Raw genomic sequence first — 212,870 nt, 5'->3', positions numbered from 1 at the left:
AACTCTTCTGCACTTATGGATATAAACAGGTCCTGCTAAGCTGTGCTCTGATGGACGGCCACCTCCCATCATCCTCTGAGTGGCTGCAGCCCCTCATTTGCAAGCATATTTTACATCAGACAAACGGCGAGCAAGTCTGTGTCCCTGTGGGGAGCACCCTGGCCACCGTGGCCCTCCCTGAGCTGGGCTGTGACCCCCAAGACGGGGGGGTCCACAGGCCTACAAAGGCACCCTGGGCGGTTTTCCCGCTCAGAGGCTGGACCCACCATCCTCACCACCATTCCAGACCCACGCTGGGCACTCAGCTGAATGGGTGTCTGCGGGAGGCTGACCTCTCCGACTAGCAGGGCTCAGCAAAACTACCACCGGGCTCCACAGCCTACCAGGATTGGACCTGGCCCTGCCAGCTGGCCACAGCCATAAGCCTCCTCCCTTCCTGAAACATGTTGTTTCAGAACCTCCCAGGATCTACCCACCTCTGCAGCAGTGGGAAGCTGCCCTCTGCTCCCCACTTTGGGGGAGGGGGTGGCCCAGTGTGGGGTCTATGGTGTAGGTCAAGGCAGATGGTGGAGCTGAGCTGGGGCGGCCCCTCCCAGGCCAACTGTCACCTAGCTAGCCCAGAAGCTCTACTATCTTGGCTCTAAGCCCCCAGAATACTTCTATTGGGACTGAAGTCTAAATGGGGGACGGAAGACTGGCCAAGGACCCAGTGAGGCCTCTCTGGGTTCTTTAGTACAAATCATGAGCAGTTCGTGCTGGTGGCCCATGGTTGGGAGGTAAGCGCCAGGGGGTCCTGCTGCTGTTCCCTGAACCTCCCTCTTCTGGTCTCAATCTCATAAAGGCCACCACTGCGGAGAACAAGTCCATGCCATGCAGGGACAGTGCAATGAGCCTGTGTCAGGTGGGGGAGGGAAAAGCAACAAGACCAACCTCAGACATGAGCAGGAATCGTCTGCTTTATTGAGAAGCTGTTGGTCATTTGATGGAAAGGCACATATGGTACAAAATTACAGTGGTTTTAGTTCATTATATAGCACAAATCATTAAAGTCTTTACAATTCATTACAGAGCCTTTGGATTTTTTTTTAACTCCCATTTAATGTTACCAAATCAATATAAACCCAAATCAATATAATCCCCGAATCAAAGCCACTCTTTATATGTGGACCCATCCTATTTACAAAAATCCACACACAGAGAAGATGTTCCCAGACTCCAACACCGTGAGTGCCAGCAGCCCACCATGAAGGCACCATGGACTTGAGAGATGCTTTGGGGCACAAACACGTCCGTGTCCCCGGAGGTAAGGCACTACACATGGGGACTTCCCCTCTGGGGCAGCCCTGGAGCCTACCACACCGTGAGGATCTGACACTTTGCACACACGTGCACACAGGCAGTCTTCGGGCAAGCAAGGAGAATCTTGGCAAGGAAAATAAAGAGCCACGAACTCCTTGTCTGTTTCACATACAGGGAACTTTAAGCCAAGAGGAGAAAACACCTGGAAGAAATGGGGGATCTAAACACCTTCAAAGCCTCTCAGACTGCAGTGGTCACGTTCACAGTCGGTTCTCCCATTGAACACACACAGGCCCTACTTGGTGGGCCCAGAAATACCACTCGCTCCTCATCTGTGCCCTCCTGCTCCCCTGGTCAGGCCTGGGCACCCGGGACCCTGGTTACACTTCTGCCATCTGCCCCTCCACTGCCCAACACAGTTCCAAGGGTAGAAATGGGCCTTTCCCCCCAGTAGCCTCTGTCTTAACAAGGGCCTGAGGACCATGTGGGAGGTTGCGGGGTGGGAGGCAATGGCCCTGGGTGTGCACAGTGTCCCTGCCCTGTTTCTGTAGGGTCTGCATGTCCTGACTCGCACTGATGACATCTCTGGTCCCGTGTCCGAGCTGCCTACCAGATCCCAGAGCCTGGAGCCCTCGGAACGGTGCGGAGAGTGCTAATGCTGACATTTTATTTGAATTAGGTCTGATTATTAGAACGGGACAAGAGAGACTGAGGAAACAAACCTCCCACTTTGCTCCCGAGACTGCACCTGCTGCTCAGTTGCTGTGCAGCCGTGGCACCGGCAGGGCTTGGTAGCTCAGCAACCACGTCTGCTGAATGCCACTGCTTTGCCAGCCACAAGTTGCTGGTCTGCACCAAGAGCTACAAAGGTGAGACGGAGCAGGCCCCATTCTAACACCCACTACTGGTTATCGAGGAGAGAGGAGACTGGAGTAGACCTGCGTGGCCCAGAAAGGCAGTGGACGGTGACAGTGCCGCTGTGAGCAGCCTCTCGCCAGCCCACAGGGACATGCAGGTCGGCATGCAGGAAGAACACATGGCCTACCACGCTGTTCTGCCAGAGGCTGCCTCATCCCCCTCGTGGGTCAGAGCGGATGGGGACACCGGAGCATATGGTCCAGCCTCTCATGGTCCAGAGCGGGTCCTCATCAGCTGCAGGAGCCGCTCCCCAAGAACACTACCAGGACCAACTTCTAACACGCCACCAAGTGCCTCTCACACATCACGCCAATGCCTCGCCCTGCAGGCACAGCTGGAGCCAGGAGCACAGCCACTGCCATCTTCAGCTCTGGCACGAGGTCCAGGGCTCGCCTCGAGCAGAGCTGAGCAGCGAGGCTGCCTGAGCAGTGCAGCCTGGAGACAGGTGCAGGCGGACTTGAGAGAGGTGATCGAGACTCCTGCACCGCTCCTGCGAGCTCCTGCAAACAAGATCTGTTCTGGTCATAGCTCCGGTATATTCCATCCATGCTGAATCAAACCAAAGGGTAACAAGAGAGCAGCAGCCACAGCCCCAGTGGATTTTCCTGAGACGATCCCGTGGAAGGCTGCTGACATCCTGTGACTGGGTGGATGGGCTCCAGCAAGTGCATCGCCAGGTGCACAGAGTCACAGACACCCCAGAGCCCGCGCTTCCCGAGCACCTCACCTCCGTACAGCCTGCTCACTGGAGGCAGGTCACCAACATGCAGAGGAACAGATGGCGCTGGTCCCCACACCAACAGGCCACACTGATGACAGGAGACACAGAGAAAAAACTTCTGTGCAGGGAAGGAGGTTAAGTGACAAAGCAGAGCAGCACAGGCAGCACTTCATTCAGTGACACGGGCCGGCAGGTGCCTCCCAAACCACCAGCTGAAGACAGGAAGGAACACCATGCGGGGCTGCCCACACAGCTGGCTGTCCCAGGGCAGGACGAAGCGGGCTGCTCCCTGCAGAACACCTAGCAGCCCACACCCCCCGTGTCCGGCCGCTGCTGCCGGGAAAAACAGAAAGACACCTGCCTGCCACAGGGGTGCTGTGCGGGCAGAGGGAGGACGCCGATGGTTGAGAGCCCCTCCAGGGTGACGGCCCCGTCCTCATGGCTGCCCAGGACCACCTTTCACGGGTGCTGGATGAGCCAGTGGTCCTGAGAGCGCACTCGGTAAACTGATCAACCCAAGAGCTTCTCCAGCCTCCGGGTGCTATCTGCTTGCTGGGAGGAAGAGGCCGCAAGTGGCCGGGAGGTGGCCGTGGGATCCTGAGGAGCCAGTGAAGAGGTGGTCCCATCTCGGGACAGCGAGCCCAGTGCTACTTCTCGTGAGGGGCTTCAAATCCCCAGAGATCCAGAGATTCTCCACAAAAGCTTTCTAGATGTTCTTAAAAGTTGAAATGCAAGAACTAAACACAGGCTGCCCAGCAAGCCCCGTGCAAGTGCTGACCCCGGGCTTGTGCCCAGAGCTGTGGGGCAGCGGGGCCTGGGAGCATCAGGCTGTGTTCTCTGCCTGCCCCCCTGCCCCACCCCAGTGCTGGCCCCAGGGGCTCCACCACCAGAGGTGCCCAGCGCAGGTGGGGAAGACCCCGGGTTGCTCAGCTGTCCAGCAGCGCTGGGGCTTAGGAACTGCCAAGAAAAAATGGTCAGAAGGGCCTCCCAGAAACCAAAATTGCACCCCAGAAGAGGTAATGTCCTGGCTTTGTCTCTGACTCCACGAGCACAATGATGTCACCCCCTGGTCTCTGCTGCCATCTTTGGTAGCGTAAGGCCACTTGTGGTCTGCAATAAAGGAACCACGGAGGGGCCTCCTCCCCTGGCTGCCCCCACCCCAGGGCGGGAGAGGCCTGCAATGAGCAAGGCAAGAGCCAGGCAGACGACGATTGTGCTCACGAATGATTTGGGATTTTAAAAAATAAATATAAATAAATATATCCCTAGCATTCTGCTAAGGGAATATATGGCAAACAGAAGACTTTCCAGGTGCAGAGATGCTAAAACGCCCACACAGGAACCGCTAAGAAACCTCGTGGAGAGCAGCGGGTGAGGGGGGCCAGGCGTGCCTGCACACAGCAAAGCCTAGCCCAGGAGGCAGCTCAAGGGGCGAGGGCAGGGGGCATTGGGCCTCCAGGCTGAGGGGAGCCCTGCGGGGGCAAGGAAAGGCACAGTGAGGATCGCTGTTTAGATTCAGACATGAAGGGGGGCCCAGAACAGAGGAAAAGACACCAGCAACAAACATTCCCTCCAGCTCCTGGAGCTGCCCATGCCCGCAGGCTCAGGTGCTGCCACCTCCCCCTCCTCCTCCAGGTAGGTCACCAGTCCAGTGCCATGCAAAGGCCTTGTTCCCAGCTGCCCAGGCTGTCCTGCAGGGGCCCAGCTCCTCTCGGTGGTCACTGTCTGGCGGCTCAGCTGGCCCAGGATTTCCGGTTCTCGGGGTTCTTGTGGCTCCTGTCGGCTTTGGCCAGGGTGGCCGTCAGTGAGGCCAGGTTGGTGGCGGAGCCCGAGAGGGTGGCGCTGCGGCGGGCCTCGGGTCGCAGCCCTGTGCTGCGCCGCCGCCCCGGGGCCCTGCGGACGCGGTCGGGCCTCACCAGCAGCCCGTGGCCGGGGCTGCACTTGAAGTACTGCTTGCCTCCGATCGAGCCGTCATGCTTGCCTGCGGGGAGGAGAGGACGCTGACACAGTGTCCCCAGACGGCCACCTCTGTGCCACTGCTGGGCACAGGCCCCTCGCAGGTGGCTCGCGGGCACTGGCTGCTGTCCAGCAGGGCCCGGATGACTATCTCCTGGGGCAGCAAGCAGTGGTCAGCAAGGACTGACACTCCTGGGCTGCCCCAGTCCTGCAGCCTCAGGGGTGGGCAACAGCCCCTGGGGAGGGAGGTGCTACAGCCCAGGGACACCCAGCCACCAACGCAGAGCGCCCCTGCCCGGGGCACAGGTTATTTCTCATCTGAGGGTGGCAAGGTCAGCCTAGGAAGGATGGCAGCAGTAGAGTGACCCTTGTTCCTAAATCAGTTCAAGGGAAACCCAAACGACAGCCACTCCCATGCCATTCTGGATGTGTTCAGACAGGGTGAAGAAGGCTTTCCCGTGTAAATGGGAAATGTTTGCAGAAGGGGACGAAACAGAGCCTGGGAGAGTGGGGGTGGGGTGGGGGGATGGGGCGGGACACCCAGAGCAGAAGTCATCAGGAATCTTCTGGCCCCACCTCTCCAGCTGCACTTGCACTGGCATGGCCACGTCCCCAAGGATGACCTCTCTCCTCCTGGACACTGCCATCCCTCACCCGGACACACCAGCACCGTATCCTGGGCTGAGGCCCCTCAGCCATGTCCCAGCCCCAACTGTGTGTCCACAGCAGTGCCCCACCCTTCCAGTCCCTTCTCTCCCCGACTGACCAGTTGTCACCGTCTCCACAGCTGTCCCCAGGCTGAGCCACCATCTCTGAGCCGGATACCCCTGGCCTGGACGTCTGCACCAGCCTCCCGGGTGGCCTTCCTGTTTCCACACTACCCCAAGTCCAATCTCCACAACAGTGATCTTTTTAAATCTTCTACTCGTTTCCAGTCATCCTTTGCTCCCTAACAGGGCCACAAAACCCTCCGTGATCTGGCCACCATGCAGCTCGTGGTCCTCATGGGCAGGTGGCTCGGCTCTGCTTCCAGCAGGCAGGACCCCTGGGCTGCACCTGGCCCAGGCCCTCCCCTCACATTGCTCGTGCCCTCGCTTCCCTTAATACCAGCTAGGACATGCCCTATATGCAACATCCTCTATCCCCTTAGCCCATTTTATTTTCTTCATGCCATTTACTACTACCAAAATTCTATTTATTTGTTCATCTGTTGACATAGCAATTTTCTCCCCTCCAAAATAAAAGTCCAGTTAGATCAGGGACTCTGTTTTGCTCACTGAGGTATCCTCAGAATCTGGAATCTAGAACAGCAGGTGCTCAATTATTATTTGCTGTATGAATTAAAATTATTTGCTAACCCCCCTTTAATTGGTGAGCTCAAATGCAGACATAAACTTCTTTCCAAATTCCCCTTTGTATTTCAGGAGAAATGGATTTTTAAACATTTTCCAGCCTGCACTGCGTTAATCTGAACCACTTCTAATTTAAGCTATTGTCTGCCAAATTATTTCTAAAGGCAGTGAGTGACTTCACAGTGAAGCTCACGGGCCAGAGACAAAGGAGGCACAGGGTCTGCAGCCAGGGACAGGCAGGTGCCCTCAGGTGGCCAAGATGCTAGGGCAGGCCCCACTGGGCTCCACCAGAAGCCCACTCCGACATCAGCAGCCCTGCCCCAGCCAGCAGGTAGCTCAGGCTGGGTCGAGCATCCGGACAGTGTGACAGAGGAGCTCCTCCCTCAGGTGGCAGCATCCGATCACAGTCACTTCCTGCTGGGCCACTGTGACCCCCGCCTCCCACTATGTTCCCAGCGCTGCTTTTCCTAAAGCTCCCCCAGCTCTGCTCTGATGGAGGACCTCGCTGCTCCCACCCTCCGCTGTGTCTCTGCAATGTGACACCCCTGCCCACCTCACTGCAACCCCAGATACCCGAGGGGCAGCCGCTGCAGGTGGAGGCAAAACACACGGTGCCTGGCTATGCTCAAGCATCCGGCACAGACACGAAGACCTGCGTCCACACACAGACTTCCAGGCAGACACTCACAGCCCCGTCACTCAGAACCGCTGAAGTGACCCAGCATGGTGCAGAATTCAGCCAAGACAGGAACAAGCACTGGCAGTGCTGTGTGGCATGGACATGCCTAGATGACACTGTGCTAAGGGAAAGAAGCCGGACACGGCAGCCACCCCACCTGATTCCATTTATAGCAGAGTCCCGACTACACGTTTCAAGTAAATTTAGAGACAAGAAGTAGCTGAATGTTGCGAGGGGCTGGGGGCGGGGTGGCTGCTGGACATCACGTTTCTTTCTGGGCTGATGAACTTGTTCTAGAGTCAGATCATGGCAACAGCAGCACAACTCTGTAAATATACTAAAAACTAATGAATCGTATGTACACTTCAAACGAGTGAATTTTATGGTATATAAACTATATCTCAAAAAAGCTGCTTAAAAACAAATAACAAAAAACCTTCTGAAGGACAAAGTATCCTTGAAGTCCTGCCTCAGGTTTTAAGGCCACTGTGAGGCCCGCTGCTCTTTTGGGGGCTTCTTCCCGCCTCCTGAGGCTCCCAGCCCGTCGGCCAGTAGCCGGGGACATCCCAGCAACAGCTGGGAGCAATCGCAGCAAACACAGCAGATGTGGCTACTATTATATTTCAAATGCAGACACTTCTGTGGCTTAAAAAAAAGTGCATTTAAAATCATTACCAAATGTATAGTAGCTTTCACTGACTGTCTTGGGTTTCTGTGAAATTTCAGGAGGTTAAACAAGGAAACTCACATCTATAGAAAACTGATTTTGAAAAGTGGCAGTGGGAGGCTCAGAGAGGTCCGACGATATGCCCAGGCACATACGCATCCTGGCGGTGCTTCCCTGGCAGGCCACATCAGCCCAGGAGTCACCTGTGGTGCCAGCACCTGTCATGGACTAACTCCACTCACCTGCGGGTAAGTCAAGTTCCACGCCGATCCACATGCCCTCCTGGAAGTCGATCGGCCCGATGTACCTCACAGTGCCCGTCTTGTTGGTGCCCACGGCCACATACTCTCCCTCTTTGAGCCATTCTGGGATGTTGCCAGCTTCCTCGGGATCAGAGGCGTCCTCTGGCTTGCCCTGGACCTGTCCCCCATTGCCACCGTCACCCAGCCCTCCTGAGGCCAGCAGCTCGCCCTGGGAACCAGGGGAGCAGCCAGAGCCCCCGCCCAGCATGCGGGTGAATGACTTCAGCTCTGACGTCCGCACCTTGCGGATCCTGAACGGGGAGGTGGGAGCAGGTGCCTGGCACTGGAGGTCCGGGGGCATATCTGAGCTGGGGCCTGTATTTGCCTGGGCCAGGGGTCTTCCCAGCTGCCTGGGGACCAGGAGAGATTCACCCCTGGGATGCTGGATGAGGGCCTCCTCCTGGGGGGCAGGCATGGGAGGCTGAGCAGCTGGCTCTGTGGGGACTGGTGGTGACAGGTGGCTGCTGGGACCCTGCAGCTGGGCACAGGAAGCCACAGGTGGAAACAAGGACTCGGCCTCCAGGGCAGCCTGGCAGAGGGGTGCAGGGGGTGAGCCAGGATTCTGGCTGCCAGCCGGGGCCATGGCATCCAGGCTGGGGACCAGCGCATCAGACAGGGTCGCAGTGGAGACGCTGTGGGAAAAGTACCCACTGGAGGCTTCACTCAGCGGGCTAGGGGGCCCGTCCTGCCCTTCTGGGGCTGGGGTGACAGCGACGATGGGCGGTGGGGAAGGCGCCTTGGCTGGGGGGTCGCAGATCTTGATGGTGGGGGCCATCGGGCGCACCAGCATAGCAGGGCCAGGGCCCACGCCCTCTCGCTGGGCCTGTGGAAAGGGAGGCACACGGCTTAGCAGCAGAGTCAGGGCCATGTGGGACACCTCAGCTCTGATGGGGAAAGGGCCTGCCTCTGCAGGAGGACAGATCAGCTCCAGCCACATGCCCCTGTTGTGTACCACGGCCCTGCCCTGCCACCTCTCCATCTTCCTCATGAAACACCTGCCCCGCAGGGACTGACTGCATGGCACGACATGGGACAGCAGCCAGTAGATGCACATGACAGCCTCACTGCCCCAGCACAGCCTCCCGGTGCTCAGGCTGACACCCTGCTTCCCTGGAAACAGATCCCCTGCCCACCCCCAACCTCACAAAAAGATGGAGGGAATCACTAAAGAGGCCAAAAGAGCACTTTCTCCAGCAAAATCAAAATGATGATGTCATCGGAGCATCTGAAAGTGCCTCAGCTGCGTCACCAGCTCAGCACAGGAAGAGCAGCCACGGACTGCCACCTGACCGGGGCTCCCCGCTAGCAGTCAGGGGGATATGGAGGGGGACAGAGGCTCCCCACGGCTGGGGCCCTTTCTCTACAAGGCTGTTCTTCTGGCTGCTGTGGCAGGCCAGCCCCATGTCAAAAAATGGGGGCCTCTGATCCTAGGGACCGGCTAGGAGGAGCTGCTGGGCTGGCCTCTCCCCCTTCCGTCACCTGGGCAGGGGACACACACACAAAGCCCACGCCTCATGGTGATGGCGACAGCCACCGCTTGTCCAAATCCTAGTGTTTCTGAGGTGCATGTACGATGTTCTCTGGTTCATCAGATGAGCCATGTGCAGAAGCCGGCAGATGACCCTCCCCTGGTCACAGTGATGGGGAGGAGAAGGCAGGAATGGGGGGTGGGCAAGGTGGGTGGGGCAGAGAGGGGCGACGTTCAGAGAAAGAAATATGTTTTCCAATATTTACAGAAAAATTATTTATATTACAGGAATGGTCATTTTCCATTTGAAATACAGGATTTATTTGAACTGGGAAACAGCTGAGATCTATAAGTCTCTTACAGTTACTTGGCTTAACTCAACAGTTTGATAAATCATGCATTTTCCCGTGAATTGTCATTTATATTCCTGTTTCCAGAGGTCCTCTTTTCCCCACAAGGCGCACTTTCAGGGTATGAAATTAACGGCACCTCTTGAGATTAACAGCCCATTTTTGTGATGGCCCCTCTAGGCTGCAAAATTTACTCAATCCAATAGATCAATAACTCCACCAGCATAAATACTCTAAAAGATTAGGCAATCCTTCAATCACTCTTCTTCTGCAACTGGTACATGTTTTGTTTATTCTCTTCATTTTAGTTCTAATATCTCTGGCCATGCAGGGAAGAATACACAAACAAAACTATGAGTCGAGAATCTGGACAATAACCAAGGTCCTGAAACAGCTTCCGTTCCATACTCCCCACCAGGTGAGGCCCAGTCACAACTGGTGCCATTCTTGCTGCCCAGGGTGGTGGGGCAGGTCCCAAGGTGGCACTCCAGCGACTCTGCCTTAGATGACAGGTATGACCCCAGAGGAGTCCACAGGAATCACTGGCGAGGCTGGGCAGGAAGCATTAGCATGGCTCAGAGAGGTTAAAGGGCTTACCCAGGGCCCCAGTAAGTGAACAGGCAGGGATCGGGGGTCAGAGGTGCAGTGACACAGACCACAGATGGCAGACGCCACCTGACTGCAGCCTCTGAGCAATGCCATGCGACCGTAGTCCACATGCAAGTTGAAACCTAGCTGCCACCTTTGGATTATACCCTTACTGTGGAGCGAGACATTTCCAGAGACTTCTGTGAAAGCCCAGACTTGAGGAAGCCAGCACAAAGAGCACAAAGGCTGGCTGGGTGGCTGCCATTGCTGGTGAGGCCCTGCTCCTCCTTTCCCCTGGCCTGGTATCAGCAGGGGAGGGGGCCCCACGGGACCATCTACAGCCAAATGCGTGAACACCAAGCACACACCACAGTAAAAGGGCCTTTTAGAAATAAGCGAATTCTTGGAGGTCTGACTTTTCTTTCAAATTACTGGAGCCTTTTTGCCGTTGTTTTAATAAATAAAATCTGCAAAGAGAGAGCATTTCCTAAGAGAACTGGAAGCACGGTGGGAGAAAAAAGATTGACTACTCATGAGATCAGAAGTGCTGTTGAGCTGCAGGAGATCATAAGAGACTATTTTCTCCCCAGCTTAGCATTAGTCTTTTCACGCTGAGATCATGTATCAGGATGAAATGTAAAACTGAGAATTAAGCAGACACTTGGAAGAAGAAAATTGTTCTGTTTATAGAAATCTCCTTTGCCTAGCAGTGGGCTATTAAAGCCGCAGACCCTATTAGCAGGCAAGCACCGAAAAGTTTAGCAATCATATGATTAACAAGTTGAAAATAGAAAAGTGTAACAAGGAGAATACAGAGGGAGAAGACAGTGACCTATATTACAGTTAATTATCAAAACAGGAACGCTGAGACAAAAACTGTGGTGTGGACCAAACAATTTCAGACACGCTGTATGTGGGGCAGGCGCCAGCGGCTGACGGAGTCACCTCTTGCATCCTGGTCACCAAGGCGTCCAGGAAGGCAGACTGCACTATGATCTCGGGCACGGGAGAGGGATCAGCTGGAGAAGCTTCTTATGGGACAGACCGGAGAGCGCCAGGAGGACTCCAAGGTGAACGTTTACAACTCTCTGTGACTCTGACACCACGTCACTGCCAATCAGGCACCCAAGCACCAGGGGCTCCATGCCAGACAGGAAATGAGGACCCCACCACGGGCTCATCCCCGACCAGGGAAGCAAGACTCACGCTGAACTGAATAGTACACGTGTGTGCTCAACACTGTCCCGCACCTCTCTGCAATCATAGACACACACGTTGACCAGGGCGATTCTGTACAGACAGCATGATAAGACCTTAGGTGGAGAAGTGACTGGGACAGGAACAATCTGGAAAGACTTCAGGCAGTGGGTAGAAGCCACACCAAGCCTCGATGGCCGAGAGGACTCATGGCAACGTGGGGTCCCAGGAAGTGAGGAGGAAGGAAGCCAGCGGTTGTGCAGAGACAGAGCAGGCAGGGACACATGGGAGGCTTTGGGTGCCTAACCAGGGGGTGAGCGCCACCAAGTCCTGAGCAAGGAGGATGTGGCAGATTAGCAGGACTGACCTGGCAGAGGAACTCAGTTGATTGGAGAGAGGTTTAAAGTCCAAGCAGGCAAACCAGTAAGGAGATTCCAGCAAGAGAGCATGTAAGAGGGACAGGAGCTCTCCAATAAGCAGGACATAAGCAACATCACAAGAAAGGACTTCATGGCTTATGGACACATGGTTCAAAGGGCATTAAAAACAAACAAACAAACAAACAAACAAAAAACCCAAATGAGAGCCTGGATAAGCAACAGAGAAGCAGAGGAGAAGAAGGAATCAGAAATTCATTTTGAAGATGCTGAGTGATATGGCAAATGTGGCCGTCTCTGGAAGGAAGCAGGGGTCATCCACCTCTGCCACCGTCCCCTCTGCTCACCTCTGGCAGGACAGGCACAGGATGAGCTGCTTTTTCTTGCTGGATCCTCAGGTAACAGCTGGTCCCTACTCTATTGTGTAATTTAAGTTGCCTACAGACGGAACTGCCCCACCTGTAAGTTTCCCTCCCTAAGGCCCTAAGCAACCCAGCTGCTTCTGGTTCCGTGTGCACCTGGACGCCTGAGGCTTGTATGCAGTGAAGGCCTTCCAGACAGTCCGTGGGCACAAGGCTGGACCAGCCGAGCCTCCCTTCCTGCCAGGGAGCCCACACCTTAACCAAAGGGAGAGGAGCCCAGTGGGAACTAGACGGCCCACTTAGTATGGTATTAACCTGAGGTCACAAGCACAAAATAAACTCATTTTGGCAAAGGGTACCATTACAGCCACGTGTGCCATGGGACTGCATTTGGAAGGAAAGTGCTAGAAGGTGAGGGAACGGTGGTAGGATTTGAGAAAAGGCACAGAGGAGAGGTGACTCAGTAGGAAACCACAAGATAAGGCTTAAAAAGATGGAAGGACCAAGAGCATGCACTGAAATGTACACGCTTTACCCTGCAAACACGGGGGGTGGGGGGGGGTGGGCGGGTTCTGGCTAGAGACCAGGGAGATCCAGGATCAGAGGTGTGTTCAAGACAGACAAAATGTCGGCTGTTGCGGCAGAATGGGGAGGATGGCCTGGTGGTAGCAAGGCCACTGTGCATGACAAGGGCCTCCAGCCTCTACCTCGGCCCCGACACATGGCTCTTCACCACTGGTACAGCTCGTGCAATGTGGCCGTCGACATCGGCCCCGCTGTCAGCCCCTCGGGAAGTCATGCACGGCTTGGGTGCCTTGTTCAGAGTATGTAGGTATTTCTCAGTAAAGGCAGAAAAAAAGTTTCTCAAGCACAAACTCCAATACTTACATTCTTCGGTTAGATCTTAGTAAAAATAGAAAGAATGTGGAACAATTACTTCCATTAAGATGAAACGTACCCCTTTAAAGCATAAAAATGTAAAAACTCCACCAATAATGGAACAGTAACCACCTAGGACAAAACCTTTTCTAAATGACAAAATTCTAGCCCTTCTAAGTAGAACATGGAAGCAATTCACATTTTCCTTTATGACTCTGTGATTAGAAAACTCCTGCAGATGCTTCATAAATATTTGCTGAAATGCTTTTCAGGACCAGGTTGACCACAACACTGGTTCTGACTCTCTAAGTATGAATTCAGTGCATCAAAGATTTCATCAGGTCCTACCACATACAGGGCCCTGCAGCCAGTGCCGTGGGCAGCGTAAAGACCAGGAAGGGAGGCACTGGGCTCTCAGTGACAATCTAGGGGTGAGGGACCCATAAGCAGATGACTAATATGAAGGAAGGTGATGGATACTAGAAGGGGAGTTTCAAGAGCAGAGAGGCTTCAGAGGAGGAGGGGATCGCAAACAGAAAGTCTAGAATACCAGATGAGGGTGGTTTTATTTTGCAGCCACCTTGAGTGGCATGACCAAGGCAGGATTGCAGTAGAGCCCCCTTCATGCCCAAAGTGTTCCCTGCGTTTGCTTGTCTACCCTGGGAAAGCTGCTCACTCTGCCAGATCTTGGGGAAGGGAGACCCATGGACTGACCTGCACTGGGCAGAGGGAACAAAGGTCACGGCCATGTGGAGGTGGCCTGGGGAGCTCATGGCTGAACTTCAAGCAGCTAAGAGCTGTCCCAGGCTACTGAATGAAGCTGTGACTAGAACTGACTTTGATGATTATCCTTAGATGGGGGAGGATACTAAACTTAGCAAGATCAACTAAGAAGTTAATTCAATGGTTTGGTGTAGAGCTAATAAGAGCAGAATATAGATGGTGAGAGGAAGAGGAGACAGAGACCAAATTTCAGGGATATGAAGGAGACCAGTCAACAACTGAAACAACTGGCTGCAGAGACTGGGGAAACAGTCAAAGATGACACCCAGACAGGACGGATGTGGGGCGGGGGAGCAAAAAGTGCGTGCATGTGTGCGTGTCTGAGTGTGTGCGTGTGTGTGCATGCATGTGTGTGTGTGCATGTGTGCATGCATGTATCTGTGCACGTGTGCGTGTGTGCATGCAGGGTGGGGGGACGGAGCATTCTATATTTGGCACTGGCCCATGATGAATTCAGCAACCTTTTTAAGAGTGCTACATACACCTACAAAGTATACTGAAACTGTCACTGTGCCGTCTGTCCTTCACACATAACTGCTCAAGTTTCCAAATTTGTATTGTTTGCATCTTCAAGCTCTTTTACATAACCCTGTGCAGGCAGCTGCCTCTGGTTTCAGGAGCTCAAAACTTTCAGATCATAAGTTCGTTAATACTTATGACACATCTGGTAACTATTAATAAAAATGACTGCAAAGTATTTTGCAGCTATAAATATGAAGAAGTAGTCTCAGGAGGCAAGCAAATGTAAGTACAATTATCTACATTTCACATGACAGACTCCGAGGCTCAGAGAGCATTTACCTAATAGTAAATGAGTTGGTGACAGAGGAGGGAAAGGTCTAAGTTCTCAAGTGCCAGCTGAGTCTGCAGTCATCCTGTCTACTGAGCACTGCTGAAACCTAACAAGTGACTAGGTTCCAGGCAACAGGACGGCTTAGAAATATTTCAGGGAAAAGGGGATGGTCACTTTTCAGATCCTATCTCAACACTTTTTAACTCTGGCTGTCACATGCTACACGGGTATAGGGGAGATCAGCTCAGAGTTTCTTACCTCAGTATAAAAGCTATTTTAGAGACCTCTCTGCCTAGAAGAATGAAGTTTTAACTCCTCACTTGACACACAAGCTCCCAACAAGGCTGCCCTCAGTCTGGCTGTCATGCCACGCCCCTTGGAACACCCTGGCACGACATACTGGCCCCCTATCTGGCTGTCACACTGCGCCCCTTGGAACCCCCTGGCACAATATACCGGTCCCCCACGAGTCTGTTCCCTGCCTGGCTGTCACGCTGCATTCCTCAGAACCCTCTGGACACGCAGTTCCCCCTGGTGAATCCCTCCTCATTTCTGGGTCTCAGCTCAGGCTTGATGCAATCTTCCTAAAGCTGAAGGTAGATCTCTCTGTCCCTGAGTCATCCCCAGACATGCACAACGATCAGTGGCAGTGGTCTGTCCACCTGTCTATGTGGCTGTAAAGGAGCATGTCCAAACTTCAAACTCTACGAAGGGCAGGGATCATGTCTCATGAATTCACCTCTGTATTTCTGCACATAAAGCAGTAACTTATTGTATATTGAATTAATAAACAAATAAACACATGAATTACTTAATAGGAGACACAAAGGAGACTAACTATACAGTTATACAGAATTTGGAAAAGAACATACATTCTTTTCAAAAAGAATTTCAAAAAGAAATTTGGGCATAGGGGTTGGTAAAGGAGAGAAGAGGCATCAGTTGAAGGAAAAAAATAATCACTTTAAAACTTCCCAACATTGAATTTTCTGATGCATTTTTTCTTGTTTGAAAATAAACCTTTCCTAATTATCACCCCTTACCCTGAATCTGATAAATTCTTAAATGCCATTTTTTAATTGTGCCTAAATTAATATAATCTTCTACATCTTTGGGTTTTTTTAGACACTAATCAATGATTTAAATCCAAGTATAGGAAATATTTTTAAAATATATTTTTTTACTTATCAAGAGATATAAGATTTACTTTTTGCTATAAATAACTAGTAGCCAACCTTTTGTTTTCCTGCTGCTAAAGTGGGAAAAACGTAAGAAACGAGAGAGAGCAGAGGTAGTGCGCCTAACTAAGTACTCCCTACTCTTCGAAAATGTTCTGATAAAAGTAACACAGCAATGGGCTGGCTGGTCAGCTCAGCTGGTTAGAGCGCAGCCCTGCAACACCAAGGTCAAGGGTTCGGGTCCCCTGCTACCCGTAAAGCCAGCCGCCAAAAAAAGTAACGCACGACGGACAAAAATCAGACACGTGTAGCTATCTGAAGCTTGTGTTCAAGTGTTCACAAAAATCTCACAGGATTGTGATATTGATCAGAAACCTGAAGTTCCCTTCCCATGCTGGACACATGGATACTGTGAAGGCAACCAGGGTAACAGTGGCTCTGGCGAGGGCCAGCTGGTGCCACCAGTCTCCCTCCCTGGGTGATGTGGCTTGGAGAATTCACGCGGGCGTGATCGCCACCTTCCAGACATGCAACCCCAGAAGTGATCAGGTTTACACAGAGGACTGACGTATTAGTAAGAATGCCAGGTTACTCACTTAAAATAAGAAACATAACTGTCAGGTGGACAGAACCGCTGGCGTCAGCACAGCTGACACGCACCACCCAGATGCCCTGGAGTGCTGGAGTGAAGCAGAGGCTGCTCGGGGCTGGGGCAGCGGGGTGGGTGCTCGGCACATGTGCAAACGTTGTTATCATATCTCTGGAACCGTGTGTGCTGCCTTCCGAGACATTTCTAAGTTTGTTTATTATAAGTACATTTTTAAACAATCAATAATTACATCTGATCTAGAAATCAAAAGTTTCTACTTGTGATTATTAGTCCAAAGCCATTCAAGATGCAAGATTATTTCTACTTTCTTTTGAACAAAGAATGGAAGATTTTATTAATTTACTCATTCACAAACATGTATACCAGGTCCTACCACGTTCTAAGGACTGAGCCAGAGCTAGGGATACAGTGTGAGCAAATCCAAGAGCAGTCCCTATACTCATCAGGTCTAACCCTGAAACTCCTACTGGACTTAAATTACACCAAACAACCGAAAGGCCCATTTCTCCTATCAATAAGTACATTATTTTATCAGTGGATAAAAGTGAACACCACCATCCAGACTTTTAATTTCGTTATATTACATACGTGTTAGTCTAACTTATTCTAAGTATCACATACACAAAATTTTAAATGTTAGTATTTTTGGAGTTGCCAGTAAAGATAGTTTTTTAACTTTTAGAATCAAGCTATTTCACTTCTAAACTTCTACATGATAATTGTTAAAGCTTATTTAAATATTACATGAAAAAAATTACATAGATTTTTAAAGGCTATAATATTCACTTAATCTAAAATGATGGTTATTAGTTTTTCAAGTGTCCATGAAGGATGAAGAATGTTTACTTAAATCACAAAATGTTTATTAATCTAAAAACCTTAAAAATAAGGTCGAAATCCAGCCTGCCACCTGCTTATTATGCCCTGTGAGCTAAGAAATGATTTTTACATTCTTAATGGTTGAAACAAACCAAAAGAACACTTCATGACGTGAAAATTATGTGAGATTCACATTTCAGGTTATAAATAAAGCTTTATTGGCACACAAGCAGAATCATTTGTTTAATATTGTCTATAGATGGTTGTGACAGAGACCACGTGGTCCGCAAAACCTAAAATATTTACTATCTGGCCCTTTATAAAAAAAGTTTGCCAGCCCCTGGTCTAGAGGATCACACAAAAGCGCGCGGTGCCCGTCCTGAGGAGTGACTGGCAGAGGCCCTCTGATCGCCTCCTCTGCTGCCTCAGAAATTCTCTCGTTTGCTGGAGAGGATCAGCTACTACATGTGATTCTGAAGACAACTTTGTCAGCTTAGTATCTCTAAACATGTCAATATATTACCTATAAATTTCTGAGGCAGAGCTAGACAGCAAAATTTTATGATTCTGGAAAATGAAAATCAAGAGGAGTCTTCTAACAGTACTACGAGTGCCTAAGAATTTATCACTAAAGCAAGAAATCAGTTGCCCTGAATTAAGAGAAAAATAAGGTCTGCTCTACAAGGCCTGGGCAAACTCCCTGTGTTGACTCCAGCATGCCATATCCATGCACATCTATCACGGGCGGTATTAAATCACAGGGGAAAGTGTTCATATCCGTTCATATCCAGTTTTTAAAAGATGACCGGTAAGTCAAGGGATCCTAACCCTTGACTTGGTGTTGTCAGCACCACACTCTCTCATGTGAGCTAACCGGCCATCCCTATATAGGGATCTGAACCCGTGGCCTTTGTGTTATCAGCACCACACTCTCCCAAGTGAGCAACGGGCCAGCCCTCATATCTGTTATTTTTTTAAAGAGCCAGAAGGGTTAAAGAAAAACTGAGGGCTGAAAAACAAGGTGTAGATCTGTTTTCTTACTTTAGCTAACTAAAATAAGGAAAAGGATAAACCCTTATTCAAGACACAAGGACGTGCGCTTATGTAGTCCATCTCATCAAGGAAGTCCGAGCACGACTGGTCTAAAACAGCATCCCCCTGTGCATAAGGCAAGGACTAGAATTTGTGCGTGTTTCCCCTATTTCATACATGGAAGAGTCGCAGTAAGGAAAGATGGATAATAACACAAGCATCTTTTCAGTGAGCACCAGAGACATGCAGGACACGGCCCTCTCTACTCAAGGCTTTATCGACCTACCACACTTGAAGTTGTGTTGAAACAGGAGAAAAATATCCCTGCAGTGAATAAGGCAGCTCTAACCAAAAGGCGCAGACACTAAAATAAAGACAGGATAACAACGTGACTGTGCTTTTGATGGTAGAAATTAAATCTGACCATTAACTCTTTAATTCCCCAGATTAATCAAAGACACCATTTGGAATTCCTAACTTTGAAGTACATAAATAGCTTCATCTGAACACAAACTTCTAGATACATGAAAAAAGCCATTATGCCAAATTAATTCAATCTAACTAATTAGAGAGCAGGAAGTTCTTTCAATTATTTTATGTGCTGTCTGAGAAACACACTTGAATATGAGTACAGATTTCATTAATTGCAGTTCATTATTTTCCAGATTAGTTACTAAACTTGCATCAGAAGGTCAAAGACAGCAATTTTGTCAGCTGCCACCTCTTTTGCTGCAGTATCTTTGCATTTCTGGAACTCAGACAGAAATTGATTATAAACAAAAACAAATCTCCATAAAAACAAGAAACTTAAGTCATTATGAATATGTTCAAACCAGAAGATTTTATAAATCTTTACTTTTAAACTTTCAGAATAAACTGTGAACTTTCATCTTACAAGATCCATGGGCCTTTCCAAATTCACCTGATATACGATATTGAAAAATAATACCAGGAAAATAATAGCATCTTGACCTGAGAACCTGCTGGTTCCAGAGAACAAGTTAATAAACATTAATCTTTTCATCAGAGCTTCACTGTGGCTGTGCATTTTTCCATGAGGGCGGGAACTGAACATTCTTGTCTGAAAATGTCAAGGACATTCTGATTAAAAGTATTTTTTTTTTATAATAATTATCTCTTCATTACACCGTTTATGCCTCTCCTGTGCCTAATCTAACAATTAAAATATGAGGAATGACTGGTAGAAACAGGACCTATGCTACTCCTTGGTTCTTACCTGGATGATTTTAGTCTCAAACACTTCCTGTTTTTAAAAACAGAAGTGACAGAAATCCCATGGTTTTTCTTTTCATTTTTTTTTTAGGGAGTCCCTTGCTATCCATAAATCATTTCACATATTCCCAGTTGACACCATTCTCTTTGTTAATTTCATTTCTACTGTTCTATGACTTTCTTCCTCCTGCTCAAGTGAAAAGATCCTTAACCAATCCTCCCCCTCCTTTGGTGCTGATATCCTTTGAATGTTCACAGTCAGCTCTCTTAGTCATTGTTTGGTCAAGCTATAAATAACTCCTTTAATCTTTCTCCATAAATCATTTCTGATCTTATTCTCTGAGATAATTCCAACGGGTCACTGTATTTCTAGTAGTAATAAATCCACAACCAAGTGAAGTAATCTAAGTGTCGTATAATAACACCAAAAAGAGAAAAAGGGAAGAAAATACTAAAGAGAATCCAGGTAAGGGTGGCGGCATGTTTAGGAAGGGCAGTGTGAGTTTCCTTATTACTATGACTGTTTCAGAGAAGGAGTTTTAAATCTCCAGTTAGACTGGGATAGAAACGTAAAAAGGAAATAGTTTTAATATCTTTCATCATAGGTGGGAAATAGAGACAGAAATGGTTTCTAAAATGATGAAAGGAGAAAGCAGAGAGTGGGGCAGAAATCCAAGAGTGTGTTATTAAACGTGGCCTGTTTGGTTACCATGTACTGTCTCTGTAGATCCCAAACCATTTGGAAGTTTTTGTTTTGTTTTTTGTGCTATTTCACATTATAAACCTTAAGCAACATTACCTATTTACTGTCTCTACGTCAATATTCACCCCTGACTGTACTATAGAATGGATCCAGTTCCCTTTAGGCACATGCACAGATCTGCATTTTTCTGGAATCTTCTTTTGATGTTATTCTAAACATGTAAACCACTAGACAACAGTGTTTAACTATCACTTGTAGAGGCCACTGGAAGTGCTGCACGCACAGGCAGCGGCAGCCAGTGAGACGGGGTCCAAGCTCGGGGTGTCCGTGTATCTCGTTAAGCCACTGCTGAGTGGCACCAGCAGGGGCCTCACACTGGGCTGCGGCAGAGCAGCCAGCGGGCAGGGCCATCTAGCAACGGTGCTCGGTGCTCGTCCTGTCTCAGGCCTATTGGACTGGCCACACAGACGGAGGGATGGACGCAGGTCACTTTCTTTCCATAACATATCTAACAAAGTCTCCCATTATCTCTTTGGTAGAAAGAGAAAGAAATGTGCATTGGAGATGGCAGTTCTCAGCTACATAGAGCTGAAATCTGCTGACCCACTGCTCTGTGGCTTGAGGGGGATCTACTTGCAGATGACACTGGCTCTTCCTTAGGCCCTATAATTTTCCACATTTTGTTTGTGACTTAAATGCAGATAGATTATAACTTTAAAAAGTGTGCGGATGATCGCTAAATGTATAATTTTAAAAAAAAGATTCTTCAAAAAGATTGTTATGGGGGCAGGGGGGAGAGGGAGGGAGGAAAAGGAGGAACTGGTAAAGGGACATGAAAATCAACTATACTGTATATTGATAAATTAAAATAAAAAAATAAAAAATAAAATATTTTTATGTTCTAGGAATGTTAAAACAAAACCAAGATGAAAAATTGTAGAAATAAATCGGAAGTTCCTCATTTAAGCATTTTTACACATCAATTAGACAACATCATAAAAGAGAACGGCATTGATAAGAGAGCAAACGGACAGAAAATCTGGCAATGCTAAGTGAGCAGAAGCACGATGACCTTCTCCTTCCAAAAACTAAAAGGGTAATTGTTTGCTACCACAGGAGAAGTACATGATTCAGACAAGGAAGACGGCCGTTCCACTACTTTCAAGCCTAGGGAAACCTCTCTCACTTCTGGGCTCCCCACGTTAGGCAGGACGCTGGCAAGACAGCTGAGGCACGGGCACGATAAAGCCCTCTTCAGATGAGGTGTAAGGGAACGAGTCACAGCTGCTAAGACCGGAGGAGGCCGGGAGCCAAGAACCCCCTGCTCTGCTCCCTTCAACCCCTGGGCAGGCAGAGAAAACTGAGGCCTTTGGTTAGAAAAAAGATGGCCTTTCTCCTGGATGACCCACAAGGAGAGGGAGTAGATATTATTTTTTTTAAAGGCAGAATCTCAAATTGCAGGTGTCAAATCTAATTTACAAGTGAGTGGGTCTCCATTACAATGGAAAAAAACCTGAGGAACCCTAAAGGAATCTAGCCAATAGCATTTCTCTTCTTCCTGTGACTTTGTGATTCTACTGGCACTCAATGTTCCATTTCCAAGGATGAAACCACATTCAGGGTGTAACAGCTTAAAGCATGTTTAAAGCGATCCAAGTAAGGGAAACATTTATGTTGATATTAGCATTTAAAATTATAGTTTACTGCTCATAGAGCTCTAGAAGACATAGTAAAAATGAGATAAACATGAGCATCTTTGACCAACTAAATCCAAAATGAAAAGCTAAAGTTTTTCTCTTGTAGGAATGTTTTTAGTGAAACTTCCATCAACATAGGAAAGAAAGTTCATAAATATGTCTTGCTACCTCAAATCCCCACTCAGACGTGATTCTCTCGTCTCTAAACTGTAAACATAGTCCTTTCTACCACTGAATGACACATGGTCTATACAACCTAATGTTATAAAATCTGTATATATGTCAACAGTCAGTCAACTTATAAGAGCCCATTATAGCAAATAGTCATAGACAATTAGCCTCAGAAGAGCTATTTTGTAGAATACAGCAGAATGCTAGCCGTAAAGAAGTTTTTTTCATAATCTTAACTCATGAGGAAAAAAAGATGTTTTTGTAACCTTGGCATAGCTCATGAGAAAACGCTACAGAACTCAGTGCTTGGGAAAAGCAAGGTAATAAGAACTAATCAGTTACTTGCAAAACTAACCATTCTTCCTTTGGAGTCACAGCTGTCCAGGAACAAGACGGCATCCAGCTCGTGAGAGCCAGATAATGCCCGTGTCCCAAGAACGAGTAGAAGAGTCACAGGACAGACCACGAGATAACAAAAGCCTGGAGTCTGAAAGGCTGCACGTAGCAGCCCCTCAGTGGGAATAACCTCCCTCCCCTTGTTTCCCACACTTTTCCAATTTAAAACCCTGCTGAGGCTCCTGAGCCTTTGAGACAGTTCAGCCTGTCTTCCAGGTTGTGCTTCCTGAATAAAGCTCCAAACCTTGCATCACCATTTGGACTTACAAGCCCTTTATTTTTGGCGAGAGGGCAGGCAAACTTGGTGCTAATAACAAACCAATATATATCTTGTATCTTCTATGTGCCAGGCACTGTTCCAGGCACACTGAGCCCTGCCCTTGAGGGTTACATTCTAGAGGGGCGACAATCGATAAACATATAAACCTAACAGTAACTACCAAAACAAAGATTCATTATGGTAACAGTGTGTGTGTGCATGGTGGAGGCTGTTGTTTTCGTTTAGCTGGTAAAAAAAGGCCACTCTAAACTCAAGTGTTCTTCCTTGGAGTGACTTTTCTTGACTGTTCCAGTAGTAGACCACTCTACGAGAGACCAAGTCGCCATGCAGGGACTGCAGGAAAGAGCCTTGCAACAGAAGGAAAAGCGAGAGCCAAAACTCCTGAGACTCAAATGAGCTTTGTGTGTTTGTGAGATAAAGAGGTGGCTAATACGGCTTAGTAGGGTGAACAAAGAGGAGAATCAAGGGAGTAAAGGTTAAATGTTGGGAAACCAGATCCTAAGATCCTACAGAATGCTATAAGCCACAATTAAGAAATTTAGATTCTATTGAGGTTCAGTGGGAAACGGTGGAAGGTCTCAAGCCATGGACTAACGTAACATTATGAAAGATCAGTCTGGCTACTTTGTATAAACAGTTAAAGCCATGGAAATGAATGAATTTACCCATGGAAAGAAATAGGTTAAAAAAAAAGAGGGCCCAGGGTGGGGGTCTGGGACACCTGATCCTAGAGGCTTGATGGAAACAACAGTCCCACAAAGGGCAATGGAGAAACCCTGAGCAGTCAGAGGGGGGGAAGCCAGGCAAATGCAGCGGCCCTGGCCTCAGGGACCACGTTCCCAGCATCAGCTGAGGGAACTCCCTGGCACCCTGGAGAAAAGGGAAATGCCTTCCGTGGGGTGGTGTTTCCACAAAGCAGCTGGAGTGTCTTAGCTCCACCACTGGGCAACTTCATGAAAGTCAATTTTAGATTTCTATTTTATTTATTTATGAAGCATGAAATATTTGTATGAGGCTAGTTCCCCCAACACTTTGGCTCGTATACGCTCAAAAAATAAGTAAATTTGAGTAAATAACCAAAAATAACTGCTTAAGCAATCTTCTAAACATTTCAAGGTGACCTCTCTTAACCCAGACATTACAAATTATAGTGATCCTCCAGCCACTAGATTTGTTTCTAACACATTGCTGTTCCTCTCATATCCAGAAAACCAATCGCCTACTGTCAGAAAAATAAGAGTCTAAATAAGTTCTTATGTGTAGCAGGTGATTTGACTCGCTACATCAAAAACTGAAAATAGCTTTAAAAAACTCATTGGAACTATGTGGGCTGATTCAGTGCATTCTAATGCGACTCCAATTTCCTTTAGCTTGAATAACTCTGACTTCACCAGGCAGCAGATGAAAACCAGTGGTTATCAAACTTTAACCTGAATAAGAATCACCTTGGGCACTTTTAAATGCAGATAATAAAGCGCCCCCAGGTTGGCTATAGGTCACCAGGGCAGGCTGAGAAACCATCACTTTGAAACGCTACCTTGGTAATTCTGACAGTTCACGAATCATACTTTGCACAACAAATATGCTGAAGTTTAGAACTGAATAATGTACACAGTAACAAACCACTGGGAAAAGTCATTTTTACCTACCAGACCCCCATGACTTAGGTCCCACCATTACAGACTTATTTCCGTGAATGTCAAGCACCCCTTATGTGCCTGATGAAATACAGTATAAACATTTCTGAAATCTCGACGTTTAATTTTTTCTCCTACTGCACATATGTGTATGCTTATGTATATGCTTACATAATGCTAGATTGAAAAAATTATACATCCACACAGCAGCCTTATAAAACGAATTCTGTCTCCCTTCAATCTACAATTCACAAACTTAATTCTTTTACATAGTTAAGTCTCAGACAGCTACTCACCTGCATTTCTGCAACTCGAATGTTCAAAAGAATGTAGAGAAGCTGATGTCAAAAGACTTGTTTCAACAACAGAACCTTGCACTGTACGTGTTTTTGAATGAGTATAAATAAATCCTCATTTATCATTTTCTGCTGAGTTAGCACCTATGTGAGGCTAGAAACTGCATTTCCAACAAGGCTCCCACTCACCACTGCATGACAGCAGCCTCTGGTTGTTTGGAAAGCCCTTTAACATTTTCTCTGACACTTACTCTAGGGTTGGGTACAGAGTTTTAAGAAAAAAGGAAATAAGCCAAGAGGTCACTTTTAAGTGAACAAGTTATCCACAGTAGAGGAAAGAGCTTGAGAGGGAAGGAGAGTCATGATTTAAAATTGTTTGACAAAAGAAATGAAATCAAGAATTAAAAATAGAATTACATTTTCTACTTGGCAACACACAAACAACCCTAAGTGCACTTCATAAATTTTACTATTGTTGCTGTAAGTGATATTACCATAAATCACATTGGTAGCATCCCTGGCATTTTTGAAAAGCAAAAGGATGGAGAGTGTCAGTAGGTTTAAACAGCCCCGTTATCTCTGAAGGGAGTGGAAGAGAAATCGCCCCAGCTATCACTGGGGGGAAAGGTCCAGGCCTCACGCCCCCACGGTTGCGGTCACTCTACTTCTGGCTTCCGCACTATGTCAGGCACCATTTGGCTGGCAATCTATCAGAAAAATGCTCACTGCTGCTGTCTTGGTGCTTCTTACCTGATGTGCAAGGGGGGATGGCTGTTTGCCTCTCTTCTCATCGCGGACAGGAAAAAGAGATTTCAGGAGCTTTGGCATCTGCGGCACAAAGGATTTTACAGGATTCAAGTAGGAGGTTGCTAAGCTACTAAGTCCTGTCAACAATATTGAAAGGAGAAAAGATAAAACAAAAACAATTACACAGACATTTTCTTTCCAGTAAATTTGCCACATATCATTTGTAAGCAAATCTAACAACATAAATCAAAAAAAGGTATCCTTAAAAAAATTAACATTAGAAAAACATAGTATCATTATAGTTACCCTACAACACGATAGTGATTCCTTTTCCAATTAAATACCAGACACTGGGATTCTTCTGCAACGTTATAATATGCAGCGTTCCTATCAATACTGGAAGGGCAATCCTCCCCTAGTACTAGTCACTAACTGGTACAAGTTCTAACACCTCCCTGGAATAAAATGGGATGCGATTTTTAAGTCACACAGCTGGTGACACACATGTTTAGCTCTCCATCTAGACAGTAAGCTCTTTGAAGTGAGGGACTATGTCTTATTCAACTCCAATTTTTCGTAACTATTTACTGAAGGAAGGTGATGAAACCGACCTTTTGGGAAAAGGGCTGGGGTTGGCATTGTTTTAACAAGAGAGGGAAACATGTCCTGAACTAACTACATTCTTACCTACTATTAATTACCAAAGGCTGGGATCAGAGGTGCAGACAATACCTGTGATATAATAAGATTTCCTCCCCCTTACTAATTTATGGGGCAATCTAATCTGAGTCTGAAATGATAAAAAGCTGTATCCACATAACACCTTAAAAAGAACAAGTCACCTTGAGGAATACCTGTGTTCTGCCTGAACAGAATCCATAACCACCCCAAGTCCTGTACTCCACACTAGCCCCCGAAAGGACACCAGACTTAATGGCAATGTAGTTGTAAGGTTTCCACGTTTTACATAAAGTAATGTAATATTAACTCTAAATGGTCTATGAAAATGTAAGTATATTGTAATCACAACAGCAACCACTAAAGAAATAATGCAAAGAGGTGGCTATAATGCCAAGAGATACATTACAATTGAGCTCAGAAACGCCAAATAACGTACAAGAAGGCAAAAACAGGCAACAGAGGGGAAACAAACAGAAAATAAAATAAGTTTAAGATAAATAAAAAGCCAGAAGAATACAATCATCTCAATGCTGAGTAAAAATTTATGGACAACCTAGAGTTCTATATCAAGTTAAAATAACATTCCACAGTGAGGATGATCCCTAATTAGAATCTAGCCAATAATCAATCAGAGGCTGCATGTCACACAAAGTGAGAGAAAGTCGACCTTATGTGTCTATAACCTCACCACAGTGCAAACACATGCCCCCCTCAAACTTAGGTTGACTCTGATTCAGGCTCCAGCTACCAATTAATAAGCGAAAAAGGGGACAGAGAATCAGGTATAAATAACCTCACAAGAATGCAACCAGCAAATTTAAGAACGTAGAAGGTACTCTGTACAAGGCCCTGGTTTACTGGACCACTCTTTGGCCTAAGACCCTGGTTCCTTCGACAACACGATGCAAGGAGGAACAGACTCAGGAAACAGCACAACCAACAATCACAATGCATAAAACTATCTTGGATCTTCACGCAGAAAACCACCTTTCAGTCTATTGGGGAAACTTGAACATTGACTAAGTGTTTGATGATGTTTGGGAATTATTTTAAATTTTTCTTAGGAGTGAAATGTTACTGTGGGTATTGTTTCAGAAATACCTATACAAATATTTGCAGATAAAATAATATCTGGGATTTACTTCAAAATAATAATGGGCGTGTAAGGAAAAGCAGCTAAAGTACAGATAGATAAGACTAGTCACAAATTGGTAATTTTGAGGTCAGAGGTGGGTACTTGGGGGCACATCACGTTGCTCTGTACACTGTTTTATGTTCAACATTTTCCACTGCAAAAGAATTTTTCAAAGTGAGAGCAAAATTGCAACTTAACATATAAAAGAAATAGTTTGTCACTTAAACTCATAACAGATCTAATTCACTAAAAATAAACTAAACCCAGAAGACAGGAGTGAGAAGCAAAACAAAGCAGTAAATACATAAATCAAGTAGGCACTGATTTGAATTTTAGAAACAACAACAAAACCCACAAATTTACAGAACTTAAAACAAGCCGGTACTCTACAACTCAGCAGCCATTTCACTCCTGAGCATTAACTCCAGAAAAATGTCCACAAAAAGACTTGTACAATAAGCTTTTCTCATAGTAGCCAAATACCTGAAAAAACCCAAATGTCCATAAACAGAAGTGATTAAAATTGGTCATAGATTCAATTGTGATAGTGAAATATTTCTCAGCAATAAAAAATAAATTACTGATGCAAACAATAATATGGGAGACCTGAACACATATGTTGAACAAAAGAGTGAGATACAAAAACAGCAGGCATCATATGGCTCAGTTAAATGAAACTACAGAAGTCATCTGTAACAACAGTAATCAGAACACTGGCTGACCATGGGGAGTGGAATTAACTGGAGTCATGTAAATGTTCTACATTTTCACTGGGATGTAAATCACACAGCTGTGTGTGTGTGTGTGTGTGTGTGTGTGTGTACAATATATATGTGTGTGTATATATGTATATATATACAGATTAAACATGACCCACAGTCAAGAAAAACGGAGTCAATAGGAATAGACCATTCTCAGGAATTTACAGAATTGGCCCCCCCCAAAATCAGTAAAGACATAGAAGATTTGAACAAAGCTATCAACCACACTAACCTAATTTGATATATATAGAACATTATGCTCCCAAATGCAATAGTGAACACAGAATGTTCACCAGGATAGAACACAATCTGGGACACAAAATAAGTCTCAAAAATGTTTAGAAGATTGAAATATTAAAGAATCTGTTCTCTGGTCATAATGAAACTAAATAATAAATAAGTGTTATCTAGAAAATACCCCCAAATATACGAAAGTGAACTACCACGTTACTCAGTAATCCCATGGATCAAAGAAGGAATCAAAAGGAAATTTTTAAATATTCTGAGTAGAATGAGAATAGAAGCACAACATGCCAAAACATGGGAAATGCAAGAACAAATTTTACAAATCAATGAAACAGAAAATAAATAAAGAAAATTATCAAAGCCAAAAGTTGGTTCTGTAAGAAAATTAATATATCTGATAAACCTGTCACAAACGTATTCAAGAAAAACAGAAAGAAAACAAAAATTACTGATATCAGAATAAAAAGAAGGAACATCACAAGAGCGCCTACAACTATTAAAGGAATAATAAGGTAACATTGTGACATTTATGAAAATAAATTTAATAATCTAGATGAAATAGAAAACTCCTTGAAAAACATAACTTATAAAAACTGACTCACAAGGAAGAACCGAAATCTAAATAACCCTATATTACAGAAACTCGAGTCATAATTTAAAATCTTCACACAGAGAAAATTCCAGGCCCAGACAGTGTCACTGGGGAATTCTGCCAAGCATTTAGGGAAGAATTCTTCCAGAAAAAAGACAAGAAACATTTCCCAAGTCCTAGTATGAAGCCAATGCAATTATAATACGAAAACCTAACGAAGACATGAATATGAGAAAATGAAAAGTCACAGACAGATTCGTGACAGAGCACATCACAGAAACCTTTACTAAGAGCAAACAGGGGCAGGCAACTAAGGGTCACACACACTAAGGGTGGTGTTTATCAGAGGAAAGCACGATAGAGTTAATGTTGCAGAATCAGTGCAATTCAACACGTTAAAACAAGACAGGGAAAATCCGGATGGACGTGAACTAGTAGCACGTTGATTGCCTGGCCGGAAATCCTGATTTAAACTCTTTCTGAAAGAAGCTCACATTTCATGACAGCAGTTGGCAAGTGAGCAGACAACCTACCTGGATCCGGAGAATAGTTGTTTTGGGGACAAACAGAGAGGGCTGGGGGGACTGAAGCTATTCCTCTGGACACTGTGGTTTGCGATACATCCTGTTGGCTCTCCCACCGGCCCTATTAAGGACAAAATGGGTAATTTTGTTTCAAAGAAATTAATTAAAAGAATCTAAATACTATTATGTATTACTAAAGCTTGCTTGCCTTTGCAGGACACAAGCTTGATATGTACTTTTCTTCTTACACCTGTCACCTTGCTCACAGTACTAGCTTCCCTAGCAATAAGAACACTGGCATCTGGGTACCCCTCTCCAGGGCGTCCCGGCCTAGAGTCCTTCCAACCGCACCACGCGGCCGCCGCAGCAGGACCGTCAGGTCGGGCTTGTAGGAATCCCCCTGCGAGTTCTGCTTCTGCAGCTGCACTCGGACCCCACATACCTTCCCCTGCTCCCACCTCTCAAATGACACGCAGGAACGGCCCTATTGCTGGAAGGGCCTCTGCTCTCCTCTCCAGGAGGGGATGCTCCCAGCCAATTCAGCAAAGCAAACATTTTCAGAGAGAATATGACCAGCCTCTCAACTGGTAACAGACATCAAAGATAAATTCCAGTTAAACCCAGGTCAAATAATCCCAAGTTCTCAATGATGGAAATCTCTGAATTAATAAGTTTTACTGAACTCTCAACTTGTTTTATACATTCCCATTGAAGAGATTTCACTGCATAACACAAGAATGCTGTGAGTTGGTCGATGGGTGAAACGACCACTCTAAGACTCCTGTGCACATAGAAACGTTGATAACCATTAAAGCACCTCAAATATCAATCCTGCCTAGTAAAGAAATAAACCCAACCCAATGTTACTTGTGCAGAACTTGGAAAGAGATTAGATGCAAATCTTTTAAATGCTTTTTTTTGATATTAAAAACTTTTATTGCACTTTTAGACAGTTATATTGCCAAGTTCTTAGGCATATGTGCAAAATTTGTATACATAAATATTGGTCATAAATTGAATTAAATATTACTCAAAATGTTTTTGCTTGACAAACATTATGTAGACCCTTAAATTATTATTTGCAAAAAAACCAAACAAAGAAAACAATCCCTTTAATTTAGTCCTTATTAACTCTAAGAACTTGATCATTGTGACAGGGCTGTGATGGGTGACCCCTTGGTAATACTCGTGTGTAGCCTATTAAATGCTTTCTTTTTCTCTTTGATCCTCTGATTATCACCCTGACTTCTTTTTCACTAGCATTTAATAATGGGATTTAATATTGGTTTAAGCTAGCATTCCACAGATGAGTGACCCTAACAATTACCCAAGTTCTCTTTACCACCTGGAGAGCAGGACGAGGACAGCAGGCCCTTCACTGCTCCTGAGGGTGGACTGCGTGCGAGCCCTCTCAGGTTGCAGATACGTATTGAAAACCTGTGTGCTTTTAGCAGCGACCTAAGTACTGATCATAAAATCAATAAGCCCTAAGTGATCTGGATCCTGTTTACCTCACTTTCCCTCAGGAACTCACCCGGCATTTGATACCGTTTTTTAAACGGTGTGATGTCCGGTGTTCATTAGGAAGCAGGGAAACAAGGCAGACGTGAACACGTGGTCACAGAGACGACAAATTCTGAAAGGCTCCACTGTAGGAGCATTTGTGTTATTATGACTCACGCGGATTTACCTATTGTCATGTGTTGTTAAAGTTCTTTGCGTTTAAGTTTAATTATCTGTCTGGGAGGCCGGGCCTCTGTGTACTCTGGGGGGGCTACAAACAGGTGACTGAACACTGAGGCCCACAATCTGTGGAGCTTTTCAGAAGAAAAGCCCTGTGCTCCGGTTATAGTGTCGAGCTCATACAAGGCTGTCCTAAAGGCTGTTCTTAACTTAATCTGAGAATAAATTTCTTTAGAATATTTTAGATTTTCTTCCTTGTTTGGCAGCTGACCCTTGTTTTACACTCTGTCCCTTGGGCAAACTAAGCAGCTGAGCTGGAGTCAGCACCTGGGCTGTTAGACATAGAATTGTCTGGTCACAAATCATGAAGGTGTCACTTCTTCCCCAAGGCACACTCCGGGCTCTGCTAGCTTCATGGGTAATTGTCGTAGCTGGCGCTCCCATGCATAACGTTACTACCAGATACTCAACTACTCCAAGTGAGGGCACTTGAAAGGATAGACACGATATGTGGACACCGCCTAAGCCACACTGCTGGCCTGTCAGATAATGAAAACGGACACACATCTCACCTGTGTCCATCCACCTTAACAATCACGTCAACCTTGAGGAATCGCACATGCCACCTGCTATGGATCTCTCTCCCAGAGGGACGGGGATCTCAAGTCACTCTGGGATGGAGGGGCTCTGCCTCAGAGGGAGCGACAGATGTCGGTGGAAAACTCGGCCACCACTCTTCCTCCTCTAGCTGACATCCCCAGACCTCTAGGGAAACACTCCAATGAAACCTCCCGTCCCTTCTCTGTCTCCTGCACTACACGTCCACTCTTATGCCAGAGACCAGAACTGGGGCCCAGGATCCAGCTACACACGCTGTGCCGCAGGGCCAAAGCAATGACTTTCTTTCCAAAAAATTTTATATGCTCAGCTGTTCTAGAGGGATCTCCCTTTCCTGAAATGTGGGACGGAGACAAAAAAAAAAAAAAGAAGAAACCTAGTTAAAACTCAGTGCCATGAACAGAAAGGACTTCACAAGACACTGGAACTTTGGGATCTCTTAAGTGGCTTGGATCTAAAAGTGAAAGAGTGTGTTTTTTTCACTTCTACCATAGTAATCTACAGCCTACTACCTGGAATCTAGAAAGGTACCTCTCTGATCCGTTTCTCACATCCTGCATGTGTATCAAACTTTAGAATTGGCTATGAGGAGGAGACACAAAAGAGAAGACTCTGGCTTTGGTTTGGAACCCTAAACTACCTTCATAATCATTAGGGATTATTTGTCCCAACAGGCAAAATTCAAAGAAACCAAATCCTATTCAACAAGCCAATCTTTGTAGCTAGCACCATGCTTGGAGTAGAGTCGAAAGGCAAAGGACACAGGCAGCTCTTGGCTGACCTGAGCCGGGCGTCAATCCCCGTGTGCACCCACAGCTTCCCTTCTCCTATTCCTTGGCCACATGCAGAGTCTTTGGGTTTTCTGTAAATGGGTCTGGTTTTGATCAGAAAAGAGACAAAGAGGTAAACAGAGAGAAGTGTCTGTGACATTTCGGGTCCAAAGACAGCTTCTAATGCAACTAAAGAAGTGACTCATATTTGGCACCCGCCTTCACCAGGGCCACACTAAGTAATGAGAGCTTTCAGGAAGGTGACATAGGCAAAATACACAATTCAGTTTTGTTAACTGAATATTCATTCAAGCTACTGACTACTTTTAATTTAATCAAAAATTCAGAAGATGACAAACACACTACCTTACCAACTTATGAAAAATATAATTTGCTCCTCTAAAATAGCTTTAGAAATGACAATTATTTTTGTTGACAGCACTCCATGCATTCCAAAAGACCTCCATGCACAGCCAACTTTGGGGTGGAAAGACCAACAACATGCTGAAATTAATTCTGTACCTAAATATCAGTCGGTTTTGGTAAATGGTCATAAAAAGCCTGCTAAGTTTTCATTATACCTATAAAAAATATCCTTACAATAATGATGAAACATCCACTAATAGTAAATAGCAATATCATTTCAATGAGGGATTTTTTTAATACTTTTAATTGAAAGACTTTTCCCAACTGGGAGTGATTTCTTTTAGGCCCTAAGGTGAATTTAAAATTTGGAACAGTTAATTAAATTCTATTTTTTTTTTAAGACGAATTAATTCACCAATTCAATTTTGGAGGAGCTCAATAAAGCAATTTCAACTTTAATATGTAGGGAGCATCAGTAAATAAGGGAATGAAATGGGGCTGGTATGACCCAGTGTTATCAGGCCCGACGGTGGTTTGCTTCCAGAGCCTCACACTTCCTCCCACCTCCCCAACAGCCCAACCCCATCAAACTCTTCTCTCATTGCCTCCTTGCCACTGTGATGCTGTGACTCTTATGCACGACTGATGACTCTTTGCTATGATGTTAACTGAAAACCAAGAGGGAAAGGGAGATGAGAACCTACCCAGTGGCCTCTAATCATTATCTCAACTAACCTGAACGTTCCTGTATCATGTCATGCAACGTGGAAGACACAGCCCATCAGATCCTGTAATCTATAATTCTGACTTGTAATCAATACTAGAAGGAGAGACTCACGAACTAATGGAAACAGATAAGAACCCAGAAATACACAGGCAAGTCTGCAAGTTAGATGCAACTAATGTAATTTTAATTTTCAATTATTTCAAAATGCATTTTCTAGCGTTTTCAGCATCCCCAATTCTAGGTTAAAATTACATTTCTGACTCAACTCTCCTGTACATTAAATACTTTCTTGCACAGAAACCAAGAGGGTCCTACTGAGCAAGATTCTGATGTTGAAAGAAATCCCACCACTTTGCCAGTTTTTTGCTAACCTCACCCATAACCACACTCCAAATGTTTATTTCTATTGTCTATTTAATGTGAATTAACTCCAATTCCCCATAGAGGAGTTTCTCTAGAACCTTCTACATTCAGTAAGATACCTTAATTCCTGGTCTTTTTGGACAGATAAATACTTTTACAAACCCAAGTAACAAGGAAAATTTGCAACTAATCATGTACAAGGTACTTCAAAAGTTCATGGTAAATCAGAATTAAAATATGAACCTCCCTGTGAACTTGTTGAAAGCTCCCTGTGCCCCACCCCTGCTGGCTTGTTCCTCTGTCTACAATGACCTAGACTGTGGTGTGTGTTCTGGTGTAGATGAAGCACAATAATTTCTGTGAGGTAGACACTACTATTTTCTGTTATTGTCTCCATTGTAAGATAAGGAAACAGGAGGTGGCAGATAGTTTGATCATCTCTTTCGAGAAATTTATAATTTTCCAAAAAAACATAGAAAGTCATGTTTTCTCTTGTAAATATATTTTCCTTAACATATTTTCTTTATTCACATTTAAAAATCATCCAGTTTTCCAAAAACTCTGTATCCCTTGGGTAATCATAACCTATGCTGAACTTAGGTAATCAAACGTATCATGGGTCCAGTATAAACAAGTACTCAAGCTTAGCACACTTACAGGGACTTATGTCCATGTGGGCCCTCAGAAATCTGATGAGCTGGAGAGCAATTTATATATCTATATATCTATATATATCATATTATTTCAGACAAACTGCTAGTAACCAAGATCTTAAAAATCTTACAAAAACATGGTGTATAATAATTAACACTAACGGAAAGAGTAATGATCCTCACTTAGCTTTAATAATTATCATTAAATAGTCAATCTTCTTTTGTCTTCCCCGACTCCTCCCCTCCAGATTATGTGGATGCAGCTCCCGCACGTCCCACCATCTCACACGACAACACACTCTACTGACCCTCTCAAGGGTTACACCATTAATGCAGACCTGCTGCTCACTATTGATGGCACCAACACCTAACCAGGTCCCTCCAACAATGACAGGCACACTGTAACGTGTGACATGCAGGTAACACAGTTTCAAGGAGCACTCACTGTTTTAAGTAAATTATGAGTTATCTATGATTAAAACTCTGTTAAATGGGGAAAGCTACATTAACACATAAATAAATTCTACCTAACAAAATTTCAGTTTCCTTATTTTTCTTTCTTCTAATAATAGTACTAACTTTTAGGCATATATTTCTTATTCCTCATAAATTTCTGACTGTCACCATCAATACTTCAGTATTAAAAATCTGATTTAAAGTTCCTTTTCTGGCAGAAACAGGAAGAAAATTGTGTACAGAAGTATAAACTTTAGCAAAAAAACCTGTTTTCTAACCTCAGTAATAAGAGGAGCTGGTAAACAGCATTTTATTTTTATTTTATTTTTAAAAAATTTTAACTTCTCAATATACATTGTAGTTGATTTTTGTGTCCCTTTACCAATTCCTCTTTCCCCCCTTTCTCTCCCCTCCCCCCCACTACATCATATCTGTTCACTTGTCTTATCAAGTTCAAGGAATTATTGTGATTGTTGTGTCTTCTTCTCCCCCACCCTTTATTTGTATATTTATTTATTTATTTATTTTTAGCTCTCACTGGTAAACTGTATTTTAACTGGCAGATCAAAAGAAATGAACTCTAAACACTTTCCAAAATATTTCACACAGCACAGAGGAGCAGGAGAAATTCCAGCATGCAAAAATCACGTGTGATATTTGAGAAGAGGAAAGTGGAAAGGGAAATGGGTCTCAAACTGCTACGAAGTTACAAACACCCACCTTGTTGCTGCCTAGACTGCTCGATGGAATGAGATCTTGTCGGCTTCCAGACAACTGGAGAAGAAACAGAGGGAAGTGAGTCCTTCACGAGGAAAAGCATCTACACACATGGTCCAGGACCCGCCAGGCCCTGAGGACCACATCACCCAAATGTCAAAGTCGGATGGCAGCAGAGAGGCTGAGACCAAGGCTGCAGACGAGTGGCCTTTGGGACATCAAGAAAACTGAATGAGAGGTTTATTGAGATGGGACACTCAGTCTACAGTGTGGCAACGGCAGACTAGAGGTGACGCCGTGAGGGACACTTCGCTGGTGATCCCTTCTGAGTGAGGGATTCCAGGCAATCTCACCATGGCCTGAGCTTAGGATCCCTTGCTCTGGGTATTGAGCAAATGTAAACTCACAAACTATTTTAAACTGTAGGATCCCAAATACCAAATCTCTGCATATGTGACATATTTTCATATATCATTCCTGAAGGAATGAGAAGGTTTTCACCTTGTATGCAAGTGGTATTTCTAAATGTCTGAGAAGGGTCCCGATCTCTCTTCCTGAGACCGTTAAGTGCTGTCACTGAACAGGCACCACGAGGCCGCGAGGGGGCCCCAGCGTGAAACCCTCCCTGCTGCCGCCTCCTCCATGTACTGTGAGGCGCGGGCTCTGCCGTGCTGTCCTGCAACGCTCGTACCGCGGCTTTTCTTAGTGAGAAGTTACACAAAAGTGTGATGCTTCTCATGCCCACGTCTTTATCAAAAATGAAGAAAGGAGAGGTAAACCCAGGGGCCAGGAGCATATTTCTCTGAAGAATTATTCCCATGTTCCGTATGCACATAAATTATATCTATGTTTTAAAAAATAACAAACTTCTGTCACCACTGTGAAACAAACATAACCTGTTTTACTCATTTGTTCTATCCTGGATGGCCTGTAAGCAGTTGCTTTGTAAACCTGGTCCAGGATTCTCAATTTAAAAGTAAGTAATTAAAGCTCAGAAAATGTAATTGGTTCTTCCTGGGCATGGGGCTAGTTTGGGGTTAGTTCCACAAACACCCACTGACCACCCACAGCCTGTGCCCGGCAGTGGGGACAGCACGCTGAATGGGGAGACTGGACGGTCCAGAAAGGACACTTCCTTCCCCTGTGACAGCAGTGGGAATGCGGCAGAGGCACGGACGCTGCAGGGGAGGGAACAGAGGACGTCCACTAGCCCCGGGAGGGAGGTGACACCTGAGATGAGGGTTAAAGGACGGATGGAGAGAGTCACCCGAGCAGAAGCGAGGAAGGTGCTGGCGGGCAGGGCACAGGTGGGGATGCATGTACTCACCCTGTGCACATTGGGAGAGCTGACGCTCCTCCTGTGCAGCTTCCCTCTGCCTGTCAGCTGCTCCTTCACCGCGACTTCCTGCGAACCAGAGAACACAGGCAGGAGAGACACACATAAGAGACACACGCACAAAGCGGTGCTAGGTAAAGCAGGCCTTGACCTGCCACCTACACGCAGACACCCCTATTAGGGAAACAACGGTGGTTACTTCACAGACAGGGTGACCTGATTACAATCACTCTGGATCATCTGAAGTTAATTACAGCAGCACTCCTCAAAGGTTTAGACACAGCAACACCGAGAGTTACGGGAGGCAGCCGCCACCAGTGCCACCCGCCCCGTCACTAACCTGGCGGAGGCGGTCTAACGTCAGCAGGTTCTCCACGGCCAGCACGCTGCGCAGGTACTTCTCCAGGTGTGCCTCGGAGTCGGCCGACGCCGGGTTTTCAACATTGGCTGCCACTCTCGCTAATGCCTCTCGCTCCTCTACCCCCTGGGCATCCTGGAGCGTGGAAAGTTGTAAGGTAAGCTTAAGTATGTGCAGAAGAAAACCTCATAGAAGCTTCGTGACCTGTGCATGCACGTGCAGATCCACACACACACAGAGTTTTGAACCAACGAACAGAACATACTCCAAAATTCCATCATAAAGTCAGCTTTTGGAACTCAAAATGCATTTTTCCACAGAAATGATGAAACACTGATTAGGGTATTGTGTCGACTTGAAAGGCTACTAAAATATTGATCATTAAAGGTTAGAAAGGATTTTGTAGGCTGCCCACAAATACAACCACCTTTATGACGATACCTCAGGAACGTATCTGCCCATGAGGAGCAAGAGAGAGGAAGAGGAGCTGGATGACCACTAGGTAAGGGGGATCCGAACAAGCCCACGGGAAGAAGACACGGTGGAGAGCAGGATGAAGCCAGGGCACGGCCTCACCCTGCGCCAGGCCACCTGCCATAGACCACATATGCAGCACGTGGCCGCTTCTAAGACTGGCCCTGAGCCTCGACTCTGGAGTCGCAGTGGCTGCAGGCTTGGGGCCGACCCAGAAGAAAAGTGCCCAGGTCAACTCTCCTTGCTGTACCTTTGACACAGCCCACCCCTGCTCCTCTGCCAGAAGCTGGCCGTACACGTGAACGGGATATTTACAAGTCAGGGAGGGACTTATTCATGTATTTAATTACTTCAAGCAAAGCAGGTTCACAACAAATTACTCTTCTCAGGGAAGATCAGACATTTTATTTACTTGTGGATTTCTTATAATAATGTCAAAAACTACAAAATGTACATCCATATGCCGCTGCCTCCTAAATGCCCTCAAGTGCAAGACAAAACATAATTTATATATGACTAAGAAAAAAACCACACCGCCAATTAATTTTAAGATACAGTCAATTATAAGATCCATTCTAACTCCAAAGATACTTTTTCCAAAGGTATTTTTCAAAATTTAAATGAGTCTTAGAATAGACAAAATGTGGGAGGATTTTTAAGATGGCTTAAGTTCATAAAAGCTTTTGTCTCCTACAGTAATTCACCTGAGGCTGGTAATAACCATGAAAAAACGGAATCATTCTCATTTCATAGGTGACAAAAAGCAGAGGGTCCCATACTTGGAAAGAAGGCAAGACCGGAACGTAGGTCTCCTGACCTGGCTGGGTCTGCTTTTCACCGCCCAACACAGACACTTGTGGTGTCTGCAGGGAACAGACACCTGCTGACCATGTGAAGAGCACAATGAGCTGTCAGGGCCTCTGCAGGAGGAAACCCAGCTCTTTAAGGGATCTTTTTACTTGAGTCTTGTCTTTACACAACAAGCTTTAAGGCTCACTTCTCTTTCTCTGTCACCAGGATCTGATACTGTGGAAGCCATGTTTGCCAGCTTAGATGTTTAGCTGATCATTAACAGCCCAAACACATGAGGTTATATTTATCTTTAAGCCGATTCCCCCGTTTCTTCCCTTTTAAAACCCTACCATGTGATGAACAAAAGCACTTTTAAAGAGAATAAGAAAACTACAAGTAGGATAGACAGGGAAGGGAGGGAAATGAAGAGAGAAAAGCGAAAAACGAAGCCGGTTCACTAAGCTGCCTGTTTCTCAGCGCACTCAGGCCGTTTTTAGTGAGCATCCGAAACAACCGGAAAAACACATAAAACGCTCAGACACAGAAAATGAACAGTCAGTCTCTAGCTAAACACATACATGTCGTGTATCCTGGTTTGAAATCTTACAAAGAAGGGTGAATGAGATTTTGCAGCTAGCCTAACTGCAAAAAGGCTTCATTTAAAAATGTTCAGCAGGCTCCAAAGCAAATAGTTAAACAATTAGTATTTACCAGGTAAGCGTAACACTTTGAAGATCCAGGAAAGAATCAGTTACTATGTGACATTATTTGAGAGGAAAAAGCATTTTGCAAAGGAAGGTATCTAAAACAAAACTGCATAATTTACCTTTTTCCTTTCCAAATGCTGATCTCTGTATTAAATATATGAGAGTACCTCAAAAGGTTGTGGAAAAATGGAATTAAAGATAATACGAAATTTTCCACGAACTTTTTGAAGATCCTAAGTCCTAAAATGAAGGAACATGCTGGTGCTGATGCTGTGGCTGGCGGGGCCCCGTGCTCACCCCGTCTGTGCTCACCCCGTCTGTGCTCACCCCGTCTGTGCTCACCCCGTCTGGCATCCACACTTCCCCAAGGAAACCTCCGCCTCCGCCTCCTCACTCAACCCTGTGTGGGGTGGCTGTGGGGGAGGGACTGATCTTTCTCCGTTCCACAGAGTCCTTTTCTTTAAGACCCTCGCTTCTCCCGCCCCTGCAGGGACACCTCTGTTACCCAGCTGTGCCAGTGCCTGGGGGAATAAATCTAAGCCAGGGGTTAAATATCAGGAAGCATGGATAACCACTCCTTTCATCAAGCTTCTATCAGGGATGCTTTAAGCTCCACTTGTCTGAATCCTCTGAATATCTCAATTAGTTCAGAAAGAGAAATAATAATAGCAGTAAAAAAAAATAATAATGATCATAGTAACAATAATAATAAGTGATCACAATGTACTGTTTAGCATGTGCACAATCTGTACACATTGTCTCATTCGATCCTTAAAAACAGCCCTGTGCGGAAGATCTGACAAAGGAAAAAATTTAGGCTCAGAGTAATTCACCCAAGTTGACTTTGCTGATAAGTGACAGAAACAAGATTTCTGTTTGACTCCAAAATGAAATGTGAGTCTTTACGCTATGCAACGTTGTCTCCCTTCGTGGGTTACAATACTGTTATCATCCTCTTCTTCTATGAGTGAAAAGGTGTTGATCTGCTTCTCAAAAGAAAGATCTTCAACAAAAAACTAAGACCAGAACTTTTTAAAGCCACAAATACATTTTACTATGAATTAAGATGAGGAAATTCCTCTAAAAATCTATAGCATTTCCCTAAATACACATTTTCATTTAGTACCTATTTCTTGGGTAGGTGACTTTCAGGGAGTTAGCTCGTTTTAAGTGCTTATTTTTAGTAAATTCAAATTGCTTATAATCCTTTACCTCTGGAATATTGGAGACAATTTCAAAAGTCACTCCACAGCCAGGAATAGAACTTCGATGAGACATCTTTTTTAGGAGACTCTGAGCAAAACCCTAGAGAAAAACAAAATAAAAGTTATGGTTTCCCACCTCAAAAGTTGAGTTTACATTAACAAAGAGACAGCACACAGGATAATGCATTTATTTTAACCAAAAGAAAACAGAGCCCATCTCCAACTTAAGCAAGTAAATTCCAAATCGCCAAATACAGTTTCTTCAACTTCATCTTACTGTAAAACCAATTTATTAGACTCCTGCAATTGGGAACTATACCCAATATATGAAAAGTACAGACCATAAAGCCCAGAAACTGGCACTAGGCATCTGCACACACTCTGCTTAAATGCTACAGAAATAAGACCATTGACTTCCACACTTGCGATGACCTCTAACTGAGATGTAAGCAAGGACTGGTGATGTTCATGCTTTTTTCCCCCAGCACGATGGACATCTTGTACTATGAATATTGACAAGTTCAGGCATTAAATTCTTGACCAAAGCAGGATCGTTATGAAGGATGATTTAAGAGTGCATGGTCATTGTTTATGCTGACTGCGCTCTTTGCACAGTTAAGAATTGAGCTGCTGAATTAATGCACAGATGACTCACTCGAAGATGCTGCTAAGACTGAACACCCATAGAGGTTGAAGAGAGCAGGGACGAGAGTGGAATACAATTGCTGAATTAAGGTAGGGAGGAGAGAGAACAGGGGACGGGCACTGGGCCTGTTTCCCATGCAAAAGGAAAGGCAGAAAGACGTGAAAATCCCCAAAGAAGATAGAAAAATCAAGTTATTTGGACTTAGAAATACATAATTTCACAAACTGACCTAATAATAATGTATTTCATATTCAACGATCTTTAATTTCTAAGAAGATCTTAGCCCCTCTGAATGTTAGAACAGTCATTTCAGCCCCTTCACCCCGACTTTAGCCCTGTCCTGCTGGCCAACCCCAAGATGGAGGCAGAGCTGCAGATCTGCTGTGGGTGGTGGAGGGAGGTGTGGATGCTATCAGCTCACTTTTTTGTTTTCTATTTGTATGGAATTGGTGAAGCGGACTGGCGTGCATTAGGGTCACGTGGAAATCCCTGTTCCTGCTATAAAAAAGCAATTTTTAAGAATAAAATATCTGAAATCAGGAGGAAAATGCCATGGCTTAAAATACTTCCATATCGTTTCAACCAGGAAAAAACTGTGGAACTCACTGTCCCTACCATAAAAAAAACAGACAGTAGAAACTTGGTGACTCCACAATGTACTCTTTCTGTTGTGGACTCTGCAGGCTGGTGGTTGTGCCAGGTAAGTCTCGGGGCCTGGCAACCAGGATGTCTGATTCTGAAATGGAAAATCACTCTTCAAAATGCTCCCCAAGAGCAGCATGTCTTTTTCAGTCCCTTACAGACTTCCGAGAAAAGGGAGACAGAGCGAGACAGAGAAGCGCCAACCACACCTACAGCTGACCCTGTACCCGAGTGTTACTGACGGTGGGCTGTCCGGCTCAACAGCTCAGCGTCAACGGCACCGCTGGCCTGCATTTCAGAGACTGATATCAGGGTGACATTCAGAACTAAAGATTAATTTAAGGGGTGGAGATTACATCTTGGAATCTGTCAACCAGAACTGTGCTCTTGATTTATTTTCATCTGTACTGATTTTAGTTGGTATATTGAGAATGCCTCAAAAAAGGGAGGTGAGATAGTTAAAAAGAATCCCCAGAATCAACCTTCCAAATCCCTGTATTTGCAAAACCAATAACAGAAGGAATATAAGTTGTTACCTAGGAGTTTCCTACTAACCCCTCCATATGGCATAAGTTCCTCCATGATCAGCTGTAACTACACTGGGAGCCATGCTCCCTGGCGTATGCAGTACACCTTTTCACGCTGTCTCTCTCTGTCCCCAGGGCCTGCCCCATCCTTCCTCCCCAACCCTGCCCACATCTCTGCTCATGTGTCTCCTCCCCCTCTGCCTGTCCAAGGCCCCCAGTCATAAAGTGCCTGCTCAAATGCTCCCCTCCTCTCTGAAGCCACCTAGGCCTTCCCAGGTCTGAATTCTTCCTCCAGTCACCTGCAGCCTCAGTGCATGTGGCGTGCACCTGTGCTGTGGCACTGATCACAGCAAACTGGAGCCTGTTCATGCAGAGCTACACATGCGAACAGACTGTGGCCCTTTAAGGACACTGACTATTTCTCATCCACCTTTTTTATCCCAAAGCCAAATATATGGATTGAAGACTGCAGAGAAAAATAGGTCTGGAAAGAGAAGGTTGAGCAGCCTCGTGCTATTGAATGAAGAGCTGATCTGCCAGGGAATCTTCTCCTTGTGCAGGACCCAGACCAAAAGGCAACAACGAAACCACTTGATTCCACCGGATGGGGCTACAAAGCACCCAAGAGGACGACTGTCCTTTGTAAATCTGCCAGGAGAGGGATCCAGGATAACAACACTGTCTGGGAGGGATGATGTGTAGAGACTGAGGCAAGTGGAGTTACAGGACAGTAACTGTCACCTGGGAGAGGAAAGCTCGGGTGTCACAGGCCCCATTTAGACAGAGGCCACAGCAATCATTCTATGGCCCTGCATCCTGTGGGTTGGACCTGTGCTTAAAGTCACTTCCTCACCTGGAGCCGGAGACCCACCTGCCGGCCGTGAACGTGGATGCAGATTCTCTTGCGCAATACCAGCTGCATGTCGGCCGGGTGGCTGAGCTGGACGGTGACACGCACGATGAGGAATACGCGCTCGTCGGCGGGCGAGCCTCTGCTGAGCTGTGGGCAGCTGTGCACGGCTGAGTCCCAGGAGGCTTCCGCCTTGGCCTGCATGGAAGACAGGGACAACACTTGCCTCTCTCCTCCCACACACAAGGAACTCCTCGAGGACACTGCCCTGGCTTGGGCTGAGGGCGCATCTGCCAGTGCTGAGCCGAGTTCTACTCCGAGAGTGGCCCTGAAAGGTGACGGACGGGGTGGGGAAATGCACCACTGTCTCGTGTAGTATGTACAGAGTGCACTGCTCCTGGCTGGCTCATTTTCAGATTTTTTATTTTAAAAAACGTTCAAATGTTAAGTTGGAAAATGCCGTACAGTGAACTCCTGTATACCTTTGACAAGACCCAGCAACCGTTAACACCTGGCAGCTTCAGCCTCTCTCCTTCTTACCAGGTACACACACACATTATTACTGTTTTTGCTGGACCACTCTTGAGGAAGTTGGAAACAATTATCACATTCAGGAAATTTAACAGTAATACCAGACTACTGCTTGATATAAAAATCCGTGTTCAAAATTTTCAATTTTCCCAGCCACAATGGCAGATTGCATCTAGTTGTCAGGTCCCTCCACGTGCACCTGGAATAGCTCTTCAGCCTCTTTTCTGGGCTTGACCCCGGTGAGCAGAGACTGTCAGCCTGCTGTTCTGGAGAATGCACCAAGGCAGGTGGGTCTGACTGTTCCTCATCACTAGACTCAAGTTCTGCACCTTAGTCAGGACACCACTGGGGTGATGACATGTCAACAAAGCATCCCGTCAGCTTCCTTCCTGAGAATAGTTTAGGATATAATTTTCCGAACATACTAACCATTAGAGAATGAACCCCATGATATGCCCATCTCCCAGATTCCACCACTAAAGTCACCACATGGCCTCCATCTATTCTTTTTTCCTCTCTAAGAAATCATGCCGCTGTATCTCCACATTCTCAGCGGCACCTCCTTCCACTCTCACTGGCCGAGGGGCAGAGAATCAAGCTGGTGAGCTGCTCCTACCAACTCAGATTCTCCCCAGGAGAGCAGGTAAATGGGGACAGCTGCAATCCGATGTCCAGGCTCCTTTCCTCTGGGCGTCATAGTGAGAGGTTTTCATGCACGTATTGAGGCACGGAAATGACCACCTCACCCTAGCTGATTGTTTCAGAAGTCCTGCAAGGTGGTGGAAACCACTTACCTCTCCATCGTGCTGCTTCACAATCTGTAGCTCAAAGAACTCTTCCTCCTCCTCCCCGGTCAGGGTGGCGTCCCATCCGCCCGCCTCCGGGTAATCAAGATTATCCTGAGAGCTGAAATCATCGGCTGAAAGCCAAGAAGTTACATTAACGTTGAGATCATTTTAAAAGATAAGCCCCACCAGCTAAATTTCAGTGTGCTTATTATTAAAATTCTTCTGTTTCCAATTTCATTTGCGTTGTGCTCTGAAATCTTACATGACACTGATGATGTCCCTTTACAAGTTCACAGATCTAAGAGGTAGAAAGTCCTTCAAGAAATGATCTTATCCTTTATGCCTCATTTTACATGGAAGGCACATGAAGCCAAGATACCTAAGAGGTTACCCGAGGTTGGCTCATAACGTTAATGATAGGATTATAACCCAAACTCCCTACCCTTGCAGTGCACTAAAAAATGAGAAAGAAAGAGTGCTTCCAGTTATCTGACATTAAGTTCAGCACAGGGATCAGCCGGCTAACAAGCTGGAAACTGGAGGCCCACGCCCTGGCCCTGCGGTTACTCTGTTCCATTCCCATCCACCTTCAGCTATAAGCAGCCATCGCCAAGTACCTCTTCTAGAAAGTGGGCTTGGGCGGACCAGGACTGATCAGCTCCTCGGATGTCCAGACTACCAGGTCTTCCTTCAGCTTACCTTTCTCTGTTCTCCTCCGCACTGCCCACCCCCTGCAACCCCCCCCCCCCCCAGCACTGCACCTGTCCAGGAAGCCTAAGATAAGAATGGGCTAGAGTCACCCTCAGTCCCCAAGGTCCCAGAGAACAATGAGGCAGGATGAAGACTTCTGGAGGTACTTAAAAAACAAACTCCCACCCACCCATCAGGTGGAGAGACAGCAGGCGTGGCTCGGGATTATTCTCAGACTCTGTATGTGTGCAAAAATCTTCCATACAAATGAGCTTGTGGCACAAGATACTAAATCCCTCAGATACTGCAATTCACTTTCAGCTCAGGGGAGGGCAAGGGCTGAGGACACCCCAGCTCGCCTGCTTAGGAGAGTGCATTTATTACCGAGCTCTTCTGCAGGTGTCTTAGGAATTTAACTGCTGACTTTTAACTTATTTTTAGTTCCTTAATCTACCTTCCCATTTTCTATTTTCCCTCTTACAGGCAGGGTATATACAAAACATATCCCGATCCAAAACATTTTACCTGGGGGGACGGAGGGCGTCAGAGAAATGACAGTTATTTTTTAAAAAAGAGGCAATGCAGTGATGGATGGCACAGAACTTGCAGAAAAGTGAGAAATGTGTCATGAAACAGCAAGAAAACACCAGAAAAAGAAAACACAGTGCATAAGTATCGCTAGTTATTAGCACTTTCCAAAGAGAGTCTTTCCCTAAGAATTAAAGAGGAAAATACTTCCAGTGCAGAAAAACGTTCCTGCCACCCTAAATTGTTGGGAGAACGAGGCACACGCAGTACTGCGAGCTGCAGCAGAGAAATGGGAGAAGGCACCAAGAGCAGACACACCTACCACTACTAGGAAAACACAACCCTCTCAACAGAACCATCAGAGCACGCAGGGAACTAACGCCAGCCTTAGGATGACAGAACCGCCTGACAACGTGCTTGGCTGGAATCTGTAATTTAGGCACTACTTTGTCAGAGGAAAGCCTTCAGAAGACATCTTCTGACTTACCATTTAAGTCAAGGAATATAACAGGAATGTGGGTTTCCATCCCAGGCACTGGGGTCCTAAAACGTGAAGAACAAACAGCATCTCAAATAAAGTGGGCCTGCTCAGCACGTGCGGGAACACAGCCCAAGCGCACACTTGGGGCCGCTGCAACAGCAACCGCAGGCCCTGGTGGTGCCGTGAGTTAACATCTGGGACGCGCAGACTGAAGTGCCGCCACGGATGCTCTGACACCAGGACTTAGTCTTGTGAGAGGCACATACCTGTTCTCAGTGAAGTTCCCTTGTTTAAACCTACTTTCTTATAAAATGATATACTTAAGGGTTCCCTCTGGCTTAATTTACTGTTTTTAATTTCTGTAAATTGGCACAGAACAGCTTGAGCCAGTACCAAAACCAAAAACGCGTGGAGATGCAATTTTCTTAAGACCGAATAGTCTTTTAAAGGAGTGACCCCAGTCATTAACATATTAACTAGTTTTTTTAATGCTAAGTGCAATGGTACTAAATATTGATTTAGGTTCTGAGAAATCTTAATTACTTTGGCCAATAACAGTATTATTTAATAAAACACTTTCAGGCCGTGGTTATGCAACTCATGAAAATAATTTAAAAGTTCCTTTAATTCAAACGACTTTTCCCCACATGCTGTTACAACTCCTCCTCTAACTGCAGCAGACACGGGATTCATACTGAAAGCAGGCTGCTTGGTGGGCACCGGAACTCCACCAGACACACAGCAGGGCTCATACCACTCTGCTGGGGCCCCCGGAATGCCACTGCCAGCCGAGGGGACCATCACCGCATTCCTCTCCTCAGTCAGGGTCAGCCGCATCTCCAGAAGCTGTGCTTCGCGGTCAGCATCATCCTCTGTTTTATCTAGAACATCACCAGGACGTGGGTTCAATGTGGAAATCTCGCTTGCTGCTTACACTTGTGTCCCGAGCAAGACTGGATTTGCCAGTATCTGCATGACCGGTCGCTGAGTGCTCACAGTGGTAAAAACTACCTACGAGCCGGGGCGGTGCAGTGGGCTCTTTTAGAGGCCACCTCCAGCTATCGGGAGCCTGCAGCAGGACAGCGCACGCACGACTTGGTTCAGAGTCAGGGGACAGAAGTGTCAGCCCTTCCTTCTGGTCACCTCTGAGGGACCAAGTTTGCCTCACACGCTGTATTTTCTTTGGGGGGAGCGAGGGTCACCAAGACACTATTACAAGTGAATAAATGTTCTTCAAAAGGGTGACAACAGCAAGGGGCAGCCCTCACACACTGCTGCTGGCCCCGTAACTGGTGTGTTCCTCTGGCAAGAATGGGGTCAATCACGCGCTGACCTGGGGAGGGAGAAACGGTCACCTCGCTTTTCCTACCATGCTTACTGACGAGCTTCTGCAGCTGCTGATCCAAGTACTCCTGGCGTTTTGTTAATGCATTGAGCCATTTTCTGCGCAGTCTCTCCAAATCCCGGTCCTGGAAGAGAACAGGAAATCGCATTCAATGTAATGTTGAGACAACGTACCAGACGCTGGTGCCCTGTCCCACCCTCCTGGCGCACTATGAAAACGTGAAGCACTGTGCGGTCCCCTCCTCACTACCAGCGCATGCTGACTCCATCCGTAACTCAGCTCAGAACATGAAGCACTGTTTCCAGAGTGAGTGCTTCTGCAAGGGTAGACTCTGGTGTCCAGGACCAGCTTTACTTCTAATGGCTCAAGGGGCGGAACTCCAGGCACTTCCAACAAAGACCTTCTGAAAGGCCTCATCATTAGATAAAAGTCCCCAAAAGTCCTGAATAATCTTCACGTTCACACACCTTACAGCTGTCAGAGAACGCTTCATGTTTTGTAAGTACTGCTTTCTACCTGTCTCACTAGGCCCCTGAAGATGACACCGTGTAACTGCTTCTCTCCCTTGTTTTTGTGCATTCTGGGGTGTGGGGCGAGGGGGCAGGGGTTGTTAGGGACAGACTGAGCACTCTGCTACTCGACACCTGCACACTACCACCTTACAAGGTTTCCTTTTCTAATAAGGTTACAGGCTGGCAGGTCAGTGGAATGCTGCAGATGTCCTGTATCTGGGTTTCAGTAGGTCACTTAACCAAATAGTCTGTGATGTTCTGGTGGACAAGATGGGGAAACTTGCAACGCATCTACTTGAGCAGAATCACAGAGGAACCAAACATCACATCCAAACAGCAGTGATTAATGTCAGCTTAGAAGTCTCTGCTGTTGTGTCACAGGACTGCATCTAATCCTAACTGACACGACGTCTTTATCAGTGACTCATGGGAGGGCAGACATTTCTATCCAATTAGAATGATGCAAAACCAGGAGAGTGGCTGCAATGGGTGACATCATCAGGCTCCAGAGAGCTCTGACAGTCCTGAATGATGACTAACGAGATGCAACTTCACAGACAGAAAGAAAATCTTGCAGAAGATTAGCAAAAGAAAAGACGAGAAAAAAATTAAAACCCACAAAACCCCCATATGACTACAGGAAGTAGGGAAAGGAGACCTGGCTTACAATATGGACAACACCCAGGGCTAGACCTAGGACTCAGGACAATTCTACCAGGGCCAGTGGGCAGGGTCTCTACTCAAGGACAGAAAAGACCAAGTGAGAGGATTGTTTGGGGGCCTTGGTGGGGAGCTCCTGGCTTGGAGAAGAGAAACCATCGCAAGTGATCTCCAGCTCTCAACCTGTCTCACATTAAGGTTTCATTGTTCCCTACTCTGTTTTACTTTCAGGAAAAGCAATATTTGAATAAAAATTAATTGCTTAATTATTAAGTAACAGTCTAGTAGGATCCAGGAATGTGTAAGCAGGTACTTACTCAAGCTTATTTGAGGAGGCTAACAGGTGCTAAATTACCTGGTAACTGTCCATGTCCTCCTCGTCCTCCTAAAAGAAAAAACATATTACATAGAACTGAAACTGTGATTCACCCAAGGATCAGGCTATCTGAATCTTTCCCCATAGTTTACGTTCTCTAATTTGACTGATAGACTACTTTGTCTCCCAGCAACCCTTACCCTTACTCAGAGTTTTATGGTTGCCAGGAAGTTGGAGAAAAACCTGGAGCTTCTCCCAGGGAAGAGAAGAACACACTCATTTGACCTTTTCGGGAACCAGAACAATACTTTCCCTGCTGGGTTTACAGTCCCGCTCACCAGGGGAAATCAAACACCTGCTGGCAAATAGTCTTTACAGGCACTAGGGGTTCTGCAGAGGGTGGGGTGATGCCAGGAGGTTAATCACCATTAGGCACTGTGGGGTTCGTGTAGGCTGAGATGTTTTAACCCTCAGCTTGCCATGTATCAGGGCATAACCAATAACAGTCTGGTGCAGTGATCTCATGCGAATACAACACACCGAAAAAAGACACCGAAGGAAAACGAGGAGATAGATACTGAAAGAACTGTTTGGGGAAAGCAGTTTTCTCGCAGCTTCTGAGTGACTCTCTGGTCTGGCTTTGTCTTTCGACAAGAATATGACAGGCACCGAAACTTACATGGAAGGTCTCATGAGTTTTGGGAGATCTGAGTGGTCTAACTTTTACACATCCGATGCCAACAGACAATATACATTCTTCCATCAGTGGTAAAGTCCCAGATTCCTGCACAGACTTCACTTCAACTCGAACTCGCCGTGATTGCCCCTGGATCACAGACAATTTTAACAATCTTAAATTCAGTTTCTTGATTTCCAAAAATTTGGTTTAGGGAGACCCCTACAGGCTGATGTTGGTAAAATGTTTAACTGGAGACATGGTCTCACCATACCTCATAAAAGTACTAAAATACAGACTCAAAAACTAATCAGGAAAAATTATTTCCCTTTTAAGAGGGTAGAAAGACACAGAATAAATACATGACTTACATATTTTTACAACAAAAAGAAACTGAAAGAAAAATTGTAACAAAGGAAAGGTAAATGACTGGCCAATAAAATATGTTCAGCTTACTGATAATCAAATAAACACAGACTAAAATGAGCATGACACACCTTCATTTTCACTTACTAAACCAGCAATCATCTTTGAAAGGAGCAATTTCCAATACTGCCCAAGGTTTAACAGGCAACTTCTTACACTGTAGTTGGGAATCGAAATTGGTGCAAGCTTTCTGCAGGGCAATTTATCTTAAAAATATAAGTATCCTTTGACCCAGCAATTCAACTTTCTAAAGATATGTTCTAAATAAATAATTATGTATATACAAAAAGAAATCTTAAAGCGCTGTTAAGAATAACAACAAAAAAAATAGGTATAAATGTATACTACTGATAACTATTCAAGTAGTTATGTGGTATATATACATAATAAAACACTATATAGTCATTAAAATATTACTGTAGAAAAACATATATAACACATTAAGTGAAATAGCAGATTATCAAAGGAGGTACATACAGTAAGATCTACTTCTAAAAATAAGCAATCAGAGTTAAAAATAAAAGACTACTGCTGTCTTGGAATCGCTTCCCTAATCCCAAAATAAGAACGATTTTAAATCAAACTGCAAAACGAAGAACTGATCAGAAAGAGCTGTTCCTTCTTAAACACATTTTCATAATAAATACTACAAGACTTTGTATATTGACAATCTAGTAATATTTTAAAGGGCAATTCCCAGTACTCTCAAATTACTGACTTCAAACTTGGTTTATAAATTTTAGGGATGTAAGACAGCATTTGAAAAATGGAATTTGAATATTCGATTTCAAGTCAATTACTCTTGCCCTCTTCCATCAGATTTTAGTTCCCATGAGCTTTGCAGGATCAGGAAAATCAACTCAGGCAACCCTTGATCCTATCAAGCTACATTTGGATGGATGGGATACAGATGTCTTTTGATTTAATATCTTTCAAGAACTGTGCATCAGATATTTTGTGGAAAAAGTCTCTCAGAAAACATTTTTTTTTTTTTTTTTTTTTTTGCCAGTAAGGGGATCGCAACCCTTGGCACGGTGTTGTCCACACCACGCTCAGCCAGTGAGTGTACCGGCCATCCCTATACAGGATCCGAACCTGCGGCCTTGGCTCTACCAGCGCCACACTCTCCTGAGTGAGCCACGGGGCCGGCCCTCAGAAAACATTTTAACAGTTTCGTCATTTCAATGACCTACCTTTTGTTTGTTTATTTTGCCTAAGACAGCAAATGACCTATTTGAATGCGTGCCCAAGTATGGAGAGAAGAGCCACGATAAGGAGAGGTAAGAAAAGGAGAAAAAGGATCCAGGCACAGCTGGCTTGTGGTTCCATGGAAAAGCTTTGAAAAGTATACTTAAAGTTTTAGACAACTTCTTGTAACTGCTGATATTCGACCATTTGTTACCTATAAAAGCCACAATTTTTATATGGTCGGACCTAATCAGTTGTCCTTGGCTGCTTTCCTGTTCAAGAACAGTATGTCCCATTTTCAAACATATGAAACTCAGATGAGCCTGACATCCAAGGCCCTCCCAACTAGCTGCTACAAGCTTCTGCGCCCCCTGCTCTTCCAACACACGTCTTTATTCCAAAATGGATGCAATTCCAGCCTCTGTGTCTCTATTCTAGACATTTATACAGGAGAAACCTTTCCAGATCTCACATGATTTTCCTGGCATCCAAGTGAAGATTCACATCCTTCAGAAAAGTCTTTCCTCCAGTTGGTTAGAGTGCGGTCTTGTAAAGGTCAAGGGTTCAGATCCCCTTACCAGCCAGCCACCAAAAAAAAGCCTTTCCTGATAACCCAACCTATCTTTGAATATTTTTAGTAAAGAGAGTCAGAAGTATGATAAATACTTAAATATCCAATTTACACTAAACCACAGAAAATTATCAGGTCCTGCCTTCTAGCAGATGAATTTCTAAGGCATCCAAGGGAAAAAAAAAATATATATATATATATATATTTTTACAGATGCCCAGAAAAAGATGTTCTTCGCACCATTAAGAATTGTTTTGTGTATACGTCTCATGCTTTAACTTACACTAATCCCCTTCTGCTTTCAGAGTCTTGCCTGTACGTGAAAGCATTTGCTAAAATTCACTGCTGGAGTCAAGAACACGTGCTTACCATCATCCTGCTCCAACATTCAGATACTTCATATTTAAGCAAACTTTCTCTTTCCTTTCACCTTTTCTCATATTGTGCTTTGAATGCTTCCTATGTTCATTTTCTATAGTTATTCTAATGTTTAACTACTGTTTCAAAGTATGGAAACTCTCATAGGATACAGCACTCTACTAAACATTGTATTAATGTGAACTACAGCAAAACGGGTATTTCTAAAATATATGTCCAAATTATATTAAGATTTTCCCTCTCGTTGGCAGTTGGCAGTGCAGGCTGATAGGACACGATGTGGTGGGGTGAAGTGGCCCTCCAGCATATTTCTCTGCTGCATGGTAGCTGGCATGGGCTCATATCTACCCAGCTGCATTTATGAACACCTCCCATGTGTCAAGCACTGGGTTTTATACACTACATCTCTCTTAATCCTCACTCTAATCCGATGAGGTTGGTGCTATCGTCATCTCCATGTGCACAGGGGAACGGGAGAGGTTACTGAACTTGCTCACGGACACGCAGCTAGGACATGGTGGAGCCCGAACAAGCCCCTACGTGTTGGACTCTGGGTGCTGAGCTTCCTGCCATGACACATGGCTTCTCTCGTCTTCACAAATGTTCTGATGCTGCCTGCTGTGTTTGTCTCTGTCATATAATTCAGTTCTAAGTTCTCTTTTAAAGCTTATCTTTTTCTTACCTAACCCCGACAGAAGCTGATTTTAACCTATTATAAATAGCAATACTGGCAACAGTGAAAGAAAATACACATGAAATAGGAGACAAGTTTAATACAAGAAACTAACTTGGCCTGTCTAGATTTTGCCATCATCGTCGTCAACATTTCTGCTAGTAAGAATCCAAAATATTAAGATTTCTGGGGTCAAAGAACTGATATGGACATTCACAATCTTGTCACCTGTCGGAGCTGGAAGATGCCTCCTGTTGGGACGTCCTTGGCAGAAATCACTTCGACAGGACAGTATTCGCCATTCTCATTCTGTTCCAAGATTTGAACCCAGAACTCCAGTTTCCTGGTGACTTCACTCCACCTAGGAAAGAGTTGAAGCTCTTGGAAGACCATATATTTCTATTTCAACACAGGCAGCGTGGGATCCTACACATGAGAATTAACAAGGAAAATGACCTCCAAACACAGCAGCTCAGTATAATGAGCTGAGGTTTGACAGGTCACGTACAAGTACATACTTGCAAATATAATGAAAAGCAAAGTTAAACTGACTTAGTATCAGAACTCGAAATGGCTCCTTCATTTTGTTCAGAAAGATGATAACCACAGATTTATTTCAAAGTGGCCACTCAAAAACTGGAGCATTCTAGTCAGATGCACACAGCAAGTACAGGGATTATCAGGGATAGATAAAGGCAGTGCCACATGCTCCAGTGACTTGACAAGTACCTTTTCTCAGGTCAATAAGAGAATCAAGAAAAAGCGTCTCACCTTCTAATTTTGTATTTGCTAAAACTTTCTAAATGTTAAAAAAGGGGAAAAGACAATCTGGTTCTCATTCATACTTAGATGAAAAATACCAACACATGCTATTTCAGTCATTCCCTTTTAACGCTTCCTCCAAGTCTCCTTCCAGCACTGACGCCACTCAGAAAGAACCAGGAGCTAAAGACAAAGCTGATTGACTAGCAGCCATGCACAGTGATGAGTGACCATTCTCCAAAAATTCATTTCACTGTTTCTTCTTAAAGCAGTCTGTATTTAACTTTCTTCTCTCACCCTTCAAAGTTCACTCCCTAAGGAAGTTTAACTGTGTGACCGACACCCTGGACACACCACCATCTATCCCTGGAATGCTGGTAATGCTCAGGAAACAGGAACCTTTATAAAAATGGTGGTATTTGCCTGTAGCAAATTTTTAAAATTATAAATGAAATCAGATGGATGTCTAAAATTTACCTGTCCCGAAGACTACGTGTTTTTGCTTGGATGATTCCCAAATCCCACAGAGCTGGGTTTTTCCGAGGATCGTTCATTTTATGTCCGTATACTTCAATGGCCAATGCCCCTTCTGAAAGATGCTCAATAAAGTCTTCAGTAATGTTAACAGAAAACTCCTGAAACACAATAGCTAATTACATAAGAGCAAACACTCTCTGGTAATCTTACAATTATGTGTATCAGACATCATATACTTAATTATATCATGGAGGAAAGAAACAAAAAACAGAATGTTTTAGTTACAGAACACCTATAATGACTGCTCAGCTGGCTTGAGGTTCATGACTATAAAGTAACTATGGCTCTGAACTTTTAAACTTTTCACCTTGAAAGTCTAGAATGTAAGACCAGCACTGTATTCTATTTTGTCAGCAATATTTTGGGAGCTATTTTCAAAAGTATAATTGTATTAAGTATTACCACAATGATCTATAGATCATTTACAGTCAGCTCCAAAACAGTTTATTAAAGGTGGTCATGGAATCTCCTGTCTTGACAGAGACACGTGTCTCCCTCCTCCCCCATCTCTCTTTCTCCCTCCTTCCCTCCCTCCATGTTTAACAGACTGAAGGTATTCCTCTGTTTTAAACAGATTAGAAAGAGACCTCTCTCTTAAAAAAGAAGCATGAGGGCTGGTTGGTTAGCTCACTTGGTTAGGGCAGCGGCGCGATCATCAGATACAACTGTGGAAAGCACCAAATCAAAGAATAACACATAGGGCTCAGTGGAGTGTTAGCTCTGTCTGCCATCTCTTCGCTTTCTCTAAAACACGAGCTCTTACCCTTTCTAGATAACATTTTCTCTAGTAATCTAATTTAAAACATGGATTCACTTTGGAGAAAAGTACACATACATACATGCACATATATATCTTTTTTTCACACGAAAAGTTAACTTTTGACTGTGGAGGGTTTAAATGTGTTGATATATAAGTTTTTACTCCATCCCACTCAAAGAAACTCTGCTCCAAGGTATACATTGGAACAATTTTTCAAAGAAATGAGGCTCGTTTTTCTATTTTGTTTTATATGAGTAATCAAAACATTGACCAGGTCTGAAAAATAAACTCACACTGCAGTGATCGAAGACCACCATGCACTGGGGCTCCTTGCTGACGGGAGAGGAGGACGTGTCCACCTCAGGTGCAACGATCACAGGCTCCTGCTGATCCCAGAAGCTGTATTTGCAGAATACAAAATGGCACAGATGTTGTGGCAACCCAGTGGCCTGGAGTATTTTAACCTGAAGGAAAAAGGAGGCTCTGTTTACTTTTAAATCAGAAGGTTCCAAGCAGTACTTTGAGTCAGCGACGTGGTTCCAGTCTTGACTGTATTGGTTTATGTTGGCCGAGTCCCATTCACTCTGGGACTGTATCTCTGCATCTGTGAAATGGTGACAACTGTCGTATTTAGAGAGAGCTTGACACAGGGTAACAATGATGTTGATGGTAACGGTGGACATTGTAAACCACTTAGAGGCTGATGACGAGCACTTAAATTCTAGTTTCTTAGAACATAAGAAGAAGAATATAAAAATAATAATGAATTCAGAAGAGCAGAGTTCTCAAACATCAACACTGTTCCATGGCACAAATTTGGCCAACCATGGACACATCATAAGACCAGAACAAGATTGTTAAGTATGATGGAGAGAGAATGGAATCAGTTCATGTGTCAATAAATAACAAATATTCATAAAAGGGCAAAACATTTATTTGATATTTTAAAATATAAAGAGAAACAAGGTTCTCAAATAGTGGTGTTAAAAGCTACTGCAGACTTTTCTGGGAGAGTTTTAACGGCATTGGGAATGTATAGTTTGAAGACGTGCAGGGCAGTGCAGGAAACTGAAGATGGTGGATGTTGGGGGACGGTCATTTCAAAGGGAAAGTGCATCGCCCTGGAGGAGTGTGGGCTTGTGTGACAACAAAATGTGATTAGAAATATGTGTATGATCAGACCCAATGCCCCAAAAGAAATGCCTATAACAGATTTTAAAGCAGCCAAATATTCTTAATATTGCTAGCAGGCAACATAGGGCTGATTTTTAATTCAGAGTTTCTGTGATAAGCTGTGATATTCTAACACTCCTCTTGTTGAAAGTGAGTAGGACTGAAAGCATGTTGACACCTAAAATCACATGGGCCATAGGCAAATTTTAAAAGGACACAATTTTTTTCCTCCACATGCATTTCTCTGAGTTCCCTCTTTTCCCATGGTCATTTGATGTTTGGAACCTTGGTTATGTAGCAAGATGACATTATTTTCATGAATTCAAAGTTGTTTTCCAGCTAGCCTCAAGCTGCAAACTTGCACACCCTGAGAAACCAAGGAAGACCATCATCGATACAGCTATGCTGATTCCATCCTCCTGCAGGACCCTGAGACAATAGCAAGGACGAGAGCAGAAACCAGACGGAGCCTTGGCGAGACCTTGCTCCTAGCTCCTTGCATGGAGCCCCCACAGCTCACGCCCCCCTCCCTCCTGCTTTTCACTTCCCACGTTCCATTCCCTCAACCCCCTCTTTAAAACCCCTCAGTAAATGTGAGTCTTGGAGGTAGCTTTAGTCTGGCCACTCTCCTTCAGGTTTCTGGAGAGATGGGTTAACCCAACATCTCCTCTCAGGTCGCTGGTATTCCTGAATAAAGCTGACTTCCATTTTCACCAACATTTGACTTTTTGAGTTGTTTGCTTTTGAAAGGGGCTGGCAGCTGGGCCTGTGTGCCAGGTAACACTCTGACTATGAAGGAAACTAGATCTTAAAGTTAATTAAGCTAAACTAAATTCTGATTTTAAAACTAATCAAGCTAATTTTCACATGACTGAGCATTAATCATAAATTATATTCCTCACCCGGTCACTTTCTGCATGTTGTATGATTCACTCCACCTCCAATGAATAAATGAAAATAAATCTGAATAAGTGGCATAAATCCACGTAGGTCAGCAACTACAAATACAACCTTAATATTTCAAGAACTATTAATAATGACACACAAAACCATGCGAAGCAGATGACTTTATTTCCTTCTATACCAGGCATATAATGGAGAGGGACGGACGAAAAGTCCCACTGTAGTTGTTTCCTGTGATGTCGACAAGGGTCTGAAACATCTAATAGCAGTTCCCTGACAGGCTACGAAAGACAGACTGGCTGACAAATTTTATTCCTCCAAACCAAACTGAGCAATCAGTATTGTGCAATTAATTTTTCACAAAATTTTAAAAACCATCATTTTTTGATTGTTTAAATTTTTTTTATTATATTCTTATATTATATTCTTATTCACCTTATTTAAGGTGAGGCAATGTGGTATTTGGGGAGATTACAAGATTTTGGAGTTACACAGATCTAAATGAAAATCTCTGCCACTTGTTAGGTTTTGTGTTGGCACAAATTACTGGAATTCTTAGTTTTCTCAGGCTTAGTTCTCTCCTCAGTGAAATGGGATATTAACGGCGACCTTACCATCCTGGGTGAGACTGACCACACCAGGGGAATGCGTGAAAGGAGGAAAACAACAGCAGAAAATTCCACCCAAAAGCTAATTTTTCTGTGCAGAAATTAATTCCAACTTTAAGGTTGAAATAAACAAGAAACAAGATTTAAAATATGCTGAACTCTCCTCCACAGGCAACTTCTCAGGACTGAGAATGTCAGGAAGGAAGAATATCAGAATTGAGAAATAGCTAGATATCTAGAACATAGGTTGTTTGGTTTTTTTTTTTTAAGTTTTGCATACAAAAACTAAAATCACCACAAGGTGTCATAATACCACAGAGTTCAACTTATAGCTATTAAAGACAGAGGAGCTAAGAAATGACCACAGGCACTGATGTTTTTTGAGGTTTTAAAACATACTAACTTTACCTAATAGAACTGAAAATACTGCTACGTTAATATGTGTGTGTTTTTTCATTATGGAAAAAAAACCCCATAAACTTTGTTTACGGGCTGGTGATACTCGCCAACCCACAATATCTTAACTGTCTCCAGGCTGGTTTCTTCTGTTTTTCTACCAATATTTTGTTTATTGTCATATAGTTTATTTGTCCTTATCCTTTTTACACAAAAGGCTATTACATATCAGAATACAGTCTCTAAAAACCACTTTCCACTGAAAGGAACCAGGTTCCTTGGAGAAGTGGCTGATTCCTGGGATAGGAAGTGTATAGGTGAGACCAGAATATTCATCATACCAGAAGGTAAAAAAAATCACCCCAGCCTATGATGGTTAGGGTTATGCCGACATGACTCAAAAGCCACCTGAAGTGGCTCCCACAGGCCAAAGAGGGGATTACCTGAGCTTCAACATGGGTAATGAATATACAGGATAGACACAAACATGTTTAAGTCCAAGAGTTCATAAAGATATTAAGACTAAAAACAAAAAAAACTGGGTATTTCTTGGAAAATCAATTCATTATTTGGAAAATGAGTAAGTAAAGGGAGAGAATGGAGCATTTATCCTGCATTTTTCCTACAAAAACTGTGTCTCTGAATAGCAACATAGTTGACAACAGAAAATTCTCTTTATGGAAGTATTCCAGCTAATCAGTGAAATGATGACAGGATTATAGCACAGCTCTGTTGTAACTCCTGTCAAAATAATGCATCTAGGTAATAGTCATCAAATGCTGCTGACATCCCCAGAAGAGAAACACCCAGATGTGGCCTCCCAGGTGGAAGGACACACCTCCACCTACAAGTGCCCTTGCCCCACTCTCCCCAAGAAACCCCTCATACCTAACAACCAATTTATAGCAAATGCACTGTAACACGTTAAGAAACACCCATCAGTAGAATCCAGACGGAGAAACTACAGGACAACAACCCAGTTTCTACAATAAATAAACTGCAGGGTAGGCAAAGATGAGAGAGAGAGAGAGAGAGAGAGAGAGAGAGAGAGAGAGAAGGGAGAGAAAGAGAGAGAGGAGAGAGGACGTGAGCATAAGCCGCCAGAGCCTGGATATTAAAGCAGACTTGAGAGAGACATCATCTAAGACAAGGAAGTTGACTAAATATTTCAGGACATTAAGAAATTATTTGAAAATCAATGTTGTACCCCACATGTATGTATAATAAAAAATAAAAATAAATAAATAAATAAATAAATAAAAAGAAATTATTAATTTTCGGTAATGATATTACGTTATGTTGGTTTTTTAAAGCACTTATCTTTTGGAGACACACACTGAACAATTTGTAGATGGATATGATATCTGGGGTTGCCTGCATTAACCCTGACAGAGGGGTAGCACGAGGGGGCTGGAGTTGGGACTGAAACAGGCCAGGCCAGGAACTGTCAGCTGTCATGCGTCGTGCCTGGTGATCGAGGACACTTTCTCACTACTTGTATACGTTTGGTATCTTCCATTTTAAAATATTTTAGGATAGTACAACTTCATTAAGAAACAAAAGCCCATGTTACTCGGGACATACTACTTCTTTTCCGTGATGAAGACAGACTTCCCAAGTTAGGCAGCATGCTGTTCCCCTCGGATGTAAAAGGTGTCCTTCAGAGGTGTGTTTACCATGCGTCACCTCTGCAGCGGGCTGGTGTGACATCACACCACCTCAGAGGTGGCTCTCTGGAGTCCAGCACGGTATAGCAGAGGTGGGCCTTTTGGGGATATAGGACCCCTCACACTGGAGTAAGTGACTTAAAACCCAAAGACCTCCTTAATACACACAAAGACCTCCAGAAAGTTGCCTGACTCTGTAGCGCTGGCGCCCCCTGCCCTGTGACTAATGCGGGACTTAACTCTTGCAACATCAGTTGCAGCTCTAGAAGCACTACCGAGGACAGGGCTGGCCCTGGGTGCTCGAGAACCAAGGGTCCAGCCAAGGCTCCTCCCCTGGCCCATGACAGCCCCTCCTCACGCACTGCCCGTCCACATCACGGGGCAAGGGAACAGGCCAGGGGACTCCGTCACTGTCCTGATGAGTGGGCAGACGCCCCGCTACCGCCCACCTGGCAGGGCCCACAGAGCCCCAGCACTGCAGACAAGAAGGTTCCTGTGACACCCCTCCTGCAGGCCGCCCAGTCTCATGTGCCCAGGAGTTTCCCCAGAACCTGCTACCCGAATAAACCGCCCTCCTCTGGGTCCCAGAACACCTGGTGCCGACCTCCCTCAGCCCACCTGGGTCATTTGAGCCAGCATCCCACTGTGCTGCCCTCAGCCCCCGCCTCACACGGAGCCTGGCTGGGACACTCACACGCACTTCCTGGGTGGACAGTGTAGGAAAAGCAGACAGAACAGGCTTTGGGGCCAGGGCCGTCAGTGCGTGAGCAAAGGCAGAGACAGGTGGAGAAGAACAAAGAACATGGAGGGACAGTGTGAAGAGGGACCCACAGCAGCAGCTCAGGACCAGGGCCAGTGCAGACAGTCTCCACCCCCAGCAGGACGCAAGAGCCCCATGACAGGAGGAAACTTGTGAAAAACCTGGGCCTTTCTAGAGAGAAGTTCAGATAAACACAGACTCATACAATTTTGAAGTGGCATGGCCCTAAAAAAACAGGTGACATGTCCAAGCCTTCACAGAATAAGGCACTGGAAATGGCCTAAACAAGTACTTTGGAATGTATGATGAAATACAGTCTCTGCAATACTAAAAACTAATGATTTATTTACAGACATTTTCAGAATTAGAAAAAGAATGCAATATTTATCATCTAAATACCCATAATCCTGAAAATCTGCCCCATGTCAGCCACTTCTAAGATGAAAGTGGACTTACCATGCAGACCAGCTTGGACTCCAGGGCCTCCTTCTCAAAGGAGATGTCAGCAGCGTCATCGCCTCCTGCAATCCTGTCCCCGATTTCGCCACTGATCCGCATCACCTCCACATGCAGCCGACCTGCCACCTGCAGCAACAGGGGAAGCAGAAACTTTTTTCCAGATTTGGTTTGTTTGCTCTTGAGATGACCTCTCTTCTGTTTTAGTCAAGTTGTTATGGCAATGGTATAAGAGAATTTAGAAGCCTAGTTTCTAACAGATCCTCTCCCCTCAAATTACTTGGAATAACCACCATAACGCTCTATGGAAACACGAGGTATTGTTAATATACCTACATATCATTTGTCATTATCGATAAAAATAGCAACGACAATATACCATCACCACCCTGCTGCCTCCAGAACTGTTCCCTGCAGGAAACAAGGCACAAAGAGAAAACCAACCTCTCCTTTCTGGTTGACGATCGGGACAGCATATTGTAACTTCACGTCGTAGAAAAGGGACTCAAGGAAGACATTGGCCACCCCAATGAGACTGTGGTTTTCCTGCTCATCATAGAATGGATCCGCACGCTTGAAATAAGATCGTGTTACCTGCAAAGAGAGTCAGAACATACGACTTCAGAAGATCACTAAAATAAATGCATTCAACCTACCGCTCTGGGATGCACTCTAAGTCATTAAACTTAACTATCAGCACTATATCCTGAGTCTTGTGTTCATTAGAGTAAAGTAAAGTTCTTGCTGAAATCCAGCAACGCAATCTACACACTCACACACACACACTCCCTCATTCCTGTTTAGAGTGGTGGCCAGCACCCTTCACCCATGAGACAGCAATCTCAATAAATCACTACTACTTTTATCAGTTTTTCTTCTTCACATGGAAATCCTGCCACAAAAATAGAGAAACAACATATATTGACTAGAAAAAGAAGTAGAGTGTCCTAAACTCTTTATTTCTTCTTCAGGGAGGACGAGCATTCGTATCTGTTCTACTGGCTCCTACCAGATCGTTCACACGCTGCTGACCACGAGAGGTGACCCCTGCCCCCCAGGACAGTGCTTGGTTTCTTTGTATTTGTTATTATAGTGGTTTTATTTCTAAGTTGAAACCGGAGAGGAATATAGAGGGAATGAAAAATGTTTTAAGAAAACATGTCACCTAACTATAAGAAGTCATTTTTATTAATTTGGAAAAATAAATATTTTTACAAAACAAGAGACTAGGGAAGTAAACAACTCTATGCAGAAACAGGACCAGCAGGATGGAAAATATGTATAAGCACATGTAATACATAATTTTTATTTTAAATCCATACAAGTAGATGACGGACCTAAGTGAGAAAACCAGGAACTGAGGAGACAGCTCTAGGGTTCAGATGGATGGCACCTGCTTTAGGATCAGAACTCCTTCAAAACATGTTCCTAATAGTATAAATACCAAGGTGCCATGGATGTCCAATCTAAAATGCACATGTTGTAGCTTCCTTATGGCAGGGTTAAACGCGTTGAGAAATGGGATAAGAGATAAAAAGGCCTGGCCTCTGTCCTAAGGAGATCCTCGGAGCAGCACAGAAGACAGAAACACCCACGCTCACAGAAGTCAGAACGAAAGTGGAAAATTCTGCTGGAAATCCAGAGAATGCAAATAAGAGAAGAAAAGATACCAGAAAGACAGGTTATTAAAATTCTTAATTTGCTAAATAATTTAGAGGATCAAAATAAATTTTACTCTAGAAACGGGATTACAGTTTTGGAAAAATGGACAGTTTTCCCCTGAAATGGGCAGGCTTGTCCCAGCTTCGTTCCAGTCAAGTCATTTTTCTTAAATAACTCACCGGGCTATCTTCTTCACACTCCTTCCACTCCTGGTAAAGGTCTCTCATATCCAACAACCTGTTGTCCAGCTTTTCCAAAGACCAAATCTGCTTTCCCTTTCCTTTTCTCCTCACCTGGATTGCAGGTTCACTAAGGAGAGAGCCTCGCTGCAGAGACAGTAAGAATAAGAATGTGTGCATGCAATCACACAGACGTCCAGCGGTGAGTCAGAGCTGGGCACCCCACACCCACCAGCAGCCGGGGTCTGCGGGCAAACCCACTGGGGACTGAAGGACACTGGTGGAGCCCAGAGCCACTGGGAAAGGGCCTCACCTTCCTGTTGGCATCCAGGCTGGAGGCAGGGATCTGGAGGGTGACTCTGTACTCTGTCCTCTTGTCCAGCTCCTCTGAGATGTAGCTAGCCTCCCTCACCAACAGATTGGCCTTGACAATTTGTTCCCTCAGCCTCAGGAGGCTGTTACTCAATGTTGCTTCTCTTTAAAAAATAAAAAATAAAAAGGTGGGGGTGGGAGGGGGGAAGAGATAACACATAAAGCAGCACACCAGAAAATGAGACAGTACAACATGTTAATGCCAACGTGCGAACCAGCTGTACAAACACCTTCTGCACATAGGGAACAGACTCCTGACTCAGGCCTGTACACACGCATGTGCCTGGGCTCCAGCATGAGCGCCGCATGTACCTGGGGAGCACGCTAGCTGCAGATAAGGGCCATGCTTCACAAACTTGACAGTGTACACACATACCCCCGGGGACCTTAATAAACTCCAGGTTTTGACTGAGTAGGTCTGGGGTGGGGGGCCTAAAACTGCACATTTCCATCAATTTCCAGGTGGTGGGGACGCTGGCTGTCTGCAGATCAGACTTAGAACTGCATGAGGTCAGCAAAGTGGCAGTCTGTGACCAGGAATAAGGCACCTCAGTACAATGCTAGTCAGCCCCAATAGAGACCAAACTTGCAGTCCGCATCTCATCAGCACCACGCTTTACCCACCAGAGCTAATCAGTCCAGGTGACCAACTCTCGTTTTTTTTTTCCTTTTTAAAAAAAGCATCTACCCAAGCTTCAGAACCGAAAGCATACTACAGCGATAAAGCATACTTTGTCACTCAAATCCAAAGCCACACAAACCAAAGAGGGGACAGCACCCAACGCGGGTAGTCTTAGACAGATCCATGTACCTTGGCAATTGCCATTTTTTCAAAAATTAAAAAAAAGGTAATAATTCGAATTTGTTCTTGGCTATAACACTCTCTTTTAATACAAATCTTTAGCAAGTCATGTCTAAATGTTTCCCTCCAACCTTCCCAGCATGTGAGGCCCCCATGCGCCGCCTACCTCTCCTCCGCCCACTGCCTCAGGCGTTGCTGTGCGCTGGGCGAGTGCAGGGAAAACCTGTCCGAGCTGCGACAGCTCTGCTTCTCGGGGGACAGCCGTCTCCGGAGCTGCTCCAGCTCGTGCTCGTACATGAGCCTCTGGCGCTCCAGAGCAGACCGCTTTTCTTCTTCGTGCTGCTGTTCCAGGCTGTTCAGTATCGACTGCATAGGATCTAAACACAGGTTTAAAAAAAGAAATAATGAGCAAAGGTATGACACACCTCAAATGTTTTCTACATTGTTACGCTGTCATTCTAACACTACCAAATTAATACCATTGAAGGCAATTTGGAATAGACTCAGCTTTTCTTACTTCCTATTACTTATGCTGTATCTGTTCTCAGTTGGATATATTCCAAACTATCTTCTGCTATAGAAAAAGCAGGTCTTAGCTTGAGTATCTCATCAGAAAAAGAAAAGAGAGAGAGAGAGAAAGAAAAATCAGGCCTGTTGTACATTCTACATATAACCTAGCATATGGTTAATCTTCCAGAAACAGATTACAGTAATAACAAGCCAGTGGCAGTCATGATTCAAACCTGAGAAATTCTATCAATGAGAACAAAGTCATCACTGATTTGATTGCCTATCAAGACAGAAAGAATCAAAGTTTTTGTAAATATAATCAGTTAGTAAAGCCAAGGAGACAAAAGAAGAGAGAGCAGAGGTCACCAAGCTAAAGATTTTCTTTTCTCCTAACATTTAAAAGGTCTCAGTCGTAAACACGTATTGCAGTCCACCAACATGAGGATTCTAGAATGCGTTGGCGATCTGCTCACCGTTACTGCCCAGGGCCTTCATGGTCACCTCCATCTGCGCGTACTCGTAATTGAAGTTGACTTCACTGGACACCTCACTGGAGGAGTCTCCGTCCACATCCAGCTGCTCAGAACTGCTGTCATTCTTTATGGAGGGGTCTTGTCCCTCATCTTCTTGTTCTACTTTCTTTTTCTTTTTAGGCAAGTTGAGTCTTGGTGGGGAAAAAAGCATATTATTTTAAAAGTCAGATATGTACTTGGTTCCAACATTAAATACCACCATTTGCTAGATGCCATGGGAACACCATGTGAGTACAAGGCGATCACTGTACTTGAGAGGTTTATATTCCTGTGGTAGATAACACGACACTGGGCTGCACGGCCACTACAAGCTTGGTGCCGAAGAGAAGCTGAGGACCACCTGGGAGTGGAGCAATGAAGGAAGGATGACAGAGGAGGAGATATCTGAGCCGAGCCTTAAAGCACAAGCAGAAAGAAAGGCACAGGGAACAGCAGGAGGAAAGTGTGAAAACAGACAGGCGTGGTCTCGGGAGAACCCAAGAACAAAACAACACTAGGTGTGCAGAAAGTGAGAGGTACCCAAGGTGAGAGGCAGAGAGCCGGGAAGATCACTGATCCACACCGTGGCGGCCTGAACACTAAGCCAAGCAATCCACGCTTGATGGACTTTGGGAAGAGACAATTCCTTCATGCTCTTTGAACCCTTCTATCCATTCCTCAATAACCGAATGTCAACGGGCTACACACAAAAGATCTCCAGTCAGTTTGACATCTGAAGCATGCTGACCAATGACAGGAAGAGGAAGAGACCAGGATCCTAATTTTTACAAGACCCAGCCTGCCTGTCCTCGTCTGGGAAATGCCGTGTACGGCCCCAGATAAAACCTCTCCTTCTCAGCCTCCCTGCAACTCAGAGGTGAATTTGAGGAAAGGAAACAAAAGTGGAGGATTGCTGGGGAGCCTGGGGAGACTTCTGCTTTTTCTGACCAAGAGGACAGTCGGGGCTCATACTGCTACCATCCCCCCTTTTCTCTTCCCGTGGGCCTGTGCGCTGCCCTGACAGCTGGAGAGGTGTGGCCACTGTTAGACCAAAGGGAAATGCCAAGACACTTCTGAGAGGCTGAGCCGGCACTAACCCCACCCTCCTGCAGGTCTCTTGTCCTGTCAGGGAAGTAAACCATGTGCTCAAGCCATTACAGTCAAATTCGCTGTTACCTACAGCTGAAAGCATTCCTAAAAGAAATTCCAACCTTACTTTATGGACAGGAAAACTAAAACCACTACTGTTTATCAGTAAAATATAAACAAATAAAAAGCACATCAGAAAAAAAATTAATGAAGTCTTAAACCAGATGGCAAAATAATCATCCTCCATTGGGAAGTAAAAAGGAAAAAATACATAAGTAAACTCAGTATTTTTCCTCAGTATTTCGTTCATATTTCCCTAGGGTTCAGACTACACATGTGCACATATACATATAGCAAATAAATATATAGTCAGCCCTCTGTGTCTGTGGGTTCAGCATTCATGACTCAGTCAACTGCAAATCAAAAATATTCGGGAAAAAAAATTCCACAAAGCTCCAAAAAGCAAAACTTGAATTTGCCACACACCGAGTACTATGTTGACTCCAAATGAATGACGTGATGTGCAGGCATTTTGTTAGGTATTGTAAGTAATCTAGAGGTGATTTAAAGCGCACAGGAGGATACGTAGCTTCATGTGCAAATTCTACACCATTTTATATCAGACTTGACCATCTGCAGACTTGAGTATCTGTAGGGGGGTTAAGGAGATGTCCTGGAACCAACCCCCCACAGATACCAAGGGATGACTACAGCCATACACGCACACAACAACATAAATTTTATGGAGTTAAATCACTTAATATATATTCTATTTTCAGAGCACAATCTTCAATAATCCCCCTTGTTAAGGGCCAAGAACAGTGTCATACCTGAAGAAATGGTTGTTTCCCCATAATATCCTGTCCCCATGGTGTAGTTGTATTGGACTGGAGACAGAAGACCCATTCACAAATGTTCTGTGGGGAGAAAAATCAAACACGTAAATAATAACCGTCACATCTTCTGCCTTAACTTTCCCATACAATAGAGGTCTGATTACTAGGGAAAAGGAGATTAATATCTTCCATTTTTCAAAGTCCAAACTAAATGTTACACAGCTTACTTAACATGTTTATAGTATTAAGTGTTAACAGATCAATAATCTCCTTTTGTCAAAGTTCTAAATTTATCATATAGCATATTAAAGAGTAAATATGGAACCATCACAGTCAATAATAAAAGATGGTAACAGTATACACTGCAACTACAACAGGCATGTTCAATCTATATGGATAAAGAGTCCATCAACCAACGAGACTCTGGAAATACCTACAGAATCGGTAATGAGAAATGAGACCTACATTAAATTCTGCTGTAACTTACTACAGCATAGAAAAATATTCATATCCTATCCATATAGAAGACTTATCAGTTCCACTGGGCTGCTTATCTTGAAAATGAAGCTCAGCAGCAGAAATAAATGGTGGGTAGAATGACACTGAGGGAGGGATTTGGAAGGGCAGGAAATAAACGGGAAATTATGCACGCCGCCATAGGACTGATATCGCCGGGATACCAGTGTCATCATGCCTCTGTCTTGCTGAATGACTCATTCTGTAAGATACAGGATGTAAAGTACAAATACCTTAGCTTGACATAAAGGCCCTACACAAGGAAGCCATTTTTATCTCCTGCTTTCCCTTTTTGTTGAACTCTCACCTCCTGCAAACAAAAGGTTTATTTTCTGTACACTAAACATGATCGACTCTTCCTCCAAAGCCAGGCTTTTATCAGTCCCCCAACCTAGAATAAGGTTCCCATTCCTCCCCATCTTCCTCAGTCTTGCTCAGCAATCCACGTCCAGTTTGGTTTCTGCTTCCTCTGAAAAGGCTGCGGCTCACTCCAGCCTCTAGCATCCTAGTTTCTTTGAACTCTATAAAGCTACAAAGCATTTCCTTGGCTTTACGCTGCTTGTGATTTTTTACGTATATGCACACACATGAACCTTACTGCCCATCTAGATTACACTCACCATGCAGGTTTTCAAACACTAAACATATCTGATCTTTGCATTCCTATAGTCTGATCTCTCAAAGCACAAGTGCAAAAAATACAGTTATGACAGGAGGGGACCTATTAAAACGAGGATTTTAGCTTTTATGACACAAACACCTCAAACACAATGAGGATTTTAACAAAGGCAAAAACATACATAGGCTTACTTTTTTGTGTGTGTGAGTGTCTGACTGGTACGAAAATCCTAACCTTTGACCTTGGTATGACAACACTGCAGGCTTACTTTTAAAAGCACAGCAGTTGAGCAAAAATTAGTAAACACAAAGCTGGAATATAACATTCTCAACATGTAATCCATGTGGGGTCCCAAGATCAAAACTGCTTTTATGATAATGCTAAGCCTTGGGTTCTTGTCCTGTTCGCTGTGCTGACATTCATCAGACCATGAGTGAAACTGGCCCGCTGATGCTGGACACGCACCAAGGTGGTGGCACCAGGCTTTCCTGGTAGTCACCAGATTATTTGCTGCCATACACTCACAGTTTAAAAAACAATAAAATGTTTCATTTGAAGACGTCCTTAATGAAGCAGTAAAAATTACTTTCACTAATTCTTGATCCTGAGCATGCAACTCTGTTACTATTTCAGGTGATGAGATGAGAAGCATCCAGAGAGAGAGGCGACTGTCTGGACACACGTGGACTCCTTTTGCAGACCTGTGCATTTGGCGGGCCATTTCTCGAAGATGAAGAAAGTGGGCTCATCACTTCGAGAAAAAAAAATGGCAGTATTTGTTGCCAATGGTCAAATTCAACCTTTTAAGTAAAAATTTAAGTAAGAATCTCAGAAAACCTGTGTCGACAACCTCCAGCCAAAGACCACAAGGAACACACGCACTGTCAAGTACCAAGGGAGCAGTGTCACCGGATGTCTCAGTGAGACGGTGTTAGAAAGGACCAATGGTAAGATGTGGGCTTTGGCTGGATGACCTCAGAGAGGGTTTAAGGAAGTGGGATCCCCCATATATACACATATTGGATGCTGTCTGAAAGTGGAACTAATCCTGTGACTGGTATTTCTAGCAGGGGGAAACTAGGACAAGGACAGTGCTGTAACTGGTGACAAAGTAGCAGTCACTCACTGAGGGAACCGGGTATTCTGTGGGTGGCACAGTGACCATGTTTTCATCTGTGCTTAAACAAAATGGTGACGTGGCCTGCTTTGTCCTATGGCATCTGGTAGCTGAATAACCCTGCCTGAGGCTGGCATTCGGTGACATTATCTACGGTCTGGCGGGAGAGCAGCATCTCTCGCTGTGAGGGCCAGGCCGGCCTCTGCTCCTTTTCCCTTCTTGCTTGTGTCCTTCTCCAGGAGCGTGACAGCCTCCCAATACTGAAAGACTCGATGGATGACATCAGTGATGGCAATTATTCTTTGCATCATGTAATAAAACAGATCAACATTCGGAAGATCAACACAATTCAGCTAACCATCCTTTACAACAGGTGGAGACATCGTACGGGCCCAGTTCTATATTCCAGGGTGGTAAGTTTTACAGCTGAAGGAAACAGGCCGACAAGTGTTTAATTGATAAAATGTTATGCCTCTTCACTCATTATTTATTGAGCACCTATGCAACAGACTTATGTTATGTGCTAGGGATGAGAACCAAAAAAAGAAGGCCTTGTCCTCAAGGAGCCCACAGTCCAAGGGGGTAATACAGGTGGGCAAGCCACAGGAGCATAAAGTGCACAGGGAATATATACTAAGGGCACTTAATTTAGACCAAACAGGAAACCCCCCAAGTAGACAGTGACAGAGGGTAACCTTGAAGGTCAAACAGGGGTCAGCAAGCCAAAGGAACGGCAGATGAAGAGGACCAGGAGACAAACAGGGAGGGGGGGTCAGCAAACCAAAGGAACGGCAGATGAAGAGGACCAGGAGACAAACAGGGAGGGGGGCGCAGGGGACTTTCTACCTAAAACAGAAGAAAGCCTTCTAGCTGTGTGCCCAGCAGGCCAGAAAGAAGAGCGGGGCATTGGCAGGGCCTCCATAAGGCCATGGTAGTGGGTATGGAGAGGAAGGGATGGGGTGGGAGATATAAAGGGCTTGGAAACTAACTGGTTATCTTAATTAACTGAACTTAAAAACAGAAACAACAAAGGCCAAATGTCCCCAGCCCCACCCGCCACTAGTGTACTTTATTCCTCTTAAAAGCTGTGACATTAGCACTAAGTCGGGTACATTACCTGGTATTCTTTTGAGGAGTCAGCATGACCTGGCCTTCTGATGTGATGTCTATAATACAGTGTTCAGGAAGAATTCCCATTCCACATAGTTGGATATCTTGGGAATTTGCTGACCCTATCAATGTATGTTCCTAAGAAAGAATTAAATTCACTGATTAATACTGTATTCTTACATGTACACAAGCTTCCATCCCCTACACTAAGCTGTCTTACATGGATCTATTGCCTTAACTAAAAGATTGTTAAAGTGGGTAGAGAGGTAGGGGGAATCTCTGGCTTTCTCTGAAATTCATTCTACAATTATATTTCTTCATGAGTAATAATATATTGAGTTATGCCTTTTAAACTTAAGACTACATTCCTGTCTATTCTATAATTCATTATTTTCCACCACAACTTTGATTCCATATGTTTTACACAACTCTCAGTGCATGAGCCATGTGTCAATGATGCACCAAAAATACTGGTCTGAAAACTATAACTACTTAAGTTATACATCACTTACCTGGTCTCAGTCAAAACGAGGAAACGACAAAGATAAAACCTATTCAAAGAGAAGAGTTTGAAAAGCCTAAAATTATCTTATGAGTCTCATCGTTTCCCCTAACCTCACGAAAGGTGTCATATTTGTACATAATGACTCAAATCTCTAAGCCACACTTTTTGGCAGGTAACTCACCTATCCTTCCTGGAGAAAACTGACATAAAAACTGAGCTCCCTCTCATGCAGTCAACACTGGACTGACTGTACACGATGAAGTGTGAATACGAGCTGGGATGTGTTCCTAGGAACCTTCTTTTTCTACACACCTAGATCAGGGGTCAGATGTTAAATACTCCAGGCTTTGTGAGCCATCTGCAACTACTCACTCCGCCTTTGCAGTGCGGAAGCAGACAGACAACACACAAACGGAAAAGTGGGGCTCCATTCCAACGTAACTTTATTTATGACCTCTGAAATTTGAATTGCATATAACTCCCATATGCTGAAATAGTATTCTTCAACCATTTAAAAATATAAAGGCAACTCTGAGCTCCCAGCCAAGCACTGGCTTGGAGGGGGTAGATCTGGCCCAAGGGAAGTGGTTTACCAACCCGAGTTAGAAGAACTTACCAACTCCCATGGCTTTATATACTATTGACATGTAAATGAAATCTCACCAACCAGGAGCCACAGACTTGAATTCCATTTCCCTGCCTCCACTACCACTACCCTCATCTCAGCTGCCATTATTTTTGGCCTACTTTGCCTGCATGACACACTTGGATGTCTAAAGAAGACATTTCAAAGTGAGAATTCACGGTCAAAGCAGAACTCGTGCTCCCTCCTACCCTGACTCAACAGAAGTCTACTCCATTTCCCAAAAATAATGGCACTACCATCACCCAGCTGGTGACCTAAAAAGCTCAGCTACTGCCCTTGAGTCCTCTCCCTTACCAGCCCACCTCTGCCCCCACATCAACTGGAAAACTTCACAGATTCTACCTCCAGAACATAACATGAATCAGTTCATTTTTCCCATGTCCACCAACACACTCTAGTGTCAACCCCCAGGATCTCTTGCCAGGTGAACGCAGGGGCTTCCTACTCTGTCTCCACTTCTGTACCATCCCTGCCACTCCCACTGCAACTACTAATCCTGTGGTCCCCCTATGTGAAACCTTCTGGTGGCTTCCCTTTGAACTTCTAATAAAGTACAAATTCTTACCCAGGCTTACAAAACACTCCATGACCCGGCCCCGCCCACCTCTCTGATCCTGGCTCCTACCACTCTCCCCTCGAAGAGCACAGAAAAGCCATCGGCTCTTGACTTATTCTTCGAGCCCAGGGAGCTTACTTCCGTCCCACTGCCTTTCACTGGCTGCTTGCTCAGTCTGAAATGTTCTTGCCTTGATCCTGACATGGGTAGTTTCTTATCATTTCCACCTTATCTCAGCCCTTAATGTCACATCCTCAGGTGCCATCTAGACTCATAACTGGAAACAGCCACCCAATAGTGGTCACTGCCCTGTTGTAATTCCTTACATAACACTGCCTGTAGTGTGCATCCATCTCTATGACGAGCACGGAAACTCTGCGAAAGCAGAAAACAACCTGCCTTGCTTCCTCTGTGTTCCACACACCTGCATTTAGGCATTAAGTAAATATTTAAAAAATAAATAAATGATCATTTCCCTCAGCATTCCCTCCTCTTCTCTGCAGGTCACCCTTCTAATTATATCTGGGTTCCAACCATTTCCACCTCTTCTGGGGATTTCAAGCTCATACGAAAGGCCTTTTCCTCTGTAGTACTGCTTCCATTCCCCTTTTCTGGGGGCTTCCTCTCTTGACTACACTGCAATGGTGTTCACAAGGAAACAAAGAGCTGGGGTTCAGAACTGTCCCATGGTGTCCTGCCAGACCCTCGAGGTGTGTATATAATACATTCCAGGACGTTCCACATAGGTATTTGCTCCTCACTGTTAGATGAGCTTCATGACCTATCCCACAGTTTCCTGTCCCGGAGAACAGGGCTTGACTAAGTAGCTAATGCTTTAGTAAAGTTCAGGAGCAGCCTGAGAATCTCCTCTGTGCCTGCCTCAGCCTCCACCCCCTCGGTTCTTTCTCCTTTGTCTTACATCACCAACACCAAGGGAGGTCCAAGGTCACCTAGAGAAGAAGAAAAACAATCCCCCAAGCACTTGCCTCGGGCTGGCTCTGTGTAGAATCCCTCTTCTTCTGCCATGAAGAATTCTAGCCCTGAGTCCTATTTGTGCCTTGGGAATCTTTTTTGTCTTGGGGGGCAGAGGGTAAGACGGACTGTGCTAGACCCTAGACTGGAGGAGCGTGTGGAGCCAGTTGGCTCCCACCACAGTCTGGGCTGCACACAGGCTCATGCCCACATCCCAGCCCTCATCTTAGCTTCTTTGCCTGAAATGCTCTCTCTTCCCTTCATCAACACGCAGTGTAGCTTTCCACACCTACTTCTAACCTCATCTTCCATGTGAAGGTTTCTCTATTACTAAACACTGGCTTCTTCCTTCTCTGAACCCTGATTATACCTTAGATTCTATAATACTGTGATTTACTATCTATTGCATAAATGCTATTTTCTCCCCTTATTTAGATAGTAACCTACACAGAATGTTTGCATCTTTTATAACAACCAGAACAGCTCACAATACATGGTGGATGCTAAAGACCTGTTGATTGAATTACAAATTATCAGAGACAGAAGACATTAATTCACACATGCAAAGGTCTAATCCATGGTCCAGAAGGAAAATTTCATTTTTTCTAACAAATATCATATTGAGCACCAATCATGATCTGGGAACTGGACCGCTGGAGATACAAGAGACAGACAAGGTCCCAATTACAGAGTTTACATTATAATGACAAATTAAATCTCTTGTTGAGGTTATAATCTATTGTGATTTGGATGACAAAACACTGGAATCTCAAATACGGAGTTCTAGAGGCTGAACTCTGCCAAAGCCTTACTGTTTGATGTTTAGCTAGTTAATCAGCTTTTGATGAGCTCTTCCGATCGTGCACTAAAGACTGCAAGAAAACAGGCCAATGAAGAGAAGAAACTGATCACAGGCTGGTCCAGCAGGTTATCTCATGAGTACCTGCATGCGGCGGAGGTACCAGGCAATGAAAACAAACTAGTGTGAATGGGGGATAGCATCTCAATCTCTTTATGTGACAGATGGGTATAATGACACTAAAGTATGCTAGCATAAAGTCTACCAGAATAAATAAATGGAGGATTGCATCCTAGAAGAGTCAGAGAACCATGCAAGTTGGAATTACAAAGAACTTTAGAGCTGTTTTAATCCACTGCTCTCATTTACAGATGGGGTGGCTGAAGTCATCTAGAGATGTGAGGTCATCTGCCCATATCTAAATTGACTTGAGAATTTGAAGGCAAAGAAATAAAAAATGCTAAGCTTCCAAATTCCTCTGTCCCACATCATGGTGCAGCTTTACTGAGGCAGAAACTATTTTTGGGCGGAGATCACCCTTCTAAATGTGCTGTGTCATGAATACACTGTTGTCATGGGGTTAGCCTGGACCGCCAAGAAGTCAGTACTGCCTCCAACTGTGCCGGAACAGGGCTGACCGCACAGTCTGAAACAGAATCCGGACACCTCCACACAGATGACTGGGAATATTCTGACTACTACCCAAAAACCTCTGAACAGTATCTTTGTTTAACTTTTTACTTAAGGAACAGATATGAATCAGGGTTTCTCCTTGGTGTGTTTGCGTTTGTGTTTGCCCATTCAAAGAACACCACATAAGACAGGAAAAGAATTCCTAGTCCCAGGAAATAAAAAGGGCAGAACGTTTAAGTCCTATTCTAATATTACACCTCTCCTAAAGCTCATGAATATCGACAGCTGTAACTCAAAATGCTGCCGACATTGTTCCGAAGCAGTAAGTGACGGGACAGTACATCACTTCTTAGCAGGAAGGACAGTACGTGTATGAGGAGCCACATGGAATGTCAGATGACAAAGTGGAATGTGGAACACTGTATGTTTGCATAGTGCTTCTGCTGATAACATGCTTCTAGATGTCCAGTCCTCAGAGGAACCCAGCAGGCGAGCGAGAAAACTTACATCCATTTATGAAGGAAGAAACTGCAGCCTGGAGTAATCGAAGGACTCGACCGAGGACGTGAAGCACAGGCCACCTCCCCCTGACTCTGGCATTGCTCCCACTACACCACGCTACCTGGGTCACGCACGTATTACAGTACGTTGTCAAAGACGTGACTTAACTCACAGCTGGAGAAGACACAGTGTACAATACTCCTTAACCAAGGGGCCTCGTCAAAATGACACAAAGCAATTATTCTGGGATATCTTTGATTAAAAACTGGGAAACTATCCAACGTGTCACGAATTTTTGAGTCTTTTAAGAAATGAAACCACACAATTCTCTAATCTTAAAGCTGTTTCCAACTTCAAAGAAAAATAAATAAAAAGAATAAAACAAAACAAAACAAAACAAAAGTCAGCTCATTAGCTTTACTATCCTGGTCACGTAAGCTGAGCCCACATGCATGAGGGAAAGAAACTGCGTCCTAATATTTATTAAGCCTGTGTTAGTGTCGTACAGTCCATCACATAATTAATTTATGCCCTGGGTTTGACAAAGGCAATTTTGGAATGCTCCTCATGATTTTGTAGTGTCTCAGGTTCATGCTCTTTGTCCTCCAAATATGTCTCCTGATTTATAGATTTTGATGTAAACCAATATTTGGTTTTTTTTCTGTTCTATACTCTGACTCTCTCAGTCTCTAAGTGACCTATTCTCACTTTTTTTCATAAATCGAAAAGCCAAATGTTGTTATTTTCTTAAGAGTTACTGGAAACATACATTCCATGTCAAGTTGTCCTAAGAATTTTACTTTCTTTAAACATTTTCTCTTGTGAGCTACCAAACCACTCACAAAAAGATGGGATTCACACAAACCACAGAAGCTTTAGTCTACTGACCAAATGAATCATTTAGTTTTAAAAGTCATTCTTTAAGATTTAAAGTTATCTACTTAATTCCCTGGTATAAATCACATTAAATAATGGTAGGTAAGCTATTTAACTTATTGGAAATAATATCAGAATATCATTTTTTAGATTACTAGGTAGAATGACATCATTCAAAAACTAAAAAGGGAAACTGATCCCAGAAACCCAAGATCATTTTCTACACTCTAGTTTATTCAAATAAAAACAATTTCTAACTCTGTTTTTTGGATAAGCATGGTTCCCCAAGTTTAAAAAAGTACTATGAAGGGCTGGCCCGTGGCTCACTCGGGAGAGTGCGGTGCTGATAAAAAAGTACTATGAAATATTCTATTTCATGTCAGGAAACTAGGAACAAGGCATATTACTTCACCTTTAAATAGTACACCAGTAGTTCATTCAGCGCAGGATCAGCATTCAGATTAACAAGGAAACATTTATCATCCCCAACTTTGATTCCCGAAGACTGAAGAGATATTCCAAGACTCTCAAGCTGTTTCTGTCGCTCCTGTAAATGTATTAGAGAGGTATTAATTTCACAGCTACTGAGTCAGTAAGATGTAAAAGATCTTACAATGGTACAATAATTCTTTAATATCTTTATAATTCAAGTATGTTAACTTAGGATATGGCATTGTAGATTATTGCATTTTTCTCCTTTCCAAACTATATAAATTTGTTTTACTTTGTTAATTGAAATTTACTTTATTTTGTAAAATAAAGCCCCTTACAAACAGTAACCGAGCATACTAACAAACTCTCAAAAATATCTAACATCCTGAATTCATCTCATTTAACTCCACACATATGAGCAAATGTGAGTGCATTTAGCTGAACTGTGATCTTTCTAAAAAGCAAAGTTTCTCATACACTCTCCTGCTTGACACCTTCAGCGAACCCCCAGCCAGGACAAAGGCTCAGTGAGGTTCGTGAGGCCTTCTACCAGGCCCTTTCCTCTCCACATGCACGTCCTGGAGCTCCTGCTTTCAAACCCTGCACCAAACTTACATGGAACGTGTTCCAGATCCCTGAAAGTGCCAAGAACGCTCTTTCGCTTAAGGGATCTCATACTTCTTCCTTCTCCCTGGAGCAGATGTGTTCTCATGCTTGGTGAGTGTTTACTGACCATCTCTGCCACTCCCTGGGGCTGTGAGCTACGAAGCTATATGGGCGTGGATCCGCTCTTATTCACTGTGTGTTCCTAGTACCCAGCATAGTGCAGGACACACAGTGAGCACTCAAACGTCAGCATTATTAACTTATCCAAGAAAAAGACTTGCACATACACTGAAGTGTTATTTTCATAACAACACAAGCCTTTCTTTTCTTGTGCCTGCCTGCCTTGGAACCTCTACAATATACAAAATATGTATACAGGAGGAAACAGGAATCTCATAGCCCGATGCTCTATGACAGCAGGGTGGGGTGTCTGTGACTGTGGGTAAACAGCAAGTAGTGATGAGTCACAGTCACCTAGGACCTTTGATGCAGAAGAAAGACAAGACAAACTAGGTCATTTACCAAGGGCCATTATTACTACTATTAACTTTGTAGTATACTTAAAAGAAAGCTTCAAAATTTTGCTGTCTCTATGCATACCATCCTAATTTATATCATCACTGCAACCCCGTCAATACACCCTGTAATACACTATTACAAAATCAGAAAGGGGATATTTTGGTCCTAGGTCTTAGAATCAAGTGTGTCACTAACAGAAAGAGCTATAGGGTTCTTTCAGGAGTTTTAAGTGTTAGACACTAGACATTAGAGTCTTCAGTATTCAATTCCAAGAAGCGATTATCTTTGATAAAGAATCACATCCATAAAATGAGGGAAGTAATTCTAATATACCTTTCTCTAAGTTATCAGTGGGCTGGCCGGTTAGCTCAGGCCAGTTAGCTCAGGTCGGTTAGCACAGCCTTCTAACACCAAGGTCATGGGCTCAGACCCCCGTACCCGCCAGCCACCAAAAAAAAAAAAAAGAAAAGAAAAGAAAAGAAGTTGTCGCTGTTGGTAAACTACTGTTTTACATTGCTTCCCTATGCATTTTTCTGTCACTTGAGGTTTTATAATGGTAAAAACACCTCCAAATTTTTGTCTAAGCCAAAAAAGGCATAATGGTAGGGAACTCTCAACTCATTATTACATTTGCTACCAAAATCTTCAAACTGTTTAATTATCTGAAAAATTACAAATGTCTCCAACATCTAGAAATCAGCTCATAAACTAAAAATGTATAATACAACATAATTGTTTATTGATATCACCAAATATTATTGCTTCTGACATCATGGGTTGGTTAACTTTTTCTACAAAATGTCAGAGAGTAAATGTTTAGGTCTCTGTGGGCCGTTTTGTCTCCATCTCATATTCAGCTCTGCTGCTGAAACCATAGGTACCGCATAAGCAGATGAGCTTGGCCAACGCTCCAACAGGACGTTATTCACAAAAACGAGTGGCAGGTGGGTTTGCCCACAGCACTGTCTGCCAACTCTGATCTACCTCAGGTTTTGAATTCACTTAAGAGTACAGTTCCTAATGAGAACATAAAAGATGAAAATCAGACACAGTTTGGAATCATAGATGTGGCGCTGGAATTAGAAAATAGTCACCTTGAGTTCTGCTTACTCAAAAATATTATTGAGCATACACCTAAGAAAAACTAAAAGATAAGGACTTTTTCTTGAGAAACTTACGAACTCATTAGGGAATAAAACTCATTAGGGAATAAAACCGCATGAACAGTCGAACAACAGCCAGGCGCAGCATGATGTAGGGGTCACAGGGTGAGCACAGTTGCGGGGAAGGCCAGCAGGGGTGCTCAGAGGGCTGGCCCACCATGGGAAGGTGCCACAGGGCACGAGGGACGGAGGGAGAGCCGCCAACTCGCAGGAGCCCCAGAAATGATGTGAGAAGTCCTTCACAAAATAAATCCATTGAACTCAGTTTACCCAGAATTTCCCATATGTATCTGACTGACCATGGGCCATATATCCCCCCAGAAGACTTGGTAACATTTTGTGGCTATATTGTCAGAAACACCCTTTGGAAAATGCCAGTCTGGATTAGGAAAAGGTAAATGATCAACAGACCACATTTTTTCAATGAGAGAGGGGAAAAGCTCCACAGCACTAAAGCCTGGGGGCCCAGCAAGATAAGGCATTGAAGGGGGAGTGGGACAAAGTCAGGCTGAGCCCTCCAAAGGGACACCCAAGAGAGGAAGAAGGTTGAGGCCAAGAACAAGCTTCCCCAGCACTACTGCTCCCTGGGACCCACCCTGCTGCGTGTTCATGACAGCAAGTCCACATCAGTGTCCTACCTTTGGAGTAGCTCAGAAAGGCTCACATAGAATAGTTGCAAATTGGACAGTTATTATTAGAGTGACTTACAATTCATGAAAAACATAAAGTGAGACATGTAATGAGCAACAGCTATACACTGATGGGTTCTCTTCTCTGTAATTTGAGGGATACGTTTAACCCAAAGCAGGCATACAGATAAAACAAGCTTGGCCATATGATGATCTTTCACAAAACCAGGGGATGGGTACTCGAGGATTTATCACACTCTTCTCTAATTTATCTATTTTGAAAATGTCTATAATAAAAATGTTTTAAAAATAGAATTAAATCCTACTCTGCACTAATATAAACGTAACATGTACTTTATGCTAAGTAATAATACTGTGCTACAACACCTGACGTATGAACTGATTCTGGGCAGCACATTTAAAGACAGAATCTATTCTGTGGCAAAAGATGTAGCAAGTTCCATATATTGTCTAATAAAAGGAGCAGCTTAAAACATTAGAGATTTTTAACCTAGAAAAGGAAGGGGAAGAGGCAGAGAAGCGACTTTAGCTGAACAACTGAGGTGGGTCATAACAGTCCCTATCTGGTTGGCCTATTGAGAGGATTTCGTAAAAAACTGTAGTTCAAAGTGCCTAGCACAGGGCCCAATACATAGAGAACCGAACAGACGGTGACTATTACTGTCATCATTAGTTACTGCACACTGTGGGACACTTACTCTCGGCTGCAGAACAGACGAAGCCCAATGAGTAGAAACCAAAGAATAAGACATTTCAATTAAATAGCTGCTATTAGAGTTGCCCAGCCCCCAAAAGACTGCCAGAGGGGTCCCGAGCTCCACGTTACCATATATATTTCTAAAACAGAGGCTGAATAACTATGCAACAGGAAAACCACGGGATAGGCCTTTGAAGTAGACAGACTTTTCAGCATTTTCTCCCAATGTTAAACTTGACTAGATCTTCCAAGACTAATGCTAATATTTCCATCCTAAGACTTCACAACTCCATCTGTGCTAAGTTTCTAACAGTGAGAGACAGTCATCTCAGTTAGGTATCTCATGTTACTTTTACTGTGCTGGCATATGGAAGCATGAAGCTCACAACCTAATATCTACTACTAGTAATTTTGTAATTTCAGTAAGTTACTTAGGTCTGCAATTTTGTAATTTCAAAATTTTGCAATTTTGTAATTTTGGTAAATTCGTTAGGTCTAAAAAAATAGAACAAGGTGTTCAGAGCCAGAGGCTACAAAGTATTTATTTCACTAAAAAAATTTTTTAAGGGCTGGCCCCATGGCTCACTCGGGAGAGTGCAGTGCTGGTAGTGCCGAGGCCATGGGATCAGATCTTACATAGGGGTGGCTGGTGCGCTCACTGGCTGAGCACGGTGTGGACAACACCAAGCAAAGGGTTGCAATCCCTTTACTGGTCAGAAAAAAAAAATTTTTTTTTAAAGATTGTTGACATTAAAAAATTAATTATTTCTTACATGATAAATGATCAATTGCTATTACACCCTGTTTATCTTTCAAATTAATTTTGCAAAGTAAAGTATAGACTCTCTTGGATCTACAATCCTATTAATGGTGCTAGATTTGCCATCAGCAAAGCTAAAAATCAAAAAGGAACCAGGCGCTCCCTCTGAGTCTCACCATACAAATTGCTACAAGGTTTCTCTCTCTCAATCAGGAAACACAAACCTGTGCGATCTCTTCAGTTTTCCTTAATTTCTCCTCCCAGGTCACAGTCATTTCCTGGATTAACTTCTCAGATTCTTCCAGCCGGTCTTTCAGCTCTGGAGATTTCATTGCCTACAAGCAAAATATTTACTTCATGAAATGTCTGGATGAGGGCCTGGAAAATGAATTAGCCAACTCTAAAAGGATAAAAGTGACTGTCTGCCTCTTCTCTGCTCTGCAGCATGCTGAGGTCTCTGTCTACCTCGAACAGAATGACGGACCATCACTGATCCCAGCATCTAAACTGCTGTGAGGACCACAAACTCATCAAATTATCCAAGGTAGGCGAAAAAGGAAGACAACATTTTCCTTTTCCTCCAACCTGTTATGAAGACCCCTAAAAAGGTAAAGCTATTAAGGGCTTACTTTTTAAATTCCTATAGGTCATACATCTACATCACACACATGATTCACTGCCATCTATATTGATGACTTCAAGAATTTATTCAAGTATGTACAGACTAAACACAGGCGTGTTACAAACTAAATGGTGTTTTTAATATTGGGGAGACAGAGACAAAATTCCAAAGAATCTTGATGGAACATAAAATTATTCCTGTAAAAACAGGATAAAATTCAGCAGGCAATAAATATGATAAATTCAATAAACACAACCAAGGTAACTGTCTTGCTCGTGTATTTTACTGACTTACTACCAGAAAACAGCAGATAAGCAAGAGGAGGACTGTGGTGCCCACCCCAGGAAAGAGTCCCACAGTGATGGGTAACTGCCAAGAGAAATGCCAACTAAAGCAGGAGTCCTGAATCGGCTTCGTTCCACGTTTACAAGAGGATGAGCGCTTGTTTGGAGGTCGGAACTGAGTAGGTTTTCAAATCCAGTAATGGAACATAAATACCATCCATTACAGAATTCATGGAAGAATCTCCATTCCTCTGTAACACAAATAGAGCACCACTGCATACAAGGGTCCTTCTGCGACAGTGTCATTTTTTTCTACAAACAGAATTAACCCACAACATGGAAAAGTTGGATTACGAAGGTGAGGAAGACCTCAAGATTCTCATTCTGACTTCCGCTGATTAACAAATGAAAATAAAAATCTGCCTGGCCCCCCGCAGTTGGGCCTCGCCCCTCCATCCTGTCTGCACCAGTCTCCAGTGTCTCTCTCACTCCCTTATTCCAGGACTTCTCTCGTCTGCTGCTGGGTGGAGATGGAAAGAAACACTCCCTTGATTCCTTCATTCGTCCTCCCATTCAATCCTTCAACACCTGCGAAAACTCTCTAAATTTCACATATGACAACCTTCCTTTCGTTATCGCTCATCTCAAATTTCTCTTCCTACAAGACATTCAAAACTTTAGGAGAGGACTCATCCCTCCAGGCCAAGAGGAAGGAAATTCCGGTGCCAGCAACACTGTGTCCCCACCCAGCAGAGTGCCCAGTACCTCCGCTCTGGTTAGCTGCTCTCGGAGCTTCTCGACTTCTTCCCGGAGGTCCCGGATGATCCGGGCGTTGGGGTCCTCGTTGACCACAGCATGGTTGACGATGTGCTTGGCTCGGTCCGCGTACCTCAGCGTCGACAGGGTCTCGTCGTAGTTATCGGCGGCTGGGCTCACAGTGGCCACCATCGCTGTCTTGCTGTTACCCCCCAGACTGTCCTGCAGGAGGAGAACCAATCGAGAAGCCCTTTAAAGTTTCGAGTTGCAGAGGACGTCCTATGAGAAGGCTGAAGTCAGAAACAGTGACATGACGTTCCCAGGTCAGACGCTTGCTTAGCACCACGCTAGGCTAACATGCAGGGACACTGACTCGCGTCCTGCACTGTCTCTCCCGCCACGCTGTTGTTCTTAGAAATAAAAGGGGGAGCTCCAGTTTTTGAGAAAGGACAGGGAAGTACAATGAAGCCCGCATTTATTTCAGTGTAATAAAAATTAATTCCAAGTCAATTTGTCCTTTTAACAGGCAACATCAAATCACAAGGAAGCAGACGACTCAGATTTAAAAAAAAAAAAAAAGGACTTTCCGCATGCCTTACAAAACCCTCCTAAGAGGAAGCAAGCAAGTGTGACATTACTTGACATCTGATGGGCACCTACCACCTGCTCCCCAGCGCTGTGTACTTGCAGTCTGTGATGCCTAAGTAATGGCTCAGAAAGTCACTGTTACGAGCTGGTTAGTGCCTTGAAAAGTTTTCAAAACGTAAGACACAATTATCATCTTAGAAAACAGAAGACCTGTTGAGAGAACTGCAGCCGCTCCCGGTGACAGCACTTCAAAGCTACAAAAACAGCTCAGTCTACACTTGGCTTCCACAGCTCGCACAGGGACCGAGAGAAGATGCTCGAGAACTATCCCTACACTAATGCCATCCCACACTGAGAAGAATTATCCAGAAGAACAGATTCAAAACCTGCTTTCAGTAACAGAGTATCATTGAGTGACAGAGGCTCAGGATTACAGAGGATACTCCAACAGGCCAGTAATGCGGAATTCACTATATCACAAGAAACCTAATTCTATTTTTGGCAGCGTTAACCTCCAGAAAACTCTTACTTTTGAAGATAAAAAGTTTTTCCACTCTCAAAATATGCAAACGTTACTGGAGCAATCTGTGATTTGCACCATCTTTGTGCCTGCGCTTTATTTAGGTCTCAGCCTTCTGTGAAGTCGATTACCTTTTACTGACAAGAAAACACAGGTTTGTTGTGACAAAGGAGGTTAAACACCCTGCTTCAAAATCCAGAACTAGCAAGCCGAACGATATTCTAACCCAGTTGTATTCTGCTGCAAGTCCAATATGATTTCCACCCCTACACAAAGTTCAGGATTGAGAATTAAGTCAGATGACCTGCTACCTTTCCAAAATACTCTGTCCTAGAATATATAAGGAACTCAAACAACTTTACAAGAAAAAAACAAGCAACCCAATTAAAAAATGGGCAAAAGAGCTAAGTAGGCATTTCTCTAAGGAAGATATACAAATGGCCAACAGACATATGAAAAAATGCTCAACATCACTCAGCATCCGGGAAATGCAAATCAAAACCACACTGAGATACCATCTAACCCCAGTTAGGATGGCTAAAATCCAAAAGACTCTGAACGATAAATGCTGGCGAGGTTGCGGAGAAAAAGGAACTCTCATACATTGTTGGTGGGACTGCAAAATGGTGCAGCCTCTATGGAAAACAGTATGGAGGTTCCTCAAACAATTACAGATAGATCTACCATATGACCCAGCTATCCCACTGCTGGGAATATACCCAGAGGAATGGAAATCATCAAGTCGAAGGTATACCTGTTCCCCAATGTTCATCGCAGCCCTCTTTACAATAGCCAAGAGTTGGAACCAGCCCAAATGCCCATCATCAGATGAGTGGATACGGAAAATGTGGTACATCTACACAATGGAATACTACTCAGCTATAAAAACGAATGAAATACTGCCATTTGCAACAACATGGATGGACCTTGAGAGAATTATATTAAGTGAAACAAGTCAGGCACAGAAAGAAATACCACATGTTCTCACTTATTGGTGGGAGCTAAAAATTAATATATAATTCACACACACACACACACACACACACAAAAAAAAAAAAAAAACGGGGGGGGGGGAGAAGATATAACAACCACAATTACTTGAGGTTGATACGACAAGCAAACAGAAAGGACATTGTTGGGGGGGAGGGGGGAGGGAGGAGGGAGGGAGGTTTTGGTGATGGGCAACAATAATCAGCCACAATGTATATCAACATAATAAAATTAAAAAAAAAAAAAACTCTGTCCTAGTGTCAGAAATAAATTAATTCCCAAGGTATGGCTACAAGTTCAATATAATCACAGATAATATGTCCGCTTATTGACCCACTATGGAAAATTTGGTTTTCCAGGGGAAACATACATAAGATAATTACATTGTTGAAGAAAAGACACTGTAATGCATGAAAAGGCAGGAATTATGACTAGTCCAGGCTTTAGGAAGTAAAAGCCATGAAGGCTTGCTTCCCTTCAAACTTCTGGACACTGATCTCACACTGCTGGTCTAACAAAATGTCATGAAGAGTCCCATGCACGTTAATGAAATCAAATCCTACATGAAAAGATCACAGGAATTAACTCTCCCACTGCAATCCAGCTCACTGGCAGCACCATGCGGAGGAATGCCCTTCAGGAACTACTGCACGTTGTCAGCCTGCGGGGTGGCCAGCGCTGGAGGGACCGGGAGTCTGCGACAGGAACCACCAAGGAGAAAAGCACTCACAGTGTGTTTCAATCTATACTGAAAAAGGAAACCTGGCAAACAACAAATGCTTGATATCTTAAAAGCCCTTGTTCATGGAGCAACAATAGGCTTATATTAAAAAGTGGCCTCATGCCATTAGCAAAAAGAAAAGAGCAACAAAAGAACTGGCTGTCATTCAAGGAGAAAGTAAGAAATTTCTTGTTTACTCTGTAATTGTTTAATTAGGCAAATCGGTCGAGCTTTGTTTCAAAAGGAGCAATGGCAAATTAAATGGACATAAGAAAGACATTTAATTTTGCAAGTCAGAATTTTTTTAAAGCTAAAAGAATTCTTTGAAGTCACCTAATCAAATTATTTCATTTTACAGATGAGAAATTGAGCCCCAGGGAGACTGGCAGACTTATCAGAGGTCTTCATGCTAATCCAGAGCTCGGCTGAAATTACTCATCACCCAGCTCTTCATGGGATTTACCCTCTAGTGGGGGATGCCAGTGAGCACATGCTACATGGTAAGAACTAAAATAGGAAAAATATGATCTGGTCTGGGAAAAACAAAAAAAGAACATAAAGCCAATTCTCAAAAGGTTAGGGAAACCTCCCAGAGAAAGTGACATGTGAGACCTAAGGATAAATAAGCATTAACCAGGTGAAAAAAAGTGGGGGTAGGGGGGGAGGAGAGACTGAAGATGAAGTCCTCGAAGTAAGACAGCACCCATCATTCAACTGGAAGTCATAATATCAAGAAGCACAAGATGAACAGTAAGTAAGGAGGGTCAGATTACGAAGGGCCCTGTAAGACACATGTCACTAAAGAATTCAGACTTTATCCTAAGGGCCTATGGACAGTTATTGAAGAGATTTAAGGTCAAGAGTATTAATTTAGAAAGATGTCGCAACTTACCCGTGGAGAATGGATTAGACCAAAAAAGCTCGGGGGAAATGTTTGTCATCGAGGTGAGAGATGGAAGTGGCCTTCCTCGGGGAAGTGGCCATAAGAATGAGAAATGGGGATGAATTCGAAAGATATTCATCATCTGGGCATTCAGCACCCAAAGTCACTTGATGGTAAGAGGCCCACATTTAGAAGGTTCCACAGAGAAGCAAAATCCATCTTAGTATGACCTAGTTCTCCACCAACCACTTACTGCCTGGGTGACCCTCAAGAGCTGGTAGCACTACCCTCTCCAAGAGAAGACCACATCCATCCCCGACCCAGGCACCAAGAGGAGCCAAGATTCCTCTCTCGAATGTTGCATACGTCAGAAGCACAACACAACTTTAATGCAAATACAATGCAAAAAACGCACAAAACTCTATAAAATGAAATTGCAAATCTTACAAAAGACGAGCGATTTTATGAGTTCAATGGAAGTTGTGTTGGAGAATACAAGAATCCTACCAATGCTGAACAAGGATCCGGGAGAGTTAGAGGAATAATTAAAGAAGGAAAAAGCAACAGGGACGTAAAAACTAATTTATAGGGGAATGATCTGCTCATAAAGAGATTTAGAGAGGCCTTTGGGAAAACTGTTTAAGCTCTGGAATATGTTTTGCAAACGATGACCTATTATGATCTTGCTGCAGAAGTCAAACATGCTATAAAAAGGTCATATAGTTTTTAAGAAAAAAATGGTGGCAAAAATCCAGCAAACACTTGATTCATTTTTTAACCTTAGGATTAGCATATGGAAGTGGCAATTATAACCTAAGTTTATAAGACAGAAGATAAAATGAGCTTTTTAAAAAACATTTTGGTTTCATTCTTCCGCTATTAGGAATAGTTTTTTTTCATTATTTTCTATCAAACATTGGTAAAAAGTTAAGTGCATCTCTTTCTAATGAAAAATAACATTTGATAAGAGCAGGACACAGCTCAGCCAAAGAAAGGTGGGCAGCAGAGTCAGCTGGATTCCAATCCTGACTGTGCCATCCCTTCATCCGCGCCTGTGCCTCATCTGACAAATGGGAACACCACCACTCACCTTCTGAGAAATTAACAAGGTGACCCACCTGTAGCACTTGGCATGGCACCTGAGTCTGACAAAACAGGTTCTCCTGGCCTCCAGCCTACGGATGGCCACTCAGTAATTACCTGGGCCATTCTAACTATGCCAATTCAATTAAGAAAGGATATTTCCTATCGTTGTCTTAAATGGACTGAAGCAGCAACCTCGTAACAACAAGGACAACGAATTCTCTCCTAAATCAGGCACATCGAAGGAATAATCATGTGTGACCAGAAAATATTTCTGTGGAAAGTTTGAGAAAGAAGTAAATATATTATCAAGATTTCTTCCGGAAAAAAACTAATGAGAAATAAGGTGAATCACTGACATGCTCCTTGGTGGTAAAATGTTTTGTAACACCCCTTTAGAAGTGGTTTCTAATGATCAAAATTTGTATATCCTTTTGTTTTGAATTTCTAATTTTACTGCATTTGAGCCAAAGGAAGTAACCTACCTGGTTTTCTACAGTGGCAAATTTATCCAATTTCAGCATTATATTTAGGCAGAACTTACTGACATCCATACAAAGAATGTTTTCACTTGATAAAGCAAGTTCCAATGGTGCGCAGTTTTCGATTAAAAAGTTGAGTACTGGGAACTCTGAGAGAGGGAAGAAAACCCTACTTCCCTTCACAAAGACTGTTCTCTAAATACACTGTGACCGGTCAAGGCCATGTCCTCTACTTAGACACTGTTTAACTGTGTGTAACTCATCTTCATACTCTCAACACTTAGCATGGTGAGTAGCAGGTGTTTGTTAATTCTTGATCAGTGAGAAAATAAGCCATCATAAAACTAAACAGGACACAAAATTATTTCTCCATTTTAAAAAATAGAAAAAAGAGTATTGGACAGGTGAAATATTCTGTTCAAGGTTGACACCTGCCTAAGGTGTTAAACTGTCACTGGAACTTACATCCTTGAATTCCCAGTGCAATGTCCAACTCACCATGCCACCTCCATGAAGACTAATGGGACCTGAAAAGTTTGAGGAAACCTGGAAACAGTCTTTTCTCACCAAACTCCTATGACATGCAATCACTATCTCTGTCATAAGATCTGTCATGAACTCCTGTCTATGATTCTGCATGCTCGTCCTATCTCCCTTCCTAGACGTGAGCTCCGGAGGCTGAGGGGGGCTTGCATGTCCCTCTGTGCTCCTCAGAGCCCTTCAGAGAGGGTTTTCCTTCCTCACTCCTATCTCACTCCATGGAGAATCAGTTCATCAACGAGAGGCCTCTGTGTCCTCAACTCTGCCCTGTGTCCTTTAACTACTCCTTTAAGGAGCTGAAAGCAAGTTAAAATTATCATAAGGAAAGTTAAACAGAAATTAAGGTCCAAAATGTCTTGAAGTTAAATAGAAAACAAAGTTGAAAATGTAAGTCCAACAAAAGGAGTCTGTGAAAAAGAAGGAGCAGTCCGGCCAAGGGTGGCAGACGGTGGAAACTCCTTTTCTATGACTTATTCAGCTGTCAGACAGCACCAGGTCCTTTTTCTATTCACCTGAATCTCCAGAAGCGATGGTGTGATTCAGTGCGTGCCCAACAACCCCACGGCACCCGAGCTCTGGGGTACTGGGATGTTAATTACGAGGAAAAAACCCATGCTCCATCCATTAAGATTGTGATTATACTAGGAGCCTAATAATCACAAATTTGAACACTGATGGAGACAATACCGGAAAGGATTAACAGTATACGTGCTATTCTGCCTTTTTACCAACCACCAAAAGTATGCCAGTAAGGGAAAAAAAAAACTTACTTTGAGCAGCCAAGTGAGAACTGAGTCACGATATGGAACAAATTTATTCTTGTTTTTGCCAGCACCCTGATCTGCTAGGGCTGAGATAACCAGACCAAGGGTTGTGAGGGACCTGCATAGTGCAACAAACCATAATAATTACAAAAAGTGGAATATATCATATGTCACATTTTAGCACAAAGATTGAACACCAAGATGCCTTTGCACCTGCATGCGAGCAGCCCCTGCTGTCAGCGTTTTGCTGCTCAGCTTAAAAACACACACACTCCAAATATCTGGTGTCCCTGTAACACTACCTTAAGCAATAAAATGCTTAGCCCAGTTTATGTTTTCGTTTTTGTAGATAAACATGTGAGCTGTCAATCTTCAGGTCAAGATAATGACACAAACACCACGTATCTTTAAAAAAGGAAGCCACGAACACAGTTTAATAATTAAAACACAGAACCAGGCAAAAGTTATATATATGAGATTCAATAATAATTGCATAGCATCTGGATGATGGTGTTCTGTCATCACCAGGTGGTTACTGATGTGTCCTTCTTGAAGCCACAAAATAGAAAAGATTCCTTTCAACAGGAGCTAACAGTTTAGCTTCAGGGAGAAAATACAAGTATATAATCCAAGGTGAACAAAGTATTACTTCTTGAAGTCCTGGCTTCTTGGGCTTGGACAAACACAGACACAGCTCCGAATGTGGAAGCCCGATGTGGCAGGTGTTTGTCCACACTGTGACACACAGGTCAGGGTCCACAGTGAGAATCTGAGACACAAATTATCTATGTTCTTTTCTACAGCCTGGACTCGTGGTTCTTGGCTGGAGGGTGACTGTGCCCCCACAGGTAAGAGCTGGCAACCGTAGAGAGGGTCTGGGCTGTCACAGCTGGGGCAGGGGGTGGTGGTGGGTACAACCGCCATCTAGTGGGCAGAGGGGAGGGATGCTGCTCGACACCCCGCAATGCACAGGAGCCCCCCTCCGTGACAAAGAATCACTCCACCTTGAGAACCCCCGACTTGACTGGGGCTGTCTTCCTCAGCCTCATCAGACATCTCAACAAAACATTCAATGAGCTCAGGCCCACTAAAAATACTATAAACAAATTCTAAACCATGTGTTCTTGACAGCTTTAACTGCCCCTGATTGTCCCAGTGCTTTAGGGATCCAGACATCCCCCTTTGGAGCAGCTCCTGCAAAACTCACTTGTTGATGTTGCTTCCTTCCTTCAGCCTGTCGCCGGCAGCACCGGTTTTGGTGGCGCGTTCGCTGCCAGCTAAGTCAACTAGGCTCAGCTTGCCCACTTTCTCTCCAGATGTCTGCAAGTAGATGGACAAGCACTAAGAAACAGAGAACGCAGAGGCAGCACCGCCTCGACCAAGTGGACTGATGATCTGAATCCTTTATTAAAGTCATTCACTGTTATTTCAAAATTACTTTGTGCTGCTACAAAATGACATAAGAAAACCATACAATCTAGGAGTAGGTGCGCACAAAATTGATGAAACTCCACTAATCCAGACAGAGCGAAAGTTAATTATCTCAGAAAAACAGTACCTCCAGAATGGGCCACTTTGAAAGGATCCCAATAAAAATTTCAGAGAAGTATATGAAAGTACTTATAAGATATAAATTTTACCATGATTTAAAACCATGCTTAAAATTTCATGAATATTTATCAATCATCCTGAGGCAAAATACCTGCAATTCCTACTGATGCTAAAAAAAACCAACACATTAATCTGATTTTAATACAATAGAAGAATTCCTCAAAAAGTCAAAATATTTCTAGAGTTTTTCATCTTATTCATATATAATAATTTCTTTTTATTTCATAATTTCAGGTATTAGATTTAAATCTTTTTCTAGTTAAGATATTTCATATGCATATACATATATATGTACACATACTAATATTTTCCTTTTTCAAAAATGTTCTAGTAACAAATCATATTCATGTAACAGACATTTCATTCCTCAGCAGAAATACAAAAAATTAAAAAACCAATGCCAAAATCTATACACTGGATCATTTTAAAAACTTTCCTTAAAACATACACTTACATTTATTTCCATAAATAAACATGCTGCTAACAAAAGGATATTCAGCTTCCCAGATCAAAAGTTCTTTTGGTTAAAAAAAAAAGTCCTCAGTATGTTTTTTGTTTTATGCTGAAAATGAAATGGGAAACAAAGAACTTCTTGTTGTTACACTAATCATGCTGTGATGGTAAAGTAAGAAAAACATGCTTTCAGCAAATGAGAATCCTGCCAAAACGGAGCATTTTGCCAGGGTGATTGTGTCAGCTTTGGTATGTGAAACTGATGCACTGGAGGTAAGCACCATAATAAAATAATAAAACTTCACAGAAGAAGAAAAACACAAACACATGCATAGACGGAGAAGTTTTCAATGTGGCAGGAGCACACAAGAGGAGACTTCAAAAAGTTCATGGGAAGATTACTATTACCTGTCAATTCTAGTTTCCACAAACTTCTGAAGTACCCTTGTACATCTCTGACTCGGTTTACTCTTCACGAGATTCAAAAGCAAATACTCAAAATACCGTTCCACAAAATCTGGTAATTTTATAGTGCAATTTCCCCAGTGCAAGTTATTTCTTCTAATACTTGGTTGTTTAGCAGAGGGTAACACTGAGAAGACCCTCCACGAAATCAGCTGAGTGCCTATACTCGCTCATATAGTCAGTCATCACAGCTGAAAGCTCTAATGCCACTGAAGCAGACTGTGGGCCGTGTGTTTGCTTAACTTCTGTCCCTCTTCCTTGAGTTGGAGAGGGTGGGGAGCTAAAGCCCACCTCTCCCAGACCCCCTGGCAGCTGGAGTCAGGATGTGATGTAGGCTCTGCCAGTTGGCTACACTTGCTAAAGATTTGGAAAGCAGAAGGAAAGGAGAGGCCATCCCCTGCCCCCTTTTGGCTTTTTCTGCTGGCGAGCAGGATCATGGAAATGTGTGGTATTCCACTGCAGTGTTCCAGCACATTCTCCAGCTCCCAGGGTGCTATGAGGCAGCTGCACTAACTGAAGAAAATTCTTTTTCCTGCTTTCTACATCACAGCTATGGGGTGCGCCTTGCACCCACAGCTGTAGGGTGTCCTCACAGAGGGCACCATCCCTGCTGGGCCAGATATGTGTTGTTCTGGGAGTGACTCCTAGAGATTCAGTCCACAGCCCACTCCTCCTCAGGTGTTCCAATGACTCTGTAATCACCTAAGTCCCTGCATTAAATCCTTTTCTGTTCATCTAGAGTGGCTTCTCTTTCTTGTCCAGAGTCCTAACGCATAAGTCTGGCTACAACTTTAGTTCATCTAACACCTGAAAAGAAAAAAGATAAACCATGATCCACGTCAGAGATTAAAAAAGGTCATGCGTCTGAACACCTACCCCAGACTTCGTGTCACAGAGAGTGTGCGTGAGGGTGATTTTGAAGACCGCGTGGGATCGGCTGCTCTCCTCATTCATGTTGGTGGCAGCGACTGTGCGTGACTTGTTCCCCTCGGACATCAGAGACTCAATGTCCTAAGTGCACACGAGCCACAGACACACACTTACTTATTTGTGTAACAAATAGCAAAGCTCTGTTGAACTACAAAACCATCACAAGTTTCATTACTAAGTCAACAACACCATTTGGAGTCTACATTTTATTTTTCAATGAACTTTAAGCCCCACAGAGTACAAGAGCCAATACTCTTGCTGCAAACCCAAATAAAGTCCATTATTTTCTGTAGGTACAGAAGACAGTGGCAGTTTTGACTAAGAATTTGAAAAGTTTGGAATTTACGCTTTTGAGTCACACAAGGTGGACCAATATGCCATGCCAATCCTCACCTAATTTAGAATTGAAAAAACTTAGCTTCTTTAATTACAGAATCAATACAAGTATACTCTTAAAACAAATTAGATTATACAAATAAGCAACAAACCAATAAAAATAACTTGATAGTCTTGTACCAGGCATATCACTAACTACCACCTTGGTGTATACCTTACCAGATGTTTTTAAAAATAAGAACATCAAGAGACTAATTTTCTGCATAGAATTACTACTCAATTGCTATTACTACTAAAAATCAGACAGCATAAGGCTGGCTGGGTAGCTCAGTTGGTTAGAGTGTGGTGTTGATAACCCCAAGGTCAAGGGTTCGATCCCTGTTATCAACCAGCCACCAAAAACAAAACAAAAACCAGACAGCACAATGCAACAGGAAGGTCATGGGATTTTCATTTTTTAAGGTATTATAAGCTCTAAAACAGTTACCTAGCCCATCTGAATTTTAATTTCATTAATAACAACGCAGAGCTGTAACATCATCATTTTCCCTCAAGGACTTTAGTCTGGAACGAGAAAGGCGGTATGTATGAAAGAGTGGGCCAGCTGCCTCCCGTCATGCGATCCCCTCTTTGGAACCCAAGCTTTAGCTGAGACAACATGGCACAGCCAGGAGACCACGCTTCCCAGATGTCCTTGCAGCTCTGTGTGGCTGCGTGGCTAAGGTGTGGTAAGACACACGTATGACACAGGTCATCTGGAAACTGCTAAAGGGAGCAGGCATGCTGTCACATCTTGAGCTTTGAGAAACAGGGCATCGCCATGTCTGTGTGGAGTGCTGGAAGGAATCCAGGTCACTAATAACACCTTTGGAGCCACCACACCAGCCCAGGAGAGTCTACCTCAGACTTCTTTACATGAAAAGTCTTGTTCACATCACCACACATTCTTTCATTTATTTATTCACATGTATATTGACAGCACCTACCATATGCCAGGTACTTCCTAGACACTAAGGATACATAGTCAACCATAGAGCTTAAATCCTGTTATATATTTTACGCTATATGCAGCTGAATCCCATTCTAACAGACACACATATGTGAAAAACTTTGAAAATAACAGGATTTTATTTTGCTATATAAGTGAAAAAGAATAATGTTTAAGGAAAAATTCAACACAATAGATAAAAAGCCTCAAAGTGAAAACATTAACTGCAAAAAGAGGTATAAGTAGGCAGCAGAATGGAAAAATAACAACAAAAGATAAAACTCACAATTTGCTAGACCCATTCCAAACCCACTTTGGATCTGTTAAGTCTGACCATCTTGAGGCTTGTTGTAAAAGCTTTATCCTATTTAACCTACATACATCCACTGGTGTCCAATCTATCATCTCATTTTTAAGATTTTTGTAAAAAGTGATTAAGTGATACTATTATAAATTTAACTTATAATAATAAATTAAACCAAAACAAAAAACTTCACCACGTGGAATTTAAGTAGTTCACATAAAGGATGTTGTTACCTTGTAGCTTGTGACAGCCAGTTTGGAAAGTCCATCAACATAGGGTCCCAACACACTATGCTCTCTGACTTTCAACGTTTGACGGCTTCTGTTCATGAACAACAAAGAAACCATTTTTTAACAATAACCTGTTTTTAAAAGGACTCAAGTGTGCTCCATAAAATTCAAGAAAGACCTCAAATAAATAAAACCAATGGACTTGATTCCAGAAGAATTTAGACCAAAGTTTAAAATCTTCACAGGAAAGAAAACTTCATAATGTGGTAAAATATCACATCACTCAAAAGGGTACAGCGTGGGATGTCTATTTACAACCACAAAGAATGCAGAGTCAAAAAAATATGAACAATCTACTTGTCACATCTCAGAATGTAGTACAGAGAGCAGAAACTCAGCAAATGTTAACTGTGCAAGAAAACTACAATCTCAACCAAAATGAAGACAAAGAAAAGACAACAAACTGAATCTTGTAATGATTTAAAAACACAAAATGGGCTTATCCTTGGGTGGCTACATTGTTTTACGCTGGAAAAAAAAGATTAATGCACTTTATTGCATTGACATGTTTATCACAATACAACACAGAGTACATGACATTGTACCCATAAATACATACAATTATTATCTGTGAATTAAAAATAAAATTTAAAAAGAGAATATGCTAGTGAGATTACAGGTGATTCCTATTTTATGTTCTTTTATTTACCCATACATTCTACTATGAATATATATTCATTTCAAACTACACAAAATTTTGCTTTTTAACTAAATAATCAATTATAATGCTTAAAATTCTTTGGTGGTTCTTCTTTGCCTATGAAATAAAGTCCACACTGCTGAGCTTGATATATCTGCTCCTTTATAATCTGCTCTTGCCCACCCCCATTCTCCCAACTTCTCCTAACGTTCACCTGGGGTCAGAATCAGTTCATAAATACCTGTTCTTTGACAGATACTGGGCTCAGAAGAGCCAGAACAGCGTGTCACTCATCTCTGGGTCTGCAGTCCCTAGCACAACTCCTGGCACATCCGAGCCACTCACAAATGAACAAATCTGGCCAACAAGTGAAAACGAGAGAGAGAATTAAGCTGGCCAAGAGGACACTAAACGTGCTGGCCCACGTGATTTGGAGAGTGCTGGAAACAAAAGAAGCAGGAGGGGAAAGGAAGAAATGTGGAGAAGAACAGATGGGATGAAGCACTGCACAGAACTGGGGACGCACCTGCCACGGCTGCGCAGGCAAGAGCAGAGGGCAGGAGGAGCCGCAGGACAACCTTGCATGTGAGCAGCAAAGTCGGGGAATGAGGAAATGACTCCTGACCCAAGACGTCTGTTGTCCTACAAGATTCTAACTGTGACTGAATATTTTCTAGTGATCTGGGACCTCACAGTTCCCTGGGATCACCCACTGACCACCACACGTATGCTACGTCACCACAGAACTTTCTTTTTTTTTTTTTTTTTTTTTAAATTTTATTTTGTCGATATACATTGTAGCTGATTAATGCTCCCCATCACCAAAACCTCCCTCCCTTCTCCCTCCCCCCCTCCCCCCCAACCATGTCCCCTCCGTTTGTCTGTTGCATCAACTTCAAACAATTGCGGTTGTTATATCTTCTTCCCCCCCCCCCCCCGGTTTGTGTGTGTATGTGGGTATGTGTGTGTGTGAATTTATATATTAATTTTTAGCTTCTCAGCATAGTTACATCACTATACTAGTAGAGGCTGAGTTAATAAAATCAGTAGACGAGGTTCTCTCCAATAGTCTTTGGCTGAAACTAGATCACCTCACTTTTTAACTCATTCACTTTGACTCTTCAGAACACACAAAAAAATCCTCCAGAACTTTCTTGGGTACACTACCACGGCCACCACTGCTGAACACCAGCTGTCTGCCAGTAAATGCCCCAAGACCTCAGGAGCCCAGCTGTGTGTCCGTAGGACAGCCCTGGGAGACAGGCATAGCCACCTCACCCCCTCCATGTGGGGCAGCCTGGCAGGTTTAGAGAGAGCAGCAACTTGCTCGGCAGGTAATAAGCAGAGGACTGGGGTCCCCAGTCATGTGGACCCATAGCCTGTGCTGTTGATTGCCATCCTGTATGAAAGGCAGACACACACGAGACACTAAAGCCCATGAGCAAGTGTAGACAGTAAAGCCCAGACTGCCCCACATGTGTGCCACGGAGTGCACTGCACAAGCATGGATAGGCACGAGGTGGTCGCTAAACAATCCTGGAGAGAGTAGGTCTGGGCCGAACCTCAAAGGAAGTGACGACTTTCACAGAGGGAAAGGGCAAGAAAAAATACTCAAGGCAGAGTGAGGAAACGTGCACAGGTACAGTACTCCACACAATTCATGCAGGTCCTTGGGCCATGACCTACCCATCTCCGGCCTCCTCTGACCCATCCCAACTTCTGTGCCCTCCACCCTCCAACCACACTGACTGCCGGAGCCTTCTCCCAGCTGCTGGTCTCTGCACCTCCATGCTCAGGCATGGGCCGGTCCTGTGCCTGAGTGGTTCTCACCCAACTTCTCAGTGCACAGACTTCTCCTTAGTGTGGAGCTCTTCGAGCACTCTCTGTGGAACCTTCCCTTCTCTGGGCAAAGTCGGTTTCCCCCTCTTTGCTCTCTATTTCGATTTAACCTCCTTGACCAGTTAAAAGCAGATTGCACTGTATTATAATTATTTGTGTATGAAACTCTCACTCTGCCCACACTGTGAGCTCTTCCTCCATGACTTGCATGGTGCCTGGCACATAACGAATGATTACTCAGTGAATGTTTTGTTACGTAAATTTTGTATAGAAACTCTAGCACCAATGCAATCTCCCTGTGGAAGGCCTGAAGATCATTATCTTTGTCAAAGAAAACAGATGGCAGTGCGGAGCTGAGGATGTTTTCTCTTGACTGAGCATCACTATGATTCACTGGCTCTAAGATCATTCTTCCCTGAGCATCTTCCTCGTCCAAACAAAACTAAATGAACCCCCCGCCCTCCGCGCCTTCTATACGCCTCAGCTCATTTGGCCCTTTGACCTTCCTAAAACTGTTTTTACATCAACAAATCACAGGCTGTGGTCAAGATCTCTGTCTTTCTCCACCGCCACACTTCCTTAAAATCTGAACTCGGAGAACCCTGTGCAATGAACACATTTCCTTGGATACCTCCTGCTTTCCTCATTAAGTGCAGCAGTGGCTGAAGAACCAGGAAGAGCGTCTTAAAGGCCTCCTGATGCTTCTGAGCCACTTCATTTTCAAAGTCTATGCCATGAAATCATGGACACTTTTTTTTTCTGGGTATCTTAAAAATTAACTATCCTAAAGTCCAGGCTTCATATCTCTGATTAGGCCTCTCTCTCACTTCATAGCCTACAAATAAATAGCTGACATCCACCTCAAAATTCTTGGGTTAAAAAAAACCAAAACTAAAGTAATTGTTGAAGGCTACCAGTTATGCTGATGCTAAATGACTAATTTTCACTACACATTTTTTGTTTACAGCTGTGGGTAAAGACACATGACACAAACACATGCCTGTCCAACCACTCTTCCCTGCCCCTAAACTGCCCTCTCCTTTCAGCCCCAAATTCAAAAGCCCAGAATTGGCTGCAGGGAGCTACTCAAGGTAACTAACAATATGTCAAAGACAATAACCACATGATTTGTCACTAGACTTCAATATAAAAACTTCACTTAAGCCAATTTATTAAGAATGTTTTAGTCCACAATGCTACACACTAACCCTTTGGGATCAAGAAGGTCTCGAACTTTTTCATTATAAATTTCCATGTAGGACACTTCAACTTTAAAACTCTGCTCTTCATTTTCCTCTTTCTGAGTTCGTTCAAAGAGTCCACTGCAAAGTCTTGGGATTAATCCAGGTTGGTCAGCTGTGCCCATCATGGTATAAGATTTTCCAGACCCTAAAAAATGAAAATCAGAGTTATTACTGTCTCTTTGAGAAGTTTTAATATATAACTCTCCTTCCATTGCTTGTAATAAATTACCAGCACTTAGCAAAATGTCCAAAATACAATAATAATTACACCTGAAAATACTGATGAGAGTAATAAGTACACAAGTTTTCCTGTTACACATGCAAGAGTCCAAAGTAAACATCCTTTAGAAAGAAAACCTTCTTTAACCACCTTTATACTTCAAAAAATACCTAAAACAACTGAACAGTTAGGTTTGAAAAAATTTTTAAATAAACTGGGAAGATCTGTATGATTAATACTATTGTGCCTGTTTCCAACCACTAACCACAGCACAAAAAATAAAGGTTATCCTTATGGGCCCCAGAGAAAATTAACTTACAACCCTTTGACAATACTGTGGAAACCAAAGAACAGCCTTCTTTTTCTAATATAGAATTATTTCCTCCATTGTAATAGAAGTACACATTCATTAAAGAAAATTCAGAAAACACAGGAAAATAGAAAGAAAAAATCACCATAGTCCTACCCTCCAAAGCTGAAACTACTGACACAAGTATTATTCTTTCCTTCTTTAGTAGCAGTAAGTTTGTAAACATTCTTTTAACCATAGAAGTTGCTGATTTTGTCACTTGACACTTTATGATAGTACCTAAAACTCACATACCACTTCCTACTACCAGGCCTTTTCCAAAGTATGCATGTGGTAACTCACTATGACAACCCCACAAAGAAGATCTATAATTATCAACACTTTACAGATAAGGAAACTGAGAGGCACAGAGGTTAAGTAATTTGCCCAAATTTCGGGCGAGTAGCAGGAGCAGGGTTGGAGTTGGCCCAGGCTGGCTCCAGAACTTCTGCTCTTTTAACCACTACACATGATGTTTCTTGAAAATATCATAAACACTTTTCTGTGAAGAATGGTTTCCAGTTGGACAAGCTATATAATATACTCCTATAAAACTACCTAATTCACTTTTAAAAGATTTTCTTTCCTTAATCACAGAGGTACAGAAACCAGAAAGCTCCTTATCAATTATAACTGGTAAGACATTAACAAGAATGTTCTTTGCGGTATTTTCTCTCTTATGATTCTTAAAGCCTAAAACCGCCCCCCAAAAAACATGATATATAAACACAGCTAGTAATATGTTCAACAGTCACAGCTCTGTAATGTATTTAAAAAAAAAAAAAAATCTCTACCAATGCTTTGTGAGATCAGTAAAGAAAAAGGATCCTAACCCTAATTTTAGCATGTCCATTAAAAAAACATATTATTACCTAATTTCATCAACTATATAATACTTCCCGAAAAGGAAAATAAGAAAGAATAAATCAACAATATGTGACTCAGTAAACACAGTTCTATTTTGTCTTTCACTGAAAGATATTTGCTTATGTGATTTCATAGTATTTAACATTACCAGTCTGTCCATAGGCAAAGATACATGCGTTGTAGCCATCAAAAGCATTCTGAAGGATATTTTCCCCAAGGCACTTGAAAACATCATCCTGACCTGAAAGAGAGGGAGAGAGAAAAGAACAATGTTTCAAGCCAAAACTACATATAAACAATTCAAAAAAAACAGAAAACAAACAAAAATCTCAAAAATGTACAATCAGCTTATTTATCTCTAAGCAAGATTTTTAAACTTGATGAATTCTCCCAAACGGTTATGCTCTTCAGATTATTTCTAGTTAGCTCATGAGGGAAATCAGTAAAAAGTTCCCTATAATACACTTGAATAAATAAACACTGACCAATAATCCCCTGCAATGCAGCCAGTCAATGAGCTGCTTATTTTACAGTCAATGATTACAAATATCTGAGAGCTATACTTGGGACCTAGGTGTAGGGTACTGGAGTTCAGAACACTCATGTATACCAATCCACAGTCTCCCCTTTTCCCCAGGGACAGCTTCCAGTTACAGGATCTACAATACATACCAGTTATGTCAGCGAGCAAGACCCTAGACATTTCCTTGGGCTTTCAATCATGAACATAAGTATTAGAGTCAAGTTCTCCTCCACAGGCCAAATGAGGTACGTCAAAAGTCAATAATCAGGTGTGAACCTGATGTGTCATCCAACCTCAGAATCTCAACTACAATGTGGAAGAACTGGGCGCTGTTATGCTTTGGCAATGGCATTCCATTTTGTCTCACTTCCTGGTGAATTCACCAGTTAATTATCATAATTCTGATACTGGTGAGATCCTTAAAGTCACCACTGAGCCAGCTGGCCCAAATGAACATTAGCTTTTGAAACAGCCGTTGTATTAATCGTTCTCATATCAGAAGCTAACACAATGTGAAACTCAGTATTTAAAAGGGACTGTTTAGAAACCGGTGCCACAAGCAGTTAGGAATAAAGGAAACAAAAGGGTTGTCGCTGTCGTCCCCAACGTGTGGTGAAGTGGGGCTTGAGGTAGTCACCCTTTAGGAGAATAAGAGAGTTACAGACTTCCAGGTAACCTCTGCAGTGTACCCTAGACATACAACTTCATTGTCTTATACCAAGGACAGCACCCTGTGACTCTCCCCTTTTCCAATCCATGTAAAAACTCTCATTGCAAACACTGGAGGAAATTGTCCAGTTCTTAAAGCTACACAAAATAATACTATGATAGTGTACGGAAAAAATACTGAAACACCTGTACTCTATTACCTGCATACTTTTCTCTGACAGACTCATCCATAGACCAGAAACAATGATCATAAGCAAACACCTGTTGAAAAATGAACAGTGTATTGAGAACAAAACCTTAACGTTACTTATAATGTGATGATAATGTCATAACATTGACAGAATTGTTCATAATAGTGAAATAAAAACAACTTACTGTCATAAAATGGGGATTATTGTTATTTGTACACAGTCTTCCAATGACAATTTTACACCCTATAGATAATATAGATGTATATTTTACAAGGAAAACTATCTGCAATGTTCAGTGAAAAGGAGGAAGTTACAAAACAACATGTACAATATAATGGTTGTTATGTACAAACACAGTCATACACACACACAGTTATATATACAAAATTTATTTTTGCATGGTGAGATTAGTAACCTTTGTTTTTCTTCTTTATGCTTCTATATACTTTCTTTATTTTTACTTTTATAATCAGAAAAAATGACTTAATAAAAAATTTAAAGATGCTCACTACAGCATGTTGAAAACAGCTATGAAATAGCACATTGCTCAAATGAATTATAATACACTCATGTGCAATACTGTATAGATTTAAGGGTACAGAAGACTTACTGATAAGAAAATGTTCATGTTAATGCAAAAGTTATGGAAGTCTGGAGTATATATTCCATATTCATACAAAAAACCTATATGCATAAAAAGTAGGAAGAGGGCTGGCTAGTAAGCCCACTTGGTTAGAGCGTGGTGCTGATAACACCAAGGTCCAGAGTTAGCTGCCAAAAAAAATGGTAGGAAAAATATATACTGAAAATGCTACTTGCGGGATATTATGGATGATTTCTGTATTGATCTTTTTGCCTTATCACTACTTTCTAAAACATGCACATGGTTCTTCCGCAATCTGTTAAAAGATTTTTCACTGATTATATTTTTCATTTTTTAGGTTTGTAATAGTTTTATATCTGCTTGTTTGTTCACATTTTATTACTTAATCTCCTGAATGATTCTAAGTGTAATTGTATTAAAATTCATCTCGCTTCACATTTCATCAGACTCTCCCACTTTTGGAGTTTGTTTCTTTGCCTCTGATGAGGGTCTCCCTCCTGCCCTCCACTTGTTAGCTTGCAAGTGCATCTTCATTAGGGGTGTTGATTTTATGGTTTAAGTGGTTGCTTGTTTTTCCTCCCTGGTGACCACCTTTACGTGACTGGTTTAGGTTGACCTCTCCGTCACTGAAGCCTAGATTCTGGTCTTCCCAACACCCAATGTCTCTACTCCCTCCTATGAACACAGATATTAGGTCAATGTTGGCAACCAAAAGCCCTTTCTGAAGCTTTCATTCATGGAGGAACCTCACCCAAATCAGCTTCCCGTGGTGAGCCTGGCTCCAGGCCTCAACCATATGTCAGGACGCTCATTGACCCGCAAGAGCCCAACCACCTCCGAGAACCTGTGCTTGATTCCAAAGCCCAGTACATATGCTGCTTCAGCCCCATATGTTGGTTTTTGAGTATGATGACATGATTTTAATATTTTTAAATATTTTATCTGTCCCTGCTATGAGTTTGGAGTTGGCAGCAGAACATTTCTATGTGAACTCATAAGGCTATCGGGACTAGGAGTCTAAAAGTTAATTTTTTTTAAAAAAGGAAATTAGATTAAGATGGTAAACTAAGTATATATGCTGCCCTCCCACCTAAAATTAACTCAAAATGATAGGGGTAGGAGGGATGGGCAAAGAGCCGAAAGAGAGCAGGGGGAAAGGAGAGGAGGTTTTTAAAAGCAGGATTGCTCACTTGTGCCTCAATCAGAATTGAGAAATCCCCAAATAATAGTTGCCATGAGACGGATGGGGGGAAAGGCTGGGGGCTGCAGGGAGACCACAGGCCAGCACACTGCAGAAGGAGGTGGCTGCAGAGGAAACGGGCAGTTCGGGGAGGTCCCGAAGGGGCAGGAGAGGACCCTAGCAGAGATGGAGAGGATGACCGGCCAAATGCCTTTGAACTCCCATGTCTTGTGCAAGATGGCAGGCAGGAGGCCCAGAGACATGTACAGCCACAGGCTGTGTTGGACGTGACTGGCCCGCGTCGTGTCTCCCGAGCTGCACGTGCCTACACAGCAGTGGCTAACTGTGTCAGCAGATCAAACAGGGAGAGGCACCAAGGGAGGTGGAAGATCGAAGACGGCCCCAAAGGACCGGTGTCAAGTGCGAGTAGGGACTGCCCTTCAATCTCCACGTGTCACCCACGGTGAGCACTGCAAGAACAGGGTCAGGCGGAATGCATCATGAGGCGCAAATCAAGCTCCCACTGCTCCAGCTCTCACCTTACTTGCTTACAATTTTACTTAATTCTGTTCTCAACAAGGCTAAGTAGAAAGCATCGTGATTCCTTTCCTGCAAGCTCAGCTCTCACTTCAAAAGTCCCATATATGTGTATTTATTTATCAGAGATGTACCCCCCTTTTCTATGACTGATGTTTTTCCTTGTCTTTCTTTTAGGGATTTAACAACTGCATTTCTTATCCCCAATTCGAGTAGAGAAGCTATCACTAAAGTAACCATAACAATAGCTAAAACTGTGTGCTAGGCGCTGTTCCAAGGTACAACAAAGGCAGGCACCTTGCAGCTGGCAGGTGGAGGAGCCAGGAACTGGACCCAGCTCCTGAGCTGGCAATGTGGCTCGAACATCCCTGCTCTGCACCAGCAGGCTGGACTGGCGCACTCCCCCAAGAATGTGGAGGTACCACAGCCTGGCACAAAGCTGGGGGTAACAAAGCGTTCTTGTTCACCCACAACACAACTGGTCCTCTTCAAGTCTTAGCAATTTTGTAAATTATTATAGGTATCTCCCAGCCAAGAATTCCATAAAGCAGACAGGCCCGTTTCTTTCTAAATAAGCATTATTCCTTTAAATAATTTTTAAAACATTTTTTCAATTAACAGAGAAGAAAGATACATTCACTGTAACAACTTCAAATAATACAGAGGCATAAAGTAAAAAATAAAGGTCTCCCCGTTCACCAAGAACACCTCTCTCTAGAGGTGGCCACTGTGTGAATAATGAGGTGTTCATCTTTCCACATTTTTTAGTCACTACAACATTCTCTGAACATGAAGGCACAGTTGAATTAAATAAAACATGAACAGTTTTTAAATAGTCATGTAATGGTTTCTTTGCATCTTTACTACCATCTCCAGCTTCTGCTCCAACAAAAAATAAGAAAATAAAAATACTCCAGCACTTTTTCCATAGAAAAGATGTTAGGTTTTACACATATAAAGAAATCATGGACTGGCCAGTTAGCTCAGTTGGTTAGAGCACAGTGTTGTAACACCAGAGTCAAGGTGTTCGGATCTGGTACCAGCCAGATGCCAAAAAAAGACATCAGTGCTACATTCAACTATTTTTTTAAAAAAGTTGTTCAAAGTCTTAAATAGCCTTGTCTATACATATTTTAGCAACAATAATAGAGAATAGAATTATAATTCAACCACAGACTCTAAAACAAAAACTAAACTCCAAGAAGGGAGATAAAAATCTCACTTTCCTGGAAGTTCCAGGAAACTTCAGAGGATGAATGGTCGATTAAAAAATACAGTCCTTGTGCACTCCAACACACCTAAGAGACAGAGGAACTGACCCACACTGAAGAAGTTTCTTCAGAATCTAGTCTCAAATCTGAGATCACAGCACATTCCTTTGAGGAAGCTGTGGGCCCCGGCAGGTTTCTTCTGGCCTGGGAGTATGTGCGGTGATCACAGGAGCAAGGAGGATGAGTTGGCCCAGCACAGTTTTGACCACAGTTTGGAACTACCAGTTTTGAGCCAGCCTATGGCACAAAAGGAATCTGTGTTGTTGTTGCTAAGAAACTGGCCAGAATTTGGTCAAATTGCAAATACAGCTTTTCCATAACCCTCCAGTCCCTCCTATGCCAATAAACAGCTTCGGATTTTGAGGAGGCTGACAGCCTGCATTAGTTTTATATAAAACTGACAGAAAGTATTTTCATTTTTGAGAAGAAAACTTCTAGTCCCTCAACACTATGCACATAAGATCTTCCAGTACTTCAAAAATATGCATATAACAATAATAAATCAAATCTCTTACCTTTGGCTGGCCCCTGAGTGCCCAAAAGAGATGTCATCATTGACATGAAGAAAAGGGTTAAAAAAAAGAAAAAGAAAAAGAAATTTAGTTTAGAAAACTCTTTTTGAAGGCTAAAATGATAATAAACATTATGTAAATTTGCAATAAGGATACAAAATGTTAACTTTGAACTTCAAGGACAAATTAATGACTATTAACTAGGAGGGTGGGCGCTAACTATAGAAAACTAAGCATGTCTCTCTGGTAGGAGAAAGACCATCTGAGAATTGGATCATTTCAAGAGTCCCAATAGTTCTGCCTTGTGCATTTTGCTTACCCTTGTATGTGTCTTGCAAACATATTTTTTAAAATCTTTACTTTTATCATCAGATTTCATTTCTAAGTAATCTCTGCTTTGATAAAGCAGCAGCTTATTCTCTTATCAGTACAGGACCTTCTACAAACAACGAATTCTGTTCTAGTAAGTAAAAAGGTTAAATTAAAGTAATTTCTTGCCAGTGAGTTACTACTTACTATCTCTCACCCCCACTCCCTCCGTCTGAAACCGTCCCTTGCTGACATCTCCTGGGGTATAGGAACATGACTCAGTGTGTATATCCAATATAACTGTGAGAGTTTCACACTTAGCAATCAGTTGTGGTAAAGTACAGAGAACTCCCAGGGCCCCTTCCCCAAGTCCACCACTTGTCAACACAGCCAGGACGGTTTCCTACCCTCCTCCCCTCCTCCTCTACATAAACACACATGCACAGTACACGTATTTTTTTCTGTATATGTATCATTTGACAGTAAGCAGTAGACATGCCCCTTCAGTCCTAACACTTCGGTGTGTAACTCCTAAAAACAATGATGTTCACTTAATCACAGCATAATATCGAAATCAGACAATTTAAGAATACAGGAAAGTACTTTGAAACTGGAGTAAAACAGGAACAGTAATAATCTGTCCTTCCCCGAGGATCAGAACTCCGACTCCTGCCTGAAACTTGAAAGGGAGCCCATATGTGAAACTGTTCCAACTGTCGGTACATCTCCTCACCCTTTGTCTCATCATTTCAGACTTTCTTCTAAAAGAAATTTAATATGCATTTGTATCTAGTGATTTCAGATGAGAACACGAAAACGCATGGACAGTCTAGCAAATGAGTGATACCTGTCCTGTGGATTTTGGAATGGTATCTGATGTGCCTAATACATAAAAGAAAACCAGTTCTCTGGAATAAGAGATATGGAACACTGGTAGAGGCCGCTGACCTTTTCACAGGCCTTTGCAAGCAAGGCCGACTCTCATCAACCAGGACCGCTCAGCTATGCACTGTGCTGGAGGCAAGAAGAGAACCAGTGCATATGAAACGCCCATCCTAGGCCAGGGCAGGGCCTGCTACCTCCTCCAGCGTTCACAATAACTTCACCAGATGCTGCTATGATCCCAGTTTTACAGATAAGAAAACAGAAGCCCAGAAAAGTTAGAGGACCAGTCCAACACATACTAATAAGCAGTCATGGATCTGGGATCAAAACTGGGTCTTCTGACCCGAGTCCATGTTCTCTCCTTCTCCCACACTGGTCAAAACAGTCGCACCTTAACAACTGCTCCTGCTAAAAGAAACCTTTCCCAGTGCACTGATTTCCTCCATTCTCATTATTACCCAACAAAAGGTTACTTGGTACTTATGCCAGGGCACGTTTACTATTCATCACATTTATAAAAACTCCAGGTTGTCTTTTCTGAGAGAAAAGAATATATTTAGTATGATATTTCAAGTTTAAATAAGAGACGACCAACGAATATGAAATTCAATAATACATGACACATAGCAGAGGAATCCACAGGACTAACCTGAATTCAGATCATAATAAAAACAGAAACGAACTAGTCAATTAATTACAGAGCTAAGTTTCCAGCCTGGGATTCCGGTGGCTACAACAGTAAAGCTCGAATAACCTGCACAGCCATGAGACACCCAAGGATGTAATTACAGCTCTGTACAAAATAAATAAGTAAATTAATTAATTAAACAAACCCTTTCAAAGTGCAGCTGCAATTCAGTACCACCATGCCGCACTTGTCCCAAGGTCCCTCATTTAGAAACCTCAGCTATCCAGATCACTGTGGGGATTCAGGAAGCAAAGAAAGTCAGCTCCTGACAATCCACACAGATGCCACAAGGCACAAGCACCAAAGCCTTAATGTCTCAGCTGAAGTTAACTGTGGTTGTTGTTGCTGTTGAACTTCATTTTGAAATACTCAAACTTTAAAAAAAAAATCTCCAAAAATAGTACATAGAATTCCTGTACACCCTTCACCAAGCTTCCCCAAATGTTAACGTCTCATATAACCACAGTTACAGTGATCAAAACCAGGAAATCAACCAACACCCAATTTATTAAATAATCTGCAGCTAGCTTCATCCAAATTTTACCAACCACCCCAACCAAATCCTTTTTCTGTTCCAGGACCATGCATTGCATGTAGTTGTCCAGTTTCCTCCAAGCTGGGACAGCTTGTCTCTCGTGACCTTGACACTTGAAGAGTGCTGGCCTCTTACTTTGAAGAATATCCCTTCCTCTGGGTTTGTCTAATGCTTCCTCGTGACTGAATTCAGGCTGTGCATCGTGGAAAGTATAACACAGAACTTAACAGTTGTGTCTTCTGGGTGCACCCTACCAGCAGGCATATGATGATGCCTATGTCTCAATACTGTCCAGGGTAATCCTGGTCACTTGCTTAAAGGTATACAGGGGTCTACCTAAGTTCATGGAAAGCTTCGTATTATCTTTTAATTCCATGTTCCATGAACTTTTTGAAGTACCCTTGTATCTACTAGGTTTCTCCATGGCAACATTACTATTTTTCCCTTTGTAATTAATAAGCATCTTTGTAAATACCCTATTTCTCATCGAACTTCCACCCATGAATTTTAGCACCCACTTGTGATTCCCGCCTGCAACAATGACTGTCTCCCAAATGGTCAGTGTCTCGTCACTGAACATCATAACAGTTCAGGAGGATCAACACGGAAAACACGGATAGATGTGCTGTTTTGAAAAAGAACAGCTTGGGAAACACTAACGATATGGCTGCACCTCTTGGATGAGAACTGTTACCTATGAATAAGCTACTCTCTTCCTCCTTTTTACTGACCTGGTTCAGGCACTTGGGCTCGCTTCTCATTTAAATAATAAATCACACCATAAAATAAGTCAAATTATATTCCTAATCTCTAGAATGCCAAAATAGAAAGAAGAAATTTAGTGATAATCTTAGACAAGTTGATACACTTTGGAAATCTTTTTATTAACACTTCTGACCGTGACAAAAATAAAATTGATATTGGGTCAAAAAACAAACCACATGGTATTACGTATGTGCAAAACACAAAACAATGTCAGTAGAATGATGAGTTTTAAATCAATTACTACTGTCAACTACCAAAATCAAACATTAAATCCAAGTACCATTACCTCTTTTAATCCGAAACATTTGTTTAAGTTGCTAAAAATCTTCACAATTAGAAAAAATCTGTTTTAACAAGATCCCTCTCTAACCTGCTCTGTAATTGATGTACACATCACAAAAAGCTTACTGTTAAGACAGCCACACTACGTAATGATATTGTTGCTTTTTCGGACTCAGCTGGCAGTACCAGCAACCGTACAACAATCTCTGTGATGATCCCTGTTTTTAACTGGTCACCCTCCCCCATTGAGCTTTCTTTCCACATAAGGAATAAAGTTGGTCTGCCTAAAAATGTGTAAACAGGCTAGATGCACAACAGAAGCTTCTCCATCTTTGCTTATCTAGCCAGCCCTCTGTAAGAAGTACAAATACCATTAAAAGCCCTGTTGGCTGTTTCTTCAGCATCTGGAATACTCTGTTCAATTCTGAAGAATAAATTTTAATGGCATCATTGATAAAGTGGAGGATGTTTGGAGAACAGCATTCATGTTTGGTGGGGGGGGGGTTGAAAACCCCACCAGTGAAGGAATAAATCAAACAGTGAAAATATGTAGGCTGGAGCTGGAAAGACTGAGGAAGACAGGCTGCCCATTAAGTGCTCAGGGGACTCACACCACAGGGGGCGGGCAGACATGTTCCGGGTCACCTCAGTGCTGCATTCAGTAGGACCTACCGGGGAAAGTTACAAGAAGTGGGATATACAAGAACAGTTAGCTCTGTTTCAAGCAACAGCCAGCCCCCGTCAGTGGACTGTCTGGGGACAGCGCAGAAGGTGTGTGACGAGCATGTGCACAGCATGAAGCACAACATGGGTCACTTGTTTAACCCGTTTTACCTACAATAGGAAAATGACACTCGGCACTACAACATTTCTACCAGCGACACCTGCAGACCACTGCAGGGTCACAGGTAACCAAGCCACAGCTGGAGTGTCACTGCTTTTGTCACAGCCTACAAGGTTCCTCCCCTAGAAACCTTGTCACTTCCTGTGGTCCATACACCTATGCTCAGACAACACCACCCCTCCAGCAACTCTGCTCATCCAAGGCCTACCTGAGAGAAAAGCTCAGACCAAACTGTATCTCCCTTAAGGATCCAGAACTCTTCCTGCCCTGGTTCCTACAATAAGCCAAGACTATCTCCACTGCTCATGCAGGGCCTGTCATTCTATCTCATGATAATTTTTATCTATGTGTCATCTCAGCTAGACTGTAAACTTCTGAAGGACACAGTGTTCGTGTGTCACAGTGTCCAACACAAGGCTTTTGCTGACTCAGCAAATACTTCGCACGCTCTTAGATGACCTGCCCAGCCTGTATCTCCCACTGCCTCCTGCACCAGTCTTCTGTCCACACCGCCCCTTCCACATGCTCCAGTGTACCATTTTCCAGTGTCAGGGCTTCCAGACATGGTTTTTTTCTACCTTGAACTCTTGAGGCCAACTCCCACTCACTTGTCACATCTCAGCTCAATTACTACTTCCCTAGATAAGCCTTTCTTAAACAGCCCTGATGTAACTCTCAATCACTGTATTATGGGCAGAATAAAACCACTTCCGCCACCAAAACTACCCCAAAACAACAGGGCAAACAAGAAACAGAAACACAAATTCCATGTTCACTGAAAGTAGGAGCTATTTATAACTGAAACCATGAGGACAGAAAATGCATCCACAGGATGCAAAAAAAATCAGAAATGAGAGGTGCCAAGTATCCCAGGTGGAGGGATAATTACCCTAAAAAAATGGAAGGTTGTTTGAAAGGAGTGGTTAAAGCCCTCCTATCTCCAGCCCCACTCAGAGCAGTCAGGTTACTACCTCTGATATACAGTCCCTGGAGAAACTTCTTTAAATTGAGCAAAAAGACAGTTTGACAACCCTCTTCTATCAGCATCTCCCACCCACACAAACTGGTTGAGAATAGAGAGAGACATCCAAAGAACATGGCCACTGAACCACAACTAGTATATTTTACGATCACAAGACTGTCGAAATATGAAAACCTGATCTATAAATTCCATAATTTCCAACTGTCATATACTGGGATAGCATAACTCAAGGAATACACTCTCTATTAACTCAATCACTTGCAGATCACCTGCCTCCTCTCCCCTGTCAAACACACAGCAGAAGGCATTTTAATTCATTGTCCACTTTCACTACAAGAAAATTTAAATCTGGCCAAAGAATATTGATTCATTTATGGGGTTTCTTGTAAAATATATTTCGAATCCCATGTTAACAGAGTAATACACCTTCATGAGAATAACTGCAAATTCAAATAGCTTCAAGGTATATGCAGAGATTAGGATAGGTTGTTGAAATATTCCTAGACTCCATGCAAAGAAAGCTTACAATTTTTTTACTGCTCTCAGAACTTATGGTTTCTAATTTAATGAATCTCTGTTTTTCTTGGTTTTACTGATAGGATTAACATGATTAAATTTCTCCTTGATTGGACTGGATTTATCTGGGAAAAGTTTTCATTGAGTACAAAATTAATGAACTCCCCCCCACTGCCCCCACCCTTTATATATACCTCAGCCTCCATACCAGAGCCTACCACACGAAGTCTACAGGCCCAATGTCACCCACAGATGCATTTTGTTTAGTCCTCAGAGTATCCATCAAAATTAGAAAATCAGAAGATTTCACATTTAAAAATCTGGATTTTCAAATTCCCTTGAAAATTCAGAAGACCAGGCAGCGTAAGGCATAAGTTCCCACACAGCAGTAACAGCTGGATCTGAACACTGCTGTATCTGCCCAGGCCCTGCAGTTTCAAATTCCTGCTGTTATGAATGAAAGCAAGAAAAGGGTTTTCCTTTCTTAAGACTTGAAGAAAACACAAAAACTCAAAAATTCGCACCAATAAAAAGAACGTTTCCAAATCCAAGTCCCAAGAATCGAACAGAGAGAGAGCCTCCACAATCATATTGGGACTACACTAACTCTGCCCACATAATTAAATAATACAATCTGCTTTAAAAGTCCAACAGACAATCCTGGCTATCAAATCCTAAACAAGGGACTCCAAACTCAGATGTCACCTGCAGCAGCAATGTCATCAGCATCAGCAGCTAGGAAATCAAATGAAAGCTGAGGCTGTTGTCTTCACTGTAAGCCGTGGTAAGTCTGCAGTTCAGCCTTAACTTGATTCAGAAAGCCTGGGGACATCCCAGAGAAGGTGAAGGCATGTGGCAAGTGCCTGGCACACTTATGTCCGCTCGGCAAGTGTTAGATGCCATCATTATCGTGATTTTGTTTCATGACACGATGTAGTTTGGGGCTGTAAGAGGGCTAGCAGGTTGAGGAAAACTGAAATTTCTAACTATTTCCTATAATTATTCCCCAAATCCATTGCTTAGCGAAGATCTCTCAGCTTCCTTGAGTGGAAATCCAATTTCCAAAAATTCCCCAATTAGCTACCTTCACTACTTACAAGGGAATAAACTGCTTAGATAAGTAACTGAACACTGCTGTGTTTAAAACCCTATCTTAAGAGTATAAACTGCTCAGATAACTCACTGAGCACTGCTGAGTTTAACCCTTTCCTAAGACAGGGTTTTCACCTTTGCAGTGTCTCTACCCCACCCCTCCTCCTCCTCCCCACAGTCATTCAGTCAATATTTACTAAGTGTCCACTGTGCTGGGCACTAACCTAAGCCCTGGGGAGACTGCCTTGAACAAATTAGACAAAACCTCGTCCCTGTACAGAGCTTAAATTCTGCTACGATGGAATGAATGAATGAATGACTGTGTGATGAATGACTATGAATGAATGAATGAATGACTGTGTGATGAATGACTATGTGACAATCAGGCAGGGAAGGCGGACGGGGTGTGAGATGGGGTGGAAATCGCAAATGGGGGGTCAGGAGAGGCTGGAGGCAACGGTGACGTTTGCAGAGACCAAGGAGCAGCCCTTAGGGAGCGAGCCATGTGGCTGCCCCGCTCCTTCCTCTCCGTCCAGGCGACCACAGAGCCCTCTGACTGCAGCCTTGCTGCCCCCGATCTCCTTCACAGTTCTCACTGGCCTGGTGCTGTCCAAACCACATGCCGCCCAGGCCCGATTCTACCTACAGCTCTCACCGGCTCCCTGTTCTCTCCCAGATCAAATTCCACCTCCTCAAGCAAGAAAGGCTCTTCCCAGCATCACCCTCCCTCCCTACCTGCCACCCCTCCCCAGCCCCTCGCACCGCACACTCGCAGGGACTCCTCTGGAACTCGGCAGGTCCCTCACGCCTGGCTACTTCCACACTTTGGTTACCTGGGTGCTTCTCCGCCAGCCTGGTGATAACCTACCTGTCCTTCAAAACAAAAGGTACCTTCTCCCTAAAAAGGGACTTCTAAGTGCCTTAGGTCCTCTTCTCTTAAGAGTGTTGGAGCTGTCCTGATCCATTCTTGATGGGGAGCTCCCTGAGGGCACAGAATGTCACAGAACGTGCTCTGTTCCTCTGGGTTTTCTTGTGCCTGACACTGCTGGGCCCTTGGTAATGCTCGCTGGAATTCAATGTGGATGACGAGCTTGTCCAAGTGCTCAGTTGTTAACTCCTGCTTTATGCTATCCCCATGGTCCCTATAATTCTCCCAGTGTCCTGATCCTCATCTAAAAAATATGTTAAATATATACATTAACATACCTTTTAATCCAGAGACTAGAATTCCATTTATCAACTATTCAGAATCTATTTGAATTAAAAGCAAAAAACGCTTCCAGATATAGAGAAAAAAACAGAAGTTATGCTTTTCTCTATAGAAGAGGCCAGGCCCGGACACTATAATTTCAGGTCACAGACCAGGTGGGGTGGGCTCATCTATTTCCCTCTAACAGTCTCATAGATGGGGAGAGTGTGAAGTGACGGCTGCTAGAAGCCAACAGTTACTGCTTGAAGCATGAAAAGAAGAGAAATTTCAACCAACGCACAGCAGCCCAGGGCCACTGACGGGAGGAGCAAAGCTCTGGGCAAGGGTTCACGTCAACATCCACTGAGAGACCATGGAACGGGAACAGCATGGCATGAACCTTTGCCCTCGAGGAGCTGACAATCTAGCAAAGCTGATTATTTTAGCCATTAGAAAACCACATATCTGCAGTTCATCACGAAAAAGATTCTAAGCCATTGCTTTCCATTATTATTATTATTATTATTATTATTATTATTATTATTATTATTATTATTATTATTTTGATGGCAGAGAAATAAGAGAACAAGTGGGCTGGCCCTACAATTGCCCACGTTTTCTGTCTAGAGAGACTTTTCAGATGATGGTACAGGAAGGGGAACCCAGGCCAGAGCCCAGTGTTCTGAGCTGAGTGGATAAAAACTGGAGATCTGGGAAGCTGGGGCAGCCAGAGAAGGAAGCACTGCCAAAAAAGACCTCAGTAACCTGTGCAGGGACACCTGCAGCCTGTGGCAGAATAAACTTCACATGCAGAAGGTGAGACTCCAAGCAGCCAGAAAGATTACTAGGAAAGAACCACTACTGGAGTAGGTATGTGCTGAACAATTCCCAGTGCACATGGGGCTTGGAGACATCTGAGAAGCCACCAGCCATGGTGGAAAGATCTCTGGGGAGCATTCAGCATTAGAGCCACAAAGGCCACAACTTATGAGTAGTGCCAAACTACCTTAGAGTAAAGGCCACTCTAGCCTCAACCTAACAAAGCTTAAAAAGCCAAAATGAAGCTGATTCATAAGTAAACCGCCAGAGAGGACTTTCCAAAGTCTCATTCACACCAAGAAAGGTGGGGTAATAGCTCATTTGATTTGGGCTATTCTCACAAACTTAACACGGAATCATTCTATGGAATAACTGAGCAGCAAGCGCTACATAAAGTACTTGACAACCATCCTATCTACCATGGTAACCATTAGAGGGATTATCCTCATTTTACACCTGAGTTAATTAGCACTCAGCAGCTAACAGAGCTCGTGGGAGAAGAGTTAAGATTCAAAGTGGCATCTGCCTGATCTGAAGTCTATATCCAAATGCTGGTGCTACTTAAGATAGGGCAAACTCAAGGCACTAAGACAGCCATGTCCCCATTTCAAGCTCACGGGGAACATCACTCATGAATCACACACTCTTGTTCTTCATTAAAAGAAATTTCATAATCTGAGGTACAGATTTATGTACACGGGAGGGAATGTACTAAGAAAAATCATAAAATATTAAATAATGCTAAATGTGCCAGAGAACAAAGCAATTAGAAATAAGATATTTGGAAAGCATTATTCAAAAATCTTTACAAAGATAAACACGGCAAGATAAACAGCATATTTTCACTGTAAACCTCCAAATCAAACTTAAATTTGTATTCTTTTTAATCAACATTAAATACACTGGATATCACTCTCTTCTCCCAAAAATAACTTGGATTTATCTGCTATATACTACAGACCCAAATACTCATTCTATCATTGTTCTACTAAAAGTAAAGCCTTTTAAAGAGGAAAAAAAAGGAAGAAGAAAAAACAAAAGAAACCTGTTCCTCTGTTCCTCACTGCACAATTATGCCAGTACAAACCACACTACCACCATTTCCATATTTGTAAATATTGATTTTAAGCAGGAGCCGAGGGCTGCCCTCTCCACCCAGAAGTGGGCAAGAAGGAGGATGCCCAGGGTCCTGGGCAGAAGCTTAGGCAGCCCCCTCCTCCCAGAAGCAGCCAAGGAGCATGCTGAAAACACCACTTCCACACAGATAGCCTACCACAGCCACCGCCACAGCCATGGATGCTGCAAAAGTGGCTCAACTCTACAGCAGTAGCCACAGCCACCGGGCAGTTGGCCAACCAGACACTCAACTACATTGATACAAGGAAAGTCACCAGAAGAGACCAGAAAAAGAAGATGTCTCTCCCTGCTCCAGAGTAGTAGAAGAAGCAACTGCTCTACCAGATGACCAGACATCAACGTAGAGATACTAGAAATATGAAAAACCAAGAAAATATGACACCACCAAGAGAATACAGTAGGTCTCAAATACCAGACCCTGTAGAGCAGGAAACCCTTGAAATGACTGAAAAGGAATTCCAAGCAACAATCTTAAGGAAACTCAATGAGATACAAGAAGACTCAGCTAGAAAACATAATGAAATGGGGAAAAAAATCCAGGATACAAAGGAGGAAATTTACAAAGAGATTAATACCTTAAAAAAGAACGTAGCAGAACTCATGGAACTGAAAGATTCACTCAACAAAATAAAAAACACAACCAACAGCTTAAGCAGCAGGCTAGGACAAGCAGAAGAAAGAATTTCTGATCTTGAAGATAGCCTTTTAGAAATAACCCAGGCAGACAAAAAAAAAAGGAAAAAAGAATTTTTAAAAATGAAGAAAATCTAAGAGAGATAGCAGACAGCCTTAAGCATACAAACATTCAAATCATGGGTATTCCAGAAGGGGGGGGAAGGAGAAAGGCATGAAAAACATATTGAATGAAATAATAACAGAAAACTTTCCAGGTATACAAAGAGACACAGACCTTCAGATTCAGGAGGCTCAAAGACCCCCAAACAGATTCAACCCAAAAAGATCCTCTCCAAGACACATTACAGTCAAACTGTCAAAGCTCAAAGACAAAGAGAGAATCTTAAAAGAAGTAAAAGAAAAGCATCAAGTCACCTATAAGGGAGCACCTATCAGACTAACAGCAGACTTCTCAACAGAAACTCTACAGGCCAGAAGAAAATGGGATGATATATTCCAAATACTAAGAGAAAAAAAACTTCCAGCCAAGAATACTAAACTCAGCAAGGCTATCCTTCAGAAATGAGGGAAAAATAATGTATTTTCCAAACAAACAAAAACTTCAGGAGTTCACCACAAGACCAGCCCTACAAGAAATCCTCAAGGGAGCCCTGCATCTGGAATCTGAAAAATGATAATCACTACCACAAATACACAAGAAAGAGCAAACCCACTGGTAGAACAAAAATGCAAACAAGAAAGAGAAAGAAACTAAATCTTACCACCACAGAAAACCATAATGGCAGTGTAGTAATGCCCCTGCTTTATTTCTGATTTTAGTAATTTCGTTCTTCTCTCTTTTTTTCTTGGTCAATCTAGATAAAGGTTTGCAAATTTTGTTGATCTTCTTAAAGAATCAATTTTGGTTTTGTTGATTTTCTCTATTGTTTTTTAAATCCCTATTTCATATATTTCTGTTGTAATCTTTGTTATTCCCTACTTATATTTGCTTCTGGTTCAGTTTGCTCTTCTCTTTCTATTTTCTTAAGGTAGAAGTTTATATTAATAATATACAAGGAATCTCTCTGTATTATTTCTTCCAACTGCATGTGACTCTACAATTATTTCAATAAATATTTTAATTAAAAAAATAAATACAATGTAGCTATAAAAAATAAAATAAAGTACTTCAGCATAATGCCATAGCACTTCATAGCTCTCTCCATGGAACTCCTCAATAGTTCTCACTGTTTACATTCATTATTTGTACAGAAGTCTCATCATCCCTACTAAATATTACCCCAAAAGGGGATATATATATATATGTACAGGCATTAGTTTTAATCCACACATAAGGATAATGAGTTAACAGTAGATATCCTAATCACAAATACATACTCCAGGGTTTATCAGGGAGCACATGAAAGACACTAATTAAAGACACACACTCTACAGGAGGAATTATTAACCTGGATAGAATGAATGAAGGAATCTGTGAACGTGGACAGAAAAAAAGCTACTTTTATTTCTTAGTAACTTATCATTGAAATTTAGCGATTCCTTCAATTAGTAAGGTAGGTAATAAGTTACAGTATTAGCAGTGCCTGTAACTTTGACACCAATAAAAATCACAGATAATTTCATATCACATTCTAATTGTGAAAATATCTTCAAATATTATTTACATTCAACACAACTTTGAAGTTAAAGCAATTATTCCCAACAATAGATCTTGTAAGTTAATATAGTAATAAACAAGCACATATTACTACACCACACATCTTTTAAAATACTTCTGATAACTAGCTGGCCAATTAGCTCAGGTGGTTAGAGCATGGTGCTGATAACACCAAGGTCCAGCACCGACCAGCCATCAAATAAAAAAATTTGATCCCTGTCCTGACCAGCCATCAAAAAAAGAAATTTCAGATAACTATATTTCAATATATATTTCCTTTCATTTGTAATCCTATGCACTTTAAGCTTTTGAAAGACTATTCTGAGAAGGGGTCCGCAGGCTTTATTGGACTGCCAAAAGGGTTTGGGGCAAGAAAATGTCAACAATTTGTACCCTAGAAGCAGTTTTCACGTGTCTGCAGCTACCTTCTTTTCTGATCAACACCAGTGGGTTTGTTCATCAGCAGAATGAACATTAGGAATAACTTTTCCTGGTAAAATGTGTAGTAGTAAAGCATAGACTAACTGGAAATAGGATACAGGTGCCTCCATCCTTGGGCAAGCACAGGATGAGTTTAACCAACACAGCACCTGCTCCCTGAAGAGTCGTGTTCCTGGACTCGATCCAGGCCTGAATTCAGACTCTATCACATAATTTTGACAGAAGAGTACCTACATCCCCTTACGTTTGTCTCAAGGGAAACTTTCGAGGAAGGAGTTCATCAGAGTTGTGACTCATAGGAACAGGTTGTATGACTAATATTGTGGCCGCCTGCTAATAAATATGCGGTAGAATTCAGTCGGGGTTTTATCATAACACACATCCTGGTAGTGTGGTTGTGAGGGAAGAGCTATGAACCCTCACCTAACTGTGATCATAGGAAGTTACTAATATTCATTATAAATGACCAAAATGGCTTAGATCACTTTGCAACACCCCTGCTAGACTAACAAGCTCCACAAGACTATGACCAAATTCCCTTTAGTTCATTGTTTTCTCAGGGTCAACACTGTCCTGAAACACAGAGGGCACTCAGTAAATAGGTATTATGTGAATTAATGAATATAATATATTTAGCTGTGTATGGGTTTCCTTAACACCAGAATGTGAGTTCCTTTTTAAAAAAAAAAATGTTGAATTTATCTTTCCCTTATCAGGTACATTGCCAGGGTCACGTATATTAGATACCAGTTAATAACTATTGAATGCCTATAGTTTTGATCTAATCTGAATTAACCAATTATATGTTTCCAAATACTTAAAGATCAAGAAGAATCTGCTCTGTAAAATCTTAGAAGGTGGTGAAAAGCAGTGAGTTCACCTGGCTCTGGAGGAATGAGCTCAGGCAAACCTGAGTTCAAATCCCAGCTCTGCCACTTACCAACCATGTGACCTTGGCAGTCCTGGAACGCCTTTGAGACTCATTCCCCTTGTGAAAATTCTGCGATAATAGTGGTACCTGTATCTTTCACTGTAAGGATGTCATGAGAGCTTGTAGCCCTGAAAAGGCTACAACACAATATAAATAATTATAATACCTGCAAATAAATGCTATTTGTCATCAGTGAGAGAAGATCCAAAAACTAAAGCCTCTATTCACTTCTTTTATTTCTAAGTCTGTACTGGCTGTCTTTGCGTTACTGACACCTTCTCAGTGTTCAAAGACCTTGACCACCAAGTTCCTTTTGCTGTAATAATAGTTCTGTGCTCAGAACACAGAAACCAACTCTGGGCTATATTATGCAAATTGATACTCTTCAGAGGAAACCCACAATCCCCGAAATAAACATCTTGTAGCTGCTATCTGGAGGATTAAGAGGCTACACTTTGACCTACCGCTTAAGTCACCTATGATTATTGTCACTTAAAAGCAAATGGGTTTCCCTTTGAACTCATCCATGAAAAAAGAAAAAAAAAAAGAAAGAAAGAAAAGGTTTCATTTGTTATTAGAAACCTGATATTATAGTTTATTAATGTCTAACGCAGTCAATAAATATTTACTGAGTGCCTAGAATGTGCCAGTGTTGTTTGAAAAGAATGTTACTTACAATATCACATATTTTGACAAATAAAATTTTTATAAAGAAGGTTGATCAGAATAAATAAATCAAGGCATAATAGCAGCTACCATCTACTAAGTACTTACCACATGCCAGGCATTTTACAAAAAAAACCTCATTCATGTCCACAGTAATCCTGCAAGATCCATATCATAGTGGTATCAACACCATATTACAGAACGGAAAACCGAAGCTCAGGAAGTGATGTGAACTTCCAAAGTCACACAGCTGGTAAACAGTAGACCCAGAACTCACATCCACGGCTGAGTCATTCGTCTCTGCAGCCAGCTCTTGCCTCTTCCTGTCCCCAAAGCACAGACAATGGTGTAACTCCCCTGCCATCATCTGAATTCTGCAGCCTTTCTAGTGCTCATGGAGTTGATATTTGTGAATTTAAAAATTATCCTACTCTGAGAACAGCCCTGTGTATTGAATGGGGTCCCCTCCCAACTCACTGAGGCTTACATTGTCTGCCCCAAAGTTCCAGGTATTGGTATTAGAAACTTGGCTCCCACTGTGACAGTATTAAGAGGGTGGGAAATTCTATTATGGTAATCAAAAGGTGGAGCCTTGAAGGGATGATTAGATTGTAGGACCATGTGGTAGTGAAAGGATTAATAATGGTGGTCAGGGGTGTGGTTCTGAGGGCTTTAACAGGAGAACACATGAGAGGTGAGTCTCTCTCTCTCTGCTCCACCATTTTCTGCCATGAGACCCCAGCATTGCTTTAAAGCCACCACCAAAGAAGACCTCACCAGATGTGTTCTCTGGACTTTGGACTTCACAGCCTCTGAAACTGTAAGCAATAAATTTCATTTTCTTACAAAATACCCAGTTCCGTGTATTTTGTTATAAGCAACAGAAACGGACTAATACAAGCCCTAACCTCTTCCTAATTTTTAAGCTCAGGTCTTTATTATCAGTACCAAATACTGGGTGGCAAAGGGACCGAGAAGGCTAAAACAGGCCGTCAAGTGAGAGCCAGTTCAAAACATAAGCAAGAGAATCCCTCAGTATATAGACAGGGGCACAAACAAGCACATCTTAGCGTAGAGTGCTTAGAAAGCAAAGCCTAAGGCTTATCAGGGACTGCATCCCAGGGAAGAGGGGGAACAGAGTGAGGCCTGAAAAAGTGTTGGATTATATCCACGTGAAGCTGGTCAGAGTCCAGGCTGAGCTGGCAACAGCCAGGACTGAAAAGTGATCAAAGGCTCCAGGGAGGGATGAGTCCAAGAGGATCTAAGCGGCACCTAAGAGGTGTCCAATACAGGGAATAAAGATGAAATCAGAGTCTGAAAACTTATGTGATGCTTCTGGAAGTGGCAAGGCCCGAAGCCCTAGCCCAATGCCAGGGTGTGACTTAATCCTGAACCAGTCTGCCCCAGCATCCCACTTTTGAGCCTTCTTCCTGATGTAACTGGGTAAAGGTTGACACACGGGTTCCACCTAATAAATGTCCCATTCAGAGAAGGGGTTTCTGCACAGCGGCCTTTTCCTAAACTACTGATACAGCTTAACTAGAATGACTGGCACCAATAGCACCGAATGTGTATAAATGGCTCGCTCCGCTCACTATGGTAGAGTGTACCCCATCCCTCAAAGATGGGGGGACACTGCAAGGGTGGCCATGACCACACAAGTGACTGAGCAGGAGCAGGAAGTGAGCAATGGTTCTGCTTACACACAGGCTCCGCTGTGGCAATACTGGAGGAGGATCGAGTTAAGCAAGGAAACTTATCTGCTACGTACACATGCACAGAACACCACATTAGTCAATCTTCTATGCAGAGGTATAAGTCAGTCTAACAACACAATAAAGAGCAGCTATAAGAACAGCAGTTACTGTGCACAGACTCCCATGATGGCTGTCATTTCACAGGGTAAAATTAATTTTTTAAACAGGAACTTTAAGGTTTGCTTTAATGGAGATTTACATACATATGTGTTATTGAATAAAACGGCTACAAAAATTCCAGTTTGCAAAACAAAGAACTCCAATCAAAACTTTGTATGTACCCAAAATTCAACTTCCAAAGAATTTTTTAAAAAACGTTTTACAAAGAATCTGTAAGTTTCCACTTACATAAAAACTAACAGATATCCTGGAATTTGAACTTACTCTTCTGAGTAAAAACGAAAATAAAATTAGTCTTGCCAGGCTTTTCTCCCTCATTATGACTATATTCTGCTGACATATGAAATCTTTTTAGTTTTTTACTTAGAAATATTTTAAAATTTTTTGTTAAATGACTGTAAATTTTTTGACAAACAAATTTACATTAAAATAATTCCATCTTGTTGAGAGTTAGCAGAAGACTGATTTGTCAAAGGTTTCTTGCTTTTTCCAGGATCAATCAACATACACTATCTCTGCCTTTTCTGTCCTCTTGCATATTGTGGTGGACACAGGGACTTCATACAAGCCACAAAACCGCCCATTTTCTCCCTGTTCCAGCATCTGAATCCCATTTTAAAGCTCCCTAAAAATCCCCATATCACACCAAAATTCCATCTTAGTTCTTCAAATCTTCTTCCCACTCTCACCCCACACCCTCTCTCTACCAAGAGCAAGAGAACAATCAGAAGCCTTAGAACCAAAAAATCCCTGCCACCCTGCCCCAGAAAAGAAGGGGGATAGTTAAATGTCTTGGCATTCTAAGTTGAAACTCTGAATTCATAGAATTACTTGCTCAAATGTTTTAGTTAATAATGCTATACACTTCAGAAATACCACAGAGTTAAATAAGCTTTTGCAGCAACCTAGAGATGATTTACCCATTGATATGACATTGTTTATGTGGGGAAAAATAATCATGTTCTAAAGTTTTGGTGGGTACCTCAGGCAATTTTTAATTAACCTGTGCTAACACATTATCCAGTAGATCAGAAATTCTCAAACTTTTTGGTATCGGAATTCCTTTATACTCTTAAACATTAGTGAGGACCCTAAAGAGCTCTAGTTTATGTGGGTTATAGCCCATAGATATTTTCTGAGTTAGAAATTAAAAGGAAAATTTTTCTTGTTAATTCATTTAAAAATAACAGTAGTCATTATATGTTAATATAAATAACATTTTTAGAAAAGTAACTCTATTTTCCAAAACAAAAAAGATACAAACTTAGTGAAAAGAATAGCACTGCTTTGCATTTTTGCAAAATAATGTACTGTATTAATTTGAACACTACATTAAGAACACTTGATAATTTATAAATAAAGTCTTGTCAATAATTATGAAATTCACATGACTAAACTTCTTAATAAGCTAAAGGAAAACTGAGAACATGACATATTCAGAGTGCAGAGGTTGGTGGTCTCAAAAAGTAATGTGAGATCCACTCCTGGGTATATACCCAAAAGAACTGAAAGAGATATTTACATACCCATGTTCACAGCAGCATTATTTGCCATAGCTAGAAGGTAGGAACAGCCCAAGTGTCCATCGATGGGTAACAGATGAACAGAACGTGGTATACAGATACACTGGAATAGCATTCAGCCTTAAAAAGGAAATTCTGACACATGCTCAGTGAGATAAGCCAGTCACAAAAAGACAAATCCTGCATGACTTCACTTAGAGCAGTCAAAGTCATACAGACAGAAAGTAAAAGGGTGCCAGGGGCTGGGGTGGGAGGATGGGGAGTTAGTGTTAAATGGGCCCCGAGTTTCAGTTCCACGAGGTGAAGGTTCTGGAGACAGATGGTGGTGATGGCTGCGCAACATTACGAATGTATTTAATACCACTGAACTATATACACACAAAAATGGTTAAAATGGTAAGTTTTATGTCATGTGTATTTTACCACAGTAAAAACAACTAGGGGAAAGAAAAAGTAAGGTGAGCCCCCAAACCTAGGGCCAAGGTCAGGAAGACGTATTTTGAGACAGAAGCCCGTAAGAACCTACAGCAAGGGTTGTAAATAGACAGGTCTACAGGGGCCTGGCAGACAGCACAACAGGGCAGTGACCAGCTTGGGGGCCTGAAGAGCCCACAGCCCGGCCACGGGATGGCGAGCCCCATGCTGCCAGATTTTCAGGTTGTTTAAGAAAGACTACAGATACGAATTTTTATGTGAAAAACCTCCTGAGTTTTAAATGTTGAAACTGCAGGCCAAACAAAACACATTTATAAGGCCTATGGTACATGAGCATACAGTATCTAATCTATGCATTATAAATAGAATTGTTTAGTCTTCAGGAAATTCTTCCCAGCAGAAATTTATCCTAATATTGGATCCTATTAGGAAGCAGCAAACTTAAAATGTAACCAATGAAACAGCATTGAAACAAAAGGTTGCTGTCAGAACAACAAAAGGAACACAAAGGTTGTACTGCTACAGGAGTTTAGAGAAATCACAGTCACGAAATTGTCCCCTCCTCAGAGTCCAATCAAGAGAACACATGCAGTGGACCAGGATCCCCCGGCCGGGAACGTCCCCTCCACCGGGGAAGTGGGGGACATCTGAGCCTGGTCTCACAAACAGCTGTCCTGCCACTAACTGGGGGTAACGTCAGAACAGGGGGCCTTTCAGACGAAGCCCAGATAGAACAACCATCATCAGTCAAGAGGCGTCGAGAACAGACACCGAGAGACACAGGAACAGGAAGCAGGGGTCCCAGCTTTCCAGAAGCCATGGTCTAAATAGGAAGCCATTCAAAACACACAGGAAAAAGCAAAACAGTACAGGTATTGGAAACAGTGTGCGACAAACACATAGAAGATGTCACCTAGGTAGCAACATTTCTAAACTAGTAGAAATAACAAATGTTCTAAATTCAACAGGCAGATTACGACAGCAGGGGCAGACTTGAAGATCAGTCTGGTGATAGTAGGTTCCAGAAACCAGTTAGAAGGCTATACTGTAAGCTAAACATAAGACAGTAAGGTCCCTAACCAGGGGGATGTCAGAGAGAATGTAAAGGAATGCCAGGATAAAAATATTTACAGGGAAAATCAACAAGACTTGGCATCTGACTAAATAAGGATAACCTATCCCCCACAATAAATGCACTTATTAATCCATCTACAGAGCAAATGACCCAGCCTCTTCAGCAACCAGGAAACCGATATATTAAAAACTGTATCATCCAACCACGATATGTGGACCACATTTAGATCCCATTCAAAACAAACTTGAGGGGGAAACTTGATGAAGTAACTAGATGTTTGAACACTGATTGAAAATTTCAGGCTACAGGTTGGGCACCCTTCACCCAAAAGCCCGAATCTGCAACACCCCAGTGACCACATCCCTCTGTTTTGTGAGCCCTCAAGCAGCTCAGATTACGAAGCATTTCAGATTCCAGATTCTCAGATCTGGTGAGCCCAGCCTCTAGCACCCATTGTCCATTGCTCAGGTGTAATAGCAACCTTGCAGCTATGTTTAAAAATAATAAAACATATATTAAAATGTTAGTGGGTTAAATGAGATTTCCTTCAAAAAAATATGGGGAAGGGAAAAGAGATGGGTATGTAGGCAGGACAGGACCCACCACGAGCTTCTGGTCTGGGGTGAGTGACAGGCACGTGGAGGCTCACCACACATCCTACCTACACTGGAATATCTTTTAAACTCACCGTAACGAAAAGCTTTTAAAAAATTAAATGGCAAATGTAACTTTTACATACTCGATGATCTTTATGTAAATTCTATTTCAGTTTTCCTAATCCTGAAGGATTATGGATTTACTTTACATACAGGTCAAAACATGAAGATAAAGATTTACTATTTTTCTTAATAATTATGACCCAACCTATATAAGTTTTTCTTTAATTATAAGTATACATAAATTAGGTTTGATAAAAGTGAAGCAAAATTGTAATTTACCATCATATAAAAATATCCATGCTTATTTTTTTTTTTTTTTGGCAGCTGGCTGGTACAAGGATCAGAACCCTTGATCTTGATATTACCAGCACCACACTCTAACCGACTGAGCTAACCAGCCAGGCCCACACCTACGCTTTTTTAAAGAATTCTATGGAAGAAGTTTAAGGACTCCAGAACTCTAAATTATTAATTTGCAAAAGAAATCTTCTCACAAGAAAATTACAATGTTCAAAATTAAGCAATACAATCATTTCAAATCTATCTGTAAAATTTAAACTTACAAAGTCCACAAGAGAATAGTTTGACTTTTCTTTGTACCTTCCAGTTTTTTGTTTTGCTTTGTTTTCATTTTACTAATATGCTTATAGACACATTGTGCAAAAAATGGTTAACCTCACATTTTAATGGAACTAGGGATTAATAAAGATTATACTAACTCTTAGCTTAATATTTGGCACACTGCTGATGTCCAACTGTTGAATGAATCAGAAAAAAATTTGAGAGGTGTTGTGATACAGCAACTTTTTGGGAAGGATGGATTTTTCGTGTCACATCTCCTCAAAGAGTACTGCCACCTCTAGCTTTAAAACAGATTTATAAGAACTAGATTCTAGTTTACGTTAATAACAACTCTACCCTAGCGATTGAGGCTAATAGCCCTAAAAAGAAGTATTGTTAGACAAAGAACAAAGCAAAATAAACAAAAGAAAACTTCAATAGTGAGACTGGTAGCTGACTAAACTTTATTCATAATTAGATATTTTACTTAGCACATCTATGTGACCATCTTATGCTAAATCCAGAACTCAGGAAATTTAAAACATGTAATTCCTATTAGCTAAATCTTACTTGATCTAGGTCTAATAATTAACCATACACACAAAAACCCGAGTCCTCATTGTATCCAATGTTAGTATTCAAGAAGTATTTCAAGCACAGTAGTAAAGAGAGAGAGACTCTTTTCTTTTATTAAAAAAAAAAATTCCTTCTTATTGCTGCACCAATAAAAGCAGTAAAAGTATTAACAATATTTATGTATCCAATGACAATGCTAAAATATCATAAATTCTGCAGTAGCAGTCTATTGTAATTTTTGTTCAGACAGATTTACTAATAAGCCATCAAACAGTTTATTTTAGCAAGCTGCTAGGCTTTGCTGGTAAAACTGCAAAATCTGTATTTACTGCAATTTGATTGTCTGCTTGTATTAACTATGCAATGATGCACATTCAGGCACACACATTTTCTTCTCCTTTTAGCTTTCAAGAGTCTTCTTGACTTATTTTCACAACTATATTCAAAAGCAGTAAATGATTTATACACTCAATGATCATAGAATTTTTTTTAAAGGTAGATATTGAGGAACCATCTACTGCTTCTGAGTACATAGAACGACGCTCTCCCCAACGTGCTCTGACATAATTAGGATGGACAGGCTCCCTGAGGAAGTGCCTCTTTATAAAATTAAAACAACCACATACTATTCTCCAGAGGAGCAGATCCTATTTGGGCAGGATTATTAGCCTCGCTCAAGTCATTTCACAGCAGAGAGAACAAACAGGTCTATTGTGCATACCATAATTACATTTTGCATGACTTCCTTCAATTAAAATATTTATTTAAATTAGCATCCATATAGCAGTAGAGAAATTTAAAAAGTCATTATCTAATATGAGCTAATGATGCCTTCCACTAACAAGGAATTAGTCTGAGAATGACTTCATATATTTCAAAGAAAGTATTGGCACAGAGCCCTCCCCTCAGTAGCATTATTCAGTACATTTTTGCAATAGAAATGTATGCCCATGGGTCAATCTCGCTTAATTCTGTATATGTTTTAAGAGCTCCAATCTGTATATCTACCAGGACTAGAGTACTCCAAACCTCCAAAGAAAAGCTGGGTGTTTTGCTAGTATTAGGTACTCGATAATTACCTAATGATCTTTTCCTTTTCTTTCCTTTTTTTTTTTTCTGCAGCTGGCCAGTATGGGTATCCGAACTCTAGACCTTGGTGTTATGACACCAAGCTCTAACCAGCTAAGCTAACCAGCTAGACCTAATTACCTAATGATCATGATCTTGACTAAACTGATGTCCAGTAAAAATATCAGAAGGAACAGAAAGATGTGTAATGACCTTACTAACTGGTTGTTGAGATCAACATCTCTGACATTCTTCCCATTAGGCTGGCAGCTGTAACCCTCACACTGCCTAGTGATCATTAGGTGAAAAATGACCATGTGGTGGAAGGAGAAGGATGCACAATATTTTTTAATCTAAAATGAGAAAAATCTCTGCATATCTGTGCCATCTATGGCTACTTCCATCCACATTGGAAAGTCTCCCCCACAGGGTCTAAAGACAGGTCATCTCGTGGAACACCAGAGAAATCAGTGCTCAGGTTAATGAAGATCTTGAAATTGAAATTTCCATATGCTTTCAACTTCCTAAAGTCTAGTCTTAAAATCTTATACTTGGTGGGCTGGCCCCGTGGCGCACTCGGGATAGTGCAGTGCTTGGGAGCGCAGCGGTGCTCCCGCCGTGGGTTCGGTTCCTATATAGGAATGGCTGGTGTGCTCAGTGGCTGAGCGTGGTGTGGGCAACACCACACCAAGGGTTGCGATCCCCTTACCGGTCACAAAAAGACAAAAAAAAAAAAAAAATCTTATACTTGGTGACAGAGGGTAACAAAGAAAGAAATATAGGAGAAACTCCAAGTTAATCGACTTAAAACCCAGGAAGTGTTAATGCACATGCACACACACACACACACACACACACACATACTTGGGAAGAAAACAGAGTGCTAAGGGCCACCCAGGGTGCTGAGGCATGGAGCCAGGAACAACCTCTCCTTCCTCAAACAGGCAAGGAGCAGGCCAAAAACACCACTTCCATGTGGGTGGCTCACCACAGCCACCGCAAGAGCCATGGCTGCCACAAAAGTGGCTAGACGTCACAGCCACCGTGCAGATGGCCCACCAGCCACTCAAGTGCATTGTCACAAGAAGAGTCACCAGCAGAGACCAAAGAAAAGAAGAGAACGTCTCTCTCCACAAGGCCCACTCCAGAGTGACAGAAGAAGTGTCTGCTTTACGATAATAGTGGGGGATCTGAACACACCTCTCTCAGTACTGGACAGATCATCTAAGCAACAAATCAACAGAGAAACAGTTAATCTGTCAGAAGGAGAGAAGAAATCTAGGGTAATTAGAGCTGGGATGGGGGAGGGAAAAGGGGATGGGGAGAGATTGGATAAAGGGCATAAAGAATAAGTACGATTTGTAACAATGTATATGCTGATAATATTGATTTGATCAAATAAATAAATGAAAATAATAATAATAAACAAAATTGTTGCTAATGTTAAAAAGAAAAAAAGAAAACAGTGCTGGAGAAGACAATGGATTAACTGATCGAGAAATGCGAAAGTACAATTCACAGTAAGGACTTCTCCCCTTTCCAGGTTTCAGTTCTGGCATCTGAAGCAGTCCCTCTGGAGGCGAGCTCGCTGCCCAGCCCGGCAAAGAGTGGCAGGCACGCTGACAGTCCTCACTGCCATGTGCACGTGTTGGGACTCGCCGCAAGCGAGACGAGGGTGAAGCATGTGCCCTGTTTTGCCTTTTAAGAGGAAAAAAGGAAGAACAGGGGATTTGATAAAATACCAAGTTTACTTTCCAAAGTAAGTTGGTCAAATTTGGCTCCTTTTAACTTTTTTTTTTCTTTTTAATCATGCAGTTATAAAGCCAACCTTTCTTGAGTCACCCATCTAGCCTTTTACTAGAAAAAGGCATTCGTGTACACACAATACTGTACACACAACGTACAAATGTACATTGTGAAAATGTAAAGAAATACAAGGGAAAGATAAAAACCAAATTCAGGGAAGTGGTTAAACTGTGGTAGAGAGGAAAAGGGTGAGAAGTGGGAGGCAGTTCACAACATTTAAACTGTATTAGTAATTTGTTAAACTGAGGGATAGGTACATAAAAGTGTTTTATTCTACCAAGGGCAAGGGTTCGGGTCCCCCCACCTCCAACAGCCAAAAAAAAAAAGTGCCTTATTCTTTAGACCTTTTTCTGTATTTTTAAAATTTTGCTCAGTTTTCTAAAACCTAACAAGGAAGTACTATTACTCAATAGAAGAGTGCACTAGAATCTAGTTTACCAGAACTGGGGGTTCCAAATCAGTAGCCAAGGGCTGAATCTGGCCAGAAGTGTTTTTGTGAACAGCACAATGTTTTGTTTTCTTCTTAGTTGTAATCTGAATGCCTTTGGGCAGGTTACGTACTCTCCAATCAGCCAGAGCTACAACCATTTTCCTTACAGTAAATGAGAGTTCTTTAAAAAACCAGCCAAAGAAATTGGAGCCCTCATACATGGCTGGAGGAAATGTAAAATGGTGTAGTGGCTTTGGAAAACCGTTTGCTGGTTCCTGAAAACATTAAGCATAGAGTTACCCTATGACCCAGCAATTCCATGCCTAGATATCTACTTCCTAAGAGAAATGAAAACACATGTCCACACAAAGACTTGTACACAAGCAGCATTATTCATTAAGCCAAAAAAGTAGAAACAACCCCAACTTCTATCAACTGATGAATGGATAAACAAAACAGAATACAATGTAATATTATTCCATCTTAAAAAGGAATGAAGTACTGATAAATGCTATAACATGGATAAGCCTCAAAAACATGCTAAGTCAAAGAAGCCAATCACAGACTACATAGAGTATGACCTCATTTATTTGAAATGCCCAGAGCAAACCAACCTCAAATCTATAAAGACAAAAAGGAGATTAATAGGGTGATAAAAGTGACATAAAAGTAGATAATGGTGCTGTTTGCACAACTCCATAAATATAACAAAAACCACTGAATTATTCACTTTCAAGGGGTGAATTGTATAGTATGTAGATTATATCTGAATAAAGCTGTTTAAAAATAAACAAACCAAAGACAACCATTTGGTTCTCAGAGCTTGTAAACTAGATTAAAGCAGTGGTTTTCAAATTGTGGTCTGAGGATCCCTGGAGTCCCCCCAGAGCTTTTCAGAGGGTCTGGAGGTCAAAACGACTTTCACATTAATATTAAGACATTGCCTTTTTCACTGAGTTGATACCTGCACTGATGATACAAAAACAACAGTGGGTAAAACTGCTGGCACCTTAGGCACAAAGACACCAAAGTATACTAGTCACCGTATTCCTCATCACCAGCACCCGCAGCCAAAAACAAAAGGTTTTTAAACGTAAAATGTCCTCAGTAAAACAGTAAAAAGTATTCATTTTACAAAAAGAAAAAGAAATGGCCAGTGTAAACAAACAAACAAATAAACAAAAAAAAGTTTCCATGTTGTTCAAACTCAGCCCTCCAGGACACATCTTTTCAGTATCATGAGTGGTGAAATGGGAGGGCGGTGTGAAGCTCTCCAGCTGCAGACCAAAATATAAAGTGTGACTGCTCCAGCTGTGGATGAATTTAGTGGCTCTTTCGACAGAACACTGTTTTTACTTGCAACAACTGGCAGTGCTGAGGGAGGAAGCACCCATCTTCTAGACTCTCCTACACATCACCTGTTATAATACAGTTATTCATAACATGGAGGCGACCACTCTGCATGAGAAATTACACCTGAATCCTTCATAAAACAAAGTGTTTCAATGAATTTCTAGCCAGAGTTAGCAGGAAAGGCCTGTTTGGTGGGTTCTAGAGGAAAAGAAGCAAAAGCCTGAAGATAAAACTTAGCCTAAGACACTACCTTGTCCTACCATGATGACAGGCACTAGCATTAACATTTTATTATTATAGGATAAAATTTTAATAAGTTGTAAGATATAATACAAATAAAACAAAGCCTAAAGATTTATTTAGTTATGTAAAGGGGACATACTCCATCATGGTATTACTGTAACTAGCTATAGAAGGGAATTATAATGAGGTGTTCCAAAATGCTAAGATAAAAATTACACATTGAGTATTACACCTGTAAAAATCTACTAAGAAGAGATCATTGGATTGGTTACCTATTAGACCTAAAAGGTAATTTGTAAATATGTTACTGATGAAGATTTGGAAAGCCCCAAGGACCATTCTAGAAACTAAATTGATTCAGGGCAAAACCATAATTCCAAAAAGATATTTAATTATACTAGTAGTGTAAGTAGTGTGGCTCTGCATGAGCACATAAAATGTATCAGTATGTGTTCAGTACTATACACATAAGAAAAACACTGATCTGGTGGATACCAGTATTTCACTAATTAGAGTGTTCCAAGTAGAACATTGTGGGACAGGGATAGTTCATCACTAATCTTTTCCATATTCGATAAAATGTCCCTTTGTTCTTACCCTACATTCACAAGCAACATTTCGACCTGGTTTCCCAAGTTAGTCGATACGAAAGAGGAGAAGCCTGGATTGCAGAGATTTATAAGAGTATTTTATTCACTATAAACTTAAAATTAGGGGTCCTGTCTCTTTAAGAGATGGCATGTTAGTCGCTAACAGCCCAAGGACGTTTGGGCAAACTGAATAAAGGTTCTGACTTTGCAAAGTTGAACTTTTTATATAACTAGATAATTTCGTGATAGGCACGTATGAGGGTACTTCAAAAACTTCATTAAAAAATAGATAAATATTGAAACAAGTCTTTCCATGAATTTTTTGAAGACACCCTCATATACTTAAGTTTGAATTGAATATATTCTATTTTTTAAAAAAATTTGCTATTTTACAAGGGTATCATTGAAGATACCCTGGACTACAACTTAAATACAGGCCACAATAACAATAATACTAAAAGTAATGGCTAACATTTATAGAGGGTTTATTGTGTACTGGCATTACCATTTGACATATTTTAACTTATTTAATCCTCATAACAATGTATAGGCAGGTACTGTTTAATCTCCACTTTACAAATGAATAAACCAAGGGTTCAGATCCCTGTCCTGGCCAGCGCCAAAAAAAGAAAAAAAAAAAAAAAAGCAAACGGAGGCAGAGGAGATTTAAGTGACTAGCTGGGGATCATAGCCGGTAAGTGGTAAAGCTGAGATTCAATCCAGAATGCCTGGCTCCAAAGTTAGTGTTTTTAATCTCCTGTTGGCCTTGTACTACCAATTTTCTGAATTTTAAACACCTTATTTTTCAGAAGTATTGAAATTCCATATACATCACAACAAAAAGTTTCCCAAATCACCATGATTAAGCATTTATACTTGAAATGGTTCACCAATTCATTTAATCATGGCTTCAATTAGTTATAATAAACATAAACATCAAATAATTACAAAATCTTCAGAAGTTTATGTAAAATTAACAAGAATATACAAACCATTGTTTTAAAGTTTATATATGTTCATTTTTAAAGTATAATAACTTGAGTTGTAAAGTATACCTATAAAATTAGTCATAGTTGTACATTAATAGAATTAGATACTATTATAAAAGCAAGGATTCTGTAGCTGTTCAAGGAAAAATATTAAATTGAGCCTCTCTGACTAACGATTATAAACTGATTCAAATCACTTTGATGTTAATTTCAAATTCCAGGCTCTCTAGTTACAAATATAGGTCATATAAAAACCACAACTTGTTTTATAGATTAGTTTGTTATTCTGCAAGCTACACAGTAATTAAACTCATATCATTAACAAAATTCAGCTTTTAATTTGTGCTTTCCTTCCTACTTTTCCTCAAATTTAATGCAGTCAACATATACCACTGGACTGCTGCATTCAAAAATTTGTTTTCTCTTTTCACCTTGATAATACATTAAAAGAAAAAGCACTTCTCATGAGGTAGTCTTTTGCCATGCTAATAATGCTGTTTCTTTATCTGAGTGCCAGTTATAGGAGTGTGTTCAATTTATGAAAACTCATCAAGCTTTACACTTTGCTGTATGTATCCATACATCAATAACAATAAACCTGAATATTTACGAAACACATACAAAGCATTTTAACAATCACCGATTAATCTGATCTTTGGGGAAAAACCTCTGTGAGACAGAAAGGGCAGGCATCATACCGATGAGGCTCAAAAAAGTTAAAAATAACTAGCTATGATAACATAGTAAAGTGAGGATATGATTTTGCATTTTCTGACTCCAAGTTCCCTGCTCTTTTCAGCTCAATTCAACTCAACTCAAAAGCACATCTGTACAGTGCCATATACAACACTGTCTCTACACGTACTTATCTACTTTGTACAAACCGTTATGCCAGGCACCATCTCTCTTACTGTCCTCTCCACTTCCAGGGTGGGTACAAAAACATCACTGATATAGCTGATCGCCACAAATAGTCTGCCTTTCCCCACTTTGACCCATCCTCTACATTGCCAGCTGACAACTTCTCCTAATCTACCTCCTCAGTCATCATACTCAAACATTGTCAAAGACAATATCTTACAAAAATACAGCCCAAATTTCCTTGTCTGCACCAGGTCTTCTGTAATCTGATCCCAGTTTATTTGATTGAATTAATTTCTCTCCATTTATTGAAAAAAAAAAACCCAAATTAATCTCATCATTCTTTTCCAGATTCACTTTCTCCTCCTCCCTTTTGCTTATACTATCATCCAAATCTAGAAGTGCTGCTCAAGTATTCATCCTCAGCCCCTGACAGCATCTTTTCCCTCAAAGAGCCTAAAATCTACTGTAGAGCTAGAATTCACAATCAGAAACAATCGATGACAAATTAGATAGCATGGATTGCAGTGGACAGGTACGTGGAGAAGAGGAACTTCTGAGGGCTGCAGGACATCTTCATGAAGGGAGCACTTGAATGGGCTCAAATGGACAGACGGGATATGAACCAGTGGAAGTGAAAGCCACCCATGCTAAGGAAAAGCCTAAAAGCCTCTTCTGCTCCCCGCTTCTTCTATTTGCATCTGGCCTCATTCTCAGCCAGCACCATCTCCCTCTGGAAGCCTTCCTCAGCTACTACACACGCTGACGCTCACTCTCTTCTGAGCTTCTCACACAATTACCATCTGTCACACTCATTCTTAGTCATTTCACATCACAGACCTCTTCTCTTCCACTTAAGTATAGACTTGCAGAAGACAGCAGTGTGTCTCCATGGAATAAGTACTCAGTATTTTGTTCAACTAAACTCAATTCAGCAGCCACTTTTGCTCCCAGTTACATAAAAGTCCATTGAGTACAGAGTTGTTTCTTAACTTACCGGGCATCTCCTTTGGAAAGATTAGTATTTACAGGATTAAGAATAACCTTGTTTGCATCAACATCCACCACACATTTGGTATGCAAGTCAATTTCTGCAGATAAGAAAAGAAAAACAAGAAAAATAGTCATTTTTTAAAAGTAATTTATTTTGGAAAAAGCATTTGATGAAAATCTAACACTCTTTCATGATAAAAACACTCAACAAACTAGGAATTAAAAGAAATTTCCTCACCCTGATAAGGGGTATCTACACAACCCACACCTAACATCACATTTAGTGGTGGAGAACTGGACTGAAAGGCTCACCTTGTAACATCAGGAATAAAACAAGGATGTCTATTACTCAACTTCTGTTCAACATTCTACTAGAGAGTCTAGCCAGGGCAGGTAGGCAAAAAAAAAAAAAAAAAAAAAAAAAAAAAACAAAAAAAAACCAAATAAAAGGCATCCAAATTGGAAAGGAAGAAGTAAAACTAACTGTTTTGCAGACAATATGTTCTTGTATATAGAAAATGCTAAGGAATCTACTAAAAACTATTGAAATAAACAAGTTCTGCAAGGTTGCAGGATACAGGAACAACATACAAAAATCAATTGTGTTTCCATACACCAACCATGAAAAATCTGGAAATGAAATTAAGAAAATAATTTCATTTATAATAGCATCAAAAATATTAACTTCTTAGGAATAAATTCAATAGAAATGCAAGACTTGTACATTAAAAATTCCAAAACATTGTTGAAAAAATTAAAGACTTAAATAAATGGAAAGACAACTTACATTCATGAATTGAAGAACTTAGTACTGTTAAGATGGCAATACTCCCCAAATTGATCTACAAGATTCAATGCAATTCCTATAAAAATCCCAGCTGGCCTTTTTTACAAAAATCAATAAGAGAATCCTAAAATCCATATCAAAATGAAAAAGACCCAGAATAACCAGAACAATCTTTAAAAACAAAAGCAAAGTAGAAAGATTCACACTCTACTATTTCAAAACTTCCTACAAAGCTACTGTAATCAAGAGAATGTGGTACTACTATAAGGTTAGAAGGATAAAAGAAAAAAAAGAGGATAGAAGGATAGATATATAGATCAATGAAACAAAATTCAGACTCAAGAAATATACTGTCACATGTATGGTCAACTAATTTTGACAATGGTGCCAAGACAATCCAATGGAGAAAGAAATGGTGCTGGGACAACTGGACATCCACATGCGAAAGAATAAAGTCAGACCTTTACCTCACAACATATACAAAAATTAACTCCAAACAGACCAAAGGCCTAAATGGAAGAGTTAAAACTATAAAACTCTTAGAAGAAAATATATGCATAAATCCACATGACCTTGGGTTAAGTAATGGTTTCTCAGACATAACACCTAAAACATAAGTAACAAAAGAAAAAATAGATAAATTGGACCTCATCAAAATTAGAAAGTTTTGCTTTTCAAAGGACACCATCAAGAGAGAAAAAGACAATGCACAGAATTGAAAAAATACTTGCAAATCATATATCTAATAAAGAACTTGCATTAGAATATACAAAGAACAACTCAATAATAAAGCACAAGAAAAGATGCTCAATATCATTAGACATTGAGGGAATGCAAATCAAAACTATAATGAGATACCACTTCATATCCGCTAGGATAACTATAATCAAAAAGTCACATAGTCAAGGGTTCAGATCCCCATCCTAGCCAGTCACCAGGAAAAAAAAAAAAAAAAAAAAGATAATAACAAGGGTTGGCAAGGATTAATTAGAGAAGTTAATTAGAACCCTTGTACATTACTGGTGGGAATGTAAAATGTTGCAGTCACTTTGGAAAAGTTTGGCAGTTTCTCAAAAGGTTAAACGGAGTTGCCATACGACCAGCAATTTCACTCATAGATATACACCCGAGAGAAATGACCACCTGTGTCCACACAAAATCTTGTACAGAAACGTTCACTACAGCAGTATTTGGATACTCATATAGCCACAATATGGACAGAACCAAACGTCCATCAACTAATGAATGGATAACTATGATACAAGAATGGAACATTCCTCAGAAGTAAAAAGGAATGAAATACTGATACGAGCTACAACGTGGATGAAACTATCACCATGTGAAAAAAGCCAGTCACAAAAGACCTTAAATTGTATGATTCTACTTATTTGAAATGTCCAGAATAGGGAAATCTGTAGAGACAGAAAATAGATTAGTGGTTGCCTAGGGCCGAGGAGTGCTGCTAATGGGTGCAGTTTTCTTTGGGGGGTGATGAAAATGTTCTAAAATTCATCGTGCTGATGGCTATACAACTGTGAGCATACTAAAGAAAGACAGAATTGGTTGAACTGCATGGGACGTGAATTACATCTCAAGACACTTGTTAAAAAAAAGGACAGTCCACTTCTTGCTTATGTTCTCATATTTTCATATTCTTACATTTTTCTTACCCAAAGTATGAAACTGTTTCTGTTTACCTTACCTCTACTACCAAAAGATAGTTTCTAAGAAAAGGAGCTACATTACCTGGAAGTCAATTTGTATTTCCTAAAGAACCCTGGCCAAAAGTCAGTGTTGTACTCATTATAACTTAAGAGTATTTCCATTGTCGGGAAAGGTAATTTTTTTTTTCATTTTAATTTACATAACTAAGACAAATGCAAAATAAAAATTAAACAAAAACTTCACTCCCTGTGCTGGCCACAGCTTAACTTTTTTCGTATCAGTTATTCTACATTTATTCTCAAAGATATATTCAAGAAGTCCAAAGAAGTTAGTGGTCTTTCTTTTAGCCAATACATGTTTTAGGCAGAGATAATCAAAAGTAAAACTTTAGAACTATATTTTACCTAGGTGTGTAAGACTAACCCCAAAAGGTAAGTATGTTCTACTGCGGTCAACTAGAATTAAAGTCGCTTTCTAAAGCTTTGCATTTAAATCCACTCTAGACTATCACAGAAATGCTGCAGAAAAGTCTCAACCACACCACAACTTTTCAAACATGCAATTTTACTTCTTCACCTCCTTAGGTCCAGAGCCCTACAAAGACTGCAATCATCATTCTTTGTCAATAACATCACTGCTTAATGGTATCTGATTGCATTGCAGTAGCCTGCACCTTACAGTCAAATCTACACTACACACAAATGCATTATCAACTCTCCGGAAATTCTGCTCTGACTCAGAGTCTACTATCTCACCACCCACCACAAAGTTAGTTATTAGTTTCTTGCAAGAGTATTTGGACTGAATCCAGGAGCTGCAGAAGTGTATACATCTACAACGCACGCCTGAAAACTTGGTTGTTAACCAAACATTTCACCCACAATAGTGCAGTGCTCTCATTTCAAATGATCTTGAATTGAGAAGGGATACAAACATTTTCTTTCAACATTTATATGCTTTTCCCCATCCTCTTAACAGCTCTTCCCTCTGCCCCACCCCATCATCAGATACAACTAATTATTTGGAAGCACTAAATAGTACAATTAAGGAAATAATCCCTGGAAAATTCTATATAATACAAAGAATCACCTAATAACAAATATATTGAAACTAAACTCATTTTTTCCTAAAGATGGCAACACCCACAAATATCCCCTACATTCAACACCCCTTGAAGATGGTCTTCAGCATGTTAATGACTATCTTCATTTCATTAGCTCTGTTTTATCAAGCAACATTCCCACCCCAACTCTGCTGATTGAATGATAGATATTAAGAGAAGGATTTTCACAGGAATGTTTAGCATATGTATGGGCAGAAAATCTAGCAAATAAATGCATTGAGATTTGAAGAGAGTTTAAGGGTCAGATATATGAAAAGCATTTTATTATAAAATGCTATAGCGAGAGTACCATCAAATGTTACTAGTTGGTTGAATCAAATTATATTACTACAAGATTCTAAATATGACACTCTTCACCAAAAACTGCTAGCTCTATACTGCTTAGAAAGCAAAGCAGTGATTACATAGTAGTTAGAAGTTTAGGCCTTGCCACCACCCCCGACACCCTCAACCAGTCCAGCAACTACCACCAAGCCACAGCAGAAAGAGCCCCAAGCTCCTGAGCTGGGGGAGGCCAGGGCTTCAGCCACACTCCCCTGACATCTGCACCCAGCCTGGCAATAACCAAGACACCGCTGGAAGCTCCCTGGTCTCCCCTGCTGGAATGAAGGGGGTGCCACAGGCCTCAATCCTGCCCCTCGTCCTTCCTCTTTCTCCCACCCTATTTCCTTCCCCCTTCTCCCACCCTATTTCCTTCCCCCTTCCCCATCCCCCTCCCTGCCAATTGCTCTGCAACAACGTCCTAGGATGTAAAAGAATAATATTAATAAATAAACTTTAAAAATAAATAAATAAATAAAATAAAAACAAACAAAAGAAATATAGGTCTTAAATTTAGACTAAAAAAATAAAAATAAAAAAAAAATAAAGAACTACATAACAAAAATCCGAAAGATAAGCATCTTACTCTTAGTTTGAAACAATACTTAGACTAAAAAGATAAGAACCTAGCTGCTATGCAGTGCCTCTGTAAAAACACTCTGAAGTCTTCCCATGTTTACAAGTAGCATTATTCACAATAGTCAAAAAGTGCTATAAACACCAAGGAAAGGGTTCAGATCCCTGTACAGTCCAGCTGCAAAAAAGAAAAGAAAAGAAACTAAAAAGGTGGAAGTAACCCAAGTACCGAACTACAAATGAGTGGATGAACAGAAAGAGGCATATCCATACACTGGAATATCATTCAGCCTTAAAAAGGAAGGAAACACTGACACGTGCTACAACATGGATGAACCTTGAAGATATTACAGCAAGTGAAATAAGCCAGTCACAAAAAGACAAATGATGGATGATCCCAATGATACGAGATCCCTAGAGTAGTCAGAGTCACAGAGACAGAAAGTGGAAGGGGGTCTTCCAGGGGCTTGGGGAAGGAGAACGGGGAGTCATTGTTTAATGGGTACGGAGTTTCAGGTTTGCAAGATTAAAAAAGGTCTGTGGATGGATGGTGGGGACAGTGACACAACAGTTTGAAATGTACTTAATGCACTTAAAAATGGTTAAAATGGGAAATGTCATGTTACGTATAATTTACCTCAATAAAAGACATAGCACTAAATACTCATTACAATAAGTAACACATGGACAACAGTTTATTCCCAGTGAAACCTAAAATAATGAGATTGGGATTTAATTACGTCTGAAAACCGATTAAAAACCATAATGACCTTGAAGTTACGTACTGTAAGTTTACATCCAAGCCCTGCAGGACTCAGAACCATGAATGCTTTTATGTACTCATGAGTCTTTAAAAAAAGAAAAGAAAAAAGATTTACTCCACTAACATTAAAGATCCCGTATTATTTCCCGAACAGGATCTCTTTCCAGGTTGTATTCCTCTCGATAGATATTAAAGTATCAGCAGCTGACAGCTCAGCTTATTCAGCCAGCATATTAGTCACCTCATAAAAGTGAACAACAATTTGAAACAAGTCTTTCTTCGATGTACAAACCAGCTATGGCTCACACCCCAGTGACACAGCAGCGAAACCTGGGCAGGCAGGAGACTCCCTCTACATAACTCAGGTTCCGTGTGCATCATTCTCGACGTGAACAGAGCAGTACTGAGTCGCCCATTTAGAAATCTGCTTTTCTAATTCTCCAGAAAATTGGTAATAATTCCCAAACCAAAGCTACTATCCAGGAACATAGGTACACCTCCCTTGACCTACCAGCCAAGTTCCTAAAAAGCTAACCATAACTCAGACTAACTAAAGTCCATTTGTTAAAAGGAAGATAATAAATTACTTGTAAGACTTGCTTTTTAACTAAATTACAAACTTTGCATATCACATATGGTCCTATTTTCAACTAATTTGTGTCACATACCCAATACTTTTACATGTCTATGCATGTATCATATAAATAAAATATTCATCACTAATATTTCATGTATGAAGGACTTGTTTTCCCAACTGGAACTGGAATAAACTGTAAAAAGAATGAAGTATTGATTCATGCTACAACATGGATAAACCCTGAATACATCATGCCAAGTGAAAAAGCCAGATACAAAAGTCCACATATTGTATGATTACATTTATATAAAATGTCCCAAATAGGCAAATCCATCAAGATAAGAACAGATTGGGGAGGTGTTGGGGGGGGGAGGGCAGGATAGAGAGCGATTGCTAATAAGTACAAGGTTTCTCTTTCGGGTGATGGGAACGTTCTGGAACTGGATAGAGGTGATGGCTGTACAACTCTGTGAAGATAATAAAAGCCACTGAATGGGACACTCTTGGTATGTGAATTTTATGTACTTATAATTTTTAAAAAGACGAAAAGAAAAAAATTGGAGGAAGGAATGACCCCACCACCCTCAATAGATATAAAACATGCTAGAGTCCTTCAACCACATTTCTAAACACACCCTACTCTGAAGATCCCAGCTCACCCAACTCTTCTTATTTTCAATAACCTCACCAAGAAAGTTAAGCCCTCCAGGACTTTCTCATTATATAATTACCATTTTCCTCCCATTTTTCAAAAATGTCTCTAATATTGGCTCTTTCTTTCTGTCTATAGCAAGGCTCAAACATTTCCCAGACTTAAAAAAAAAAAAAAAAAAGGCCTGGTCCTTGCTACCTTCACCTCTAGATTCCACTCCACTCTTTACTCTTCCCTTCCACATGAGCTTCTGGAATGAATATTCACGTAGACTGGCTGCCTGCATATTGACACATGCACTTCTCAGCCCACTGCCAACACCCCAACACTCCTTTATTCGTTCAAGTGAAGTTATTCCAAAAATTACCATTGACCACCATACTGCCAAATCCACTGAACACAATTCAGTGTTAATCACACTGCCATTCCTGTGACATGTGACTGCTGACCCTTCATTCTTTGACAGTTTTCTCCCTCGGCTTCCATGACGCTACTTTCACCTGATTCTCTTTATATGTCTCCTCTTGGCCTCTGTGACCTCCTCCTTCACACAAGCCTTAATTCGGTGTTCTCCCTTCTACCTATAGTGATGACTCCCAAATCTACACGTAGCTCCAGTCCCCTAGTTTCAGACCCTTATACACAACAGCCTCCTGGATCCATCACCCAGCTGCACTTCAGACACCTACAACTCAACAAATGTACTGGGTTTCTTCCAGGCGCACAATGTGTCTTATTCATAGTCGCAGGGGAAGTACATGGCACATGACACACACTGACTACATACTGCTGAATGTCCAAAAACAGAGCTCATCATTTCCCACACCTCCACCCTAAAACCTACTTCTCCTATTCTTCTGACCTCAGTTACTGACACCAGCAGTCACCTAGTCATCCAAATCAGGAACTCTGCAGTGGATTCCCCAAGCTCCATGTTCCCCAGATGCAATGCAAACCCACTGTGTGTGTGGTGTACGTCTGGACCCCTCATGTCATCCCTGTGGGGCTGAAGGCCCGGACGCTGCTCACGCTCTGACCTGCCATTCATTCTCAAATCTCACCCTCATCTCTTTGATTCATAATTCACTATCGTCACTGCACTGTGCACACACATTCTTGCAATGAACTCACCTGTGCATCTCTGAATATCAACAAGACTGTGAGCTCCTTTAGTCAAAGACCATGACTTACATTTCTAGTCTAGTGTATCATGCACACCTGTGAAAATGATGAACTCTCACTGCAAGGCCCTTTCAGGGCTTTGAGGGCAGATGAAATAGGTGAAATTCAGGCTCCAAAATACTGGTTTTGTCATTCTGGGGATGTTAATTAACCTGCCTGAGATTCTGTTAAATAGAAAGTCTACAACTGCCTTTCAAAGTTGATTTGAAGAATAAAATAACGTATAAAAAGCACCAAACTCCATAGCTCACAAACAGCTCTTCAAAAATAGCTATCACTTTTTCTTCAATCAATACTGTTGAACTAAATGGACCAACGAATACCATTTCATAAAGATATCTACAGCTTCTGAGAGTGAAAGCCCAGTACAGTTAAGTCGTGAATTTGTGTTCCATCACCAGTTAGTTTTGCACACTTCCCAGTCATGAAGCACACTGTTCACCTTTGCCAGGTGTTTTTTTTTTTTTTTAAGACCAGTCAAGTGCGGTACCAAGAAGGACAGAAACTGTAGGACAAGCAGTTCGATCTGTGACTGTGAACAATTGAGATAACTTCCTACCTTCGGACCAGCCCTTTGCCAAGTTCTTCTAAAGAAATGGTCGGCTGAACACAGGGGAACCTGATCAGCAAGCACAGAGATCAATAAATCCATTCACACTCAATAAACATGTCAATTCATCTCCTTCACTAAGGAGTGTCAGTGGTTTCTTTCATCTTCAAAACTTCAGAAAAGGAAAAGTTAGAGACACTGTTTTATGGAGGTGAGGGAGTTAATGCCCATTTCAACAAAATTGCATTTTATATTATAAACGTGTTCCTCCATCTCAAAAGCCTCTGGCCCTGTTTTTATAAATCCCAATTTCAGTCACTGAATTGATGTTGAAACGAAACGATGTTGTGATGGACATTTGTCCCCCCATTAGCACACCAGGCAGATGTAAGTAAAACAAGGATCTTCTGTTTCAGCAAATACAGCACTGTCAGAACTCCCGCCGCAGTCGTCCTCAGCTCCACACCTCCCAGCGGTCTCTCCAAGCAGGCTGAGGACCTCCCCCATTTCACTCCAGTTCTCCTGCCCCTTTGTTTCCTAAAGATCACCTACTTCTTTTTTTCCCCCTTTTTGGCTCTGGCTGTATGGGGATCCGAACCCTTGACCTTGAGGTTCTGACACTGCACTCTAACCACCTGAGCTATCCGGCCAGCAAGACCACCTATCTCTTCACTGATCGCAGGGGGCTTCCGACCTTCCCCCACTTCCTCAGTTTCCCCTTGCCTTTCAACGCACAACTGCTTACTTGATTTCCACTGGCCTCCTAGGCTTCCACTCACATGGCTTCCCCTCATGCTTTTAAATCTTGCCCCATTAGGCCAGGGATCAGTCATCCCCTAGGCTTCCAACCTTGCTTTGACATCTGGCACTCTTTCTCCTCCATGCTTGGGTCCCAGACCCACACCAAGTTCTGAAATGCTCGACAGAGTGCATGCAGGGGCCACCCTGAGCCCAGGCTCTGGCCTGGCCAGCATGCGGGACTCCCTGCAATCCACCGGCCTCTCTCACCCACCCTTCCCTGTTGGCCTCGCAGAATGTCCTGGCTGGCAGGCGGGTCTTGTCTCTGCTGCCTAAACTTGCCTCGCTCGCTCTTTTCCCTGGGCCTGTGCTCCTCAAAGAATCAATGCCCTGCCCTCCCCCACCCACTCAAATCCCAGGCTGCCTCCTGGAAGTCTAGCTGAGATTCTTGCTCCCCAGCGAAGTCCTCCCTAATCAGCAGGCCTCTGAGCACCGTCCACTCCTCTAAGTTCCTGTGAGTATTTCCCTGTCACTGACTTGGTCTGCCACTGCTGTTTACCTTTCAATCTTGTCTTTTCACATGACAGTCATTTCCCTGTGAGCATGAACCATGAAGCACACTTTAAGAAACTATGACAATGCTAGGTGCTAGGCAACACCAAGAAAGTTTTCAGAAACTAAAATCTCCCAACGAGAACAGTCTATTCCATTTTTCACAATTCCTCCCAGCTCTCGCCCCTTTCTTTATACAGTTTTACATAGTAATTAATAATAACAGTAGTAGGTTCAAGCGTAGTTTCACATAGCTTTACACTTTGCTTATTCCACTAACATAGAAAAGTCTTCCTTGTTCTTAAGTGATTTTTTTTTTTTTTTTTAAAGATGACCGGTAAGGGGATCTTAAACCTTGACTTGGTGTTCTCAGCACCACACTCTCCCAAGTGAGCCACGAGCCGGCCCTAAGTGATTTTGATCATCATCATTTTTAATGGCTGTGTAATAGTCCCTCTGTTGACATACCAGACCGTGATTTACTGGAGCACTGACTCTGTTAGACATTAGTACGTAGTTCTTTGTGTCTTTCACTCCACCCAGTACTATAAAATAAACTCTTGAGAAATATGTGCTGAAATAAATTTATCCTCACACCTGAAATATTCCATTTCACTATTTCTCTCTAGCTCAATTTCTAGTGTAATTTTCTGGTTCCACCCCTTTAGGCTAAGTATGTAGCAAAGGTTTTTTCTTTTTACATAGATTTATTTACTTTGGTAGTTAATCTTACACATATTTAAAAATGGGAAGTCCCTTCAGGAAAGGCAGTAATATCTCACGCTATCCAATATAAGCTAGACATCTGTCAGGTACTCAATAAATGTCCACTCACCTATTAAATATTTTTAAAACCACCTAGAGTTATAAAACATCAAATTCCTGAAACGGAGAGTGTTGCTGATCTAACTAAAACCGTCAGTTATGCTTGTAAACCTTTCAGCTCGTTTAGTGATTAAGTTGGTTAATAGTGTATGAACGGCTCATGGAGGCACATAGGAGTTATCCGCTGACTTGTATAGACAACATGAAAAGACAAACCACACCTGCAAATAGAACTTCAAGGTCTCGTGACAAAGAAGGTTACCCTTTTCTTCAGCTGTTTAGCTTTGTATTTCAGATGAAGAAAAGCAAAAATAAAAGTTGTAATATTAAAACTGGAAAATGACATATGCATGTGAGCCCAAACTAGAATGAAAATAAGAAAAGCTGATAGGACGGAAGGATGCAGAAGAATTTTTTTCCTTTCTATTTTTGGTTTGTTAGTATAATGTTAAAATGTATAACTAGAAAAATATTCCTGACAAATTAGCCATTACAACTCTGGCTATGATTAAATGAGGGCCTAATGCTTAACATTCAAATAACTGAGTTTCCCAAACCCACATAAAGTTTAGTAGAAAGGCTAAAAAAATCTTACTTCCATGATAAATGTTAAATATTAAACCAACCAACCACCTTAAGACTCAAAACATCTAAGCATAATCAGACACTGAATCACACGAGGAACTTCATGGTACACCAGAGGTTTCTGGAAATTTTCAGACTTTCCGCAAAACATAGCTAATGTGATTCCAGATATCAGAGTCTAAAACTACCTTATCACAGCAACCCATGCTCATGCCTGCCCTCACTTGTGAAAGGTGGTTTCTTTCTTTTCTGCTTCCTGCCCTTCTACACTATGACAGAAACAATCAGGTCTAAAGTTTACTACTATTTGTCGTAATTACATACTATTAAATACATAGATTTTCCCAGAAGTAAGAACTATTCAAAGTGATATGACTCTTTTCAAAAAGACTGGAAAGTAATATGATTTTTAGCTTTTTCATACAAGGTTGAAAATCTTCGGCTTCAGAATCCCTCTGCATTGTTTTCCATAATAACCTTTAGATTGATGTAAACAACGACTTCATGACAAACTACAAAAAGGACCAATTTTAATTATCTGCGGTAATCACAAAGAAGTCCTTGTGCATGTCAAGAAGTACACGGCTAGGCGAGAGAGGGGACTAAGTGAATGGAGGAGGACGTTTACCACAAATAATGCACTTCTATTTATAGAGTAATGGAATCCACTGTAAACCTTAATTTTAAAGAGAGTTCAACCCAAGGAACAACAGCCACTGCACAGTTAAAACCATGATTCTATGCATCCCTCGAAACTCTGACACTGACAATTATTACAGTCTTATCAATGGCAATTCATAAGTAAAAAGGACAGTTACTCCCCTCAAAAAATGAAACCGGTGGGGAAAGGGAGCAGGGAAGAGAGGGAGGGTTCTGAATATCTGAGATGTCTTTCTGTGGCGGCTGGTGAGCTGCTTCTTTTAGCACTGACATTTCCAAGTGTTTTGTGAAGGGAAATTTTAAGAATGTGCTGAAACTATCCTTTCAGAATCAATCCCCAGATAAGCTGTGTTTCATCTGGCCTGTTGTTTTTCAAATCATTGCAACGGTAATAAAATTGAAATGAGCTGAAACAAGGATGCCTGACTATTTAAAAACAGAAGCTTCTGAGAACATTCAGAGTCCCCTGTAAGTTACTGCATTTTGTCACAGCACAGAACGCGCGAGGCAAAGACCGAAGACTCGATCTTGCCCTAGCTGAGAACTTAAAGTAATTAAGTATTTTGGGAAAAACTCACCTGAAGCCTGAAACTGACCCAGCAAGGTCAAGAGGACAAACCAACTCCAACAGCAGAGAGGAGTCCAGGGGAAGAGATAAACCAACTTCCAACGGAAGGACAAACCAGCAAAGCACATGTCAATGGGTTGGTGTGTACATCTCAATATACACAAAGAGGGCAAAGAAAAGGAAAACAACCCATCATTTCTACATAGAAGAGAAAATATGGTTTTTGGACAAAGAAGTTGTAAAATCAGGTTAGAAAGGGAATCCAATAGTTGAAAAGTCATCTCCTGGGACCCCAACAGTGACCTCAATACCATGAGCTTGTATATAAAGTGTTTTCAAATATATTATCTCATTTAAAGTAACTTGCCCAGCCACGCGGCTAGTTAACTATCAAAGCCAAGGCCCGGCCCCTCCTGTCCCGACCTGGGCCGGGGTCCTCCCCGCCCCCTTTAACCGGCTCAAGACGACTTAAATGCTCCCGGCTTATCTGCTGTCTCCATCCTCCCTGCAGACCTCGGAGAATGTTTGAAAGATACAATTTCACAAGAATCTTGGCACTTCAACTATTTATTGTTGAGAGATGACGAATATGACTTCAAGCAAAAACAAAAATGTCTCAACAGTCCAAAAAAAAAGCCACCTCTGTCCCCAACCCCAACCCAAGTATGTGCAACTTCACAACTGTCCAAGTTGGAAGAACAGGAAGGGAAGACCCACGGGGAGGGGTTTCTGCGCCCAAGGTTCCCCCCGCCGGGGACTCCCCGGCGCGGGACCGGGCGGGGCCGGGGTCCCCGGGGGGCGCGGGAGCGGTGACAGCCGGCCGGGGCGCGCGGGGCGGGAACGCGCGGGGCCGGGGGCGCCCCCCTGGACGGGTGGGGGGGGCGGGCGGGCGGCCGGGGAGGGGCGTCCCGAGGGTCCCGGCGCCCAGGCCGCCGCGCGCCCCTGCTGGCTGCAGGGGCGGGGCCTGCGACCCTCAGGGCAGCCGGGGACGGTCGCTCCGGGCACCTGCTGCTCCGCGGCCCGGCGGGCGCGGCTCTCACCTCGGCGGTTCATGGGCCGGACCCGCACGGCCACTTTCACTTTGGAGTCCCCCATCCTGCGCCGCCCAGGCTCTCGCTCGGCTTCCGTCTGCCGCGGCCACCGGGCGACTCTCGGGGCTGACCCGGGGGGCGGGGGCCGCAGGAGGCGGGGGCGGGGCCTGAGGAGGGGGCGGGGCCGTGGGCTGGCTGGCGGGGCCTGCGGGAGGCGGGTCCTACGCAGGGTCGGGGTCGTGAGCAGGCGGGGATGGTACCCTGGCGGTGGACGGGAGGGGGCGGGGCCTGATGGGGGCGGGGCTGTGGGCCGGCTGGGTGGGGCCAGACCTGGGGAGAGCTGGCGGGGCCAGAGGCGGGAGGGGCGGGGCCTCCCTAGGATCAGGAGGCGCGGGTGGGGGCGGGGCCGGGCTGGCGGGGGCGGAGCCTCTACCATGGGCGTCCCGCTGCATGACGGGACGTGTAGTCCGGGGGTCTCGGCGGGCGGGAAAAGCCGGGGCGCGAGTCGCTCGCTGGAACTCGCGGCAGGCAGGGAGGCTTTTGTCAGCGTCCTCCTCTCCACCGCGGTTCCTGCTCTCGCAGTACTGTCGAGACGGGAGCTGTCGGCCAACTGATGCCTCACCTGGAACAGCTGAGGAGAGCGGTCGAGATCCTGTTGCCCTTCCGGCTCGTGTCCCGCCTTCCCCTGGCCTGGCGCTGTCCTTCGAGTCCCCTTCTCCGGGACAAGACCCTAGGCTGCGGGGCCGGTCTGAGCTCAGATGCCTTCAGCACTGCCCTGCCTGTGAGCAGGCACGCTCCGGCTGTGCTGAGCGTGTCTTGTCGTGCTTTGTCGTGTGCGTCCACACACACAATGCTGGAGCTGCTCACATGCTCCCTGCGGGCTGTGGGACTGTCGCCCACGTGAGACTGCGCCTGCAGGGGTCCGGGGCAGCCGCGCGGGGTGAGCTCCACCAGCCCAGCGCGGGCCGCCAGCCGGTGCCCTGCCGGCCGGATCTGGCCTGCAGACATGGTCTGTTTGTCCCGGCAGTATCGGCCAGCACGTAAAAGTCAGATAGGTCACGCAGTCCTGGGCCTGCATGACACATGGCAGTAGTGCATCGCGGCGGAGCAGCAGCGGTCACCTTTGTCAGGGGCACATAGCCCTCTCCAGTCTGCTTCCACTCGAGCCCTGGCCCCTGTGGGTCTGTGACCTCCGCTTAGACATGTTTAAATGGCAGTACAAAACTCAGAACCATCTTGCAGACGAGTGAATACAGATGCAGAAGATAAAACAGTGGTTACCAGGGACGGGGGAGGGGGTGAGGAGTTAGTACTTAACAGATACAGAGTTTCAGTTTGCAAGATGAAAAAGTTCTGGAGAGGGATAGTGGTGACGGTGGCACAACAGTGTGAATGTACTTACCACCACTGAGTTGTACACTCGGGTGTTTAAGATGGTGAATTTTGTTGTGTACTTTACCACAATTGCAAAAAAAGGTTAAAAATTAAAAATGCTACCCCAGAAGACCCTCTTTTAAAAAAGAATTTCTTTTTTAGGCGCGCCCCCTGTGAACTTCAGGAGGGCCTTCCCAGCTAGCCCAATAAAGTAAACAAATAACATCAAGAGAACCAATTTAGGATTGCCAGCTTCTTACTTTTACCAAGTAAATTCTTTAAAACGCAATGCATGCAACAATTGCTATCTACAGTTACTATCAGTCCTTAAAAAAAAAAGAAAAAGATCGTAAAGGGCAGACTTTTATACTGAAATTGTTCAGCTTGATGAAAAACCTCACTAAAGTCCCTTTTCTTCCTGTTCAGATTTGAAGAAACTTTTGCCATGGCTCAGGACTGATGACCAGAGTTAGGTACTCTGGTCTGAAACATAGACGCCTGCCCTAATTACCAAATCAACACATCGGGTGATAATAAATAAGGGTTTGGAATGTACCCGTGTTCTTCACTTTTTATCTCTTTTATAACCTGGTAAATGGCATGTCCTGATGCATGTCTTGATACCTTGAATTCAGCTTTTTTCTTCTTTGAACCTAGCTTTTTAAACAGAGGCAAAGCAGGCAGAAAAAGAGAAGGCAATGCAGTTTCTACGAGAACATTGTATTTAAACTGAAACTTAAGAAGAGAAAGCCCCTAAGGAGTTGAAGGAAGAGGGGGCAGTATAATAGGGAAGAAGTGAGGACTTTCTCTAAAGTTCCAAAACAGTTTAAATTGTTCTGGAAACACGTGATTGGAAGAAAATGCTTCCCTAGGGACTACAGGGGAAATCCCTGGGGCTCCTCTCCCTTCTGACTCCTGTTCACACTCCTTTGGCTTCTACAGTGAAGGTAAAGAAAAAGGATTCTTAGAGAAGAGAGCCCAAGACTAGAAATGTCTTTATCTTCCCACGGAAAATCCTCCTCTAATAGATGAGAGAGAAAGGACTGAGATGCGGGTTACAACCTGCAGCCCAGGAGCCTGGGGAGCTTCCAACACCAGGTAAAGCTGGAGAACTGCCTCTAACATGCTGCGGGGGTTTGCGCAGGTTCTGAAGAGAGGGTCAGCTCTGTACCCCATAAATATGTGTAATCAATTATTTTCAATTAAAAAATTAAATAAACAAAATTCTAAACAAGGGGGAAAAAATCAACAAGTATTTATGGTGTAGATACTATGGCCAAACATTTTGGTAGATATGTTGAATTTTGGCTCTGTCCATAAGGAGTTTCTCATTTTTTCACCCTGAAATTTTGCAAATCTATCTATCGTAAAACTGATTTCTAGTTTACTTTTTGTTGCTTTGATCCACCCATTCAACAGTTCCTAGTTTCATCTGGTTATCACTTAACATGACAATGATAGTTAATACATATACTGAATACAAATGTCCTAAGCATTTTACATGTATTAACACATTTAATCCTCACACCAACTCTATGAAGTAGTTGCTGTTCTTATTCCTATATTACAGATGGGGAAACTGAGCAACTGACTCAGGATGCAGCTATGACGCTGTGATCTGACCTCCCATGCTACAGTCTTGCACGATGGAAAGCACGTATGGACTGTTCAGTCCATAGGAATTTGAAAGATCTGATTTTCACTATTTTACCTTCCAAAATAGTTTCTAAAGCCCTATCATTGTAAAAAGTGTAAGCGTGTACTAAGTTCTATTTTTTTTCTTCAAAAAAGGAGGGAATGAGAAAACCACTTCCTCAAGGCAAACCAGTTTCTCCAGCCCAAATCAGGATATACCCGCTTACTTTGCCCAACTATAATGGTCTCTACTTCTGTCTGCCAGCTATCCCGTGAGCTCTTTGAGCACGAGGAAAGTGTCTTCTTAAAGTTTCTTTATTTCCAACACCTAGTACAGTGCCTGGTACTTAGTAGACACTTAATACATTTTGGGGAATTGAGAGTAACCATACAGTGTGTAATTCACCTCAGAAGATTAAATGACTTGCCTGAAGTCACACAGCTGGGAGGCGGCAGAGATGGCATGCAAACACAAATTTGTTTGATTCCGAAAGTCTATGCTCTTTCCACAAAGTAGGCCATCCCTATGGGGCCTCTTACACATCTTTCATGTCCACGTTATCTTCCCTGAATTGTGAATCCTGGTGGAAGCCTATATCTCCATAACAGCAATCTTCACTTTCTAGCTGTTTGTTGTTTATCAAGTGCTTATAGTGGGCCCGGCTTTGGGCTCCGTTTGTCACATATATATTCTTGTTTAATTTTCAGAACAATTCCATGAGGTTGGTGCTACTATGATGGTGTTGACCTAAATAAACAGAGAGAGGCTCTCTAAAAGAATAGTGAGTTTTGTTGGAAATATAACATTGCAATGGGAATACGTGGGCCATAGTAAACTATGTGCATGTTCAATGAGGTAAACAAAAACAAAGAGTTTTAAAGGAAAAATGATGGAGGAGGATGTCATTGTTTGGGATAATTACCCTTGGCTACAAGGATCAATAGCAAAGTGACGCCAGCCTGAGGTAGGACAGGCAGTTACTGGGCAGATTTACTCTCAAAAGTATTTTTGGTGTAAGGTTGCAACGGCCTCTGTGCAAGATTGTGGCTTTGCAGAGTCCTTTGTGGTCATTTTTGTTATCAGGCATTTGTGTGTAAGAACCACCCTTCACAGCCTTCCCCGGCTCTATTTGTCAGTGTCTTCTTTTAAAAAACACAAGTGACTCCATTTTGATTCTGACAACTTTCGCGGGGTCTTTAACAGATAGGAAGTTGAGGTTTAATGAGGCTCGTTATCCTGCGCATGGCCTGACCAAGAGAGACATGAACATAAATCCCTGGTCCCCCTGTGTGCCCTGTCCAGACAGTCAGCCCATTTCCACTGCTCCACCCTGCCTCTTCATGTAGTGTCTGGGCTCTGCCGGATCGCACAGCCTTGACTAATACTCCTCACCAACCACCCACTGGCGGGGCCACACCCAGACATTGCCATGATCTAAGACTGCCCCACCCAGAAGATGAAATGCAATAACTCTCCTCTACAGCCTCACTCACTCTCCCACTCCCATGCACCATAACTGCTCTTAAGCCCACAGTGCCTCAACTTACCCCTTTTCTCACACTCAAGTCTCCTCAGGGGTTTATTTTCTTACATCTCTAACCTAAACCTTCCTCTTGATTGTGACGTCAACACCACTCCTGCCCCCGAACCCTTAAACCTAGGTCATCAGTCTCCCTTATGCCAGGCTCTTACATCAGGCGAGGAGCCCAGCTGGGGGAAGTCACACACCCATGCATGCTGGTGCCCTCACAAATCTGTGGTCTTTGATCCAAGTTGGCCCTTGGCAGCACTCATAGCCCTTTCCTGCTTGGCTCCTCCTGTTTCTCAGGGGCCTTTGCCATCCTCACCACAGTCTTCAAGCCCAATGTGGCCACCCTCTCTCCCAGATACCCCATCCCACATCCCTGCAAAAATCAAGGCTCATGGGTGAAAACTCCCTACACTTCCTGCACTCATGGTGATTTTATCTGTGACAGAGGTAGGTGTGGGTCTTCTGCTCAAGGCTAAGGCCTCTCTCCTACGCTCTTTCATCCACCTGCATGGCAGTGTAGCTATGGCACAGATAATTGTTCTCTGTCTGACCAACCTAACCTTTCTCTATTAGTCCCTTCCCCTAAACTGAGAATCTCTCATGGAAAAACAAGCGCCAGCAATAACACCTGGAGAAAAAAAGGACAATTTCCCTCATTCCTGAGTCCACTTCTAGTTATCAATCCCACTACCTCATTCAGAGCCAAGCTCTCCTAAATTATAGTCTACACTCACTGACTTCCTCTCCTCACCTGTCATTAGTCAACCAACTACTTATTTAATCACCCTTTCACCGGCCTTCACTCCTCCAATAAAACTGTCCCAGCAAAATATGCCATCCATCATCTCATTGCAAATCTAGTAGGGTGGCTTTCAGCCCTCACTTCACTTGACTTCTCTGTGATATTTGGTGTTATGGACCATCCCCTTCTTGATGCTTTTGAGTCTCTTGGTTTCTATGACATCACTCTGTTCCCCTTGTTTTAATTAATTTATTAATTCAGTCAACAAATTTCTCTATCATATTCTTGGTACTATGTTAGGTGCCTGGGATACAAAGATAAAAATTTTAAAAAAGAGATGTCTTGGTCATGGTCCTGAAGGACTAAGAGGTTTGGACAGATTTGGGGAAATTTTGTAACTTTTTTGAGTTGTTTGGCTGCTGCTTTGTTTCTCAGGGCTGTGTGGGAATCCCCTCTAAAGACAGTGCCCTTAAAAAGGAGGAGGTTCAGTGGGCTTGGCCTGGGGACAACGTGGGAAGCAAGGCTAAGGACACTCTGCCGGTTCAGGAGCTCATGGGGTAAAGTAGGCAGGAAGGAAAGAAGACAAGAGAAAGAAACACTAGTCAGCATCAGAGATTAGCCTCAGGGGCACAACTCGCAAAAAGCTCATGTGAGTTCCTTGATCAAAAAACACATCTCTAGTATGTGCTGGTCCCACCTCCATTGCCACCACCTTTTTCTAAGACTTCCACAGCTCTTGCTTGCAAAGCCTCTGCATGACCCATCCCTCAAAGACACCCCTGGGCAGAAAGCATCCCTCCTTACTGTGCATGGGATCTACTTTGTGATTATTGCGTTGTATTCCTCCTGAAAAGTAACCACAGCTCTGTAGGTTTAGGAGGCTAAATTGAATTGGTTTGGATTATAAGAGACTTAGATGTTTAAAAGGGTCCTCTTGGGTGTTGGAGGGTAAAGACATCCTCAAAAGGGCTAGTTCTGGTGACCCAAGCAATGTTCTCTTTCCCTGGGATCTCATTGGGAATGAGCCAGGGTTTACAAGCCCCAGAAGGCAAGGTGTACCTTGTAAACTAGATTATTTATGTACAGGCTTCTTTTTGGTATTTCCTTTGTGTTTAGTAAACGTTTCTTAAATTTATGTTTATTCGACCTATGTTGAAGGGAAGCTAAGGAAGGGACTTTTGTCTACACTTGGGACAAAAGTTCAAAAGGGAGTCTAACCTCTGAGGCCAGTGTGGTGAAGGCAGAGGGAGCTGGGGAGAGACCACAGCCACAGTCAAAGGAGAAGCACAGGCTTAGATCACTGGGTCCTCTTCTGCCCCCAGAGTCCTCTCTTCACATGATCGAGTGGCTCTGGGTTGTGCTTTATTACAGAAGGTGGCTGTTGGGAAAATAGAATAATTTAATCAGGCCCCCTTGCCTGCCCATCCAGTTGGGGGTGGTGCGGCACATTCTTTGTAAGCAAATTGTGTGTGTGTGTGTGTGTGTGTGGGTAGAGTTAGTGCACCTGCCTGGCGCCACAGCTTGGCTGGCATTGACTGCCTCAGGCAGCCGCCCCGCATGGCCATGCTTTCGAACCTATGAAAGGAACTTCCAAGGACCTGTTTGCCAGTTACCTAGCTTGTAGACCTGCGTGTGAGGGGTCTGGTGACCCAGCTGGGCATGTGAAGGATTTGTGACCCAGCCTGGACAATGGGCTTGAGGGGGTCTGTGAGCACCAGACCCAGCCCTCGCTCAACAATTGGCCCAGTTGATTATGGGCAGGTAAAAAGGCCTGACAGTGGCCCTTCCTCACAGCCCTCTCCCCACATTCCTCCTCTCTTCCCAGTTGATGTGGCCTCTATGACCCCACGCCAGCTGTGGCAGCTCTGGCTAAAGAGGCCACCCTGAGGACACCCTTCCTCTGCCGGTTGAAATCTAACCATTCAAGACCCATCTTCTCCCTAAAGTCGTGCTTCACAACCCTACACACAGCAGCGGCTCCCTTCTGGAAAGTTTCCTAGCGCTGTACCATATTAGCATTTGGTTACAAGCTGCTTTAAATAATGTATGTAGGTCTAGTCTTTTCCAGTTAGACCGGGAACTGCTCAAGAGCAGGAATGATGTCTCTCCCCTTCTTTGTGTCACTCAAAGTAAGAGTAAGCAGTAGAGGTGATGAGTACCAAGTGACTGAACTGTGACATTCAAATGAAGAAGGTGCAGAGGCAGGACAGCCAGGAGGCAAGGAAGGGCTCTATGTGAATTATTTTGACTGATCCTCTAGAGTGACAAGAAACTGGAGAGGAGGGGAAAAGATCTTTAGAATATCCTTTGCCCTCTTTCTTGAAGAAAGTTAAATCCCTCCTCATCTCTGAAGAGCTAGAACTCTATTTCAGTCATAAATTTAAAAAGCCATAAATTTTAAAACACGCAAATTTCACACCAAAGTTCCCTGAAGTGTTCCCTATCTGGATGAACATCAATTTACTTCCCCCTTGGTTGAAAAGTGTCCCTAAAGAACAGCGTCAGTAATGAGTCTCTGGGAGGCCCGGTCCATCTCCATAAATCATGCAGGGACAGAGGTCAGGAGAGGATATTCTTTGGGTGTTATTCAAGGCAGATTGTACAGTTCAGGCCCCATTAGTGAGCACAAAAGGACACCCATAAAATATTCATAGGCTGCTGTACAAGCTCATTGACTGCTTGGGGGACATAGAAGGCCGAGGGATTAAATTAGTCAGAAGAACTTGCAGTTTTGTCCCTTAAACTCAGGTTTCCATAGCTCATCAACAAATCTGATTTAGAATTTACAGGGATTTATTGAAACCATAGGGGAGAGGGTGACATAAGATGGTGGTAAAAAAGCAACTGACTTTCTTTTCCCCATGGAGGGCCGTTTGGAGAAAGAGAAAAACCTCCTCTGAGAAATATTAAATAAAGTTAGAATTGGAAGAAAGTAAATCTGGCAGAAATATGCCTGGAGAGGAATCTTTGCAGTCAGAGACACTCTCCTCCCTTTATTTATTATTAATTTTTAAAATAAAAATGTAATTCAGTCCAACCGGTATTTGATTGTGTGCATAATCAATGCAAAGTGAACGACATACTCTACATTTCCAGAAGGTTAGAATTTGTGTGACGGTAATTATGCTGCTCTAGTGGAAACAAATGTCTGTAGATTTCTGTCTTGTTACTGGGCAGGTAAATAAGAGCCTGTTTTCAGGGACCTATTGCAGGTGGGAGGGGTGGAGGTCAGAGCCTAGGAGCAGAGAAAGGAAGATCATTCTGAGTCACTCCAGATCTAGATCTAGAAGGTGTCACTTCGGCAGGAAGTGTGAGGGTGAGGTGTCCAAATCCTGATACTGGGAGGAAGAGAAGGTCAGAGAAAATGGCACAGGCTAGACAGATGCCACGTGCAGTTACAACCTTCTAGTCACTGGGCATGAAGCGGTTAAAGAAAACCCAAGGCAGCAGTGGCCAGGGGGCTCTGTAAGAGCCACACACAGGAAGCGTCATAGGCTTCATTTTCCTGTGCCACGTAGGGAGACTTGTTTCAGCCAGGACTGAATCTGAAAGCTATTCTACCCGCTAGAAAGCCGGGAGTTATAAAACCCTCCTAGTGCCACAGCATGACTCAGAAGCAGCTGAGCAGGACCCAGAACCGAGGGGACAGCTGAGGCAGAATCACACTTTTGCCTCATCTATGGGAAAAAAGCAAAACCTCCTTAGCAATAGAATAATTTAGCCATCGTACACCAGTATAAATCCCAGACAGACAAGAGGCTTACATGGAAACACTTGAAAAGTTAGAGAAAAATAAAAGAGAATATTTAGCTGATCTCAAGCAAAGAAAGGAGTCATTAATAATAGTCACGATCCTGAGAAACTTGCTCAGTCTACATAGGTGGAGCCAAGACTCAAACTTGGGTCTGTGGAATGTCAGAGCCTTGCTCTTAACCCTGCATGGAACTGCCTCCTTGAGAAGAAACTAAAAACAAATAGTTCAGGAAACAAAGACTTCTAAAGTATGTCCACATAACTCCCCATAAATGGAAAGAACAAGCAACAATCAGGACGCTTTTGCAATAGATGGTTGACATAGGGCCATAGTCTTGAAAAAGTCTGAACAAACCAAAAAGAAAAGACAAAAAGAGGCCAATAGAAATTTCAGCAAAGGTTACAAACAGGCTGTTTCCAAAGGAAGTTAACGTGGTGGTCAATGAACATGTGAAGAGTGTCAGTCTTCCTAGTAAGCAAAGAAATGCACATTTCACAAATCATTTTTTCAAATCATTATTTAGCAAATTATTTATTAAATCAGGGTTTTGTTTGTTATTTTTTTCTTGGCCACTGGCCGATATGGGGATCCATACCCTCAACCTTGGTGTTACAAGGCCACACTCTAACCAACTGAGCTAACCAGCCAGCCCAAATTATCATTTAAACAAATCATTAACACATTTTTTAATCCAACTCAGCAAACTTTTAACAAGAGGTTAATGCCTAGTATTTTGGGTAAGTAAGGTGACTAACGTTTTAGAGAATTGATGGGACACAGTCATACCAAAGGAAAAAAAAATATAATATATAATAAATAATTACACATCTGTTATTATTTTAACATAAAAATATTAAAAATAGATATTTATTATTTTAAATTATATATCATTCTGTGTTATTTATGTAAATACTATTATTTAAACAAAAACATATAAGACTAGTTAACAGTGACAATTAGCAGTAATTAATAATAGGACTAATTGAAAAATAATGTTTAAGAAAAATATAACATTTTTATAATGCTTCTTTTGATTCTCTGATACAGCAATTGTTTTAACTTTTTACTGGATATTTACAGTTTTAGGGGGGTTTTTTTGGTGGCTGGCCAGTTAAGTGTTCTGAACCCTGGATATTTACATTTTATAGGCTTTACTATTATATATTCATATATAATATATAATATATATCCATATATATATTATTATATATGCCTAAGATCACAAATGTAATATATTTTAAAAGGCAAGCATAAATATGATAGGCCTAATTAAACAAATATTAACCCATATCTAATTAGAAATAACAGTGACATGTTTGTTTCTGTTCCACGGTGCTGTAGGGTGTTTTTTTACTCTTTCTGTTTCCTTTTCCAATAATATTTCTCCGAGATGCCTGCAATCTTTCAGACTGTGGTGGTGAACTGAGAACAGTCACACATACAATTCGGTCCGACTTGGTGTTCTGCTCTTATTAAGCCCCCATTACACTAATTCCTGGTGTCAATCCAGTGAGATGCCATCAGGATGAACATCCTCTCAACAAAAGCACTTGAGCATGGAATAGTTGGGATTTTACTTACTAGTAACAGCAGGTTTTTAGACTTGGGAGAGTTAGTTTCCAGCTCTCCAAAAATGTCCATTCACTCTGTATCTCCAGGCTTGTTTGGGTAGACCAGCTGTTTGTTAATCAGGACCTTTGCATCTATAAATTCATTGTCTAGACTATCCACGTCTAAAATTTGTAAACACACCAAAGGACACAGGATCCGATCATAAGTTAAATCTCTCTCAGGGAAAATCGTATCAAAGCACAGTTTTAATCTGAACTCGTGAAATCAAAATTGGATTCCAAATAAATTACAGTTTTAGTAAAGAAATGAAAAAGTCCCATGTAACGTGGCTGCCCTTTTATGGCGACTTTATTTATTTATTTATTTATATTTCGGAAGCCATCTTTATTTCCAAAAAATACTTTGTGAGTTTCTGTTGCAACCTACACATGACATCAGACAACTCAGGTGGGGTCAGTTCATTCTCTTCTAGCTCCTCCTGATGGCCTCTTCAAAGATCATCAGTTTTGGAGAAACAGCATATACATTTCTGTTTTACTGTAATATTTTTTTTCCATTCTCATCCTCAATGTATTTTCAAATTCAAGAAAAATATCCTCCTTGTCCCACATCTTGAAAATATAATTTTAACATCTCTCTTTTGGCTGACAGCAACGATTACCATTTTATAGGCACATATCTAAAGAGACTTCTTCCATTTCTATAAGATCAAATATCTCATCAAGTAATTTTGCAGTTTTGAGGAAACTAAAAAGTGACCAATGCTTTTCATCATGAAAGCCTCAATCCTGCAGGTGAGCAATTTACACCCCTTTTTAGTGACATGATGTACAAGGCATGCAGAGCATTTAGCGAGAATGATATTTTGTCATTGTCTTTGGTAAGAAGTGTATAGACTGAAAGGAATTCGCCAAAATTTACATTTGTACTGTCTACAAATATGCAGACAGACAAGCAAGATCCACTTTGTATTTGGATAACTTATCAACAATCTTTTGTTTTTATGTTTTCTGTAGTTTCATTTAAATCTACATGGAAATCAAGAGGATTATTTGAAATTCCATTTTTTCATACAAAGTACCTAAGAACTAGAGAGAACATTTTTGCTGCTGTTGGGGAAGAAAGACTTTTCCTCTACCATCTTTTTTTTTTTTTTTTTTTTTTTTGCTTTATGACTCTTCTAAAGTTTTGTCTCCTCCACCCTGTTAAGTTCAGTAACTGAGGCCTGTAAATTAAACTGGCAAAAGACAGATTAACGAGAGAAAAGGTACAATTTTTATTTAATGTTTATGTGCACAGGCATTCACAGAAAAGAAGTGAAACTCACAGAAGCAGTTAGACTCAGGGGCTCATATACCATTTTAACAAAGGAAAAAGGCTTGGCCTCCAGGAACACTACATCATGGGGAAGAGACTGGGAGATATATGGAGGAACTAGTGGAAGATAAGGGTTATTTTAGGATACCTATTTACGCAAACTCATCTCAGTGTCAACTCCCTGTCTCTGTGATTAAAAAGTGCTCTTCTCTTCCTGGTGCAAGGGGGTAGGGGATGCACCTTTCTCAAGAGTAAATATATGTCCTGCTTTTAGACAGATGAGGTAGGGCAGAGAGCTCTTCCTGCACCTGCTTTTTCTCAATTGCCTTCATTTCAAAATAATCAATAAGTCAAAGTGGCATATTTTGGAGTAGCGTTTTCTGGTCCCCTTCATTTTCATTGTTGCTGCAGTGATGGAGCCCATCCCTTGATATACTGGTAAATTCTGGCACAATCAGCTCTACACTGTAAAGAGCGAACACATTTGTTATCAAAATTTCCTCTTTTGTTCCCTCACTGGACACTTTAGCTGCAACCTCAGAATCAGGAAGCGTAACTTAGTTTCATGGAGCAATCAAGGCAGTAATATGACAGTGCATATTCCTTGGTGTGTATGCTTATACTAATTCAGTGGCTGCTACTTTCCCTGAGCAGTGGTGTCCTTTGCAGAAACAAACAAACAAAACCCTTTTGATTGATTGCAAAGCGCTTGCCTGTCCCATTCCAAACGTATGAGATTGTCTCCATATGTGCTTTTACATCCCTTCCGCCACCGTGCCCAACTGCAGATTATTTTCTGCACCCGTGTAGTGTGCGGCTTTGGTTATTCGCCTCCCTAATGAGATACCTGTGTCCTTCCATTTGTCATTAAAATAACACAGTTGCTTAGCCTTCTTTTTCAGTGATGACTGGGTTATGCGGGCATTGGTGCTATAATCTGAACTCTTAGAAAACATGATCATAATAGTGACAGAGTTAAAAATTAAACTTTCACTATCTCAGTGCAAACAGAACACAACAGTTAGTCCACAGGCAAAGTCAAAGACAGACTGTTAACGCTCATGATTATCAGGCATTTGAGTTGTGCACTTAAGTCGTATAACGCCCAGTGATAGCAACAGTGGCTGATCTATTATCGGGAACCAAAAATCACGGTAGCCAACATCAGCAGTCAGTGACCATGAGAGGTGGACAATCTGCGTGGTATCCACTTGACACTAAAAGCAGTGTTGCTTGCAGCCCCTATTTTTTGGCTGCCTTATGGGTTTTGTACTTTCCCCCCATGTTCCATATTCATTGCTGAAAACGGGGATTTCTCATGTCCTGTCAAGGAGTCTCCAGAAATGTGGAACTTTCAGCACTAAAACCACATGGGCACAGCCCCTGTGAAAAGAATTCTTTCAGATCTTCCCGGTAGAAGTATGTATATTGGTGCAACTTTTCTGGAGAGCAACTTGGATGTGAATTTCAAGAGTCTTAAATATGTTTTTACCTTTGAGCCAGTAATTTCGCATCTAGGAAATTTATCTTAAGGAAATAATTAGAGAAATTCACAAATATTTATAATTATGGATAGTCAAGTGGGTTTTATTTACAATGTTCAAAAATTGAAAATAGTTTATGTACATGCACATGTACAATGGGTCTTCAGAAAGTTCATGGAAAGATTCGTATTCTTTTTTTTTTTTTTCCAGCTGGCTAATACGGGGATCTGAACCCTTGACCATGGTGTTATCAGCACCACACTGTCATATTATCTTTTGATTCTATTTTTCTGTGAGTTTTTTTGAGGTACCCGTGTGTGTGTGTGTGTGTGTGTGTGTGTGTGTGTGTGTTTTATAATGGATGCAGTTATTAAATGCAGTCCTTAAAACTCAGGTTTTTGAGGAATATTTCATGGTTTGAAATAATACAATCTAATAGTAACTTTAAACAGCAGTTTACAGTACGATCCCATTTTAAGCTAAACAATGCAGGCACATGAACATACATATATATGCAGTAAAAGAAAGAACTAGAAAGGAATAACTCAAAATTTTATATTTTAATGGGAGGATTATGGTTAAAAATAATTAATTTTTTTATTATACTTTTTATATTTTTCCAATTTTCTGTATTTGACAAATTTTATTCTGGTAATTTAAAAGTATAATTGGATGAAATGTTGTAATACTGCCCGAAGGCTGAGCAATTGCCAGCTATGAATGTAAGTTCTCTGGAATTAGCAATAAGACTCATGATGTAAGGAAATGACTCTTCCACTCTTCCATTACAGATTATTATTAGAGGCTGATCTGAAGTAAACCATGAGAAATAAGAGACTCTGCAAAGAAATTTTTCTAAGATTTTTCCGAGATGTAGAGAAGGGGGTCTTAAAATTACGTAATGTCAAAACACTATTCTATATTATTTATACTTATGGTTTATATAATGGTGTGTACATTTCATTATACATTGTACACAGTTCTCATTCCCTAGTGTAGATTCTCTTCATCTTGATTAATCTCTTAGTTGTCTTTAATGTTTTTAGTGAAAGAACTGTGAGGTGTCACCCTAGGTTGGTAGTGAACTAGGTGGCCCTCAGCTGACAACACAGAAGGTGCCCAAAGTGAGCTGACATGAGAAGTCCCACCCATTCTCCTGCAATGGAACTCGTGGCTGAGTCCTGCCCAAGTCTGTCACACTAGAGTGACTCCAGGCAAGGAGGGAGGAGATGATGAATCTCAGGTCTATTGCAGGGAGAATGAGGCCCTCCCAGTTTAATAACACAAACATCCTATTAAGGACCTACATAAATGTAGAGTCTGTGCCCCTGTTGCTTTCTTTCCCACTCCACAGTCCAGCCAGGGACTCCACAGTCCAACATGGTTGGTTTGATTCTGAAGTCTTATTCTTGTGCTGATGGCAACTCTGCTTTCCTGTTTGGGCTCCATGTCCCGTGTGTGATAAAAGTGGGGAAAGGAAATCAGGAGGAGGGAATATATACGGAGAAGCAAACGTTTGGGCTGAGCCCGTGGCGCACTCGGTAGCGTGCTGCGCTGGCAGCGCGGCGATGCTCCCGCCGCCGCGGGTTCAGATCCTATATAAGGATGATCGGTGCACTCCCTGGCTGAGCGCCGGTCACCGGAAAAAAAAAAAAAAAAAAAAAAAAAAAAAAGAAGCAAACGTGATGCTGGAATGGGAAGGACTGTGGCTTCTGCAGCCTGCTAGAACACTCTGTGCACCACCCACAGTTCCTAAGACACCAAAGGAAAGGTAAATTGCGGTGCACGACCCCAAAGACTGGATTGATCCCCCTTTCCCTGGATTAACTTATTCCAAATTTCTCTCTTCCTGTTCAGGGTTCAGTTTATCATCTAGTTTTTTATCAGAGAAGTAAGTGGAAACTGGCAGCCCATAAGACACCCGTGGCCAAGGTTGGGGGCTGAACTGGGGTTGGAAACACGAGATGGAAGTTCAAGGTTGTGATAGCTCAGAAGGCTCCAACCTCTCGAGGTGACATTCAGGAGACAAAGCACCAGGAGCTGAAAAAGAAATCCATTACTGCCGGTGTGCACCATGCAGGAGCCCAGAGAACGTGAAATGCCGGCCGCAGCTCAGGGGTGACTAGGTCATCGCAAGTCTGAAACCAGTTCTCTGCCCAGGATGTTATCTGTAAGTCATAAACCCGATCGAGAATCCAGGAAGTTTTGAGGGTGAGTCAGGGCGTTTATACCCCGATCTAAAGACAAGCCTTGTTTGCCTCCAAAGGTACTTCCTTATAAATCCTCCAGGGCAGGAGCCGGAGTGAGCTGGGCCTGTCCCAGGCAAATTGGGAACGGGAGCAGCCGGCTGAGGAGCAAGCGCCCAAAAACGTGTGGTTGCAGGTGCATTGGCAGGAAGGCTCTGCCGGGTGTGGGGCAGCAGAGGCGACAACAGGGCCACTCGGCGCTGGCTGTGCCCTAGACTCACCTGCCGAGCTTAAAAAAAGCCCAGTGTTCAGCCACACCCCAGACCGATTAGACTGGAATTTCTGGGGGTTGGGCCCAGGCGGTGGCGTGTTTTTAAAGCTCCTCAGGTGAGTTTAATGCCAGGACTGCGAACCACTGCATTGGGGAGGTTCTCAGAACTGCTTCCTAAGACGTTTGTTCTGATGGATTCATTTTCTTGTGACCAGCTAGTAATTACAAAACAAGCTTGACAAAAATAGTGTTTAAAGAAACATTTAAACTATCATGAATGTGTTCTTTATTTGTATTTGGCGGCTGGCTGGTACAAGGATCCGAACTCGTGACTTTAGGGTGATAGGGCCGCATTCCAACCAACTGAGCTAACCGGCCAGCCCTGTTCTTTTTTGGTGGCTGGCCAGCAGGAGGACCCAAATCCTTGACCTTGGTGTTATGACACTGTGCACTAACCAACTGAATGACCGGCCAGCCCTATGTGTTTTTAAAATAGAGAAAAAGCTGGATGTACACAAGCTTAGGAGTTGGGCTTCATCCAAATGGAGCAAGACCCGGAGGGTTTTGATCAGGCAAGTGACAGGACAAAGAGGCAGTGGAAGAAGGGCGATGCGACACTGACATGCAGGGCAGAGTTTAGCTCAGCAAATGTGTAGGAATAACAGTTCGCGTTTCTCAGGCAAACACGGTGACAGTCTTAACCCTGCCAGTAGCCCTATGAGGCAGGCAGTGTGATTTCCTTGTTTTACTGATGGAGTTAAGGGTGAGCACGGTGAGGGGTGAGGTGACGTGCTCAAGACCCCAGGTGGGCAGAGAGCAGAATCAGGGTCTGAGTCCAGGCAGTTTGACTCCAACACTCCCGGTCGTGGCCCCTGTCTGACTGCCTCTCTCTCTTGGAGAATCATGCTGCTTACTGCACATGGGGATGCAAAGGTGGATGGTCACAGGTCTCGCCTTCAGGAGAGGGACAGACATCTCAGGACACAGCCGCAACCCAGGTGAGAAGTACCTGCCTTCACGGTGTGCTGGGAACGCAAAGAGGCGCGATTCTGCAGTTGTTCTTGGATTTGAAGGAAAAACAGAGTGGAAGTGGGAGCCCCCTTAGAAAGCCATTGTAGCAATCAGCTCGGGAGCCTGGATATGGCTCTGGGAAGGAAAGAAGGGGCCACGGGGGAGAGGGAGGTGAGGCGGGGAGGCCCCTGGGGTGCAGGAGGTAAGGAGGCCTGTGCTCTCGGGCAACACCCCCAAACCTGATGCCTCACCAGCCTCACCTAGTCCTGGCCCTGAGGGTCCATGCGATTGAACAGTGCTAGAGGATGACACTCCAGGCTTCAGCAACCGGGAAAGGAAGACATCAAAGCACTTTGAGCCTTCAGGCTTAGGTCACCTGGAAAACAATATCGGCCTGCGGAGGAAGTCAAATGGGGTGGCTTGTTGTGAGATGGGCAACTTGTTTTTAGGCCATTTGCATTTGAGATCACTGCAGGACATCACAGTGAGGACATGCCACCAGCACTGAGAACACAAGCGGACCTCAGGACTCTAATTAAGACTGGGATGTTGACTTGGGAACTAGAGAACAGATGCATTCGAGCAATAGAAAATGCGGGGCAGAGCAGAAGGCTGTGTTTCCCTGTGTGGAGGCTTCGGCTGGCCCAGAGAAACACAGCACTCTCCAAAGACAGGCGGTAGTGCACGATAAAAACACAAAGAAGAAAAAAGGAAGAGAAAAAGACAGGCAGGAAGGTCATCACAATGTTTCTCTATACAACTTGTTTGGATTTTTTTGCTTTGTTTGTTTTTGGCGTCTGGCCAGTTTGGGGCTCTGAACCCTTGACCTTGGGTTCCAAGGTGGCTCTCTAACCAATTGAGCTAACTGGTCAGCCCAAAGTACATTTCTTTTTTTAATTTGCATTTTTTGTATTGCTCCATAAAGCTTAAAAGTGAGTGCTAAAAAAGGAACACGACCAAGCAGCACCCTTTTACAATGTCACTGGGTGTCTCCTACAGTCACAGTCTATAATAGTAAATAATTTTTCACTTGCTCCCCTGATCACACTGAGCCCTGGATGTGGGAGTAGTTTAAACATTTTGCGGGCTGTCTGATTTCAAAGCTGTGCATGGAGTAAATGCAGGATGGAAAACTGGCATTTACTGAGCACCAGCTACGATCTGGGTACTACTCTAGGCCTCTCCATTGACACGATCTCATTTAGTTTAATGACAAACGTTAGTATTTTTAAAGTATTGGGGTCTATTTATAATTCTTTGAGGAGAAACCAGTCCTTGGGAAGGAGAGGGTTAATTTCAAGCCACCTGGTAGCTGAAGGAGGGACTGAGGCTTCTGCATCCTGGCTTAGCCTTTCAGGGAGTAAAGGTCTCCCCTCCTGCTATGGTCTGAATCTTTGTCCCCTCGAAAACTCAAGTTAATCCCCATTTTAACAGTGTTAAGAGGGTGGGAAATCCGACTATGTTATTAGGAGGTGGGACCTTTGGGAGTTAATTAGGGTTAGATGAGGTCATGAGGGTGGAGCATTAGTGGCTTTATAAGAGGAGAAAGAGAGACCTGAGCTAGCATGCCCAGCCTTCCCACCACATAATGGCCTGTGTTGCCCCAGGACCCCGCAGAGAGTCCCCACCAGCAAGAAGGCCCTCCCCAGAAGTGCCCTCTTGACCTTGGACTTCCCAGCCTCCAGAATTATAAGAAATAAATTTCTTTTAACCCCCACCCCCAAAACACCAAGGTCATGGGTTTGGATCCCCGTATTGGCCAGCCACAACCCCCCCCCAAAAAAACCCCTAATTTTCTTTACAAATCGCCTAATCTCAGGGATTCAGTGATAGCAGCAGAAGATGGACTAAAACACCTGCCTTTGAGAAGACTTATCATGCAGTAGTAAGGGACAGAACAGCACCACCAAGTACTTGGTGTGTGTCTGTGGAGAGGCACAAGAGGACCTCGTGGAGCCAGAATCATGTCATTGTCAACACGAGTAGTATGAGAATTCCTCAGGCCCCTGAGGCTCAGTTAAACCAGGGCCGAGGTGGTAGAGTCTCTGACAGATTCCACAAATGGACTCTATCTAATATGGCACCATGATCACCCAGGACACCTGCATTCCCACTGGCTAGTGGGCAGGTGGCTGATCTTGCGGGGCAGCTAACTGGTGATGGATGGATGGCCTGAAAGAAGTCAGAAGTCCAAGGACAGGAAAGCAACCCTCTACATGAGCCTTTTCCACCTACCTTCTATGAAGGGAGACTGTGTCTGAATAGAAGCCATGCTTAACATAGCATTTTTCCAAAAGCAAATGTTGCTGTGTGGCTCTGAAGCACAGCTTCCTAACAAGCAACCTCAGAGGCGGTCACTGCGCTTTTCTCGTGTGCGTGTGGCAGGCCTGTACTGGGATCCGAACCTGTGCCATTGATGTTAGAAGGCTGCGCTCTAACCAACTGAGCATTGTGTATTCAAGGATAAATACTTCAAGGCTCTCTGCCTTGACAATCGAGATTCCCACCCAACTGATTGAGTTACACCTTTTGTGGCTAAGCTCTTGAGTAATTTTTCTTCAAAAAATTTTTTTTCTTGTGGCAAAATACGCATAATGTAAAATCCACCATTTTAACCATTTTTAAGTGTATAGTTCAGTGGCATTAAGTACAAAAAAAAATTTTTAAGGGGCTTTATACCCCGGACTGTAGGAAGATTTGACCACTCTTTGGTTTTTTGATGTCTATGCTGTCCTGGGAAGGAAATTCCACACTTTTTTGGAATTATATATTTACGTGGGAACCATTAATTCTCTGCATCCACTTACACTTTCTCATCTATGAAAACAGATTTATTTTTAGATTTGAACTGTCCATAAATCACAACACAAAGAATGAACCCTAATATAAACTATGGACTTTAGATGATAATAATGTATTAATGTTGGTTTATCAGTTGAAACAAACGTACTACACCAATGTAAGATGTTCATAGATGGAAGCTCTCTGTATCTTGGAACGGATATGCTCAATTTTCCTGTCAACCTAAAACAGCTCTAAAAAATAAAGTCTACAAGGGCTGGCTGGTTAGCTCAATTAGAGCACAGTGTTATAACACCAAGGTCCAACAGTTCAGACCCCTGTACTGGCCAGCTGCCAAAAGAAAAAAACAAAAAACAAAAAACAAGTGCAGTTAATGCCTTTCTCAGATTAGTCTCTCCCAGTCCTCTTTGACAAATCCTGCCAGGCTTCATAGTTTCAAATGGATCCCCCCCACTGGAAAGTTCCCCTCCAGCCTTCCTATCTTGCCTAAAGAGAAAAAAGAAAATATTCATAATAACTATATTTCTTAACAAAAACCTACTTTCAGTGTCAACTTTTCCTTTCCAAAAGACATTTCCTCCCTCCTGTTTCTTTCTCCTTTGGCCCCCTGCACTGTATCTCATCCTCCGATCTGAAGTCTCAGCAGCTCAGTCCCTGCATCCGTCAGCTTCTGTCTACGCACAGGCACCACTGCAGTGGTATTTCCAATCCCTCCCCTTTTTCCTCTGTAGATAACTTCCTACTCGCTTCTTCTCATACTCTTGGCTTTCTGATTCACCTGAATGTTTACAACTGGATTTAAAAGAGACTCCTGAATCTAGTTCTCAATTTTTCCTTCTCGAAACCAAGCTATTTCCAGCAATCTTCCAAACTATATGGAAGGGCCCAGGTTCCAAATGAAATGCACCTGGCCAGGACTGGTGTCACTGAGGGCCAGGTGGTGGTCAGCCTCGGGCTGGTCAGGGACAGTGGACACAGGCAGGTCAGATGGAAGAGGACTTGGAGGATCTAGGGTCAGCGGGGGAGGTTAGGGCCAATTCTGGATGAACCAGGGCCAACAAGGTTTCAGACAAGCGGGGCCAGCCACAGGGGCCAGCCACAGGGGCCAGCAACAGGGGCCAGGAGAATATCCAGGAAAATGTTTATGGATCCTCCATCAAGCCCTGTGATGCCTGAAAGATATAGCCCAGTTCTGCTGGATGACAAGGAGATGTCACTCTCAGCCAGTTACAGACAAGCAGAATCTAGAGGATAGGTCCAAACATTTCTGGATTTTTCCCATCGCAGCACCTTGGAGGCCGTAGATGCAGCTATAGGTGGTGTCCCAAGGCTTTTCTTTGTTCTGACTTCCCTCTCTTCAATCTCTGCCCCGCCCTCCCCTGTCCCCTGATCTTTTCATTTCTGTCCTCCTCCTGGGGGGGAGGGGGTCCCAGCTCCCTGCTGTCACCCAGTGGAGCTGCTGACCTCTGGAATCATCTACAAGAGAAACCATTTCCTTGCTGATATCAACCACCTTTTATGGCATGATTGGAATTATGTATTTTAAGACAAAAGACCACAACAAAACCTTCATCCTTGCTTGTGTGCCCTTCCACTATGACTGAGATCTTGTCTTTTGGAGGGCATGGTTGGTTTCCCCACAAAGAGCAGAGCACTGTGGGCCCTAAAGAGCCAGGATTACTTAGAGAGAGTCTAGTTTTCCCAGGGTGGACCTAATCTTTGTTCTCTAACCAAGTCCTTTCTGCATCTGGCTGAGGGGAGAGCCACTATTCTCCAGGTATATTTGGGCTCAACTGGGAGTGGGGGAGAAGGTTAGTCCATGACACTGATGGACCAGTTGGGGTTGGGGTTCCCCACCTCATCATCCAGCTTTTGTGTCTGTGAGTCAGCCACGGTCGGGGCCGTTTGGAGGAATGCCCAACCAATGCCTTGGGCCGACAGCTAGAATGTATCATGAGCATGTGACCGTAGCAGTCTGCAAGGGGTCTTCAGAAAGTTCATGGACAGATTTGTATTATCTTTCACTTCTATTTTTCCACCAACATTTTTTTTTGCAGTTGACCAGTACAGGGATCCGAACTCTTGACCAACTTTTTAAAGTACCTTCATATTTCAATTTTGTCTCCATTCTCATATCTCATACAACTATTTAAATTATGCAGTTCTCATTATGTCCTTAATTACTACTCAGTGACTATGTTTCTTGTGATTTTTAAAAACATAACATACCTATCATTTATATCCCTTCTGCTAATGAAATTACCCATTCTGACATTTTCCAATCATTCTTCAAGTACGCTTTTTGCAAGTTGCCCCTCCCAATTTCTGAAATTTTTATTTTCACCTAGGCACAATTTTAAGAGAATGTTCTGGGGGATGGCCAGTTAGCTCACTTAGGGGAGTGGGGTGCTGGTAACACCAAGGTCACGGGTTCAGGTCCCTGCACCGGCCGGCTGCCCAAAGCAGCAAGATAAGTACAAGAATGGCCTATGTGTTGTTTTCTTTTGTTCTATTGTGACTAAAACAGAATGCTAAGTCACAAAATAATTCCTCTTTTGTCATTTCTGGCCCCTCTGCTTTCAGTGGCAATGTGGGATCTGCTTCCGACTATGTCAGTCTGGAGCCTCTTCTTAAGATCAGGTGGGAAGATCTGGGTGGAGGCCCTTTGAAAGCATGAAGCCGGAGCTCCAGTGAAAGACTTTTGTGGGTGTTATTCCAAATGGCCTTTACAAGGTTTTCTTTTGGTTTTTTTTTGCAGGACCTTACATATTATTGCCTGAAATTACGCACAACCTAATGAAAAAACAGCTACCAGAAACAGCAATGACTTTTACTGTTTTTCTTTCTTTTGGGCAGTTGGCCCGTACGGGGATCTGAACCCTTGACCTCTGTGTTATCAGCACCATACTCTAACCAACTGACCTAATTGGCCAGCCCATCTTACTCTTTTTCTAATGATGATTTCCAAACTATGCACAGAATAATAATGAAATAAATACTTCATTTATTTTTGGATTTTTAAAATATCCCATTCCCTTCAAACCATTAATTAAAAACAAATTGCTGGACTGGCTTCTACTTTTACTTTTCTCTGTTCTGTAACTTTACAACCTACTTCATTTTCTCCTTTTCAGCTTTTCTTAAGCTGGTCTCCATCTCTTATGAACGGGTGCTGGTTGTTTATAAGTGTGAATCTGCAGCTCATACACCTGGTAATTTTAATTTCCTCCCCACACTCAGTAAATGAGGGTATGTCATTTGTCTTGTGGTCTGAATTACAAGCAATAGACACTGACGTGGGCTGGTTACGCGGGAAAGGACTTTTTTACAAGGATATTGGGTGGCTTCATTGGGAGGGCTGGAGAACCCAGCTCGAGGCTCCGCTTCCAGAAACGATGTCCGACCACACTGCAAAACTGGTCTGATGAGGACTGCCCTGCCAGGGTCACCACTGCCACTTCTCGGCACCAAACACACAAATGTAGCCACTTTGCCACAATGTAGCTGCTGCCTGTCAATGTCCTTGCTGTGCTCCAACTCCAGACAGAGCAAGTGCCCCTTCCCCCACTCTTGGATCAGTACCCCCTGTGCCTGGGTCTGGTTGGCAGAGCCTGGGTCATATGTCTGTGTCACATGACACTGGGAAAGCGAGGTGGACACACACCGTGAGTGAGAAACTTCCTGGATACAGGGAGCACCTTCAGAAGATGCTGGTGGCCAGAGATGGGGGATGCTGAGTCCATCCAGATGTGGGACGTCCTCACACACCTGCCAACTTACCTGGTGCCCACTTCTCATTATCTTTTGCATCGTCCAAGCCTTTGGGCTGGCAGTTAGCTCAGTTAGTTAGAGCTCGGTGTTATACCACTGAGGTATAAGGGTTCAGACCTCCGTCCTGGCCAACCTCCAAAGAAACAAAACCTTTTTCTTTATTTTAAATTGTGGTAAAACATATATAACATAAGAATTTCCACTCTAAGCATTTTGAAACATACAATTGCGTGGAATTAATTACACTCACAATGCCTCCACCTATTTCTGAAGCTTTTTCCTCATCCTAAACATGAACTCTGCGCCCACGAAGCAATAGCTTCCTGTTACTTCTTCCTCCCACTTTCTGGTAACCCACTTTCTAGTCTACTGTCTCTGAAAAAATTTTTTCTTTTTAATATATTTTTTTCTTAATTGACACACGATAGTTGTATATATTCATGGGGTACGATGTGATATTTGGATACCTTTATACGGTGTGCAATGATCCTATCAGGGTAGTTAGCATATCCATCACCTCAAACATTTATCACCTCTTTGTGTTGGGAACATTCAGCGTCCTGTCTCCTAGCTACTTGAAGCTATACAGTAATTTGCTGCTGCCACAGAGCACTAGGTCTTATTCCTCTCATCTCTCTGCACTTTTGTATTCATTGACTACCCTCCCGCTCCCCCTTGCTATTCTCTGGCAGCCAGTATTCTCCTCTCTACTTCTATGAGATCTTTTTTTTTTGCAGCTGGTAGGCACCGGGAGCTAACCGGCCAGCCCAGGATCAGCTTCCATATACGAATGATAACGTGGTATTTCTCTTTCTGTCCCTGGCTTATGTCACATAACATAATTTTCTCCAAGCTCATCCATGCTGCAGCATGTGGAAGAATTTCATTCTTTTTTTTTATGGTTGAATAGTATTCCATTGTGTATAAATACCATATTTTCTTTATCCAATCATCTGTTGAAGGATATTTAGGTTGGTTCCAACTCTTGGCTATTGTGACTAGCCTTGATAAACATGGGGGTCCAGGTGTCCCTTCAACATGATTTCCATTCCTTTGGGTATGCCCAATAGGGGAATTCCTGGATCATATGGTAGTTCTATCTGTAGTTTTTTGAGAACACCCCATACTGTTTTCCGTAATGGCTATACAAATTTACAATTCCACCAACAGTGTGTTAAGAGTTCTCCTTTCTCTGAATCCTCATCAGTATTTATTTTCTGGGCTTTTCTTTAATTCTTTCTTTTTTTGGTGGCTGCCTGGTACAGAGATCAAACCCGGGACCCTGGTGTTCTCAGCACCACACTAACCAACTGAGCTAACTGGCCAGCCTCTTTGTGGTTTTGATTTGCATTTCTCCAGTGATTACTGATGTTGAGCATTTTCTCATGTGCCTGTTGGTCATTTGTATGTCTTCTTTTGAGAAATGTCTATTCATCCCTTTTGCTCATTTTTGAATTGGCTTATTTGGGCTTTTTGTTATTGAGTTGTCTGAGTTCTTTGCATATTCTGGATATTAATCCCTGGTTGGGTGCATAGTTTACAAATATTTTCTCCCACTCTGCAGGTTGTCTTTTTGCTCTGTTGATTGTTGCCTTTGCTGTACAGAAGCTTTTTAGTTCGATGTAATCCCATCTGTCTATTTTTGCTTTTTTTGCCTGTGCTTTAGAAGTCTTTCATTCATAAGGTCTTTGCCCAGTCATACTTCCTGAAGTGTCTCCCTGTGTTTTCTTCTAGAAGTTTTATAGTTTCGGGTCTCTGAATCTTTTCTTGAGAAAAAAGTATTTGTCTCCCTTTCTCCTCCTGCCCTGGACCTCTTAGAACAATGGCCAAAATCTTTTCAGGGGGCAGAGACCCTTAGAGAACTCATTAAAAGCTACAGATCTTCTCTCCAGAAAAATGCACAAATAAAGTAGATTTTGTAGGTGGGTCAGGAGGTTCACAGGCCCCCAAGGAGCCCATCCGTGGACCCTTAAGTTAAAAACTCCTGCCTTCAAAATAAGGCTAAGAGCCATTAACCCCAAGGTTCTCCACAAGGGTTTTCCCATTTGCCAAAAGGTGGATTGTTCCTCAGGAGTCGGATGGACCTGGGTCTGAGTCCTGCTTGAACCTCCAGCTGGCTGTATTGTGTGGGTGGGTTGGTGTGAGGGTCTAGGAAGAGAACTCACGTGAAACACCTTGCACAGCGTCCAGCCCATAACAAGCGTCCGAAAGCTGAACACACCCTGCCCCTTCCCTTCAGTGCCTTACCTGTGCCTCTTGTCCCATCTCCCTCTCTCAGAGATTCTGCTAGGAGCGCTGCTGCCCCAGGCAGCTCCTGGAGCCTTTGTAGAGCACAGCTACAGGCACCCCAGAGACGGTCCCTGCACAGCACTCCCCACAGGCCACCTGCCTGCCCCTTGTAGATGCAGCGGCTCCTCCATGGCCTTTAAACACTTGCCCATGACTCCCTTTGTATTTTGCAACAATTGCTGGAAGTATCTTTGATCCCTCAAAGGGGCCGGACTACTTTCTTTCCAGAGGCTGTTTGCTCTCATGATTTTTTAAAGCTTGAAGGGGAGGAAATCAAATTTTGGAGGGGTGGAGAGGGAGGGAAATCCCAAATCCATAATCCTAGACCATAAATACAAATATGTTTTCAGAGGAAAAGTGGGATGCCATGTGAGAGTGTTAGAGGACGGTGCAGGCCATCAAAGCTGGTTGTTTTCCTCTTAAAGTGAAAATTCTGTGAGGCCTCGATCAGAGCCACCGTCCATCCACGGCCAGAATGTGCCACAGCTGGACTGCTGGCACGACTCATATAGACCCCAGCTGCCTCTTGTGGCTACACAAGTGTGACATGGGATGTGCATTTAAAGCCAAGACCCCTGATACTGCTGAAAGCTAGGAAGTCTGCCCCATTCATTCATTCAAACAAGCGTTCTATATGGAACGTGCCTGTTACGTGGCAGGCACGATTTAAATGCTGGGGATACAGTGGTGAGCTCTCTGCTGGAGCCGATCTTCTGGCCAAGAACTTGTGCCTGGAACAAATCAACATACAATGGAATGTTGGATATGAAGAAAAATAAAGCAGAGTGTAAGAAAGAGACGGGGCTGGGGGCTGTGGGGAGGATGTGCTGTGTTAGAGGAGTAGCCAGGAAAAGCCACTCTGAGAAGGTGACCTTGGAGAGAGATGTGGACGAGGGGAGGGAGGCAGCTGCGTTCAGGGTTCCAGGTGACCAGAGCTGCAAAGGCTCCCCTGAGAATGTGCATGGAGCGTTCAGAGACCAGCAAAGAGGCCACAGCGTCCGAGTGCTGGGGAGGGTGGTCATTCTCTTGCTGAGGGTGTCTGCGGTGGCCACGTGGAAGAAAAGAAGCCGGGAGCCAGGGAGGAGCCCAGGGAGGAGCCCAGGGAGAGTGGCACGGCCAGCCCAGCCCGGGGAGGTGACCAGGGCGCTGGGGAGACACGGTCACACTCAGCATCTGCTTTGAAAGTAAAGCTAGTCGATGGTAATGATGAGCTGGCTGTGGCATGAAAGGGAGAAACTTACCCTGTTCCCATTTCTGTGTACAATTAATTCAGTGGTGCTAGGGACGTTCACACTGTTGTCAACCGTCACCACCATCCGAGTGAGGTTCTTCCTCCTCTCCAGATGAGAGTCCATGTCCACTAAACCTCCACTCCCCGTCCCCTCCCAGCCCCTAGCAGCCCCCCCCCTACTTTCTGCCTCCATGAATTTGACTCCCCTAGGGACCTCCTATCGGTGGAATCATGCGGTATTTGTCCCTTTGTGGGTGACACTTAGCACAATGTCTCTGAGGTTCACCCATGTTGTAGCCTTCCTGGGGTTTGGTTGGAGCAACTTGGAGGTAGCATTTGCTGAGATGGGGACTAGATGAAGACATGCCTTTCTGCCCTGGTGGCAGTGAGTGCCCTCTTCGGGGCAGAGGCTGACATCTCATTCCAAGGGCCAGGTACCCAGTAGGTGCTTTGTAAAATGATTGTGGAATGAAATGTACCAAGTTATCATATGTCAGCTTTTACAACTGAGTAGGTAAAGGTGACCCTGAATGCAGGGTTCTGAAAACTAGAAAGAAGTTGGTCCCAGGATTGTGGGTTACTGTTAAGCTGATTAACATTATCAACCCCTCCCTCCACTACATTTGATTAACTTAAAAAAATAAATAAATAAAAGCTAGGAAGAAAAACGAAATGATGAACTTTTGACGAGGATCGAGAAGACTTTTTTCTCCTGAAATTCAAGGTCATGAGGAGTCATGAGAAGCAAGTGCAGATATTTAACACATGCCCCTGCAGTGGCTGGCTGTCCCCATAAACAGAACTTACTTGGGGACACACTTCAAGCAAATGCCCGGCAACTAGAGCTGCACACTTTCTACAGGACTTCACCAAAGCATCTCCATTCCCACTGCATGAGAACGTTATGTCAGCAAAGTTACCTGTGAAAAGCTATAGGGTGATGTAAAGACCACGAGGAAGCCTAAGGGACATCTATGCTACTTTTTGTAGGGATGTTCAAAGGACAGAAGAAGAAAGAACACGCCTGACGATTTTCTCCCGAACACACCGGCAATCCTATGATTGGAGTGGTCCAGAGTCCTTCCTTCTCTCGCTGAGCGGGAAGGATGGCAGGGGACCCTTTAGACACACTGAATGAGCAGCTTTCCTTTCTTGTCCTGGGTATGGATGAGACTCGAGGCTGCTGATACGGCTTTTACGTCTAATGTGTTCACGAGAAACTTGAAGTGACTGGCGATCTGAGTCTTCACCATCAGCAGGTCCAGCTATAAGCTGACACTGATCACTGCTCAAGGCATGTTTTTGGGGGAAAAAAAAAACTGGGTTAAAATAAAAGTTTAGCAGAATCATGGGACCAACGTCTGTAGTCAGGGAACTCTACCTTCTGCTGACACTAATTGTTCAAGCCCTTCTCTTGCTACTTTCTTTTTGTGGGTTCAAAACAGAGCAAAACACACAAACAGATGGAAAACTCTTTCTCAGGTTGTACAGAACAGCGTGATGGTAATATGTGAACACAAACACAAAAAATCGTACATGTCAATAAACCGGCGTGCAGAATCAAGTTATACCAGAAAGAGCTTGGCAGAGGAAAACTCATACTTTTTATTTTATACTTTTTTGTAGGTTTTTCTTTTTTTTTTCCTATATGCATATATTTCTGTTGACATCTTTGGGTGGCGGGATTCTGAGTTTTCTGAAATGCTCTTCTGTGTTCAGAAGTTAACTTTAACTCACACACACGTTGTCCGGTGGCTGGCCGGCCGGTGCGGGGACAGAAGCCCGGACCTCAGTATCATCAGCACCATGCTGTGACCAGCTGAGCTACCCGGCCAGCCTCCCATATGCATTTCTGTCGTGCAAGTCCACCCTGTTCCTGTGGACTCCGTCCCTCCTTCCCCATCTGTTCCTTATTTTGTTCCTCTTGACTGAGGGTCTCTATTAAGTCTGAATCCTCAAACATCAGGCCCAGAGGTGCCCCCCCCCCACGCTCTGGAGCCATCTTTCTCTCACCCCAAAACCACTCAAAACAAGTGTTCTGCTGGTCATCCCCCCATTTTTTACTGCAGATTCCATGTCTCCTGTAGCTGCTGGATTGTGTCCATTGATGGGAATGGTACTCATTTATTTAACTTTCAAAAATTTTAGAGCCCAGAAACTGATTCCATAAAAATATTCTTCCTTAAAAGTCTTCTTTTTTAAAGAAAAAAAAAAAGAAGGTCCTTGGAGTGCTGGCTGGTTAGCTCAGTTGGTTAGAGTGGGGTGTTATAACACCAAGGTCAAGGGTTCAGATCCCCTTACTGGCCAGCCACCAAAAAATAAAATAAAGAATGGGCAGGCGAGCGCTGCGGGACGTGTGTCTCTTCCTCCTCCTCACGGGGCCACACCAGCGCCTCGCCTATGCAAGTTGCATCCAGCTGGTGGCCTCTGAATGTGTCTCCTTGTTAACTCTCACCTCCACCTCCCCTCTCCTGGGATTTCTTGAGCTGTATTGACCACAGTTTTGGGGGATTGTTCCCCATACAAGTTGTAGCTCTCTTCTGCTGCTCAGTGAAAACGTGCTAGAAATGACTCATGGAATTATCCTCTTGCAGCCACTTGCGGCCACGTGTGAGTCTCACCAGTCCATGTGTCAACCAGGCCAGCGTGATGGTGACGACTGGCTGCAGGGGGACTTGCAGACGAAGCCCCTGGTGGGCCCTGCCTTGCAGTCTCTCCCAGTCCTGCAAGAGAGACAGGCAGGGTTCCTCAAAAAATTAAACTCAGAATTACCATATGATCTAGCGATTCTGCTTCTGGGTGCATAACCAAAAGAATTGAAAGCAGAGTCTTCAGGAGAGACTTGCACCCCTGTGTTCCTAGCAGCGTTATTCCCATGGTCAAAGGGTGGAAGCAGCCCGGGCAACCGCTGGTGAATGAATGGAGAGGAGAGCGTGCCCTGTGCACGCAGCGGGACGGACTCACGTTACAGAGGAAGCAGACACCGGCACATGCCACCACACGGCTGAGCCTCAAGGACCTTGTCCTCAGTGACGTGAGCCAGACGCCAAAGGACAAACACTGCACGAGTCCACTCACACGGGGTTCCTAGATTAGTCGTATTCACAGACACAGAAAGCGGAAGGGGGACCGCCAGGGGCTGCGGCGGGGGGACGGGGCGTTCCTATCTAGTGGGGACAGAGCTCCAGGACGGGAGGATGACAGGGTTCTGCGGACAGATGGTGGTGATGCTTACACAACGACGCGCATGTACTCGATGAACTGTACGCTTAAAAATGGTAAAGTGGTCAATTTTGCATGTATGTTTTACACAATTTAAAAAAGAAAAAGGGAGAGAGAGAGGCAGGAATGTTAGAGACGAGGCGGACAGTGTGTTAGGGAATCACAGGCAGGCCATGAAGGCCCTTTGAGGCCGAGGCGGGAGGGCACTTCATTCTGCCCAAAGCTGCTGGGAAAGGCTTGTGGGGGGGGGGGGGTTGGGACACGCTATGGTTAATTCTTCACAATTTGGTTAATTCTTTCCTCAAATCCACATTTTTCATGTCCCATCAGTTTTATGGGGCTATGCACCCCTTACAATTCCCAGTACAGTCATGCCTTGCTTAACGACGGAGATCACTTCTGAGAGATGCATTGTTAGGTTTTGTCACGGTGTGACCATCTCGGAGTGCACTTGCACAGACCTAGGTGGTGTAGCCTATGGCTGCTACATGAGGAACACCTGTGCTGGCACTTCCTGCGGCTGCCGCCTCACAGGTGAGAGGGGTTTCCAGCTCCACTGTAATCTCAAGGGACCACTGTCACACGTGGGGTCTGAAACGTCCTTACGTGGCACATGGCTGTACTGTGTCCTTCCCACATTCCTATCTCCACTTCCTCAGACTGTGCCGGTAGGTCTCAGCCTGGGCTGCGCAGGGGTCCCCTGGGGAGCTGTCAAAGGCATTGATGCCTGAGTGCTATCTCTGGAGATTCAGTTTGGGGTGTGGGCTGGGGTTTAGACAATTTTAAAATCTCTCTGGGGACTGTCATGTGCAGCCAGAGCTTAGAAGCACTGTCTTGGACCATCGTTCCCTTGTTAGATGGTGACAAAGACTTCTTCCCTCTAGATGTCCTGGTCTCCTTGCTTCTCATCCATCTGCCTCATTTGCAGCCTGAGGGAGTTTCTTGAAGTGATTCGACCCATCAAACTGCACGTGGGTCGGCCAACTCGGGCATGGGGACCAAATCAGACCCACAGGCCAAATTCCACCCACTGTGTACTTTTTAAGTAAGTAGAGTTTCATTGGAACACAGCCACGTTCATTCATTTGAGACTGCAGGGTTTGCAAAGCCTGAAATGTTTACTGTCTGGTTCTTTACAGACCACTTTTGCCCCCTGCCCTCCCCCTGCCCCCCCCCCCCCCCGGCCAGCAGCACTAGAAGCCCAGGGAGCTTCCAGCCAGCTTCCAGTCCTGCCACCTCCCAGTGATTTACTCTGCAGCCTCGCACACCTGCTCCTAGTTTCTTTACATGAGTTCTCTCCAGTTTGAATTTTCTCCCCTTTCCTATTTACCCAGGAACTCACTTCAATGTCCCCTCCTCTGGGAAGACCTTGGCAGCTTTGGGCAGGGTTAAGTGCCCTCTCCTCCCTCTCGCCCTCAAAGGGCCTTGCTCACGTGCCTGTTGTGCACAGACACATGATCTCCTTGTCTGCGATCACCTGTTTCTGTGAATCTCTCTATAGCCAATCTCATTGATCAACTTGAACAATCTTTGCTAAACCACATAAAAGCCCAGGCCAACTGGGTCATAGTGTGGAGGAATCTTGGTTTATGCAGAGAAAACTAGAGAGACTATGTTTTAAAAAAATTGTTTGGCTGATTTAAAGCTTTCTGACTTCATTTTTGCTAAGAATTTGATTACTGCCATCCATCTAATTACAGCAATAGCAAAACACATTTTTTGCAAACGATAGCAAAAATACAGTTTTCACGATGTGCTAAGTACGACACAAGGTGCTTTATGTGTATGTCATTCACATAAATCTCACAACAACCCCATGACAGGCACTGTTATTGTCCCTGTTGTGCAGATGAGGAATCCGAGGCACAGAGAGGGTAAGTAACCTGCCCAGGTTTACACAGCTGGTGACAGAACTGAGACTCCTACCTGGCAGCCTGGGTCCAGGGTCAGTTTTTTTAGCCAGTGTGTTATCCTGCCTGAGGTTCACAAAAACGTCTAATACAAATTCCAACCACATCCATATTACTGTGGGGTTGCATCACAGATTCTCAGAAGGAAACTCCCTGCCTGTGAAGTGCCCACGGGCCCACCCCTGTGCTGGAGCGTGTGGGAGGCTGTACAGGTGGGGGCACAGGGCACCCTCTTAAAGGAAGGTGTGTTCAAATCCCATAGCTGCCTCTTCAAGCTATCTGCCCTCAGCCGATATAGTTAACTTCAGTTCTCGTCCATAAATACGGGGTGCTGCTGTCTGAATGTCCCCCAAAGTTCACGTGGGAATTTAACTCATAGTATATTTGATATTTGAAAGGTGGGGTCTTCAAGAGGTGATTGGATCAAGAGAACTATGCTGTCATGCATGGATTAATCCATTCGTGGAGTAATGGGTTAATGGTTTTAAAAATGATTTAAGGTTTTAAAAAGTGCTTTGCCACTCTTGCCGTGTGACACCCTGTGTTGCTGTAGAGAGTTCCCACCAAGAAGGCCCTCACCAGATGTGCCCCCTGGTCCTTGGACTTCCCAGCCTCCAAAACTGTAGGAAGTAAATTTCATTTCCTTGTACATCACCCAGTTTCAGGTGTTCTGTTATAAGGGACAGAAGACAGACTAACACATGGGCCTGACAGCTTCTTCCTGGGGCTGTTGTGATGATGAAAGAAAACATGGCCCAGAGCAGACAGAGACGGGCCCACGTGTTCAGAGAAGGCGGTCGGGTCGCTTGGCTGACTTGGGCCACTCATTTATTTGTGTCCAGATTTGAGACTTCAAAATTTGACTCCGCCTAGTTGGCTCTAACCAATTGCTGCTGCCTATTTTGGTCTTTCTGAATACTGACCAAAAGTATTTGATAACCTCCCTTGCTTTGAGTTATCTGACGACACATTGGGGGCCAGGCAAAAGGGCTGCCACCTCACCTCTAGCAACCTTGCTCCATCCACCGTATACATATTCAGTCCTCGTCTCTCAAGTTCTTCCACGAGGAATAGAACCTCGGCCACGTCTTACCAATGACCCCATAGGACAGAGCCCAGACAGAGACAGAATAGAGCCCAGACAGAATACACTCAGCCTTCTTGAAGAATCCTGCCCAAAATGGGAAGGAAATGAGCTTCTGTGAAATTTGTTTCTTTCTCTTCCTGCTCTGGTAAAATCACATTGATTCTCAAATGAACCCAAAGTTGAAGAGTCTGGCTGTGATTATATCTTTCTGCCCATCATTCCCCCCACTTCTCAGATGTATGGATTAGAAAGAATCTGGGGACAGTTCAGCTGGACCTGCAGCTGGGGCTGCACCGAGGCCCCGGGGAAGGTCGACTCTGAGGCAATGGCGCCACCTGGTGGCCAACTTGTTCCCTGCAGCCAACGTGCGCCGGCCGTGGACCTTCGTCACGTGACGCTCCAGGAGTACACAGTGTTTTCCCCCCAAATCCTCCGAGTTTTGTCTTAACCTGAGCATAACTATAGATCATATATGTAAACCATGATGTTTTCCATATTGCCCATTTCCACACGTACCTTGAGAGTCATAGACTGGAAAATTGATGCTCTTTATTCTTTAGCTGGCTTATCAGCACTTCTTGAATTTTATTTATGTATTTATTTGTTTGTTTGTTTATTTATTTATGTACTTGTTTGTACTTCTTGGATTTTAATACGTCATCATCAGCTCATATATACTGTGTGCCAAGCTCTGCAGAGACACTGGAGACAAAAATGACATATACTCTAAGTCCCTGACTACAAGGAGATTACAACTTGGTCAAGGTGATTAAATTTATCTTGAATTGTCTCAAATTGGCCTGATGCCCCCTCCCCACAGGCTTGAGACACCAAAATGTGGGTAGACACTAATATTCAGCTGATATCAAACTTCAAAGCATTTGTCATTGGCCAAGAAAATGGGATTAGGAGCTTGCCCGAGCTGGAAGATTTCCTCAGCACTTACCCAGTCCTCCCTGCGCGGGGATGGGCTAGGGAGCTCTGTCCAACCACGCACGCCTGTCCTACTTTGAAAAGGGAAATATCCCTATCCTTCCCTGAGGGGAAAATTCCCTCCCTGTCTCCTCCTTTCTCCCTTCCTTTTTCCCTTTCTTTCTTTCTCTCTCCCTCCCTTCTTTCTTTCTTTTTAATTTTCAGCATTTCAAAATTCCAATGGATACTTTACATTTCCCCCTGAGAAATCTAGCTAAAACAAACAAACAAACAAAAAATGGGGGGAGGGTACTGGAATTTTGTAACGCCAGTTATCTCAGAGTGCTCAGGGTCTCATGGTGGCTATTATTTGTGTCTTTTATAAACAAAATTGGAGACCTGAGTTGATTGTTTCTTAATAAATTCAGTTTGGTTGGCAGACAACATACCTCCAGGCACTTGTCTTTATTTATTTTTTCTCTTTTTAAAATCATTAAACAGTGTAAACATTTTTTGAGGCCCTTTACCAATTTCTCCCTAACCTCCTTCCCGCTTTCCCACCTCTGGCAGGCACCTGGCTTTAGAAAAGGGGAAATCCCTGCTTTAGATAGCGGTAAGTGCTGACCTCTTGTGGACATGTGCAACACTACAGCCTATGAACAAGGCTCAAGGAGAAAAGAGTTGTTTGGTAAGGAGCTACTGAAAGCGTTCTGCAGAGAGTGTTCTGTTTTCTTCCTTTGAGTATTCCCCAGGATTCTGAACATTTATCCTTTAGCTTCTGGAACCGACTTCCACATTACAGGAACTACAAAATATCTGCAGTTCTCTAGCTGATAAGTCACTTGATCTAGTTCTCTTAACTAGTCTCTTCCCTCCTGCCTATGTGTGGCCTGATTGCAATCTCCTCTGTTCACGAAGCTTCCAGGTAGCCCATTATACAGGGCTCCTAGTAATTCCATTCAAGGTCTATTTCTCTCTGCTGGGGCAGGAGGTGGAGAACAAAGGAACAGGGGAACACTGGGCAATGTCTCTTCACTGTCACCTGCAAGAGCAGATTGTGCTTGGTCTCCTACCTCTGCAGCAAGTGCTCATTGCTCAAAGATAACACACACAAGCATGCCACTTATGCAACACACAGCAGTGAGCAAAGCCCAAGAGGGTAGTTTTCCTAACTTAAATAGCAAGGGAAGCAGTGTAAAGACTTTTGGATGAGGAAACAAAGATGGTTCTAGTCCTGACCCTACCCAAATGGCTAAGGGGCACTAGCAAAGTCTCTCTATCTCTCAGTTTCCTTAAGTGTAAAATGAGAGAGTTGGGTTAAGTCAGCTGTAAGGACAAATTTAGCTCTGCTTTTGTATGACTTACACTGTTCAGACTCTTCTTGAAATTTCTATTCAAAGATACATCTCCTGAGAATTTGGTTATTTCTTACTGTATAACCATGCTCAGGAAGACCGTGGTCTCAGACCTGTTGAATATCAGATTGCCTCATATTAAGTGTGTGTTGGTTATTGATTGTTGCATAACCCATTACCCAGCGCTTAGTGGCTTAAAACAACAACATTTATAATCTCACAGTGACTATAGGTCAGGAGTCTGGCTATGACTTGGCTCAGGGTCTTTCACATGCCTGTGATCAAGGTGTGGGCTGGGCCGTGGTCTCATCTGGAGGCTCAGCTGTGGGGAGAATCACTGTCATGCTCACTCTTGCAGTTGATGGCAGGAGTCACTTCCTCATGAACTGACTTGAGGATCTCAGTTTCCTGCCCATGGGCCTCGCCGTTGGGCAGTTCACAACAGGGCAGCTTGCTTCATCAGAATGGGCAAGCAAGAAGAGAGAGAGAGAGAGAGAGAGAGAGAAAGAAGGAGAGGAAAGTTACAGCCTTTTGTAAGCTAATCTCAGAAGTGGCCCCCATCACTTCTCTATTCTACGGATTAGGAATGAGTCACTAGTTTCAGCCACTCAAGGGGAGGGGACGCTGTGGGGAACAGTGTGGTGGGAACAGCAGGAGGTGGGGATCTTTGGGAGCCATTTAGAAGCTGCCTGTCATATTGAGTGGCTGTCCTTATCCCTCAGTTTCTTCCTTTGTAAAATGGGGATAATAATGCCTACCTCATGGGTTTGAGATAAGAAATAAACATAGAGTACTGGGCACATAGTACTTAGGAGCTCCATACATTCCCTGCGGAAAGCCTTCCATAGAAACAACTGGAGAATTGAATTTCTAAGGCTGTTTCATGTTTTCTTTCCCCAAAAAGGCTTTGAGCTCTCAGAGGAATAGTAGCAAACGAAAAATAATGAAGACATGATGATTTATTTTACCCTTACAGTTATAAATCAAAATAATCAGATAATCTTTAAGCCACCAATTATTATATCCAGGAAAGAAATTAAGCAGTCATTGGAGGGCTGGTTTCTGTTTTTCTCACACTGTATTCCTAGTACCAAAGCACCTGGTCCTTGGCAGGCACTCAATACATATTTCCTGAACTATAGACTGTTTGTGTTCTATTAACTGTTTCCCAAGGAAACTGACGTAGCATGTAACTTTGGCTAAAAGAGACAAGCTTCTTGATATCATAGGGAATGTTATTAAAAAAGAAAGAACCCAGACACTGCTGTCTCATCCTTGTTTGAAACTATATAGGTTTCTTTACATGGAACATGTGATTTCTGGTACTTCAAGAAGAAAAGGTCCCAGGGAAGGATGGTTTGAATGATGACCACAGTCAGAGACTCAAAGGGCCGTGTCTTCAGCATAAGGGCGAACTGGCCCTCGAAGGGATTTGTACTCCAGGTTTATGTCATCTGTGTGGTCTAGGAAACCCCAAGCAGTTCCTGACCTGGAGCACCTCCACACCAGGCAGCAGCAAACGCAAATCCTCTCTGGGGAAACGAAACTTCATCCAAGGCCTAAAATGTTCCTATAAATAATATTCCTAATACAATAGCAGCACACAAAGATAATACATGCAAAAGGAGAAGAAAACACTGACTGAGAACCAGAAGAAACAACAGGACAAGGCCCACAAAGACATAATTGGAATACTGGCATTCTAATAGGAATTGGAATTGTTAGGTGCAATCAAACAACTGTGTTTACTATATCTAAATAAATAAAAGATAAGCTTGAATAGATCTGTGGGGAAATAAAAATAAACAACAACAAAAAGCAAATGTAATAGAAAAAGAACTAAGTGGAGCTTCTAGAAGTAAAACACACAATACTGAAACGAACAGCCCAGTGGATGTGTTCACCACCAGATTAGACAGGGCTGAAGAGAGAATTAATCACGGTGAAGATGAGGCCCCAAATGGTTTTCAGAAAGTAGCACTGAGAAGCAAAAAGATCAAATACACAGAAAAAAGATCAACAGACAGAGTGAAAAGGTCTAATATATATTTAATAGAAGCTCCATAAGGAGAGGAGGGAAAAAAGCGCAGTAGCCACATTTAAAGTGAGAAAGGCTAAGAATGTTCTAGAAGTGAGGAGAGACAGCAACCCACGGATGTGAAAAGTGTGAATCACAAGCTGACTCAGTACAAAAAGGTCCACCGAGATTACAGTGAGGCTCAGAAGATTCAAAACAAAGAGAAAGATCTTAAAAGCAACCTGAGAAAAAAGACATATCTTCAAAGGAGTGGGTGCGGGACCAGAAGCCGACGTCTCAATAGCAGCAGCGGAAGCCAGGGGACAGCGTGAGACTGTCAGTGCATTAGAGCACAGTGACTGCCACTTCATGCATTTCAAGAATAAGGGTGGCATAGAGATTTTTATAAAAAAGAAAAAAGAGAAAGAGAAAGTTTCTCTTGTCGAAGCTCAGTAAGGCACATGCTAAAGAATATATTTCAAACAAAAATAAAGTGATACCGAATGGAAGAAATGAATAGAGGAAAAAAATGGTAAATGTCTAGATAAAATATAAATTAGCATTGATTAGATATGACAATGATAATGCCTTGTGAGGTTTAAAATAAAATTAAACCCATGATAATAGTAACAAATACGTTGGAAGGGTGAATGGAGTGTAGAGTTTGGAGGATTGCCCAGGGAAAGGGTGAAATACTGACTAGCTTTACAATCCGATATATTAATTATGCATGTTTTAATTTCTAGGTATCCATCAAAATAAAATAATAGAGCCTGAATTTCTAATCTTAATAGAATATAATTTATATGTAAGCCTTGAGAAAATCAGAATAATGAAACATAATCAAGAGGAAAGGAAGAGGGAAAAGAGAAACAGAGAACAAATGGGGCCACTAGAGGCACGAAATAAGATGCTAGATTTATCTTTTTATTTATTTAGTTTTTGGTGGCTGACTAGTACAGGATCTTGATGTTATCAGCACCACGCTCTGACCAACTGAGCTGACCAGCTGGCCAGATGTTTGATTTAAGCACAAATATATGAGCAGTTACATTAAATATAAGGGGATTATGTGCTCCAGGTAACAAACAAGAACAAAGTAAAAAAAAAAAAAAAAAAAAAAAAAAAAAAAAGCAAAAGGAACTGCAAGGGAAAAAAAGCAAAATTAAATCATGTACTGCTTTTAAAAGATGTTTCTAAGCATAACCTCAGGGAAGTATGAGGAACAGAATAGTGTATTCATTTTCTATTTCCGCTGTAACAAATTACCACAAATTTAGAGGCTTAAATGATATAGACGAGGTCTCACTGTGCTGAATCAAGGTATTTTGGGGACTGTGTTCCTTCTACAGGCTTTAGGCAAGAATCTGTTTCCTTGGCTTCTTCTGCTTCTAGAAGCTTGAGGCTGCTGCATTCCTTGGCTCTCAGTCCCTTCCTCCGTCTTCAAAACCAGCAATACTGGGCCACGTCCTCCTTACAATGCATTGCTCTGACCCACTGTCCTTTTCCACTTTTAAGGATATTTCTGATCACATTTGGCTCAACTAAATAATCCGGGATAATTTCCCTATTTTAAGGTTACCTGATCAGCAGGCTTAATTCCATCTGCAACCTTAATTCCCCTTTACCATGTGACTTAACATATTCACAGGTTCTGGGGATTCGGGCATGGGCATCTGTGAGGGGCCAAAGATAGGAAAAGATACACCATGCGAGTACTAACCAAGAAGAAAGCTGGTATGGCCATATGGATGTCAGACAAAATCAGAGAAGACCTAAATAAATAGAGATATGCCTTGTTCATGGATTGAAAGACTTAATTTTATCAAAATGCCAGTTTCCCCCAATTTGATCTGTGGGGTTGATGCAATCCCAAGCAAAGTCCTAGCAGGAGTTTTTGTAGATAGACAAGTGAGATGTAAAATCTATATGGAAAAGCCAAGGAATGAGGACAGCCAAAACAATTGTGAAAAAGAAGAAAAAAGTTGGAGGATCCACACTACCTGATTTAAAAAATTACTATAAAAGCTACATACTACAGTGTGGTTTTGCTGAAAGAACAGAAATATATGTCTATATATGGATGAAGTAGATTCACACAAATATGGTGAATTGATTTCTAACAAAGATATAAAAGCAATTCGAGGGAGAAAGGATGATGTTCTTGAAAAATAATGCTGGAATGATCAGACAGTGGTTTTACAAAAAAGCACAAGCCAACAAATAAACAGCCTCCCCCAAACCCTGACTCATATTGTACAACAATTGACTCAAAATGTATCATAGACTTAAAAGTAAAACCTAAAATGATGAAACTTCTCCAAAGAAAACATAGTAGAAAATTTTTGTGACCTTGAGTTAGGGAAAGAGTTCTTGGATTTAACAGCAAAAGCATGATTCATCAAAGAAAAAAATTACAAATTAGACTTCAACAAAATTAAAAACTGTAACTCTGTGAAAGGCATTATGAAGAGAGTGAAAAGACAAGCCACACACCGGCAGATAATATTTGCAAATTACGTTGTGTGACAAAGGGCTTGTAAACAGAGTATATACAGAACTCTCAAACCCTGTAACAGGGCTGTCTGATTAGCTCAGTTGGTTAGAGTGCAGCCTTATAACACCAAGGTCACGGGTTCCAATCCCCATATTGGCCAGCCCTGAACAACAGCTTGACAACAAAAATGACCAAAGTTTTAAATTGAGCAGGAGATTTGAACAGACACTTCACCAAAGATATATGGATGCAAATAAGCGCATGAAAAGTTGTTCAACATCGTTAGTCATTAGCGAAGTGCAGATTAAAAGACCAATGAGATACTACTAGATACCTAATAGAATAGCTAACACAAAACTAACAGAAAACCTGATAATACCGAGAGCCGACACAATGCAGACGATCTCTGATCTATTGCTGGCGGAGAAGCAAAATGACAGCCACTTTGGAGGACAGTTTGACACTTTCTTATAAAGTTAAACATGCATTTGCTGTATCACCCAACAATCCCACTCTCGAGAAAAATAAACACTTTTGTTCACAAGAAAATCTGTATGTAAATGTTTATAGCAGTTTTGATCCAAACCACCACTAACTAGAAATAACCCAACTGTCCTTCAAGCGGTGAATGAATAAGCACACTTTGCTACAGTCATTCAGTGGAGTACTACTTAGCTACAATAAGAACGCGTTATTTTGTTACCCAACGGTGTGGATGAATCTCAAATGCATTATGGTAAGTGGAAGGAGCCAGACTCAAAAGTCTGCATGCTTCTGGAAAAGCAAAACTACAGTGATAGAAAACAAATCTGCCGGAGATTAGTGGTGGGGAGAGGCATCGTCTACAAGGAGGCAGGGTGAAAGAGATTTGGGGGGCAATGGAGCTGTTCTGTATCTTGATCATGGTGGTAGTTACACAACTCCATGCATTTGTCAAAACCCACAGAACTGATCCCAAAAGAGTGAATTTCACTATTCGTAAAATAAAAGTAAATGAATAAACCAAAAAAAAAAAAAAAAACCTTTTAGGCAAACAAAAACAAAAACTAGACATAGACAGCGTCACATTGAAATGATGAAAGGTCAATTACTCAGGAAGATTTACTGATCTTTAAACCTGATAACTGGCCTTGAAATATGATAAAAGCAGAGCTGGCCGGTTAGTTCAGTTGGTTAGAGGTGGTGCTGATAATGCCAAGGTCTGGGGTTTGATCTCTGTACCAGCCAGTGAAAAAATAAATAAAATAAAATAAATTCTGCTCCTTTGCATGAAGGTAAAAAAAACCACAAATGGTAATTTGATAGAATCACAGGAGAAAGAAACAAATCTACAATGATCCTGGAAGATTAAAAAATCCAACCACATCTCTGAATTATTAACAGAAGCAGCAAGCAGTAAAAGAATTGCTGAAGATGTAGAAGACTAGAACATCGAACATCATGATTTACAAAGCAGAACTCATGTAAATACTTAGAACACTGCTCCAATGGCTTCAGAATAACAATTTTTTGAGTGCACATATGATATTTTAAAAAATTGACTATATTTTGGGCTGCAAGTAAAAAAAAATGAAGTATTGAAATCATATAATGTTTATTTTCAAACAAAATATGATTAAGCTAGAAATCAATAATAAAAATATAAGAAAACAATCTGCATAGTTTGAAAAGGAAGAAATACAAAGGTACTTAAAAAAGTTCATGACAGATTTGTACTATTTGCTTATTTTTTCTCCACTCCCCCTTGGATTATCTTTTAATTCTATTTTTCCGGGGCCAGCCCGTGGCTCACTTGGGAGAGTGCGGTGCTGATAACACCAAGGCCACGGGTTCGGATCCCATTAAGGATGGCTGGTTCGCTCACTGGGTGAACATGGTGCTGACAACACCAAGTCAAGGGTTAAGATCCCCTTACTGGTCATCTAAAAAAAAAAAAAAGATAATTCTATTTTTCCACAAACTCTTTGAAGTACCTGCATATACCTCTAAATAATGAATCCAAAAAGAAATGATAATAAAAAATTTTAAATACTCTAAATTGAACAGTAATATAAATATTGCATTTGAAAACATGTTTTTGTGGCTAAAATAGTACTAACTGGGGAATTTATAACCCTTAATGGATATATTATAAAAGTAAAAGGCTGAAAATAAATGAGTTAAGCATCTGTCTCAAGTAAGTAGAAAAGAATAATAAAGTAAACTATAGAAAATTAAAGGAAAGAATAATTATGATAAGAGGAGAATTTTTTTTTTTTTGGCAGCTTGCTAGTATAGGGGGGATCTGAACTCTAGATCTTTCTGTTACCAACAACATGCTCTGACCAGCTGAGATAACTGGTCAGCCCCCAGAAAAGACAAAATGAAAGAGAAAACAAATCCTTAGCAAGGAGGTTTAATACTGCCAGAAATTGTTCCTTCAAAAGAGATTAATAAGTCTGGCCAGTTGGCTCAGTTGGTTAGCACACCACCTTATAGCACCACAGGGGCAAGGGTTCGAATCCCCACATTGGCCACACACACACACACACACACACACACACACACACACACACACACACACACAGAAGGATCAGTAGATTTGACAAACATTTGGTGAGACTGATCAAGTAGAAACGGAAAATGGTACAAAAAATTTAGGAGCGGAAAGAAGACGTAACTTAGAGGTTGTAAAAATTCATGACATAACAAGGAGTTATTATGAACAACTTTATGCCAAAAAACTTAGGTAAAATGGACAAATTCCTGGAAAAAATAACATAAAACAAAATCTGGGTTGTAAAACAGTATTGTGGTTATGGTTGCACAACTCAGCAAATGTACTAAAAATTACTGAATTGCACATACAAAGAAGGTGCTCAGTGAAATTGCTTAAAATGAAAACTGACTCGGAAGAAGAAGAAAATCTGGATGTTCTTAAAATCACTGTAGAGATTGAATTAGTAATTAAAAATCTTCCCACAGGCAAAATTCCAGATCCAGATGGCTTCACTGAAAAGTTCAGTTCAATATTCAAGGAATAAATAATCCCAATCTTATCCACACTTTATGGAAAATTTAAAAGAGGTTCCATCTTAGCTCATTTCTGAGCTGTCATACCTTGATAACAAAATCTGACAAGGATGATATGAGGATAATAAGTTATAGGCCAGTCTCACACAGACACAAAAATTCTAAACAAAACATTAGCAAAAAGAATCCAGCAATATATAAAAAGGATAATACATCATCACCAACTAGATTTGGTTTAACATTAGAAAAATAATTAATGTAAATCACCACAGTAACAGATTAAAGGAGAAAAAGCTTGTGATCCTCATTTCAAACAATGCAGAAAAAGCATTTGATTAAATTCTGTATCCATTTAAGGTAAAAATTCATATCCAAATAGGATTAGAAGGATACTTTAAAAATACATATAAAGATATCCACGAAACTGAGCTGGCCGGTTAGCTCAGTTGGTTAGAGCGTGGTGCTGATAACACCAAGGTCCGGGATTCCATCCCTGTACTGGAGAGCTGCCCTCCCCCTCACAGAAGAGATATCAGTAAAACAAAATACAATAGAACAAAACAAACAAACAAAGCTTCAGCAAGCAACATGCTTAACAGCGAAACGTCACTTTCTCTTTGAGATGGCGATAAAGATGCTCACTCTCAGCCTTCTGTTCAACATCGTACTAGAAGTCCTAATCAGCACACTAATTTAAGAAAAACAAGATTAAAAGGGAGAAACAAAAATTCCTTCATTTGTATATGACATGGTTGTGTTCATAGAAATTCCAAAAGAAAATACAGTTCCAAGATTAGTATTAACGAATGTTTAGCCAAGAGTACTGGATCCAAAAATCAACGCACAAAAATTAGTTACCTTTCTACATACTAGTCACACATAGAAAAGGAAAAATGTGTAGATACCATTTACAAGAACATGTAAAAATACAAACTACCTTGAAATATCTGTGCAATGCCTTTACCAAAATAAATTTAAAACTTTATTGTGAAATATTGAAGCATACCTAAATAAGTGGAGAAATATACCATGCTTGTGAACTGGAAGACTCAATAGTATAAGATGTCATTTCTATTCGAATCTGCGAGTAGATTCAATGCAGTTCCTGTCAAAAATCCAAACTATTTTCTGGTGGAACTTGATAAGCTGATTCAAAATGTATATGGAAATACAAATGAGAGGACCCACAACACTCAGGAAGAAGAATGTGACTGCAGTCGCCTTTTACACGCTGTAGAGAATTATTGTGAAGTCATAATAATTAAAACAGTGTGTATTTGAGCAGAAATAAACAAAAAGATCACTGGAAACTGAACAGACATGAAGAAACACAGATACTTGGTATGTGCTAGAGTTGGCACTGCAGAATAGAGGGAAGAAATGGTCTTTTTAGTAAGGTGTTAGGATAAATGGGTATCCATACAGGAAAAAATAAAGTTGAATTCCTACCTAACACCATTCACAAAAGCCATTTCCAGGTGAATAAACTTCCTAACAATAAAAGGGATAGAAAAGATACTATAGGAAAAATTTAAAAAATGATCTTAGAATAGAGAGGAAGTTTTACATAGGACACAAAAAGTTTCTGAGCTTATCATCAGGAAAAGACTATATATTTTGCTACATAAACACTAAGAAGTTCTTTTTGTTCAGACTTTATAAAGAGTCTTAAAAAGAAGACAGAAAAGAAATTTGTTGCAGAACATATAATTTATAAAGGCCAGGAATCTAGAACATACAAGAACTTCTGCAAATCAATAAGAAACAGACAGTCTTTCCCAAAGTGTCAAAACATTTGAATAAAGTAGAAAATCCAAAAGACCAATAAACGTATAAACAACTATTCAACCTTCTTAGTAATTAGGAAAATGAAATTGAAACCACTGTGAGATACCAATACACATTCACCATTCGGGAAAAAGTAAAAAGTCTGACTGACAACCACCAAACACTTAAAGAAAATTAATATTCATAAACTCTTCCAAAAAAAAAAACCCAAAAAAAAACAGAGGAAGAGGGAACATTTTCCAAGTCATTCTGTGAGACCATTGTCATTCCGATGCCCAAAGTGGACAAATGCATTGGAAGAAAAGAAAACTACAGACCAATATATCTTATGAATACAGATGTAAAAATCCTCAACAAAACACAAGCAAACCAAATCCAGTAATATATAGAAAGATTATACCCTATGACTAACTAGGATTCATTCCAGGAATGCAAGTTGGTTTAACATACCAAAATCAATTAATGTAATACACTACAGTAATAGAATAAAGGACAAAAACCACATGATTATCTCAATAGATACAGAAAAAGCATTTGATAAAATCCAACACCCCATCATAATTAAAACACTCAACAAACTAGGAATAGAAGGTATATTAGTCCGTTTCTGTTGCTTATAACAAAATACCTGGAACTGGGTACTTTGTAAGAAAATGAAATTTATTGCTTACCGTTTCAGAGACTGGGAAATCCAAAGTCCAGGGAACATATCTGGTGAAGGTCTTTGGTGGCAGTGATGCAGGGGTCTCACATGGCAGAAGATGGCTGACCAGAGAGAGAGAATTCCTCACGAACTCCCCTTTTAAAGCCCTCAGAACCACGCCCCTGACCACCATTATTAATCCATTCACTACAGCATGGTCCTACAATCTAATCACCTCTTCAAGGCCTCACCTCTCAGTTATCATATAGGATTTCCCATCCTCTTAACACTATCACAGTGTGGGTCAAGTTTTGGGAGGACATTCAATCCAAGGCATTCTGACCCTGATCCCCCAAAACTCATGTCCTTTTCACATACAAATACATTCATTTCATCCCCAAAGTCTTAACTTGTTTCAACTCAAAAGCCCAAAGTTCAAAGTTCCATCTGTGAAATCAATACAAGTTATCTATTTCCAAGATACAATGGTGGGACAAGCATAGGGCATATATTTGCATTTAAAAAGGGAGAAATAGGCCAAAAGAAAGGGGCAGCAGGTCCTAAGCAAGTCTAAAACCCATCAGGGCAGTCATTAAATCCCAAAGTTGACAAATCATGTACCTTGACTCCATGCTTTGTGTCCTCTGCACGCTGGTGTGGGGGTTGGGTCCCCAAGTCATCAGGCAAGTCCATTCCTATGGCTTTCCAGGTCTGAGGCCATGCTTCAGCTCTCACAGGTTGGCATTGCACAATTCTGGGGTCTCCATCATGGTCTGCTCTCACAGCTCCACTAGACATGGCCTTGTTGGGTTTTTGTTTTTGTTGCGTCTCTGATCCCATGTTTCTGCTCAGCATTGCTCTAATGAAGGTTCTGTGCGATGAATCCACCTCTGTGACAGATCTTTTCTTAGGCTCTCAGGCTTTTCCGTACATCTGTTGAAATCGGGGAGAAGGCTCCCAAGCCTCCACAGCTCGGGCATTCTGTGAGCCTGCAAACTTATCAAGTGGACGCTACCAAGGCTGTCTTGTATTTTCTGAAGCAGTGGGTCCATCCACACCTGGGGCTAATTTAGCCATGGCTGGAGCCTCCAGGGGGCTGGTGTTGGAAGCAGCTTCCTGAGGTGGCCCTGGGCAGTGAGCCCATGGAGAGCACCTCAGGCCTGTTCCCCAAGACCATTCTGTCTCCCTAGGTCTCTAGGCCTGAAATGGAAGGTTTGGCCCCAGAGGCTTCTGCATTGCCTTCAGGGCCTTTCCCCACTTCTCTTGATAATCCAGTTCTTTTGTACTAATCTTCTTGGCATCATTGCATTTTTCTTCTGAAAATGCTCTCTGCTTCTCTACCACGTGTCCAGGCTGCAAATTTTCCCAATCTTTACACTTTGCTTCCCTGTGCCTTTGCCACTGTAACTCAGCATAGACTGTTACAAGTAGCCTTGCAGCTTCCTGAATGTTTTGCTGCTTAGAAATTTCTTCTGCCAAATACCCTCATTCAGCATCTTTAAGTTCCACATCCCATGAAACTTCTGGGCATGAACAGAACGCAACCAAGTTCCTTGCCAGTCCATAGCAAGGTCGATCTTTTCCCCACTTTCCAATAAATCCCTTCTCATTTGCATCTGAGAACTCCTCAGTATGGCCTTTGCTGTCCATATTTCTATCAGTATTCTGCTCACCACCATTTAACCAGTCTTAAAGAAGTTCCAAACTTTCCCTGGTTATCTTTTCTTCTCAACTCCCACCAGTAGCTAGGCTTTTTCTAGTCTCCTCATTCAAATTCTTCCAGCCTTTCCTCAACACCCAGTTCCAAAGCTGCTTCCACATTTTCAAGTATTTGTTATAAGCAGCACCCCAATTCTCTGGTACCAATTTTCTGTATTAGACTGCTTCTGTTGCTTATGACAATATACCTGGAACTGGGTACTTTGTGAGAAAATGAAATTTATTGCTTACAATTTCAGAGGCTGGAAGTCCAAAGTCCAGGGAACACATCTGGTGAAGGCTTTCTTCGGTGGTGACTTCAGTGACAGCAGGGTATCACATTGTGAAATGGCAGAGCAGAGACAGAGATAGTTTCTCATGCACTCTCCTTTTAAAGCCCTCAGAACCACACCCCTGACCATCATTATTAATCATTCACTACAGCAGGTCCTACAGTCTAATCACCTCTTCAAGGCCTACCTTTCAGTTACCATAACAGGATCTCCCCTGCTCTTAACACTGTTGCAGTGGGGATAAAGTTTAGGGGGGACACTCAGTCTAAGGCAGAAGGGAATTTCCTCAATGTGATAAAGGGCATCTGTGAAAAACCCACAGCTAACATCATACTTAATGGTGAAAGATTGAATGCTTTCCTCCCTAAGATCAAGAACATAAGGATGTCTGTTCTTACTGCTTCTATTCAACTTTGTACCAGAGGTTCTAGCCAGGGCAATTAGGCAAGAAAAGGAAATAAAAAGGCATACAAGTTGGAAAGGAAGAAGCAAACCTATCTCTATTTGCAGATGGCATGATCTTGTATGTAGAAAATCCTAGGGAATCCACTAAAAATCTATTAGAACTGACAAATACGTTTTGCAAGGTGGCAAGATAGAAGATCAATATACAACAATCAATTGCATTTCTATACAGTAGCAATGAACACACTAAAAATGAAATTAAGAAAACAGTTCCATTTATAATAGTACTGAAAAGAATAAAATGCTTAGGAATAAATTAACAAAAATTAAAGTACAAGATTTATAAACTGAAAATTACAAAACATTGTTGAAAGAAGTTGAAGAAGACTTAAATAAATTGAAAGGCATCCTATGTTCATGAATGGGAAGACTTAATATTGTTAAGATGGCAATAATCCCTAAATTGATATACACATTTAATGCAATCACTGTCAAAATCCCATCAGACTTCTTTGCAGAAATTGTCAAGCTGATCCTAACATTCACACAGAAGTGCAAAAGACTCAGAATAGTTAAAACAATCTTGAGAAAGAAGAACAAGCTGGAGGACTCACATTTCCCAATTTCAAAACTTACTACAAAACTGTGGTAATAAAAACAGTGTGGTACTGATATAAGGATAGACCCGTAGACCAATGAAATGGAATCGAAAGTCCAGAAATAAGCCCTGCCTGACATTTACAGTCACTTGATTTTTTACCAGAGTGCCAAGATAATTCAGTGTGGGAAAGAATTGTCATTTCAACCAGTGTTACTGGAAAAACTGGATGTCCACATGCAGATAGATATCCACATGGAATAAAGTTGGAGCCATATCTCACACCATATACAAAAATTAAGTCAAAAATGGACCGAAAACTTAAACATAAGAGCTAAAACTATAAAACTCTTAGAAGAAAACATAGGAATAAATTTGCATGACCTTGGACCTAATGGCAATGGTTTCTTAGACATGACACCAAAAGCACAAGCAATAAAAGAAAATATAGATAAACTGGAAATCAGTAAAATTAAAAATTTTTGTGTTTCAAAGGACATCACAAGAGACTGAAAAGACAACCCATAGCATGGGATGAATTTTTTATGAATCATAAATTTGATAAGAGACTTGTGTCTAGAATATATAAGGAGCTCTTACAAGTCAATAAGAAAAGACAACGAAATTAAAAAGTGGACAAAAGATATGAATAGACATTTTTCCAAAGAAGGTACACAAATGATCAATAAGCATATGAAAAGATGCTCAATGTCATTGGCCATCAGAAAAACGCAAATCAGGGCCGAGCCCGTGGCGCACTCGGTAGAGTGCTGCGCTGGGAGCGTGGCGACGCTCCTGCCGCGGGTTCGGATCCTATATAGGAATGACCGGTGCACTCACTGGCTGAGTGCCGGTCACGAAAAAACGACAAAAAAAAAAAAAAAAAAAAAAGAAAAACGCAAATCAAGACTGTAAGGAGACACCAATTCACACCCACTGGAACGGCCATTATCAAAAAAAGACAGATAATATCAAGTGCTGGTGAGAATGTGGAGAAATTGGAACCATGATACACTGCTGATGAGAATGTGAAATGGTATGGCTCCTTTGGAAAACAGTTCAGCAGTTTCTGAAATGGTTAAACACTGAGTGGCCACATTATCCAACAACTCTGCTCCTAGGGATATACCCAAGAGAAATTAAACTGTATATCCATGCAATGACTTCTGCATGGACATTCATAGCAGCATGTTCATAATAGTCAAAAAGAGGGAAAATCCACCATTCATCAACTCATAAATGGAAAAATAAAAAGTGGTATACAATAAAAATGAAGTACTGATATACATGCTACAACATGGATGAATCTTGAAAACATTATGCTCAGTGAAAGAAGTCAGCACAAAAGACCACATAGTGTATGATTCCATTTATATGAAATGTCCAGAACAGGCACTTCTATAGACTCAGGAAGTAGTTGTTGCCTAGGGCTGCGGTCAGGGGGATGGAGCGATGGGTCAGTCATGTCTAAGGGGCATGGTGGTTTTGTTTGTTTTTTTGTTCTTGGTGGTAATTAAAATGTTCTAAAACTGATTGTGTTGCTAGAAGCACACTCTGTGAATACAATAAAAACTATTGATTTGTATACTTTGAAAGGATGAATTGGATGGCATGTGAATTATAGATATCTCAGTAAAGCTTTACAAAAAAGTCTGACACTGCCCATTATTAAAGAGGGTAAGAAGCAATGGGAACTCTCAAGCGTTTTTGGTGGAAATGCAAATTAGTGTACCCACTTTCGAAAGGTGTTTAGTGATATCCAGTAGGAGCAGCCATGTGACTCAGCAATTTCACTCCTGAATATATCCCCTAGGGAAACTTGTACGTATGTATAGCAGGATACATGTACAAGAATAACAGCATTACTCATAATAATTCCAAAACGGAAACAACCCAAATGCCATCATTAGCAGAATGTGTAATTAAATTGTAGTATAGTCATGTCATAGAAGACTACTGAGAGAGAAAATGAATGAAATAGAACTATTCTCAGCATTTAAGTGTGTATCAATAGATGATAGAACATAAAGAAATGCAGGAAAGTGATAATTTCAGAAGTCAGGAGAGTGTCCCCCCCTCTGTGGGGAAGGGACATGTAGGGGGTCCTGGGACCCTGGCAAAGTTTTCCCTTCCTCTGGTGTGAGTACATAGCTGTCCCCTTTGAAATTATTCATTAAACTGTATGTTTATGCCTTTATTTTTTGTATGTAATAATACACAATAAAAAGAGATCAAAGAAAAGTTCAAAATAAGTTTTGCAACTAACAAAGGGAATATTGTATTTGTATTTTAAACCTATTGTAAATTTGTTATTCACAGTACTTGGAGTGAGGTGGGAAGAATTCTATAGGCTCACATATAATACCGCCCTCCTGACCAGAAGCTGATGTATTGTGTTATAAACAAAAAACCTCATTCCCTGTATTGCCTGGAGTGGGACTCTATGCTGAAATGTAAGTAGGTTCAGGAAGGGTTTAGATGAGCAGATGGCAGGCCGATCCCAAACGGTGGCACAGAGGATAGGATCCTAACCTTTTGAGGAGGATGTCAAAGAGGGTAATTGGATTCTCTTCAACATGTTTCGCGTTGCTGCTTCAGATAGAAAGCTAGACTGGATCGATGGAGGGCCTGACCCAGGAAGGCAAATCTCATCTTCTTCTGTAACTACAGAAGATACAATTCTTCCCCCAAGGACTGCAGTCCGTGTCAGTGCCCGGGATGAGAGATGATGTTGTTCCATCAGTGTTTACCATGCAATCTGGGATTAGAGTAGATTCTTGGTCGCTGTTTGCAAAGAATTTACAATCTGATTGGGAAGACAAAATTGACACCATGACTAGAAAATTAAAATTTTGAATGATGTGGTTTTAATTATGACCGTATTAGCAGGGAAAATATTTGCAGATGTTATACCAGAAAAAATGTACAAATCAATAAGAAAAATATAAACAATCCGATAGAAAAATAGGAAAAAGACCTGAACAGGCAGTTCACAGAAAAAGAAATCCCAACAGCAATAAGCATATAAAAAGCTGCTCACCTTCACTCAAAATTAAGAACGGTAAATCAAAGCAACCTATCAGATTGGCAAATATTTACAGGTTTAAAAATAGCCGGTGTAGGTGAGGGTGTGGAGAAATAAATATTGTTTGCTGCTGGTAGAAATATAAACTAATAATTATTAATTCCTAATTAGTTCTACCAGTTACTAAATTATTATTTACTAATTACTAATTATATCAGTGCTACCTTTTTGAATAGCAAGGTGGCAATATCAATAAAAAAAATACACATACTCGTTGACTCAACAACATGAGTTCTAGGAGTTTAGCTCTTGGGCATTTTCTTAAAAGTATGCCAGTGTAGAGACAGGTAAGAAACTAGTGACATGAATTGCCTCCGTGGGGGAAAATGGGATGGCTGGGGACTGTATAGGAAGGATTGGTGGGGATTATAGGGAAAGGTGGGGAGACTTTTTACTTTATATTCTTGTACATTTAAATTTTGAATCATGTGAGTACTCATTTAAAAAAAAGTAAAAAGAGGGCTTCATGGTAAGTTTATTAGGACGTTATTACAGCAAAGAACTGAAAATTACCCACTGTTCATTGTCAGGGGACTGGATAAGTAAATGTACGTACCATAGAATCTTAGGCAGCTGTTTAAAAGAGAGACAAGTTGCAGGGGAGTATCTCCCAGATGCTCCCAGCTAAAGCAAGCTGCACGTGTGCCCAGAGTAATTCCACTGTTTTCTAAATTAAAAAATATATATGCAGATAATGTTTGGAGAGAACTGGAGGTGGGGAGGAAGATTTGTCTTTATTTTGTAATTTCTATATTGTTTGAATGCTTCACTTTTTTTAAAAAACATGATTTCTATTTAAAAACATTTTTTTTTTTTTTTTTTGCCACCCGGCCCGGGGATTTGAACCTGTGACCTTAGTGTTATAAGGCTGTGCTCTGACCAACTGAGCTAACCAGCCCACCTTTAGAAATATTTTTATGTAGGTCCTTAGAAGGTCATCGATTTAGCGAGCACTTACTGACATTTGTTCCAGATTCTGTGGAATTCAGTAGGGATGAAAGTATGAAAAAAACATAGCACCTTTGCTGGAAGAACCGTCTCATTAGAGACCATGAAAGGATTTATAGGTAATTATAGACCATGGAATCAAACCTTACTGAGAGAGCGCGATTAAGGCTGGGGCGTGGGTCAAGGAAGCCTTGGGTTCTGGAGAATGTGCTGGAGTTTCCTAGGCACAGAAGGCGGTGCTGCCCTCAGCCAGGCGGGGGACGGCCAGGACTGGCGGGGGTGTTGGCAGCGGGGATGAACGGGAACACTGTCTTGGTAATAGAACTGACCCAGATTAGGGGACTGATGGGATGTGGGAGTTGCGGGGTGGGAAAAGGGCTATTTCTGTGTGATTGGGTTAGGAACATCAGTTGAATCTGGCTACTATTTTCAGAGCAGTGGAAACTGTTATGCCGTGTTGGGACACGACAAATGTATGACAGGGTCCCTACCCCCTGGAGGCTTACAGTCTGGATGATGAGAAAAATGATATTGGATTCCACCTGTTCTGGTCAGAGCTGATACTTCAATGTCACCAAATCATGCCCTTTGGCTGACAATTGCTCGGCCTTGCCCCTGCACCATGAAATGCCTTCCCCACCCAGGGCGGCTGCTGTGGTGTCACACTGCCCACCTTTGTCACTCATTGGCTGCATGATCTTGACTAAGTGATCTCTGTGCTCTCCGCCTCACTTTCCTTATCTGTAAAGTGGGGATGATAATAACACCTGTGTCCTCAGGCTTCTATGACAATTAAATGACGTAAGGTGTGTAGACAGCTTAGCTAAGTGTTTGGCCTATAGCGGTCCTCAGTAAATGTTATCTATGATTGCTATTATTATTTCATTAAAATCATGGGGCAAGAATTCAGCTCCTCAAGAGCAAAGCTCCTCCAGGATATTTTAAGTTATGAGTAGGCAGCCATTGTCGTGAGTCGTGAGGACTCGATGAAGGGTCAGCTGCAAAAGGGAGAAGCTGAGACTAACGGAATGAGAGAAAGGGAGATCTGTGGTGCCTGCATCCTCATGGAAAGGGGACATAGCTCTCATTCCTTGGCTTCTGTCTGTAACAGGTGTGAAGTAACATAAGGGTAGCCTTAAGCTGACCTGTATGAGGACACTATTCCTTGAGGTGGGGCAAGCCTGCCAGTTGGGGTTCCACTGAATACCTGAACCCCAGACCCCATTTCCAGAGGCAACCACCATGATCAGTTTCCTGAGTAGCCTTCCAGAAATGGTTTATGCATGCGTAAGTATGTGTGGACACCTGGCCTCAGCGTTCTCATCTGAAACACAGGAACACTATGCCAATGTAATAAATAGGGTTATTGTTTCATATGGCTTAAGTTCAGTATTATAGCCAGAACACAAGGAGGTGCTAAAGACTGATGGGATAATGTCAAAAGGACACAAGAATTGACTTGAAGGGGCTCCCACTGGTCAAATTTGGGATAATTTGAGCATCACAAATAATATTGACATAAATTGAATATAAAAAATTGATTTTTATTGAGGTAAAAGACATATAACATTAGCCATCTTAACCATTTTGAAGTGTACAGTTCAGGAGTGTTGTGTATATTCACACTGTTGTGAAACAGATCTCCAGAACTTTTTCATCTTGCAGAACCAAAAATCTGCACCTGTAAACAACTCCCCCTTATCCCCCCTGCTCAGTCCTTGGTAACCACCATTCTACTTTCTGTTTCTATGAATTTCAATACTTTAGATGTCTTGTATAAATGGAATCATGCAGTATTTGTCTTTTTGTGACAGGCTTGTTTCATTTAGCATAAAGTCCTCAAGGTTCATCCATGGTGTACCATGTGACGGGATTTTCTTCCTTTTTAAGACTGAAGAATACTCCATTGCATGTATAAATCACATCCATCTGTTGAACTCTTGGGTTGCTTTACCTCTTAACTGTTTTGAATAGTGCTGCTACAAACATGGATATGCAAATACCCCTTTGAGACCTTGTTTTCAATTCCTTTGGAGATACACCAGGAAGTGGGATTGCTGGATCATACGGTAGTTCTGTGTTCAATTTTCTGAGGAATTGCCACACTGTTTTCCTAACAGTCGCACCACTTTGCAATCTCACTAATAGTGCACAGGCTCCAATTTCTCCACATCCTCACTGACACTTGCTATTTTCTGTTTTGTTTTGTTTTGTTGTAGCTAACTTAATGGCTGTGAGGTGATATCTCACTGTGGTACTGATTTGCATTTCTCTGGTGACATCGAGCATTTTTTCATATGCTTATTGGCCATTTGTATATTGTCTTCTGAGAAATGTCTATTCAAGTGTCATGCCCATTTTTAATTGGGTTATTCGAGTTTTTGTTGTTGAGTTGTAGGAATTCATTATATATTCTGGATGTTAACCCATTATCAGATATATGATTTGCAAATGTTTTCTCCCATTCCATAGGTTGCATTTTGTTTTATTGATTATGTCCTCTAATGCACAAAAGTTTTTGTTTGATGTAGTTCCATTTCTCTATTTTTGCTTTTATTGCCTGTGCTTTTGCACATATCCAAGAAATCATTGCTGAGTCCAATCCATGAAGCTTTTCCCCTAAGTTCCTTCTTGGAATTTCATAGTTTTGGATCTTACATTTAGGTAACACATTGATTTTTAAAATTTCCATGAACCCATACTCATAACTAAAATCTAGCAAAGCCAGAGGGCACTGAAGTCTGTTGGTCATCCATGAAGGTCAGCATTCTGTGACAGAGACAGAATGGAGATAAACAGAAGATGAAACCAGAGAGACAGACAGAAGACATCTGGTATACCTACTTATTGGTTCTGTGGTCCTGGGTAGATCCCTCAGCACCAGCTCAAATGCGGGTCATACCTGTGGCTGCCTCACAGAGCTGTCATGAGAAGTAAGTGGATGCTGCTTTTGAAAATATTGGCCAAGTCATAAAGAGTTATTACATTCATTTTATTTAATAAAACTTGTTTCTGTTCCAATTTAAACCCATTCCTTCCTATCTTATGTGTTTCCTAGCGTGGTTCCTAGTGCATAGTGGGAATCTGGTGAATGTTTGTTGAATGAACGACAGTGGTGGTGGAGTGAATGGTCATAGCTAAATACCAAAATGTACTAGGCTCATGTTATTACTCTCGTAGTAAAAAAATAAAATAAAATACAAAGAGCAGAAAATGCATTGTTGGGCCGGCCCCGTGGCTCACTCGGGAGAGTGCAGCGCTGGTAGCGCCAAGGCTGCGGGTTCAGATCCTATGTAGGGATGGTCAGTGCGCTCGTTGGCTGAGCGTGGTGCAGACCACACCATGCTGAGAGTTGCGATCCCATTACCGGTCCAAAAAAAAAAAAAAAGAAAAAAAGAAAAAAAAGAAAATGCATTGTTGATAAACTCAGAGAGTAATGAAGGTGATTTTTTGTATAGAAAACTAAGCTGGAGTGAAGACCTAAGAAGCCCTAGAGATTTCATGCTGGGTAGTATGGTAATAACATCAAAGTAACATGAAATGTGAAGTGAAGAGAGCCGTTTCTGGAAAAGGAAAGGTGTTCTAAGACTTTTAAAGAAAAAATCCAAAAGGAAGAATGGAGAGGATTGAAAAAAAAAAAGTGAGTGCGAAGGGAAGGATGGGGCAGGTGGTGAACTTTTCCTCTTTCTAGAAAGTCTCTTTAAAGAAAAATCATCTATTGATGAGCTGTAATTCATTCCTCCACTTGACATTTGGAGATGGTTGGAGAAATCCTGCCGCGAGGTAGCTGGGGGCTGCTGCTAACGCCTGCAAAATCCCATATGGCTGGAAGGGCTTGGGTTTCTTTCCTCCAGTCTTGTGGGCCGAAGATGGCTTTTGAATGAAGATCCCTTGGCATCACGAGAACAGGAGAGAAAAATGAACTTCCTTGGATGTAGAAAGACAGGGCTGAGTGGAGCAGAGGATCTGGGACCCAGACACAGTGCTCTTCTGGTGACCTGTGCCTCCACCCCCACCTCACATCTTCAGAACCCTGTTGGCATGTGTCCCTGCAAACAAATTAGCGTGTCTGTTGCAGCATACCCATTCGGGCAAGTTTCTATGCTGATGTGTGGGCTGGCCCACATGCCCTCTGAACCCAAACAGAAAGCAGGTCACTGTGTGAGGTCAGCCCTTGAGAAGCAATATGGTTTTCTTTCTCCAGGTTCTCCCGGGGACACCCTCGACCTTCAGGAGAGGCAGGGAGAGAGAGGCAGTTTGCAGTTTATCAAGAGTGGTCATGTTTTATTTTCAAAATCTTTCTATATTTTTGGCCCTTTTTAGAAATATTTGCAATGTTAACTTTATTTATGAGGATCTACAGCCACACTGCCTGAGGCCTATGAGCTTTTAAGGGCCTACAGAAAAGTGTTTGAGATCTAGGGAAAAAAAAAGTATAGCTCCAAAATTAAAAACAAAAAGAAAATTTAAACCAACAAATGTTGAACTAAATGTTTATAAAATGTAACTTTGTATCTATTTTATGAATGGTTAAATTTAATATTCATAAAATTTCATTATTTTTGAAAACTATCTGTTAGGTTTGATTGTCTTACCTCACCTTTTCCAGTATATGCCTAAACGATTGCTGGGAAGTTCTAGCCAAATTGAATGTGCTCTTCAGATCTAAATAATTTCAAAAGCCAAATTACAAAAATCCTTTTAATTTTCTACAGCAAAAACAATTATATGTAATGTAAGCTGGAGGTTATTAACAAAGCTCGGTATGAGATAGTGCAACGCTTTCCAAAGTGAGAATAGACAGGGCCTACGAGATCTTAAATGGCAAGGCGCGTGAATATCTGCCTACAAGGGTGTTCATTGCAGTGTGGTTTATAATAGCAAATCATCTGAAGCCACCTAAAATGACACAAACTGGGAACTAGTTTAAAAAATGATGGTACCACACAATAGATACCAGGTGGCTATTGAAAATGAGGTCATGGGAGAATAGTTAATGGTCTAGAAAGATGTTCAAGATAAATTAACATGTAGAACAGTCTCTGCAATATGATTGCTCTTGTTTGTACAGGAAAAAATATTCTTAGGAAAAAAGCGTGGTGAGATATTCACCAACACGGTAAGGATTAGTGGTTATCTGTGGGTGGTAGAATAAGTGAGTTAAGTTTTCTTTTCTTTTTTTAAATTCTCTGTGTTTTTTACCATGAACACTTGTTATTTCTGGAAAGATGGATACGTTCTATATAGATGGGAAGTCCTTTATAGTTGATGGCTCTTTTCCTGATAATTAACAAATTCAAATCAAAGAAGCCTACACGTAGGCTTGGACTGAGTGGAAACTATTGGTTTCACTTCTCTCACGTCTGAGGTCGAACATCACTGAAGCATCATTTAGGTACAGATTTTGACTGCATAATGGCCACAAACATTCGTGTCACAACTAGTGGTCAAAATGAGCCTCTTAAAATAGAAACCAAGTTTTCAGTCCTTCAACGTCTTCTCCTTCTGTGTGAGATAAGACCCAGACCTTTATCCCAGCCTGCTCCTTCCCCTCCACTCTGTCCAGTGCCCCTGTGCTTCAGTGTGGACATCTGAAGGCATGCAAAAGTACCCTTGTCACGCTGGGGAGGGATAAAACAGATCACATGGAAAGCACGAAAGCACATGTGGCATGTTCCCATTTACATAAAATTGAATACGCGGATTTGAATCTGTGTACATGCTGTTAGGGGTTGAATGTGTCCCCCAAAGCTTCACGTATTAGAAACGATCCCCACTGTGACAGTGTTAAGAGGGTGGGAAATCCTATTATGGTATTTGAAAGGTGGGGCCTTTGAGAGGTGATTAGATTGTGAGGACTGTGCCCTTGTGAATGGATTGATCCATTTACGGAGTACTGGTCATGGTTCTGATGGCTTTACGAGGAGAGCGAGTGAGCAGTCAGTTCTTTCTTGCTCAGCCATCTGACATGTGACACCCTTTGTCACTGTAGAGAGTTCCCACCAAGAACAAGGCCCTCACCAGATGTGTTCCCTGGACTTTGGACTTCCCAGCCTCCAAAACTGTAAGAAATGAATTTCATTTCTTTATAAACTACCCAGTTTCAGGTATTCTGTTATAAGCAACAGAAATGGACTAATACACATACACAAAACTTTTTGGAAGTATGCATTCAAAATGTTAACAGTGGTTACCCCAAGTGGTGTCATTTTGACTGATTTAAAAAACATGAGGTTTGAAATGCTTTTGTTTTCTTTTTTGGCAGCTGGCCACTACAGGGATTTGAACTTGTGACCTTAGTGTTATAAGGCTTTGCTCTAACCAGCTGAACTAATCGGCCAGCCCTGGCTTGAAATGTTTACAGGGATAAAGTGTCATTTTTATAAAACTGATCTGTGACTCTGACATTGTTTGACTCATTCTTTGTTTAAGAGCTCTGATAGGAAAGAGCTCATTAAATAAGATCTCAGAGGTCCACTTTTAGAGAAAGGAATGGATGGAAGTTGTGGTAGGGTGGTAGGCTGGAGTGGGGCTGCTCAGTGCTTGGTTTCATTGTGTGTGTGTGCGCTTGGTCTTGAGGCTGAAGTGACCACCGAGCATGTAACCAGCAGGATACTTGGATTTGTGGATGTTACCCCAGGCTAAGGGCTCAGGATGTCGGCTCTGCTGAGGCCACGGCACTTCCACAGAGGGCACAGGGTCATCCTCCTTTAGGCAAGAATCACAAATGCATGCAAGGGCCCATAACCTTGGAGGAAGATACCTATTTGCAGGTCAAGGACATAAAAGAAGGAAAGGGCCTTTTATGAGTTGAACATTCAACATTCCATTTAAAAGACTGTGGGAGGCACTGTGGAAAGGTAGTTAATTGGAAGGATCTGGCATTCAAGCCGCCCACCAATCAAGGTTGTGGAAACTTCTTAACATTCCTGACACAGCAACATGTCACTCAATTCTTGTCAATGAAGGGCTCATTATCCCAGTTGCTGGGAGAGTGGTCAACAGACTATTTGAAGCTGTCAGCCCCTCCAGGGTGTGCCTCAGCTGCAGAGCCACCTTGCCCACGGTCACACTCTTCTGAGTGTGACTGATTGAGAGGACCATAAAGGCCTGGCCCTCCTGGACCATTTTGAAACAGCTCCAAAGGGCCCTTCTAGCTCCACAGCTTCCCATGAGTTGGCCGAGCCCCTCAGTGGGCTGCATCACAACTCGATTTCTTCTGCTCCCTCCTGCTGCCATCCCCTCTCTTCTGAGGGTGTCGATCTCAAGGGCACCCTAATAAACATGCTGCACAGTAACTCCAGTCTGCTGGCTGGGGAGCCTAGTGTGGGACAGCTAAGTTCCTTAATTATTCTGAGCCTCTGTTTCTTCTTCTACCAAAGTTGGGATGATAATAATTTATTGCCCATTGCACAGGGCTGAGAATTACATGAGACCATGTATGTGAAACACTAACCAAAATGCCTGGCACATAACAATTACTCAATCAATGGTAACTACTGTTATTTTTATTAGAAAGGAAATAGCCTTTTCTTGACCACTCACCATGTTTTATTAACCCCAAGGAGAAGTTTAGCCTCAAAGAAAAGGATCCAGAAGGCATAGACATAGGGTGGATATAGGCTGGTGTAAGACATAATTTATGAGGAAGGTTTAGAGGAAGGGACATTACCAAACATGCGCAGCCTCCAGGAGGGTGCATTCTCCTAATAAAAGATCAGTCAACAGGCATCTGGCTTATCAGTGAGTCTCCCACGAGTCTGGTCAGCACCAGGCAGTCCTGCAGGGCCTGGCCACTTCTGAGTGACCTAGCCAGGTTGAGGTCTTGGTCTGCCATGCTGAGAGGAGGAGCCACAGCCACAGTGTCTTCCGTGAGAGTGAGCCTCCTGAATAGTGCATGTCTGGTACAGGTAATGGCGGCCCACTCAACAAGGCCCTGCACATAGTAGGACCTCAGGTGTGTGAGGCCAGGCCCTCATGCTTCAATGAAAAGGACAGAGGAAGTGGAGCATACGGTGAGGGGCACGGATGCCCTCCCCAGTGCCTTGGGCTGACCACCACTCACCCCGGGGCTCCCTGGGCTCTGGCGTCTGGCACGGTCCTCCCCAATGGCCAGTGCCTGCCGTCACACTGCGCATGTGATGGTCAATTCTGAGCAGTGGAGTGATGGATGACTTTATAGTGACTGGGACTTTTTGTTCTCTGGATTGTTTTTGTATCTGCCTTGGCTGCATTTTCCTCTAGAAATCTGTGTCCTGGGTATAGATTTGGCTTTGGGAGAGCTGTCCATCTGGATGTGTTTGATTGTAACATGCTGTCTTGTATTTAAAGTGATGGTTGTCCCTGATGAAGAGCAGATCTGTGGATGTGGTTTTCTAGCTCAGAGACTGCATGAAGCCTCTGAGGCTTCAGCGAATACAGGAGGCGTGCGGTCTGTAGAGTCATCTGGTGTTCTGAGACACCCTATTTGTCCCCAAGCTCTGGCAAGTGAAGCTTGGAGCAGCCTTGGGCTGCCAATCTCTTTACACTGTGCCTATAAATTTCAGAAATCTCACTTTGAGGATATCATTTAGCTGACACATAATTTTTTCCTGATGGTTTATTGACACTCAAAAATAATGTTTGCAATAATCCCAGTTTGGACTAGTGTACATTGATGGGCTACCATATGGCGTCATGAGGAAATAAGGCAATTCTCTCTTTCTCCCTAAATAAAGATAATCCCTTTAAATAGAAAAAGTACTTTCAAAGTAAATCTTTCTAATATATATATATATATAATGCATATTTCTCCACCTTGAAAATTTTTCTATCCTTATTGAGTACTAATTATCTGCCAGCTCTTTACTTATATTATTGCATACAGACCTTAACAACCCTGCAAAGTAGGTGTTATTATCACCATTTAGCCGGTAGGAAAAGTGGAAGCTGAGAGAACTTACGTAGCTTGGCCAAAATTGCACACTGGGTGAGTGCCAGAATGGGGATTTGAATCTCATTTTGTCCAATGCCAAAGCCAATGTTATTGCTACCACACTGTGATGCTGCTCTTACTTTTCACAAATTAGAGATTATTGAGTATATTTTTAACTTCTTCTGGATGAGTTAGCAACAAAATTGTGAGCATCCGTGATAATACAGTGCTGGAGTACTGACTTAGGTGGCCTCCTTTGTGGAAGTAACAGAAACCAAGCAACGCTTGCTCAAGAAAAAAAAAGAAGGGACAGGCACATCACAACGTGGGAGCGCGGGGTGCAGCCAGTCTCAGGAATGAACTGCGACTCGCGTGCAAACCCATCAGACCTTCTCCATCCGGCATCTCTGCTCTGCGTTGTGCATCTGTTTCTATTTTCCTCTCTCTCTTTCTGAAGACGAGTCCGAAGGTGGTCAGTCTGGGGCTGGTGCCATGGCTCTACAACATCCTCCAAGACCTAGATTCCTCATAACTTCTTGCTCTGACTTTCTTCTGCTTTTGTTCCCATCACCAGAGGATGGCTGCCGTGTCTCCAGGCATTGGGTTCTCATTCCAGGCTAGAATACAGGGGACAGGTGAAGGGCAAGAGAGAATCTGCCTTTTTATTCATGAGATGCTCCACCGAATGGTCACAGATCCTGTCCCACCATCTTGGAGCTTATACTCCTTCAGAGAAGAGAAATATTGAGCAGTTAATCACACAACTGAAGAATGCTGTCTAGAAGACGCAAGAGTACCCAAGGGAAAAGAGCGCCTATGTCTGAAAGACAGCTGTGAGAATGTTCATACAGCTTTCTGCATAATAGTCCCAAATGGCAAATAACCAGAGTGTCCATCGACAGGAGAATGAATAAATAAATTATGGCACATTCATACAATGTAAGATTACTCAGCCACAACAGCAAAAGCCCACTGCCACTTGCAACAACATGGCTCACTCTCACGGGCACAAGGTTGAATGAAAGAAGCCAGACACAAAAGAGTACGTACTGCATTGCATTTACATGAAGTTCAAGAAAAGGTAGTAGAAGTCAGAAGAGTGGTTACCTCTGGAAGGGTTATTGATTGAGAGGAGCCATGCTGAGCCTTCTGGAATGCTGGGAACAGTCTGTGTCTTGAGCTAAACGGTGATTTTCCGGGGGTTCCCTATGCAAATTCATTAAGACCTGCATCATGTACTTTTCTCTATGTTATACCTCAATTTTTAAAAGCGTGGGTGGGGGCCTTGACCACTTCTCAGTTGGTTAGAGCATGATGTTATAACACTGAGAAGAATGGGTTTAGATCCCCATACTGGCCAGCCACCAAAAAAAAAAAAAAAACCGCGGTGGTGGTGGGGAGATAAATGGCACCTAAAAAGGAATTTTCACCCTTTTCCAAAGGATGCTTCAAAAAGTTTGTGGAAAAATGGAACTAAAAGAGAATACAATCTTTCCATGAACTTTTCGAAGACCCCTCGTAGATAGAGAGCTGCTCCAGGATACTTGTAATTGGACTTGTAGTTTTCACTGTCTGCTCATGACTGTGTGGTACAGTGGTTCTCAGTCCTGGCTGTGCATCGACATCACTCGTTTTATTTTAATTTTGTTAATTTTAATTTGATTTTTGACACAGGTAATCTGTTTACTTGGTTTAATACTCAACAAATTTAAAAAAGTACATAGTAAAAAGTTTCCCTTTGACCCCTGCCCCCAGCCACCCAGAACTATCTCAGAGGCAACCCCTGTCATCTAGGGTCTTGTCAATTCTTTCAGAGATGGTTTACACACAGATAAGCAAAGGCGAATATGTATTATCATCTCTTACCCAAATGGTAGCATCTGGATTTACACTAGCTTCACTCATATAACACTATGACTTTGAGATTTTTCTGTATTAATGCATAACAGCTTCCTTAGTCTGTTTTATGGTTGCCTACTAATCAAATGTATGGGTTCACTATCATGATTCGAGCCCTGCAGACTTTAAAAACCCTCATGCCCTGTGCTATGATTTTTTAAAATGCACATGTCCTGTGTTATGTTTGTCCCCTCTGAATGGAGACAAACTCATGTGAAAACTTAATCCCCATTGTAACAGTATTAAGAGGGTAGGAAATCTGACCATGGCATTTGAAATGTGTGGCCTTTAACAGGTGATTGCGTCATGAGGGAAGATAATGGATTAATTCTTGGACTAATGGGTTATCATGAGAGTGGGATTGGTGGCTTTTTACAAAGACGAAGAAAGTCCTGGGCTAACACACTCTTGCCCCCTCACCATGTGATACCTTCAGGATTCTGCAGAGAGTCCCCACCAGCAAGAAGGTCCTCACCAGATGTGCCTCCTTGACCTAGGACTTCCCAGCCTCCAGAGCTGTATGAATTATATTTTGCTTCTTTGTAAACTTCCCAGTCTCTGGTGTTCTGTTATAAGCAGCAGAAAATGGACTAAGATACTCTGGGTCTTCCTTGGATACAAGAGTGACATGTCAGAGATGAGACCCGGGTATGATGTGCAGCAGGCATGGAATCACTTGGGGAAGCTTACTGGTCTCTTCCTTCTTCAGCCTATGACAGGCATGATGCTGGTTTCCTAGAGCTCAGAAAGCTGGCTCAGGGTTTTGGAGAGTCAAAGAATCCTTTCCTTCTGATGAACAGGAAGCTGTCGTAGACAAGACTCACATTTGCAAGAGACACAGGAAATGGAGAAAAGCCAGCCTGCAGCTCTGGGCCTGGACATGAGAGCTGGGAACTTGCAGACAGTGCAGGACTTGTCAGGGAGTGAAAACACAGACTAAAATCTTAGGATGGATGAAGCTTTTCCTAGACTCTCTGAGCTGCAGGAAAGTGGCAGATGGGTTTCAGCACAGGTAAATGAAAGATGGAATGTTGAGAAAAATAATCCAGACTATATTTATAACTCTTGGGACCAAAGAGATGTCTATGCAGAATATTAGATTCTTCTCTGAGCTTATCAGCCTCAAAGTAGCCCCAAAAGTTAACTCACTGTTGGGCTCAATCAAGAAAAGTATTAGAAACATAAGGAAAATATTATTGCACTGTCATATAAAAGTATTGTGTTTTTGAGTTTGAATTCTACATTGAGTTTTGGTCAATGCAAACAGAGAAATATGCAAAGACTTGAGAAGGGCACTTTAAAAAGTTAAAGGAACAGGAAAGGATGGGGATGAGAAAGGAAACTAAAAGCATTTGGGCTTTTTAATATGGTAAAACTGATAGATGCTATGCCTAATGTTTTTATTTTATAAAATCAAATAGATCTAGCCCCAAACCGAAAGCAAGACAAGTATCCTTCAACAGGTGAATGGTTAAACTGTGATCTGTCCATACCATGGAACACTACTCAGCAATAAAAAGGAACAATTATTGATACATACAGCCACTTGGGATGGATCTCAAGGGAATTATGCTGAGTGCAGAAAGAAAATCTCAAAAGCTAAAATACTGTGTGATTCTATTCATATAATATTCTGTAAACACAGTTACAGAGCTAGAGAACAGACTCGTAGTAGGCAGGGGTTAAAAAGGTGGAGAGGAAGGAAGGGGACATGGCTATGAGAGGGTAGCTTGGGGGGGTCCTTGTGGTGATGGGTCTCTTCTGTAGCTTGACTGTGGTGTTGAAGGGATGCATACACACATGCAATAAAACTGCATGGAACTAAACACACACACCTGCACACACACAAACATGAGTGCATGTAAAACTAGTGAAATCTGAATAAGGTCAGTGGGTTGTAGCAAGGTTTCTCAGTTGTGATTTTGCACTATAGTTACACAAAGTGCTGCCATTAGTGAGAGACTGGAGAAGGGCACAAGGGATGACTGTATTATTTCTTTCAACTGCATGTGAAACTGCAATTACCTCAAAAATCTAATTTAAAAAATC

General features: G+C 42.7%; 1 protein-coding gene across 2 annotated transcripts; it reads right to left on the bottom strand.

The window, feature by feature from the left end:
• Positions 1-955: 955 nt before the first annotated feature.
• Positions 956-147,649, bottom strand: KIF13B (kinesin family member 13B). Of its 2 annotated transcripts, XM_063088030.1 has the most exons (39): positions 147,577-147,649; positions 134,417-134,510; positions 105,003-105,015; positions 100,905-100,965; positions 99,661-99,753; positions 98,041-98,221; positions 94,297-94,384; positions 92,382-92,516; positions 90,184-90,296; positions 88,983-89,094; positions 82,415-82,627; positions 80,968-81,078; positions 76,329-76,463; positions 70,436-70,566; positions 67,061-67,147; positions 65,103-65,293; positions 64,286-64,496; positions 63,259-63,421; positions 62,946-63,092; positions 61,549-61,698; positions 61,105-61,233; positions 55,435-55,605; positions 54,322-54,479; positions 53,311-53,443; positions 49,850-49,996; positions 49,210-49,239; positions 47,707-47,806; positions 47,092-47,218; positions 46,344-46,399; positions 44,645-44,769; positions 43,341-43,517; positions 40,662-40,754; positions 37,459-37,611; positions 37,110-37,187; positions 35,786-35,839; positions 29,439-29,550; positions 25,494-25,627; positions 7,835-8,717; positions 956-4,919 (listed from the first exon to the last, which is right to left on the bottom strand). In XM_063088030.1, the coding sequence occupies exons 1-39, from the start codon at positions 147,629-147,631 to the stop codon at positions 4,672-4,674; spliced, it is 5,592 nt and encodes a 1,863-aa protein (XP_062944100.1). In that variant the 5' UTR covers positions 147,632-147,649; the 3' UTR covers positions 956-4,671. The 2 variants fall into 2 exon arrangements, with proteins under 2 accessions (XP_062944100.1, XP_062944099.1); XM_063088029.1 differs by lacking the exons at positions 105,003-105,015; positions 134,417-134,510; positions 147,577-147,649 and having other exon boundaries at positions 47,716-47,806; positions 100,905-100,961.
• Between the last annotated feature and the right edge of the window lie 65,221 nt (positions 147,650-212,870).

Source organism: Cynocephalus volans, chromosome 2, assembly GCF_027409185.1.
Source record: "Cynocephalus volans isolate mCynVol1 chromosome 2, mCynVol1.pri, whole genome shotgun sequence".
NCBI classification, from domain to species: domain Eukaryota; kingdom Metazoa; phylum Chordata; class Mammalia; order Dermoptera; family Cynocephalidae; genus Cynocephalus; species Cynocephalus volans.
Note: the sequence above shows the minus strand (reverse complement) of the source record. Positions and strands in the feature narration are given on the sequence as shown.

Excerpts from the sequence above, each read along its gene's own strand:
- KIF13B (XM_063088030.1), bottom strand. The coding sequence starts at position 147,631 with ATGGGGGACTCCAAAGTGAAAGTGGCCGTGCGGGTCCGGCCCATGAAC. Across the intron at positions 65,294-67,060 it reads GGAAACAACCATTTCTTCAG|ACTCAACTTGCCTAAAAAGA; the intron begins GTATGACACTGT and ends TTCCCCACCAAG. Across the intron at positions 47,219-47,706 it reads GAAGCTCGTCAGTAAGCATG|ATAAAACAGAGGATGATGCT; the intron begins GTAGGAAAAGCG and ends GTGATGTTCTAG.